We start from the raw sequence: 211578 nt of genomic DNA, 5'->3' as shown, positions 1-211578 counted from the left end.
TTTCTATGGATTTATAGCAAAACATTTTAATTGCTTAGAAAACAGATTAGAATAGTTTCCAATTTTACAACTTCACATAGAAGTCACAGAGGGAAATTACATTCTGTAACGCTGACATGGCATCAGCTACCATACAAACTGCCTTTGACTCTGGTGTGCTAAATTATGCAGCACTAGCAAGTAAATATTTAAAATCTATGATCATGGAAAACAATCTGCTGCTTTCCATACTCATGCACCAAAACAATAACACAGAGAGAGAAAACATTTCCTTTGGAATGATTCAGAAGTAATGATAAGCTATAATTAGGTTATCTTCTATTCATAGGTGTTTGTAGTAAATAAATACATAATTGCATCCACTTATTAGGGATGTTATTAAGGAAGCTTTAAAAATATGCTAAATATTTGATACCCATATTTCTAAAGCAGTTTCAATGATCAATTGGGTAAATGAATGTGGAAGAAAGTTTAAAGAATACATAATTTATGTAACAGAATTTAGGTTTTTAAAAGAGATTCTTGCAGCTGTGGTGCTTAGCAGTATTCTCTCTTGTAAATGCATCTTTGAATTTCCAGTTCAGCCAATTGCCAATCACACAAGAGTTCAAATTGGACAAGATGTTCATTTCAGTTCAACAAATAGACCATGAGGGCTGCTAGGGACAAAGCACTCTGCCTAGGCGCTACAGTCTGTTTCTGAAGCACAGACAGTTTTGATAATTAGGAAAGATTTAAAGGGAAATGAAAAGAAGATAAGAGCTTCATCAGAATGGAAAAAATAAAATAACGTGTGGCTTCAGCTTTTAATAAGCACTTATTCATTTGGTTAATTGGAACTCTATAATAGTCAATATACCTTCTAAGGGGCAGGAGCCACATCTTGAACATCTGCGTCACTCTCAGCTTTAAGCACAGTACTTTGTACAGAGTGACTGGGCACTCCATAACTGTTTGTGGGAGTTCACAGTGATGTCTGAAGCCCTGAAACTCCCTTCTCATTTATACTTTGTAGTCTTAACATAAGCTATTTTTTAATTAATAATTCAGACTATATAATAAAATAGCTATTAAAACCAGAATATTTGATTAATCAGAATTTTACATTCAAAAATAATGAAAGACAGCAATTTACTGCTGTGTATATACATGAGGCAGGATAGTAAGAAGCTAGAAAAATTCCTTGGCCAGTGGAATGGGAAAACTGAGACAGCTGAAAAAAACTGGCCAAGCAATTTACAGCCAGATACAGAAGGTCACTAGGGCAGAAAGTCCCTGGTGCCTATCAACAGGCAAAACTGGTTCTGGACCTCTCCCCCAGGGTGGCCTTGCCTCCTCTGGCATGTCACTGGTCATACAGTTTAGACCCCCTGACCTTTCTTCCCTAGAAGTAATATCTAGACCTCAATTAAATTTTGGCTCCAGACCCAGAAAAGCAGCAAAACCTGTTGGACAACACCAGGAGCAGCTGCAATTATTAATGACCCCCTGCCCTGGTGCTAACAATCAGTGGAAAACATGACCTCAAAATGGCATGCCTGGAAAAGTTGATGAACATTTTATTGAGATCTCTCCTAAGACCTTTCCTAAACTCCCAGCCTTCAAAAATCCTCAAAATAAAGGACTCAGTGTGCTCTCCCTCACTGGAGCATGTCCACGCCTTTCCCTCCCCTTCTTCCCCCACAGGCATGCATCTCCTAGACGTGCAACCAGGGGAGCAATGGGCAGCAGCAGCTCGTCCTGGGCTAACCCCCTGAACTTGTCTCCAAAGTTCCCTTTTCTCTGACTTCTCATTGAGCCAAAGCAGCCCTGCCTAGGCTCATTTCTTTCCTATAACATTTTTAGAGAACCAAAGCAGCTCTGCCTAGGTTCTCTCCTGTTGTTTCTTCTATCCTAGGTCCTTCCTTGTTTCACTGTCCCAAGCTTTAATAAATGTACTCTCAAAATTACCTGGAGTGAAGTTCTGAATTCTTTCCTTCATGAAGTCAAGAACCCACACACTACCGGCCGGCCCAAGGCAGTCCCACAAAGACCCAGGCCCCCTTTCTGATAACAACACATAGATATATAAAACACATTTGTGTTAAGTGTCAAGCTGTTTCTAAAACGTCATGATGTACTTGGAGAGCATACTAGCCATTCTAGTAGCATACTGATTGCAATAGAGCTCCACATTTTTGTTAGTGTTCTTAACTTCTACCTAGTACACTCTGTAAATTTATTGATGAGAGAGAGAGAGAGAAAGAGAGAGAGAGAGAGAAAGAGAGAGAGAAAGAAACATCAGTTTGTTGTTCCACTTATTTATGCATTCATTGCTTGATTCTTGTGTGTGCCCTGACCAGGGATTGAACCTGCCACCTTGGCATATGGGGATGATGCTCTAACCAACTGAGCTACCTGACCAGGGCCTTACCTAGTGTGCTTCTTATCCATCCCCCAAGGCCTAGGAAAGATGAAGGTTCTGTTTAATAAGAAAATGTGTACAGTGAGCACTTGATCAAGGATATTATTTTGAGATAAATTGAACTCAGCCTTGATGAGGCGACTACCTTTAGACTTTGAAAGGCTAAAACATTATTTTAGGCAGAATTTGATGAAAACTTTCCTCCTTTCCAAGTGACCTTATTTCTGTCACCTCACTTTTGTCTTCAGCCTCTCTCTCCACTGCTCCCTGCACCTCGGCCTGCAAACATTCACAGGTTCCCCACAATTTTGAAAGCATCTTCAGTGGACTCAGCTTCCCTCCTAAATGCAATATTATTCTGCCCGTTTCTTTTCATAGTCACACTTCACAAGCGCTACAAAGTAAACCTTAGCCTTGAAATGCAGCGCAGAACCTATTCACGGCTAGTACCTATTAAACATCCAGCACCGTGCTAAAACCTGGAAATATGAAGAGAATTTAGTTATGGAATTTATGGTCTCCAATACAGTGTGATAAATGTTATAATAGAGGTATGGACAAGGTATTATGAGAAAAAGAAGTGTCAGTTACTCTCAAATTGAGGAATCCTAGAGGAGGGAATCCTTTGAGATAACTTAAATGACAAAAATAATTATTAACTAGCTTCAGAAGAAGGAAATTCAACCAGTTTAGTATAACCCATAAATTCGTTATAACTAGAGCATGAGAATGGGGGAGTGGTCCAATGAAAGGCTGGAAAGACAGACTGGGGCTGTTTCATAAAGGGGCCTTGTATACTATGATAAGAATCTTGGCGTTTAACCTGGTTATAAAAGGAACCATTTAGGGAACGGGAATGACATAATTAGATTGCATTTTAGCCTGCTGATTGCAGTATTATGGAAAATGGCTTGGACTGGAAAGACCAGTTGGGAGATTGTTTTTATATTTCAGGTTTGGGAGGGGGGGATATCTGAATAGTGATAAGGAAAGAGAAAAAAAAAAGTCAGAGCATTAGGACAATAGAATCAAGAGGAAATGTGAGGGAGAGAAGGAATCAAGGGAGAATCCCAGGTTTCTGTTTTTCAACCTTCCAAGTGTTGAGTTAGGAAAGCTTTGGAGCGGTCAGATAGCTATGCCCGGGGGGGGGGGGGGGGGGGGGCAATTAGATTTGGAGCTTAAAAGGAAGATTTGAGCTGAGCGTTTAGCATGGGGAGTCCTCAGCTTTAGATGACAGTTGAAACCATGGGTATGGATAAGATTGTGAGCCAGGTGGATGGGGATCTGAGCTAGTAGCCAGCCAGCCAAAATGTGACAGAGATGAGGTAAGGTGGGGAATGATACATGCAAATGTCCTGAAACCCTTTAAGGAATAGGATTTTTACATCAAGGCAAAGGACCGCTGGATTATATGGCACTAAATAATGAGGAGAGAGCTGAACTCATCCGTGGGCTGCGGATGTGGTGTTCATGAATAAATGAGACCAAAAAGACAAAAAAGCATAAATTCAAGAAAGTTGCAGGGGGACAGAATCGTCAGGAAAGAGTCAAGATGCCTGAAGACCAAGGAGCGAGGCAAGAGTTCTGTGAAGAGAATCAGGATGTAGCAAATACGAGCATCGGAGGAAGGACGAAAATATCTGAAGGGAGAAAAGCAGCAGGAGGCTGGGTCTTGGGAAGAGAAGCGCAGGTGAGGGCACAGAAAGAAAGACGGTGACAAAGGACGACAGGGAAGTGAGACGGCACTCACCAGCCTCCAGGTTTCAAAACCGAGCCCCTGTGTGAACCCGTGCTCCGCCCTAACCCAGCGCGTGCTTTCACTCGCCTTGACAGCAGGGAGCAGCTGACTTGCTTACAACACTCGCACCCTTCCCTCGCAATGGAAGGCCCCCTTCTCTTCAAGGCCAAGAGCTTCAGGGAGGGATACTTCCCCAAGCCCTACAAGCCCTAAACTACGATTTGCCTAAAGTTTAGACTCTAAATCAAACATTGTGGCCTTTCTTTTATTTTTAATAATTTTTTTAAATGTATTGATTTCAGAGAGAGAGGAAGGGAGAGAGAGAGATCAATTTGTTGTCCTGCTTACTTATACACTCATTGGTTGATTCTTGTTTGTGCCCTGACCAGGGATTGAACCAGCAACCCTGGTGTATGGGGACGATGCTCTAACTAACTAAGCTACCCGGACAGGGCTGTGGCCCACTTTCTTGGTTTAGGCATGAACGTGTCACATAATTCCAGGCAATAAGATGTAAGGGGAAGTCGGCTGGGGAGCCTCTGGGAAAAGTTTTTCTCCCAAATAAAAAAAATACATACTGTACACCCATGTCACACCAACATTATACGCAATAGCTAAAAGGTGGAAACAGCCCAGGCGTCATCAGCAGATGAAGGGGAAGCAAAATGTGGTATATAGATAGAATGGAATATTATTAAGCCTTTAAAAAATAAGAAATCTGACACACTACAACATGGGTGAATTTTGAAAGGATTATCCTGGGTGAAATAAGCCAATCACAAAAAGACAAACACTATATGACTCCATTTACATAAGGTACCTAGAGTAGTCACATTCACAGAGACAGACGGTAGAATGGTGATTGCCAAGGGCTGGGGGCAAGTTATTATTTAATGGGTATAGAGTTTCAGTTTTGTAAGATGAGATAAGTCCTGGACATGGATGATGGTAATTGTTGCACAATAATATAAATGTACTTGATACTACTAAAATCTACACTTAAAGTGGTTATAATAGTAAATCTTATGTGTATTTTACCACTATAAAAAACAATGCAGAAAAAAGCAGTGTATGCCAAGACCATTCAATGGCAAAAGAATAGTCTCCTCAACATGTAAAAGAATAAAGTTGGGCCCAGCCAGTGTGGTTCAGTGGTTGAGTGTCAACCTATGAATCAGGGAGTCACGGTACAATTCCCAGTCAGGGCACATGCCTGGGTTTCGGGCTCTTTCCCCAGTAGGGGCCATGCAGGAGGCAGCTAATCAATGATTCTCTCATCATTGATGTTTCTGTCTCCCTCTCCCTTCCTCTCTCTGAAATCAATAAAAAACATATATATGTGTGTGTATATGTATATAAAGAATAAAATTAGATTCCTACCTCATACCATATTAAAAAATTAACTAAAAATGGATCAAAGGTTTAAATATAAAAGTTAAAATGATAAACTCTTAGAAGAAACCATACAAATAAATCTCTGTGACCTGGACTTGGTAATGGCCTTTCAGATAGTCCACCAAAAACATATGCAAAAAAAGAAAGCATAGATAAATTGGACTCAAAATTAAAAGCATCCATGCATCAAAGGACACTATGAAGAAAGTGAAAAGACAATCCACAGAATGAGAAAAAATATTTGCAAGTATATCTGAAAAGGGTCTAGTATTTAGAATATATAAAGAACTTACAGACCAATAACAAAAAGGCAACAACCCAACTAAAAGATGGGCAAAGGACCTGAATAGACATTTCTTCAGAGGATATATACAGATGGCCAATAAGTACATGAATAGATGTTCAACATCACTAATCATATTTTTATGATAAATAAAATATATTTTTATATTTAGACCTAGATTTTATACATTTAAGAGTAATATACAGTATAGTCTGGTCGGTGTGCCTGGTGGTCGAGCATCTGCCTATGACCCAGGAGATCGTGGTTCCTGGTCAGGACACATGCCCAGGTTTCGGGCTCAATCCCCAGTAAGGGGTCTGCAGGAGGCAGCTGATCAATGACTCTCATCACAGATGTTTCTGTCTCTCTCTCCCTCTCCCTTCCTCTATCCAAAATCAATAATATATATATATATTTTAAAATGAGTAATATATAATGTTTAAAATTGCAAAATGTTTCTTAGCCACTGTATGAGTTATATATTTTATATAACAAACTACCCATCTTAGTGGTTTTGAAAAACAGCATTTATTATCTTACCATTTTTGTGGGTTAGGAATCTGGGCATGACATAGCTGGGTCTTCTGCCTCTGACAAGGCTGCAGCCAAGGTGTTGGCCGTGGCATCTGAAGTCATGACTGGAGAACGTGCTTTCAAGTCCGTTCTGTGGTTGTTGGCAGGATTTCGTTCTTTGCGGTTGTTGGACTGAGGGCCTCAGTTCCTTGCTGGCTGTAGGCCATAGTCACTCTCAGTTCTTTGCCACGTGGGCCTCCTCAACAATAGCAGCTTGTTTCACCAGAGCATGTGAGCCAAGAAAGCAACAGAGAAAGTCTGCAGGCAAGAAGGAAGTCAGAGTCTTAAAATCCAATCATGAAATTATCATCCCATTACTTTTGCCGTATTCCACTTATTAGAAACAATCCACTGAGTCTAGCTCTCACTCAAGGGGAGATGATCACACAAGAGCACACGTACAAGGAGATGGGAATCATTGGAGGCCCTTTTAGAAATACCTACCTCAGTCACCACATGCAGTGGCTGCAAATACCATGCTAACTCATAAGTACCTTGGAACCACAAACTGGAATAAGAGCAAAAGCAAGGAAGCGAATGCCTAGCTATATTGCAAAATGATTCTTTACTATGCAAGGGAATCTATTCCATTCATAATTTCTGAGAGAAAATGTTTGAAAGTCTTTTTTCCTATCTAAACATTTTGCCACTCAAATCCTCTCCACACCCTGAAGCAGTGTTTATCTTCCATGTCGCCACCAGCATGACAGCATTGAAACAGCTGCCTTTGTGGGGCAAGACTGTGGAAAAGCATTTCCCTGGGGCCTGAACGCTGTTAGTCATGAGAGCGGATGTTTGGGGAGAGGGCTTGCACTGCCTTAGTGCCGAGAGCCAGGTAGACGAGAAAGATACTCTTGTGTTTTTAGTATGATTTTTGTGGGTATATTATATGCCTGGCCTCTACGACATGTGGACTTAAAACAGTGCTTCCTCTTACCTGGTGCTGGTGGCAGAAATGATGTATTTAAGGGAGAAAAGCAGTAAGAAAAAAAAATTGTTCAAAATGTCATCATCTAAAGGCAACGATGGTTCACATTTTGGTTACTTTTTCTAAGTGTAGTTTTCATTTGTTTGACAGAGTTGTGATTATTTTACCAGCATAGCTTTTTATCCAGCTGTTTTCACTTGCCATTAAAACATAAAGCACATTTCCATGCTATTATGGACTATTCGTAAACATAATTTTTTTTTAAAGAATGTGTTGTTGTTTTCTACCTTACACTCTTTCCAGGGAAAGACAGGAAGTTAAATACTGCTCATAAACATTACATCTGTTAGTCTAAATTTCGGCCTGGCCCAATTTCAGATTCTTCTGAATCTAAAAATAGTCTCTCTTTCTCTCTCTCTCTCTCTCTCTCTTTCTTGCTCTCTCTTGCACAATAAAAAATTAACTATTTGGGGTGTTTGGAGACTCAATTCAGTGCTCTTGGAGGAAGAGGAAAGAGTCTAATAGTGGCAATTTGTCATTTGATCTAAAAGCAGGGTCTCAAACTTTCAGTTGGAGGAAGGCCCAGAAAGAGGCTACCCACTTAATATTAATATTAAGTTGATATTAATATTAAATCTTGATATCTCAAAACTTTAAATAAAAGAATAAAAACATCAGATGTATGTATTTTAAAATAAAAAGGCATCTCCAGAAAAGAACTCTTCTTGATATTTATTCTCTTTTATTTCTCTACAGAAACACAAAAGCTGGGAAGGATCATGTTTATTCAATTCCAGTACTTCAGTGAAAATGGCAACATAGTAAAAAAGACAGATAATTTCTTAGAATTATTACAAAAACAGTTTTGACTGCAAATGTTTTGAAAGGGTCTTGGAAACCCCTGAAGTCTGCGGGCCACACTTTCGGAGCTATTGCTTGAAACTCTTAGTTGTTTATACCGTAGCAAATACTCAATTTATTCTAGTCTCAGCTCTGCATGTTGTCCTTACTGTAGAGCTGAGGAAAGTGAAGCTGAGAGAAGTTCACTGATTTGCTCAGGATCCCAAAGGTATAAGGGAGAGAAGTAGAATTTGCATCTAGAATTGTCTAAATCCACATCTCAGACTCTCCCTCGACTTTATATTGCTTGGATAACAATGCTTATTTTTTCTGTTTTGCAAAATATAGTGCTTAAAGTATTTATTGTACATCTTAACTGGGTGGTCTAGGGTATATATGGACTTAACAATCTGTTTTCCTAGTCATAAAAGTAGCAGAGGTGTACGCCTGAAACTAATATAAAATAATATTGAATGTCAACTGCAATTGAAAAAATGTAACAGAGATAATATTTTGAATTAAAAAAAAAACAGATTCTCTCACTTCAAAATATGTACAAATACTGAGTGAAAAGTAGAAGGAAGGAAGGAAGGAAAGAAGGAAGGAAGGAAGGGAGGGAGGGAGGGAGGGAGGGAGGGAGGGAGGGAGGAAGGAAGGAAGGAAGGAAGGAAGGAAGGAAGGAAGGAAGGAAGGAAGGAAGGAAGGAAGGAAGGAAGGAAGGAAGGAAGGAAAGAAAATGTAGCTATCTTATTCTGGAATGTGGGTAGGAAAAAAAAGGGTAAGGGGGATTTTATAGATTTCCAGGTTCTGTAATTTGGGCCTGCCCTCACTCAGGTCTGGAGTTATACTCCATGCATGGCAGAGATCGTCAAGTTGAGAAGTTGATATAAAATGAGTTGAAAAACCAAAACATCTCCCCACCATCACCACAGCTTGGACGGTAACACTGAAACTACCTATCTGCTCCCTCCCCACACATACTTCTTACTCTGCATTAACATGACTTTACTATTTCATTGTCTATATCATCTTGTTTTATGTTTATTTCCGTTTAAAGACACCTTATATCATATATATTATTGATTTACTAACATTGAACCCATGGTCAACATACTATGACTCACGCCTTGAATGAAGCTTTTTTAACACAGATGTTTTCTCTGTAAGGCACATCGTAGCCTCTTGCACTTAGGAACACTAGACACAGCACTTTAGCACTAGCCTCTGGGCCATTTCAAACAACAAAAAGCCCAAGAATGTGAAAAATAAAAAATGTAGCAATAAGTATACCATGAAAAGGACACTTGTTTACCATATGAGAGCTGAAACAGGAGGGCCGGGTGTCACCTTCTTGACCTCAGCTGGGAATGTGAGCAGGGAACTCGTATTTTTAAAAACTCCATGCATGAGCATGTCCACCAATGACAAAGAAAGAGCCATGGTTATAGATTTTGGGGTCATAATCAAATTATAGAAAGTAGGTGAATTTGCAGATATGGAATCCACAAATAATGAGAATTGACTGCAATTATAAAACTTTCCTGAAAGAACACACCTTAAAGTCAGGCCACAACAAAATTTCTATTCTGTTTAAGGTGTGGTCACAATCCATTTAAAAAAACACAGAAGGAAACAGTTTATCATGAGTGAGATAGCAAACACAAGTACTTAGAAACCCAAGAATATCTGGAAATTTACTTATTCAATAGGACCTATGAAATAAGAATGTTTAAAGTGATTTTAAAAATAAAAAAAAGAAGAAAAATCATATTGTTTTAAAAGACCAGATAGATTTGAAGAAGACTAGACAGATTTTCTAGAAATAAAAAATGTAGCCAATTAAATTAAAAACTCAAGGGGAAGGTTAAACAGTGGACTAAATAGTTGAAAAAAGAATTCGTGCACTTGAAAGTAGATCAGAAAGATTACCATTCTAATCAATGCAAAAATCAAAAACAGAAAATCACAAAGAAAATATAAACTAAAAACCATAATGTGGTTATCAAGTGGTAACCTTTTTTTTTACTTTATTTTTATTGTTGACATTATTACAGGCCAAGTGGTAACCTTTTGTTAATATGTTTTGTGTATCTCTTTCCTTATATACATTTAGCATATGTGTATACATACATAATACATTTTATAGCAAACATAATAAAATATTATAGCTTAATTATTTTGATTTGGTAATTCGCTTTGAGCATTTTCCAGTTAGTAACTCTGATTCTTTAATGGATTGCATTGCATTCCATTGGCATGTTATAATTTACTTAGTTATTCCCCTGTATAAACTATTTAAGTTGTTTCCAAATTTTTTATTTAACCACTATTACTGTACTGCATATTTTGTACATATGCTGTATATGTTTAGTGAATATACTAAAACACTGAATTGTACACTTCAAAAGAGTGAATTTTAGTCCAGCCGGCGTGGCTCAGCCGTCGAGGGTGAACCCATGGAGCAGGAGATCAAGTTTCAACTCCCGGTCAGGGCACAGGCCCGGGTTGCGGGCTTGATCCCCAGTCGGGGACGTGCAGGAGGCAGCGGATCAGTGACTCTCATCATTGATGTTTCTCTCTCCCTCTCCCTTCCTCTCTCTGAAATCAATAAAAATATATATTTTTTAAAAAGTTAATTTTAATAATATTTAAATTATATCTAAAAAAATACGGGTGAAGAAACAGATTTGGTGATGGAGGAGGAAATGTGTTCTCTTTGAATATGTTACTATCTTAAGTCTCAGGTACCTCCAGGACATCCTGCTTAGAAGCTCCAAGCGCGCATTAGGAATTGCTTCACGACAGTTCTGGCGATAGATCAAAAGTCACGTGAGTTTTAAAACCATGAGGAATGTGAGATCATTTGGGGAGAGCAGAAGAGTTCAACAGAATAGATCCTGAATATAGTGTATGAAGGCTCTGAGCAGGACCTTTGCACATCCTTCAGGTTGATCTCTCATCACTCTGTCTCAGATTTTTTTTGCAATACGGAATTACCTTTATTCATTAGACAAATATTTATTAAGTGTCCAATATATCGGGGGGGGGGAGCAGACGTAGCCCCTGACTTCAGGGAGCTTGCAGTCTAGAAAAGTAAACAAGCAATTACATTTTAATGTGGTTAATGCTGTGATTAGGAGAACAGGCTAAGACACTATCCCCTTCTTTCTTCCTTAGGCTGAGCTGAGTGCCTCTCCATTATGGTTCTCAGAGCACCCTTTGCATATATTAATTAACTTACCACATTATCTATATTAAATATCTATGTTTGCATTTTCATCCTAACTGTAGCTTTCTAAAATTTGCCTTGGTATCTCTGTAAGACATAACAATGGTGATTACATAATATGAATTCAATAGATTTCTTAAAAATCTGCTTATGGTTAAGGGTATAGACATTGCAGTCAAATTACTTGAGTCTGAATCCAAGCTCTGACACTTATTAGCTGCTTGACTGGGGCAAAATAGCTAATGAACCAGTGCTGGACATATATTGTCTGTTCTTACTATGTTTATTTTACGAAACATCATATACCCTGTCATCATGATTCCTAATGTAATAGCCAAGTTGGCTAAATTTCAAAGAACAACCCTAGGCATGGTTATCCGTGTTTCAAGATACCTTCTTTCATACAAAGGATAGCATGAAGTTTGGCCAGATTAAATTTATCCCTGAAATTGATCACAGTACTACTTTGGAAGTCTATTTGGCATAAAAACCAAATGAATAAAACAGATTTCAATGAACTGCCAGTAGATGGCTCTCTTAATTTGCTATTTTATTTTCAGCTCAGATTTGTGCTTTTAAGCATCAGGTCACACCAACCATCAGAAAACCCCAGTAACAGGGTAGAAATGGCACTCCAAGAATTACCTAATTCATTCGTCTGTCTTCCAGTAGGATTTACAATCAACAGTTGTAAATTCATTTGCAGAGGTACCTCTTCAGTGGATAGTTAAGGCAGGGGAGGGTGTTGCTATTTTTTGTTTGTTTTTTAATTAATAAAGCATAAGGGAACACTTTTGGAAATGTGTTTATTGGAGCCTAGAATTTTAATGATTTTTATCTGCTATGATAGATTGATGAACATAATTGATATCTTAAATTTTTTTTGAAAAATGAACTTCCAATTTTTCTTGCTGTCTCATATCTTTATTATAACTTTAGACCTGTCTAATTCTTTCCTCAGCTTTCCTCTGCATTACAAAGCTAAGTAATGACTTATAAAAAGCCTATCTTTTTTTAAATATTGCAATTAGCTGTTCAGGACCTTTGTATTTCTACACCATTTTACTTTTATTTTATTATGCTATGATTTTTTTTGCATTTATTAGTTTTACTGTTAGTTCCTCAAATGTTTTCCTCCAAGATATTTTCTGCTTACAAGTACATCCAGATATTCACTAGTTAAACCTTACAACCTGTAGAGTTTATAGCCCTATCACTGTTTCTGCAAAGTTCTAGAACTTATTTCCTGATTATGTCTCAATAATCTAAATGTCATGTGTCTATGTCTCTAAACTCTTAAATACGTGTGTGCTCTACAGTTCCATTCCATCCTAGGCCAGCCCTGGAGGGGAGGGATGCCCAGTCTCTTCACTGCTTTCACAAAAAAACCACTTGCATTAAGCACTTGATGAAGATCTGCAGAGTCCTAGAGTGGGGTCGCAGGACCAGGTGGTTGGTCTTTCTTAATTGAAACAGCCATGATTTCACTTCATGTTTAAATCTTTCCATTTCTTTCCTATCCTTAATAAAAAAAATTAATTCAACCATTTTTTTCAGATCTGCCAAGAGTCAGACCTTCTCAAGTTCCCCAGACTCCTCAATTGATCCCACGGGTAGCTCTAAAGCTGGGATGGCCTTTCAGATATGTCTTGAATCAAGGCAAGAGGTTAGGCCTTGCTGTCCCTCATTGATGAGTCTTTGGAAGCAAGCTGCTCCCAAGGAGGAGGTATAACCTTGAGGGAGGCATCTCCTTTTGTCTAAGGGCAATTCCCAGAGAGAGACAGATCTTGAAATCTGGTAGCATTTATATCCCTGCACTCTGAAACCAGCTCAACTTCTAATCTTTCTGTAGTTTGGAAATATTTAGGAACTTCTTTTTATCCCAGTAAATAAAACTTGCCATGTGGTGCTTTGGTGTGGGTCTTTTTAAATCTATTGTGCTAGCATTTAGTGGGCTCTCTTACTCTGGAAAGTTATGTCTTTTCATCGTGGAAAATAGTTTTCTTTCATAACACTTACGGGTGTGATTATTTTTGTAACAAGGATAGTAATTACCACTCTCCAGTACTACATAAATAATCATCAGGGCTGAAGCTTTCCCTTACACACCGCTATCAGTTTCCTTACTGCATTCCCTTTATTTTTGAAAGATTATTTGGAGAAAAAAAAAGAAAGAATATTGGGTGTTTCTTGCTCCTTTATTAAAACAACAGCTTATCTTTGTACAGAGATTTAAAAGTCAAAATATTATGAGACTTATAATTTTTGAAAAGCAATTCCTACTTCTGAAAAGCAACATTTATTTTCTATTATATTAGCTTAATATTCTTCTGGTACTTGCCTCCATTTTCCTAAATAACATCCTTCTATTGCTGCTATTTCAAGATCTCTCAGTTTGTATCTTTCAGTTTCCTGCTATGGAAGATGAAGACGAAGCTGTTTTACAACACTACCTGCCCCACACCCCATCACACACATTCACACACATTCTTGTCCTCTAGTTCTCCCTATATAATTTCATTATCTGTAACCCTTGGCTAAGTCAACATGACCACGCAGTATACAATAATTAAACTTCCTTTCTTGCTCCATTTTTTTGTTTCTCCTGGAATTAATAATTGTCTTTATTGTTTATTTAGTTTTCTACATAACTAATTTATCCCCAAACATTCTTCCAGAATTATAAATTTCCTCCTCATAATGTCCCAATACATCTGATTGCTTCTTACTTTTATTTATTTGGTGGCAATATCTTGGTGCAACTCTCTGCTCCCTTGCTCCAACACCAACACCCTGTTCTCTAGGAATGTTGTGCAGGTATCTCTCTGGCATCTCCTTCCTGTTCATCCTGGAAAAGCCCCTTCTTCTCCCTGTGTTGGATCCCTTGTTTTCTGAATTCTCTATCTTTCTTCCTTGTTTTCCATCCTTGGTTTATAGAGCAAACACTCTGATAATTCCTGAGAAAGGGTACATGTTAAGTACACTCTTTAAAAACACGAACATCTGAAAATGTCATTATTCTAGCCTCACACTTGAATGAAAGTTTGGCTAAATAACGAAGTTGAGGTTGAAATTATTTTGCTTGGATTTCTGAAGACATTGCTCCATTGTCTTCTTGCATGGAGTGTTGCTGGAAGAGTCAATTCCTTCCAAATTTGAGCTCTTTTGTTTGTGGCCTCTTTTTTTTTTCTCTTTGGAAATATTTAGGAACTTCTTTTTATCCCAGTAAATAAAACTTGCCATGTGGTGCTTTGGTGTGGGTCTTTCTAAATCTATTGTGCTAGCATTTAGTGGGCTCTCTTACTCCGGAAAGTCATGTCTTTTCATCGTGGAAAATTTTCGTGAATTTCTACTTTGATAACCTCCTCCCCTCTGTTTTCTCTATTCTTTCTTTCTGAAACTCTTATTATTTAGATGCTGAACTGTCTTTACTTTTCTTAGGTTTTCTATTGTCCATCTCTTTTACATTTTCATTTTTACTTTTGGTTCTACTTCCTCAGAGACTTCCTCCAATTTTATATTCCAATTCTTGAGCTTTTAGGGATTTCACAGCATGAATCATCTTGTTGTTACAGATGGTCCTCAACTTACTATGTTTTAACTTATGATTGCTGGACTTTTACAATGGTGTGAAAGAGGTACACATTTAGTAGAAAATGAATTTTTAATTTTGACCTTTTCTTGGGCTAGCAGTACACAGTAAGGTACTCTCTCTTGTGATGCTGGGCAGTGGCAGTGAGAAGACTTTGCCCAACTGTAGGCTAATGTAAGTGCTCTGGGCACATTTAAGGTAGGTGAGGCTAAGCTATGACGTTCGGTAGGTTAGGTGTATGAAATGCATTTTCGACTTATGATATTTTCAACTTACAATGGGTTCATCAGGACGTAAACCCATCATAAATCTAGAAGAATCTTCAGCTTTCCCATCTGCCAGTTCAGTTTTGAGCTTTCTCAAAACTATAAGTATATAGTTCTCACTTATTCAGCTGCTTCCATGCTTCAAAGTTTATGTTGCTTTCTTTCACATTCTCTTGGTCCTTCTTGGCTTATGCCTTTTTGGGGTCACTTTACTGGGATTTCAGAAAAAACTAACTGTAAATGCTTGTGTTCAATCCATCACAAATAATCAGGACCTTTGTTTATTTCCCACTGTAATAGTCATGCTTCTTCTCAAGGTAACATGGATACCGCTAAGTTACAGGGAAAAATCAAGTACAAGGAGTGGAGGAAAGAAAAAGTGCAAATATTAATATTTCAATATATTATCTTTTAACATTTCCAGTGGTGCTGAAGGCAGCTCATACAAGTTCACAAAAATAGTTTTATTTTCAGAAATTTTGTGAGCAAGTTGTTAAACAATCATTACTAAAAATTAAATTAAATAATCTTACAATGTTTAATATAGCTTACAACTTACCATGAAATAAATGGTTAAATACAAAAATAATAAATACTTAAAACTCACCACTTCATTATTTTAGTGAAATATTATATAATGATGTGCTAAATATCTCTTTCCAACTCCACATTTAGTAGCTTAAAAGTGACCATAATGGGAGTATTTGTAAAATTTAAAAGCTACAAATAACAGACTGATACTGGGGGGGAGGGGGGAGGGTGTTATTGTGTAGATTTGAGAAAGCCATGGAAAAAAATATTAATAATGCCAATTAAAGTTTAAAATGGGTTGTGTCTATAGCAGTTTAAGTGTGAACAGTACAAAAAATCAAGAATATGTTCTTCCAGTATTCGAAAACTATTATCTCAGTCTTCCAAGAAATCACTCAATCACTGACAAAAAAGTGAAGTTCAGACATTCTTGTTTTTTGTTTCACTTTCCTCTTACTTTTTAACTTAAATGAAAATATCAACCAACGTTCAGGTCAGAACCACATTCATTTGTCAATTGGAACCATAGGTTGGCCTTGGATGCGAGAATTCTGCAAAAATCAACAATCTCCTTCTGTGAGAATCAACAGGCTATAATGATTTTACAATAAAGTACATATTATTATTTATATTATGTGCTACACATTAGTAAAATTTGATTTATTTTTTGGAGAACTAGTTCTTAAACACTTACCGCTGTCTATAACTTTTCCTATACTGTAAATCCCATGGGGGCAGTAACTGTTTTCATTTGATTCCCCAGACCCCCTACAGTTTCTATTACCTAGGTGAAAGAGTTAATGAAAGCATGGGGACCTTGCCTTACTCATTTTCATATCCTAGAACTAGCACAGTGCCTGACACAAATTAAGTCCTGACCTGAATTGAACTTGAATCATGTTCTCCTAATTCTAAAAACAATCCCCTGATAATCAAACACATCAAGAAAAAGAGTGAGATGGATTATTTTTTCAGGCACAGGACTTGTTTTCATGGTTGCTTTGTAAGTTAAGTCCCTTGCGACAGAAAGTCCAGGGTAGAAGCCAGATCTCCTGATTCCTAAAACAGTGCCCTATTCATTAGATTCCCTATTTCTCAGGGGCACCAGTATTTTTTAACAGTAATTTTGGACAGCAGAGCAGGTTTCTTGCTTTGTGGCTACAAGATTTTGCTTAAGATAGATGACAACAAAGAGTCAGGAGGAATCAAATAATGATGCCTATCACTTAATGAGCCCACACCATGCACCTTTTAAAATCGTGCCTTAAACCCAGTAGCTTGGTTACTCTCAACAATGCTAGAAGGTAGGAATAATCCTTACATTACAAATGAAGGCACTGAGAATTAGAGAGGTTTATGAACTTGCCTAAAGCTCAGGGATGAGACAAATCTCTAAGTATTCTTTTTCAGTCCTTACCCAAGGACGTATTTGTTTTTTATTGATCTGAGAGAGACAGAGAGAAACAGGGACAGAAACAGTGAGAGAGAACATCCACAGGCTGCCTCGTGTGCCCACCCTGACTGGGAATCAAGCCCAGACCTTTGGGTGTACGGGACAGCTCTCCAACTGTCTGAGCCACCCGGCCAGGGCTCTTTTCATTGGGCAATGTCTCTTAAACATCAGCTGTTTATGCACCATTGTACTACTGCTACTTTCAGGGTTTGGTCATATTTGAGTGCCAAATACATTATCACTTACTTCCCATTTATCTTGGACTTTTTTGTTATTATTCAGGCTAATCTGAAACAATAATACCCATGAAATAATGAGTTTCTATGTTATCTTCTTCTGATACATATTAAAGTGAATACATAATTATTAAAATAAAATTTGCCTGCTTATCAACTAAAATGACCTTAGGTACTATCAGAGACACATACACTGTCCTGAGGCAAACACCGCCTCTTGCAAAGCTGCAGATCTAACTTGTACTGGGGTGGGAGCAAGAGTGATGGTCATATTTTTCAGTTTGTCTTCCATTTCCACCCTTGAATAAAAGAAAATAAGTCAATCTATTTTACTTAGAGGGAGCCTGGCTAATACTTCCTGAGCAAATTCCCACTGCACAAAACAAGGAGGTTTACAAAACCTTCTTCCAGGGTCACTGAAAGCTTCCAAGCAAATGAATTGCAATCAAACTTGGCAACGATTATTAAATGCCACCAGTATTAGCTAATTGAAGGTTTCTGCAGCAAGAACAGAATTCAAGAAAAATAAAACCGATTTGTTGGAAAGTACCTAAGTGAGAGTCACACAGGATTCAAGATGTAAGAAAAGCTTCCCGGCGTTTGTGCTGCCCAGCTGGAGTTGATAAAATTGTTTCTATTCTTTCCTGTAAGTATGTTGGAGGAGGAAGTAGTTGGATTGTCTTTCTCAGCTTTTGAGTGGGAGGTATAATACCGCATTGTCAGAGATAATGGCAAAGGGGGGGGGGGGGGGAGAAACAAATTTTTTTATGAACTGCTGAAAAACTAAATTCACATCTCTGTGCGGAGCGCAGATTTGGTTAAGTAGATCATTTGGAATGTTGTCCAATGCCTTTCAAAGGGGAAAAAATAAAAAGCGCATCAAGAATCATTAACAGCCAAGACCATAGTGGTAAATAGGATTTTTTTAGAGCTTATGAAATATAAATGTTTGCATTTGGTTCAGTTTTCACATGTCTTCTTTATGGTGCCCACAAGTCCCTCTACAATGTGATTTCTACCAATTAATCAGTCCTCTCCTTGTCAAACATATTTGGGTCCTATGCCCTATACCAAATTGGGCCCAGGCCCAGGGTCACTGGCACCAGGATTTCACTTACATCTGGACTTTAAGTAGACCAGAACTTACAAATGTTAGCACTTCTGACCTTTTATTTCTTAAAAAGAAAAATCCCCTGTAAAATTTAGAGCTAGGAGGAGTATTGTTTTTCTTAAGGAAACAGAATCTTTCACAATAACGAGAACTTCATGATTGAATGTGTTTTCATCTTGCCCTGATTGACTGTGTGCCTAGCAACCCGAATGACAAACCAGATGACTTCCAGTTGCTGTAGAATCATAACAAAAGAATGAGATCTTTTTTTCCCCTTCCTGAAGGGGGTGGGGGGGTACTGTGGGGGAGCGAGAAGGAAGGGTAGCCAGGACTACCTGTGTTCTGTTTGGTAAGGTCTAGGTTTCCTACACTTACTTAAAAGAATGTTGTTTTTGAAATCTAGGTTCTCAGAGACTTGCTGGACTAGCCTAAAGGGGAAGAGCTTCTGGTTTTGAGGGGGACTGGAGCAGAGATGGATTATCCAGAGTAGGCAGATGGCAGTTCTCGGTCCTCTAGCTGTGGGGCTCTGCACTCTGCTTCCTCACGGTGGCTTGGAAGTCATAGAAATTTTGATGGGCAGTGGCTTTGTGTATACCTGGGGACTGAGAGACTGTAACTTTCTCTCTGTAGTGAGGTCTCAGTTGCCAAATTTGTCAAAGAAGGAGATAATATTATCTTTGGCAGAAGCAGCCACTCTTGACCAGACTATATGGAATGGGGCAATATGGGTTTCAGTAACAAATCAATGGATTGAGGACTCTCTACACACCTATTCCCCACATCAGTTTTTCTGAATTATGTAAACTTTAGGGTTCTTATGAAGAATGAAGTAGGGCCTTATAAAAATAACCATGATTGAATTACCAACCCTGATAGGTGAGAGCCCAAAGGATTTCATTTAATCAAGAAAAATATTGAAATGTGATATTTCCTATCCCTTACTTTTATTAGTTATCTACTGCTGTGTAATAATAGCACCACAAACTGAGTGACTTAAAACGTTATTCATTTATTATCTCATAGTTTCTCTGGGTCATGAATCTGGTCATAGCTTAGCTCAGTTCTCTGCTTCAGGACCTCTCACAAGGCTGTGACCAGGAGTCAGCCAGGGCTGGGCTCTCATCTTACATTCGACTGGAGGATCTTCTTCCAAGTTCACATCATCGTTGGCAACATTCAGTTCCTTGCTGGTTGTTGGACTGAGGGCCTCACGCCTCGCACTGCTGTCCTCAGTTCCTTGCCACGTGGATCTTTCCATATGGTGACTTACTTCACCAAAACCATCAAGTGAGAGACTCAGTAGGGAGAGTCTAGCAAGATTTAAGTTACAATCTTTGTAATGCATGAGAAGCTGATACAAGAAAAGCCCTCTGCCTCCACCTACTTGCCTAAAAGCAGGTTGTAAATTTGTAAAAGTGTTTCCTCTCCCCTCTCTACCAAGAAGGACAAAAGTTAACTAGTGGAGGCAACTCTAGACCCTTATTAGCCCAGAGGCACCAGAAGAACCTACATAACAAACTTTACTAACTAGCCCTTACCTTCCACTAGTTCCCCCATATGTTGGCCTTCCCACAATTTGCCACCCTGGAAATTCAAAGCCCTTTTCCTTTGTTTTGTCACTTCTCTAAAAATGTATTGTTCTTTTGTTAAGATGCTATGTAAGCCCAAGTTCTAACCACCCCTTTGAGTTACTCATCTCTAAGTGCTCCCATGTATTAGCATGAGGCATGTGTCATAAGCTTCGGTTTATTTTTTCTTGTTAATCTGTCTTTTGTCAGCCTATTTTATAGATCCTCTGTCAATGAACCAAAGATGGGTAAAGGGAAAAAAATAAAATTTTTCCTTCCCTGCGTTGCTCAGCAAATACATTGGAATGGATGAGACATCATTCCCGCTTTTCAGATGAGGAAAGTCATATGGGAGAAGTTAAGCAACTTATCAAAATTTCAGAGGGAAGGTGGGGGTGGGGAGTGGCGGGGAGAGATTAATCAAAGAACTTAGATGCATATATACATGACCTATGGGAACAGACGATAGTGTGGAGAAGATCTGGGGGGAGCAGGGGGGGGGTTGTCTGGTGGAGGGATTCAATGGGGGGAAAAAGGGAGCATCTGTAATAATTTCAACAATAAAGAAAAAAGAAAAACTGACACTGTTAGTTTGTAATAGAGCTATTATTTGTACCCAGGTCTGTCTAATCTTAAGTCTGTATCCTTAGCTCCTATTGCCTTCCTCATTAAAAAAAAAGTAATAATAGTAATAATAATCAGTTGCTACCTTCTTAATAATAGCTAATGTGTCTTGGAGTATGAATATTGTTTTCCTCAGCTAGCAAAATAACCCATTCAAAATGGCTTTTTGGAAAATACTGTGGCATTGTGGAAGCTCATCCTTGCTGTTATAGCACTTCATTTTGTGCTTCTCTGTTTTTCCTCTGGGGACATTCTCTAGCATTTCTCTCTGAGGCATATTCTAGATCAAGAAAGCCTTTCCAGTGCCCCTCAACTGCCTCTGCCTACCCATAAGGCTGGCCTTGTGTCCAACACACACCAATTTCTCTGCCTCCAAGGGTGTAGTCTTCCCTGGCCACAAAATGTAATTACTATTTTCCTTTTCCTTTCTTCCCACACTAATTTCTTTCTGGTCTGCAGAAAGAAATTACCCTTGCATCTCCAAATTACAATGTATTTTAGAGAAAACTCCCTGCCCCTCTGAAAACCTTCTTTCTTCGTGGCAGACCTCTGACTGCTATATTCACATTTAACTTTAGATAGTTATCACTGTTTGAGATCTCAAGCTGACTCCATTGACTCAAAACAACACATTAAAGCCAAGATTGTGGCCTACAAAATATTTCCTCAATAGCCTGATAGGAAACAAAGACAATCACACTGGGGCCTTTAACCCAGGCTGCACAAACGAGCTCGTGGAAGTTAATTGTCTCTTGATTTCCTGTACTTGAGGAACAAGTGCTTCCCTTTCCAACAATAGGCTCACTAAAGCTTCAGTCAGAAACAGTGAGTGGTAATTTAGACTATGATGCTTGCAGGATCACAAAGGGCACTACAGGCCCTCCCAGTGTGAGGATTCCTGATTATCATTCTGAATATTTGGGAAGGGGCTGTGGCCCTCCTTGATTTTTTTTGCACCCTAGGGAGCTCAGAGCCTCTTTCTTACAAGGGAGAAAAGGGTAGGTATGGGTAGTAATCTACCAAGGAGACCAAACTCCTAAGCATAAAATAGAAGCGCCTTAACAGAATAGATCCATGACATGGAAGCATAGATGAGACTGACGAATGTCAGAGGGATGGAGGAGGGCGGGGGGGTGGAGGGGGAGAGAGTAACCAAAGAATTCATATGCATATATGCACAACCCAAGGACATGGACAATGGTGGGGAGAGAGACTGGGGAGGGGGAAGGAACGGGGTGGAACGGGTCATTGGGGAGAAAAAGGGACATCTGTAATATTTTAAACAATGATAAAATTTAAAAAATAAATGTGCCTTCATGAATTGAATTTTGACTAACCAAACAGCTTGTCCTTTTGTCTTATCCTGACAAGGATGCATTCCTTGACCAAAATTTAGTCAGACTCCTTCCTCTACACCCTCTTCTCCTTAGGCCTTGACCTTGGGCTTCAGTGTCTGTCTTTGTTGGCCGTATTGCCCAGTTTTAAAAAAAACACAACCCTGCTAAGTCAGTTCAGAGATAATTCCCCACCCTTGCTACCTGGTCAAATTCCTCACTGCCACCATCTCCCAGGTGATACCTGATCACCCTGGTCTACAATCTACAATCTAGTAGGTCTGTTTAGCAAGAATTATCCTACCCCTTTAGTCATCTTCCATTCACTGACTGACAACACCACCCACCTCCAACCCCACCCCACCCCATCCTGCTTCTTGCCTATAAATCCCCACTTTTCCTTACAGTCCTCAAAAAGACTAACTGGAACTTTAAGCAAACACAATCAGAGGAAAGGTCTATGGGAGGTGCTAGGGCTTAAGGAAGTTCTCGCATCTAGATAATCGTGGAAACCCTACATGTGAGAACCCTACAGGAAGAACTCTATGTTTGTAATAAAGCTGTATGGTCCTAACTTCCCCTTCCCTTAACTTCCTTTTCCCTTCTATAAATACCCCTTTATCTTGACATGCAGGACAGAGTGTGCACATGGCTTGCCATGTCTACATGCACTTTCTTTTTCCCTGAATAAATCCTTTTTGTTGACAAAACACCTAGTTGATACTACTTTTCAGTTGACAGTCCAAATTGAGCCCAGTTCTGTACTGAGGTCTCTTTTTCCCTATTGCAATAGTTTCTAAATAAAATCTGTTTATATCACTTTACTTCCCAGCTCTGTTTTTTCTTTGACCATCCACTGTAGTGGTCCTATGTTGTAGTCACACTGAATTATTCTCCACTTCTGAGAACATTTCTTGCTTTTCCACACCTCCTGGCCTCTGCACTTGCCTAAGAATGTCCTTGGTTCACTTCTCTGGCTGGTTGACTCCTAGTCATTCTTTAAGACCAAGCTTTCATCATTTATTAACCAAGTCCCTCCAACTCCATTTCTAAAATCACTGTGGGAGCTCAGACCCTCAAAATCTCTTGGTTGGATGCTGCCAACAACTTACATTCACCAGGTCTCTAGTGTTGAACCCCTTCAACTTTATCTTCCACACACCAGCCAGAGCAATTTATTTAAAACACAAATTTGATCATCTGATCCCTTGCTTGAATTCTTAAAGACTTCCTGTCAACTACAAGGTAGAGTCCAAGCTCATTAACAGAACCTGAAGGTGCTTCTTGAGCCTCCTCCTGCCTGAACCTCTGCCATTCCATCTTTCACCACTTCTTTCCTGTGTTATGTCTGAGAATCAGATCCCCTATGTGGCGGAAAGACAATCACTCCAAAGCTGATAATGTAACAGCAAAAGGGACTTTTATTCCAGCTAGCTGGGGCTCAGTTGTATCCAACGCAGTGGAATTCTGACTCGAACCCCTATCCAAATTTACAACAGGCTTATATAGGGTTACAGTGAGCAAGCAATCATTGCCCTTGCAAGGGTTGTAAATTCTTTAGGACGGGTGGGCTCAGGATGTTTCTCAACCACAGGCATCTGAAGCTTGAGTGCACCTGGTATTTGTCAAACCCACCGATTTAAGTTAATTCCTGGAACTGCCTCCACCCTCTGCAGTTTACTGAGTCACTCATGTATGCCTTTTGTCCTGCCCTGGGGCCTAGGGGCCTGCCTCTGTCTTGGTGGGTCCTCACACCTGCTACTTCCCCTCCAGCAAGACCAAATCACATGAGGCTCCCTCTAATACACATACGCTGTCCCTCTTCACTACCAAATTATCATGTTTTATATCTTTGCTTCAGCCAGCCTCCAAGAAATCTTTCCTAACTGCCTCTCTTCAAATACGCAGGAATATTATATATAATATGTACACTTAGGATAATGTGTATTCCTAAATGTGTATATTATAGGAATGCTTGCTCCCTATATACATATGTACATATTACCTTATATGTACATCCCCAGTTCTGCACTTACTATGCTGTTTTACATTTACTAACTTTCTTCTGTCCTCAGTGAGATGGTCACATTCTAACGGCATGGACCTGGTCTCCTTCGTTCCTCACCTATTATATGGTACGATGTAATCTCAATAAAATGTGTATTAAGTGAAGAAATGAAAGGAATACTAGAAGTTCCTTTTTTAAAATAACCTCAAGACTTTATTGTTTTCATAATAAAAATGTGAAGCTTAGAACTGGATCACTCGGCCGTTTCTGTGCTTATCTCCTCCTAATTCAAAATGTTTGCACCTCTTAATAGCCAGCATTCTCTTAGATCAGCAGTTGGGCTCAACGCATTCAAGTCGCAGTATAATTTTCTTTGTAGTTTTAGACTTTTTGCTGAAAATTGGCTTGGTCTGCCCGCCATGCCACTCTGTTTCCTGTCGTAACACTGCTTTTCCTGAGCGTACAAAGAATCCTTGCCCTTCTGGTACTGTATCACTTTGTGGGGTTGGTGCTTACCAGCTTCTTACAGAAAGTCTGGCAGGTTTTAGCAACTTCACCATGTTGGAAAGAACACTATTGGCGCTGAAAGAGCGAGCTAGAAGTTCCCATATTTTAAAAGTAGTTTTCTCCACATAAATATTTCAATAACCGGGGGTTTATTTGCATTATTAAGCTTCTCTTTTTAATAGCCAACTCTCAAAGAGGGAAACCATCAGTCATCCATACTTCAGTGTGAATTACTCCAAGCTGCTGAATACCTGGCTCAGATCAATAGGCGTTGAGAGGTTCACTGGAGTAGAGTGGTATAGACTTTTATTATTCTTACTGGCTGCACAGCACTTTTGAATACTCTTCTTATGTTTGGTGAGTTCTCTACCCTATTGAACAGAAGTCAGACCTCACTTTTGCAACCTTTCCTGCAGTTAGGCTCTTCCAGTCCCATACATTTGCACCAGACTTTGAACTGGAGGCTAGGGAGGTAAAGACGCAGGTAACCCAGTCTAGCAAGAGTGAAGTAGGTGCGTTCGGATTCCCAGGGATCAGTAGCAGAGGTTCTACTAGGAGGGCCCATGCCCCACTTTAGAGTCAGTAGTAGGAACTATGAGGTTTCTCTGGTGGAGTTCTGTCGTGTCATTTGAGCTTAGTCCTCCAAGCCTGGCTCTCTCACCTTCTGGGAGAGTCCGTGAACTTCTTAGCTTCTTTTAATAATACCCTTTTTTGCTTAAACTACCTACAACACATTCCTACACATTCTGTCTAATACCGCTGACTAACAGAAGTAGGAAGGAGGAAGGAAGGGCTTACCCTGGGGATTTGGGGAAGACAAACCAGAAGGATGGGGGACTTCAGCCCGGGGAACAGCAGTATAAAGACCATGAGTCCTTGGAGGAGCGGGGAATCACCAAACTTTGCCTACTTGGTTGATTTTGCCTCTGGTCCTGGTAGGAGCCATTATGGGCCTAAAAGTAATTCCTTTTCTGTCTTTAGCGAGTGAGGCGTATGCCTGGAAATCCTGTTATCCTGTGGTTTAGAAAGCTGCAGGCTGACTCTTCTCCAGCCTGCTCAAGCTGCCTGGTCCGGAGAACCCCCAGCGCCTCCAGTGCGGGCCAGTCTCTAAAGCGAGGAAGCTCTTTCCTATGCACCCGCCCTTCCTCTTTCCTGGGGGGGGGGGGGAGGAGAGGGGGGAGCTGCAGCAGGGGCAGAGCTCAGAGGAAGGAAAGGAGGGGAAAACAGCGTGTGGAAGGAGGAAATGCCTGTGGGAGAAGACCTGCAAATGTCCACTTGGAAACGGAGCATCATCCGCTCTCTTTCAACTGCCTCTCGTCTTCTTGGCTTTCCTCTCCCTCTAAGACATTCATTCAGGCCCAAGGATTTTCCCATTACAAAAGCCTTCCAGAACATATTTCTTCGGAAATATTAAGGCTCTTCTATAAATGCTAACTTAGATATAGACCATCTAAATAAATGTGGGATTTTGGGGCAAAGTATATTCATTTATTTATTGAGACCCTTTACGTGCCAGGCACTAAGCTCGGGAGCAGCGCTGAAAAGAGAAAGGCCCTTGGAAATTTTCATTAGCACTGAGCTCATCCATACTCTCATGTTTCATAATCTATTAAAATAAATGTCCTCTCTTGAAATCATAGCAGTGGTAAAATGGCAGATTAAAGTGTCTATCCCAAGGTTACATACAGGTAGGTGCTTAGTATAATTGCTTTGTAATGATAAAGTGATGATACTATTAAAACTGAGTATAGGCAGGGTAATTTCTTGAACTTTATAAGGCAATGGAAAAAATAAATTTTTATCAAGAATATTAGAAAGAGCTATAAATCAATCAAGTGGGACCTTCTAGATAGACAAATAGGTGTATTTAACCTGTGAGAATGCTATTAGTGTTACTGAAGATACTTCTTTTCTACTCCTGATGTTTCTTCTACTTGACAGGAGCCCATTAGTGTATGTATTAGTATAGTGCTTCTGATCTTCTGCCAGCTCTGCACTCAGTCCATTCTGGGGGTGACGTTTGGAAAAAAAAACCTGGGCATGAACAACTCAGCTTCTTCCTCTTGGGATAGAGCTGAAGAGAGGGAGTGTGTGTTTAGCTCCCAGCTCCTCCAAGGATGGGCACTACCCATGCTGGGGGCAAGCACGGGTCTGCCCAGCTCCAGCACTGCCTGCAGCTGGGTTGGTGCAGCTGAATAATTCTGGACTCAGTATTAGGAAGTCCACTTGCTCAGATATCAACCTTCCGACCTAAACTTTATCAGTAATAAAGGTGATTTCTTTTGGCTCCCACTGCCTAATTCTTATGTCTTGTTTTTCCATTCATTTAGAAATCAGGTGAGGAAAAGGGGCTAGTTATTGGCCCTTCAAATTAAGTAAAGATTGTCCCTATAATTAAGTAAAGGAAAATGTAACACTTAGTGGAAAGAGCCCAAACTCTGACATCACACCTGAATTTTGAATCCTGGTTGTGTGATCTTGGTTAAGCCTCCTGGCCTCAGAGAATCTCATTTCTTCTTTGGTACCCTCAGAATACTATGTCTAGCATGGTTGCAAAGATGAAAGATAATGTATGTAAAGTACTAAGTACAATGCCCAGCATTTAATAAACAGTAACTGGTGTGTGTGTGTTGGGAGGGGTGGCTGGGGGTCTGATTTGGGAATATCCAACACTTGGATAGTTACCAAAGTATTTTTGTATTCATGAAAACTTATCTCTTTAAGAAATAACACTAAAATTTTATTTTTATTATTTTTAACCAATTAACTAAGAATACATCCCTCATGTAAAACATTGCATGTTTTAAAATAATTTGGTAACTCAATAACTCTTTTGGGAGTCAAAGGAGATAATAAGGATAATTGGAATGAAAATGGTAATTTCCAGTTTATTAATCTCCCTTGATTATCACAGAGAAAAACTTTGCTGGTAGTAAGAAGGTCCTCCTTTAAGTCAGGCATGGTGAGAGGAGAGCTGGGAAAGAACAAATCAGGCATCTCACTTTTGTAGACTATTTGTGTCCCCTCATTTTTAAAGCTAATGTTCCATGTATGAAATTGTCTGTGAGTCAACATAAGGTATCTGCTTTTTCCCCCCTTCATAAGCATCTCTCTGAACACAGTTTTCACCATCCTTGCCCATCTCTACTGATTTCAACTCATCATTGACAAAGGTATAGAGTGTTTTGTGGCTGGATAACAGATTTATGAAAAGAATCCAGATATGTTTTTATTGTTTTTCTGATGCATGCTTTCCAAGGTTCATTGGGTTTGGAGATGTTCATGTTTAGCTCAAATAAATGAAAAACTCCTCTATCAGTTTGTGACTATAACTCTACTGAAAAGTAACATAAATTGGTTCCATTTAGATTATGCTATCTGTTGTGCAGATACTTTTTTCACATTTTCTTTGCTGTCCTGAAAGTTTACATGTAGAATATTTTCTCTGCAAGCCGACTGTTGAGGTAAAAATCAGGTAAGAATTTTCCTTTTGTCTATTAGAGCTTTTGCAGTTTATGTAACTCATAAACAAATCTACCCATCAGCAACTACACAAGCAAAACTAGAATTAAAGAAACAAGCTATTTCTTTGGTGCTCACAAGTGGAAACAGTGTGTTTTTGCAAAGCACTAATGAGCAGTTTCTAAGATTATAAGCACAGATTGTAAGAACTCCGTGCTCTAGCGTTCTATTATGGAGGGTTCCTACAAGGAGGGAGCCTATGCAGAGAGTGGGGAGATCTTTTGAATTAGAGCACTCACCCACGCTGGAAGCCATGGGGATACATAAAATGTATCGCATAAATGACTGAAAACGTATAGCTGGTAAATCCAGACAACCAAGGATATTTTAATAACTGAATTAAGTTTGATTTCTGACACTAGCATAATAACATCAAGTGATTTTTTTTCCTACTCTTAACCAATGTTGCATAAAACAAAATGCTCTCTGACTCCCAGGGAATCAGGTTTCAGACTGTTTTGTCTCTAGCATCTTTTCCAGTTTCTCCCAACAGGGAACGACATATTTACTGAACCAATTTTGCTAGTAAATATTAGAACTCTTTAGTGGCAAGCATCAAAAATTCAGCTCCGAATGGCTGAAGCAAAAAGTGAATTTACTAGCTTACATTAGTCAGAGTTAGATAACTTTGGGCACGGCTGGATTCTCAAACCAATGCTGTTCAATACAGAGTGGGACAAAATTAGGATTACAGTGGTTCTTATGGAAAATAATACAATAATTAATAAACAATAATACAAGAATAAACTCTGTTTCACATATTCACAACTGTAAACCTACTTTGGCCACACCCTGTATAAATACAATAAAAGCCACAAATGTGGACCACATATGTAATTTAAAATATTCTATTAGCCACATAAGAAAGGAAAAACAGATGAAATTATTTTTGCTAATTATTTTATTTAGCTCAATATATCCAAAATATCATTCTGACATGTCATCAATAGAGAATATCAATGAGAAATTTTACATTCTTTTATTCTTGCTAAATCTTTGAAATCAGTGTGATTTTACACGTATCACACGTCTCAATTTAGACCAGCCACATTTCAAGGCTCACTAGCCATGTGGCTAGTGACTATCACACCGGACAGCTCAGGTTGAAAGGACGCGTCAGGAAGGCAGGTGTTGCGATGGCTGCACCCTGCTTTTTTCTCTGCTGGCCTCAGGGTGCAGCCTCCCCTAGCGCACTCCTGCTACTCTCCCTGCTTCCAGTTTTATACACCTGCCTCTGGTGACTTTCTCTCCTACTCGGCCTCATTTACTAGAGGCAGGGCAGTGCTCGAACAGGCCTTCTTTATCATAAAGGCTCTGAAGGAAAGGATGCACCAGTACAAATTCATTATTGTTAATAAGGGAAAACTCAGGGACTGATCCATGCAGAAGGTAAGGTTTCACCAACTCCCCGCTCCAACTCCTATCCAGGCTCTTTCAGATACAGGAAAGACAGAGCTGCGCCCTCTGCGCAATAAAAGATGGCATCATTTACGAAACAGGGCTATGTCAACATTTAGAGGGACAATCGTCATTTATGTTTGTTCTACCTCAAGAGAATCAGGGAATTTTTTCTCTTTTGAGATTTGAAATATAACAAATGCAACAGTGAGTGAATTTCAAGAGGCAAAAGCGCTGGAATGGGAGCTGGGGAGGCTGGAATCAGAGCAGTGCTGGATGCTGACATCTGTGCCAGGCACTGTGCCAGGCACTTTATATACATTATCTATTTAGTCCTCATATAACTCCAGGATGTTACTATCTCTTGTGTTATTATAATTCCAGTTTTATAGACAAAGAAGCTGAACTTTAGTGAAATTTTTAAAAAATTCCCAAGGTGATAGCATAAGTGGTCCCAGTGCGGACCCCGGGTTCTTAACTATGTTGTAAAGTCCTCTAGTTAATGTGATGTCTTTTAAAATATGCAAGGAGACACACAGAAAAGGCTATGTCTAACAGAAAGGACCAGGATAAAGCAGAGGAATGTTTTTAAAATGACTGGGATCTGCTCAGCCAATCTTTATATGTAGTAGTTGATTTTATTATATGTGAATTTGTATGATAGCCAGAACCGCCGATTTGATCATACCAATAGGGTTGAAAATAGAGTTCAGACTTTCCCAGTGCTCTTAGTACGCTGGGCATTATTCACTGTAGTGAGAAATAAAGAGGGGGACAAGGGGAGAGGGGGAGGGAGTAGGAGGTGGATGGTAGTTATTAAATAGATTCAAAATACTACTACTAATAATTATAAAAACAATAGCAAAAATAGGTAATATTTATTGAGCACTTACTGTGTGCCAAATCCATGAATTATTTAATGTTATCCTCCTAACAATCTATAAATTAGGTGCCATTATTGCTCTCATTTAGGTTCCCTGACTTTATAAATAGTAAAGATAGTAATGGCTAAACTATCTTATCAGAAATCTGCAGCCTGCTCATCACTTTCCTTGGAAATTTCTTCCATAATGCTCTTCAGTAATTTTTTAAACATTTATCTTTATTGTTGAAAGCATTACAGATGTCCCCATTTCCCTCCATTGAACCCCTTATAGCTTCTCTTCAGTCTGTTTTCCTCATTAAAGCCAGAGCGATCACTGTAGAATTCAAATTTGAGCAGATCATTCCCTACCATCCTCCACTTTCCCAGGCCATTTCTTTCAGGGTGAACTTGACATTCCATAGCCTGCACACCAACCTTTTCATTAGAATGGCCTCTGCTTTATTTCTCCAGTCTCACTTCTCATCGTTGCTTACCTGGTAGGCCAAGCTCAAATAACAGGCCCATTTGCCGTTTCACAGAATAAGCCAAGCTCTCACACCTCAGTGCACCTGTACATGCTGCTTACTCTGCCTGGAATGCCCAGTCCCCACTCGCACTAGCTTCTCTGCCTGGTTGGTTTCTACTTCTCCTTAGGATTCAGGTCGCCTCCTCTTGAAAGTATTTCTTGTCCACCTAAGAATTGGTTATAGTTCCCTCTTACATATTCCCAAAGTATTCTGTGCATACTTTTATCAAATAATTGCTTATTGACTTGTCTATTTTTTCCCCACCTGTCCCCCTATCGACTTCCTAGAGAGCAAGGATTATTTTCTCATTAATACCATATCATCATGCCTTAGCACAGACCCTGGCACACAGGAGCATTCAAAAAATATTTCTTCTGCCTGCCCAGCATTGGCCAGTGGTTGAGCATCGACCTAGGATCCAGGAGATCACAGTTCGATTCCTGGTCAGGGCACATGCTCAGGTTGCAGGCTCAATCCCAGGAGGCAGCCAATCAACTACTTTCTCATCATAGATGTTTCTATCTCTACCTCACTCGCTCTCCCTTCCTCTCTCCGAAATTGATAAAAATATTTTTTTAAAAAAGAAAAAAATTTATTCAGTGAGTGAGTAAGTCAATGAATGAATGGATGCCATGGAGTCATGAAAATAGCATTTGAATGAAATATGGAGAGCTGAGTTTTGTACCTGGTTCTGCCACTGAATGGGTTGAGTTAAAATCATGTGACTCCACTTCAGTTGAGCCAGATAAGCTCTCAGGACCCTTTCAGGTCTATAATTTATAAATACATTATATAGGGATAAGTACAAGTATGCAAGTACTTATAGAACTGACAACTTTAAGGGACTGGCAAAGTAATTCTTGTACTAAAAACTGTACTTTGAAAAAAGTTCCAATAAAAGTGAACTTTTACAGCAACTTTTATTTCTACTTAATAGCTTTTAAACTATTTTTGTAAAATCAATTATTTTAATAAAATTTTTCATAAATGTCCATTATGATCTCTTTTTGAGAAGCAGAGAATGTGAAATTCAGTGATATTAGGTGAAAGGGTCCTGGTCCCAATTCCTCTGTGTGCGTGTGTGTGTATGTGTGTGTGTGTGTGTAGGCTTCCCCACACCAACAATTCTCAGACACCAGCAAGGTGTTCAAGAATTCAGCTCCATTCTGACACTGTCTACCTGGGGATAAAATCAGATTCCACAGGTAAAGGGCTCAGTCCCACAAGACCACCTTCTACTTCAGACACCATTCAAAAGCCCACATTGTTATCTGTGCTTCTGATCCACAGGCTGCAAACTGAAGGCTCCAACAATCCCTCCAACACAGGATGCCAATGGCAAGCCCAGGTTGTTACCTAAACTTCTGACTGACTGGCTATAAATCAGGGTTCCCACGACCCCCTCCTTGGATTCGATTAATCTACTAGAATGGCTCACAGAACTCAGGAAAACCTAGTTACTCACTAGATTACTGATTTATTACAAAGGATTTAAAGGACACAAATCAACAGCCAGATGGAGAGATACATAGGGCTATTTCCCAAACAAATGAGCTTCTGTCCTTGTAGAGCTTAGGGCCCAGAATGGTGGCAAGTGGAAGCTTTCTGGTTTTCCAATGAGGAAACTCTCTGCACCCCCTCCTATTTTTTTTATGGGGGCTTTAAGCGTTACATAGGCATAATTGATTAACTCATTGGCCATTGGTGATTGCGTCAACCTCTATCCCCTCTCTCCTCCCATTGCTTTTATCACTCAGGAAATTCCAAGGGTTTTGGGAACTGTGAGCCAGGAACTGTGGATACTGAATATATCTGAGAAATATATTTTGGTCATCTGAATAACCAAATACATATATTTCTTATAAATCACAATTTCAAATTAGATAATTTATTACAGCCAGCAGCAAAGACAGAAGCAGAGTCAGAATCTGATTCAGAATTATCTTGATAGTGATGGGGAGGGTGAAAACCCACCCCCCTTACTGTTATTTAGTTCTTACAGCTGAACTAACAATGAAATGGACGCAAGATCAGATTAACAGAGGAGAAAAAACAATTTAACACATGTTCGCAGGACAATCATAAATGATGCTCAAAGAAATAATGAACCAGACACCATTTTATACTTTTTAGACAAAGAGACAATAAAAATTTGAAAATTTGACAGGACATTTAAAAAGTGCCCATTAGAAATGAATCTAAGCAAGGCTTGGGTGTTTGTTAGTGAGGAATCTAAATAAGGTTTGGGCTTGAGTAGTAAGTTAATAAAGAGGCAATAAGGTTTGTTTGTACAGGCTCTTCAGCCCTAGATCTCTTAGCTCTAGTAATGATGTTGTCTCTCTAGCCCTCCTGGAGCAGGGGCACCTTCTATAGGAGAGATTTATTTCCTGCATTCAAGGAGACAGGGAGGGTCAAGGTGCCCTTCTGGCATCAACTGCTTTTCAAGTTACTTTATTTCAAAATAATCAATATGCCATTATGGGACATTTGGGGGCATATGGGGCACAGGTTTGTCTTGGGCCCCAGCAATAGACTATCTATTCCACCTATTATAAGACAATTGTGTGATAACATAGAGCAAAACCAGTAAAGAAAGCAGTGAATCTTAAAGCAAATTGTAGATAGATTAAAATAGCAAATACCAAAGCTAAGGTACAAGATGACTTTCTATTTTAGAATCATGAAATAATGGGTTTGATGGCATTCTTAAAGGGAAATCATCTACTTTTCCACTTTCTTTAAGCAAGGCTCCATCTAGTAGTCCCTAAACAGAGCAAGCTATGCAGTTCTCCAGAATATTTGGGAAAAGAATAGTCTACAACTCTTTTTCATGCTTGTCCTAGTACTATATAATACTGATACAGAGAATTTTTGTCTTAACAATGATCTAGTTTTATCATCTTTATTTTATAGCTGAGGAAAAAGAGGCCCAGAAAGGTTGTGATTTGCTTGAAGTTGCATAGTAATGTTGTGGCAGAGCCAGAACTGAGACACCCCCCCCCCCCCCCGGTTGTTCTGATTCCTAGTCCCCTGCTCCAACTGTATCAAGAGAAATTGTGACTTTCAGGGCCTTCCCCATTTCACACTCTATGTCTTTTGGTAAGTTTTCAATGTGATCCCTGGCTCCCCAGCCAAGGCCTTAGCTTTCAGTTCATAGACTGAACCAGTTGTAGCAATGACCGCACACATCCGAGATTCCCTCTTTTCCTAGTTGCGGTAGGGAGAATTTTAAGATGGCATCCCAACATCCTGCCTCTGGTGTAGACTTTCTGTGCAAGCCCCCCCGAAATGTGTGGCTGGGACCTGTGGATACTATGAGATAGTCACTCCCTTGATAGCTTACGTTATGTAACGAATGTAAGATGGGGGTCACCTCTGATTACATAGTGATAGAAAATGAATTTACCAGCATTACATACTTATATTTAGTGAGAAAATGGGATGCTGCCTGGATGGAGCTCCCTCGATTTCCCTTATTTCCACCTCTAAATTCTGCATGGTTTTCCATCTTTTTCTTCCCTCCCAAGGTAGCGATAAAAGGTTCCTCTTTCTCCCAAGGTTGTCAGAAGTGTCTCTCTCATATTTTCAGTTTTTCTCTCTCCTCTTAGTTCTTGCCTGCAACCTACAAGCATGTAGGGTCTTCTGCCCAACAGAACCTTTCCATAACCCCAACTCTTGAACTTCAGTGCTGCTTCTTCACTTCTCTGTGCCAGACCTGTTTGTTCCAGATCTACCCAACTGTTCCTAAAGAACACTGAGCTCAGCTGGGCCCAGATCCAGAATCAATAGTCCCCAGCAGGTTTCAGATCCTAGCCCTCCGAAATCAAATAACAACACAACAGGGCACCACTGACATTGGTTCCAAGCTGGCCCTTGAGCCAACATTTCTTCTACTTGCTTTATTTTCTTAACCCCTGCCTGCTTAGACCTTTTAGTCTGGCCACATGATAGAGTTATTATGAGAGTTTTCAACTCTCTTCTGTAATCATCAGGCTGTTTTCTGCCTTCTGATTGACATCATACTAATTTAGCCTTTTTCTTTTTCTTCTTTACTTTTCACTTAGAAAGAATGATATAATGAACCCCAACATTCTCATCACCCAGCTTCAACAATTATCGACATAAGCCCAATGTTAGATTATTATTTTTTGTGTATGGCCCAAAACACATAACATTAAATTTACTATCTTAACATTTTTAAGTGTAAGAGTTCAATAGAGCTAAGTACATTCACACTGTTGTGTAACAGATCTCTGGAACTTTTTTTATCTTTTAATACTGAAACTTTATACCCATGAAACATTAATCATGTTGGATTGCTTTTAAAGCAAATCCCACAACTTATATAATTTAATTCATAAACAGTTCAGTTTGTATCTTCAAGGAATAAAGATCTGTGTGTGTGGGGGGGGTACATGGTACAACCACAAAACCCTTATCACACCTAAATCAAGAGTTCAACAGGATGACACACTCAAAATAAGGTAACTCTAAAAGGGTTCACTTAAAGGTTGTGGGTATAGGGGAACCACAATGTATAGTGCAGTAACCTGCAGGCCCACAGGGATAAGGGGAGAAAGTGGTTACCAGAATCTGGAAGGAGAGTCTAGAGAGTTGGCTGATCTGGGAGAAGCAATGTCCTTTGGTCAAGAGACACAGCAAGCACGAGGTGACCTTGCAAGATGGGAGGCAGGGGAATAACATCTTGACATTACTCTCCTTCCTCCCAGGGTTCTCTTGTTAGTGTTTCTCACTGGCCAAGTCCATCCAGTAGCTAAAGGGCACGGGAGCCCTTCTGATATAGTTCATATATGCCAGCCTTCTGGAGAAGAGAGCAGGGTGGAGAGTGTATCTGGAAGAAAAACTGGAAGTTATCCAGAAAATAATAATTTTTATTTTCACTTAATACCCAACCAGTGATCAGAATTTGCCGACTGTCTCACAAATGCCTTTCATTTTACAATTGGTTTGTTTTCTTTGGACCCAGAAAATGCCATATGCTGTGTTTAGGTTGGTGTGTGTCATGGTTAGTTTTTTGTATCAATTTGACTGAGACACAGTGCCCCCAGATATTTGGTCAAATTTTATTTTGGGTGTTTCTGTGAGGGTGTTTTTGATGAGTTTAATATTTAAATCGATAGAGTGAGTATAGTAGATTACCACCCTTCCTAAGGTGGGTAGGCCTCATCCAGTCATTGGAAGGTCTGAGTAGAACGAAACGGCTGGCCTTCCCCTGAATAAGAGGAAACTCCTCCTGTCTAATGGACTTTGAGCTGGGACATCAGTTCTTTCCTATTTTCAGACAACTCAAAATGAAATATTAGCTCTTCCTGGGTCTTGAGCTTGCTGGCCTTGGACTGGAACTGCATCATTGGCTCTACTGGGCATCCAGCTTGCCAACTGCAGATCTTGGGACTTAGTCTCTTTATTTCCATGAGCCAATTCCTTATAATAAAATCTCTCTCTTTATCCCATTGGCTCTGTTTCTGTGGAGAACCCTGACTAATATGTCTCAAGTCTCTTTTATTCGCTATTTTTAATGATAACTTTATTAAAATATGATATAATAAGAAATACGTATTTGGTCTTTGTCCCTGATCGCTGATACAGATCTTCTAAAAGCCTAGAATTTCTCACAGAAATGACAGGAGCATCTTTTGTTATTTATAACAACCTCCTTTCAATCATGTCTGAGTTTATGCAAATGAGGGCCCCAAAATAGCTTCAGGGTGGGGGCTGGTTTCAGAGGAACCAATCTTGTGATTGCAGGGTTGGAACTTTCAGCCCCACTTACACACCTTTGTAGAGAGGAGGGGTTGGAGATTGAGTTCAATCACCAATGGCCAATGATTAATTAATCCTGCTTACCTAATGGAATCTCCATAAAAGCCCCTAGATGATGGGGTTTGGGGAGATTCTGAGTTGATGGTCACATTCACGTGTTGGGAGACTGGTGTACCCCAACTCAATGGGGACAGAAGCTCCTGTGTTGGGACTCTTCTGCACCTCACCCTAAGTACTGCTTCACCTGGCTGAGTATTCTTACCGTTTATGAAGAACTAGTGATAATAAGTATCTTCCTTTTAAAAAAAAATTTTTTTAAATTGATTTCAGAGGGATGAAGAGAGAGGGAGTAAGAGATAGAAACATCAATGAGAGAGAAACATCAATCAACTGCCTCCTGCACATCCCCTACTGGGGATGGAGTCTAAAACCCTGGCATGTGCCCCAAACAGAATTGAACCGGCAACCTCCTAGAGTATGGGATGGTGCTCAACCAACTGAGCCACACCAGCCAGACATGAAGTATCTTCCTGAGTTCTGTGAACCATTCTAACAAATTATTGACCCTAAGGAGGGGATGGTGAGAACCTACTGAATTTACAGCTGATTGGTCAGAAGTACAAGTGGCAACTGGTGTCTGAGGTGAAGGCAGTCTTCTGGGATTAAACCCTTAATCTGTGGATTCTACACCAGCACCAGGTAGTTAGTGTCAGAATTGAACTGAATTATAGGTCACCTAGTTGGTGTCCAGAGAGTTGGAGCATTGTTTGGCGTGGGAAAAAATCTCCACACATTTGGTGTCAAAAGTGTTGTGAATAAAAACAATTCAAGATATGATTCACATGCCATAAAATTCACCCATTTAAAGTGCACAATTCATAGTTTTTAGTATACTCATAGAATTGGACAACCATCACAATTAATTTTAGAATATTTTCATCACCTCTAAAAGAAACACTATACCCATTAGCAGCCATTTCCCATTCTCCCTTTTTTTCAGACCCTGGAAACCACTAATCTACCTTCTGTCTCTATGGATGTCTATTCTGGACATTGCATAAAAATGGAATCATATAACTTATGGCTCTTGTGTCTGACTCCTTTCACTGAGCATAATGTTTTTGAGGTCCATCCCTGATGCATCATGCATCACTGCTTTCTTTTTGTTGTCCAGTAATATTCCACTGTATGGATATACCATATTTTATCCATTCATCAGTTGCTGGGCATTTGGGTTGTTTCCACTTTGGGGCTATTTTAAATAGTGCTGCTATACACATCCATATAAAAGCTTTTGTGTGACCATGTGTCTTCTTTTCTCTTGGGTATACACCTAGAAATGGAATTGTTGGGTCATAGGGCAACTATGTTTAACCTTTTGAGGATCTGCCAGATGCTTTGCCACAGTGGCTGCAGCACTTTACATTTTTACCAGCCATATATAAGGGTTTTGATTTCTCTATCTCCTCATTGCTATATCAGTTCTTTTGATTCTAGTCATCCTGGTAGGTGTGAAATGGTATCTCACTGTGTTGGGTTTGTTGGTTTTTTGTTGTTTTTTAAAATATATCTTTATTGATTTCAGAGAAAGGAAGAGAGAGGGAGAGAGAGAGCTGGAAACATCAATGATGAGAGAGTTGCCTCCTGCATGACCCCTACTGAGGATCGGGCCAGTAACCCCGGCATGTGCCCTGACTGGGAATCGAAACAGGATCTCTTGGATCCTAGGTCGATGCTCAACTGCTGAGCCACACTGACTGGGCCCTCCGGCATTCTTGGAGTAAATCATTTGTGCCTCCCTGCCTTCACCTACATTTTATAGCATGTTCTCAAAGCCCTCACCAACAGAAGAGGCAGAGAAAGCAAATGGGAAATGGATGGTCTTCTACCTGAAACTGGAAGCACTGTCCTTCCATGCTCAACCACCAGCTGAGCCAAGCAGGCCGGGCACTGTGGTTTTGATTTGCATTTCCCTAAGAGCTAATAATGTTGACCATCTTTTCATATGTGTTTTGCTCATTTGCATATCTTCTTTGGAGAAATGTCTATTCAAAGTGTTTGCCCAATTAAAAGTTGGGTTATTGCCCGGCCAGGTGTGGCTCAGCAGTGGGGGCGTGCAGGAGGGAGCCAATCAACGACTCTCTCATCATTGATGTTTCTATCTCTCTTTCTCCTTCTCCCTTCCTCTCTCTGAAGTCAATATAGATATATATATTTTTTTAAAAGTTGGGTTATTTCTGTTTTTATTATTGACTTATAAAAGTTGTTTATATATCCTAGATACAAGTTTCTTATCAGATAAATGATTTTCAAAATTTTTCTCCATTCTTTGGTTTATTTTTTCACATTCTTAATGGTGGTTATCTTCTGAAACACGAAAGGTTTTAATTTTGGTGATGTCCAATTTGCCTTTTGTTGCTTGTGTTTTTGTTCTATTTTTAATCTTAAAAAAAATTCCTTGCCATTTATTTTAGTGAAGGAACCAGGTTATTTTGTCCTGTAGAAGTTCCCATATTTTCAGTTTTGTTAATTGCAACCATAGGGTGTTGCTTAACATGTTTCTTCATCCCTAATATTTTCTACAAACTAATAATTGGATCTAGAGGCTTGATCAGATTTGGGTTCTAATGTCCAGCAGGAATGTTTCATAGGAAGTGTTGTATACGTCCTAAACATCTCCTCTTTAAATCACATGAAGAGGAACAAATTAACTAGTTGACTCCTTTTTATTTGTGATGTTAAGGTTGACCAGTGGGTTTTATTCTCATTGGTCTGAACCAATCACATAAAATTCCCCAACAGGCTCTTATTTAATGATTTATCAGCTATAATCATTTGATTACAGATTAAACTCCAATAGAACTTTCTATGATAATGAAAATGTTCTAGCTGTACATTGTCCAATATGGTAGCCTCTAACCACAGGTGGTTGTTGAATACTTGAATTATGCTTAATAGATCTGAAAAATACATTTTAAGCTTTATTTAATTAATTGAAATTTAACTAGTCACATGTGGCAAGTGGTTACTGAATCAGACAGTACAGGCCTGGATTCATTATTTCACCAGAGGCTGCAATTACTTCTGCATTTAATGGCTAGAAGTTGTCTAAAAAGAACTTTTGCTTATCAAATCTGACCACCTTGATATACAGCTCATTCAGGAAAAATATACTATGGGCCTGTTTTTCAAGTGGGCACTGAGCCTGCGTTATAGGCTATTTTGATTGGGGTAGCCTGGCCTTTTGGTCCTTCCCAGCTCTGTAAAGCAGCAGAACCATGAGAGATAAGTACATCCTACCCTGGTAGGGTTGCAATTGTCGTCTCTGCATCACTGTCAGGGGGTTTGTAATAGATACTGTTGGTGCCCATATTTCTTCCCCACTGCTCATCTCTGATTTTAGCTGTAGCTGTGGTGGGCAGTTACGCACACAGATGGTTTTCCACCTAAAGTACCTACCATATCTCTCAAGAGGATGGAGTGTTAATGTCCCCAGGGTCAGCCTTCAACCAAGGGGTTTAGAAGTCATTAGCTATACACTCACCCTCAGAGAGATGGTTCAGGAGCATACTACACAATTCTTCAGAGGGGGTTGCAGGCAGGATTGAGCCCCGTTGCCCATTGTGGTAACACCTCAGTGACACACCCTTTGCTGACTTTCTTCTCTCTGTTCCACTCTCTCTACTCCCTTACACTAGCTTTGTAGAATCACTTCCTAATAAACTACCTGATTCTAAGTTCTTGTTTCAAGCTTTGCTTTTGGGGAAATGTAAATTAAGGCAAGATCGAAAAATATTTTAGTCCATAGCATTTATTTGTTCAAAGATATTCACTGAGTGATTAAAATGAATCAGGCAATGTACTAGATGCTGGAAATACAATGGTGAACAAGGAATCAACTTTAATGGGATATGCAGATGAATAAGCAATAAGTGGCTGGTGTAGTAAGCAATATAACAGTAAACATAGGTGCTATTAGTTGTGAAGTATGGGCAGGTTTAGAATCCCTGAATTGTCCCTTGCAAAAATCATATTGCTAGATATTAAGAGAGAGAGTGACAGAGAACAAGGCAGACAAAAGCATCTCTAGCTTAGACTTTGTGCCCAACTCCTAGACTTCAGTTTGAGATTGAGGAAGCCCAAGTGGCAGGCCCCAGTTGTCCCTTCGTCTGGGCTACCTAGAGCCTCCCAGTGGAGGGAGCCTCATGTCAATCTCATTGCACGAATCCAGTGGTACTTCATAAAAGCTCAAACTTAAAAAAAGGAACCATTCTCTATCCCCCCAAAAATCCCCAAAGAGAACACATTCTGCCTGCAAAGCCAGAATTTCATCCCTCACAAGACAAAAAACTCTATGGCCTTAAAACCTTGACCTTGCCACAATCTTCCTTAGTGCTATATTAAAGGGGAAACTTGAACTCAGTAAAGGTTAGCATGTGAAACTAATATGAATCCCTCTCCCTTTTTCTCTTCCCACTTCCCTAAGTCTTCTGCTTGAAGGGCAGTTAGAACAATGTGTATATCTAGTACAATGTGTATATCTAGTGAGAAAACTGTCCTGAGGCTTTCTTACTTAAAAGTCACTATTTTGAGGCTGCTTTACCAAATTGGTCCTGGCTCCTGGTAAGTAGTTTCTTTGCTAGTATCTTCCCACCAGTGGGAGACTTGGGTTGTAAATCTGTCAATGGCTGAGCCATTGATGCTCCAGAGTTCCAGTCTTTCCACAAAGTTTTAACAGGGTTAAACATGTAGTTTTCACAACCTTTTGTCAAATGAACATCCTGGCAATAATCTAGTTTTTAACTGATGCTGAGAATTGATGCTATGTAGAACTTACATGGAGTATCCTGAATTTTTCCTGTTAGTGCTTAACATACATTTTACTTGTTTATCTCTTCTACTAGACTCTAAACTCTTTGAGGCCACAAATAGTGTCTTATTTACCATTATGTCTCCAGTGCCTAGTAGTATTGATTGACTAAGTAAAGGCCTCTATCAGGTAAGACTCTTTCAGTTGCTAATAACAGGAAACCAAAGTAACTCAAATTAGCTTAAGCAAAAACCATAAACAAAAAGTAAACGAACAAAACCTCAGTTCTTTACTTCATGTAACTGCAAAGTCCAAGGATCAAGTAGTGTCATAAGGAACTCAACTCTTCCTAGTTTCCATTTTTTGCTCTCCTCTCTGCTGTTTTACTTCATTCTCAGGTAAATGAGATGGAGGTCCCTGGTATAGCACAAGTAATTTTTAGTCTGATTGGGCCCAATGGTCTTGGCTTAATTCACATGCCTATCTCTAAACATAAGTCAGGGGAATATGCTGCTCTGCTTTCCAAGGCTTAGGCCACATATACTCATCCTTTAAACTGGGAGGGCAGGGGGCAGCAGTGGTGGTGGGGCGGGGAGGGGAGACCAACTCCATAGAAGTATGGTAGATTGAGACAAGAGAGAGAGAGTGAGTGAGTGTGTGTGTGTGTGTGTGTGTGCGCGCGCGCGTGTGCATCTGCAGGGAGTAGTGTAGAAAGCATGAATGCTGGTCAGCCAAAGCAATTCCATTCTCACTTCCTTTGTTGAGCTCTTTACATTTCCCTGAGATTGGACCCCTGTGGGACATGGATATCTGCCCACACTGGGCTTGTCTGGGACTGTCTGTTCTTCCCCAGAGGTGGGGGCCACCATTCTTGCTTGGAGTATTCCCCAAACTCTGTCTATCCTGCTTACAGATTGGTCCTGCAAAACCCTCTTCCTGCTCTAAATGTTCCCAGCAAGCTGCACAGTGCATGCAATGTCCTTCCAGACACTTTGGCAACTAGTGAGTCATGTATACAAAGAACTATTCAAAACAGAATGTGGTCAGTTCTCTATGAGAGTAGTGAAAAGATGTTTGGAGAGCAGAGATAAAGGCATACAACATCTGGCTGGGAGCTTGAGAGCAGACAACCGATTCAGGGACTATCAAGCGCCCAGGACAAGCTTAAGTGTAATGATGAATAATGATAATAACAGTGATAACAATAACAGCAGCTAATACATATGGTATTTACCGTATGTCCTGTTCTAAGAACTTTATATGAATTAACTCAATGAATCCTCACTATTCTCTTTCAAGTAGGTACAATTATTTCCCCCATTTTAGAGTTGAGGTTAAGTAATTTGCCCAAGGTCACATAGGAAGGAAGCGGCAATATAAGACTGGGTTCCTATACAGAGGCTCTGAAAGGCCATGATACAGTGTTAGCCCTGACTTACAGTTCTTTGAGTAGCTGTTTCATCTTTCCCAACGGATTCAAACTTCCTGAGAGCAGGACTGAGTCTAACCCTCCTTCGTCTTCTCTAGAACCCCGGATGGGCTCTACACTTTGGTAGAAGCTACATACATATATCCTCTTTGAGTAAACTGTCTTTACCGGAATGAGCATTGCTATACAAAATACATAAATGAAGTCTTCCGCAGTGGTTAGAGCACTGGACAGGAAGTTCTGGATCTGACTAATTGAGGCTTTCACCTCTGACTCAGTGTGTGAGTCCGGGTAAATAACCTAAAGGCTAAATTTTCCAACTGTAAAAGAGGAAAACAAGTAGCCCACGTACTTCACAAGGACACAGTGAGAATATGATAATAAATAAATACCTATATTAAATTCTTGCAATAGTTAAGAGGAAAGGTACAAGAAACCAAGATATTTTTCTTATTTTTCACTGTAACTTCACCAATCAGCAAGGATGTTTTAGGAGCCAAACAATCTAGACACTACGGGATTACAACAGAATAATAAAACATGATTTCTGCTGGGCCCTATTTCATAATCGGATTTCGTGGGCAAGATCAGTTAGAGTGGTAAACATAGAAATTATTTAATACAATATGAAATTGGTAAAGTACATAGAGCTCACTTCGTCCAACATATATAAACGGGATCCAAAAGGGGGAAGTAATAGACTCAGGAAGAGCACTATCAACGCAGAAACACTGGTCCCGAAGTAAAGGCGTGGGCTCTGGGCTTGAAAGTCAGCTGCAGAGATTACTATCTGTGTGACCTGGGGCCAGAATCTTAGCTTTTCCGAACCAGTTTCCTTCTCTCTAAAATTGTGACAACTTACTTCAGAGAGCTGTTGTGAACTTTAAGTAAGATCGTGCGGGTAAAACTTTAAGCCAGGGCCTGACTAAGCACCGCAAGTCAACTATTATTACTGCTACTTCTGTAGGAGAAAGGTCTCTTGTGCCTCTTTTTCTGTAAGACAAACCATTCTTTGTCCAGGCAGACCCCATTCACAACGTGGAAAAAGGACAGAAAGTGCTTTTAATAGGTCGGAGATGGGCGCTGCTGGAATCACCGAGCCGTCCAGGGCCGCGGAGCACGAGCCCGCAGCGAAGTCCAGCTTCCATTTCCTTCCCTTCCTTTTCGGGAGCGGCCTCCCTACCCCCACCAGGTCGCCGGCCCCAGTCTGGCTTCTCCGTCCCGCAGGTCGTGCGGCCACCGCAGCGAGGCGGCCGGTGCCGCGTCTCGGCCCCCCACGCCCCGTCCTCTCCCCAGGTTCCGGAGGCCGGCGCTCCCGGGGGGATTGCCGCGCTGGGGGAGGAGCGGTTTCTCGGTGCGCCGCTCTCAGGAGCATTACGGCAGGGCTCGTTCCCGGCTCCGGCCGCCAGCCCCAGCCTCCCGAGTCCGGAGCCGGGACTGGCGGAGGCCGCGAGCGAGGGAGCGCGAGCGAGGAGGCACGCGCCCGCCGCCCGCGCCCAGACCGCCGCCGCCGCCGCCTCAGCAGCCATGGCCGAGCGCCGCGCCTTCGCCCAGAAGATCAGCAGGTAAATCTCGGGCGTGGGACGCGCCGCAGCCGGAGGACGAGCCGGGGAGTCCTCCCGGGCCGGGCCTAGGAGGCGGGTGGGTGTGGCGACGCGGTCGCCGGGATCCCGCGGCCTGGCCTGCGGCTGGGCGGAGAGGCTCGCGGCGGAGGCCTCGCGCCGCCCTCGGACCCGGGCCCTCAGCCTCGCCCAGTGTAGGGACCTTGAGAGCCCGGGACGCCCGCCTCCGCTGGCTCCTGGGCGGCCGGGGCCTGGAGTTCCGCGGCGGCTTATTGACGGGCGGGTGGGGGAAAGGCTCCTCGGCCGGCTCGCGGATCGGCGCTTCCCAAATTCTTTGTGTCCCCACCCCCGGCGCCCGGGGAGCCGCGGCGCTTCGCCCCCTCCCTCTCCCCGCCCACTCCCCGTTTTTCCCCCGGAGGGTGCGGGCGTCCGCCCTCCGCTCCTACCCGACAAAAGGAGCGGCGCGCGGGCTCCTGGCGGGTGGGAGGCCGCTGCTCTTTCACGCCTCTTTCCCTTCCCGAGAAATCTGACAGGAACCCTCTTTGCACCCAGGGGCCCACTTCAAAGCGGGCTCCTGCACCCAGAATTTATCGCCAAAATGGAAAGTTAAGAACCTGTGGTCTGCACCTTCGGTGTGTAGCTGCTGAATGTTTGGCTGCAGCTTGATGTTAGTACCATGTGCATTTCAATGTGCCCCTGTGTTTCTCATACCAGGGGAAGATGGATGATAGGCAGTGTTCTTTACACACTGGCCCTTTCACTCACATTTTGGGAGTCTGGAAGTAAGCAAGCGATCAAGGTTGAGGTTTCCCAGCTTTTTACCTGTTTGTGGTGGGTTGATTGCCACCTTCCTCCCCCTCAAAACTAAAATTTGAATTACTGTGGCGGCTTCTAGTATTTGTAGAATTTCTTTGTGGAATATGCTAATATATAGGACACTAGACAGTTTGGGGCTTAATAAGACCATGTTTCTCTGAATTATGATGTCCCAAGAAAAGAAACATTCAGATGCATTTTTTGGACAATTGTATTTCTGTGGGTCTGGATCTTTTTAGTTTGCTGACGTTTCTTAAAGATTTTTGGACCTCCCAAACAGGTCCTTTCTTAACTGCCTGAACTTACATAGTGTTACTCTATTTTAGCACGTTGTAAATTTAAACCTGACATTTCTTCGATTTAAGCTTTGTGCTTAGTTTTTTTTTTTCTTTGAAGTTTTAAGACACATACTTCATTTTCTCCTTAAGAGGCAAGCACTAGTAAATGCTAACGAGCATGGACTCTAGTTTCAGACTGTGACATGGGTTCATATACATACTGTTATTTTCTAACTTGCCACTTTGGCCAAATTGTTTAAGCTCTCTTGTTTTAGTTTCCTCTTCTGGAAAATGGATATAATAGTACCTACATCATAGAGTTGTGAAAATTAAATGGCATAACTTGTGTAAAGTATTTAGCATAGTGCATGCCCTATACTACCGATCATTGACTGCTTATAATAATTAGCATATCCTAGAGAGTTGTGATAGATTTAGTACAAAGTTATTACTTTTTTTTTTTTTTTTTTGTAGAACAACTGAGTCTTGTTTTTGAAGGCAATGCCATTAAAAAAAGATGTATTACTCGGCACACATGTTTAGTATTAATTTCTCTTTAATGGAACCAAAAGTTCATCTCCAAGAACATTGCACTGATCAAGGATGTGCACATTAGAGCCCAGCCAGGGTGGCTTAGTGGTTGAGCATCAACCTGTGATCCAGGAGATCATGGTTCAGTTCCAGCCAGGGCACATGCCCAGGTTGCCAGCTTCATCCCCAGTAGGGGGCATGCAGGAGGCAGCCAATCAATGACTCATCATTGATGTTTCTCTGTCTCCCTTCCTCTCTTTGAAATCAATAAAGATATATTGTTAGGTATGAAATATGTATAATACCTGTTCTCCATCTATGGAGTTTGTCCTCAGATAGGACAGGACAACACACACACACTCAGTTTTGCAAACCAACACTAAACTGAAATTAATATAAAGTTGTAAAGCTAAAGCAGTGGAAATGAAGAGCCATTCATTTATTAGAGAGGTACTTAGGAGGTAGACATGGCAATGATTGGTGATTGATTAGATATGGAAGACTGAGGTGTCTGGGATGCCATCCATGTTTCTGACTTGGGCAACTGGGTAGATGATGGAGGTAATTATTGAGGTAAGGGAGTACAGGAGAAAGAAGAGGTTTGAGGGTGGAAATGAGGTGGTAGAATGGAGATGATTCCGTTTTGGACATGTTGATTTTGAGGTGCTCATGGAGCATTCAAAAAGAAATGTCTACTAGGTTGTTGGTGCAGGTTTAAGGTGCAGAAGAGAGAGATGGGGCTGAAAATCTAGATTTGAGAGTCTTCAGTAAGTTGATTGTAATTGAAGCCAGAGGAGATGAGAATCCAGGACAAGTGCGCAGACTTAATTTGGATGGAAGACCAAGGACAAAACTGCTATAGAATTATTATCTGTTTATTGTGAGTGAAAGGTACTTTGTTCCTTGTTGCCAAATATGGGTGAATAATACTGAATAAATTCTTGTTCTGCTTCTTAGTTTCCTACTAGAGGAAGTATCATAGCACAAACTCTGGAAGCATACTGCCTTAGTCTGCCATCCTAGCACTGCCTCTCATTGAGTACACTTGGGCAAGTTACTTGTTTACCTCATTATGCCTTATTATCCCTATCTATCAAATGGGCTAATAGTAGGACTTACCTTACGGAGTTGCTGTAAAGATTAAATAAATCAATTCCTGTAAAGTGCTTAGAACAGTGCTTTTTACTAGTGCCCAGTAAGTATCAACTATTTTTTTTTATTACAGTATTTATAATATGGCTTAGAACCTTTTCTTGGTAGTGATAATCCTTTTTATGATGTGCATATATGAAATTTGTTGCTTTGGAAAACCTGTTGCTATTTGAAACCGTATCTTTTTTTTAAAGTTTTATAATGGTCAGAAACTTTTATTTTAAAAAGAATTATGCTGATTTCTTTTCAGGCTCAGATGTTTCCTAACCCCTTTGCTGTTATTTTAGTGCTGTTATTTTTTGAAGTTGTGAGTTGGTGATTTCTCCAAGCTCTTTTTTCTCTATCACTGATCATACTACTTACCTCGGCTCATCATAGAGAAGCAGCATGCTCATTTTGTCCATATCAGGTATTGCCTCTTGTCACCTTACTTTTTTAGGACAAGGCACATGCATTGTTAACCTTTATAAACACCCCAGCATATAATAGTATGTTTTTTGGAATGTTGACTGTAGATTAATGATCTAGGATTTTCTTTTGATTATTTGTCCTGTCACTTGATATTCAGCAGTAATGATGAGCATTTGCGTATTTTTAAATTACTTTTTACTACATTCTCAGCTTCATAACCTAGGGAGGGAGAAGAACATGGTAAAAAAGAATGCAGGCTCCAGGGTACATTGTACAGGTTGAAATTCTACTTATATCACATAATAGTTATGTGATTTTAGACAATTGATTTAACCTCTCTGTCTTTGTTTCTTCATCAGTAAAATGGGGATTATTGCCTCCATAGGGTTAATGTGAGGATTAAATAAATTAATACGTGAAAAAATTTTAGAACTGTGCCTGAAACATAATCATTTAAAAAAATGTTAGCTGCTGCGATTGTTATTCCTATATTATTTTCTGTTATTATTTTTTTCCAAAATCCGGATAAGGAATTGAGGCCTACAGTGCATGAGATTATTTGCCTAAATTGGGACTCAAATCCTAGTCCTCTGATTTCAGGTTTTAAGGTCTTATGCTTTTTAAAAAATTTATTGGTTTTGAGAGAGAAAGAGGGAGAGAGAGAGAGACATCAATTTGTTGTTCCACCCATTTATGCATTCATTGGTTGCTTCTTGTATGTGCCCTGACCTGGGATAGAACATGCTACCCTTTGTTGTGCAGGGCTGACGCTCTAACCATTAAGCAACACTGGATAGGGCAGGTCTTACACTTATTATTGAACTGTATTTTCTTTCTGCAAAATATTTTCTGGAGTAGTTCCAGATTTTCTAATAGCGCCACTGTTAGCATCTCAAAAGTTACCCTTTTGTTAATTTAGTATCATTTTGCTGCCAAAGAAGCAGCATTTAATGAAAGGCTTTCATCAGATCTTTATTTCTGATGAAAATGTTAGGAGTAGGGTTTCCTAGATATAGGCTTATTTATAACCTCAATTGTTTTTAGTCCTGAACCTGTTCATAACTCTGGCTGGATAGGCTCAGTCTTTCAATCTGCTATATTCAATTCATTATCTCACTCCTGATCAATGTAAATCCTTAGCAATTAATATCAATTACTTCAGTGCTGCCTGTTTTATCACTCTGGACATATACTTCGTTGACCTTTTGTTGTACTCATGTCACTAATTCTTAATACTGAATATCTTATAACCTATTTCTTACTCATGAGCTGTAGAGTAGTGTTAGAGGGAGACGAAAATAGTCCAGAGTTGATCTTTTAATGAATGGTTTCTCATTTGAGGTACCCTCCAAATCATTTCTCTCATTTATCGTCTTTGTTTCCTACACCATCTTCTACTGAAAAGTTCAACATGAGTTCTAACGTGAGTTTTTCATTTTAACCTCAGCATACTACTGTGCTAACGTGTCACTTAACCATCTTTTTTTTGAGCCTGGAAGTTGTCTTATGCCTGAAGCTTACCTATTTTACTGTACTTTGAATCCCATACCTTGCCACCTCCCTCAGAACCTTGATCTCACAATTTTTCCTTTCCTTTCTAGCATCTTCAGTCTATTCCTTTTAATGGATGCTTCCCTTAAACTGTAAGACTTATTATGCCTTTCTCATCATAAAACAAAGAACCAGTGAGTCTTCTGGCCTTTCTAGTTGTCAGCCAACCATTCCTTCTCCTTTTCTAGTCATATTTCTCACTTGTTTGTGGTGTAGTCACGACTACTTCCTGCTTGTTCTCATCAATCCTTGGGCCATATGGCTGTGCTTACCATGGTACCTTATATGTACTTGAATTACAGAACTCTTGAAGATTAGGAACCTTTTACTTTTTCTTTTCTCCACTGATTTCAGGAACTACAGCTTGTTTTTAAAATTTTTCTCCTGCTTCTCTCACCCCCTTCCTCTTACTTTATACTGCTTTTCAGAGCTTTCTCATGGCTGGTGTAGGACTTTTTATTTCCAGTGCTTAGCACAGAGTCTGTGTAAACTGGACACATAAGAAGTGTTTGAATGAATGCCACCCTGACATCTGGAACATCTTTCATTACCTCACTTCTAGATGACCACAACAGGGTGTAACTGATCCCGGCTGTCCCTCTTCTAATTCAAATGTGTTGCAAATGAATTCTCCCTAAAACACAGCTTTTATCATGGCATACTTTTGCTCAAGAATATATAGTGGCGCCCTGGCCGGTTTGGTTCAGTTGGCTGGAGCGTCATCCCATACACCCAAAGGTCTCAGGGTCCTTTCCCGGCGAGGGCACATACCTAGGTAGTGGGCTCAAGCCCTGGCCAGGGTGCATGTGGGAGGCAACCAGTCGATGTTTCTCTCTCCCTCCCCTTTCCGTCTCTCTCGCCCCCCTTCCCCTCTCTCTAAAAAAAATAAATGAACATGTCCTGGGTGAGGATTTAAAAAAAAAGATTATATAGTGGCTTCCTACTGTTTCAAATCCAAACTCTTGCTTGCATTTTAGTGTCGTCTATACTCTTGTCCATCTCTTGTTGACTTACTCTGTGGCTTGCATTCTGGACCAGTCAGCCTAGGGTTTTCACTGCACACCCACAAATGCGTTGCTTGTTCGCATCTCTACTTCACTTCTGTTGTTGTTTTTTGTATATCCTTCCTCTTTCCCAAATCTTACCCCTTTCTTCAGACTATTCTAATCCTCTATCCTTACTTTTGGAGTAACAAGTTCCGTGCTTTTCTTTTTTTTTTTTTTTTTACCACCTATTAATGCATTCCTAAACAATGTAATTTTTTTTCTGTTTTTGAATTCATTTGAATATAATCATACTGTATGTTTGTATGTTTTACTGTCTTGTTTCTTTTGCTGAAAATTATATCTGTATCTGAGATTCATTCATGATGTTATGAGTAATTGAAGTTTATTCATTTTCATTGCTTTATATTATTTCATTGTATAAATATACCACAGTTTTCCATTCTACAGTACATGGACATTTGTGTTGTTTCAGTTTTTGCCTGTTAGAAACAATGATCCTATTAACATTCCTATACATTTATTCTGGTACATATGTGCATTAGTTTCTCTATAGTATACCCAGGTATGGAATTGCTGGGTCTTAGTATTTTATTGCTTGTCATTGCAGTTTTATTTATCATCAAATTTATTAGGTAATACCAAACCATTTTCTAAGATACTTGTAGAAATTTACACTCCCACAACAATGTTTTTTATATAGTTAGACCATTTGGTATTGCCAACTTTTTTATTTTTGCCAATCTGGTGGATGCATGATGCTATCTTCTTGTAAACATTTTAATTTGTATTTTCTTGATTACTAATGAGATTGAGCTATTTTGTATGTTTATTGTCCATTGAATACTCTTGTAAATTGCTTATTTATATCTTTTGCCATTCTCCCTCTTTGTTTTTTCCCTTTGGATTCTGTCTTTTATTGATTTGTGTAATTTATATACATTTAGTGTATTAGTCATTTGTTGATTATGTTGCAAATATCTTCCTACTGTGTTTGTAATCCTTTTTATGGAGTCTTTTCTAAACAGAGTTCTCAGTTTTAATGTAATTTATCAGTCTTTTTTTTATGGTTAGTAATTTTGGGGACTTGTTTAAGAAATATTTTATTACCTTGAGGTCATTAAGATTTTCATCTGTGTCCTGGCTGGTGTTTCTCAGTGGTTAGAGTGTCAGCTTGTGCACTGAAGTGTTTTGGGTTCAATTCCTACTTAAGGGCACTTACCTGGGTTTGGGTTGCAGGTTAGATCACTGGCTCCGGTTGGGGCACATGTGGGAGGCAACCAATCGATGTATCTTTTTCATGCGATGTTTCTCTCTCTCTCTCTCCCCCCCCTTCCTCTTCCCCTCCCACTCTCTCTAAAAATCAGTGGAAAAATATCCTTAGGTGATGATTAACAAAAAAATAAATAACAAAAAAATATTTTCATCTGTATTATTATAAACTTATAGTTGATTCCTTTGTATTTAGGTTTATATTCTACCTGGGCTTTATATGTGTATGGTATGAAATTTTAATTTTCAGAATGGATTATTTTTTCTCCATTGAGTTGTCCTGCCATCTCTATAATAGATTGTGTGTCCTTCTTTGTGGGTTGTTTTCTGGGCTCTCGCTTTTGTTCCATTGGTCTGGTTATACATCTTTTCACCAATTACAAATTATCTTAATTCTAATAAGTCTTAGAATTTGGTAGAATAACTCTTCCCACCTTTTTAAAGTGTCTTGGCTACTCTTAGGTCTCTGAATTTCTATGTATATTTTAGAAAACTCCCCAAATCGTATTAGAATTTGATCAGGATTACATTGAATTCATGTATCAATTTGGGGGAACAGTGACATCCTTATATTACTGAGTTTCCAATCTATGGTTATGGTGCACTCTCCATTTATTTAGTTCTTCTTTATATTCTACATTGAAATTTTATGATTTTCTCTATAAGATTCTTACATATCTTTTATTAGATTTATTCCTAGGTATATAAGGATTTTATATCCAGCTATATAGCTTGCTAAATTCTTGTTAATTCTAAAAATGTATCTGTGAAAAAATAAAAATGTACTGTGGATTCATTTGTATTTTCTATATGGACAACCATATCATCTAGAAATCATAAATTTTTGTTTCTTCCTTTCCAAACTTTATAACTGATTTATTTTTTGTCTTGCTCTATAGGCTATTACCTTGCATTAGTGTGCAGATTATTATCATTTCTATTCAACATTATATTAATATTGAGAATCCTCATTTTGTTTATGATCTCAAAGCCTGATGGTTGTGTCGAGTTTTGTGTGTGTGTGTTTTGGTTTTTTTTTTTGGTCTGGGTTCCCTAGAAAAGGAGACTGAGGCAAGGATTATGAGTTGAGGCTTTATCTGGAAGGCATAATTCCAGGGCATCAAAAGGGAGAAGGGAACTGAGGCAGAAAAGGAAGGGAAACAATATAAGGCTCTTTGGGAAGCAGTGGCCAACTTATCTTCCTGGCCACTACTTCCCAAAGAGCTGGAGAGAGGTTGTTGGCAGGTGTGCTTGTTTGGCCACAGGATATCTTTTTATGGAGAAACAGTTCCTTAGGTCAGTAGATGGGAGTCTAGAGGAAGATACATATTTACCTGCTTTTCTCCTGCATCCTGTATTTCATTAGTCAGTTTGATACTCAGAGAGAGAACTCCCCTTAACTTCTGGGTTGTGTCATTTTGGACCCCTTTGGCAACCACTCCAGATGTCTCACTACTTTTTCAGTGGCTTTTTACAGAGGAGACTTTTCGGTTGCAAGTGACAGAAACTCAAATCGGATTAATTTGCGCGCAAAAAAGTGTTGACTCAATAACTGAGTACATCTGGTCCAGAGATACATATGATGTCAGCAGGCCTCTTATCTTCATGTCTTGAATAGATTTTCCACTGAGTTACAATGAGAGTTGGCAGCCCCAGGCTCAAATCCTGCCAGTTTAGTTAGTTCTGACACAAAAGATCCAGCAACTCAATTATTGTCTGGCTTGGATCACATGTTCTTTGAACCAATTACTATGTATAGGTATATAAGGGACTTTTGGAGGTCCTGGGTCTTGTGGCTATATCCCTAGGACTGGAATTAACTGGATCATTTGGCAATATTGTTTAATTTTTGAGGAACTGTCAAACTTCCACAGCGACTATACCATTTTACATTCCCACCAGCAATGTATGAGAGTTCTAATTTCTCCACATCCCTGCTAATATTTGTTGTTGTCCTCTTTTCGATTATGGGCATTCAAATGTGTGTGAAGTTGGCATTTTATTGTGGTTTTGATTTGCATTTCCCTAATGATTAGTGATGTTTTTCTTCTGCTTATTGACCTTCACAGTCTTCTTTGGTGAGGTATCTATTCACATCATTTGTTCATTTTTAAATTGGATTATTTATCTTGTTTTGAGTTCAGTTAATCATTTTTTCTTTTATGCATTATTATTTTGGTATTGTATCTAAGACTGCTTAATTCATGGTTGAGAAGATTTCTTTCTGTTTTTTTCTATAAGTTTTTATAGTTTTAGCTCTTACATTTAGGCTTATGATCCATTTTACATTAATTTTTGTGTATGGTATGAGATGAGAATCTAACGTCATTTTTTGCATGGGATTGTTCAATTGTTGCAACACTCTGTTGAAAAGATTGTCCTTGTCTTATTGAATTGCCTTGGTCCATTTGTCAAAAATCTGTTGACCATAAAGTAAGGGTTTATTTCTTGACATTCAATTCTGTTTCATTAATCTGTATGTTTATCCTTACACCAGTACCACATTGTTCTGATTACTATTACTCTATAGTTGATTTTGAAATACAGCAGTGTAAGTTGTCCAACTTTTAACTTTTTTTCAAAATTTTCTTGCCTATTCTGGATTTTTTTTTTTTTTTTGGTATTTCCTCAAACATTTGAGGATCAATATCAAATATCAATTTTGTTAATTTCTGCCAAAATCCTTTTGGGATTTTGATAGTGATTATGTTGAATCTGTAGATTAGTTTGGGGAGAATTGCCCTCTGAACAATGGTTTTTTTCTTTATTTTTATCTTTGACACTATTATAGATGTCCCCATTTTCTTCCCCTTTGCCCCCCTCCACGTGGTCCCCACCCCCTTCCCTCTAGCCATTTGAACAATATTGAGTCTTCAAATCTACGAACACAGACTGTCTCTTCATTTAATAGACTTTATTTGATTTCTCTCAGCAAAGTTTCAGTTTTCAGTGTGTAAATCTTGTACTTCCTTTGTTAAATCTATTTCTTAGTATTTTATTGTTTTTGAAGTTATCAAGAATGGAATTAAAAAATTATTTTTGTTTTTTTCATTGCTGGTATATAGAAATGCAATTGATTTTTGAGTATTGAAGTTGTATCCTCTGACCTTGCTGAATTCATTGGTTCTAGTAGCTTTTTTTGTGTGGATTTCTTAAGATTTTCTACATACAGGACTATGTTATCTGTGAGTAAACAGTTTTATTTCTTCCTTTCCAATCTGAATGCCTTTTATTTCCCTCCCTTCCTTCCTCCCTCCCTTCCTTCCTTCCTTTCTTTTCCTCTTGCACTGGCTAGAACCTGCAGTACAGTGTTGAAGAAAAGTTGTGAGAGCAGACATTCTTGCTTTCTTCTCTTTCTCAGAAGCAAGAATTTCGACTTTCAGCATTAAGTATGCTGTTACTTGTAGACCGATTCTGTAGGAAAGGGAAGAAGGAGACAAATTAATTGTAGATAGTTTACACCAGGATATAATTTGTACTTTTGTGGGTAAGAAGATTCTGGCTTTATTTTTATGAAGGAGGGTGGAATTGAAGATAAATTTATCTCCTTTTAGAAGGGTTGACTTTTTCCAGTAGAGCTCCCCCCCAGTTTCTTGTGGTTTTTTTTTTAGTTGTCAATTTCAGATGTGTTAATTTTTTTAAATGCTAAATTTTTGAATTCTTTTTCAATATAGTTATAATTTAATATGTTCCATGAAATTAGGGAGCAATATTACCACCATGTTTTAGGTGAAGAAATTGAAATATAGTGAAATGCTGTAGATCAGAGTGATGCAGACATCCAAGTCTCTTTAATACAGTGCTTTCTATAAATCTTTGACTTAAATGTTATCCCAAAGTAGTGTCAGATGGGATACATGAGTCATCTGACTTTTTTTTAATTCCCCACAAAAAAGAGCTATGTCTTAAATGTTAAGCGTGTTATATAGAAGGACTATGTCTGTTCTTTGGTTTCACAAACCATCCTGTATGTGTTTTTGTTTTCTTGGGCCTTTATTGGTCCCTGGTGCACTCTGGACCTAAATTGCTAAGGAATTTCACACAGGCTATAACTTATAAGTGGCACAAAGGCAGTGCCTCAGATGGAAGTTTCATTTAGCCAAACATAAAAGGTAGGAAACAGATCATAACAGTGGCAGTAATCATTAAAGTGTTCCTATTAATATGTTAGTATATAAACTAGGCGTTTTCCCTGGGTATATTTAACTGTCCTTATAGCCTAGGTTTTGAAGAATAGAGAAATCATTGATATGAACTATAGGTAGAATCATTTACCTTTGGAAACTTGCTTCCATAAAAAGAGGCCTTAGAAACTTCAGGGATCTGAATTCAAACCCTGGCTCTTCCTTTCTCAGTAAGCTTCGGAAAGTTACTTTATTTTTGAAGTTTATCTAAAAATATCTATTTTTTAATGATTATAAAATAATATATAGTGCTGCAGAAAATATGGAAATATAAAAGGTGCAAAAGAGAAAATAAAAATTACTCATAATTTTTAATTCAGAAAAAAATCTGCTCTATTGAAATTTACATTCCTGTACGTGGTGGTCTTTGCAAAAACTAGAAATAGCCTAAATGTCTACCAGTAAAGATTGGCTAAATATGTTCCAGTTTATCTGTGTCATGGACTCTTATTACAGATAAAAAGGAGAGCAGTGCTTAAGAGTGGGGCTCTAAGTTCAGGTCTTGGTGTTATTCATTATTGGCTATGTGAACTTAACCTCTTGAAAGTTCAGTATCCTAATATTGTGCCTACTAAATAGGGCTGTTCTGAAGATTAAATGAATGAGATGTAACAAATGTAACATTTTGCACATTGTCTGGTAGATTGTAAGTGCTTGATAAATATTGCTAGAATATTATTATTTTTACGTGCTGGTATGGAAAGATGTATGATGTAAGGTATCAAGAAAATGTTATTGTGTGATGTCGTCTATGGATATTAAAAATAGGATTATATATATATGCTGATAAATACACACCTTTTTCTTGAAGGATACCTTAGAAAATATTAAGTGGTTACATTTGGGGAATAGGATTGGGCATTGGAACTGGTAGAGAGATACACCTTTTGTTTTTACCGCTTCATGAAGTTTGAATTTTTTAATATCATGCACATATATCTTTTTTTTTAAAGATATCTTCTTATATATTTTGTTAAAAAATAAGAGTTTTGGTAGTTTTTACCTTACCAGGGATAATAATGATGTCAGCTCTGCTCATAAAGAAAAGGTTATACATTTAGAAATCTGTGGATTCAGATTTCCCCCCCAGCAAATTTTTACCTATTGGGCAGTAATAGATAAAAAAGCATACGTTCTTGTCCCTTTCCAATCAATTAGAAACCAACTATACTATAGATTAGTTTACTCTAAAAAGCATTTGGAAAGTTTCATATACGATGTAGTCTCTAAATTCGTTCTTACTACCTACCTTCTTTTCTCTCTCTCTACTCTTATACCTGTCTCTGTTTCTCTGTTTCTCTCTCCCTCTCCCTCCTTCCTTTCCTCCAAGAAGCTCACACCACTTGTTCCATTCTAGCATTGTTATTGAACTACCTTTTGGGGGAGGAACTGTGAGTTTCTCTTTTTTCCCATTTTCCACTTTAGCTTTGTAACCTTTTAAAGGAACCAGTATATATTAGGCACTCTGCTAAAGGGTGCAAGGGTAAATAATGTGAAGACCCACCCCCTTTTTTTTTTTTTTTGAGGGTGAGAGAGAGAGGAAGTGGAAGTGGGGAAGTGGGGGGGGGGGAGAGAGAGAGAGAGAGAGAGAGAGAGAGAGAGAGAGAGAGAGAAAGGAAACATCGGTGCGAGAGAGACACATCAATTGGTTGCCTGCTGCATGCGCCCCCACGGGCGCTGGGGATCAAACCGGTAACCAGGGTATGTGCCCTTGACCGGGAATGGAACTCACCACCATTTGGTGGGGCGGGGGGCGGAGATGCTCTACCCACGGAGCAACACCGGCCAGGGCTGAAGGCCCACCTTTTAATTCCTTAGTTCCTTGCAAGGAAATAGTTAAATAGATTTCAAAAACAATTTGATAGGTGCCATGATCAAGTTATTGTTCAGTCATTACAATGAGGTAGAAAAGAGCCACCAGACAGAGTTAAAGAATATACAGGGTGGGGCAAAAGTAGGTTACAGTATGGCAAATAATACAATAATTAATAAATAATAATACAAGAATAAACTCTGTGTTTTGCCTACTCACAACTGTAAACCTACCTTTGCCTCACCCTGTACACTTTAATGGCAGACACTAACCTGCTTTGGGACATTTATGCAAAAGAGAGAGCACAGCGTACTCCAGTGAGAAACAAAGTTTTTCCCCATCTTCCCAAATTCCTCAAGGGGTTTGCAGAGGTGCCCTAAAGAGAGAGAGAGTGCCGGACCTGAGAAGCCAAATTCTTGGTACTTCACTGTACCTTTTTCTTTCCCACCAAATTTTATAGTTGAGGGTTGCATCGCCACTATTCCGGAAAAACTGACTTTGCAGTTTATGTGCTTCTTTTAAAGAGGATGTTTACAAACTGGGTTTTCCCATTGTTGAAATCAAATTCTATGTCTACAAGGCCATATTCTTATACGGTGTTGGAAAGCAGCCAGACTAGCCTGCTGCCTGTCTGAACCAGCCTCCTAGGAACTCCATTTCTTTGAATGTATATGGATAAGCACAGAGTGCTTTGAAAGTACAGAGGAGTTTCTAACCTGAGTGAAACAGAACAAATAATTAGGCAGGGCTTTATGGAGGCTGTGATATATCAATGGAAGGGTTTTTGCCCCATCTGTATGTCATATTTAATTTGCTAGTGTTCCTCATTAAGCCAGAGTAATAATAACTGAAGAGTCTAAGCTAAATTACAGATATCATTTGCATGTCTGAAATATAAGGACACTTTCGTGCACACTGTAATACTGTTTTCACATATTAAAAAACCAACCAACCAATAATTCTTAATTATGTAATACCTTGTCTGTGTTCAAATTTCTCATTAACCCCAGAAATCTTTTTTATAGCTGGTTTCTTCAAACCAGTGTCCAAGAACCATTTGTTGCATTTTCCCTTCCTCCCTCCCTCCCCCTCTTCTCACTCTCACTCTCACTCTCACTCTCACTCTCACTCTCACTCTCACTCTCACTCTCACTCTCACTCTCACTCTCTCACTCTCACATTGACTTGGTGAAGAGACTTGAAACACAGAATGACCTGCCTTTTGGTTTTGGTCTGAGTGCTTCCTTTGGTGTTAACTTGTTGCACTGTTCTCTATATTATCCATAAACTGCATCTCAGTTGTACAGATTTGATTCAATTCAGGTTAAACATTTTGGACACAAATTACTTAGTAGGTGATAGAGTATTGCATTACTTTAATCAATTGTTTTCTTTCTTTCTTTTTTGCTTCTTTTCATCTTTAATACTAATGGTAGAACTCTGACTCAACCCATCAATCAGCAGTTTTCGACTTGGATAGTCACAGCACTGGGCTGTCACTTGTTTTTGTCCTTTTACTTTTGGAGATTTTAGCCTTTTTTTGCCTTGTCTTTGATATACTTTCTTTTTTTTTCTTTTTTTTAAAATATATCTTTATTGATTTCAGAGAGAGGAGAGGAGAGGGAGAGAGAGAGATAGAAACATCAGTGATGAGAGAGTCATTGATCGGCTGCAGCCCGCAACCCGGGCATGTGCCCTGACCGGGAATCGAACCCTAATCGCCTGGATCCTAGGTTGACGCTTAACCACTGAGCCACGCCCGGCCGGGCTGATGTACTTTCTTACCTGGTATATTCTCTTACCCTTTACTTTTTTCCTGGCTTCTATCTTATATATAAACAGTGCCAGTTCCAAGAGGTCTTGTTCTCTTATTTGACATGTTACATTGCAGCTATTTTCTGTGACCTTATAGGAGTGGCTCAACTGAACGCTTTTATTTTGGTCTAAACACTCCTTATTCCTCTTTCCTCAGGCTGGCTGGAGATGAGAGAGGCCTAGACTGGCCCATTATCCTTGGGTCATTGTGGAAATCATGGTTGGATGGTGGTGCATCTGAGAGTGAAGGGAGGTTCGAGGAAAGGTTAAATGCAACATAATATTCCCTCAGTGTGTGCCTCCTTTGTTGGTTATTTCCAGCATCCTATGGTGGAGAGAGTTGATAAGGAGACAAATAGGTCAAATATTGGATCATATTCTTTTGTGAAGGGAAGAAGATATTCTCATATAATTTAGGAGCGTAAGTATTAGGGGATTTTTGACCTACTCCTCTTTCCACTTTGCAGTTGATATTAATAGCTTATTAGAAGTAAAAAGGACGTCCTTATTGCTTTACTATATGAGCTATCACTGAGTGTAGCAAAAATTGTTATCAGAAAACGCAATCTCTGATAAAGGATTTTAACTGTTAACAAGAACTGTATTTATTCATCACATTTCTTGTCTTGAATACTCTAGACCATAGTATGGTTAAGAGATACTGTTTTTTATTTGGGAAAATTTCTTCATTACCATTTAATGAAATTTTTCATACAGTGTAAATACATCCCTTGTCTGGGTTGCAGATTATTGCTATTATAGTTCAGTTTGGAAATGGTTATTATTTTCAGTTATTACTGATTTTTTATTTTGGGGAACTTGTGTAATATAATAAATAAGACAAATATTTGTAACATGGGTATTAGTTTTTGTATATCTGCTATTAAACAAAAGATTGTCTCTTTTAGAAATGATCATTTCATTTATTTCAAGTTTCACCTAACATCTGAAATCAGGATATGTCTTCCAATTAATTGATGGTGTGATGATTAATTGGCAAGGTTTTTCTTTCTTAGCTATACACGAAGTAATAGCATTCCTTAACAATTAGTGACGTCATGAATTTGATGAAATACAGCAGTTTACACTTTAGACTACTCATGGTTTAGCCCCAGAAAAACTGAGGTAGTGCTGAGGTTGGTATATTGAGTTGAGAAACACTGAAGAAGATATACATAGAATGTTCTTTGTCTTTCTCCTTTTGAAGGCTTCTTCATATTCTTATTTTGACAGAAGGATCAGGAGATTGTAAGGCCTTTAAACTAAACATAGTAAACACTCACAGTACTACAGGTTTCGTTACAAGGCCTAAGGGGAGTCCTGAACTGAAATGAATGTTCTTACTTTTTCACGTCCAGAAGTGTTACAGAATTTGCCGTTTGCCCTCTTCTCAATCTGTATTATCCCTCTTAAAGATTTCATTCCTTCTCTAGTTTTCATTTCTAACCTTGAATTGTTTTCTTCATGTTCTTCCCTTCCTCCTGTGTCTGTTCTGAGTTAGCCATGTTTGTTTATTTTTTTAATTAAGAGGTTTTTGGGGGAGCAGTTTTAGGTTTAAAGAAAAATGAGTGGAAAGTACAGAGAGTTCCCATATAGTTCCCATATAGAAACTTCCCCACCAAGTTTCTTCTATTGTTAACCTTACATTAGTGTGGGTACATTTATCATAATTGATGAGCCTGTATTGATATATTATTATTAACTGAAGTCCATAATTACATTATGTTTACTCTTTGTGTTGTACATTCTGTAGGTGTTGACAAATGTGTAATGACATGTGTCTACCATTATAGTATCATACAGAATAGTTTCACCACCCTGAAAATCCCGTGTACTACTTACTCATCCCTTTCTGACCTCCTAGAACACCTGGCAACCACTGATCTCTATTGTTACCATAGGTTTGCCTTTTCTAGAAATATCATACAGTATGTAGCCTTTTTGGATTGGCTTCTTTTATTTAGCAGTATTTTTTTAAGCTTTTTTTCATATCTTTTTATGGCTTGATAGCACATTTTTTTATATTGTTGAATAATATTCCATTGTATGGATGTACCATAGTTTGTTTATCCATCTATGTATTGAAGGACGTCTTGGTTACTTCCAAGTTTTGGCAATTATGAATAATGAATTAGCCTTTTATAAAACACAAACATGATTTGAAGTACCTTGAGTTACCCATAGAAAGAAGAGTTGAGCTGATTCAGTGTCTTGAGCCTTAAAGAATGATAACTCTTTTACCTTGTGTCAAAAATTTCTGTTATGAGAAGTTGGCTCATAACAATGCTTAATAATTATGTGTGGAATGATTGAATATGAAAAAAGGGAATGAGATATATAAAAGGAGAGGGGGAAAAGATTATATTAAAAAATCTGGATAATTTTTAGAAAATAAGATTGTTTAGAAAGTCAGCTGGAAATTTGAATGAGGACCAAGTTGTTAAGGGCTCTGAATTCAAACATCAGCTTCAAAACACTTCAGAACAAAAGTGTCATCAAGCTGGCCCAGAAACCAGATTATGAAGCCTCTTTCACTTTATGTGCTATGGAAATGATAGGAAGAAAGTAGGGTTTATGTTTTGAAAAAGAGTGAAAGAGCAGAAGGCAGGTTTTATAAAATAGAGAAGTGGCCAGTTGATTGATGATCATAGGGTAGAAGTTAGGTATTGACATCAGGAAAATAATTGCACAAAAGCTGTGGATAATGTTCTTTATTTTGTATTGTTGAGTTATATTTTATACTTAATAAAAATATTACTCATGTGAGAAAGTTTAGTTACTGGATGTAGGACTCACTGAATATTTTGGTTGATAGTTTTGTGGAATCTAAGAAATATAGGTATTAATGAGCTATAAAGTTATTTGCATATCTAAACTATTTTTGTTTTAGAAATGCTATTTTAGTAAACATATTATATTGGTATGCTCCCAAGGGTCAACAACCAGCTTGAAATTGTGGAACTTCTAAATTCTAATCCTGATTCAAAAAAGACTTATCCTGTCAGGTTATGTTATGATAATGCCTTGGTGGTTTACTTCATTGTCGATAAGTTCAGTAATACTATATTTTTCATAGGGCTAAACAGTCACCTGTTTGTAGTACCATTTGTTAAATATGTTAGGGAAAACAAAAGAAATGAAACCACTGCCTCTGTTTAGGACATACACGAAACATGGAAAAAGTAACTAGGAGGAAAATGCAAGTTAGGTTATGATACATGCTCTAAGGGTTTTAAAGAAAGGTGATATTATACTTAGTTGTAGTGAGTCAAGAAGTTTGTATGGAGGCCTTGGCATTTGAGTTTTACCCTTAAAACTAGTTCAGAATTGAATTTGTGGCTACAGGAGAGAAACAACATTCTAGGAAGCAATTTATGTTCACTGACAAGAATTTGGGAAACAACATGTAAGGCTAGAAAGGTGATTAGGGTTAGATTATGGAAAGCCATTAATGCGGGAGTATAAGGACATTTTTAATTAAGAAAAATGGAATAGTTTTCTGGAGCATGAATGAGGAGCTAGTAATATTAGAAAGGAAAAAAGGGTTTTTTTCTTCCTAATTCTTATCATATGTTAATTTGTTAAAAAAGCATTTTAGAATTAATTTTATATCAAAATATATATACTTTAATATATACATCTTCTTATAGCTTCCAGCTCTAACATAAGCCAAAGTATATTCCTTGAAATGCCATATAAAAAAAAAGCCTTATGTAAGTTCACTGTCAGTCTTATACCCTGCATCAGCATTATAAAGATGTAATTCTGTAATTATAAGTAGTATTTACTGATACCTTATGAATTTATAGCCTTATTGACATGCTGAGCTTTTATTGTTCATTAAATGAATCTTTAATATACTTATCTTCCTCCCATTTTAAACCTAGGTTGTTTTCTTTTTAAAAATAATGTATTTGCTTTCTTTGTTATAGAACTGTGGCTGCTGAAGTTAGGAAGCAGATCTCTGGACAATACAGTGGTTCTCCCCAACTGCTTAAAAACCTCAATATTGTTGGCAATATATCCCATCATACCACAGTAAGTAGCGTATTTAAAATATGATATGTTACTGGTGTATTACTGACTAGGCCATGGAAAAATAGTGGAAAGATAAGAGCTAGTAGATTAGGTAGCACCACTAGTTTCATAACCTTATTTATTGTTTCCTCATTCTTGCCTGAAATTTTAGTTGGAGGAGAGTGTTAGGAGGTGTTATAGAAGTTACTGATTTCCTAGTCAGTTCTGAAACTATGTTCAAGATTTAAACAACACTGAAATTTTAACTTTGTTTTTATGCCATTGACTTGTTGAGGAAATTTGATTAATTGTCTTGTAGAATTTCATGCCTTTTGGATTTTGTGTTTGCTTCCTTGAAGACTTATTTTTCTATCTCTTGCACTTCCTGTAACTGATTAGATTCTGTTTCAGCATTTTTGAAATTTCTTCCTTATAGACTTGTTTTTCTACTTCTTTATTTCCTGGAACTGATTAGATTCTGGTTCAACCCTTTTTTTTTTTTTTTAACAACTTTATTGAGATTTAATTCACATACCATACAATTCACCCGTTTAATTTACAATGCAGTGGATTTAATATGTTTGTAGATATGTGCAACCATCACCACAGTCAAGTTAGAACATTTGCATCACCTCAGAAAACACACAACTCTTTAGCTATAATGACCCTTTTATCCCTTTTTCCCCAGCCCGAAACAACCACTAATTAAATGCCAGAAGTTTTGATGGCACACTGCAGAGGCCTGAAAGAGGTCTTCACACTAAACATGTCAACTGAAATTCCAATGCAGTGACTGCTGAAGCTTACCTCAAGTTCTCACATTGCATGTGAGAGATTCTATAGTGCTTCACTGTTGCTTCTCTTTGTCACTCTTTAACCCTGCCTACTGCCTATCACTTCTCTCTTATAAAATCATTTTGCAATCTCCTCTCTTTTGTCAGTAAATACAGGATCTTCTGTTGGAGTCTTGTAAAATAATTTATAGTTGTAAGCAGCTCATAACTACATCCCAAGACTAACCGAGGCTGCTGTCTCCCCATGGGCATCAGAGAAAATAGAGACAGTTATAGGAAAAATAAACTTGTTTTCCTTGATCCAGATCTAGCTAACATTATACCTAGAAAGCCAGTGACCTTCTCTGTGAGTTATGGAAACAAGATCATATATCTTCTATATGATTTAGTGTTTTTAAGAAAGTGTCATAGCTTCCTATCCTACCCTAACACTCTTGATATGATTGGTCCTTCTTTGAGGAAAGATTTTTAAATTAGACACGTAAGGACTCCCAACTTTTGTCACTATTTTCATTGAATGTTCATTTGTGATACTTACGCCTGGCTGGCGTGGCTCTGCTGTTGAGCATCAACCTATGGTCCAGGAGATCAAGGTTTGATTCCCAGTCGAGGCACTTGCCCTGGTTGCGGACTCAGTCTCTAGTAAGGGACAAGCTGGAGGCAACCGATCAATGACTCTCTCATCATTGGTGTTCCTCTCTCTCTCTCCCTCTCCCTTCCTCTCTCTGAAATCTATAAAAGATACATTAAAAAAAAAAAAAAATCCTGAAAGGTATTCTACTCCCAAAATAATACCTGGGTGGAGAAGCATTGACTTGAGTTTTAAAAAAATGTTCTTTTAAGAATATTTTATCTACCTACCTACCTACCTACCTACCTACCTACCTACCTATCTGGTGGTAAAATATACATAACATTAAAATTTACCAATTCACTTCTAAATGTATAATTCAGTGGTATTAAGTTCATTCACAGTGTTGTGCAACTATTGCCACTATCCATTTCCAGAACTTTTTTACTGTCCCAAACTGAAACCCTATACCCATTAAACAATAGCTCCCTATTCTCCCTCCTCTCAATCCCTGGTAACCTCTATTTTCTATCTCTATGAATGTGTCTGTTCTATGTACCTCATATAAATAGAATTGTACAATATTTGTCTTTTTGTGTCTGGCTTATTTTACTCAGCATAATGTCTTCAAGGTTCATCCATGTTATATGGTGTTAGAATTTCATTCCTTTTTAAGGCTAAATAATATGTCATTGTGTGTGTATATCTCGTTTTGTTTATCCATTCATCTGTTGATGGACATTGGGTCGTTTCCACCTTTTGGCTATGAGTAATAACGCTGCTGTGAACATGAGTGTGCAAAATCTGTTTGAGTCTTTATTTTAATTTTGGGGAATATATACCAAGAAGTGGATTGGTGGATCATATGGTAATTCTTTGTTTTTTTGGTATTTTTTTTCAGGACACCAAACTGTTTTTCACAGCTACTGTACCATTTTACACTTGCACCAGCAATGTACAAAGCTTCCGATTTCTCCATATCCTCTCCTATACTTGTTGCTTTCCATTTTTAAAAATAATAGCCATCATAGTGAATGTGAATATTTCATGTTTTTGATTTGCATTTCCCTCCTCCCACAAATTTCATGTTGTATTTTTATTTAGTTCTATGTATTTTTAAATTTTCACTTTTCAGACTTCTATGACTCATAGATTATTTGCAAGTGTGTTGTTTTGCACCCAAGTGTTTGGAGATTTTCCTGTTATCTTTCTGTTGCTAATTTCTAGTTTGATTACATTTTGGGTAGAGAACACACTGTATAGTTTTAATTCTTTTAAATTTGTTAAGGTTTGTCTTATGGGTCTGGGTATGATCCAGCTTGGTATATGCTTTTTTGGCATTATTCTGAAAAGAGTGTTGATTCTGTTGTGATTGAGTGGACTGTTCTATAATGTCAATTAGATCCTGCTAGTTAATAGTGTTTTTGAGGTTTACCATATCCTTGTTGATTCTGTCTGATTGTCTTTCAGTTGTTGAGAGAAACATCATGACATCAGCTATAACTGTAGATATGTCTTATTTCTCCTTTTAGTTCTATCAGTTTTTGCTTTTCACACAGTTTATAGCTCTGCTGTTTAATACATACTCATATAAGATTGCTATGTTTTCTTGGTGGATCATATCTGTTATCATCAGGTAATGTACCTCTTTATATACTGCTTGTCTTTGCTCTGAAGTCTACTTTATCTGATATTAATGTAGCCACTTCTGCTTTCTTTTGATTAATGTATTCATGGTATATCTTTTTCCATCCTTTTATTCTCAACCTCTTTATATTGTCTTATTTGAAGTGAGTTTTTTGGTATACTATATATGTAGGTCATGTTTTAAAATTGGTTCTGCTAGTCTCATCTTTTTTTGGTATATGTAGACCATTTCAATAGAATGTTATTGGTTGCTAGGACTTTAATCTGCCATTTTCATTTTTGTTTGTTCTCTCTGTTTTTATTTCTCTACTTTCTTTTTCTTGTCTTGTGAGTTACCTGAACATTTTTTAGAATTCCATTTTGATTTATCTATAATGTTGTTGAGTGCCTATCTTTGTATAGCCTTTTTTTAGTGGTTGCTTAAGGTGTTATATTATATATACCTATCACACTACTGATGGTGACATTTTACCCATTTGAGTGAAGTGTAGAAGTCTTATGTACCTTTTTGTCCCTTTACCCTCTAGGTATTACATTATGTATAGAGCTCCTCTGACAATGGGAGTTGATGTCCAAATTCCCTGTGTAGTCTCCAGTGACACTGGGTGGGGGCTCATTACTTCCCAGTAGGTATGAAAGTCTCAGCTCCCCACTCTGACTTTTCTGACATCATGCTGGTTGTAGCGTCAGGGTGCCTTGTTACAGCTTGGTGAAGGTGAAGTCTAGCTCCTCATTTGGCCTTCGCTGGTATGAATATGACTGGCACCACAGTTTTTCATGTGATGTGTAGCTGGAGTAGAGGAGTTATTGTCTACAAGTTTCTATTGTGCTAGGCTGCCCCTTTCTTGGTCCTTTTGGCTGGGGAGAACAGGCTTTTGTTTTGGTGCCCCCCTCCCCCACTGTACTCCTTGGTGTTTCTGGGTGGCGGGATTCTTTAGCTACAATTCTGGAGTATATAAGGCAGAAAGAAATTGTGCTGTTCCTTAGGTCTCAAGGTCTCTGCTGGTCTGCCCTTTTCTCTCCACCTTCCAGAATCATCTTATGTTTATTTTATATATAATATCTGAGCTTTGTAGTTGTAATTAGTGGGAAAAATAGGGAAAATATGCCTACTCCATTGCCCCAGAAGTGGAAGTGTACCCCCTAGTGATTTTCAATGTTGAGTACTTTTTTACTTGCTAACTTGCCACTCATTCCCTCCCCCCCATATAGATAGATATCCAATTGTTCCAGCAATAATGCTTGAAAAAGATTTCCCTTTCCCTGTTGAATTGCTTCTTTTCCTCTATTAAGAACATCATCATAGTGTATTATGTACTTGATAGAATAGGTAAGATAGAATGCTTATGAGAGGAAAAACTCATGAATTTTAGAGCTTGAAGACTCAGTTTTAAATTTTGCTCTATTGTGCATATTAAAAATCATAAATATGTGAATATTTCAATAAATTTATCTCTGAGAAAAAAATTTTTCTATCATTTTGTGGCTGTTTTATTTTCAGAAGTTGTTTAACTCTGAGTACAAATACCTTTATTCGTACAATTAAAATAGTAATTATCTCTAACTTGTAGGGCTTGGGAGAAATTTAAATGAGAAAACATAATGATAATAATAATAGCTACTATCTTTTGAGTGTTTATGATGTGCTGATCTTTCATTATTTTACTTAATATCTTTAAAATGTTGCTCTACCTGTTACTAGTTGTTCAGTCTAAAGAAGCATAGATTAAAACACCTTCTTTTTAAGTAACACATACCTGCACAGAGGAGGTTTTGGTGTTTTTTTCAAACATCTTAAGAAATAACATGTTTTTATTTTTATTGGTCCACTTCTACACATTTGTTATATAATCCTTCATATTTTTGCCTGAATATTTTTTCTTTCTTGAGTCTGAAGTTGGGTGTCTTAGTAAAAAGTATATTTTCAACTTGGCTAAGAAATGCCCTGAGCATTCTGTTATTACTAATAGAAAGTTTTAATAGGATCTGTTTATTAGTTTCCTTTGGCTGCTGTTTAATAACTTACCACAAACTGGGTGGCATAAAACAAAAGAAATTTATTTTCTCACAGTTCTTAAGTCCAGAAGTCTGAAATCAGCATCAATGGGCTGAAATCAAGGTTTTGGCAAGACCATACTCCCTTTGGAGGGTCTAGGAGAGATTTAGTTTCTTGCCTCTTCCAGATTCTAGTGGCTGCTTTTAACTGCATCACTTCTATCTTTAAGGCCAGAATCTTCCGATCTCTCTTGGCTTTGTCTTTATATGGTTTTCTCTGTGTGGCCCAACTCTCCCTCTGTCTTCATATAAGGATGTATATGATTGCATTTAAGACTCACTCAGATAATTCAGGATAATGTCCACATTATAGATCACACCTTTTATTTTTTATCTTTTTTGCCATGAAAGGTCCGTCCGTGGGTTGGTATGTGGAGATTTTTTGGAGGCCCATTTTTCAGCCTACCACAGTCTGGTTATATATTTTTACTAGGATAATCAACAATAGCAACAAATGAAATAAAAGTACTGCTTAGAAACTTAGCAATGAAAATTCCAAAGATATAAAAAAGAAAAATGAATTTTTCCAGTGAGCATTTTGTCACTGTAAAGTATTATAAAACTGTTAATGATCATTACTGGATTTACATGAGAGGTATGGGTAAAGTCTAAGCAAGAGGATTAAAGAGAGTATAACCCAAAACATGAAGGAGTATTAGAAGGTCAACACCTTCTGGTTTCTTTAGTGCATCTGTTGAAAATTGAGAAATAACTAGGTTTAAAACATTATATTTTAAAAAATAAAAATTTTTTGCTTAAAGTTTTGAAGTTCTAAATAGTCACCTCTTCCTTTCCATTCATCTTTTATTCCCTTCCACTCCCTCCCCCCCCCCCCCCCGCCCTTTTATAAAGGTGCCCCTTACGGAAGCAGTGGATCCAGTGGATTTGGAAGATTACCTCATTACTCATCCTTTAGCTGTGGATTCTGGGCCTTTAAGGGACTTGATTGAATTCCCTCCAGATGATATTGAAGTTGTTTATAGTCCTAGGGACTGCAGAACCCTTGTTTCAGCTGTACCTGAAGAAAGGTAGGGAGTCGTTTACCTATTTTTGGTTTCAGTGTAACTACAGACAGGCTACCTTCTATTATTTCATTTATATCCTATTTCTTGTGGTGGGGGTATTTTTTGTTATACAAACTAGAGCTGTGGCAGCCAAACTCACCAACATCACTGCTTTCCTGTCTAAATTACAAATATGTTTTCTTTTTTAAAATAGTGAAATGGATCCGCATGTTAGAGATTGTATAAGAAGTTATACAGAAGACTGGGCAATTGTGATCAGAAAGTAAGTTATATGTTTATTATAATATTTAAAAATACTGAGTAAGATCTATAAATGGATTAAGGTAAATTAATAATAATTATGAGACCTGAAAATTTATTTAAACAAAAAGCTGAAGAATCTCAAAAATATCTTCTCTTTTGGAGTTCCACAAATTACTTTTACTTACTTTTCTTATAAAATAATAGGTTTGTGAGGAGTCTTTATATGAAACTTTTAAGACTTATTTTTTTAAAGGAAATATAACTGAAGTAGTGAATTCTTTTATGACACTATAGTCATCAGAAATGAAGTACTCTGTGCTCAATTGTACTAGCAACAGTGATGTATCTATTGCTTATCATTTTGCCCTTATGGCTGCCGTCTTATTTCACTGGGTTTAATATTGTGCTAAGCATTACTCTCGGGGATACTGCTTACATGCTTTTTTAGTTTTAGTGTGACCTAATAAAAGCACAGACTGCTACTCTTTATAAAGAAGAGCTGTTTTCATGGACTTAAAATTTTGATAAGTATTTCAATAGCCAGATTTTAGACATTAGTGAAGAAAACTGTTCCTCTGTCAGATAACTCAAAAGTCTTTACCTCTATGCATGTATGTTGGAAACTTATAATCAGAAATCTTAATAAAAAGAGATTAGTTGTACACCATAGTAACCTAGAATCGTGGAATCTACTACTTAATTCTAATCATGGTGTTGCCAGCCTTGAGTTAGGAAACAGGGTAAGGTAGTTAATGTTTATGGGTATTTACTGTGTGATGGTCATTTTATTGGTCACTTTACATGCATCTCATTTAAAGTTCCAACAGAAAAGTAGCTTAGCCTCAGAGTAGTCATGTAAATTTTTTGAGGTCCCACAGCCAAATAGTGAGATAGTCAGATTAGAACATAGGGGCATCAAATTCTATATTTTTTTGTTATACTAGATGTTATTTATTATCTGCAGTGGTAAGTGGAAGACAAAAAGTATACTTTTGATAGACTAGAAGTTTTTTATTTTTCAATTACAGTCAACATACAATATTATATTAGTTTCAGGTGTATACCCCAGTGATTAGACATATAAATCATCCTGAAAAATCTCATACCCATCTGACGCCATACATAGTTATTAGAATATTATTGACTATATTCCCTATGCTGTACTTTACTCCCCATGACTACACTATAACTATTAATTTGTACTTCTAAATCCCTTCACCTTTTCCCCCCAACCTCCCTCCCACCTGGCAACTGTCAAAATGTTCTCTGTATCTATGAGTCTGTTTCTATTCTGCTTGTTCGTTTAGTTTGATTTTTAGATTCAGTTGTTGATAGATATGTATTTATTGCCATTTTATTGTTTATATTTTTCGCCTTTCCCCCCCCAAAGTTTTAAAGTGTCCCTGAAAGATAGAAGAGAGGTATGATTGGAGCATAAAAGAAAGCCATAGTACAGAATAATTTAAGAAGATATATGCAGAAGCTATATATGTACAAAACACCATATAGGGTTGGGCAAAAGTAGGTTTACAGTTTGTATGGAAAATAATAAATAATAATACAAAAATAAATTCTGTGTTCCCCATAATTGCAACTGTAAACATATTTTTGCCACACCCTGTATATAGTGTTTTAAGCTCAGAAGCAGTGAATGCAGGCAATCGAAGAGGATCCTGGGTAACTGTTGGGCATTCATTTACTTTGGAACCCCCTGTACCATGTATATGCACTGTGGCAACAAAGGTATCTGCCTTTTTACAGAGCAGTAATTATGGGAGCTTGAGTTGATAGTATAGTGCCCAGGGAGGGCAATTCTTGGGAGAAGAAGAAGCTCTTATACCCGGAAGACTAGGTACTGGTGGACTGCCCGGCAGCATGATTGGCCTCTTCTCATAACTACTGGGCATGGACTGGATTGAGTAGATACAGTATTTCCATTCAGATATGGGGATACAAGTTAAAAAATAAGTATAGAACCCTGAATTGTCAACTATTTGATGAAAACCATTGCATTTGAAAAAAAGTTATCAAACTACAAATAAAAACCAATAATTATGAAATAGTTAATGGGCTGTGTATCAGGACACATAAGTATAATTAATATCTTCAAGGAGATGTGAACAGATATGCTAACCAGACAAATATCAACTAGTTATCTTTGAAAATTAAAATTTTGTTCAGTAAAAAATATTAAAAACTCAACAGATGGGCTTAATGACAGAGTAGAAGTGATGGAAGAGTGGAATAGATGAAGCCACGAATCTTCCATAATTCAGCACAAAGGAGAAAGGACAGAAAATGCTTCATTTATTTATTCATTCAATAAGTACTTATTGAGTCTAGTATGTGCCATGCACTAGACTAAGCAGTGATGATACAGCAATCAGTAAAACTAACTTCCTGTCCACATGGAGCTTCCATTCTTGTTGGGGATGAGGGCAATGGACAATAAACGCAGATAAATATATACTAGATTTGATGGATGTAAGTCTTGTGGAGAAAAAAATGTAGGGTGAGGGGGATAGGGAGAGCCATGAAGACAGGCTAAATTTTCTACTACATATGAGTAATCAGAAGAGGCCTTACTGATAAAGATGAATTTGAGTGAAGACCTGAAGGAATTAAGAGAGTGAGCCCTTTGGATATCTGGGGAAAGAGTGTATTGGGCAGAGGGAAAAATAGTTTATGCAAAGGCTTCATATTGGAAGCATGCTAGGAATGTTCAAGGAATAGCAAAGAGGTCAGTGTGGCTGCAACAGAATAAATGAGGGTGAGAATGTCAAAATAGGAGGTCATAGGAATGGTAGTGTGTGGGGGGAGCAGGTTGGATGGGTAATCATGTAGAGCCTTATAGCAGTTAACCAGAGGACAGAATGGTAATATATAAAAGAGTATTGGTCATGAATCATTTCATTCTCCTCAGCTGTCTTGAGGTGTTTTTTTTTAAATATGTCTTTATTGATTTCAGAGAGAGGAAGTTAGAGGGAGGGAGAGAAAAATAGAAACATCAATGATGAGAGAGTCATTGATCAGCTGCCTCCTGCATGCCTCCCACTGGGGATCGAGCCCACAACCCCGGCATGTGCCCTGACCAGGGATCAAACCTCAATTTCCTGCATCTTAGGTCGATGCTCAACTGCTGAGCCATGCTGGCCAGGCGGCTCTCTTGAATTTTATAATGTCAGTTTTTAGAACATAGAGGAGGTAGAATGCAACACTATTCTGGTTTATTAGAGCAGCTTAGATATGCCAACTTACAAATTAAGGCATTCTAAATGTTTCATGAAAGCTTAAAGCATCTGCTTCTGAATACTACTTTTCATGTTACTATGTGGAGTACCTTTATTTTAGTTCTTCCAGAGAAAAACGCTTGCTTTCATTTTGTCACTATGCTGTGATGTGAATATCATGTTTCTATTTTTTTCCCTAAAGGAATATTCATTTTATTTTAGTTGAACTTGTGCTAGGTGGCACTGTTACAAATAATACAAGCATAGAGCACTGTCTTTTATGCAAGTTGGGGATGCTTCTTAGGGCCACAGTCCATGACACCCTACAAAATTAGGTGCTCAGTTGGCACTCGCTGATGGTTTGAATGGTGGTACTAATAATAATAATTATAAATAACAGTGTAGCTTCCATTTTAATATCTTTAGTAACAGGACATAATATAAATGATTCATATCAAATTTGATTCTTTACTATTTCATAAATTGTCTGATAGCAGGAAGCATATCATCTCGTAATCATAATTGTTTTTTCTCCAATTAGAAATTTACCCAGCCTGGGGCGTGGCTCAGCAGTTGAGCGTCGACCTAGGATCCAGGCAATCGGGGTTCGATTCCTGGTCAGGGCACATGCCTGGGTTGCGGGCTAGCCAATCAATGACTCTCTCATCATTGATGTTTCTATCTCTCTCTCCCCCTCCTTTTCCTCTCTCTGAAATCAATAAAGATATGTTTTTTTAAAAAAAAAAAGAATTTTACCCTGTTTGACTATATGAGCTGTGGAACAGTAATTGCTCTTTGATGTTAGCATTTCTCTTTGATGTTGTTGTATATTGGGTTGTTAGGAAAGAAGGTTGCATTAAGGGTGTAACAATATATGTTGATTAAATAATATATGTATATAGTAACGTAGAGCTTAATGTTTTCATTTTAAAAGCCTGCAGCTTTAGGTTGTTTAAGATTTTCTATACCTGCCCAGCTGGGTGTGCCTCAGCGGTTGAGCTTTTATCAACCTAGGATCCAGGAGATCACAGTTCGATTCCCGGTCAGGGTGCATGCCCGGGTTGCGGGCTCGCAGCCGATCAATGACGACTCTCTCATCATTGATGTTTCAACTTTGTCTCTCCCTCTCCCTTTCTCTCTCTGAAATCAATAAAGATTTTTTTTTTTTTTTTTAAGAAAAAGATTTTCTCTACCTAATGAGATATAGCAAAAATATTTTGGCTATTTGAAATTTTAAGATTCAGTGCTTTTCCTATTTTTTGCCTTTTAAAACTTTATATTATTATTAATGCAATCTCTCATTTATTCTTAAACTGGCTTCCTACCCTTTCTTTTTACTGATCTGTTCTCTGAATTGAAAGTACAACTTTAAATTATATACACATAGTTGTCATGAAAAGAAGGAGAATATGATTTACTTCTGGAAACTCATAATCTGCTCTCTAGTTGGATTATAAGAACTTTGACTGGAAGTTTTCTTAAACCTCTGGTTAAATGCTTAACACATCAAAACTGCTAGAATATATCTTTATTATGTAAAGAAATAATTCAGAGAATATTTGGCTTATATAATGATGAAAAAGTGAAAAAATTTCAAAAATTGATATTTATTTAACTTTTATTTTGAATAGATATCATAAACTGGGAACAGGATTTAATCCCAATACATTAGATAAACAGAAAGAAAGGCAAAAAGGTTTGCCAAAACAGGTCTTTGAATCTGATGAAGCTCCAGATGGCAGCAACTACCAGGATGAGCAAGTAATACTTTTATTTTAAATGACTATAAGATGTTATTTTAAAATAGTTTATGTTTTATTCATTAATTAATATATTTATTTTTAATGTGCATGACAGGATGATCTTAAAAGACGTTCAATGTCAATAGATGATACTCCAAGGGGTAGCTGGGCCTGCAGTATTTTTGACTTGAAAAATTCACTTCCTGATGCTCTGCTTCCCAATTTACTTGATCGAACTCCAAATGAAGAAATAGACCGTCAGAATGATGACCAAAGGAAATCAAACCGTCACAAGGAACTCTTTGGTTTGCATCCATCACCAGATGAGGTATAGTTATTTGGAACTAAAGAAGCAAATAACAGTGAAATAGATATTCTGGGAGTATGAATTGTATATAGTACTATAATAATGTAGGGAATAAAACTTAACTGAAACATAGCTATAATTTTTGTAAATGAAATATACTCTTTATTCTAGTGGATTTATTGAAATATACTCTTTATTCTAGTGGATTTATTCTTAATGAGTAACTGAATTTAGCACACTTATGATCTAATGACTTCTCTGTTCTAGAATAAATAGGTCATTCTATTTTATGTTCAATTGTGAAGACTAAAAGTATTAATAAAATAGGTTCTTAAAGAAATTGTAAAGGGTTGAAATATGAGAAGCATATTCATTTTGGTGGTGTTTGTCAATTTGTAGGAAGAGCCAATAGAACGACTTAGTGTTCCTGATGTGCCCAAAGAACATTTTGGTCAAAGACTTCTTGTCAAGTGTTTATCACTCAAGTGAGTATTTATTTTGTTTACTGTGTCCTTTTGTTTACTGTGTCCTTTTGAGAAGTATTGTTCTTCTAAAGCTGAGCTTTAGAGCATTTTTGGCTCACTGATGAAAGTGACACTTTGCCACAGCTGTACAGTTAGTTTTATAACTTGAAAAAACCATTGAAATACCTTTCTCTAGAGTTACCAGCTACTGTTCTTGGCTTGGGGAATATAAAGACAAAGTATCTTTTTCCTTAAAGAATTGATTGTGCATTTGTTACATGGTAGGCTTTGTTCATTTGAAGTACCTATTTTTTTCCTTCTTTAAAAAAGTTAAATATATATTCACATTTATATTCTGCTTCACAAAGTGCTTTCTCTAATTTTGTTTCATGCTGTCTTCAGAGTAATTCTATAAGATAGATATTATTTTCTCCATTTTACAAATGAGGAAACTAGATTTCAAAAACATTAGCAGAGGTTAACTGGCATACTCATGCAACCATGCTATGAAAAACAAAAGCTATGCTCTTCATATATTTAATTAGATTTATCTAGAAACCTGTTAGATTTAGTGCATTGAGCCTTTTGAATATCTGGACACCTGACATAATCTTTTTTTTAAAAAACAGCTTTATTATAATATAGTTTACATGTCATAAAATTCACCCTTTTAAAGTGTACAGGTCAGTGGTTTTTAGTATATTCACAGAGTTGTGCAACTATCACTACTATCTAATTCCAGAACATATTCATCACCTCAGAAATAAACTCCATACCTAATAGTAGTCTGCTTGGGCTTCCATAGCAAAATACCATATATCGGGTGGCTTAAACAACAGAAATTCATTTTCTCACAGTTTTGGGGACTGTGAAGATCAAGGTGCTGGTAGGGTTGGTTTTCGGTGAGGCCTCTCTTCCTGGCTTGCAGATGGCCACCTTCTTGCATGGCCTTTCCTTTGTTTCTGTATGAGAGAGTGTCATCTCTGGCGTCTCTTCTTTTTATAAAGACAGTCATACTGGATTAGAGCTTCACCTTTATGATCTCATTTAACCTTAATTACCTACTTAAAGACCCTATCCCTAAATATAGTCACAGTTAGGAGTTAGGGCTTCAACATACGAATTTGGGTGTGCATGCACAATTTGATCCATTATAAAACCAATTAGCAGTCACTCCCTATTCTCTCTGCCCCCGGTGACCACTAATTTGCTTTCTGTTTCTATGAGTTTGCCTATTCTGCATAATTCATATAAATGGAATTATACAATATGTGTTCCTTTGTGTCTGGCTGCTTGCACGTAGCATGTTTGCAAGGTCCATCTATGTTGTAGCTTGTATCAGTACTCCATTCCTTTATATGGCTGAATAATATTCCAATGTGTATATACCACATTTTCTTTCTTTTTTTTCTTTTTCTTTTTTTAATTGATTTTTAGAGAGAGGAAAGGGGGAGAGAGAGAGAGAAAGAGAGAGAAAGAGATTGGTATTGGTGGTTGCTTAGGGCTGGAGGAGTTGGGGAAAACAAAGTGACTACTAATGGGTGTGGGGTTTCTTTTGGGGATAATTATTTGTAGTCCGGGGCCCTCCTATACAATGTAAAAAAGTTAGCTACATTCTTGGCTGCTGCTCAATAAATGCCAGTAATAATCCTGCAGTAATGATAACCAAAAACTTTTGTAGACATTGCCAGATGTCTCCTTGGAGGCAAATTAGTCCTTGGTTGATAACCACTGGAGTTTTAGTTAACCTCCTATTACATTTTTTTTCATTCAGCAAATATTTACAGAGTGTTTACTAAATGTAAGTCATTGTTTGTGGAAGTCAATTAGACATCTCAACTTAAGCACACAGTTATAAAATATGTAATGAAAAGCAGTATGCAGCATTTAAAATGATAGATTAATATTTATGTCATGGGAATATATCCATAAAATATTAAGTTGAAAAAGCAGACTATAAAATATGTATATAGTGACATTCTTTGTTTAAAAGAAGTAATCTATTTAACAAGTGTATTTATACATAGAGAAAAGTTTGGATGGGTAGGTACTACATTGTTAATTATGGTTCTCTCCATGTTGTGGAATTTTGGATGCTCCCATTTTCTACCAAATATTTTTACGTATCTCCTAAAGTTTTTATATTGAATATGTGATTTACAGTCTGAAAAACAAAACATTAGGTCTTTACTTTTAAAGTTTATTTAAAGTCTTCCACATACGTAAATAACCAAATTATAGGTTAGAAAGTGCTTAGTGTCAGAAAACAGTCTTAAAATGACATGAGTATTTAGGCAGAGATTACTTGTAGCTGGAAAAATAAAGGAGGGTTACCTAGAGGAGGTAATGATTGATATAAATTGAAAGATATGCCTGGGAAAGTGTGTTTCAGGAAGAAGGGAGTAGAGTAGATGGTGTAGCACAGATGTAGAAAAGTACAAGATATTGAGATTATTATTGGAATGAGAATTTCTCTCCAGCAATGTATTTTATATTTATTTTTAAACTACTTCATTTTCTTCCTAAAGGTTTGAGATTGAAATTGAGCCCATTTTTGCAAGTTTGGCTTTATATGATGTCAAGGAAAAGAAAAAGGTAAGATATTTGATTTAAACATAGTTTTTTGTCACAATCATAGGTTTCAGAAACCTGATTTTAAATTGTCTTATAAGATAAATAACTAACAATTTTTTGAGAATTACTAAACATGGATCTTTTAAAAAGAAAAATAGAAGTGTTAAGACTTGTTAAATATTTTCTTACTACGAAATAATTTAGTTGATGCCTAGTTTTTATTTCATTGAAAGAATTCCAAAAGCCAGTAGTAGAAGCAACTTTTAATTTAAGAAAGAGAAAAGATACTACAAGAAAAGCATTTTAGGCAGTCTATAAAAGATAAGGATGATGACGGTGAGTTTTTGTTGACATAATTTTCAGTTTTTCACTAGACAACAGATCATTTACGTATATTTTAATATTTTGTCTTAAATACTGCTGTTAGTTTTACCATTATATCTCATCCCAGCATTCCTTAATTGCATATTCTAAGTCTAAGGTGTAGTAGAAACTTGAAGTGCCTTCAGTGACTCCTCCTGTCAAAATACGGTTTTTTGCAGTGGAGCTCTGCTCGAGCAACTTGCATTTGCTAAATCAAAACTGCTGAGATTATTAAAGACAATTTGAGATAATTCATCTCCATAATAATTTATTTGTATACTTTACTAGAGGTTACATTTCTTTTTCTTTTTTTAATATATCTTTATTGATTTCAGAGAGAGGAAAGGAGAGGGAGAGAGAGAGATAGAAACATCAATGATGAGAGAGTCACTGATCGGCTGCCTCCTGCACTCCCCCAACTGGGGATCGAGCCCGCAACCCGGGCACGTGCCCTGACCAGGAATCGAACCCTGATTGCCTGGATCCTAGATCGACACTCAACCGCTGAGCCACGCCTGGCCGGGCTAGAGGTTACATTTCTAATCAAAAGAGCTTGGGATATAATTCTTTAGACTGTATTTATTGTATTATATTTCCCAAATAGTTTGCATATTTCTTTTCCTTTGATTTAGACTTGTAAAGATTGGTCAGTGACATATAATAAACTGTATATTATAGTATAATGTTTTAATATCTGTAATAGCTTAAGAGTGGGTATGTATGATTTTTGTGGGTTTTTATCAGATGTACAGATTTAAAAATGTAATATATGATTGTATTTTTTAGATTTCAGAAAACTTTTATTTTGACCTTAATTCTGAGCAGATGAAAGGATTATTACGCCCACATGTACCACCTGCTGCCATTACCACCCTGGCAAGATCAGCAATTTTTTCTATTACTTATCCTTCCCAAGATGTTTTTCTTGTAATAAAGGTGAGAATAATGTTAAATATATTTATTTATTTCTGTAGTGTCTGTATACTTGTCTTCCCATCAGTGTTGCAGCTTTTTATGGGCACAGATTTTTTCTTTACTTATTTTTTCATTTTAATATTTCTTAACATACACTAGAGGGGCTACCATATTTTTTCTTGAGTTAGTGGTCATATTAATCAGGGTTCTCCAACAAACAAGCAGGATAGACACACACACACACAGGAATTATCTCATATGATTATAAGGGCTAGCAAGTCTGAAATCTGTAGGGCAGGCTGGCAGACTGGAATTTCACATAAGAGTTGTAGTACTCTTGAGTTTGAATTCCACAGAGCAACATACTGGAAACTCAGCCAAGTAATCTTGAGAATGTCTTTTTTGAGAAACCTCAGTTTTTGCTTTGTGGCCTTCAACTAATTGGGTGAGGCTCACCCACATCATGGAGGGTAATCTGCTCTATTCAGTCTACTGATTTAAATGTTAATCACCTCTAAAAAAGTACCATCACAGGAGCTATGCCATAATATTATTATTGAGTTCCTAAATGATACTAATACTAAAATCTTAATTATTGAGGTTATGGAGCATTATGATTTGACTGTCAACCAAGTAAAAATAAAGATCACAAATCATAAAGTTTGAATATTACTAAACTACTTAGCTTAGGGCAGCAATCTTAAACCTTTTTAATCTCATGGCACACATAAACTAATTACTAAAATTCTGCAACACACCAAAATATATATTTTGCCCATGTGACAAAAAAGTAGGTATAATTTTGATTGATTTACAATAATAATAATAGTAATTACCTACCCTTTTTGCTCCAAAGTGATTTTTTTTTAAATCAGATGCCTATACTTGTATATAAGAATTTCTGGTACCAAGAATTAACCAATCAGGGGCAACCTTATTATGCGACATGACCAAATAAGATGTGACTCTATTATATGACCTATAGATTTCTGGCTCAAGACCGGGCATTCATACCAGATGGCTATTGTGTTAGCTGTTGTTGTTTTTTTTATTTGACAGTCTAAGGGAACAGAGGTTAGTGTCCCTAACTAAATAGTCAGATATTTCATGTTTTAAAAATTAATCTTTAATTTTTGCCTCTGACAGCTAGAAAAAGTCCTCCAACAAGGAGACATTGGAGAGTGTGCGGAACCATATATGATTTTCAAAGAAGCAGATGCCACCAAGGTATAGAATATCATGCCTCTCATTTCCCCCACTTTTGTATTTATTGCTAGTCATTCCCTTCCCTCCAAATCCCCAAATCCAACCTAAATAACCTCTAATCTCCCAAATTAAAATTTAATAATTATATAATTACTATAAAAAGCATGTTAAAGAATTTAATTCATTTTTTTTCTATTGACACTTGCTTTTTCTTTTCTCCAAAGATGAGATAATCTCAAAAATTTCAAAGACTTATTCTATACATACATTCGTAGAACGGTTGAGATTGTTCAGTGGTTAAGATAATACACTGTTAATTGATCTCTGAAAGGTACAGATTGCTTTTCCATCTTTGCTAAGAATTCTTAACCAGTGTGTTTATTATGAAATAGCCTTTCATTCATTTCTTTTGAGCATAATCATATAATGTATAAAGTTTTGTTTTGCAGAATAAGGAAAAATTGGAGAAGCTGAAAAGTCAAGCTGATCAGTTTTGCCAAAGACTTGGGAAATATCGCATGCCTTTTGCTTGGACTGCGATCCATTTAATGAATATTGTTAGCAGTGCTGGGAGTTTGGAAAGAGATTCTACAGAAGTAGAAATAAGCACTGGAGGTAAGAGTGTTTTATATAAAATATTTCTAAATGTATAATTTTTTTTCTTTTCTCTTACATAAGCTTATTTAATTGTAGACTTTGCAATGTGATGAGGCATAAAAAGGGTTTTTTTTTTTTGCCTTTTTAAAAAACCTTAACAGCTTTATTGAGATGTAATTCACATACCATACAGTTTAAATAGGTATTTAAAGTGTATAATTCAATGTTTTTTTCTGCAACCATCACTGCAATCTAATTGTGGAATACTTCCATATAGTCATTAGCAGTCACTTTCCATTCTCTCCAAACCCAACCCTGAACAGCTTCTCACCTACTTAGTCTGTATGGATTTTCTTGTGCCAGACATTTCATATCAATAGAATTATGTAATATCTAGTTTTCTGTGTCTAGCTTCTCTCGCTTAATATAATGTTCTAAAGTTCATCTGTGTTGTAGCATGTATCATTTCATTTTCTATTGCTGAGTAATAATCCATAGTATCAATATACCATATTTTATTTATCCATCCATCATTTGATGGTCATTTGGCTTGTTTCAACTTTTTGGTCATTATGAATAATGCTGACACATGTTTTTGTTTATTTTGGATATATAGCTAGAAATGAAATTACTGGGTCATATGATAATTCTGTTTAACCTTTTGAAAGACTACCAGGTTGTTTTACAATATAGCTCCACCTTTTAAAAATTCTACTAACATTGTATGAAGGTTCCAATTTCTCCAAAGCTTTGTCAACACTTTAATTATATGTCCTTTGATTATAGCTATCCTACTACAGGTGAGGTTTTAAATATTATAAAAGTTAATATTTTATTTTTTTTCTTTGTAGAACGAAAAGGGTCTTGGTCAGAGAGGAGGAATTCCAGTATTGTTGGCAGACGATCACTTGAAAGGACAACAAGTGGAGATGATGCTTGTAACTTGACCAGCTTTCGACCTGCTACGCTCACAGTGACAAATTTTTTTAAGCAGGTATTGTTCTGTCATGTAGGAATTCTAGGAGGCTGTCTATATATTTCTTTTGGTTTCAGAAGAATTGTGATTGCATATGTACATGTAATACATGTACATATAATTGTGATTTCAAGAAATTTTTAAAAACTTAAAGAATAAAAATTAAATAAAAATATAAAAATAAAAAATAAGTTATATACCTGTTATTTTATCATTATATTAAAATATTGACACTGACTAATAATGCATCAGAATCAGTCTTCCACATCTATCTTATATTTTTAATTGTAATATTTTAACTTTTCTTAAATATTGACAGTTTATGGATTTTCTTAGAGTGATTATGTGGAATAATCCACAATTTTGTTTTGTTGTTTTTACCTAATTTATCACTTCCATGGTACATGGAATAGAACTTTCAGGTCATAGTGGTGCATCTCTACGCTAAAATGCCATTGGTATTTTTATAGGTGAATTTGTAAGTCCAATAAGTTCTTAAAGATATTTTATTCTTTGCAAGTATGTTCCCTACACGTCAAATCATGAGTCATATCCGTATTTTTCAATGCTAGTCATGATCTAGTAATGGTAACAGAAATTTAGTGTATAACACCCAGCTTAATAAACAAAACAAAACTCCAGTAGAATAAAAATATAATACTGCTTCAATGAGCTTTATTCCCCCTAATTTTTTGTGTGAGAGTATGGGCACACTGGATTTTGTTGTAAAATTAATTTTATATGGAGAACCAAAATCAAAATTTTGAAAGCCTTTGTCTTGAGTAACCAGATGACCAGAACCATATAAGAATGGAAGAAAATTTATATTAGTGTGGCAAACTGGAGAAGTACCATGCATATGTTTTAGGGCAGATTAAAAGAAAATGGTAAATACTCTCAAAATTCCTCCTTTTGAGATGTTCTAAATAAAGGGAGGAAATGCTGGCCTACTGACACCTTGTAATTTGAGAGGGTTAGATTTTTTAAAAATATATGTTTTTATTCATTTCAGAGAGAGGAAGGAGGGGAGAGGGATGTTACTGGATGACGTGATAGCCAAGTACAGCTATGGAAACAGAGCAGTAGATTTACCCAGCTAAATGACACAGCTTTGCAGCTATGACATTTTTCTCCTTTTGTACTTCTTCAGCTGTGACATCACTTCTGTCACTATTTCCACAGCTCTTTTTTTTCTCTTTTCATTTCTTCAGCTGCTTTATCATTGAACTGATACTGTAAACTCAAATCAACAAGTCAGCCATCCACCTACCCACTTATTTATTCAAATGTATTTTTTTGAGCACTCACCATGTTACTGAGCATCATTCTACCCCCTACCTATTTATCCAACAAATGCTTTTTGAGCATTCACCATGTACTGGAGACTGGTAACTGGAAACTAGCACAAAGTGATTGTGAAACTTAAAATCAATGATTGCTGGAGACACAGAGACTGGAAAGCATTAACATTCAACTTCGTAGAGCTCTGTAATTTTTTTAACTACTAGTATGTACAATTTTTATAAGTATTTTTAAATAGCTAGAATATTACATATCAGGCAAGTGCAAATTAAGTAAAAAGCAGAAATTGTAATTTTAATAAAGTAGAGATTAAGGCACAAGTTTCTCCTAAATGAGATATAGAAAGCAGTTTTTTAAAAATTGATGAGCAGTTACTATCCATGATAGGATATAGTAATCAGTGTTTATGTACAGATTTTAAATGTGACAAGCTAAAATTATTAGAAATACATGGAGACTTTAAAATCAAATCAAATTCACACATTAGTTTTAAGGGCATTTGTTCTGTTTATTAAAATGCATGTAAGTTATCTGTTGCTTTGGGAGTACACAGCAGTAAACATGCAGTGTGGAGAAGGGGTTGTCAGCTAAATTCATTTACATGTTTGGAGGTTGAGTGGAGTCAGCTGATCTAGTCTGATTTGTGCTGGGAAGACAGAAATGACTCAGACCTCTTTCATGTTTCTCAATTTGTACTCATCATCTAGCCGGCTAGTTGGGTCATGCTCTCATAGCAGTGGCAAAAGTTCAGGAGGGAGGGCAAGCTCACTTGTGCAAATGTTTTTCGAGTTTTTGCATCACCTTTGCTTATTGTCCAAAGCAAGTCACATGGCCACGCCTAGGAGATGGAATTAATGCCCCACATAACAAAAGGTATGGAAACAGATAGGAATAAAGATTGGAGGTCAATAATATAGTCAATTTAATAGGTTAAGTAGACAGAAGTCATTGAATCTAGAGATAATCTTAATGTATTATAAATAAAGACTATTTAAAGATATATATTAATTCTGTATTCAAAAGGAGATAATATACTGTTTTAGCAACTGATGGAACATTTACAGTAATTAATTATATATTAGGTCACCAAAAAAATCTTCAAAAAGTCAGATTCACTAACCATAACTCAATTAAACTAAAAACCACCTTAAAAAGTATTAGCAAAAATCTCCAACCTCTTAGAAATTAAAAATCACTTTTCTAGATGGTGGGATAAAATGATCAATTCTGTACCCTGTTCAGAATACAGTAATGAGGAAATGGGATATTGTTCAGGGTGAACTCACAGTAATAAAGTAGCCTTAAATATGTTTATTACTAAATAAGGTAAGATAATATATGAACTATGCTTTAAAACTCTAAGATATCAAATGCAGGAGGTTTGGATTGATAAAATCTAAATACTAACTTCTGAATTAAAGAATAAAATCAATCCCTACCTATTTTATTTGCAAAAAAATTACATTAAATAGAAAATTTTGTATTAATTAGATATGGTTTTGTTTTGTTTGTCTCTTTTCCCATGACTAAAATCTTTTCAGAGATTTTTTTCTGGTCTTAGTATCAAGATAGTTGTACTTTTCTTCAAGAGAAGTTTTTGTTGTTACTTCTTTTCTTTTTTAAATTTAGTCAGTGCTGTATATTTTGCATTTGAGAAATTTGGCGATGTAAAGTTGAAAAGAAATATAATCTCAAGTGTAATAAATCTGTAAGTTTGTCATTATATGTATGTTTTTTGTTTGTTTATATTCTTTTTAAAAAATCCTTTTCATCAACCTCTAATTTGTATTTATTTTCCGTATTTTAGCGTGTCCTGTAATACCTTATGGACATAATGAGCTATAAGTAAATATATAAAATTTAAAAACCAATAGCAGTATCATAACTTAATAAAATTTGAAAGCATAAAAAAGGAAATGAGCCAGCATATTGACTTTTTTTTTTTTTAAAGGATGTCTGTTGACGTCAGAGAGAGGAAAGGAGAGGGAGAGCTATAGAAACATCAATGATGAGAGTCATTGATTGCCTTCCTCTTGCAGGCCCCCTACTGGGGATGGAGCCCGAAACTCAGGCATGTGCCCTGACCGGGAATCGAACCAAAATCTGGATCCTAGGTCGATGCTCAACTGCTGAGCCACTCTGGCTGGGCAGCATATTGATTTCTAATCATGATTCTATTAATTTTATTTTTCATTCTGACTAAATTGAAGGAAGAAGAGCAGGATTATTAATAGGCAATATTTTTAATCTACTGTATTTATTTTATTGAATAATTTTTCCTTTGTTTTTAAAATCAGGAAGGAGACCGCTTAAGTGATGAAGATCTGTACAAATTCCTTGCTGATATGAGAAGGCCATCTTCTGTTTTACGGAGACTAAGACCAATTACAGGTATTTTAAAATATTGAGTAGAAATGATTATAACTGTTATCACAAATATATTGTATTGTTTGTAATACAGTGTATGTATTCCTTTTTTCACTTATCTGGCCCATATGCCTTTCTTTGCTCAGTGCCTGTCAGTTCTCTTTGTCTCATTCCACTCTCATGTGGTCTAACAGTTTGGGGCAGGATTCAGCAACTTTTGATAATCTGAGTACTGAAATGAGAACGATGAGCAATGTCATGGCTTAAAATTATTTTCTAGAGAAAAAAAAAGTGCATGAAGTGGTAAAATTTAGAAACCGATTCATATTATGATCAGAGCAAACCATTCAAGAGTGAAACTGTTGTTAAGCCTACCAAGTTTAAATTAAACATTTAACTTTTGAAATGCTGGCTTATTTTTATGCTAGATTTCAGGGGGTGGGGGGGTTTGTTTTTTGTTTCTTCTCATTCATTTATTCAGTGTTTTACATGTATTTATGTTCTGTCTCAGTAATTTATACCTTTGAGACTTTCTGAAATGAAGTAATTTAGAGGTCTGAGATGATAATGATTTTGGTTTCTTCCCAGACTTCTTGAAAAAATAGGATCTAAATTCTTCCAAAAACATTTTCAACATGACGTTTTTATTTATTATGTGCACATTGTTTTTACAATATGTTTTTATATGCAGCTCAGCTGAAGATAGACATTTCTCCAGCACCTGAAAATCCTCATTATTGCCTAACCCCAGAGCTGCTTCAAGTGAAGCTTTACCCTGACAGTAGAGTCAGACCTACCAGAGAAATTTTGGAGTTTCCTGCCAGGGATGTCTATGTTCCAAATACTACTTACAGGTAATACATTTTAATTTGGAAGAATTTTGAATTAAGATATTGTATATTCTAATATTAATGTAGAACTAGTATAAAATTCTCCAAAAGTCTTTTGTAGCTTTGTTACATATTCCATTTCTTACCACATGGTTTTATTAATAGCTGTAATGTGTGAAGCTTTTACTATGTGCCAGGTATAATGTTAATTATCTTACATACATTATCTTACTTAATTCTTGTAAGTTGAAGTGTGTGTTACCTTCATTTTTGAAATGAGTAAACAGAGAGAGGTTAAGTATGCTTGAGTATGATGGAGCTAGCACTTGAATCGTGGGCTGTTAGTTTAAAATATTTGAACTCCCAGTTTCAGTATTTTCTCAAATGTCCTAATTAGCAGAATCTAGCATTACCGTGAATCAAGGTTATGTGTCTACACTATATTCTAATTATCAGCAGTACTTGGTGAATATACACTATTTAGAGAATACTTGACTTGAGGTTGCTGGATAGGCTGTTTAGTCTGAATACTACATAACTCCAGGGATAACCTTTACATATACTTTTTATTAACGATGCTCCCCACATTATGAGTGCTGAGACCACTACTTGATATGTCTGTTGGGATATCCACCAGGGCAGCTCAAACATAAAATTCTAACCCAGACTTCCCAATTTTAGCATATTTCACCACCATTTACGCAGTTCCAGAGGCCAAAATTTTGGGAATTTGAATGATTTCTCTTTTTTTCTTATTCCTCCATTTACTACAAGTTTTGTAGTCTCTACTTTCAAATGTATCCCAAATCCAGTATTTCTTATGTCTTCCACCTTTAAAACTCAATTCTAAGTCACCATCTAGATCAGCACTGTCAAATAAAAATATAATGGGAACCACATTGGTAATTTAAAATTTTATAGTTGCTACAATAAAAAAATAAAAAGAAACAAGTGAAATTAATTTTAATTATATGTTGTTTAACCCAGTATACCTGAAATATTATCATTCTTACATGTAATAAATGTAAAAAATTATTGAAATATTTTACTTTTAAAAAATATATATCTTTATTGATTTCAGAGAGAGGGAGAGATAGAGATAGAAACGTCAATGATGAGAGAATCATTGATCAGCTGCCTCCTGCATGCCCCCTACTGGGGATTGAGCCCACAACCCGGGCATGTGCCCTGACTGGCAATTGAAGTGAAATCTTCTGGGTCATAGGTCAGTGCTCAGCCGCTGAGCCACACTGTCCAGGCTATATTTTACTTTTAAAACACATCTCAATTCAGATAAGCCATGTTTCAAATGTTTAAGAGCAGTGGATCATATTGGATAGCTGCTGATCGTGAATTTTGCTGTATGTTTCTAATTTGATCATCTTATTTCCACCCCAGCCTCAGTCAACTCAACATTGCAGCCAGAGAGGTTTTTAAAAGTTATAAATCAGATTACTCATTCCTCTCTCTCAAACCCTGTAGTGGTTTCCATTATAAGCAAAAAAAAGGATGAATTTTTAGTAATAGTCTATAATATTCTACGTATCAGTCTTCTTTCTTTAACTTCATATTCCTCTAATCTCTGCTTTGCTTATCTCATTTTAGCCTCAGTGCCCTTTTTGTTCATCCTTGTACAAACAAAATTCAATTCTGCCTACAGCTTTTTCTATTTGTTCTTCTCTTTGCCTGTCATGTTTTTCTCCAGACCTCTGCATGGCTTGGTTCCTTTTTCAGACATATATCTGCTTAAAGGTCACTTCCCAGAGGGGCTTACTTTCATCACCCTACCTGAAATGATCCACTGCTTCCCTCCTCTAGGTCTTTACTCTTCTTGTATTTATCATTATCTGACATTATAATGTGTAGTTATGTGATCATTTTTTGTCTTTCTCATTAGAATGTAATTACTGTAAATGCCAGGGACTTGTCTATTTTGTTTACCACTTTATCTTCAGCATCTAGAATAGTATGTTAGCACACAGAAAGCACATAATATTTATTCAGTGAGTTAAGAAACTGGAAACTATGCACTGGTCTGAGGGTGAGATTTCGAGTCTACAGATATGAATTTATAAATGTAGTTTTTATATTTGAGATAGAATGCTTGATTTTATATTTTTCAAAAGGTCATTGAAACCTCATTTTATAAAGGCTCATTGTGGGAGATAGTTAATCCTAGTTTCATGACCTTGAACTGCCCATTTCACACCAGTTGAGTAATTTTGACCTAGCTGATTTTCCACAAGAACACTTTGGACTTTGGTAAAAAAGCCAACTGTTGGGTCACTTTTCAGTTTTGAAAACTGTTGTGTTGGGTGATCACTTGGTAGTACATGCATAAATGCAATGCTTGTGGTTGTTAGTGATGGGGGAAAAACAAGGAAATTTTATTATCCTATAACAGAAGGTAGAATATGTAACAGTACATATTTGGAATAGGTTTTATAAAGGAGGCAAATAGTAGGTGCTAAATAAATACTGGTTAATGAATATATTTTTGATTAATGAATAAATGTGAATTGATTTCCATGAGTTACACTATTAGGAAGGAAAGATACAGGCATGAAAATATGCTGATTCTAGGATGAAAGAGAGTGGGTGAAAGGATTATGCTAAAATAGGTAACCCTGAAAGAAGAAACATGTATACTTGCTTTCAGTAAAATTCACACTGGTTCAGAGTAAACTTTTGGTGTAGACATTTTGCAATACAGTAGTCTCCCCTTATTTGCTGGGGATACCTTCTAAAACCCCCAGAGGATGCCTGAAACCCCTGGGAGTGACAAACTCTATATGGTAAATCCTCACTTAATGTTGTTGATAAGTTCTATGACTTTAAGTGAAATGACATATAGCAAAACTGATTTCACCATAGCCTAATTGATATAAACAGGAGTTAAGTTTCTACAGCATCTCATCAACGTTAGAATGAAACGATGTTGAATGAAGCAATGTTATTTGGGGACCTGCTATATCATACTATGTTTTTTCCTATACATACCTACCTATTATAGAGTTTAATTTATAAATTAGGTACAGTAAGAGATTAACAATAATAATTATAAAATAAGACCATTATAACAATATTCTGAAATAAGAGTTATGTGAATGTGGTATCTCTCTGTTTCAAAATACTTTATTGTACTGTATTCACTCTTGTGAGGTTGTGAGATGATACAAATGCCTACGTGATAAGATGAAGTGAGGTGAATGACGCAGGCATTGTGACATAGTGTTAGGCTATTATTGACCTTCTGACACTACATCAGGAGGATCATTGAGTCCAGATGATGTCATGTCTTCCACCAACAAATTTAATGCCCCTTCCATCTTATCTCAGCACTTACCATGCACTGGGACTGTAACTTTGGCAGTTTGAGGTGCAACAGCAAAACTAGCACAAATTACTTTTTTCTTCTTCACAATTTCATGGATAAGGGACTTTTTGTACTGTAGATTTAGCAAACTCAGAATATGTTTTTTCTTTCCTTATTAAGTCTAGAACTTTTACCTCTCACCTAAAGGAAGCACTTTAAGGCTTGTCTTTGGCATATCCTAATTGCCTGCATCACTACTCTTGCATTTTGAGACCATTATTAAGCAAAATAAGGGTTATTTGAACACAAGCACTGCAGTCTACTATAGTCGATCTAATCACCTTGGCAGCTACTAAGTGACTAATGGGTGTGCAGCATATACAGTTTGGCAATACTGGACAGAGGGATATTCACATCTTGGGCAGGATGAAGTGGGATGATATGAGCTTTCATGATGCTACTCAGGACAGTGCACAATTTAAAACTTGTGAATTGTTTATTTCTGATTTCCATTGAATATTTTTGGACCTTGGTTGAGTATGGGTAACTGAAACTGGAAAGCAAGACCGAAGATAAAAGAGGGAACTACTCCTGTAATTCACTAAAATTAAGTAGATTGACGCTCTTTGCTCTTGGAGTTTTTATTACTTTTTCTCACAATTTTTATTATTATTTTTGCCAGATTTACTTTTCTGTCTTTTCTCCATTTGCTAAATGTCAGTTGAGAGTTACAAATAGTAATGCTGCAAGGTTTCAGAGAAAGGAGCCTCCATTTACTAGATATTTGTGGGAAAAGTGAGATTATCTATCTGTAACTTGAAGTAGAAATAGAACTTAACTAAGCAGCATGGTCTGGGGAGGCATTCTGGACAAGTGGAATGGCATTAGGAAAGTATATAGGAGATGTTTAAAAGTCGATAATTTATATGAGAGTTGAGGGTCTATGTTGGATAAGAAATGGTTAAAGAGGTAATTAGGGCTCAGATTATAAAAGTCCTTGAGTACCTGGAAGAGATTTGGATTTCATTCTGTAGGCTATGCTCTTTTAATTGGGGTACATATTCTTGTGAGGGCACAGCTATATGGGATATGAAAGTCTACAGGATAACACATCTTCTAGGAGCATCACTTTTTAGAAGATTTGGGGAGGAAATAACTATTTTTATATGATGATAGATTTGTGGAATAGAAAACAATTCATATGTAGTTTTAAGATAAGATTCTAAAATTTAAGATAAAATCCTATTAAGTTATAAAGGAAATATGTGCTTATATCAAGCCATTTTATCCTAAAACTGCAGAATCTATAAGAATATGTTTTCATTATCCTTTGCTATTACACTCTTTTAATAGACAAGTTGGAGTGACACAGGTTGAAGACGTTACAAATTTGTTTTAGGAAGATTGAGGGGAGACATACAGAAAATTAGAAGCCCAGGCAGGAGACTATTTAGATAATTTTAAGACCCAGGTTAAAGGCAGCCCTTGGTAGGTTTTTGGCAGTAGAAATGGGAAGAAAGCATATCAGATTAAGAGACTTCCAAAGATTGTAAAGTCCTAACGGCTTATGATACAGGAGAGGTGTTTTACAAAGTTACGTGAAAAGCTAGAGATGGTTCTTGGGTTTTAAGCTTCTATCACTGGGAAGCATGGTAGTGCCATTAATGGATATAATGAAGTAAGGAGAAGAGTGGGATGGGGAATACGGGAAGAAGGACCAGCAGAGGCGGTAAGGCATTGATGAATTTGTTATTTGATATGTTGAATTTGAGGAGACTATAGGATATCAAAAGGAGAAATGACAGGGCAATATAAGAAAGGAAATTGGGGAGAGGTCTGGAAATAATATTGTGGAACTTTACTCATAGAAAATAAATGAGTCTATGAGAGTAGGTTGAGTTTCTGAAGGTCAGAGTGGGAGAGATGATTGAAGATTGTACATTAGCCCACAGTACTAAATACTAGGAGGTAATAGGACTATAAAGAAGGGTTCAAATAAGGGATAATTCTCCGAGAGTGTAGTAATATTGTGGAAGCAAAATGAAGATTAAATTTGAAAAAAGAACATTGTTATTAGTAAGTAGTAGGGAGATCAAAGGGTATGAGAACTGAGAAAAGGCCTTTAGATTTGACAATTGTTAGTGGTGAAATTACAACACTTTTAGCAAAGTAGTGAGAACAGAAGGACATGATTTTGTGAACAATAAAGGAGAAAATTCTTTCTCTTTCTTTACCAGAATTAGCTCTTAACTTGAGGTATATATTTAAAGCAGAAAATAATAGTACTCCCAAAAGGAACAAAATTAAATATATTGTTTGAGAATTGTTAAAAATTGAAAAACTAATAGGGAAAGTAATTGGTTTATTAAATAATGCATTCTTTTGCATTTGAAAGCTTTTGGTTTTTTCTTTATTTTGGTATTGTGGCTCTAAAAAGTCATTTTTGACAGTTTGGCTGTTGTTCTGAAAACTAAAACTTATTCTTCCCTATATTCTTTTGTAATTTTTTCGAACAAAATATTTATGTAGGATCCACATAGATCATACATATTTACATATGTCATATATTTTTATATGTCAAATATTTTTTATATATAACATATATACTGGGTAGTTTGAAATACATAATGGTGAATACTTATTAACTAAGGTGAATCACTATATAACTTGGGCACTATATCTTTTAAAAACTGGATTTAATTCAAATTTTTATTTCTCTTTGACAGTTTCTTTAAAAACTTATTTAAAAAATTAATACTGAAAAATGATATCATTGTCAAAAGTTTTGCATCTAATAATCCTGGAGGATTTAGAATTTAAATTATTTAAATTAGAGATAACAATCACACTTCTATTGGATGTGAATAAAAAACTACAAAAATTTAAATTTCTATAATTTAGGGGACTCAGTCTTTATTGAATTGGGAAACATACATACACATCTTAGATTAGTTAAATATTCAATAATTTGAATGATTTTTAATTCTATTTGAAAACCTACACATAAGTATTAGACTGACACCATGTCCAGGGGCAATAAATTATTTAACTTGATGTAACAAATACATTCATTCTTGTTGTTCTCTGATAAGATCCCTTAAAATGTTTTGTTTTCTCAGTATTAAATGTTAAAGTATATAAAGTGTATACATTATGGATAAGTAAGATAATATATGTTAAGGTAAAGTGGTATCTGATATTAAAGTCAATATGACTTAGTAATATGTTAAGGTAAAGTGGTACCTGATATTAAAGTCAATATGACTTAGTAATCATGATCTACTGAATTTAAGACACTGTACCTATTTCAATATAGTATTTCATCCCATTTCATAAATAAAGCATACCAAACATTTAAATTCTCCAGATTATTTTGTAGTAAAATAAACCGTCAGTATTAAAATTCATACTATACCCAGCCGGGTGTGGCTCAGCGGTTGAGCATCGTCCTAGGATCCAGGATATCGCGGTTCGATTCCCGGTCAGGGCATATCCTCGGATTGTGGGCTCGATCCCCAGTCAGGGGCATGCAGGAGGCAACCGGTCAATGACTCTCTCATCAGTGATGTTTCTGTCTCTCTCTCTCTCTCCCTTCCTCTCTGAAATCAATAAAGATATATTAAAGCCCGGCCGGGCGTGGCTCAGCGGTTGAGCATCGACCTAGGATCCAGGCGATCAGGGTTCAATTCCCGGTCAGGGCACATGCCCGGTTGTGGGCTTGATCAATGACTCTCTCATCATTGATGTTTCTATCTCTCTCTCCCTCTCCTTTCCTCTCTCTGAAATCAATAAAAGATATATTAAAAAATATATATATATATTAAAAAAAAATTCATACTATAGATTTTTACATGTACTATGAACTGAGTGAATTTTAGTTTTGAAATTAATAGTATTACAGCATTTAAGAACTGTATAATTATCAGTCCTTTATACTTATTGAAGTTTAGAATTTTAGCAAGTAAACTAGTCTTTTTTAACTGGGGAAGTTGTGAAAGTAACCAACATAATGGCTTTTAAAATAAAAGTCCCTTTGTAAGTTTTTTATTTAAAAAAAGTAATTTAAATATTCATCCATTGGTTAAAATTTAGATTGTGACCAACTAAAATTGATTTCCATATCACAAAATGAATGAATAAATGATATCATAAGACTTTGATTGAGAAGGTAAATTATATTCTGTTGGGTGATATGATGATGATATGTTTAATCTTAAATCAACAGTAATCTTTTTCTAAAGCCTTCTATTAGGGATTTAATACCAGATTATTAAACCACAGTAATTTGGGATGATTTTAATGCTTAATTTATTGGCTTTTTAATTTGCCTTAGTTCATTCAGAGCTTTCTGAACTTGTTGGATGGATCAACATTTTGGTTGATTTGATACAGTATAACCTTCCATTCTGAGACTTCCAACATATTCCTCTTCTCTTCTCTGGCCTAGTTTTTGCTCTTGGCTTGTTATATTTACCATTTAGGTTGTTTTCCTCACATACATCGTACGACCACCAGCCTCCTAAAGAAGATAAATATGCAATTTAATGAATAGAAACTCATATGTAGTTCCTGTTCCTGTATTTCCTCATCAGTATATCTTCATTTCTTATAAATATGACAGTGTTGTATGCATGTATCTTAATTTTAAATAATCTGTACAAATCTCATTTACCCCAGCAAAATAAAATATCTGAGCAAGGTTAAATTTTAAAAAACAAGTTGAATTAACACTTATATTAAAATATTATGTGTTAATTAACACTTATATTAAGATATTTTTACCTATATAAAGTGTTTATTTGAGATTCATATTTTAAAGAATTTACATTGTAGATATCAGATAACACTTTGGGAAGATAGTTTAAACAGAAAAACAAAGTATTGATATTTAGGAAAAGGGTACCTGAATAACCTTCTGGACAGCTGTAGTGTCCTTTTGCTTTGTGATCCCAAGTAGAAAACACCAAATCTTTGTTTTCCGGGAGTGCGTTGGGGACGTTGCCAGTAATCTCAACTAGGTGTAGTTTGTAGTTGGTTTCATGATTTCCCAAGTGAAAAGAATATTCAATGTAATGCTTGGTGTCTTTCCAATCTTCTAGCTCAATTCGTAAAATGTAATTAGATTGCTTTACTATGGAGTATATCTTCTCTAGACCCAACCAAAATTCTCCTGAAAAGAAAAGTTGTAAAAATCTGTGGATTGTTAACTGCAGATTAGGTACTGACTTTTTTTTGGAGATGGTCTTTTACTAGTGTAAGTAAATGAGTTTTTTAGTCTCAAACTTCTTGGTTATTTTAGAGCCTCTTAAAATATTTCTTTTTAAAACAATTTTATTGAAGATAGTTACAGGTACAAAAAATGTTAAATATTAATAGCCTTGCTTAAGTCTGATTATCCTTTCTAAAATAGGTATTATGAAACATATTCATGGGTTAAATATATTAGGCTATTATAGACATTTTTAGGTCTGATCATTGGTAAAGTACTCTCTCACTTCTAGGTTCTTATATGTACTGGCTTTGCCCTCAGCTATTTATTAATACCCAAATACTATCCAGAGATTTGTTAAATATTTCCAGTGACTTGGATAATAACAGTCATTTTCCTCAGACATAGTCTTGGCCTTTGATATTTGCTTTATATATATATTTCTTTGTAGAAAAAAAAGAAGGAACTAAAAATTTAAAAACATTTAAAATTTAAAAGCATAATTTTTAATAACTTTTCTCTATAATTAAAAAAATTACTTTTATTTGGAATTAAAACATAAATATAAGTAGATCTTTTTTTAATGATCACAATCCTTTTTAATAAAGTATCTAAGGAAAAAAGTCAAAATTTTCTGTTGATATTGAATTCGTAAGAGACTTCATTTTAAGGATTGCAAGTACAAATGGCTTACTTTCTTTTTTAAAAATCTCAAATGTAATTTAATGGGAAGGCTGACAAAAACAGGCTAAAAACACTAAGATTGCTATCAACAGTGTTCAATCAATTATGCTTATGACTAGAAACCAGGAAGCAAGGAATAGTTGGCTTTTTCAACACCAAGCATATAAATAACCACCACCAGTGGAGGGAAAATTGCATACTTGGGAAATAGAAATTTGGCACCAAAACTGATTTCCTATGTGCATCCAGTGGGTTATTATAAGAAAACCTAAATTTAAAGACATGAACCAGAACCACATATTGGGACTTACTCATGTATAGACTTTTGAATGCATTATAAATGGCTTTACCTTCTTACAGAAATAAGTGAGTTCTTTGAACTTGACTGCCAGCCTTTTATTTTGGGATTCATTCACTCTTAGAAGATTTGAAACTACAAAACATATTACTGAATATACCATTTAGTTAGGGATTTAACTGATAGTTTGAATACAAAAAATTTTTAATACTCAAACAGTATTGAGTTTTTAAAAATTTGATAAAATAATGAATGCTTTCCACCTGATAAATGTGTACTTGTTCCCCATTCATGGATTCTATAATAGTTTTTTTAAATTTTAAATCTCTTGTTATTTATTTTTATTTTACTAATTTTATTTTTTATCTTGTTTATTCTGTGATCAAAATATAATAATTTTTATTGAGTTCACTAATTTCTTTTAAACCATACACCTTATAGTATACATTTATAATATTTAAATAATTGAAATCTAAACGTTTTATACTGTACATCTGACAGCTTTATCTCTTCCAGCCTCCAAATAATTGATATCTAAAATGTTAATAAGAAAGTAGAGTGACTAGTGATAAGGATGGTTTTCTTCGTTGCTCATTCATAGCATTTACTATGTATCAAAGTACATAGCACTTAATCAAAATTGTTTTTTAATAATTACAATTATGATAATTAGAAGCCATCAAATTTAATTATGATATTTATACTTAAGAGCAGACATCTAGTTGTGAATAGTGTAGTTTAAATAAATACATAATAAGTGTAATTACTAACAAATGTGTAACTATTGTTAATAAGTCCTATGAAGGCTGGCACTGTTCTCATTCATTGTTGTATTCCTAATGCCCAGGTCATAATAAATAAATATTTTTAACAAGTAAATGAATGATTATGAAGTCACCTTACCATTGAGCTGCCCAAAACCATGTCTGTAGTTTTCCCAAGTTTCATTGAAGTTTTGTGATCCATCTATTCGTTGTTGAATTAATGTCCATGAACTACCTGAATATAGTGAACCAAAGTGTGCATTTTTAGTAGATTGTTGCTGACAGATGTAACAAAATACTGTTACTTGGTTTGGTTTTTAACTGGTGGCTGTGTAAGATAACTATTAATGTTATGATAATAACATTTATTATGGTCCCAAGAAGTTAAGTAAAGGACAGCTAATGAATTTGTCTTAATAAACATTGACAGTCATTTCAGATTATTTTATGGAAAAAGATGGAGAATATTGAATATATGCGTGATTAAAAACATAAAAAAGACAAATGTAAGTACTAGATCTGTGTAACTACTACTCATGTTATATATATTTCATTTGATATATATTCAGAATAAAGATAACAGGATCAGTCTTACTAACTAGGTAGTAGGTAACCTGTACTAACTACTGTCCATTTTCTTCATAGGCTAGTTTTACCTGATTTAACATCACAGTAGACATTAAAAACTTGAGAGCCGCTGGGTTTAATAGAATAGATGCCACTTGTGTGTTCACCTTTGTTATAAATGGTGGTACAATCAGCAGGAATGTCTAGAATCAACAAAATGTTATTACATAAGATATAGTAATAAGAATGATATTTTAGAGTTTGAGATTTTACTTGACATTTTATAGAATTATAGTAAATATAGCCTTGAGCCTTTTTCAGTAATGTATTACTGAAATTAATGTATTACTGACAAAGTACTTTATGCTAAAGCATTTTTATTATATGGCATATTATGCAAAGAATATCAAAATAGTTATTACCAAGCAGATTTTTAAAAAACATATGTTTTTATTGATTTCAGAGAGAGGAAGGGAGAGGGAGAGAGAGATAGCGACATCAATGATGAGAGAATCATTGATCAGCTGCCTCCTGCACGCCTCCCACGGGATTGCGCCCAAAACCCGGGCATGTGCCCTGACTGGGAATCCAACCGTGACTGCCTGGTCTGTGGTGTGATGCTCAACCACTGAGCCACACAGGCTGGGCGAGCAAATTGTTTTTTTAAGAAAAGTGACAAAATGAGAATTTTAAACACTTTTTTGCTAGATATAGGAAGAATATAAATAAAATACCACATATAAGACAGTATAATGTTTGGCTCATAGAAGGTGTCATGGATGTATGTAGACGAGTTAGCATACATGGAGGAAACTAATAGAGACTTTTTTTTCTGTATGAATTACATTAAAAAAAAGTGTTTTGAAAGTGTATCGTTTCGTTTAAGTTTGGTTGGGATTGGAGACTTGGTTCCTCCATCTTTTTGTTTTTCTTATGAAAATTTTCATGCAAATGGAAAGTAGAAACATTGGGGAGAACACCATAATCTTTCCATTCATATTCAACAATTGTTAACATTTTGCCATATTTGCTTTATAAACACACATATATACAAGTACATATTTTGCTGTGCTGTTTGAAAGTAATTTGCAAGCATCATGACATTAACCCTTAGATATTTAAGCATGCATCTCTTAAACATGAGATTATTCTCTTACATGACTACAGTACCAGTATTACATCTAAGAGAATTAATAATTCCATATTATCTAATATCAAGTCTTTTTTCACATATCCCCGATTATCTTAAGAATGTGTTTTATAGGGTTAAAAAATACCCCACCACAATCCAATTTAGGGTGGCTTTCAGGCCATGAGAAAAGGGATTTTTTTTGATGGAAGAAGAATTTGATAATAGGAACCCAAATTATCTTACCATCATGTTCTACATTGTTTGTTTCATTTAAATGCAGAGAGGGAGTAGTTCTGGGTGCTCTTGGTCTTGAAGAAAGAGAATTTTCTGTGGATTCTTGAATACCAGTTCTTCTTAACTGATAAAAGAATATAAATCTACTTTTAAAAATGATACTGAATATACAATTGGAATCTGAGTGAGGATATTAAAAGTACAACTTGTATGCATCTTTTAGTTCATTATGTGTTACTACTTTTGATTTTTAAGAGGGATAAACAATGCTCTACAGATTGTACAGATGATCTGTTCTCAAGATATTTAATCACTGACATCGTTTAATGAGTTCAAAAATAGAGAAAGGCAAAGAAACAAATTATTTTAAAAACATCAAGGCCAAAGGCAGAGACTTTGTGTAAATATTATAATATAGTCTATTTATTTATATGAATAGAATACATATTGTATTTAATAGCAAGGCAGATTTTAAATTTAAAAATTCTCAATTGTAGGTCTTATTGTTTCTCAGACCTGCCATAAAGGCATAACATATAATTTGAACAAGGCTACTTTCTTGATAGTTTTTGAAATGTAAACATATCAGTAAAGGTAACAAATTGGCAGGTTTATTTACTTTTAGTATGTTCAATATTTCATTGTTTGTTTAGCAAGAACAGTTTATTTAAAGTGTGCCAGGTTTGCAATTTATTGGCTGATAGTTTTTCTTATTGGTTGCCTGGGAAAAGCAGAGTATGTTTGTAATATCTGTGTTATTAGTATGAGTTGTATGATGTCAGCATAAGTGGCATTTCCTAGGACCTAATTCATAAGGATCTGTAAAGTTCACTTATTGGATATCAGTCTTTTCTACTAAGTAACTATGTGATCTTACGGTCACTTAAATTTTTAGAGTTTTGGGTTCTTCACTTAAACTTGATGAAGTTGGATCAGATGACCTAAGGCTTCCGCCAACTCAGAAATTTATTGTTTGAATTCTTCATATATTCTATTATTAGATGTATTTTTTTTATAATAATGACATTTTACGTTTGTGAGCAGGTTCATCTAATCATAATAAAAGATAGGAAAATGAATTTAAAAATAATGTAAAACAAGAATGAAATTATGGAAATCAAAACTGCTTGGCAAAAAAATTTTGGACAATTAGCAAAAATAACCTACTAAATTATGATTCACAAATTAGCAAAAATAACCTACTAAAACTACTGAATCATTGTAATATGTTTGTTTACTGGAAATTGGTAATAATACTTGTTTTATAATTCTTGGCGACTATTTTTTTAAATCAGTTTCTCCAAATCTGTGTTATTTTTGGAACCCTCTTGAATGACTGTGTAATAGTATTATTAATTAATATTTTGAACTGTGGTATTATATATTGGAATGCTTAGATTCTGACAGCTTTTTTCTAAACAGGCATCTTCCTCACCAAGCCAGTTGTTTACATTGTAGATTAACTTTATTGTTGGGAATTAAACTTAATTATCAGGTACACGGTTCTGATAATAATAATGATAGCAAGTTTTTTTGACTTTTTATTAATTCAGCATATATTTATTAAGTGCCTATTAAGTGTCAGACAGTGTGCTATATTCTGGGGACAACAGCAATTTTAAAAATGGAAGAAAATCCCTGTACTCGTGGAGCTTACATACTAGTGCAGGGACAGACAAAATAAATAACTAAAATGTATATTATGTTAAATAGAGGTAAATGCTAAGGAAAAAAAGTAATGAAGGAAGTAGCAGATTTCAAGGATGGGAATAGGGGAATCTAATTTTTAAGTGACCTGAGAAGACTTCATTGAGAATTCTATATTTGAGAAAGACCTAAAGGAAATGAGTGAGCCATGCAGAATCAGGGAGAAGAGCATTCCAGATCCAAAACAGCAAGGCAGAGGCCCTGAGATGGCAGCATGTTTGATGTTTTTCAGTAACTGCGAAAAGTAGAGGAGATGAAGTCAGTGAGATAATAAAGGCTCATCTGGGGTCTTACAGGCCAATAGGAGTGAGATGAGAAGCCACTGTAGGGCTCTGAACAAAGAGAGATGTAATCTAGTTTAAATTTTAATAATCACTTTGGCTGCTTTATTGAGGATATCCTTCACATGAATTAATTCTTTTTTCTCACAACAATCCTATAAGATAGTTTCTTATTATCTTCATAGAGTAAGTGAGGAAAATGAGAGACAGCGGGGTTAAGTAATTTATTCAAGGTCACACAGAAGTCTTAGAGTCAAGAGTCAAACCCTGGTAAGTTTATCAGTTTCAGAGCCTGCAAAGCGTAACAGTTATGCTGATGTGATCCTTTTACTGACTCTTCAGCTACAATTATTTGAAATAATTTTAGGGTTCAGTGTTTTCATACACCTAAAGTTTATGTAAAAGATTGGCTATACCATTAAAATACTTACCTGATTTTCTATTTCTTTTATTTGACTATGCTGTTGGTTTAATTGTCTGTATTGTTCTTCCACGGTCTGGAGAAGATCTCTGATGCTGTTATCTTGCTGTTCTACAAAAGTCTGGTCATAGGTTATAGGTTGGTTAGAAGTTTCTTACTTCTTTAATTAGACTTAGACTTTTAAAAAATTTCCTATAACACCATCACAGTCTAATTTTTTAAAGCTAATAGATTAGAAAAATGAATATTGGTAATTATTTTTCTCTTGTATGCTTCTTTCAGATAGTACATACTTTTGTTTTTATGTTTTATTTAAAATGTACCATCTCTAAAATCTGATTTCCTGAACTTTAAACTGCTTTAGTTAAACGAAAAACAAAACACAAAACCCTGTATTTTAGTAGGAATAAATCTTTACCATTTACTGTGTTACTTTTATTTTAAACATGGAAGAATAGTTTCAAGTTATATTCCTTTAACATTTTAGTTGCCTCCAATAATGTGCAATACTGTGTTCTACATTTTATTTAACGGAGTTGTAATTTTCATCTGAAATGTGAAGGTTAGTTGTTTTTATATATAATAATAGGAAACAAAAACTAACTTAAAATTATAATGGAAAATTTTATTTCCTGGAGGCTTTTTTTTTACTTGGAAAAAAAATTAGAGTATTTCAACTGTGCAACAAAGTATTTAAAGTAGCTTATCATAAAATTTTTTTAAAAAAAGATCCACATTGAAACATGATAATAAACACTTTTTGGTTTCTACTTACTTTAAGTGAAGTTACTTCTGGGTGTTCCTGAATTTCAGGTTGATTTTTAATTAAATTGGTTAATTGCTCTTCCAAATACCTCACTTTTTGTTGAAGTAGAAATTTTTCTTCTAGGACGTTTTCAAGTTTCGAGTTGAGTTCAAGTGACATATTCTTGACTTCCTCATTTTTGACTTGTAGTTTGGAGGTAGTAGTTCTAAGTTTCTTTTCTTCTTCTTTGATTTCATTAGTTTGCAGTGATAGATCATAAAAGGACTGATCAAATATGTTGAGTTTTTCAAATATGTCATTAATTTGGCCCTTAGTCTTATGGACAAAGTCTTTAAGACCATGTCCTAACTGAAGAAGGCCATTGGCTAGAATTTTTACATCATCTAACATAGCAAATCTTGATTTTGTCTGAGAAGGTATAGAATCAAGTGATGAAAAATAGTCTTGGTCAATTCTGGAAGAAATAACTAGAGGAACAATGAAAAGAAAAAGCTTAATCGTATACATTTTTATCTTAATTATTAAATTTCAATGAATCAATGAATTTTGGACAAGATTTCTCTTGTAAGCAGACCTAGATTTCTAAACTCTATATATACCACTGTTTGCCACATGAACGGTAAGGTTGGCAGGTGAATATAGTTAATCATTAAGCTGTGTAAACTTGTCCTAATGTAACCTTCCACACGAGTTAGATCAATACTAAGTGAAATCAAAGAAATGAACAACTGACTTAATAGGTCATTCTAAATTGTTACTGTATTTAGTTTTGCTATATTATAAATTGCATTTTCGGTGTTATGAGATCTACCTGTTTTTAAAAGCTCATTTTAATTAGTCATGATTTTTAGAGATTTAAAAGTAAACACCACACTCTTTTGACTGGTAAATTCATCATTAAAGTTGAGAAAAATTAATGAATTAAGTATGAATTTCTAAAATTGTATTTTAGTTTTTATGGCAACGGTGACCTGTCCCAAAAAATAAATGCCTTCTCTGTGGAGCCTTCCTCCATGTTTTTGGGTGGTATTTATGGTTCTCAATGCTGTACTCCCATGGTACTTTGTGTAAGCTAACATATGATTATATATTTCTTGTTATTTGTCACTATAATTATTTAGTATACATATATTTGCTTCAAAGATCTGTCTTAACCATACATATTTGTATATTATCACAAAATCCCATACATTAAATGGCATTTCATCCCTTTTCTCTATTATATTTTGTATCTATGTTCTAGCCTGTTTTCTATCTACCCACTAAAAGACCAATAGATTGTGGTCTTCTAAGGTCAAACCATAATTAAATACTTCCAGTGTTAAAAATGATTTTCCCATTATAAATTTTCTCAAAGTTTGTGAGCCTGGTAACAATTTTGATAATATAAATTCAACAAAACCAAAAAATTAGTAGTATGTTTAAAAATTAATGTTCCACTGTGCTTCTTCTAACTTAGGGTTAAAAGGAAAAATATTTAATACTTTGGTTAAATTATGTGATTCTTCTTCTTGAGTGTTCACATTAAGAACTTTTTGAGCCCGACTGGCGTGGCTCAGCGATTGAGCATCAACCTACGATCCAGGAGATCGAGGTTCGATTCTTGGTCAGGGCACATGCCTGGGTTGCTGGCTCGATCCCCAGAGGGGTAGGCAACCGATCAATGACTCTCCTCATCATTGATGATTCTATCTCTCTCTCCCTCTACCTTCCTCTCTCTGAAATCAATTTAAATATATATATATGTATATGTATATGTATATGTATATATATATATATATATATATATATATATATGAAGAACTTTTTGAGAAAATAACAAATCCTTTAAGAATTCCTTATCTTGACAAATTAATATAGTAAAGTTGTTAAAAGTCTGGGTTCTGGAATCAGACTGTGATCTGGGTCCAAAAGCCAGCTCTTGCTTACCAGTGTTTACAAGTTACTTAACCTTCCATACCTCAGTCTCCTCAACTGTAAATTGGGTAGTTACATATAGTACATACTTTATAGGATCATGAGAATTAAAAGAAGTAATATGTGTAAAGCATTAGGACAGTGTCTGGCAAGTGGGAAGTATTCAGAATGTTAATTATTATATCACTTCAGTGAAATGATTTTTAACCTTTGTGTGTCTGTAAAATTAGCCCTATCTAAAAGAAATTTTGCACAAAGTTAATAGCCTTTTTTTTTTAACAAAGGGAAAAGCTTTAATAAAATGAATTTCATTTTAAATTGTAAATTGTCAAATAACACTTAACAAAATTTCTACTCTTAGAATGCCTCTTCCTGGTATATAAAATAGAGACCCTTTCTTTTGATGATTTAGAATTAAGGGCTCTAGTGGTTGAGTATGATTATGGAAAGAGACTGGCTGAGTTGGAATGCTCTGCTGTTCCTCAGCTGTGTGACTCTTGGTCAAATTACTTAGGTTTTTCTTATCTCTGTTTTCTTGTCTGTCAAGTAAAGTTAATACCTACTTCATTGGATTGTATAAAGATTAAAAATTAATCTTTTTAAAGAACTTAGAACACTACCTGGTGTTTAGTAAACATTACACAGCATTATATATTAGCTTTTTTGATAATTTGAAACAATCAATGCATTTATGTATATACTGTATTATTTTATTGTTAATTATCTAATCTCAGGTTATGAAGGCATTAAGTTGGGAAATTTCGCTAGAATCTAGGTTTTCTGAGTTTTGTTCTCTTGGACTTTAGTAGTACAAAGAATTACGTCTTTTGTTTAGCCTGTGTATACTTTTTCTAAGTATCTAATAAAGAATCATGTAAATACTTCTGTTAAGAGAAATGAAGAATGCAAGTAAATAAAAATATACAAATATTTCCACTAATGAAGAGGAAAATAAATTTTCCTTATACTTTATATTCATCTTACCCTTACTAGTGGTACATTAGGGAATTATAAAAGCGTGTGTTGAACTAGTGAAGAAATTTGAATTTTTCTCCCTCTTTTTTTTAAAGGGAAAAGTTAGTGTTGTCATCATTGGTCATGAAGGGCATATTTCGAAACTGCTCTTAACTAAACTGTCTACTTTTCTGGCCTAAAACTGTTGACCCTGATATTTTACCCACTTTCTAGCTGAGAGGGAATTGAGATGGGCCAACTTCTCATCTCTCTTGTACTATAAGCTGTTTATTGGCAAGATCTATATCTGTTTTTAATTTATATCCCTTATAGCACGTTAGTACAATGCCTTACTTGCTGGAGAAACAATAAATATTTACTGAACTAATAAGAGAATGATTAAGTCATAACATGAGAGTTTTCCATATATTTTACATATGGCAGATGTTCACCCCTTTTTGATATAGGAGGTTCTTTTTAGAGAAAGGAATTTGAGAAGTAGGCCCTTCCACCGCATGAAAGTACCTGGACATTAATACCAAAGAGAGGCTGTGTGAAGGAATTTTCTTCCATTTGCACAATTTATACACTTTTTTCCTCACTTGTAACACTAATAGGTAGATTGGAGGCAAGGTCACGTATTCTTGGTTTATAGTATATTGTCTCTTGGTAGAAATATTTGGATAATTTTTTAATAGTAGTTTGACATGTTATTGAAAATAATTAAATAATTTGCCTACTTACAAACTGTGTAAGAGTGTCAATGTGGGAAACGTGATGAAAGTGGTAATTTTATATTTACCTTTCAGTGCGTCCTGAGTACACATTACTAAAGGAAGAATATAATCTTTGTTTGAACTTGTGACTATTTAAATAGAGCCCTGATCAAATATAACCAGTAATGTTAATAAAAATTTAAAAATTTTATGCCAAAGAAAATAATAAAAATTTAAAAATTTTATGCCAAAGAAAATAAACAAAATTAGACTCTAATCTAAAAATTCCTAGTTTCTGAGAGCTAATACACAAAATTTTTAGCAGCATAGAAATCGAGGACATTTAGAAGTCTTGTTTGAATTCCAAGCAAAGCAAAGTCCCTTACCCTCCCCCAGGTTGTGCAATCTTTTGGGGATACACCTTCCAAATAAAACTTAACAAGGCATTTTGGATCTTTTGAATGTAATATACTTTTCATTTCTCCCTTTTTAACTGTGATCATTTGTTTTTGAATTAATATATTTGGTAGAAAGATCCTGAAAGTAACTGAGAAAAACACATTTATAAATAGAAATGTTTATGTTAACTAAAGAATAATGCCAGAGTAACTCATGAGCTCCTGTTTCCTTTTTTGTTCAGAATGGCATTGTCCATTGGAAATATAGTGAATTATGTATGTAAAAAAGCTGAAGAGAAACAAGTGAAATCAATTTTAATAGTTTATTTTATTTAACCCAATATATCAGTTACTTCATGTGATCATTATAAAAACACTAATTAGGTATTTTAGATTCTTTTTTCATGCTAAGTCCTCCAAATAGACACTAAGTCTGGTGTATATTTTATCTTCCAGCATATCTCAGAACAGGCACACATCAAGTGCTTGATAGTCTCACTAGACTATTTTATTGGACAGTGCAGATCCAGAAGATGAGTAACCTTTCCAGGAATCATTTTATTTATCTTAATCTTGCTTTCATGTTCACTGTTAATAAATGTTAAATGTTTTATATTGAAAATACTTACTGTGGAAACTCAGATATTTAAAAAACCTGTAAAAAATAAAAATCCTTACTTCTATTAACTATTTGGGTGATTACCTAAACATAATATTTTTAAAACACAAATGGGACTGTGTTATATATAGCTTATGTTATACTGTCTATATAAATCAATTCAAGGCCTTAATATTTTAAAATTTATTTTCATATGATTGTGGATAGATTTACCATGTTCTTTTTAGTGGCTGCACAATCTTTTATTATTATATGAATGTGCCTTAATTAATCAACCCCATCAATGATCATTTAAGTTGTTTTCAGTTTTCTAATTACAAACAATATGCATAGAAAATGTCTTTATATGTATGTATAAATATTTTCACATGATAAATTTATAGATGTAGACTTTTAAATTAGGATTTCTCTTGGCAGATATCCTTCAGAGGGATTTTGCCGTTTACATCCCTACCAAGAGTATATGAGAGTTCCTCTTTCCCATGAATTTTTACCAATGCTTTGAATGAGAAAGACCAAAAAAAAAAAAAAAAAATCAGTAAATATAATAGGCAAATATATCTAGTTTATTTTGTTGGCCATCTATTTTGCTCTGTTTGTGAATTATGTGAGTATGAAAGTACTCCTGTCAAACTCCCTCCCTTCTTTTTTGTTTACCTGTTCCTATTTTAGGAATTATTTACATATTTTGAACTCTTTGTCAGATATGTAACAAACAGCGTTTTTCCTGTTTTTCATTTGTTTTCCTTCTATGTTTATGGTACTACCTGCTCTGTAGAGGCTTTAAAATTTGTCTTTTATGGTTTTTGTGGCTCATGCCCAATATTGTCTTCCTCACCTATAAAATATGGTCTTTAAAACTTTTCTAGTACTTTCATAGTTTTATTTTTATTATTTAAACCTTTGATTAATCTGGAATTTATTTTGAGGAGGGTTTGGTAAAGTATGAATTCAGCTTTCCCCCCTAAATGGTTAGTTAGCTATCTCAACACTTTTTATTAATCTACCTTCTCCCTAATGATCTGAAGTTTCTCTGAAGGAGTATCATAAATACAAGGTAAAGACTTACTAGGATTGTGTGGGAGTTTATTAGTGGAGTTACTAGTCCAGTGGAAAAGAATCTGGATCCAGTTGCATGCCTTTCACCTTCAGAGACAAGTTCAATTTAAAAATGTATTGCTGCCTGGCCGGGCGTGGCTCAGTGGTTGAGCATTGACCTAGGATCCAGGCGATCAGGGTTCGATTTCCGGTCAGGGCACATGCGCAGGTTGTGGGCTGCAGCCGATCAATGACTCTCTCATCATTGATGTTTCTGTCTCTCTCTCTCTCTCCCTCTCCTTTCCTCTCTCTGAAATCAATAAGGATATATTTAAAAATAAATAAATAAATTAATTAATTAATTTTTAAAAATGTATTGCTTAACTCATGGACACAGACAGTAGTGTGATGCAGGCCTGGGTTAGGCGGGTGGGTGTGGGGTAGAAGGGGTCAATGAGGGGAAAAAGGAGGGGACATTTGTAATACTTTCAACTATAAAGATAAATTTTTTTAAAAAAGAAAAAATGTATTGCTTATATTGGAAAGCAAGCATAGCTTATATATAGTGTTCAGTTAATTCCCATTTAACCAGGAACCAAACAGAAGTGTTAACTAAATATTCGTATACATTCTGTACTATTCATTCATTCAACACAAGACACTATTTTAGGCATTGTGAATCTAGCCATTAACTCGATAGATAAGGTCCTTGCCCTCCTGGAGTTTAGGCTCTATTAAAGGAGATATATAAACAAGAAATAAATCAACAAGATAAATTTCTTGTTCAGATTCTTTAAGAGTTGTAATGAAGCCCTAGCCTGTTTGGCTTCGTGGTTAGAGTGTCAGCCTGCGGACTGAAGGGTCCTGGGTTCAATTCCGGCCAAGGGCATGTACCCCAGTTGCAGGCTCAATCCCTGGCCCCGGTCGGCGCACAAATGGGAAGCAACCAATTGATATGTCTCTTTCACATCGATGTTTTGCTCTCTCACTCCCTCTCTCCTGTTTCCAGTCCCTGAAAAGCAGTGGAAAAAATATCCTCGGGTGAGGGTAAAAACAAGAAAAGCACTGGAATGCAATAAAGTGATGTGATGGCAGGGGAAAGGAAGGGAAAGGCTTTCTGAGACTTGAAAATGGGAAAGGCCATGTCCACAAAGCTGAGACAGTGGGAATCCCAATGGGGAGATTTTCCAGGGGGTGGAGGAAAGCGTGATGTATTTTGCTTTTCTGTGTGTTTTGCATTTCTACCCTACCTGGAAATTTCTCATGGAAATTTGTGGGTAGATTGTTTAGTCTCAAGTGTTCTGATGGGCTCCAGTGATGTTCTATGTTCATGGCGTTTATCGTACTACATTATAACTATTTATTTGTTTGATCTACCTCTGGAACATGAGTTCCATGAAGTCAAGGACTTCATGTCTTTTGTCATTGTCTTCTCAGTATCTAGCATCCTGTACACTCAGTGAATGTTTAGTACAGGGAGGAATTAGAAACATAATTAAGGCTAGTCTATTATGTGCCCTGTATTCCTGTTCTCTCCCACCCTTTCAGGAATTTTATGTTCTTGTTCTGGTGTATTCGAACAGGCTCAACTGGGTTCTTCTCATTAGGGTTTAATCAAACTTAGAGCTTTCCAACCTTAAAAAAACTCCCCAAATTCCTATATTCTGTCTCCAACTATTGCATTATCTTTCTCCCCTTCACAGCCAAACTTTTCAGAATTTTACTTATTTCATTTTCTTACCTCTTACTTGCTCTTGAACCTGCTTTATCTGTTTTCAGCCTGAGATTATCAGTGACTTTCATGTTTTTCAATCCAACTGACAGTTTTGAATTCTTCCCTCATTTGGCCCCCGAGTAGCATTTGACACTTAATTATTTAATTTTTATATATTTTTTCCTTGGCCTCCATCTCACTGCACTGTGGGTGCCTTCTCAATCTTCCTCCTCTGGCTGACCAAATAATCTTGGAGTTCCTTAGACTCCAGTCTGGGAATAACACATATGAGTAATTATGTGATATTCTAATTTTCTCATAGTTAAGGTCCTTGAAAATGATTCTTAGCATGGGAAAAAGTGATATTTAGATGCAAGATTAAAAAGATTAACTAAAAATCTTATAATCTTGAATTTGAAATGTCCATATGAATTCAGGATGTATTTTATGTAAAAAGCATTTACCCCTAACTTTTTATACTTTAATAGCCTAGAAACAATGGGTAACCCACAGTGAGAGTCCAGACCGTGGCTTGGAAATACATTTGTCATTTAAAGAGCTGTAGCTCCTTGGAGAAATAGCTGATTCCAGGTCTGGGGAGAAGGTGTACAAGGAGAGCCTGGAATATCTTGTCATAACAGATGGCAAGAAGTCATCAAAAACTGTTAGGACTGAATCCAAAGGATTCAGGAGCCAGTTTGAATTGGCTTTTTTATTTGCCAAAGATGGGACAATTTGAACACCAATAAAGATAATAACTCCAATGTATTGAAACCTATTGATTAATATGTATGCTTCATGAGTTTATAAGTGACACTAAAAAATACTTCATTGATCCCTTTTAGAGGATTGTAATCCACAACTGATTATTTTGAAAACTGGCAAATAATGGAAAATAACCAAGCATTTATTCCTGCCTTACATATGATGGCTCACTGGCTAAGGAAATAGTAGATGAGGAAAAAGTACTCTTCGTAGAGATGTTCCAGCCACTGTGTAAAGAAGGAATGACAGAATATTACCTTTTGGCAGCCTGTAATTAGTTAATGGATTTAGACATTGATCAACATTGTCTACTAATTGCACAAAAAGAGAAACAACAACCAAACATTTTCTTCCTGATAGAAGGACATAGTAGCATTTATGAGGTCATCTTGCCAAAAAAGTTTGAACCTAAATATGACCAAGGCTCTAGATCCAACTCTCAATTTACAGAAAACACAGAGGAACTTGTTATATGTCACTACTGGAATATAATCAATATAATATAGCCTCTGGAAAAATCGACACAAAAGTTATCCAATTTCTTAAAAAATATGTATTGTAAAGGTAGAAGATGGAAAGAGTTCCCCGCAGTCAACTATTTCTTTTTCCCACGGCTTCTGTGTACCTCTCACAATACTATGTTGTTTTGAAATGGTCTGTTTATAGGTATTTCTTCCCATCAGACTGTGTTCCTCAAGACCAGAGGAGGGCTCCTTAATCTTTCTTTATTTCCTGGTGCAGAATCAGTATTTCCTATACAAATTGTTTTGATGACTTCAGTGGTTAGTCAGCCATAGTTGTCTTTGCTTTTTAGTTCTTTTATTAGGAAACCAACCAATCATAACCTTTCCATATTTGCCGTTTGTACTTTTGATTCTTTTTTTTAAAATCCTCACCCCAGGATATGTTTTCATTGATTTTTTTTAGGGCGGGGGAGGAGGGGGGAAGAGAAACATCAATAAAAGGGAGAGAAACATCGATTGACTACCCCAACCAGGGATCAAACTGGAAACCTGGGTATGTGCCCTGACCAGGAATCAAACTCTGAACCTTTTGGTGTACAGGACGATGCTCCAACCAACTGAGCCACCTGGCCAGGGTGCTTTTGACTATTTTGAGTACAACTGACTTCTTCATTTCTTTAGTGATTTTCAGATTGTATGCTTGTCATACACACCCATCCTCCCACCATGGAAATTACTTTATTGCTTTTTCTAATTATAAAGATCATATGTTCTCACTGTAAAAAAAATTCAAACAAAATTATAAAAAAGAAACTAGAGCCATCACTATTAACCACTATGAATATTTCAGAAATATCCTTTTTACTCATTCCTTTAACCTCCCCTCCCCCCCCAATTTCTACAAGTAGGATAATGCCACTCTATGTCCTGTTCTGGAACCTGCTTTTTTTCATCCAACATGCTGGATATCTCCTTCTACATGAATAAGTACTACTGTACATTGTCATTCTGGGGACTCCATACTATTCCTATTTATTAATAAGTATTAATGTAATTAATCCAGTTACTGATGAACATTGTGTTTATTTGTAATTATTTGTAATTCTGTCCTTTTATCAAAAATGTTGTAGTGGATTTCTTTGGACACACCCATTTGTGTACAAGTGTGTAGTTTTCTCCTTAGGCTAGAGGTGGGTTTGTTGGATCAAAGGGTGTCTTCATTTCAAATTTCTATACTGCCCTACCTCCTTCCAGAAAATTTAGACCTATTTTCATTGTCCTAGCAGTTATTATATTATTATATTATATTATTACTATACTTGAAGTTTTGTTTATCAGCTGTCAACACTAGACTTCAGCTAAAGTAACTCTAATTCTTTTTTTTTAGCTCTTTGGTGAATTATATCTCCTCTGTGTTGAATTATTGAATTATTTCTCCTCTGTTTGCAGCGGGGACTATTAAAGTTGTGTAAGATGCAAGATCATAAACTGGACATGAAGTCAAATGCAGAGTAATACGTGATTGTCTCATAGTAACTACCTAATACTACTATTCATTATACTTACCATATTGTCATATGTTTTTGACCAATAATGTGGAATATTATACCTCTTAAATTCTTGATCACATTTATACAAAAGCCGTGTTTATAAGTGTCATCCTATTTATATCTGTGTGGAGAAACTAAGAGAATATTAGAACTGTCTTTGAATTTCTTAATAATGTTTCAGTCTGTACCCATTTCCCAAAAGCCTCGTGTAGAGGAAAGAACATGTGCTTGGAAGTCTGACTGACCTCTATTCTCATTTCAGCTCTGCCACATACTTGGTTGTATATGAAACTTACTTAACTTTTCTGGGCCTCAGTTCATCTCCAAAATTGGAGTATATCTCTTTGGATGATTGCTCTAAGGATCAAATAAAGCATTGTATATGAAGATACTTAGCATAGTATTAATAATTAGCAAATTTAATAATTCAGTATTTGTTCATCAGTCTCTTTTGTGACATGTAGTGACAGTGTTTTTAGATATGTATTTACTATCGTGTATACTATTGCCTTCACAGAAATCTTCTCTACATATACCCTCAGAGTCTCAATTTTGCCAATCGTCAAGGTTCTGCCAGAAATATAACAGTGAAAGTCCAGTTTATGTATGGGGAGGATCCGAGCAATGCCATGCCGGTAAGAAATTTTCTTTACTTTTCCTATTCTTCATATATAGTTCAAATAGACACTTTTTTGGTATCACTTGGTTGGTAGCTTTAAACTGGAAATTAATGTGATCTTGTAAACCACATTTCTAACTGCATTACTTCCTGTACAGATAATAATAAATTTCCTTGAAGTCTTATTTATTGAGGATTTGGTATGTACAAGGCACTCCCAGAGATACAAAGATGAATAAGACTTGTAACCTAGAGGATATAAGACAAATACATAAAATTCTAAAATAGTGACTTTCGAAAGAGGGTCAGATCAGAATTACCTAGGGTACTCATAACAAAGCACAGATACCTTTCCTCTGTCTTGGCATCTGGATTTTGATTCTCCTCCTTTAGACTGAAAGGCCAGGCACGGGAGTGGGAAGTAAGGGGCTGTGGTATAGTTTGAAATGCTCTCCAGGTGATTCTAATATGTGTGGTTCTTCCCATCTTTGTTGAGAAACTCTGGCAATAGCTTTCAACGTTGGCACTTACCTGGGGGACTTTAAAAAATATTGGTGCCCAGACTGAATCTCATTCCAATTAAATTATAATCTCTGGGTATAGGAACCAGGCAGGTATCAGTATTTTACAATCTCCCCTAAGGATTACATTTTGCAGCCAGTATTGAGAACCAAGGCATGTGCTAATTATAGAAAATTGACATAGAGATTCAAAGGCATTGGTGTTCAATGGTAGAAGAGAATGCCATAAAGGTGGTGAAAATGTTAAATGGCAGTAGGTCTAGATGGTGAGGGTAGAAACACAATTCAGTTGGAGAATGTCCTTCAGCAGAGGTACAGTGGTGAGTTGCCATTGAGCCAGAACAATGGAAGGTAAATCAGAAATAGTAGATTGAGGCCAGACTGGGGAAGCTGACCAAATTATGATTTAGTATTTGTGGGACACTAATAAATACAAGTTCCATGTAAGTAGATTTTTGGCTCAACTTGAAGTTAGTAACGTATAGAATAAGAGCATAACTGTCACTGTAGATGTTCAGCTTCTGATAACCCTAGTGGAATGCAAATGAGCTAAGAATAGGTGCATTGTTAACAGTTTTATTTTAGCCTTTGGTGTCAGTCATTTGAATCGAGTTCTGATTTCCTTCTAACTAAGAAAGCTGTATATTCTCTTCTCTATTGCCTCAATTTCATCGGCATTTTTAGATCTTGATAGCAGCAAGCACAAATTATTCATCTTTGTATTCTATGGCAGCTGTTTCAGATCCTTGCATATAAAACATTTTGAATAAATATTTGTTGAATATGTAGAATTTATTTTTGAGATTCAAATTAGCATTTCATGTTTTTTACTAGCTCTTTATTTCTGCTGAAGGAATGAATATACTTAGTTAATAATAAAAAGATACTGGATTGTGAAAATAGATGCTTTGTTATCTTATATGTGAATTGCCATTTGAATTTGAGTTTATAACAAATGTAATATGTGTAAAATAATCTGTTTCATTGTTTGCCTAACAAATTCTTCCTTGTCTTACCGTCTATATGGCCCCCTCTACAGAGCCCTAGCTGCATCCATCCACATTGCAGTTAGACCACTCCCTCTTTTGGTGCTATCATAGCATCTTCTCACTTTGTTATGGGCCTTATCACTTTATGATTATATGTTTATTTTTTCATCATGTCCACTAGACTGGGAGCTCCTTGAGGGCAGGGACCAACCATGTCTTACTCATATTTATATCTTAATGCCTTTCTTAGTGCTTGGCGCATATTTGATATTCAGTTCATATTGATAAATGATTAAAAATACATGTCAAATGGTCAAAAAAGGAATACTTTCCACTGTATGTCATTCATGTTATGAAAACAAATGAGTTACTTTGTGAAAAATGATAGCTTCTCAGAGCTGAAAAAAGGTACTGCATTCCTTTATTTGTGTATTATTAACAATATGAAAATATAATGCTTTTGTTTATGTGAGTGGTTGGTTTGAAAGAGTGTATAAACAGGACACATTTTGTTTGCTTATTTTTTTAAAAAAGGACTAAGATAACTTTTTGATCATATAATGTCTATATGATAAACCATAAACTAATTCTGGCACTGGAACAACCTTTTATAAAAACATAGTAAAGTATTCTTAGCAAATTGATGAAATTGGAGTTATCGAGGAGAATCAGAATTACTACACTTTACATACCCGTAAAATAAAAGGACCTGCTTGAGATACTGCAAAAAGAGACACAATACCTGTTAATCTGTTCTTTTTCTTTTGTTATGGTGCCAATGAATCCCTTTGTATAAGGAATAAACTTTGAGTTGTTTTACCAGTTGTGTTGATGGAAGTGTGCTGACATGACTGCATACCTGTTCATGCATACGTAGAGATTGCTGGCCAGACTTGAGAGTTCAGTCTATGGCTAGATAGACTGCAAGCCGAACTGTCTCCATTGGAAGCCGAACTGTCTCCATTGGAATCAGCTATGACAGTGACATCATTGAGCCATTGATCTAATCAGCTGCTCTAATTAACCACCACTTGCTGTTAGAATTCAAGAGGCAGATATATAAGACTGTATTATTTCACTGCTAAACCATCTCCAAAAGTATTGTATTTTTTTTAATGTGGTGGATTTTTAAAAAATACATATGTAAGAATATAAAATGGAGCTCCTCCATTGTAGAGTAGCTTATAGGGAGTACTGGAAGCAAAGGATACCTAAAATAGAATTTTTAAATATCATTTATAAATAATATATATTTGACTTTCAGAATGATTGCTGTGTTAGTGGAGAAGCCCCCAATTTGTATAGTAGATATATGCCACCATTTTAGGACCATATTTCTTATATAAATTCCAAATGATGTACTAAATCCAGATTTGAAAATAAACTCTTTATCTTCTTAAGAGAAAAGAAAGAAATGTACCTTATTGCCCAATATATACAGTGTCCCCCCAAAATATATACACATTTTAACAGCTGATAGCTCAATTTTGAAAATGAAATGTATTTTAATAAACACTTCCTTTATAATTATTCAAAGTATGTGTATACATTTTTTGGGACACCCTATATACAAATATAATGGATAGAAGTTTTTTGAATGTTTGAATGTCAGATGGGTCTATAGTTGAAAAGAAATTTAGAATTAAGCAATTGAACTTATTAATGAACGTCAGTAGGCACATTGTTCTTCACTGGGCTGATTTTGCCCATTGTTCTCAAATAGTTATTAAATCAGACAAATTCTTACATAGATATGAAACATCCAGCATTTATTACAACAAAGTTTCAACATGCTGTTATTTGTTACAGGTAATCTTTGGTAAATCTAGCTGTTCAGAATTTTCAAAGGAAGCCTATACAGCCGTAGTATATCATAACAGGTACTGAATTCAAATATTTCTTTCAAAGTTACTCACCTCTCAGTGGCATTGTTAGCACTCACGTTAGTGTGTTTACCAAATGCTTTGCTGCACTGAATGTGCAATTTCAGACAGCTGACATCAAAGTTATAATTTTCAATGTGCGGATTCACATTTTCTATAGACATCTGAAATATGAGGCTTTAAACACAAAACATCTTTTCTATCAAATTCTCTGGTCCTTTCATTTTTATTATATTATTATTGATTATCTTTGTGGCTTCTGGTTTTTTGGCCTTTCCCTGTTATATTCCTCTAATACTTTGCAGCGTTACTTAACTCTTTACTAAGCTTGAACCCATTAGTCAGTTAAATTGATGGTATTTTCAATATCCAATAATCCTTTGCTTTAGTGCCTTTCCATTTTACTTCTTTGAGAAATTGTTAACTTTGAATAACCTTTAGTTTCTGCTTTTGTTCTTTTTTAACTTAATGCTGTTGGAGAAAAAGCACAAAATTGTACCAGTCAGGATGATCACAGATTATTTTATCATATGACAGGGCTATAGTAATTCATTTTACTTTATTTTATCTTCTTTTGGCCCCAAAAGATAAATTTTTGTTAATATTTTTGTCATAACTTTTTTACCCTCTCTCTTATTTTGCAGTAGCTATTTTAAGTGTTTCTTCCCCTTCCTCTAGCTCCTACCTCTTTTCTGTTTGCTTTACTCTTAGCTTTCCTACTTTATCAAAGTTGATTGAATCCATCCCACTTGAGATCCATCAATTTTTTTGCTCTTCACCTCAGATATCTTTGTACTGACCTGCCTTTCCTCCTGCTCAATGTGAATTGTTCCATTTCTGCTCTCAGTCTTATCCAGCATCTTCCAGAATATGACCATCAGTTATCTCTTCTCTTGTATCATCAGTCTCCTGTTCGTGTTTCATTAGCTCCATCTCTAATTGCCAAAAAGAAGCTAAAGTTTCCTATTCTTTAAAAACAAATCTTTCTGCAGTGTTGTTGTGTAGCATGGTTTTCTCTTGCCCTCCCTAAAACTTTCTTCTTTCTCATTTTTTTTTAAGGCCCTCTCTCAATTTCCTTCTATCTCTTTAAACACCTTTTTTCTTCTGTAGTAATTATTCCAATTTTTCCTTTTCTTTCAAATATAAACATTCCACACAAAACACCCTAAGGTTTTGTCCTTAACCCTCTTTTTCTATAACATTCTCTCCCTAAGTAATTTTATATGTATTTCTCAGAGTTACATTAAATGAAAATGCTACTACTTTTACCTTTATGTGGACTGTTCACAACTTTCATTTTCAGTCATAACCTTCTTTCTGAGGTACAGACCTGCATTTTCAGTGGCCTGTGGGCATGTTCATTTGGGTTCCCTGCTGCCTTTTCAGTTTCCATCTATTTAATCCTGGCCCTCTTCCAGACCTTATCTGTCTGTTTATTTTTATTAATAGTACTACCAATTTTCCAGTTACTCTGACTAAACTTTAAGACATCTTTGCCTTCTTCTTTTCTCTAATATTCAATCATCTTTTACATCTTGATAATTTTCTTTCTGCCTCATCACCAAACATAATCTATGCTGTCCTGTTTCTGGGCCTTTCTTGGATCTTTATTTCTACTATATACTGATTGCCTCTACCTACTGAACTTTTACTCATTTTTTATGGCCCATATCATATATCTCTTCCTAAATACAATTCTCTGATCTAAAACTTTAATCTGTTGAACTCTGTTCTTGAAGCACTTAACTTTATATGCTCTGTACCAGGGGTTGGCAAACTTTTTCCATGAAGGGCCAAATAGTATATATTTAGGCCCTGTGGGCCTTGTGGTCTCTGTTGCAACTACTCAGCCCTGCTGTTGTAGTACAAAAGCAGCCATAGCCAGTAAGTAAAGTTGCAAATGAATGGAGATGGCTGTCTTCCAATAGAATTTTATTTACGGGCACTGAAATTTGAAGTCCGTATAATATTTAAAGTGAAATATTATTCCTTTGATTTTTTTCAACCCTTTAAAAGTATAAAAACTATTCTTAGTTTGTAGTTTATACAAAACTAGACAGTTGACTGGATTTGACCTGTGGGCCATAGTTTGCTAACCCCTGCTTAATTATATTTTGACCAAATTGTATATTTTTGAGGGTAATTATTTTTTTATGTTCATCTTTAAAACCATCACAGAAGTAATACAATGCCTAACCTAAAGGTGGGCAAGTTCACTTGCTGATGAGTAACTGGTAGATGTTTAATTTTCCATAACAGTCTTCACACAATATAATTTGAGGAAAGACATGAACTAAAATACTCAATGCAAGGAAAGATATTGATAAAGAAAGTCGTAATTTCTAAAAGTATTTCAGTTTGTGGCTAAGTCTTTATTTTTGTTGCTCTTAGCAATACTAGAATTAAAATGACAGTACCGTCTAACATTGCTAGTAAATTCAACTTTCTCATAATTCAGTGGTGACTAGGGAGATCAGTAATAAGATGTATAGCATCTTTTACCCACCATAGTCACCACATTCTCAGATGGCTACCATTAGCTATCTTTCTTTGATTATTAAAAGCTTCATTGCACTTACTATTTCTGTGATCAAATCTATACCCCTTAGCATTTTTGAGGCTTATTTGAGAAGGATATTTGACTGATTAGCATCAGAGAAAAAAACCCTAATTGGTTTTTATGTGGAAGAGCCTTCACTTTAAAGGTAGTTGGAGCTATATGGTTTGGATGCATTTTCATTGAAGATAACTCTGAGAGAGACTAACTCATCATGGAAGAGTGGGATGCTAAGATTCTATCCCTTTTAAGTCTATATCATAAATAGCAGCCATGCTTTCCTACAAAAATTCTCAATGAATATTGAGATGAAAATTCTGTTGGTTTGTTCAAATATGATATTTATTGTATTCTTATAATGGCTGGAGACACTTCTAAAATGTGGGATAAACATATTTTGTGGGTGTTCCAGATTTTTTTCTTTTCTTTGAGCTGTTAGTCAATACACTAGTCCATGTTTTAGTAACATTATTTATTTCTTTAGCAATGGGGTAATTGAAGTAGACATTTCATAGAGAGCCCCACTTGATACTAAGCTGTCTAAAGATACCTTTTTTCTTTTTTACAAAAGGATAATACAAATTAATCTTAATTTGAGGCTGTACTCCTTCCTATAACAGAAAAATGTTTTTCCGTGGTATGGTTTTAAAATATACACTTATAAAAATTTATATTATTTTTTATGTGATGTGTATCGGAATTGGTTTAGAAATATAGAAAGCCTTGCTATAGCCTCCTCTTTTATAGTTTCCAATCTAATGAAGATCTCAGCATCAAGGTGGTAATTATTAATGAATTTTCAAATAATAGAATTACTCAGCCATTAATAAAAATAGGAGAAGTTTCAGAAACAGTGACAGCTCCCTCATCTGGAAGTTGGAGTTAGTTACTTATTTGTGAATAAAGCAAAATATTTGGACTAGAAGAAAAATTAAGCATGAATCCTGAAATTAATTTTAAAATTATCCAAATATACAATTGCAATAATTATTTATTTTGAACAAATTACTGACTATTGATCTGTTTTGTTTTGTTGTTGTTGTTTTGTATGAAGGTCTCCTGATTTTCATGAAGAAATCAAAGTTAAACTCCCTGCTACTTTAACTGACCATCATCACTTGCTTTTTACTTTTTATCATGTTAGTTGTCAACAAAAACAAAATACTCCTCTTGAGACTCCTGTTGGATATACAGTAAGTATATTTTTGTTAAATACTTAGCTCTTTGATCTTAAAAATAGGTTCAGTATTTAAGATATAGTTGGTATAATATTTCTTACCTGATTTTCCACATTGGTTAGGAAGAGACACTAACAAGAAAATGCTCATTAATGTAATTAATTGACTAACATGTCTAAACATTTAGGTGTTGGTCCTGATTATTGTGTGTTTACCGAACAATGCAATATAAATATAATGTTTTAAGGATTCTTCAGAAAAGAATAGTTTGAATATAAAAATGATAAAAAAGACTTTTGGCAATTAAATACATTTTTACTTTAATTAAAGGCAATTAAACCCTTGAGTACTTTTTGAAAGTCATTATGATTGAATTGTAAAAGTAAACCTAAGGTGAAGGACATCATAATATGCTATTACGATTTAGTCAGAAAAATGATGCTGCCATCCAAAGGAGAAAAGTTAACGTTTGATTCATTTTTTTTGTCTCTTGCAGTTTGTGACATGAATTTTGCTAAATGCAAGAAAATAAATTTATGTTCATACAAGTTTTCTTTTCAACATTCATATCTAATAAAATCTTTTTTTTCCTTATTTACATTGATACTGTTACCCATATAAAATTGATATACTTCCTGGCCTTTCTCTACTACCAACTTTCCCTTGGCTAATATGGACCTTCTATAGATTAAATATAGTTAGTTAGTACTAACAATGTCTCATGGATCATCCTTAATAAAATATTGCCAGGCAAACTTTGGAGAAATTATAAAGGCTCATAATTACATCCATTCGGTGTTTGGGGATGTGAGACAAATGAGACTGGTATCAAGTTCTTAAAATAGATTTTCCAAGCAGTTACTTTTGTAACAAACATATTTAAATGAATATTATTTCCTTTTTGTTTCAAAGTGGATACCAATGCTTCAGAATGGACGATTAAAGACCGGGCAGTTTTGCCTGCCCGTCTCACTGGAAAAACCACCACAGGCTTATTCTGTACTGTCTCCTGAGGTCAGTATGTCTCACATTGAAAATCTCCAAATTGAATAAAATGGGTTTTTTGTACAAAGGTGTTTTTCTCAAACAAAACCTTGCAATTCTGTCTATATTATTTTCTCTTATAATTAAAATTATAGAATATTTAGAAGTTTTCATACTCCTTTAAAAAATATAAGTATATTCATTTTAAATCAAAATAACACATGAAATATCAACTCAAAGAAAAGATAAATTTGGAGAATTTTTATATTGTAGCATGAGAAGCTTCTTTAAATAAATAAGTCTTTCTTTTAGTAGATAATATTTAAAAGGCTGGAGGGAGGAGAACAGATTTAAATTCATTTTTAGAATCATTTTGTAATTAATGATCATATATGTGAAAATAAAGTAGCTATAAACATGCTACTTTAAGAGACATTAGGGGCTTTGATGATTATGTTACTTGAAGGAAACAAAAACACTGGAAAGATATCACCTCAAGAATCAATAGCCACTGTTGAAAAACCAGAGAGAACTGTTGCATGGTGATTACTAGTGCCACTTAATGCTTTGACCATAAATATAAACGTTAATCTGAAATATGTACTGTGAATGTTGTCCTGGTGGCATTTTTTTTCAGGATAGAACTCAGAAAGTATTCACAAATAAATCAGTATTGTTTTTATTCAAAAAAAAAAAAAAAGCAACAGCAGCAATATAACGCTACTGCTTTGACCTCATTTCTCACCATTGTCTCACTCTGCTCTAACCATGTAGCACAGTGCCTTTGCTGCTGCTCACACAGGAAAAGAGCATTCCCACCTCAGGCCCTTTGCACTTCCGTCTGCTGGCAGTGCTTTGCCACAAAACTTGCTTCTTCGTTTCACTCAGATGAGGCTGTCTGTGATAACGTTTTAGGTAGTAGCCTCCGCCACTTTTTATCCCTTTACTTTGCTTTATCCTCAGAATGAATACTTATTGCTGACTTTATAGATTATGTATCTTTATCTATTGTCTATGGAAAATAAACTCCAGGAGGGAAAGGGCTTTGTCTTTCTTGTGCCTTGCTGTATCTGTAAGTATTTAGAATACAGCTTGGCTCACAGTGGGCAGTCAATAAATATTTATTAAATGAATGAAGACAGTAGGAATTAAAAGCCTGACTCTCCCATTCCTTCCCACATCTGTCATTTAGTTTTTCAGGAACACATTTTTTCAGTAAATAAGTTAGTCTTCTGCCAGGGCTAGCGTTATATTTCAAAAGGAAATATTTTAGAAGAAAATATAATATTATGGAAGTTAAATATTTGTTTTTCCTTGATTTGCAAATGCAAGGTCGGCTTTCTAAAGGGAAGTTGGTGGCTTCTTTCTAGCTATGTTGTGTGTGCTCATATAAAAAGAATGTGGTGACGATTTGGATTTGACTATAGATATATAATGTGGCTGATTGAGATAAACCACCTGATTAAAAGTACTTAAACTTTTGTATATTTTAATTATCGTAGTAAAACAACAGTATTATTCTTAGCTTTATTGTCATATTTAAAGAATAGTAAATATTATTAGTTTTAGCGCTTAATTTAAAATACATGAGAGATAACTATTTAACATTCAACTTTTATAGCTCATTGCTTAATGCAATTTTTTATTTACTTTCCTGGCTGAAGTTGAGCTTTGCTTGAGTATGGTTAACTTCAGTAGTTTTTTGGGGCCTTAGAATATGAAATAAGCCATGTAAGCATGCTTAGATACTGATAAACTAATTTCTATAACCAGTGAACTATTGTTTTATGATATTTGACTCACTGGCCATTTCCAGTGATCAATGGATCATTTTCTTTTTAAAACTGGGTAAAAAGGAAGATAAACCTTTGTGTGGCTTTGTTTTGCCTCATCTTCTTGGTTGTTAACTGTTTCCCTCAAGTTTTTGTATTCATTTCACTCTGAACCTGTAAACACTCTTCTTAGGCAGGACCACTAGCTACAGTTCATGAGAATGGTACTCCCAAAGTGTATAACTTATACAAAAATCAAGAGGTTCTTGACTCCTACTGTTAGTTGATGAATCCTAAACCTGCCTCTCTGCTCATCCACTTGTTGCCAGTTATTTGTCTGTAAATTAAAATGCCTAGTAATGTCTTTACCAAGATGTTTCACAGATAACTCAAGCATAAAATGTCCAAAATTAGATTCATTCTTGTTAAATAATTTTTGGAACTTTATGGTGAGAGAAAAACCTTAGCCACCAATATACCTCAACAGAGTAATGGTATTTTTGGTGAATTTACCTCAGTTTAGTGTCATCAGTTTTTCAGGATCAGTGTTTATCGGGCTTCAGGAAGCAGATTCATGCTTATAAAATTCATGGAAGATTGACTTGGAGACCAGCATGGCAGTCTGTCACCAGCTTTTTTTCTCTGTAGGTTTATGGTATTTAGCACTCATCATAGTCGATTGGACCTTAAAATAGTTTTTATTATTTTTGCCTGATATGTCACAATGAAAAATATACATACCCTTTATCTCATGAATTATACTTCTAAGTATTTATCCTATTATAGATATATTTGCATAGGTATGCAAAGATCATCATATAGTGTGGGGGGGTGTTTTTTAAAAGATTTTTGTTTTGGAGGTGGTTTTTTTGGTGGTTGTTAATCGTCACCCAAGGATATTTTTTTCACTGTTTTTTTTTTTTTTAGAGAGATTAGAAGGGAGGGAGGGAGTGGGGGGAGAGAGAGAAACATCTCTATTGGTTGCCTCTGCCCCTACTGGGGATGGAACCCACAACCCAAGTACATGCCTTTGACCAGGAATCAAACCTGCAACCCTTTGGTCCGCAGGCCGATGACACTCTAACCCCTGAGCCAAACACACCAGGGCAGTAGATAGCATATTTTTAAACTTAACAGTGGTTAAATCTATATATGGATAATTGCATTTTTCAATTTATTGTTTTTTATTTAATAATAAACACTCATGCATCCACCATGCAATCCAAGAGCTAGAACAGTGACAATAGCTTACATCATTTCTTTATGCCTCCCCATCCCATATTCTTTTTCCCTCTAGCTATAAAAAACGAGCTTTCTTTTTGAAAAATTTGTGGTAAATATACATAACATAGCCTGGCCGGTGTGGTTCAGTGGTTGAGCATCAACCTATGATCCAGGAGATCACCATTCTATTCCCTGTCAGGGCACATGCCCCAGGTTTCGGGCTCGGTCCGCAGTAGAGGTGTGCAGGAGGCAGCTGATCAATGACTCTCTCATCATTGATGTTTCTATCTTTCCCTCTCCACTCCTCTCTCTGAAATCAGTAAAGACATATTTTAAAAAAACAACAACACTATCATCTGAATTGTATGTCAGTATACATCAGTAATTGTGTAGGAAATAGCTTGGAAAATATACTTCAAATTTAGCAAAGTTAGTTCTTGAAGGGGCGTGGTATTGTGAAAGTTTTTGTTGTTTTAAACCTCATATACTTGGAAAGGCAGTGTGGCGTAATTTTCTTTTACTCTAGGTTCCACCACTTCCAGTTGTATGATCTGGAGTAAGTTTCTTAATCTCTCTGTTATGGACTGGATTGTATGTCCCCCCCAGTCCAGTTCATATGTTGAAGCCCTAACCCCCAGCCTCCCTACGTGTGATAGTATTTGGAGATTTGGCTTTTGAAAGGGAAGTTTAGATGAGGTCAAGAGGGTGGGGCCTCATGATAGAATTAGTTAGAAGAGACACCAGAGAGCTTGCTCTCTCTCTTGTGAGGGCACAGTGAGAAGGTGGCCATCTGCAAGCTAGGAGGAGGTTCTCACCAGACACTGACCATGTTGGTGCCTTGGTCTTGGACTTCTGGTCTCCTGACTGTGAGAAAATAAATTTCTGTTGCTTAAGCCACCCAGTGTATGCTATTTTATAAAAGCAGCCCGAGTTAAGACACGACACTCTCTGTGCCTGACTTTTCTCATCTGTAAATTGAGAAGAATAATTTATACTTATAATAAAGATTTGTGCTGATGATTGAATGATTTAATGGTATGCAGAGCATTTAGAATGGTGCCAAGCACATAAAGAGTATTAAAGCAGTATTTGCTGCTATTATGCCATTCCTTTTACCACACTGCTTGTTAGAATTTTTTAAGACAGCAGTTCTTACTTTAGCAAGCATCAAAATCATCTGGAGAGTTGTAACACCATTTTGAACCTTACCCCCCCCCCCCCCAGTTTCTGATGCAGATGTGGGTTGGGGATTAATTATTTACATTTCAAACAAGTGCCCAGATGATGTTTGCATTGCTGATCCAAAGTTCAAACTTTGAGAACCGCTATTTTTAAAGAAGTATGTATTCACATTTTACTTGTGTATCCTATTTTTATTTTTATTTTTTGGTAACTGAAAACAGTTTTGGGGATTGAGAGAGCTAGTAGTGATTCTTGCTTTGAGTAGTTTCAATTCACCAGCTTTTTCTTCTTTGCCAAAAATGTTTCCAAATCTGTATTATTTACTTCAGTAGAGACATTGCATCTTCTACCTATTTATGTTGAATTATTTAACAGGAAACTAACTTTCTTTTCTTTTTTTAAATTTTAATTAATTTATTTTAATTTATCTTTATTGTTGAAAGTATTATAGATGTCCCTTTTCCCCCATTGACCCCCTCCTGATTTTCTTTTCTACACATAAAAATATGAAACCATGGAAAAGAAATCCCTCTTTTATTTTTAATTTTTTTTTTTTTTTTTGCTAAGACTATATTTTTGTCATTTGTCTCACAGGTATTCATAATTACTTACTGTAGTTTGTAGGTTTTTTTTAAAGCGATGGCTGCTTTAAAATTCTGTCAAATCTGTCCAACATCTGTGTCATCTTAGTATTGGTGTCTATTGTCTTTTTCTCATTTAAGTTGAGATTTTCCTGCTTCTTAGTATGATGCATTTTTTTATTACATCATGAACATTTTAGATATTTTGACTCTAGATCTTATTTATGTCTTGTGTTTTAGCAGTGGGGGTAGAAGCTGTTACCAGGTAAAGGTCCACATTCCTCACGCTGCAGTGTGTTTGGGGCAGGGGCTTAGATTTCACAATCCCCAGTAGGCTCTGCTGATACCTCCCTGGCTGTGAGGAGGAGGGGCACCTTGTTACTACTTTCCTCTTGGCCTCCACTGACACCACAGTTGGTGGGTGTACCACTGGGCTGGGATCAGTTCCACCACCTCTGTCTTCTCTGATACCACCCAATGTGTGTGGGAAGGGGTGGACATCTTTCACCTCATTGCAGCCACCTGAGGGTGGACACCCAGGCTCTCCACTCAGCCTATGGAGGTGAGGTGGGGCGGCAATTTGTTTTTGCCAGAGTAGGGCAAGTACTGGCTTTGACTAAAGAGAGCAGGCTTTTCTTGGAGCTTTTTTTGGCTGCTCCTTTTGGTGTTTCTGACTCATCTGCTTCTCTAGCACCTAGTCCAGGATATATGAGGCAAAAATAAAACCCCGGAAACACTGCCTTATAGTTCTCTCCCATCCTGAGGTTCCTGGCCTGTCTGCATTCTTCTGTCCACCCTCAGTCTCTATGTTCATTTTTCGGATCATATTGAGGTTTTTTTTTTTAGCAGTACTTAGCAGGAGGAATAGAGGGAACTGATGTTCTCTCTTTTAAAAACAAGATTTTATTATGTAATTTTAATTCCTAGCAAAAAAAAATGTTTTCTCACCGCTAAAACAGACTTCTTCGGCTTGTGAATATTTTAAAGCCCACTTAAAATATAAGAGGGGTGTTTAAAATAAAGAAAATAGAATATTATAAACCATTAAAATGATAGCGTGGACATGAAAAGAGATTCACAGTGTAATATGTGAAAAACAGGTTGCAAAATAATATCTTTGATATCACCTATGTAAGGGTGTGTATAAAACTATATTTGCATAGAGGACAGTTTGGAATTATATAAAGGAATAGTCTCTGGGAAGATAGAATTTTGAGTGTATATTTTCTGCTTTTTGCTTTTTGAGCCTTTTAATTCTAGAAAAACATTGTAGAAAACATTGATTTTGTAATAAGAATAAAACATAAATTTTACATTTATTTACAGTGCATAAAAATATATTTCAAAGTATTTTTTCTCATTGAGATATTATAATTTTTAAATTTGTTTTCAGAGTTCATAATCAACTTACGCACCGGTGATAATTGTATTTTATATTTTATAGGTTCCTCTACCTGGCATGAAATGGGTAGATAATCACAAAGGTGTTTTTAATGTTGAAGTTGTTGCTGTTTCATCTATCCATACACAAGTAAGTGAGTGTTAATGATTTTTATGATCAAATTTCACTTGAATGAATTGAACATATTGTCTAGCACTTAAATCAGTTTTGTTGCCTGCTGTAAGACTTAGGAGTGTAAGTCAGTTAAAAGTGTATAGATTTAGAAATTACTTTTTATCAACAAAATATTAGTTAATGTCAACAAAAGCAAACATTTTACCTCTCAAACTTATTGACTTCATCCAATATACTTTATTTCTCACGGACTTGGGTGTTTCAAGTGGAAAGAATTCTTGATCACTTACTCCATATCCCTCGCTGTGTTTCTCGAGCATGCCAAGCTCTCCTTAAAGCCTTTACATTTACTTCCTCTAGCTGGAATGCTTTTCCTTCTGACATTCCTTTGACCTCTGTTGAAGGCTCCTCCTTACCTCACAGAGGCCTTCTCTGGTGACTCCCTCAAGCACAGCAGCCCCATTACTCTGTATTGGTTTACCCTGCACTTACTACTGCCTTTTGCTCTCATGCGCTCTCACACTTTCGCTTTCTCTCACTCTTTCTGTGTGTCTTCTTTCATGTGTGTGTGTACATATGCATACATAATATGCACTTGTTTATTGGTTCTCTCTTGCATTAGATTGTAGGCTTCATGAGATCAGGGATACTGTTACCTGTCAAGGAAAGAGACTTCCCTTCAAGGACCGTACAACAGGGGGAAATGTAAAAATAATTACAGTACAATAAAATTAGTACTATGTTAGACATATGAACTAAATCAAGTACAGAAGAGAGAGTTATCTGTTTTGCTGGGAACTGAGGTGTTGCACTAAGTAGGCATTTACCGTACAGAGAGAGAAGGTGGGCAACTGAATAGATAAAAAGCAAGTATAAAGGGACAGTGATCTTTCAAGTATGGGCAAGTGGTGTGGTGTGGACACAGTTTAAAGTGCATGGGAAATTGTGATGGCTGAGAATGGAAGACCAGGCTGGTAACAGATTATGAAGAAACTTGAATGCTATAGAGTTTAGAGTCCAAATAGATGGTGATTTCTAACCTAAATAGGAAGCACGAGAGAAATAAATTTGGGAGCACACTAAGGGGGAGCAATTGTGGAGCTATAATGAATTTATTTTTGAGCCTGTTGAGTTTGATGTGCCTACACACTTCAGATAAAGATGTCCTATAGGCAGTTGTAATTAGTTTCGTGTTCAGGATTAGAGGTAACAGAATAAATGTGATAGTTGAAACTATACTGGTGAATGTGCTTTTCCAGGGAGAAAATGTAGAGTGAGAAGAAGCAAGTGTTTAAAATGAAATTCAGAGGTTCTCCAACTTGAAAAGGGAAGGACTGGTTTGCAGGGGTTTCCAAGGCCCCCTCAAATTCGGTGATTTTTTTTTTTTTTAGCAGAACTCAGAGGATTCAGCATGTACTCATAGTCACATCTATGATTTATCTTAGTGAAATACATAAAGCAAAATTGGCAAAGACAAACGAGTTCAAGTCCAGAGGGAACAAGGTACAGGCTTCCAAGAGTCATTTCCTAGTGGAGTCACAGAGGGCTCTATCTGGGAAGCTCATTAGAGACTTAGTTCCCAGGGGTTTTACTACAGACTTGTCACACAGGCACCCTCTGCCTAACACATACCAAAATTCTTGATTTCCAGAAGGAAAACAGGTGTTCAGCATAAACCATATTGTCTACACAGTTTGGGCATGTGAACCATCCCTATCAGTAGGAACCCTCCTGAAATCCAAGTTTCTAGATACTAGCAAAGGGCCACCTTTGTGAGAAGATCTTTCAAATGATAGCAGTCTTAAGCTTCCTATGTTAACTCTTTTCTGCACAGCGAGATAGGGAAAAATAAGAAGACCGAGCACTTTTATGTTTTAAAACAATAACAAGAAAAGGTTTTATTTAGCACTACACAGGTAGATCCCAGTTAAAGAATAGCTCCAGTGGAGTTTTTCCTGTCCTGTTACTGAATATGTCCTATGTTTCCTATAGTCCTTATTCTTCTGATAATAAGATTGACTTTTTTTTTTAAGAACACTGGCATTGTTTTATTCTTTGAATTGTTTATTATTTTTTTAATGTTTTTATTGATTTCAGAGAGAGAGGAAGGGAGAGTGAGAGAAACGTTGATGGGCTGCCTCCTGCATGCCCCTTGCTGGGGATAGAGCCCAAAACCTGGGCATGTGCCCTGACCAGGAATCGAACTGGTAACTTCTCGGTGCATGGGACAATACTCAACCAATTGAGCCACACCAGCCAGGGCAAGATTCACATTTTAGTATATAGTTGAAACATATTCTTTCCCTTAATAGAAGTATTCTTAGTATCACATTATATGTCTTCTTAAGTATACAAATACATTACTTTACATGCTTTATTTTATTCCTATAATCATTGTTAGTTTTCTCTTTTTAAAGTTGGTAGTATATTTATGCTTTACTCCTAACTTTGTTTTTATGGAGGCTAATACATGTGTTGTCTTTATGTGACAAAGAAGGATTTGGAGCAAAATATGTTATATAGATGATTTAGAAGCTATAGAATGTAGGGGAAGAATAAAGTGGAAGTCTGCTTTGTAGCACTCTGGCCTTCACAATTCTGATGACTAATACTCAAAAGTTATAAATCTTATAAATATGTAAAACAATTTCATCATGTATCGTAACCTCTTTTAAAGGATTGATTGAAGACAATAAATGTTTCTTATGATATTTTATACTTTGCTTTAGATCTTCGAAATTTAATGGATGTATAGTTAGAACTCCAGAGAATTATTTTTTACTCATTTAAAACATACATAACAAATTAGAACAATACTAAAATTATGAATGTGAAGCTGTTCAGCATTACTATCTTTTCTTAAAGTGTATTTTCATTGTTAACTAAGTAAAAGCCTTCAGAGAATTCCAACAGACTTTTGCTCACATCTCATTGGTCAGAACTAGCACATGGTCATCTCTAGGTATAATGAAGGCTGGGAGCTGGAAGAGGAAGCATGTATCCTGGTGTGGACACTTACTACTTTTAATAAGACTGATTCTGTTAGTGTAGAGGAGGTTAAATAATAGTCGGGATTTTGTCAGGAGGTGGAAACTTGGTAATTTGAATGGAGAAAATTTATATATAAATTGTTAACTACGTTAAAGATGATTCACTACTAAATGGGGTAAAAGAGAATTCTATGATTGTAACAGAGATAGCAGTTGCAGAAAATGATAAGGAAGCAGCTTAGAAACCTAGAAGTGGATTCTGAAGGCTGAGAATCAGACCTCTGAATCGGACCACTTCTACAGGAACACATTGCCTGCCATGCTGTGGTGTGGAAGAAACTTGGTGATGGTGACTGTGACTGTGACGAACAGTGCTGCCCCTGTTCCTCAGTGCCGAGCCACAGTATTCACATCTAGTCACCATCAGGAAGACAAACGAGGAGAAAAGCCCTGCTGATTCCCCAGGCCTGGCAGACTGCTACCCGTACCTTTCCAGACAGCGCGTGGTTATCAGAGCCTAACCACAAGCTGCCTGCCAAGGGAGAAATGTAGTTTGAAGCATCTGACTCAGTTTGTGGCAAAGATGATGGGTGTGGATGGAGCTGAGAGGCAATAAATTAAGAATGCGCACAGGTAGGTTACTAACAAAACTATGATAATAATTGAGCTCTAAAATGATAAGGCAGACTCACTCTGGGGGAAAAATTCTTAATTAGTAGCAATGTATTTCTTGAGTAATCAGTAGTATTTGAAGTGGCTACTTTACAATAATAAATGAAAGTACAGGGTGCGGCAAAGTAGGTTTACAGTTGTGAGTATGCAAAAGAGTTTATTTTTATATTATTATTTATTTATTATTGTATTATTTTTTATACTGACAATTGTGAACCTACTTTTACCCCATCCTGTAGATGTAGTGTTTAATTGGAAACAATGTTTGTATATACTGATATGTACTGTTTTGTATTATCAATATGAGCTGGTTCATAGTTTAGAGAATTTACAGAGCTATACTTATTTAGTGCTTTTGTTCATTCCTTGTTTTAGGATCCTTATCTTGACAAGTTTTTTGCTCTTGTCAATGCTCTGGATGAACACATGTTCCCGGTCCGAATTGGAGACATGCGAATCATGGAAAATAACTTAGAAAATGAATTGAAGAGCAGTATTTCAGCATTGAATTCATCTCAGTTGGAACCAGTAGTCCGATTTCTTCACCTTCTGCTTGATAAACTGATACTTTTAGTTGTTAGACCTCCTGTCATTGCTGGCCAAATAGGTAATTACTTATGTTTGGGAAATCATAAAATTTATAATTGGGTATTCCTAACTTTTGCAAAATAGAACCATGATTCCTATTTGCTATCCCTAAGGACTGCATTTGATTGGGGGGGAGAGTGTGTGTTATTTATTTGTTTCTAATACCAAAAAGTGATAACTTTTGTTTTTTATAAAGTGTGCCATACAGACTTCTTCTCAAATTACAGAAACAAATTAATTTATTTACTCACTAAGTATTTTATTTATTTATTTTTTAATCCTCACCTGAGGACATGTTTTTTTATTGGTTTTAGAGAGAGGAAGGAAAGGGGTAGGTGGGGAGGAGAGAGACATTGATCGGTTGCCTCCCATACACACTCTGACCGGGATTAAACCCACAACCTAGGTATGTGCCCTGACTAAGAATTGAACATGCCACCTTCAGTGTACGGGGTGATGCTCCAGCCAACTGAGCCACACCGGCCAGGGCCCACTAAGTATTTTTTAAGCACTTACTATGCACCCAGACACTGATAAGTACTGTCCAAAGCATGGTTTCTTATTTTAAAGATCTCACAGACTAGTTAGGAAAATAGGCAAACATAAATCATGTTGCATTTATATGACATATACCTAGACTACATTTTCACTCACCTGCTCTCTGTTTAATACAGCTGTTCTTTCCTTCATTAACTCAAAATCTCTATATTATTTTTTTCTTCTGTGTTGTTCTAGAAGGAGAGGTATTTTTGTTTCTCACCCTTTTTCCAAGATTTATTCTTCTACTTTTGCTAACATCTTCCACCTAAAATCCTGCAAAGTAGTTGAGCTGTTAGAGAAATTTTGTGTTAAGTGGGAGAGGAGTATTCATTGCCTTGGGATTTTTTTAAGGGAGACTTGTAAGTAGAGGTAATTCTTGGGTCATTTAAAGATAAGCATTTAAAGATGAATAGGACTCTGACAGTAAAAAACTAGTCCAGGGAGATGAAACAGCATGTGCACAGTACACAGATGAACCTGGAAATGTTAGAGAAATTATAAGTAATTACTGATAAATTGGAAGGTTGGTGATAGGGGTGATAGGTGGTGGGGGAGATGAAGTAGGTTCTTCAATGACATTTCAGGGAATTGAGACTATGATTCTGTAAGGAATCAATAGTCTTTGATGGCTCTGGTCTTAATTAGAGAAGTAATGTGACCCAGTTTGGCTTTTATAAAGATAACTGTATTGCACGGAAATGGGTTAAAAGTGGGAAAATCTGGAGTCAGGGAGACAAATTGGGGATCTTGTATTTCATGTAAAACCTATGAGGTCCTGATGAAAGACAGGTGATAGCAGGATGGAGAAGAGAGGGTGGGTTAAGAGTTAATTTGGAGTACCATTACAGAAGTCATAGGAGAAGATTTTAAGGAAAAGATGTTAACATTGTTGTAGAGTCTATAAGTAAAATAATAATAACAGTAGTAACAAACATTTGCATAGTCCTTACTAAGTAATAGTGGTGTGCTATGCTCTTCTGTAAGTATCATTAGTGCACCATTTCATGAGTGAGTAAAGTGATGAACATGATTCTCTTTGCCTAAGGATTCAAGCCCAAGCAGCTGACTCCACAGTCCCACATTTACGTAGTATATTAGCAGTTTTCAACCTTTTTCATCTTGTGGCACACATAAACTAATGACTAAAATTCTGCAGCACACCAAAAAATATATTTTTAGCTAATCTAAAAAAAAAAAGTATTAATTTTGATTCATTCACACCAGATGGCTGTTGTTGCATTGGCTGTTGTCATTTTTTTATTTGACAATCTAAGGGAAAAGAGGTCAGTGCCCCTGACTAAATAGTCCGGTGTTGCTTTAAAAATTCTTGCAGCGCATCATTGTGCCGCAGCACTTGCTTGAAAGTTGCTGTACTGTACTTTAAGAAGTGTCCACTGGTGAAATAACAAGAATAGTTTTAGTCAGATAGTGAGACTAGAAACCAGATTGCAGAGAATGAAGTAATAAACAGTATTGATGAAAGGAATACAAAACGCATATACCACACTTCAAAGATATTTAGTTAAAAGAGGAAGCAAGGTTGATTAGGGTATTAGAATGGAGAGATTTGAGCATGTTTATATGCTCTGAGAAATAGTTGTGGGGCAGAGAGGGGAAATTTAAGATACAGGAGTGTGAGAGGGTTAAGCAAGTGTGTAAGACAAAAGTCAAGGTGGATAGATCACTCCGTAGGAGAGGAACACTGCTTTCGTTGGAAAGAAAGTAAAAATGCTTTGATTCTGATAAATTTGTAGGAAAAACTTGAGGACTTTCATGCTTTGTACATTTGTTCTGAGAGATGAAAAGCAAGATTGCTGAGAAGGGAGTAAGGTGGACCTGAATTTTGAAGAGCATTCTGATGTTTTGGAATAGCAGCTATGAGGAAAAGGAATTAACCAGGAACACAAATAGAATTGCTAAATCCTACTTAGGTTTCTCTGTCTCTAGTCTCTTTCTCTTCTAGTTTAGTATATATATAGATAAATCTTCCTAAAATGACCACTTTATCTGATTATTCCACTTTTAGGAAACTTAATTGGCCTCATTATCTGTTCATAATTTTCTGTCTTGATTTAAATAAATCATAGACTCTTGAGACTCTATTGCTCAAAATGGCTGTTTGGTTTACCCATTTATTCAGTGTGCTATCAGAATTTCCCAGGTTTTGGAAAATTTTTGTTATATACTGACTTAAATGACTGGCTAGGTTGCTTAGCCTGACATTTAAAATGCTGTATAGTCCTTCCTTAACCTTTTTTTCTAGTCTTTTTCCCTTTTACAGATTCACTCATTTCAATCAACTTGTTTATTCACTGTTTTCTTATTATCTTAAGTTGATATTTTTAATAATCTACTTTTATTGTTAATATTTTTGATTTTTTTAAAACAAAAGTCACATGCTCATTGTTTACGATGTAGGTTTTCAGGGTCATCTTTAAAATGAATTTACTTCTAAAAGGTAATATCCCAGATGAATTTCTTTTTCCTACGTGCTTTGTATTGTTTTACAAAATTATAGGTACCTGTGGGATGATGTTTTATTTTTCGACTAAACAAACCCATACAATTTTCATGTTAAATTAGTAAAATGAAATTTTTCTCATTTTCTTTAGAAAAGTAATTTTGATTCATCTAATGCAAGATAATTATTAAAGTCAACATCAAATTGTTTAATCACTATGTTGAACATACACCTGAAACTAATATATTACTATATGTCAACTGTAATTGAAAAATAAATTTTAAAAATCAACATCAAATATCTTTACACAGTGATGATTACTGTGTATAATCACTATACCTAACACAGACAGAGATGACAAAACCTTGATCTTTTTGGAACTTATAGTCTAAAAAAGTTAATGCAAAAATATTTTCCTCCTTAAAAGTTAATCTAGGTCAAGCATCTTTTGAAGCAATGGCATCAATTATAAATCGGCTTCACAAAAATCTGGAAGGAAATCATGACCAGCATGGCAGGAACAGTCTTCTTGCATCATATATCTATTATGTTTTTCGCTTACCAAATACATACCCTAATTCACCATCACCAGGTATTTTACTCTTTTTACTATGAACAGCAAACATTCATTGAATGCCTTTTAAGTACCATGGACTATACAAGGTGCTGGAGTTAAAAAGATAAATAGGTTACATTTTAGAGCATCATTATTAACACAGCTTCTTTTAATTTGAGTTAGATCTTGGTTAATTTTTGGAAATGAACCTTGAAAATAACTTTGTGTCTCGAATCATTTTATCATTTCCTGTTACGATAAAGAGAATGTTGTATTTGTCATTGGAGTGCTATTGGACAGTAAAAAAGAAATATGGTCGTTCAATAGTTTCTGATAACCCCATGAATCCTATAATAATATAAAAGATTATTCTCTAGAAAAGTTCTGATTTCTCCATTGTTAATAAAATAATATAGCCTTTCAGAATATTAGAGCCCAAAGTAACTACTTGTTTTTTATATGATGGTGGTAGATGTCTTAGTTTGAATAAATCTTTAGTTGTTCGGTTAGTTAGTGAATATATTATGCATACCTTTCAACTTGCTCACATATTTGTCTGTGTGAATTATCATTCATCACTAGTGATAATAATAAGTGCCCTTTCCAGCAGTCGGCAAGGTTAACATTAATAATGGTGATAAATAATTATGACATTCATTATGAAAACTAAGCATAATCTGACTCTGAGTTTTAGCTCATTGTTTTTCTTAACTGCAAAAACAGTAGTAATTGGCTCATATTATGGTTCATAATTTCCTATCTTGATTTTAAAAATTATAATATTTGAGGCTCTGAGAGTTTAAGTAATTGTGTGGACTATATAAAATACTCTCCATTTACTCTTTCATTCAGTACACTGTTAGAATACCACAGATTATACAAAACCTCTTTTTTACATGGTGACCTGAAAGACTTACAATTAGTTAACATTAGTGTCATTTGCAAATATGACATTCAGAATGATTTCTTTAAATAAGAAAAATAGAGATAAATTATGGATACAATCACTGGGTATTTTTACGTTCATAGAACATGGTTGAATGGTGGTGTCAGGCTTGGTTTTAGACATAAAGGGTTTCTTTGCTTTTTTATATAAGATGGGCTCTTAGAAGAGTTATCTTTAGGTTTTTTTATATGTATAATATAAAGGTACCATTTTGTTATAGTTCCGAGTGTCGCTGATTAAAGATAGAGAAATAAAGCATAATCTCATTCAAGATATGTTGACAATAAATTGGCTGTCCCTCTAGTGACTGTATCAAAGGGCAAAGCAAGGAGGGTAGGGGAAAAAACAAGAGACACAAGCTGAAGCATTTTGAGTCCTAGATACAGCTGTATGTAAGTAAGGGTAGTGTGTGTGAGTGTTTTCTATTACTTTTGTTTTTTATTGTACATGTAGTCTGTAATCATAGAAACATTGAAGAGAATTGTATTTATAATTCATATGGTTTTGCCAACTGCTGTGAAGTAGAACATCTTTGTGTATCTATCATTAGGTCTTGAGTATTTTTCTTTCTTATTTATAGTATTTTTCACTTAGAAACAAAAGCAATTCTTGGTTTTGGTGAAATTTTGTAGAGTGGCAGAGATTATTTTCAGGCCCTTCCTTGACTAATTTTCTTTGTTTAATTATGTGCTGTTTTATATACAACTGTAGGTCCTGGGGGTTTAGGAGGATCAGTGCATTATGCCACGATGGCTAGATCGGCTGTGAGACCTGCAAGCCTTAATTTAAATCGTTCTCGGAGCCTGAGTAATAGTAATCCAGATATATCTGGGACTCCCACGTCACCAGATGATGAAGTGCGGTCAATCATTGGCAGTAAGGTAAACTGAAGATATGCCCCTGTAAATTTGATTTTCAGTTCATGAACAAATGAGAAATGTCCAAATGTTTTAATTTATTCTTAATTTTCAAGTGTATTTGAGTTAGTAATAAGCAAGAAATTGTACATTTCTATTCTTTCAGTAAACACTAACTGTTTCATGTTTCTACTAAATATGCTTGCTACAAACTGGTTTGTGCACTGTGCTCAAAAAAATCTGCCAAATTCTCAAATTTGTCCAGGGTGACCAGTCACATATGAGTCACTTTTGTCTGTCTGATACTTCACTGTGTGAAAAAATTTTTTCTATAGAATTAAAACAGACCTATGTGACTGCTGGGTAGAAGGGACATATCATCATTGATACAAAATATAAGTTCTTCTCCAAAAAACTATAGAACAGTGATTAGCCTTGATTGGTAATTGAGCTACATTTCTTATGAAAAACTCTATGTAAAGTGCACCAGAATTAGAATAATATGATTTATTTAACGATGGTTAATGATTATTACAGATAATAAGGGAGATGCCAGCTAGTTTAAGATCTAGCTATATTTTATTTAAAGCATTAATCTTTATTACCCAAAGAAATATACGTAAGGAACAAATACTTATTCCCTTTCTGTATGTAAAGTATAAAATAACTCAGAGTTTAAACAAGGTGGACAAAAGAACAGTAAAACTAAGGCGAAGAAGTCATATCACATTGTGTTCTGACCAAACCATTTCAAATGTAAAATACACATAGCCAACTCTTCTTTGGCATTTTAGCCTGGTAATAAGGATATGAGGAAGAATTACTAAACATGTTCTAGGGTCTGTGTTTAACACTGAGCCTGAACTACAGTAGAATGTTTTTTTAAGATCTGCGTTGGTTGGTTTGTTAGGTGAAATACTGGAACATTGATCAGAGACATCAGGACTATTTCTATCTATTCATATAGTTACAGAAATTTTACATTTTCAGAAGCTTCTAATGAACATTAAGCATTGCTCATTTTAAAATAACTTTTAAGCAGTTTTCAAGTAATTTTTCACAAATAAAAAATGTATTTTGTAGCCTTACCCCACATATATTTCCATGTTTAGGAAGAGAACTCAGGTTTTTTATCCTTGTCTTTATTTTTTATGATATCTCACTGTAATAGAAGTAATACTTAGCATTATTTACGTAATACAGTTCTTTAGTAGAATGACTCTGATTTGTGAATTAAAAGAAATTTTCCTGTTAAACTATAGACACCATTTTCTTCAAGCTTATACTTTTAAAACATCTCAGTTTCTGTAAGATTTGCATTATGCCTCATTTAGCATGATTCTAGAGTTTTCTTTTATATGATGTATTTAATAAATTACAACATCAAGATTTAGAACAAAAGTCTTACATATATTGGAATGACTATTTTATGTTTTTCAGGTAGTTTATTTTATTTTTTTAAATAATTTATAAAATGGGACATAATGATATAAACTTACTTTTGATGATATATACTGATAAATGTCAACTTTTGAGAAAGCCATCATAAGATGAGAATTTTTTTTTAATGACAACATAGCCTTGTATGAATCAAGTTTTATTTAAATGGTTTTTATGTTTTCTCTTTTTTGCAAAATTTTTGCTAGTTACCTTTATTTTGGACTGTCGTTTAGTCATAATCCCTAATAATAATAGTATATATTTTTATTTTATTGAAAAATTGTAAGGAATGTTGAAGTTTATTTATAGCTGCTTTTCATTTAGTCTGATTTTATTGGCCTAGAAATTTAAGTAACTCTTCTTCTTTAATGATTTTGTCTTTCACCTTGTCTCAGCCATGGTCATAACCTAGACCTTGTCATTACCAATAACTTTAACCCTCATAATCTCAGTTTCATGCATTTTTGTTCTTCAACCATTAGCTCCTAGTTTTCTCTTTAGTACCTCAATTCTAACAATTTCTCTACTCCTCTGCAACCTCCAAATACTTGATCCTATGACCTTTATACTTACCATGTCTTACCCCCTTACTGTTATTTCTTCCAATTTAGCCAGCTAAAATGTCATGACCAGTCATTATAATCAAACTTCAGTTTTCCTATTCTTCTCTCACTTCATTTTACTTGCTTAACCAAACCTCAAACCATAGTTCAACCCATTTGACTGCCTGTACCATGTCACCACCTGTGCCACAAGACTTGAGAAATACCATGATGACTGGTGTCATTTGCAGTGAAAGACCATGAACCTCAGAGAGCCATGATGTTATCAAGCAATTATATATATATATATATATTTCTGTATTCCATTTACTTCCCCATTCTGCCAGAAAAGGGTTTCATGCCACTTTTTGTTGCTTCAAACCTCCTAACACCTCCTCACCAGTCCTCCTTCTCACTTTATCTTCTACTTCATTGAGAAAATTGAAGTCATCAGAAGAAAACTTTGGTAGACTTTTACCATTGCATCTACCTGCCTACTACCCTCTACTACTACCTAATACTTAATACTGTGCTGTAGATGAACTATGCATTTCCCTAGGTGATACTGTCTCTACAGAACTAAATAGCACTGTAACTACTCTTTCTTTTACCTATCCGTCTTTTGGTGTTTTCTGGTTTGGATCCATACTTACGTCCTGATATTTGTAGTCAGTTTCTCTTGGGTTGTCTTCATAAATCTTACTGCAGCAATCCTCTAAAGATTTGTTTTAACTTGCTCCCATTCTATTAGCAGATTCCCAGGCCCTAGGCCCAGGGATTATAATAACCTCTTTCAGAGACAGACAGATATAATTCACTTCTGGTCATACACATTAGTAACATTTTAAATTAACTTAAAATTAGTGATAGAAATGATAAAGATATAATTCCTATGAATAGCTCCAGAATGTTTTTTCTTAATATATATAGTAGTCCATTAGGTTTAATTACAACAAGCACAATAAAACTGAGCACAACCCCAAATTTACCATCATTTTTAGGAAGGAGCAAGTATTAGACATTTTTTTCTTAATTTTTTTACTTAATTTCTCCTGACAGTCCCTGAAAGAAAATAAGAGGCAAGATCAAATAGAATTATGGAGTATCATTGCACAGTTTTCAGTTGCTGACACATGGAATGAAATTAAAGTCTTTTAGAAAAGAATGAAGTGGTTTTTTCTTCCATTTTTTCTTTTAAGCCCTATTTATATTCAGAGTAAATTAATTGTTGCTTACTCATTCCATCTTTAAAGAAAATTGGGGGGGATGGTGCTGTGGGAACTTTAGTTGTTGGTACTTCAAGATGATCCCTTTACATAAAGAGAAATTACCTTTAGATGCTATACTTAATGTTCTTGGTGATTTTTAAATACTCATGTAATAAGATAATTTTGGTGAACTAATACTCTGTAGATGCCTAAAATTTTTGGTTGCTTTAACAGTACTAATTTAAAAAATGTTTGCATTGGAAATTCTGGATTTCTTTAAGAATAATTTATAGCATGCCACATGTAATATTTCTTTCCTTTCCAACTGCTTTCTATTATATGCTTAGGGTTTAGATCGCTCCAATTCCTGGGTTAACACTGGTGGTCCAAAAGCTGCCCCATGGGGATCCAACCCCAGTCCAAGTGCAGAGTCAACACAGGTGGTGTTTATATTAGAGGTTTCTTTATTGGCTGCTGATGTTTCCCTTTAGAACATTACTTTTTAGCATATACTATGATTTCAGTGGCTTGCGTTTTTAATCATTAAAAAGTGTGTATTTTTGTTTACTTAGCACATTTTTCAACTACTATGCATGAAAACCACCAGTTGCACCAGTATTGTTCTGCTTTCCTATTTCCTGTGTCCTCCTCCCCTCCTCCTGCACTTTATCAGCATTTCAGTGCCTGCTGCTTATGCATTGATGACTTTGACAAGAGTTTCTACTTTAGGGCTAGCACATCTTCAGTAGAAATTTTTAAAAATTTTATGTGGAAAAACTTGACAGTTTTCCATTTGCTTTTGGTTTAAAGTGTAGTTATTGTATCATTTCCATCTAGCATTTACTACCTTGTCATTTTTTCCATAATCACCAACTAAAAGTACTGGTAATAGAGCAGAAATTAAATGTGAGCAGTATATGTTCCCCTCCTATAAGAATAAATACCAGAAGCAAAAATCTGTTTTAATTTGTGCTGTGTTGCAAAGAATGAAATTTGTTGTAATTTAGTTGAATTAAGTTTTGCTTACTTAGGTCTAATTGCCTGATAGCTAATACTGCATGATACCTTAAAATATACTTCTCATCTGTTTATTGGCTTTGGAGGAAAATGGTCTTGTTCTTGAAGAAACAATTTAATTGCATTTTAATATTATAATTGATTTACATTTCATGTAGTATATGGCAAACCTGAGTACTAGTTTTGATAATAGTGAAAAGTGAAATTCTAAACTTTCTACATTTTTTTATTGAACATAAAAGTATTTTTTGTTTTCTTTTTTTTGGTGTGCAGCCAGTTGAGAAGTATGTTTTTACATTTTCTTACTAGCTATGTGCATGTGTATAGATCACACAAATAAAAATTTCATTTTTTGCAGCACTCTGAATTTATGTAATTATTAAAATATTCATCTTTTTAAGACTAAAAATATTTATAAGCCATTTTGATATTTATTAAAACAGCTTAAAATGGTGAAAATGAGATGAGCGATAAAATAGATGGTTGCTGAAACTGCAATAAAACACTATTTAAAAACTGTTTGTGTTCCTTGAGCTGCAAAGTCATCCACAGCAGACTTTAATGTGATCTCGTCATTCATTCATCTTCACTCCATAGGCTATGGATCGAAGTTGTAATCGTATGTCTTCGCACACAGAGACGTCAAGTTTCTTACAAACATTAACGGGACGCTTACCAACTAAAAAGGTAGATTCATATGAAGACAATCCATATAGGGGGAAAATAACTCCAACAATTAACTAGATATAAGATTTCTTTACATAATCAGTATGAGATGTTGCAGTGTTTGCACTGCATTTAAAACTACATTTGCGCAAGCACTGCTTGACTGATGCCTTTTGGGACATACCTTTCCAGCGTAGGCTCTTTTACGTTATTCTAATGTGTATATTTTTGGGACTGGCTGTTTTTAGACTTTAGTGAATTGAAATTTGATCATCAAATTTTAGTGCCAAAAAATGTATCAACTCTTAATTTTGTATCTGTAACTGCTTCTGTTTTGTGTTTTAAATCTCCAGGAAAAGGAAGATGAGTTAGAAAAATTATCACTCTTAGTAAGATGTGTTGCTTTGCTTCCCTTATGCACAGTTTCGTTAGTCCTTTCTCATATTACTATACACTACTTTGCAAATGCTTTGTACGCATATCCATTACAAGGCAAGAAATTTCTACCATTTTTATAAAAAGACTTTAAATACCTGAAAACTTGAAAATTAGTGTCTTATGTCAAAGCTTAAATCTTTAAAGGTATTTTCTAAATTGTACCAGCAAAGTTTATGAATGTATTTGCATATGTTGAACTATGTATGTAAGGCGCAAACAAGATTTTATTTGTAACTTAGTTTTTGGTCTAGTTTCTGTTTGCAGGTACAATTTAGGAGGCTATTTCCCACTTGTTTTTTTAAAATTACATTTTACTGCAAGATAACATGTAATTTTTCAGCTATTCAACATGCCACTGTCTTACATGTATAAATAGCCGTTTCGTTAATGGGTGTTCTCACTGCATCATTGAATGGTTCACGTGCCTTATTTTGCTTATTTTGCTTATTTTCATTATATCTTCATTTGCAGTTGCATTATTATTTGGTTTGTGTTATTAACAGACTTGACTTTGATAATAACTTTGGATTTACTTCTGGATAGCTTTTTCATGAGGAGCTGGCTTTGCAGTGGGTTGTTTGCAGCGGCAGCGTTCGGGAATCAGCTTTGCAACAAGCCTGGTTCTTTTTTGAGTTAATGGTAAGCAAAATAAACACACTTCTAAATTTTTTTCCCTTACACTTTCATCTTAGCTCATTATTTTATACTAAAAATATTTTTCTATTGTCCATCTTAATGGTTTTACATGTTCCTCCAAGGCAAAATTACATATGTTACAGCTCTAAATAAACACTGTGAACACTTAGCACAATTTAGTTGGAATTATAAAGCTCATTTTATTTTTTTTAAGGATGGTTGCAGAAGCTAGCTATTTTTTTAAAGGACCTGTGGTACATTCTTTCTTAGTCTAAACATGCTACTGTATAATAGCAGTACTATAGATTTCATACCAAACATAAATAAAAAGAGCTTTAAGATACTTTTTACTTTTATGGTAGAAACCTCTTAGGGAAATGCCAATTACAGCCAGTTAAAAAATACTTATTCACTTAATTTAATAAATGATATTAAATGAATGAATTAGTATCTTAATATTTATACACACACATAAGTGTTTATTTCTTGTGTATATATGTGTTTATCAGGTGCGTACAGTTTGGTAGCACTGTCTCCATGGGCTAAGTATTACCAAGGCACGGAGAGATTGAGTAACTTGAAGTATACTCTGCTTGTAGAGAGCAGAACTGTATTCCAGATGCAGGCAGTCTGGCACTGGGGTTCTTCCTCTTCAGCTTCTAGAAAGCTGTGAAATCACTGAAACTTTTTCTACCAGAATAGATGTAAAAAATAAATAAGCTAAGGAAACCAAAACAAAAAGGTAGAAAAGAAACAAAGGGAGCTTCTAGAGTACCTCATAGGGTCATTCTCAGCATTGAATGTTACCTATATTGGGGATAAAAAGCTGTTTCTTCTAGGGATTTACTAATCAAATAAATAAGGGACCATACATAAATGATAGGTAACTCATTTTTTCCCCTAGAGAATAAACACCAAACTTGTAATTCATGTGTTTTTTTAATATGTTTTTATTAATTTTAAAGAGGAAGGGAGAGGATAGAGAGATGGAAACATCAGTGGTGAGAGAGAGAGTCATTGATCAGGTGCCTCCTGCATGCCCCTTACTGGGGATGAAGCCTAAAACCTGGGCATGTGCCCTGACTGGGAATCAAACTGTGATCTCTTGGTTCATAGGTCGATGCTCAACCACTGAGCCATGCTGGCCAGGCTCATGTGCTTTTAATATAGTTTTTTAGTATTACATGTTTATTCAGATTTCTTAAATATAAACTAGTCAAAAGGCTACAGTTGAAGACTTGGCTCTGCTATTTACTAAATGTAGAACTTTGGCTTCAATTTCCCTGAATCTCAAATTTTTATTACCGTTACCATATTGCTGTGATAAGAATCTATACCCAAAAACATTTTGTAAGCTTAAATCACTTTGTTAATTTTTACCCAATATTTTGTAATTAATATTTAGTCCACTTGACACTAGATACTAGATGCTGAAGACACTACAGTGAAGTCAAGGCTTCTAACCTCTCAAAGCTTACAGTTTGGGGCATATGGAATGGCAAAATTATTGAGTCTTCGAAAGATTTGATTTAAAACAATTTTGAAGGGTGCTATTTTTTTCTTTTGCATACACAGAATTTTTTTTCCCTATTCATAGCCAGAATAATTTTATGAAGGTGATGCAGTGATTGGATTGTATTTTATTTGTTATTTCTTTAGAACATACAAAATATCGTAGTGAACTTTTCAAAATATTTCAGGAACTAAAAGTATTTCAGCCATCTATTAAATCACATGGTACATTGAAAAATTAGCCCTATTGTTTAGAGTCTCTGTAGCTGTTAATTGCATCCATAAAAAATTAAACTAATGGCTTATTTATTTTTTCAGGTGAAGAGCATGGTGCACCATTTATACTTTAATGATAAACTAGGTGCGCCAAGGAAAACTCGTTTTCCAGAGCGTTTCATGGATGACATTGCTGCTCTTGTCAGTACAATTGCTAATGATATAGTTTCACGATTTCAGAAGGTAATGATGGCTTATTTTTTTTCAATCTTTTTCAAGCTCACATTAAATTCTCATACTTTTGTTTTTGCTTTATATTCTGTTTCTCAGGACACAGAAATGGTTGAAAGACTCAACACAAGTCTTGCATTCTTTCTTAATGATCTGTTGTCTGTTATGGACAGAGGATTTGTCTTTAGCCTTATAAAGACCTGCTATAAACAGGTAATGCATAATTAGTAATAATTAGTAATCAAATAACCTAAATACTGTGTTTGCTCTTTTTATAGCTAGAGCTAAGAGATCTTTAAGAACATATGCATATACTGATATTTTAAAAACAGCATAGTTTTATTAGTAAGGCAAAAGTAAGTTATATTTGTTTAATCAGGACATAAGACTGTGGCAAGCTGATATCAGTACAACTAACTGGCTATTCCTTGGGTTACACTGGCCCATTCTGGAGCATACCACCAAGTCAATAGTCTATTTGTAAAGCAGCCCCAAGATACCAAGTACAGTGTTTATACTAAATGAAGAACTAACTGCACTTTTTGTGTCTTCAGTGATATTTAAAGCAGCTGCATTTTGCTATGTATTCCTCCTAATGCAGCCCTGGACATTGTAGGGTTTAGAATCATAGACAGATGTTTACCCATGTCCCAAATGTCATTCATTTTGCTTTTACTAAACTAAAAGGATCCTGGAACTTTCCCACAAACAGCTGATTTTGTTTTAAAAATTTTATCAATGATTAATGAAAACTGCCTTTTGGAAAACATTTCTTATTAGACCTGATAGGCAATTTTGCTAGTAAGCTGTTTGACCATCCTAGAATTACATTTTAAAGGAGCTTTAAAAATATATAGACCTCATATGCATATATGCACAACCCAAGGACACAGACAATGGTGGGGATGGTACAGGGTGGAATGGGTCATTGGGGAGAAAAAGGGACATCTGTGCTATTTTAAACAAAAAGAAACAAATATATATATGTATAGAACTCTGGGTTCCATCTCAGCATTTTTGAGGAGTTTGAATCCTGGTGGCAGGCGTGGGGAGTGTGGAACGCAGTGGTTATAAAGCACTTCCTAGCTGATCCACAGATTAGATTTGGAGAACTACTGGTTCAGTGCTATTTAGCAGTCTAATATTTGGAATTTTGAAGATCTGTTCTATTGTATGCCTTGTATGTTGTTGTTTTTTTAATATATCTTTATTGATTTCGGAGAGAGGAGAGGGAGAGGGAGAGAGAGAGAGACAGAAACATCAATGATGAGAGAGTCATTGACTGAGCCCACAGCCCAGGCGTGTGCCCTGACCCGGAATCGAACCCCGATCGCCTGGATCCTAGGTCAATGCTCAACCGCTGAGCCACGCCCGGCCGGGCTGTGTTTCTTTTAATAAAGAAGTTAAAACTACGTGTGGGCACTGACCCATTTGCATACAGTATGCTACAGTATGCATTATTTTTACTTTGTCCCCAAAATTTAATGTACTGTTGCTTCCCAAATCGATTCCTGTCTTTATTCTTCAAATACTGACCTCCTATGTTTGTCAAACATTGAGCTAGACCCTAAGGATGCTGAAGTCATTAAGTCAGCCCTAGCTGGTTTGGCTCAGTGGTTAGAGCATTGGCCTGTGGATTGAAGGGACCCTTGTTCGATTCTGGCCAAGGGCACGTACCGCAGTTGCAGGCTTGATCCCCGGCCCTGGTAGGGGCGCATGTGGGAGGCAACCAGTCGATGTGTCTCTCTCACATCGATGTCTCTCTCTCCTTCTCTCTCCCTCTCCCTCCCTCTCTCTTCCCCCCTTCCCCCTTTTACTCTCTCTGAAAAGCAATGGAAAAAATATCCCTGGGTGAGGATTAAAAAAAAAAGTTATTGCCCGGCCGGGCATGGCTCAGCGATTGAGCATCCACCTAGGATCCAGGAGATCACAGTTCAGTTCCCCATCAGGGCACATGCCTGGGTAGCGGGCTCGATCCCCAGCTGGGGGCGTGCAAGAGGCAGCCGATCGATGACTCTCATCACTGATGTTTGTATCTCTCTCTCTCCCTCTTCCTCTCTCTGCAATCAGTAAAGATATATATATTTTTAAAAAGTTATTAAGCCTATTTATATATGTCCTCAAGTAGTTTATGGTATAGCTGGGAAAATAAGCAAATAGATCATTGTAAATATAGGTTAACACAAGGTACTGTAAAAAGAATGGGTAATTTCTTTTATGAAGTTGTTTTGTTGTTGTTCTTTTTTTCCATAAAGCACATCTTTGAGAAGTAGAAATCTTAAAGCTATGTTGGAAATACAAGAATGTGCCTTTTAGCCTAATCAGTGGATTTCTATGGTAAATCTTGTAGTTCAAAATTTTTTATTTCAACAGTAATTCTGAAGAAAGCTGATACTATTATTTAAATCACAAACCCAAAAGCTGCCCACTGAGTTCTGTTCTTTAATTTTTTAATCTCATTCTGGTTGATACTAGAGAAATGATATATTCAATTGGTATTCTCTTGTTTGTGCTTACAAGGTGTCTTCAAAACTTTACTCATTACCAAATCCAAGTATCCTGGTGTCCTTGAGGTTGGATTTTCTGAGAATCATCTGCAGCCATGAGCACTATGTTACATTAAACTTACCCTGTAGCCTGCTTACTCCACCTGCATCACCATCACCTTCTGTTTCTTCTGCAACATCTCAGGTATGCAAAGTGTATGAAGGAAATATTCTTAAAGTCCACGTTTGTGAAAAAGCATTTTAAATACTGGAGAAATTGTAGGTAACACTGTTGAATAACAGTTGTATAACAAGCTCTGTATTAAGTGCTTTTTAAGTATTAATCATTTAATTCTCAGAGCAACTTTGGGAGGTAAATTCTATTACTATCTCCATTTTACAGATGAAAAAATTAAAACACAGAAAGGTCAATAACTTACCCCAGGCCACACAGTAAAATGGCAAAGCTAGGCTTTGAACCAAGGTACATGTTGGCTTTATTTTATTTTAAATTTATTTTTCAATTACAGTTGACATACAATATTATATTAGTTTCAGGCATAAAACAGTGACTAGACATTTGTTGTACTCTTACAGATTGTATACATGTAAGTGAATTCACCTACGTAAACTCACTTATTTAGATGTTTTCACAAGTTGGGTTTTCTTGAAGCAAACAGACTGAGTTTGGTGTGCAAGATGTTTATTAGGACTTAATACTAGTGAAAGGAAGGGGGATGAAGCATAATTTAGCGGAGAAAGAAGTCAAAGTGTTACAGAATTACCTCCCAAAATTCAGGTTTGTGTACCCAATGCACTAGCCAAACAGACACCAGTGCTCGGAGACAGATTTATTTGATTTTGTCACCATGAGGGGATGAGAGAGCAAGATCTCTCAGACCTGTCTCTCTCAAAAGACAAAAGTAGGGAGTTTTTATGTAGCTAGGGAAGCAGAGCGGAGGAGTTCCAGGAAGTGAGAAGTCTATGTTTATTTAGTCACAGAAACACGTTTTTGTGTCAGACTCCTAGGTGTCAGCAGCTGGTCACAGCTACCTTGAAGATATTCTTTCCTTCTACAAAAAAATAAATTCTTGAGACACTGAAGTTACTTCCCCCTGCTTAACAAAGAAGCAGTACATCAGCAACACCAAATTATATAGTGAGAACAAGGCATGCAGGGTTGAAGGACCCAGATTTTACAGACTGTTTCCTGTCAGTGACGTTATCTTTCAAGCAAAAGGCAGAAACTTGACATCTTGTGACTCTTGCACTGTTTAAACTATCATTGTTTTGTGCTTAACTAGCTATATTTTTCTGTTATCTCAAAGCTTACTTTTAAACATTTCTCCTGGAACTTCATGTGCAGGCAGTCCTTTAGAACATGACTAACATACTTTCTTAATCTTGGACTATAAACTATGTGACAGAGGAATTGAAACATTTAGTTATAGCGTATACCTATATCCTAATTAAGAATTATATTATTCTAGCTGTGAAAAAATACTAGGAACATTAAAATCACAAAAGGGCTCGGCTACAAAACTGCACTGCAAGCCTGACAAAGCCCTACCTACCTCTCTTGTATCCAGAACACCCAAAGGAAACTACATAGATGTTTATAGGTTTGTTGGGTAGCACTTGACTTCAACAGCTAGTCGTTTCTCTAAAGATGAAAAGGGTTATCAGCAATTATTATGTATCCTGTCATACAGTTTGGGATTAAAGGATTTTGTGGTTTTAGTATCAAAGAAGCTTAGATTTTCCCTCCTACTGAAACGGTCTTTTTGCTATATAATCCCTGAGGCAAACAAGCTGCTTCCTTAAGCTCTTAATGTCTAAAGTCAAAGTTGATCTGAACTCTTAATTTTATTTTTGAGATACTTAATTCCTTAATGTAATTCTGTAGGTTAGATTAATGTCAGGTGCTTGATAAAAGAAAATTTTAAACTTCACTTAGAAAGACTGGAAAACATCTGAGAGCACCCACAACTTTTCACTTTACCTTTGCAAAAAATCTTATTTCCATATACTCTTACCTAGCTAGCACACACTTCTTCCTGTAACGGATGAAGCTAATCTTTTGCTTTCTTTGCCCAACCTATTCCAAAGATGTGGCTACACAGTCAAGTACAAATTAAACATAGGTACAATTCTAAAACCTTTAATGAAACACATTTGTTTACACCTAATTCCCTGCTGAACATATTCAGCCAAGAAATTGACAGAATTTCTTTCATTATCTTGTTCCCTATCTTGTCATCTAACTTCAGTACATAATTTTCAGATTCTGATATATGGCAGAGACAGCACTGTTTTGCCAGGGTGGGGAGGGGCAAGAGAAATTTTATACTTATTAGGAAGATGATTTCTCTGTAGTAAATCTGAAATCTGTTGTTCTTCTAAGAAACCTCGTGGATGGTCTTGAATTATGGATTAGAGGGGATGAAGTTGAGGACCTTCTTGCCTTGAACTATATCTTGGGGATTGCTATTTTGCAGTATTAAAAAACATTTTAAAAACTCAATAAGTAGACCATAAAATAATAGTGATTTTCTAGAGAGAATATTTTCTCTGAGAAACAGTTTTACCCATATTTGAAATTTCTCTGAAAACTAATAACCTTGACTATGAATATTTTCCTTATACTCAGCAGTGAGTACATAATACAGGGTGGGGCAAAGGTAGGTGTACAGTTGTTCATTTGGGAAATAATACAATAATTAATAAATAGTAATACAAGAATAGACTGTGTTTTGAATACTCAGAACTCTAAACCTACTTTTGCCCCACCCTGTGTTTTATTTGGACATAGGTGCTTTTTTCCCATTCAAAATATAATATTAAAACATTAAGTGGCTAAAAGAATAAAGAAAAAACAGATGGAAAGTTTTAGTATGAGAAAAAGGAAATTGAAAATAATTAAAGGTGTATTTCATCATTTCCTATACCAAAAGTAAGAGCAGTTACTTTCTCCAGTGTTAATAATAATGATCTATAATAAACCCTAGGCAATAAATTACCCTAAGCAAAGTTTGTCTCACTTTCAGATAATCGTCTCAGTTTATTTGTTGTAATCTGTCTGTGGGATGTTTTGTTGTACAGCTATTATAGTTTGTTCTACCTCACTTCCAAACAGAGTTCTGGATTTTCCACCAATGTACAGGACCAGAAGATTGCAAATATGTTTGAATTGTCCGTGCCTTTCCGCCAACAGCATTATTTGGCAGGACTTGTATTAACAGAGCTGGCTGTCATTTTAGACCCTGAGGCTGAAGGGTAAGTAGACCAGTTTTTGCCTTGGAGAATGTATCGGTTTGATTTTGAACAATGGGACAGAAACATCTCACTTAAACTTCCTACATCAAAAGAATACTCTTACCCACTCTTCTACTTGAGCGGAATGCTTTTCTTTTTATTCCATCAGCTTGCTAAGTAGTAAGTAGCAATAATATGTTCTAATACTGATCACTGATTTGTTTTCTGGAAACTTAATTATAGGAAGAAAGTTAAGACTGAAACAATATACTATGATTAAATGCTAATTTTGTACTACAGACATAGTTCTGTAGAAGATTAATGTCTTTATTATAGCATTTGTAACGTTGAATTATTACTTTACTGTCTGTTCCTCTATTACTAAAACAAGCTCTTTAAGAACAGGGACAATGTCTTATCCCAATATCTAGAATAGGATATTGTGGGTCCTGCATAAGTTTCTATTTAATTACTGAATGTGATTGAGTTTAGATGGGTTGAAGTCTGGAGTTGGTAGCTGTTGAGAGATAAGGAGTGCACACTCAGGTCTGGGAGTGATCACTGGTGAGACAGGAAGTAGAAAGGGAGAACCCAGAAAGCAAGTGACCAGTAGGGGAGGAACTGCTTGGAGAAAGTATTGAGAAGAGAATATATGAGATGACAAAGTGTCCAGTAGAAATCTAGAGAATGAAATCTGACGTATGTTCATTAGATATGGTTCTTGATAGTGTTCAGAAAGAAAATATACTTTCTGAATAAAAATCTGAAAAGGAGAAGAAAGAATCTCCAGCTAGATTCATAGACAGCTATATAAAATGGCAGATAAGATTAAGAGTTCTGGAGTAAGACTACTTGGTTTCAAATCCCAGCTTTTAAATCTGAATGCTTTTAAGAGGTAAAAGCTAGTATTTACTGAGGAAGGCAATATACAAGGTACTTTATTAGGCATGTTACATAAATTATGTAACTTAATTTTCAAACCACCTTAGATAGGTTATTACCCTCATACATAGATAAGGAAACAGGTTCAGTGTCTTCAAAAAATCATTTAGCACCTGGCAAGTGTGGTTAAGGGATTGAGCATCTATCCATGAACCAAGAAGTCACTGGTTCGATTCCTGGTCAGAGCACATGCCGGCTCTCTGGCTTGATCCCCAGTAGGGGGTATATAGGAGGCAGCCGATAGGTATTTCTCTCTATCCCTCTCCCTTCCTCTCTCTCTAAAATCAATAAAAACATATTTTTTAAAAAAATCATTTAGCTATTAAATGATGAAGTTATTAAGTACCATGTTGTAAACATTCAAATACTCTTAGTTACAAACAAAGGGAGTAGATAGTAGGAAGTAAATGGAAACCCTTGTATAGTCTTAACATTCAGAAAGATTATTACTGGAGACATCATATAATAGTTTATTACTAAGTGAAATGCTGTATAAGCTAGAGGAAACTAGTTTCAAGTGAAGTATGTATTTTCTTTTTTTTTTTTTTATTAAATATATTTTTATTGATTTCAGAGAGAGGAAGAGAGAGGGAGAGAGAGAGATAGAAACATCAATGATGAGAGAGTCGTCATTGATCAGCTGCCTCCTGCACCCCCCTACTGGGGATCGAGCCTGCAACCCGGGCATGTGCCCTGATTGTGAATGGAACCAGTATCTCCTGGATCTTAGTTTGTTGCTCAACCACTGAGCCACACCCAGTGAGGCATGAATATGTATTTTCAAGATAGGAAAGGCTTGTTTGAAAAATGAAGGGGGACATTGAAGCTATTGAAGAAATAGGGGTTCATTGAACATATGGGGTAATTACTTTCTGAGAGAAGATAACAGCTGTTTCTAAGACAAAAGGAAAGATGATCCTCTAGTTATAAAGAGGGAGATGTGTTAAAAGATGTGACCAGAGCAAATTTGTAATGGCTTTTTTCTTAAAAGAAAAAGAAGTTGGGGGTAAGGTCTTTTACTGAGATTGATGATGAGAGGCTTAAGAAGAGAGAGAATGAGATCTGAAACCGATGCCAGGTACAGCATTCAGGGCCAGTTGAAATTGTAGGAATTTTTAATTAGAATGGTTTGCATAGTCAAAGTGCCTTCAAAGAGAGGCAAAAAAAGTGTGAAGATGAGTGACCATTCCTAGTGTATTAGCCCAGTTGAGACGCAGGCAACTGGGAGTCTAGAAAAGTTGTAAGGGCCCAAATGAGGTATATGAGCAAGAAAGTTCAGTTTAAAAAGATGTCAAAGGCAACCCCAGCCTGTGGACTTCATAATCTACTAAGTAGATGATTTTCCTTTTGGAAAAAGGAAATAAAAGTTTACTTTTGGTAAATGTGAAAAGATCTCATTTGATGAAATAAAATTTACAGCTACTTAAAATTTCCCTCCTTTTTTTTTTTTGCTTTAAAATACAACCGTAACTGCTCTTAACTTATTTAATATTGAAATGTATTAATGAGTTAATGTAAAAAAATTAAGTGAGTTTGTGTACATTTCTTTTCCCTCAATTCTTATTTACACAGAGAGATATTTATTAACTTTAAAATGAGAAGTGTTTTTATAGGAATACATTCAAATATGTGGCAAAGTTAAGAAGTTGAACAAAATTGATTACCATGGCTTACTGTTTGCTTTAAAGATATTAACTAATCTCTGTGACCTTACTGCTGCTGCTTCTCCATCTTCTTTTTAAATAGGCTGTTTGGATTGCATAAGAAAGTCATCAATATGGTACACAATTTACTATCCAGTCATGACTCAGACCCACGGTACTCTGACCCTCCGACAAAGGCTCGGGTGGCCATGTTATATCTACCTCTGATTGGCATCATCATGGAAACTGTTCCTCAGCTGTATGATTTTACAGGTACTTAGTATATTTAAGACAGATTTTAAAAGCAAACCTCAATATATAAAAGTGTTAGAAAATTTCTCAAGAATAAAGATCTTATTTTAGGAGAAGAAATACAAGGAAATGTACACTGACCTAAGTAAACTAGAAATACTTAACCATATTACTGAAAATCTTTTGACTGTGTGAGAGAATCCACTGCAAGTTTTCTGTAAGTAGTTCTTATGACAAAATTTAAAATAATGATTATATAGTGTTTCCATTCCTACTTCTTAGGAAATAGGGTTTTTGTGTACTTATTGTTCCTCTAAAATACAAGAAAACCTGAAAGCTGTCTACTACCCTCAGTGTCAATTTTATTGATATAAATATAATTTAAATTAATATTCACCTGAATATCAATAATTAGGTTTATTGCTAACATTGGGTTAATAAGATGAAGTTTTTTTGCTTTTTAAAAATTAGGACCTGCAAAGTTTTATTGGTCTTGCTTTTCATATTAGAATTTACTTGAATTCCTTCATTTGCTCTAAAGAAATCACTGTAGGATGAAGAATTCGGTGCTCGAATGATTACTATTGATGGGAAACAAATAAAACTTCAGATATGGGATACGGCAGGGCAAGAGTCCTTTCGTTCTATCACAAGGTCATTACAGAGGTACAGCGGGGGCTTTACTAGTACATGACATTACAAGGAGAGATACATTAACCACTTGACAACCTGGTTAGAAGATACCTACCAGCATTCCAAATCCAACATGGTCATTATACTTATTGGAAATAAAAGTGATTTAGAATCTAGAAGAGAAGTGAAAAAGAAGGTGAAGCTTTTGCACAAGAACATGGACTTATCTTCATGGAAACTTCTGAAGACTGCTTCCAGTGTAGAAGAAGCATTTATTAATACAGCAAAAGGAATTTATGAAAAAATCCAAGAAGGAGTCTTTGACGTTAATAATGAGGCAAATGGCATTAAAATTTGCCCTCAGCATGCTGCTACTAATGCCACACATGCAGGCAGTCAGGGAGGAGGCTGGGGGAGGCTGCTGTTGAGTCCGTTTTTACTATCTCGCTGCCAAAATGGGGCCTACTCACTGTTCCTTTCACTCTCTCCTGCTCAGCTGAGAAATGAAATTATTTGAAATGGTTTTATGTCACAGAGGACTTTACTTTTTCAAATTATTGTTTAACTTTGAATAAATGGTTAATGTTCCCTTAAAAAATAAAACAAAGCCAAAAAAACCCTAGCTATTAACTTGATAAATACTTGCAGTTCAATAAAAACTGAGTACCTAGTATGAAGAACTTTAATAGGTGCTGGTGATACAAAGATAACCACTTCTTGCTTTAAAGGACTGATAGTTGAGTAATTTTTCCAGTATTTTGATCACTCAAGTAGGTTTCCTTACTTGGAGACAAAAATGCTTAAATTATTAAATCTTCTTTTACTGTTTACTAGCAAGGTAAAGTTTGCAACAAAACTAATGTTATTACTGTAGGAATAAGTTGATGTTTAAGTTATGTAAAATACTGTTTAAAAGAGGTAACTTTAAGGATAAATATTACATGTTAACAGGTTTTTGGGGGTTTGTTTTTTTTTTTAGAGTAGTGGAGAATAGGAAAGGGGGTTGTATGCTCAGTAACTGTTAAGTAAGCTAAACAGAAATTTTATTTATTTATTATTTATTTATTTATTTTGGATTATTTTTTCCCAGAAACTCACAATCAACGAGGAAGACCAATTTGTATAGCCACTGATGATTATGAAAGTGAGAGTGGAAGCATGATAAGCCAGACAGTTGCCATGGCAATTGCAGGAACGTCAGTTCCTCAGCTAACAAGGCCTGGCAGTTTCCTCCTCACATCAACGGTAAAAACAACCCTCCTACAGAAGTTTTCTCTGGAAAGACAGATATTTACAAGGATGTACTCTTAAATAACTGAGATTATTTATTATATTAGCTGATGCAGAAGTGCTCTAAGCTTAATTTATTTTGTGGATACATTAAGGTTCTGAGAATATTACTATCTTGTACCAAGTTTTTTTTTTAAATATTAATTATCTCAGGGTTTACGGTATGAAGCTCTGTATTCTGTCATTCAGAATTTTGAAAGTGCCTTATTATATAGCCTATTTTCTTTTTTAATCCATTTTATTCTTTTTTTCCTTTATATTGAATCTATTGGGGCGACACTGGTTGACAAAATTATACAAGTTTCAGGTGCACAATTCCACAACATGTCGTCTGTAACATTCTAAGAAACTTCTAAACTCTTTTTCACAGTGGCTGTACATTTTACATTCTCACCAGCAATGAATGAAAGGCTCTTGTTTCTCCAAATCCTGACTTACACTTGTTATTATCTTTTTATTTTTTTATTGTAGCCACCTTAGTGCATATAAAGTGGCATCTCAATGTGGTTTTGATTTGCAGTTCCCTAATATCTACTAATGTTGAGCATCTTTTCATTTGCTTATCGGCACATCTTTTTGCACATCTATCTTATTTAGAGAAAAGTCCATTCACGTTCTTTGCCATTTTAAAATTGTGTTATTCCTCTTTGTTACTAACTTGAAAGAGTCCTTTATACATTTTGGGTACAACTCCTATATATAGATGATTTCAAATATTTTCTCCCATTCTGTGGATTATCTTTTCACTTTCTTGATGGTGTCATTTAAAGTGCAAAAATTTTTAATTTTGATGAATTCTAATTTATCAATTTTCTTTTATTCCTTGTCCTTTTGGTATTACACATACAAAAGAATATATAAAGTACATGTACAATTAAAGTAAAATAATAGAAGAAACAGCAGTATACCTACCCCCCAGGTTTAGAAATAGCACATTGCAAATACTTTGGAAGTTCCCAAGTCACTCCAGCTCTCCCCTCAAAATAACCACTACTCTCAATTTTATTGACTTTTTCATTTTTTTAAACTTTTTTTTTTATGTGAAATATACTGCTCATGAAAAAGTACATGAAACATAAATGTACAAGTTAACAAAATATTATAAAATGAATGCCTTTGTAGCCATCACTTAGGACAAAATATAGAACATTGACTGCTTTTAGAAATCTTTAGCTTGCTTTTCTCTACCACAACTATTTAGCAAACTCCCATTATTCTGACTAATAAAATAGTTGCTTAATTTTGTTTATAGTTTTACCATCTAAGTCTGCATAGTATAGTTTAGTTTTATATTATGTCTTTAGTATTTATGCAAGTTATAAATTGTAGCTATAATTCACTGATTTATTTTTCTGTATAGTATTCCACTATCCGACTATAGGTCAGTTTATTTACCCATTCTGTTGATAGATGCATGAATGGTTTCTGGTCTATTATTATAAATAGCAATCCTATATATTCTTTTATATGTATTCTGTATGCATGTATATACTATTATTTGGAGTATTTACTGGGAGTGGAATTTAATGAGTCATAGACTATGTTTCTTCATCTATACCAGATATGCCAGGGTTTCTTCTGAAGGGTTCATCTCAGTTTATACTTGCTCCTATGAGAGTTTCCATTCTTTCATATGTTCATCATCACTTAGAATTTCCAGATTTTTCAGCTTTTGTCAATCTGGTAATTTATAGTTGTATTTCATTTCCCTGGTGTCTTATGAGGGTGCACATTTTTTCATTTGTGTATTGACCATTTGGATTTTCTCTTAAAATGTCTAGAGTTTTTCCCCCGTTTTCCGTTGGGTTGTCTACCTTTGTTTATGGTTTGCAGAAGTTTATATGTTCTGGCTCAAGCCTGTTGTCAATTATAAGTTGGTCTTATATTTTATGTGGCTTGCTTTTTCCCACACTTAGTAGTAAACTTGGTGATTAGAGTGTGTTATTTTAAAATACTTAAATTTGTCAGTCTTTTCCTAGTATTTTTTGGTGTCTTTTTTTTAAATTTCCCTATTCTAAGTTTTTTAAGGTATTCCTTTATGTTATTTTTTAAATACTTTTTTTGTTTTTCCTTTTACATACAATCCTAAAATATAATGGAATTGGTTTTCATGAACAGTGGAATTTGGGGGATCCAGGTTCATTTATTTATTTTATATATTATACCAAATCATCTCAACTTCATTTATGGTGTGACTCAGTTGCTTGGGTGTCATCCCGAGCATTGAAATGTCTCTAGTTCAATTCCTGGTCAAGGCACATTCCTGGGTTACGGACATCATCCCCGGTGGGGGGAATGCAGGAGGCAGCCCATAAATGTTTCTTACATTGATGTTTCTGTCTCTCCCTCTCCCTTCTTCTCTCTCTAAAAATCAATAAAAATATATTTTTTTAAATGTTATTTTCCTTACTGCTCTGGAGTACTACCTCTGTATGGTCTATCATGTAGAGAAAGTCTTCATACATTTTTTTAAAATTTTCTTGGCTAATTGTTCTTTTGTATTTCTACATAAATGGTAGAATTCCCTTATGAAGGTCCACTAAAATAAATAAAAGCCAATGAACCTATTGGGATTTTGGTTGAAATTGTATTGAATCTATGGATTAATTTTTGGGAACACTGATATGTTTAAACTGTTGAGTCTCCTAATTCTTGAATGTGATAGATCTCCCCATTATTTAGGTCTTCTCTATTGTCTATGAATACATAAACTTTTATAGTTTTCACCAAAGAGGCCTACTACATCTTTTGTAGATATATTTTTGGTCCTTCATGTTTTTTATATTTTTATTATATGTAATATAATAAAATAATACATATATTTACCTATAATCTTATATTCTTATAAAAATGTTTTTCAAAAATTATGTTTTCTAACTGTTGATTGCTTTTATGTGGAAATATAATTGATTTTTATACAATGATGTTTATTTCCAGCAGAAATTGATAACCTAGTAACATGTATAGATTTTTTTTTTCTACATACACAATCATCTGTGAATAATGGCAGTTTCGTTTCTTTGTTTCATTTTTTTCATAACTTACTTTCCTGGCTAGAACCTCCAACATAATGTTGAATAGAAGAGTTGACATCCTTAAAAGAGAAACTTTCCAACTTTTCATTCTTAAACATATGTGCTATATATTATGGAAGTCCCCTTCTGTTCCTAGTTTGCTAAGAGTTCTGTTTTTTAATTATGAATAATTGTTTAACCTTATCATGTTTTTTTTCCGGCATCTGTTCAAACAGTCATGTTATTTTGCTTTTTAGTCTTTTACTGTGACCCCTCAATTCATTTTCTTTTCTTTTTAAAAAAAAATATATATATCTTTATTGATTTCAGAGAGAGAAAGGGAGAGGGAGAGAGAGTTGAAACATCAATGATGAGACAGTCATCACTGATCGGCTGCCTCCTGCATTCCCCCTACTGGGGGATCGAGCCCACAACCCGAGCATGTGACCTGATTGTGAATGGAACCTCAATCTCCTGGATCATATGTCGATGCTCAACCCCTGAGCCATGCCGTCTGGGCTCATTTCATTTTCTTGTGTTAAAGCTACTTTGAATTGACTCTGTATAATTTCAGTTTGTTATATTTGTGGCAAATGGTTTTATAGTCTAAATATATGTTTAGTTCTTGCAAATATCTTATGTATTCTAAAAGAACGAATAGTCTGCCCTGGTCAGTGTGACTCAGTTTGTTGAGTGTCGTCCTGTGCACTGAAAGGTCACCTGTTTGATTCCAGTAAAGGCATATGCTCAGGTTGCAGGTTCCAATTGATGTTTCTCTCTCCCAATCCCTCTCCCTCTCCCTTCCTCTCTCTCTAAAATGATTTTTTTTTTAAAGTAACAATAAAAGAATGAATATTCTTCAATTGTTAGTTATAGTATTTTGTATTTGTCTGTTACACCGCATTATATGAAATTTGTTGATCCTATTGTTGGAAGACTAAATGAAATAATGTATATAAGGAGCTTAGCCTGATCACTGGAACAGAGTAAATATACAATATATAATACTATAAACAAGTTCTTACTCCTAGTTTTTCATTTGTATTTTACATAATGTGTACAAATACAGACTGAAAATAGCACCTTAACTTCTTTATATGCTCTGTGTAAAAATGCTTTTTATTTATATAATGTCTTAAGACTTTTCCTTTTTGTCAGTGGCCCTTGACAGAAAACAATTGTTCTCTAAACCTGATAAACTTTTTGTTATTACTTTCTGTTCTTATACTTCTGTTATTTTCTGAGTCAGTTGTGTGGTTTCCTTTCCTTTACTTTCACTATGTTTGATATTGTGTGGTAGATATGTTAGTTTTTAATGGTAAGACCTTTAGATTTTTTTTGTTCTTGTTTTTTTAAAATATGTCTTTCTTGATTTCAGAGAGAGGGAGGGAGAGGGAGTGAGAGTTAAAAACATCAGTGATGAGCCAGTCATTGATTGGCTGCCTCCTGCATGTCCCCTACTGGGAATTGAGCCCGCAACTCGGGCATGTGCCCTGACTGAGAATCGAACCTCGATCTCCTTGATTATATAGGTCAGTGCTCAACCGCTGAGCCACGCCTGGCCGGGCAAGACCTTTTCGTTTTTTGCTTTATATTTTCTGTTAACATCTGCTGGAAGCCCTACCACAAATTAAAACAATCTTATGTTGCTAGGAAAGGTTCAATAAACTTCAGGACCTTAAGTTTAAGGTTCTACATGATATATACAAGCATTGTTTAAATCAAATGGTTCTTTTTAATATTTGATTTTAAGCAAATTTTGTTTTATTGCTTTTAGAAGAAAACAACTGACAACCCCCCCCCCCAAAAAAAAAAGATCATTGTTCAATCTGTCTCATTCTACTGTTCTTGATTTTCAGAGTGGCAGGCAACACACTACCTTTTCAGCAGAATCAAGTCGGAGCCTTTTGATCTGTCTACTTTGGGTTCTTAAGAATGCAGATGAGACAGTTCTACAAAAGTGGTTTACAGATCTCTCAGTCTTGCAGCTAAACCGGCTGTTAGATCTGCTTTATCTCTGTGTATCTTGCTTTGAATACAAAGTAAGTGGTCATTATACCATTGCGAAGAGGAGCAAGAAAGGGAACTATGTGGAAAAAGAAGAAATTTTTCTCAATGCCTCTTCTTTTCTAATGTTTAAATTTTAGGGAAAGAAAGTGTTTGAAAGAATGAATAGTTTGACCTTTAAGAAATCAAAAGACATGAGAGCTAAGCTTGAAGAAGCTATTCTTGGGAGCATAGGTGCTAGGCAAGAAATGGTGCGCCGAAGCCGAGGACAGCTTGGTACGTACACAATACCTTCTCCTTCTGGTGAGAATTACTTCATTTTCCTTTAAGTATATTTTATAATGATCATTGTTGCAAGTCTTCAATGACAATTCTATACTTTTGAAAAAGTATTTTAAATGTAACTGTGAATTAAGCTGAATAACCATTTCTCTGCAGGAATTCAAGTTAGAATTTTGATTTTAGGGTAAAACATACTTTGTGATTTGCTCTGGATAGTCTCAGTTTATTCCTGTTGCTCTTGCATGATTATTAATAGTATCTTTTATTTTAAAAAAATAGACTATTTTTAGTACAGTTTTAGGTTCCAAGCAAAATTGAGCTGAAGTAACAGAGATTTCCCTGCCTGCACATAGGCATAGCCTCTCCCATTATCAACATCCCCCTCCAGAGTGGTATACTTGTTACAACTAATGAACATACACTGACACATCATGATCACCCAGAGTCTATAGTTTCTATTAGGGTTCACTCTTGGTGCCATAAATTCTATGTAGCGCCACCTTTTATTCTTAAATGTTTCCTAGTTTACACAATGAATTAATATACCCTATATCTAAGGCAAAGATATTGCCCATCAAACTCAAATATCAGGGAGAAGAAAAAGTAGCTTTAGAGGCCTGTTTCTAATCCCAGATCAGCTAACCACGAACCATATAACCATGGCCAAGTCACTTAATCTCCTCATTTTCCTTTTCTTCATCTACTGGTGATAGTTTTGAGAATTTAAAAGGTAGTGTAAACAAACTGATCTTATCTTTGTAGTGACTGTGTGTGTAAGCATTTCATAAATTCTAAAGTGACACACAAATAATATTGTTGCTGAGAGCTCCTTAAGGTCAGGGCCATGGCTTAGTCATCTGTGTATGTGACACATGCTAACAATTCCATATATATTTGTTGACTTAAAATATTAACATACATTTGCATGTATATTTTTTATTGTTTTCTGAAAGGCTGATACCATAGCGATCATTTATTTAAGTGAACCTAAATATCTTTTATGTGCTATGTGTGTTTGCAGTTTAATTATTAATAAGATAAGTCTTTGCCTTTAATGGAATTATTAGAGCACCATTTTTTTCACTGTAGTTATAGTCAGTTCACAGTGTACCTATGGATTTTATTTTAACTCATTTATTATGTACAACAGACTTCTAAAAAGCTATGAAAATTAACCTTTAACTAGGTCATTTAATTATTACCAAAACCTAATGAATAATTAGCCTCATCTTTAAGGTAAAGAAAATAAAACTCATAAAGTTGAATAAGTTGCCTATTATAAACTAAATGACAGAATCAGGATCTTTTGACTTCCAATTTAGTGTTCTTCACATTATACCACAGTTCTTTTTGAAGTGTATTGTTTGAAAGAGTGGAGCTGTTTTCAATATGTTTGTTACATTTTTAAACCTGTGTTCGGACAGCTATCATTGTTTGAATTAAGAATTAAAGTTCCGTATGTGGAATGTAAAAAAACAAACTGAACTTACAGACAACCAATAGATGGTTGCCAGAAGCAGGAGTGTGGGGATGGGCAAAATGGGTAAAGGGGGGGGTGTCAAAAGGTACAAACTTTCAATTATGAAATATATAAGAAATAGGGATGTAATCTACAGCATGGTGACTATAGTTAATAATACTGTGTTGCATATTAGAAAGTTGCTCAGAGAGTAGAACTTAAAAGTTCTCGTTATAAGAAAAAAAAATTTATTTATTTATTTTTAAATAATTTCCTTTTTTTTTTTTAATATATCTTTATTGAATTTAGAGAGAGGAAAGGAGAGGGAGAGAGAGAGATAGAAACATCAATGATGAGAGAGTCATTGATCGAGCCCGCAACCCCGGGCATGTGCCCTGGCCGGGAATTGAATCCCGATCGCCTGGATCCTAGGTCGACGCTCAACCACTGAGCCATGCCCGGCCGGGCGAAAAAAAAATTTTTCATGTGTGTGCTGTGATGGATATTAACTAGACTTTATGTGGTAATCATTTTATAATATATACATATATTGAATTCATTATGTTGTACATCGGAAACTTATGTTACAGGTCAGTTTAAAAAAAGAATTGAAATTCTTCTTATCTTAGAAAAATTGGGCCTTTGTGATTCTTACTTGCATTTGGACATTTAAGCTAGGTCACTTAATGATAGACATTCTTAACTAAGGAGATGAAACAGTTTCATGGGGAAAAAAGTTTATGATAAAAATATAAATAAACCAAGTATTTATTCAGTGAACTATCTTAATACAGGCATATAATTTTTGCTTTCTTTTACAAAATTTCTTAAAGATAGAGATTCCAAATCAAAAAGAGGTAAGAAAAGAAAGAGAAGCGAAGGGAGAGAGAGCAGAAGGAATATCCAGACATGTCCTTTGTTGTATAATAAATTACATTTGTTTCTCAGAATTTTTTTAAATTTGTATTTGAACTCTAAATGTTTACTTTCATTTTTCTTTTCATCTTTCCAACTAATTTAAGGTCTTATGTTTTTCAAAAAGGAGCATTAGTTTTCTCATTGAAAGCCTAAAATCATAACATTCTATTGTTTGAATATTTTTATATTTCTGCACAATTCCCAATGCCTTCTCCACTTCTGCTAGGTTTGTATGAATCAAGTCTATTGCTACTGCCCCTTAAAAGAGTCTATACTATTCAATCCACCCTCCATCCTAGAAACCTCTTGAGAGAAAGCCCCTGTTTTTCTCTTGTTCTGCCTTCCTTTGTCCAAAAGAAGTAATTACTTTAGGAATTCTCCTTATTTTTTTTATTTATCAAACAAAAACTTACTGAGCTCTCAAAATGTACCAGAAATGTCAACTCCAGGCATCAAGTGGTGGAAAAGTCGACATAATCTCTGTTCTAGTGGTTTATGATCTTGTGTTTATAAATGCTATGGAGAGAAATAAAGAAAATTAAGAGGAAAAGGAGTGTTTAAGAGTTTCTGTGTTGTTGATGATTGGCCAGTGAAAATGTGGGAAGAGCAATCTGGTAAAAGGAACAACTCTCTTGCACAGGTCCTAAATCAGGAGCATATATCATGAAACTATATGTACAGAATACACATCCGCACACAATAACTGTGGTGGTGTAAGCAAGAAGAAGAGTGGTGGGAAGTAAGGTTATATCATGTAGGGCCATAAAAGCCATGGTTAAGATTTTGAGAAGATCAGTATTGGGAAATTTGCTTATTTAAAAGGGTCTTGTTGTTTTGTAATATATGTAGCAAATATATTTCTTCTGTAACTGTTGTGAAAACTTTTAATAAAAAGCACTGTTGTCAGGTTTTTCCACTTATATTGATAAAATGGTTGTGTATAAAATTAGTAACATTGTGCGGTGTTTCTTAAATGTTTGCAGATATACATATATGTGGTCCAATTGAAGTAACATTTTTAAAATGGTTTGAAATTTATTTGGCAGAGAGAAGCCCATCTGGAAGTGCCTTTGGAAGTCAAGAAAATCTGAGGTGGAGAAAGGATATGACTCACTGGCGTCAAAACACTGAGAAGCTTGACAAGTAATATAACTTTCTACTTGATGTTACTGATAGGCTTGTTGAATTTCAAATGCAAGAGGAAAATTATTAATTTTAGTGTTTTTTATATATATGTTAGGGATTCAAATCTTAGAAGAAAAAGTTGTTGTATTTAATTTTTAAATTGAAGAATTAAAAAGATTTGGGGGAAGAATTTTTAATGTGGTTAAAGCAAAGCAAAATGTTACATATTTTAAATGTACCATTTTCCCCAGCAACACCGTCTTGGAAAATTGCATTCTAAAACTATTTTAGAATATATTTTGGATGTCACACTGAACTGAATATTTCAGAGATTACAAAAAACTAGAAAACTAATCTTTGTCCTCTTGGAGCTTAAAATATAATTAAAGAAGTCAAAACAGTTTGGGTCTTCTGATTCTAGCATAGAGGCAAGCTAGGTACACTGACTGATCCTAATGCACAAAACAACTGAAAAGGCACTACCATGAGTCCAGGAGCCTAAAGGACTGCACTTTTCAGTGTAAAGAAAACTAGAAATAAACTCTCCTCACTGCCTAGGTAACTGCAGTAAAATTGCTTTGTTTGAAACTTGGCAGTAAATCAAGGGGCTAAATATTTTCTCTTGACAATTTGTAATTACAAGTTAGCCCTCAAGTAGCTTGACTGGTCAGAAAAACTTTAGAATATGGTTGCCAGTTCATTCAGGTTTGCCTAGTACTCTTAATTTTAGCACTAAATGTTTCATATCCCAGGGAACCCCTCAGTCCTATCCTAAAACAAACCAAGATGATTGGTCACTCCGTCTGAAACCATCTGCAGCCCAAGTGTTAGAGGATTCTTACAAATAAACTTCCAGAAATATTAGTTCACAGACAGTGAAATCATAAAACAGGAAACAAGGCCCTATGCAAGCCAATAGAGAAACATAACAGCAGCCCGGCCGGGCGTGGCGCAGCGGTTGAGCGTCGACCTAGGATCCAGCTGATCGGGGTTCGATTTCTGGTCAGGGCACATGCCTGGGTTGCAGGCTTGATCAGTGACTCTCTCATCATTGATGTTTCTGTCTCCTCTCTCCCTCTCCTTTCCTCTCTCTGAAATCAATAAAGATATATTAAAAAAAAAAGAGAGAGAGAGAAACAAGACAGCAGACTCAGTACCATATAGATGAGAGTTTGGAATTATCAAAACTTGTCTTACTCTCTTTAGGCTGCTCTAACAAAATGCCACATGCTGGGTCACTTATAAACAACAGAAATTTATTTCTCACAGTTTTGGGAGCTGGGAAGTTCAAGATCATGGCACCGCAGATTTGGTGTCTGAAGGCCCTCTTCCAGGTTATGGACCTCTCTCTCTGTCCTTATATATGGTGGAAGAGCAAACAAACTCCTTGGGCCTCTTATAAAAGCACTGATCCTATTCACAAGGCCTCTGCCCTCATGTTCTTTCCTCACCTCCTGATACCATTACCTTGGGCATTAGATTTTCAACATGAGGACTAAGCAGGGACACAGACAGTTAGACCATAGCAGATACTGAGTATAATATAAATGTGCTAACATTTTTAAGCTTTGAGTGTTCACTTTCCTCTCTTCTTTGTCTGCCCAAGTCCATTTCTTTGATTATTTTTCCACATGTGTTGTGGAAATCACAAAGCACTCAGATACTATACTATGTGTATGTTGCTTTATTTCTGCATTTGTATAATGTGTTCTTTCTGCTTATCTTGTTGTGTTCTAAGGAAGCCTTTTTTTTAGTGTTTTCCTGATTCTTTTTGTTTAAACCATCTTACTATTATCATGTTTCTCCACATAAATCTTGCTGGATTTTAAGTTTGAACAATGTATTATTTTCTTTTTCAATTTAATTCTAACTATGCTTATTTTCTCATTTAATTTGTAAAATGTAAAGTCATGAACTGTTCTCTTTAGTGGTAGTAATAAAGATTCAGAGACTCAAACATCTAAGAACTTCAGAGATTTAGCATTTAATATGTCCTTGCACTTCCACTTTGATTTGTGTGGTTTTGTCTATTTAGATGTAATATATAGTTTCTATACATGCATTGCAACTAAAATACATGTCAACTTTACTCATAAATCATCTGTAGTTTTTCTTAATTTTTTTATTTTTATTAAATAATACTTTTGTAAATATAGGATATTCAAGTAAATGACTTGATTGGCAGCAAGGTATTTTGTTTCTAATGAATGATTCCATCCAGAGTCTCATTGAAGAGTTAAATTGTTTAATGCATCAAAATTTTAAAATTTTGGGAAATTGTGAAACTAGGGGGGAAAAGTACTTTTATCCTTGAACATTTTGAATGTTGCTACATGAAGCAGCTCTAAATGCAAGCCCACATAGCACCACCTAGTGTCTATGCCATTCAGAATAAAAGATTGTTTTCTGTGTTTGCTGTATCTCTGGAAGCTAAGTATTTCTGCTTTTAGTGGCACTGTAGGACTGTAATAGGGTGAGAAAATATGTATGAGCGTGGTCGACAAAATGTAGGATAAAACAAAACATTAATATGTAAAATATTGTCTTTTCCCTTATTCTCTTATAATTTCTCATTAACGCAAATATTGAAAAATGGTTTCAAGTTTCTGTGAATCTTTTAAGTATTTTTTGAATTGTGGATCTATTGGTTTTTCTTTAAGATAAATATAATTTTTTATACTATTTTGCATAAGGTCAAGAGCAGAGATTGAACATGAAGCACTGATTGATGGAAATTTGGCTACTGAAGCAAACCTAATCATTTTGGATACACTAGAGATTGTTGTCCAGGTAAGAACACAAAGAAGAGGAATTCAAAGTATAGATTTGGTAAATTGAGGTTGGGGGAAAAGTATTTATGGAGTCATAAGTTACATTTAAATATCAGTAGTTCCTAAAAGTTATGCCTTTCTTCCCCACCCCCCATTTAAATCCTGCCCATTCTGTTTTCCCCTTTTCTTCTCTTACCCAAATCCTGGTAAACTCCTTTTTTTTTTTTTTGAAGTCCTCCCAGATCTTTTAAATACCTGTTTGTTTATATATATTCTGTCTTCCTAACCAAATTGCAAGTACATCTTTATTTTATTTATCTATCTTGCAGACAGTTTCTGTAACAGAATCCAAAGAGAGCATCCTTGGTGGGGTGCTGAAAGTGCTACTACATAGTATGGCCTGTAACCAAAGTGCAGTTTATCTACAGCACTGTTTCGCTACACAGAGGGCCCTGGTTTCAAAGGTAGGTTAGTTTTGTACTGGCAGTCTTATCAGATTTTATTAACATTGTCTAAGATCATTTGACATGTTCAGTGGTTAATATATTTATAGAGTTTTCATAAAAACCCAAGACCCTTGATTCTTTTTTGTCTCTCTTCTACTGCTTGCCTTTTAGAATTCTTATTTGGATCACCTTTAACCAGTTTCTGGCTTAAAAAATTGGAGTTTTGATGTGGAGAAGGGCCTGAAATTAATAGCTGATTTTACATTTGGGTCTTTTCTTGTTTTCTGTTCTTCTTTTTCTGTCAGTTCCTTATTAACTTGATTTATCAAGTTATAAGTAGTGTATAAGTAGTTCAGTCCATTGAAATTAACTTATCCTATGGTGAACGAAAAAGGAAATACATTTATTTGTTCAACTACTTCAAATATTTATTTCCTACCTTGGTTTTCTCCCAGAAATATGTATATTCTTAAATCTTAAAGGTAGCTTACTTCATCTTCGTCATCTTATAAGATGGAATATAGAGCTCTTGATGAAACTTAACCAGTGGAAATAACTCTACTATTTTGTGATAATAAAAATACGAAGAGTTTATGCACATTATCTAATATAAGATAGCCATACAGCCCCATGTAGATAATATTAATATTATTAGTCTCATTTTATGGATGAGAAAACGTGTCCAAGGTCACACTGCTACTAGCCTAGCCAATAAGTAGCATAGTTGGTATTCGAACCCAGTCTGTCTGGCTCTCGTCCACATTATTAAGCATTAGCAAATATTGTCCCTTAACCATTCTTTTAATTCTTGGCTATGCTAACATATCTCTAGTTCAGGCTGCATAAATTCAGTGTTGGTATTTTTTTTTTACAGTTCCCTGAACTCCTGTTTGAGGAAGAGACAGAGCAGTGTGCTGATTTATGCCTCCGGCTTCTCCGACACTGTAGCAGTAGCATCAGTACAATACGGTCACATGCTAGTGCCTCCCTTTACCTACTGATGAGACAGAATTTTGAAATAGGGAATGTAAGTATTTTGTCTCTGGATTTTATATCTGGATTCATAATGAAATATAACTCCTGCAGCTATTTATTAAGTGGATTTTGAGGGAAGCATGGAATTATTTTGTATATTTTGAGCCTAATCATAGACTATCTTGATATTTCTCGTTCTCTGGATATCTTATAAAAATTCAAATCTGTAATTTTGCTTCCTGTACTAAAAATAACACATATAGTAGTAGACTTAGAATATACATGTATGTTGAGCTATTACAAATTTTAATTATTATCGTTAAGTAAAATTAAATTAATAAAGAAAATTAAAGATTTAAATATCTTGGCTTGATATTTTTTTAAAGTATGTTTTTACTGATTTCAGAGAAAGGAAGGGAGAGGGAGAGAAAGATAGAAACATCAATGACGAGTGCTCGCTTTGGCAGCATATATGCTAAAATTGGAACGATACAGAGACGATTAGCATCGCCCTGTGCAAGGATAACGTGCAAATTTGTGAAGCATTCCTTTTTTTTTTTTAATTAAAAATAAAAGAAACGTCAATGATGAGAAAGTGTCATTGATCAGCTGCCTCTTGCACACCCCCTACTGGGGATCGAGCCTGCAACCCAGGCACATGCCCTGACCAGGAATTGAATAATTTTATTTCTTTATTTTTAAAATACATCTATTGATTTCAGAGAGAGGAAGGGAGAGGGAGAGAGATAGAAACATCAGTGATGAGAGTCATTGATCAGCTGCCTCCTGTATGCCCTCTACTGGGGACTGAGCCCACAACCCGGGCATGTGCCCTGACCGGGAATCAAACATCGATCTCCCAGATCATAGGTCGATGCTCAACCTCTGAGCCATGCCGGCTGGGCTTGGCTTGATATTTTATGATTATATGCCAGGCTTTGAGGAATTCCATTTAAGTTTTTATTTGATAATATATTCATGTGTTGTTTTTTTGTTTTAGTTTTCTTGAGTCAAATGTTTAATTCACTTATATTTACTCACATAAGTACTTAAGAACTAAATTGTAGTATTTTCCTTTGAGCACTGCTTTTGGTATCTTACCGGTTCTGATATGTAGTATTTTTAATATTCTTATTTTGTAGTTACTTTGTAATTTCAGTTTACATTTCCTTTTTAACCCAAAGAGTTGATAGTTCTTTTTATTTTAAAGGGTTTTAAAAAATGTCTTTTTAAATATATATAGTGATTTTAGAGGGGGGGGGGGAGGAGAAAGAGAAACATCAATTTGTTGTTCCACTTATTTATGCATTCATTGGTTGGTTCTCATATGTGCCCTTACTGGGGATCGAACCCGAAACCTAGGTGTATTGGGACAACACTCTAACCAACTGAGCTTCCCAGCCAGGGCTTGTTTTAAAGTTTTGATGTTAGTTTTATTGCAGTGTGATCATACGTTGTATCTCTCTTTTGTACCATGGATATGTGCATTTGTGTTTGTACATACAGTGTTTTTATAAATGTTACGCAAACATTTAAAAGGAAGGGATATTCTTTATTTTTAGAGCATTGAGTTAAACAAACAAATATGCCTTATTAATTACATTATTCTGTTTCTTTCTTATAGAACTTTGCCAGGGTTAAAATGCAGGTAACTATGTCACTGTCTTCCTTGGTGGGTACATCTCAAAATTTTAATGAAGAATTCTTAAGACGTTCTCTGAAGACTATATTGACATATGCTGAAGAAGATCTGGAATTGAGAGAAACAACATTTCCTGATCAGGTTAGAAATGCTACTTTTTAGATCACTAATTGAAACAGGATTGTGAAAATAGGCACTTTTCCAAATTGTTAAATCAAACTTTGTTTTTTACTGGAGGAACTCATGATGATTTTTTTTTCAATAAGCTACTCTTCCTTCTCAGATTGGTTAGTAAAAAGTGTTTAACTCTATGTATTTGTAACAAAAAGAACAGTAGACTTAGGCAGTGTAAACAAACAAAAGGTTTTATGATGAAACATCATCTCCACTTATTTTTATTTTTTTAAAATTAATTAATTTTTAAAATTTATTTCCACTTATTTTATTGAAATAGTAATTTGCCTTAAAAACTAAAGTTTCTACAAACTACCTTTTGGAGAAATCAGAAACATAGAGAATTTTCTTTTGTGTTCTTTTTTGTATCTACTCTATCCCTCTATGTTATTTCTATTTACAGTTCTGTTTGTTTCCAGGTGAGAGAACTGAAAAAAAAAAACTCTGCTGAGGCATTTGTATAAAGTTTAGTACCCTTAACCCACTATACCCCAGCATTCCCACCCTTAACTATATCAATATCAGTCCTTTGTTTTGAAACCTTCAGATACTCATCTGAAATATCTTCCGTACAAATTTAGTAATTGTGAATGAATGGCAATTGAAGAATGTTTTTCATATAATTCTTTACTGCAGGTCCAAGATTTAGTTTTCAATCTCCATATGATCCTTTCTGATACTGTTAAAATGAAGGAACACCAAGAGGATCCTGAAATGTTGATCGACCTAATGTACAGGTAGCATTTGTTTGATTCAGTTATACCTTGTATATGGGCTTAAATTGGTAAGACACAGGAAATATTGCATAAAAAAATAAACACAAAATTTTAAGTCATTTTCTAATGGTAGATTGAAAAGTCAAAATGCACTTTTTCAAATCCCTTGTATCACTTCTTTTTTTTAAGTGCTATGTGTAATTGTTCAGTGTATTTATTAATTATCAAAAACAAGAGGGTTATAAAAAATAATCGTTAACACATTTAACACCTTGGAGTCCTGGACCCTAGACTTCCTAGGAAGGCCCAAGACCCATATTTTAAATGTAAAAAAATCAGTCCTTTAGGAAGATAATACAGTGTATTAATGTTTATTATAACATTAATTTTCCTGACTTTGAATATGGTTATGCCTACAGAATAATATTTCTAGGGGCAGATTTTGAGAATTTTGTGATTCCTATATTATATGTTGAAAAATGTAAGTAAAACCTGAGGCTTTTTCTTTGCCACATTACCCTCTCTTTTCACAGTTTTGGAATTCTTTAAAGGCACAAATAAGACAGATACTTTCTTTAAAATGAAGATGATGCAATGAAACTATCTTTTCTAAATCTTTTTTTCCTTGAATAAAACTTTATGTTTCCATAATGAGAACACATAAATTCTCCTAGTTTTTCCTTTACCAGTCGTTTTCTTTAATGGCCAGATCTTACTATGGCATGTCTTGATTTAGTGCCCTACCCCCCCAAAAATATTACCCATTCTGTGGGCCCACAACTATTTTCTCTAAGCGTACACAAGGACATTTCCATACCACTCAAAAACGTGTCTTCGTAGGTTGTGTTAGGTAACAGAAACTTTAGTATGTAAACACTGAACAAGCAGTCTAAACTCCCTTTCCCCCCGGCCAGGTGTGGCTCAGCGGTTGAGCGTCGACCTAGGTTCCAGGGCAGTCGGGGTTCGATTCCCAGTCAGGGCACATGCCTGGGTTGCAGGCTCGATCCCCATTCGGGGGCTTGCAGGAGGCAGCTGATCAGTGACTCTCTCATCATTGATGTTTCTGTCTCTCCCTCTTCTTTCCTCTCTCTGAAATCAATAAAGATATATTTTTAAAATAAAATAAAATAAAATAAATAAACTCCCTTTCCACTTGGGAAGCAAATGCTAATTGGGAATAATTTCTGTTCTCATTAGAATTGCCAAGGGCTACCAGACCTCTCCGGACCTGCGACTGACCTGGTTGCAGAACATGGCTGGCAAACACTCAGAGCGCAGCAATCACGCTGAGGCTGCACAGTGCCTGGTCCACTCAGCAGCACTGGTTGCTGAATACTTGAGTATGCTGGAGGACCGCAAATATCTTCCTGTGGGGTGTGTGACATTTCAGGTAGGAATCTGCCAGATTTACATTAAATCAAGGTATGTCTGTTTTGGGTTTTAACTTTTCTTGCTGGTGTTTAGATTAATTCATCTTGTAAGGAAAGCATAAAGATGAGAAGTATGCTTCATAAGATGGATTGACATTTCACTGTCATTGTTGTTAATGTTTTTAAACAGTACTTCTTGTTAAATCTCTCCACATGTTCTTACCTTTGCATTATCAGGGCTGCGTAGGTTTATTCTCTTTGCCTAGACTGCTATGGACTTTACGGATCTATGGGATACATTCAAAATACTGAGAATCAACCTGGTTGGTGTGGCTCAGAGGTTGAGTATCGACCTATGAACCAGGAGGTCACAGTTTGATTCCTGGTCATGGCACATGCCTGGCTTGCAGGCTCGATCCCCTGGGGGGGGCGGTGCAGGAAGCAGCTGATCAATGACTGTCTCATCATTGATGTTTCTATTTCTCTCTCTCTCCCTCTCCCTTCCTCTCTCTGAAATCAATAAAGACATACTTAAAAAACAAAAACTGAGAATCAGAATTCAGTAGAAACTGTTACTTGGCTTTTACTTAATACACCAGATAAACCAGCATTCTCCATTCCCTCTGTAAAATATGCCAATGCCATGACTCAGAGGTGGTAGTTTACTCTCTAGTAGGGTTACGTACCTCTGGCTCACTAGTTGAATTCTTTTCTTACAAAGAGTCAGTTATGAGTGAGTCTTGAAAAAATTGACAGATGAGTGTATTTCTACTGTAAATGTTCAGGTTAAAATAAAATACTTAAGTTATATATGTATCATTTCTTTTTTAAAACTAATGGCTGATCCTAATCTTATGGGGTAAAGGACTTTTATTATACCTGAGTTTTTTCACTAACTCAGTGTATTACGTTGGGCAAGTCAGAGACCAGTTTTTGTACCTTAATTTCCCTCATAGGAAGTTTTGACAAGATCAATTAAATTAAAAACTATTTAAGTCTCCTTAGATGTCCTATGTCGTATCACTATTTTCCTTAGCCCATGATTTTTAAAATTTTCTTTCTCAACTTTTTATTGATGGAAAAGTTTTCTAGCAATGGTGGTTCATTTTATTGTCATCTTCAAAATTACAAAAAGTTTTGGAGATTTGTCTTTTATCTGTGCATTGACTACCCTTTTTTTATCTAAGCTGGTAACTGTATTTCATCTTAAATTACTTCTTCATATACATCTTTTATGCTAAGAAATTAATCCATTTCACTAACCTTTTCAATTTTTTTTCTTCCTAGAATATTTCATCTAATGTTTTAGAAGAGTCTGCAGTCTCAGATGATGTGGTATCTCCAGATGAAGAAGGTATCTGCTCTGGAAAGTACTTTACTGAGTCAGGACTTGTGGGATTGCTGGAACAAGCAGCTGCATCTTTCTCGATGGTAGATGATTCTTGTTCATTCTCTTTCCCCAGTTACGCACCTCTGAATTGTTAGTGATGTGTATATTTCTCTGCTTGTGACCCTGCTTTTCCTTTACAATAGTTTTCTCTAAGTACCTTAAGAACTATCTAGGAACAGATTTTCTTCATAGGTTCATCATTGCTTACTCCTTTGCATCTTAATAATCTGTTGCTTCTAGTGTTTTTCATTTGCTTGTTTATGGACCAACTCTTAATCTACAACAGATTTTTTTGTTTACAAAACTTTTACCACCAAGTATTTTCTAAAACCTTAAAATTTTATGAAAAACAGAACAGAGCAAAATAAAGTCTACATGATTTAATTTAAGTTCCTGTTTGGGTGGACTGGCATGGCTCTAGATATAGAGCTTGTTTATTGGATGAAAGGGAGAATCTTATTTTGAGTGTGTTGGGCATTGCCCTGGTACTCGGGAAAGTTATGGTCTCTCATCCCATTGGTTGCCCTGTTAGGTAGGTATTCGGGGCCTGGGGTATACTTATCGGGGAATTTCATGAACTACATCCTAGATCCCTGTCTGACCTACTGTACCATGCTTTAACCCCAATCCTCTCCCCATCCATATGTGAAAAATTGAAGTAGTCATGTGGATCCAAGATGGATGTTTATCAGAGAAGAGAGAGAGATAGCTAGCTGAGTCCCTTTCTTGAACCATGGTGATAGGGTCACCTACTTTCTGTGGCTTTTCTGTCCCAGCACCAAGGTTTAGGAGACAGTGAGGTTCAATTCATGTTAGCATGAGACGGTAGCTCGAGGTAATATGCAATGCTGTCCTCCTTCCCCATTGTACTACTATAGAAAAATGATATTTCTTCTCTTGGCCCTAACCCTACCTTGCAATATATTGGTTAAGGGTATTGATTTAGAAGACATACAGCCAGAATTCAAATCCTAGCTCTGCCACCTTAGTCATTAAATCACTTCAGGCACTACTCAACCTATTGGTGCCTTACTTTTCTTACCCATTAATTGCATCTAATAATAGTGCCTACTTCATAGGAATGTTGTTAAGATTAAAGGAGTTAATATATGTAATGTGGCTCCAGGTAAGTAATAGTGTGTTTGTCATTATCCTCCTCTTCATCATCATTGGCATTTAGAACCAGCTCACTTAAATGTGGTGATTCTTAGCCAGGCAGAAGTGGCACAGTTGATTGGAGCATTGTCCTGTGCACCGAAAGGTTCCCGGTTCGATTCCTGGTCAGGTTACATACCTGGGTTGCAGGTTTGATCTCCTGTTGGCACGTACAGAAGGCAACACATCAATGTTTCTCTCGCTCCCTCTCCCTTCCTCTCTCTAAGCATGTCCTTGGGTGAGGATTAAAAAATAATAATAATTCAAAATAAATAAGTATAATGATTCTTAGACTCTAAGAATGTTAGGTGTTGGTCCACTTTGAAATTTTTTGTCTTTGAGAATCTTGATTGTCCTGGTTTCCGTGGATCTCTGCTCCTTGAGTTTCAATATAATTGATCTGAACTAGCAGGGAAAAAGGCCTTTTGCTATTAATGGAATATTTTAATAAGTATACACTCTGTGTTAATGTGTATGTATGTTTGTAATTTTAATAATTCTCAGTAGTGAATTTAGATTGTGGTACAGTGGCCTATATTACAGAATTTCTTTTGCAATAAATAGCATGTAATTATGAATTCCATTCTTTTTCAATCAATCTATTTAATCTTAAATAATTACTGAGGCATTTTAGTTACACAAAATATAGTTCACTGTTACAGTTACATGATTGCTTAAACATACTCCTGTGAACTAACTAGAAAATATAAAACCATATGTTTATTTCATCATTCATTCTGAGTATAACCAGAGCAACCCTTGGCCAACCACTGGCCAACTAGCTACTAGAGGAATAAAATCTGATGACTCAGGACCTTCTCGTGTCTTGTTATAAATCAGTTACTTTTCATAGGAGACTTCCAATAAGATTTCCTGTGCCAATTTAATATTTTGGAAAAGTTAAATAATTTTAGTTTTTTTGGAGGCCACAGGTTATCTGATAGCTGTATATATGTGACCAATGTAATAATTGGGTTTCTTTTATTTCTCTGCCCAGAATTAGTTTCTGCAAAAGTTTATGTGCATATATAAGTACACACACACACACACATTTACCTTAGTGAAGTAATTACTGGGTACATAGAAGCAGAATGTCCAATTCAAATTATATAGAAATATAAATATGCAGCGGGGGGGGGGCAGGTGCAGGGTGAAGGGAATCATTTGGGGGAGACATCCGTAATACTTTCAACAATAAAGATAAACTTAGAAAAATAAATATTAATATGCATATGTATGTTAAATGCACACACACATACATACATGTATATCTGTCTAGGGGAGACAACACATTATGCAAAATTCTTCTATTAAGCTTTGGTAAAATTAAAAATTAGTACTGTTTGTTTTTATGTCTATTGGAAAAGCAGGTATTGTTTTAGCAGAAATATTAAAAGAAAGCAATATCTTATAATGTTATTCTTACAGGCTGGTATGTATGAAGCAGTTAACGAAGTTTACAAAGTACTTATTCCTATTCATGAAGCTAATCGGGATGCAAAGAAACTGTCCACAATTCATGGTAAACTTCAAGAAGCATTCGGCAAAATTGTTCATCAGGTAATGATTGCAATTTCTAGCTTCAGTATAAATGGAGAAAACTGTCTAAAAGCATTAGTGGTGCATTGTACTGATGTCAAACTAGATCCCATGGAATGTCCATTTTAATCAGGTTACAAATGAACAGTGTCAAAATGATGGTTCAGGACCAAAGCAAGGCTCATTAACAAAAAAATGAATTTACCTCACGTAGAGTAAGATCATCATAAGCTTCCCACATAGCTTGCTTTCTTCTTCACTTTTTTTGAATTATTACTAGTTGCCAGTTTTTTTTTAAATTGTGAGTTCTTTTCTGTTTCACAGTGCGTTATAATTATGAATCTGATTTTTATGTTGATTTCTCTTCCTTTGCTGCCAAAAATGTTATTATATTTAAGTTAATACTTTATTAAATGATAGGAAAGTTTAACAAGCCCCTAATATTTTGTGATTTCACTGGACGTAACTGTTTTTCCTAGATGTTTCCATTCAGTCATTCTTTGATATATTTCTAATACGAAAGTAATGGATAAAATGGTTGTCTTATGTTTATTCAGTTATAATAGTATGACTTCAGTACTTGTTTATAGTTTATGGAATCCACATATTATCACAAAATTTAGATTCCAAATAAACTTGGTTTAAAAATGAATCAGACTATTAGCAGTTGACGCCCCTGAAACTAAACCCTTGGCTCCGTTTAAATACCCTGCAGTGCCCGTTGAGCCGCCTCCACTCCACTCCCTTTCCTGCGCTGCCGGTGCTGGCCTCTGCTCCCGCCGCCCTCTAAGAAGGAAGCGGGATATGGAATGTCCGCTTCTGTGTTCAGTGCTATTCTTTATTCTCTGTCAGCCTGACTTCCTCTTTCTTGCCATGGACTAAGCTGTTCTAGTTGAATTGATATAATCTAAAAATGTTAACAGTCTTAAAATAGGGCTGCTATACTGTTACGCCAGAATTTTATTATCATCTATTAAAATACTGAAATTGCAAAAGATTTACTAGGATTCATGAACATAACAGGTGGGTCTTTTTTTATAATCAGTTATACTGTCAAAGGAACCTCACTCATCTCAGCTTCTAGAACTGTAAACTGCAAATTATACAGGTCAAGTCTGGAACATCTAGAGCTAGTAGATTCCAAGAAAATTTTATCCATTTTTACCAAAGGCGTTTGAGAAAAATTGAAATTTCTATTAAAATTTACCCCGGGTAGTTCAGTGAAGTACATACAGCTAAGTTTAGTTAGACATCTAATTTAGACACTCAAATGGAACAAGTAGTAGGCTTTCTTTCCCCAACATGGGTACTTTCCCTTTTAAAGTTTTTAAAAGGTGAAATTTTAGCTCTTAGATTTTGAACAAGCAATTTGTAAAGGTATCAGAGGTCTTAAAAGTGAACGAATATGGGGTTTAAAAATATCCTAGTGTCTCCTATTCTTGGAGAAGAATTTATGGTATACGGTGCCTTTATACTACTGAGCTTCCTTTGGCCTTTTTTTGTTCTTTTTAAACAATTTTTTTTATGACCTGCCCTCTTTTACTTTTTATTATACAGAGTACTGGCTGGGAGGTAGGTAATGTTTTAGTTAGTTAAAGACACTAATAGATTGATTTGATCAGATTTCTTATGCCAATGCTTTGCCCACATGTGCTAGCTGTGGGCATTCTGTTGCTATCTGCTATCAACTGAATTCATTAACCAAAGAAATTCTGTTAAAATACTGTAAGTTGTTTTTTTAATTTCTTATTAAGAGGTGTAGGCAGTGCATGGAAATCCATACTACACTAATGAGGTTCTTTGGTAAATGAGCCACTTTGTCATCACTTTAGTTTGTTTTTATCCCTTGAAGCATTTTCTTTCATCAACATTTACACACAGATTTCTTTTTTTAACCATATTGTTTCACCTCATTTTACAGAGGTCGATTTATGTGTTATTGCTCAGAGGTGTAAATAGAAAATACTGTATTTCATCTGATCTAAGATGCCATCATTTGTAAGACATACCATTAATTTATATGCATTTAAGAAAGAAAAGAGAAACCTGTGTATTAAATCACAACATCTATCAGTTGCAAGATGAATGCCAACTACAGAGATGTTAAAATGTAGGCCCAAAAAAAGTGTGCATCTTAGAATTGATGAAAGAATGTGTTCATTGGATCTTGAGTCACTTCCCCTGAGTAGAAGCACTCCTGAGGAAAGAAATTCACTTTTGTCATTTAAATTTTGTTGAGGGGAGGGATAAAGAAATTGAGAGAACTTGAATTTGACCTCATATTCTGACAGTGTTTCATAATTAGTGTTTAATGAAAACTGTGCTTCCTTTTACGCAGTAAGTGGTTTGCCTCATGAGTTATATATAGATCAACTCTTACCTGAAAATGCCAGGAAGAAACTGATTGCCATTGTTTTAAATTTCCTGTAAAGGAAAGAATTCTCTAAAATGTGTTCTAATTTATTTTGATGAGGTAAAGCAGAGTATTTTAATACATCAGATTTATTTAAAGCTAGGTATATTTGTGAAGTTGTCTGCTTTGCCCTCTCACTTTGTATAGTCCATTTCATGTTGACTAAGCTTAGGCTTTCTGTTTGGTTTTGTATTGCAGTCCTTGTCTTGGGACCCAAATAGAAAACCTTAGGAATAAATGTTACTACTGCATTTTTTTCCATTTCTGAATTGGTTCCCACCTTTTTCTTTTGTACTTTTGCATCTACCTTAATTCTCCAGATGAAATGTGTATGACCTTATTAATACCTAGTATAGAATCCTTCATTCTGTGGCTCAATTAAGACATATATAAAGAGAATGGCCATGGGTATCTATGAATGATAAAGTTCCTTATGGATTTCCTGTCATGAAATGGAATTAGCTGAAAAGTAAACATAAAAGAAGATATATGGAAACCTCTGAGCAGTTTATTACTAGTCTGCTTGATGCTAAATCGACCCCTGAAAGGTATAATTTTCACTGGTTATGATATTAATATCATTCTGTCATCATGTTTATTGCATGGTAAAAGTCGCACAGACTTTATCTTCTTGTTTTTATCTTGTCACTACCTTTCACTGGATCTTTAGCTTTGTAGCTTCTAAAATTGTTGCACGTTTGTTTTTTGCTTTTTCCTTGTGAAACTTAAATGGATGCTTGCATTTTTTAAAAAATGTGTTTGCTACCATTTGCTGCTTATTTGTTTTGAAATTTCCCTAATTAAAATGCCTTCTGTTTTCTCTTCTCTCTTGCCCCTGGTTGCTGACCCTACTCCCTACTTTTACTATTGTCTATTGTGGTAAGTTCCTATCTTGTGAATATTTTTCTTTTTGACTCGAAAAACTTCAGTAATTTCATTTTTTCTAAAAAACTATGTTTTCTAGCTAATTTCCTAGTATTCTCAAAGAACTCTCATTGGGTTGAAATTCAGTAAAGATAATTTATACATTGTAGAATGACTCTGACTTAGAGGAAAAGCCTTCTACATTTTATACTAGCAATGTGTTTCATTTTTCATTATGCTCCTTGATTTGGTATAAATTGTTTGAGTTGGCAAAGCTTTTGGGGGATGTGTGTGCGCGTTTGTGTGTGTATGTAAATGATTAACTCTAAAACTTGACACTTAGCAAAATCACAAACCCTTCATGAATCATGGTAGCTGTTAAACTGCTGGCCAGTTTCAGTACTTCGATCGCTGTTTATTGTTCACTTTCCCCAAGTCCATTTTTTAAAATAATAGGAAATATAATGTGCTTTAATCATTTATTATTGCATTTTAAATTATTTTTATAAAGAAGAAATGTCGAATTTCTGTTCAGAAATTTTTATAACTGTCTCATATTTTGTGTGTGTGTTTCATTTTTAAAAGGTACATTTATATCTTTATGAAATAGTGATCAATTTGTATTCCAAAATAGACAATTTGTATTCATAGTAGAGAGTGTTGTAAGATACAGGGAGAAAAGTACCAAGTAATTACTCAAGGAAATTCTCAAAAATTCTCAAGGAAAACATCAGAGAAGTGTAAGATGATATATACTTATGTCCTAGTGTTTGTATACCAGTATAGAGTATGGGGAGTATATGGCTTATTCAAGAACTTGGACTAAGGTGTCAAATATATTGGGATTTAACTCCCAGCTCCACTACTATATGGTCTCCAAGTGTGACCTCAGGCAAGTTATTTTTCCGTATCCTCAGATAAGGGGGAAAGGATGGTTCCTTATTCAGAGCTTGATGAGAATTGACATAATGCGGAAAGTGGACAGCCAATGTCTGGCACACACTAAGTACTCAAAAAATGTTGGAGATTATTATTTTTGTTGTTACTATATTTGTGATTATCATCATTATTATTACTATTACTTGAAATATTTACACAATTTGGTTAATAAAATCTAGGAGGTGTTATGTTCCCAAGTTGAGATCTGTGACTAAATAAACTGATAAAAGTGTTTTCTCTCTCTTTTTTAAGTATGTTACTTTTGCCCGGCCAGGCGTGGCTCAGCGGTTGAGCATCGACCTAGGCTCCAGGCGATCCGGGTTCGATTCCCGGTCAGGGCACATGCCTGGTTGCGGGCTTGATCAATGACTCTCTCATCATTGATGTTTCTCTCTCTCCTCTCCTTTACTCTCTCTGAAATCAATAAAGATATATTTAAAAAAAAAAAAAAAAAAGAGTTCCTTTTAAGTATGTTACTTTTTAAAAAAAAAAATTTTAATCTTGAATTTTAGAGAGAGAAGAAGGGAGAGGGGGAGAGAGAGAGAGAGACATCAATGTGAAAGCAGAGCATCGATCAGCTGCCTCCTGCACGCCCCCCACTGGGGATAGAGCCCGAAACTCAGGCATGTGCCCTGACCAGGAATCGAACCGGCAACCTTTTGGGTGCATGTGACGACACTCAACCAACTGAGGCACACAGGCCAGCGCTGCGTGTTCTCTTTAAAAGGAATAGATCTAACAGGAGGGAAGGGGATGGCCACCGTGGAATACTGGTATGCCTGCTTGAAGGACGCACGCTAGACAACAGTTGGGTGAGGACAGAAGTTAGAGAAGCGATGTCATTGTGGAAATATAACCAGCCCAACAGAATGTTCCTTATGAAACACAGATTTTAAGAACTTGAACAGATTTAATAGATTTGTCACAAGACATTTCAACCATTAGAAACATGGATAGATGAGTAGGTGGATTTCCTTGTCTGGAATAGTTTCATCACCCATAAGAGTGTGGAATCAGTGATAGAACTGCCGCTGAGGAAGAGTAAGCTGAAGTGGGGGTGTGATGGGAAGTTCAAAAAGTTCCTAACAGTAGAGGAAGATAATGTTAGGAAATCATAGGCTAGATGATAGGAAAGTGTTGTTTTTTTAAAAAAATTCAAAGGAAAACATATCATTCTGTGGTCCACCCTCTGAAGAGGAAGTAAAGATGAAGTGATGTTTTTCCTGAAGATGAAGCTGTGTGTTAATGCTTTCATGAGCCTGATAGGTCAGTGGTTTGACACTAGAGAACTCTACGTAGAAAATAAATTTACTTAGACTCAACTTTCTATCCTCTGCTGCTCCTACATTTTTTACTCTCTTGAGGAACCAAATCTTATTTTTATATTCCATTTACTGATGAATAGTGGCTAACACATCATAAGCACTCAGTGTTTTTCCTTGAACTGCGTGTTAGTATGGAAAGTAAATAAAGAGTCTAAATGGTTGCTCATAGTTCAATTTTAAGGTGCAATAATAAAACTCAAATCCAGACCCAGGGAGGCAGTTAGCCTCACCGATCAGGTCAGATCATAGCAGTATTGTGTCTGTTTCTGAGGTACCACACTTAAAAAGGTGGCACTGAAAAACAAATAAAATGCACACAGGATAGTAACTATTCTCCTATGAAGATGATTGAGAACTGGAAAGTTTAACTAAAGGAAATAAATTGTAAAAGCTGTCTTTAAATAGTTAAAAGGCCACAGTATTGAAGATTTGAAATAGTGTTTTAAATTGGAAACCTCAGAAGAGTACAGCCAGAATAACAATATTTTAATATTTGTAGGAATATTTGTGTATATGATATTTTTGAAAAATAACGATCACAAATCATTAGTTGCCTCAAATAGTTTTTTATTTTCCATGCAGTGCTTTCTTCATTCCTTGATTATGTCAAAATTTGCTATTATTATATTGTTGCATTGTCATGTTGATGGTTTTAATCAGAATTTTGGCTGAATACATTTACTCTATCTAGAAAGATTTCCTTTGCAATAGAGATCAGTTAATTTTTATGTATGTTAAATTTTGAAATAAAATAACTTGTGAAAAAATTATAAGTTAGAAACCTCAAGTTTCTTTAGCTCCAAAGACTTTTTTTAAAAAAAACTTTAATTCTCCTGGACAAAAATGGGGTATTTTTGGTCACTATCTTTTTTATTTTTTGTATTATAAAACTGGTGAGTTAAAGATCAGAATTTCCCATTTTGCTTGGTTATCTGACATTTGTGACTTATTTTGCATGCCCCTTTGCCTTTTCAGTAAGAACTCAGTATAGGAAAAATAAGTATAGAACCGATTAGACTAAAATACTTATATGTGCCTGTGTATGTAGGAGCCACCACAAAATCCTTCTGAAGTATCTTTGTATCTAAATTGAAAGAATTGCATAGAAAGCTTCTACTATTTTACCTTTATTGAAGGAATTTGTTGCCAAATGCCCTATGTAAAAGTGACTCTAGTGTACTTCATACTTGAAACAAGTGGGTGGTTTGAGGACTGTAGAATAACCGGCTCCTCTCAGTTTTTCCCCTTTTATTTTTCAGTCTCACATTTTCCCTTTCTATTCCATTTTTAGTTACTCATCCAAATAAAAATATCTTTATCAGCACAGGGATACTGATTGTAAATTTTTGCTTTACTGCTTCTGGATGGTCTTTACATTTACTGATTATCTGCTCTATACCAGGTGCTATATTTGGCTCCTAACTTTTATGATCTAACTTAATATATGTAAAGAGATTATATGAGGCTATTTAAAAATGTTAGTGTTTTTATGTAGTGTATGCTCTAATTTCAGGACAGTTAAGACACACTTCATGTTATGCCAAGTATCTTTTCTTGCAATAAGGAAAATAAGTGAATTTATTTCAAGTGTATGGACTTAAAACATAAACCATTGTGAAGTAGTCACTTGGTACAAACCTTAAAAAGCATATACCATATGTGATATATTTAACTTGGTGAAAGCCCAATTACGTAATGTTATTTGTTGGAAATAATGAAAAAGGAAAGATTATTTGCTTTGTTTTTTACCTTCATTTGAGAAATAATAAAATATTGTAATTTTGAATTAAAACATTTTGCAGTGTTTTGGGAATTTTATACTACAGTGATCTAAACATAATGTGAAAAACAAAATATGTTGTATTAAAGTTTCTTTATTTTCCTAAACCTAGGATGGTAAGCGGATGTTTGGCACCTATTTTCGTGTTGGTTTTTATGGAACCAAGTTCGGGGATTTGGATGAACAGGAATTTGTTTACAAGGAGCCTGCAATAACCAAACTTGCAGAGATATCTCACAGATTGGAGGTGAATGCTGTGGTGGTTCATAAAATGTCATCTTTAATTTGTAGTGATAGACTTTCAGATCAAGATCGAATCATTTAACAATCCAGATCCTGCCAAATGAGCTGTCCTTTAGAGTACAAGGAATTTTGATAAGGACAATAATACTCTTTCAAATCTTTTATGACAACAATAAAACAATATTATTAACTTTATTTTGAGACACTATTTTCACACATATTTTAGAAACCCTTGTACCCTTCAGAATTATTATAATTTATGGAGAAATGTATAGTATTATCCACATTTTGTTTTTAAAAAAAGCATAAGGAAGTAAGTAGCATCTAATTATGGAACTAGAACTCCAAGAAATTTCTGACCCAAGAGCTTTATCTCTGGCTTAAGTGATTTCCAGTGAGATTGATTGATTGATTGATTGATTGATTTAATATATCTTTATTGATTTCAGAGAGAGGAAGGGAAAGGGAGAGAGAGAGAGAGAGATAAACATCAGTGATGAGAGAGTCATCGTTGATCGGCTGCCTCCCGCATATCCCCAACTGGGGATTGAGCACCTGCATGTGCCCTCATCAGGAATCGAACCACAATCTCCTGGATCCTAGGGTCGACACTCAACCGCTGAGCCACGCCTGGCCAGGCCAGTGAGATATTTTTAGAATGTTAAAGACTGAAATCATACCTTGAAAGCACTTCCTAGGATCCCTTAACTTTTATAGTTTCTTAATTTTCACCATAAATGATTATTTTTCATACTTATAAGGCTAGTCAATCTTTTCTGCTGTAGTTATCCTTTCCAGCCTTTCTCTATTCTTGTCACTTAAAGTGTGGTTCAGGGACCAGAAGCGTTGGCTTCACTTAGGAGAGAATCTCAGGCCCTATTCCCCGACTTTCTGAATCAAAATCTGCATTTTAACAAGATCCCAGGTGATTTGTATTCACATAAGAGTTTGAGAAGCACTGCCCTTAGGCTTGTTTTTATTCTCAACTGATGTTAATTTCTTGAATATTTTATTCTTATTGGTGACTTGACTGAGCTCTACTTCCATAGATTGGCTTAAACTGTGACTTTTTATTTTTCAAGAAATTAAGTAAATCTTGGGAAATATTGAGGCAGTATTTCTCAAACTTAATCATAAAAAATATCTTTGGGGAAAGAGTAGGTTTTCTCCTTTCAAGATTCAGATTAGTTTCTCCTTTTGAATAGCTCCCATTCATTGCCAATGCTGCTACTCAATGTCATGTGGAAAAGTCACTACATTCTTGACCCAGGGTTGCCTTTTCAAAATCTAAACCTATATAAAACTTCAACAGGTTAGTGTTTTTATTTGAAATTCTGGAACATTGCATTAAATCATTCATAAAAACGAGTGCTTGTTCATTGACCCATGTTTGCAAGAAATCAGGCCACATCAAACTTAATAAAAGTAAGATCCTATACATCAAAGATACTGAGTTTCTTTTGTCTTTGCTTTCTGTTAAGTGAGTAGATGGGGATAATATCAAATAAATATGAATTGAGACTGGGCTAATTTGTAGGCTAAATATAATTTATTTATAATTTACTTTATGATTATTAACATGGTTGTACAAAAACTTACTAAATCGCCTAGTTTTGCTTAGGAGTCTCCCTCAGAGGCCTTTTCTAGTCTCTAATACTGTTAACTTCATGTAAAAGATTTCTTTCTCTTTATTGTAGGGATTTTATGGAGAAAGATTTGGAGAGGATGTGGTTGAAGTAATCAAGGATTCTAATCCTGTAGACAAGTGTAAATTAGATCCTAACAAGGTATGGTTGATGAGACTGGAGTGACACATAGGTATATTTTTGAGACTGTGATTTTGTTGGAGAAAGACTGAGTTTGATTTAACAGTGAGAAAATAAAGGACTTTTTCCCTTCCCAGGCGTATATTCAGATTACCTACGTGGAGCCATACTTTGACACATATGAGATGAAGGACAGAATCACATATTTTGACAAAAATTATAATCTTCGCCGTTTCATGTACTGTACACCCTTCACTCTAGATGGCCGTGCCCATGGGGACCTTCATGAGCAGTTCAAACGGAAGACCATTCTGACTACTTCTCATGCTTTTCCTTATATTAAGACAAGGGTCAATGTTACTCATAAAGAGGAGGTAAGTTCACAAATGGGGAAACAGAATTAGTCATGCAAGAACAGTGTGGATGTGCCATTACGTACCACCCCTCACGTAGTAACATACTAGAACTGTACCCTTTTTTGAATCATTAACTTTAGGCTTCTAAGTCCCTACTTCACCCTCAGCTTTTTCTTTAAAAGGTGACTTTTCATAAGGCATCCAAAGTTTGGGATTTTATTGTTAGATGACGGTTTACAATTGGTCTCCACTTTTTTTCCTATTTTTATTGATTATATATAAAGCTCATTAAATAGTTTTCTATCAGTACACTGACCTAATGTTATTTCATCCAGATCATCTTAACACCAATTGAAGTTGCTATTGAGGACATGCAGAAAAAGACACAGGAGTTGGCATTTGCAACACATCAGGATCCAGCAGATCCCAAAATGCTTCAGATGGTGCTCCAGGGGTCTGTGGGCACAACTGTGAATCAGGTTGGTGCTTTCTGCCGGTGCTGTTTAAGTTATGAATGGAATTTGGAATGATTTTATTATTGTATTTTACAAAGATCACAAATAAGTGCCAAATCAAATAAAAAAGGTGTTAGAGCTGATTGCAAAAGACACTGAAAGTATAAATATAAACTGAAAAACAAAAAATTTTAGTATAATCTTAATTGTAAAGATTTTCACTCCTGCCTTCTATACTGCTTATGTTTTTCTACCTATCTGTTCTTAAACATTCCATTAAGAAGGAACTGATTCATTTAAAAATATAAACTAGCCTTTCCTTTAAGTTTGTACTGAATATGCTCTAAAAAGGAGAGTTCATTTTCAGAGCTATGTATGTGCATGTAAATGCCTACTTTCTCAGAGGCTTCCTGATGTTATTTTCTCCAGATTGCCTCATAGTGAACTGTGAGGAATAAATAAGTAATGTGGAATCATTTTGAAATTTTTAATAATATATGTACACAAAATAGTACTGTTGATTTATCATATGTAGATAGAAGGCATCTGATTGTCTCTTTGCTGATGATTAGGGACTATTCCGAGGTCAGAGAAAATCCAGACAGGCTTCAAGTAAGATTTTACATAATATGTCTTACCTGTTTTTTAGGTTAAAGGAATAACGCCAAAGAAGGCCCTACCAGAACTGAAGCAGACACTTTGAGACCTTTACCCCCTAAAACATACATGATTTGGAGCTTTTACCTCCAAATAATATAACTTTCAAAGGATTATCTTTAATTCAGTGTTGGGAACACATTTAGGATAATGAGGCATTGTTTCAGGAAATCAAGTCTAATAATCTGGATTAACAATTGATTGCCAGTAGCCCAACAACTTTTACATCGAGGATAAATTAAAGAATGTAAAAAATTCAAGGCAAAACACATTAATGAATAGTCAATCCTTGAGCTCCTACTCTTTTTCTTTGAAAAATGAACTAGTGGGTTAATTTAAATGTAGTAGGCAAGAATGTAGATTTGGCATTAGGAAAAACTGAAAACCTACTGCCAGGATCTGTCTCTGGAGTTTTAATATAGGCATAGATATATGCATCAAGTTGAAATGCAGCCATCTCAGTGCTAAGAAAAATCATTCAGGTAACTTCTCTCTCTTTTGAAGATAAAACACACCTCTTGTTTTTCTTCTTTTACAGGGGCCTTTGGAAGTTGCCCAGGTTTTTCTATCTGAAATACCCAGTGATCCAAAACTCTTCAGACATCATAATAAACTGCGACTCTGCTTCAAAGATTTTACTAAAAGGTATTCAAGACTTCCTACATAAATATCTTCAAATTGAGAGTGTCCAAAGCCACAGTGTAAAAATAAGGGTCTTAAGGGACAATTGAAGAGAGAAAATCTAGGACAGTGGTTCACAGTGAAAAATAGTCTGTGTCCTTCTCCATTTACTTAACATCTTTTAAATGTTTTCTTAATATTATTTAATTTTCTGTGGAGGCCTGTGTGTCTCGTGATTTATTCCTTGGTATTTAATACTTTTGTTTTTGTTAATGGTGTCTTTTAAAATTATGTTTTGTTTACTGGTATACAGAAACGCATTTGAATTTTCTATATTTTACATGAGAATATTGGCAAACTCACTTGTTAATTCTAATAATCTGTAGAACCTTTTTACAGCGATGTTTAGGATCTTTGGCACTATGTTGAATGGTAATAGGAATAGAGGCATTATTTTCTTGTTTCTGATCTAAAAGGAAATGTTTTCGCTGTTGAGTGTAATGTTTACATCAGGTTTTTTGTAGCTGCCTTAATTAGATTAAAGACACTCCCACCTATTTGTAGTTATGCTGTTTTTTATCATGACAAATTTAAAACTTATCAGATGAGGTGTGTGTGTGTGTGTGTGTGTGTGTGTACATAATATTTGGTAAAAGTTTCCTATTTTACTTGGAAGTTTTGCAACTGTGTTCAAGGGTGAGATTGAAATGCAATTTTTTCTAGTAGTCCCCATTAGGTTTTGGTATCCCAGCCTTGAAAAAATGAGTCAGAAATTCTTCTCAGGAATAGTTCTTTTTCCCCCCTATATTCCGAATTTTTTTTTAATACTCTGGAATAATGGTTACATTGGGATTATCTATCCTTACAGTATTTGGTAGAATTTACATATTGGTGTTTTCTTTGTGGATAGATATGTGATTTGACTGATTGGATGTATTTGATGGTTTTAGGATTATTCACATTTTTTCTTAAGTCTATTTTGGTAAATTATATTAATCTAGAAAAGTATAATTTCAGATTTATTTGATACATAATATCCTCTGTGCCTTTATAAACTTCTGTATTCATCTCATTTTTAAATTCTAGTAGGGGATAGTTAGGCTTCTTTCATTTAATCTTGCCAGCGCTTAGTTTATTTTTTTCAAGAAACCAACTTTTGTATATATTGATATAGAGCTATAATACTTTTAAATTTATTTCCTCCCTTATACTTCAAGTTTATTCTGTTCTTTTTAGGTTGCTTAGCTCTTCAGTTTTAGCCTTCTTTTCTAACATAAGCATTTAAGGCTATATACAGGGTACCTCCCAAAAATGTATACACACTTTAACAGTTGATAGCTCAATTTTGAAAATGAAATGTATTTTAATAACCACTGCCTTTATAATTATTCAAAGTGTGTTTGTACACTTTTTGGAACGCTCTACATTTTCCTTTGAGCGTCATTTTAGCTACATTCTGCAAGTAGTGATATGCATACATTGCTTTTTATTTAATATCCTTTTACTTCTCTATCAGAGTCCAGATATTTTTTCTTAAATATGTGAATAAGTTGTTTCAATAGCTATTCATTTAAGAAACATTGGAACACAGGCAGACCACTGTGCCAGATGCCATTGGAGCCTCATAAATGAATGTGGTTATCTCTCTTTTAGTTTAGAGCTTTTAGTTTATTGGTAATATGGGGGGGGGGAGCTTCACATTTCAAATTTAAAAATATACAATTTTATTTTTAAATTTTATTGAATAAAAATATAGAATATTCAATTAAATGAGAACTGAAAGTGGAATGCTAGATTTTTAAGGAATTCAGTTGATCATCTGTTCCTTTTCTTAAGACTAATACAAGACAGGATATTTAACATTCAACCAAGAAACTGAATGTCTTCATCATGGTGAATATATAGATAGCACTAAGCCCTCAAACTGTGCCAGAAGAAAGTTTTTGACAACACACTCTTTTTCTAGGTGTGAGGATGCCTTAAGAAAGAATAAGAGCTTAATTGGGCCAGATCAAAAGGAGTATCAAAGGGAACTGGAGAGAAACTATCATCGCCTTAAAGAAGCCCTACAGCCTCTGATAAACAGAAAGATCCCTCAGTTATATAAGGCAGTATTACCTGTCACCTGCCACAGGTATGCTTATTTTTCTATTATCTGTGATATGTTCAGAAAAATAAAACTTGCTTCAATTATTTAATAGTGAATTAGTGTAAATTTTATTACATGGTTTCAGATATTGTGCCTCCTGACAAGTTCAACTAGTATAAGTCTTTTATCATCTTTTCATGAATCAGTCTCCAAGATGTTTGTTCTTTCTGTAATTCAAGGTTCACAAAGTGGTGTTAAGTACTCATACTAACCAGGACACCACATGTAATAACTCTGGACTCTTAAAACTATTCCTTTTAAAGTCCTGTCACATTTTCTGGTATTTTTGTGGGAGAATTCACTGGAATATATCAGGAGCCAGGTATTTGTTTCCCTCAGCCCTGACAGTCAGTAGTATGCAGTATTCTAGGTTTGTATTAAAACATGTAGCCCCGCTATCAAGGCGTATTTTTCTCCACTTTCTAAGTGTGACACATAAAGTTAGAAATGGAAATAACTTGGAATTTTCTACAACTGATCCTAGTTGTACTTAAGCAAGTAATGTAATCTAATTTTTAGATTTCTCCTCTAAAATTTCTTCCCTTGGAAAGGTTGTGGACATTAAATGGCATGTAAATTTCCAAGAATGATGCTTAACATTTTAGTTTTTAGTACCTGGATTCTGGACAGGGCATAACTGCTAAAGGTAAACTGCTTTTTTGGCATTTTGAAATCCAAATGTATATACAACTTGAATTATTGTGGCACCAATATTTTACCACCCTTTTCTCTGAATTAATAACAGTAAAGCTATTAAATTATACTTACCTGATTAATATTTAGAAGGCCTTTGAAGTTGCTTATAAGAAAACAACGTAAATGTATGCTAAAATATGCTACAAAAGACAGTTAAACTGGCTATTTGATCAGCTGGGAATTCATCCTTGTTCTTCAGTAATCTAGTATTTCTGTACTTGTAGACCTCTGAAAAAAATCATACGTTCATTCAAAAAATGTCTACTAAATGGCTGCTGTGTCATGCCCACTACCGGAAGCATTTAGACTGTCTGAATCTGTTCCACAGTCTACAGGAAGAGGGAGACCAGAGGGCCTGTTTTAGATCTTCCCTCTGGCAAAATATTATTTTGCTTCCACCGTCCTATACTGATGTGAGCACCCTAGGTGGTTTCCTCTTAAAATTGCCAGTGGGAAGCAACACTAGTCCCCTCCACCTGTGGTATCTCCTTCAGTCACTTTGGATTTTCTGCCTTTTTGCTGCCTCTAACCCCCTCCACCAGTCTTATACTCCAGTTAAACATCCTGGAATGAGGGTGCTGGGTCCCTGAGGTAATCTGGCAGTTTACTAATGCTTGTCTCGCTTCCTTTGAATCTCTCCCACTCTTTTCAATGGAAAGACTGTATTCCTCCTGTCTGAAGGAAACTCCCTTACACTGTTATCCTGAGCTTTTTGCCTTATGGTCAATTCTCCAAGCTTCAGTTCTTAATGTTCACAGGAAGTTTTTTGGAATTTAGAAAAGCTCTTATGAACAGTATCTGGTTTTTAATACTGCTACTTTCCCTGGAGCCAGAAAAACCACACTTTGAAATTCAAAGCTGAGCATGACTTTTATACCTGCCCTCTCCTTTCCTGGAGATTGTAAACTTCAAAGATTAATCTTAATAGCAGGAAGCATAAGTAAAAGAAATTAAGGATAAAGGAAAACACATTAAGAGGTATTGAGGAATATTCTTCTATTAAATCTTCACAACTTAGAAAATAAAACTTCCTTAGAATTTCAAATTTTTATTTTACTGATTTAAAAAAATCTGGAATATTAAGGTATTAAGATAGTGGTTCTCAAAGTGTGATCTGGGACTCCTGTGGGAGGGTGTCCGGAGACCCTTTAAGGAGGTTCCTCAGTCAAAACTAATTTTATATTAATACCAAATATTGCCTTTTTCACCATCACTCTCTTGTGAGAGTACAGTGGTTTTCCAGAGACTACATGCAACACGATACTGTAAAAGATATGCGAATCTAGGCCTTCTATTAAGCCAGACATTAAATATGTAAGCATGCAATTATCCTAAGATTTCTTGCAAGTTATTTATTTTTTAAATATATCTTTATTGATTTCAGAGAGAGGAAAGGAGAGGGAGAGAGAGAGATAGAAACATCAATGATGAGAGTCATTGATCGGCTGTAGCCCACAACCCGGGCATGTGCCCCAACTGGGAATCAAACCCTGATCGCCTGGATCCTAGGTTGACGCTCAACCGCTGAGCCACGCCCGGCCAGGCTCTTGCAAGTTATTTTTAATAAACAATGTTATTTATGTAATGGGTTATTTTGTAAAATAATTTGAAATTTTCTTAATTTCTAATATGGTAAATACCTACAATCCAAATAAAAGCTTCCTGGGGTTCTGAATTTTTAAGTGTAAAATCCAAAAGTTTAAGAACCACTGATTTAAGACTTAGGACTTAATATTTTAAATAATAAACACCTGCCATTTGCCCTTTAATAACCGCAAAAAAAAAAATCTTTTTCTGAAATCTCTCCCATTATCCCTTAATTCCTTGTTTTATTTATCATAATATCTAATGCGTCTACTGGGCAAGTGAATAAATGATCAAAGCACTTGGTAAAGTGGTTACTGTAATATACCGTCAATCTATAGAGAAGTTTGTAAGCCAGAATGTGTATAAGGCAGAGTAACTTGCAAGTTAATAACAACTTTGGTGCAAAAAGTTTTAAAGTTATTAAGTGGCAAAACTTTGAGATAACTTTGACAGAAAAAAAAGTAAAACCTATTTTAAAGAAATATGCAAAGTTTGTTTATAATGATATCCTTTTTCTTCCCAGAGATTCCTTCAGTCGAATGAGCCTGCGCAAAATGGATCTCTAAAATAAACACACTTGTTTTATTCACACTTGTTTGAAAAGAGCCACATATTCAACATTGAGTGTGAAAAGAAGTTAATATAAGACTTGGGACTTAATTCTGAAAATTATAGCATTAATTTACTCAATGAAGAATGCAGTGGCCAAGTCAAATTTACATTGTTGAAGTTTGAGAATCATGGCTATGGCTTCTAAAGTTCTGGTAATACGCTGTTATCTTTCTTAAAAGACATTTTAATGACTCAAGGGTACACTATACGTTTACCATTATTTATACCATAGCTGTTAAATTTATTTACTTTAAGTTTGTATTTTTTAATTTATATGACCATTTATAGATTCATTTTGGAACCATTTTAATGTAGTAATGCTTATTTTAAAGGTACTATTAAATATGTGAACGTTTACACTAATTTTATTGAGTGGGACTTTAAAAATTTTCTTTATTGACAAAGGCAGAGAGTCTTGAGAGTTGATTCAAGAACTAGTTCCAAAACTAGCAAAATGAAAATAAAAATTGGCAGTCACTTCATGGCCCCAGAGTCCCAAATTAAATGAATTAATGAAGATAACTGGTTTGTGAAATCTTAAAACTGGTTCCTAAGGTATTTTCAATTTAGACACCAAAAAAACAGAGGAGTTCAGAGTAAATTGCAGAAATAACTTTATTAAGTACTGGGATAACTAATACCAGTGACAGCAGCTTGATCTTTGACTCTCAACTTTATTATACTAATGATAGTAATATGAACTTAATGACTTTCAAGCAAACTAATATGGTTTGTTTCAAATTAAACAAGGCAGTCATCAGTTTTTTAGTGATCCAAACTATTAAATTGGAAATCTGCTTTAAAGCTGTTACATCACCATAAAAAACATGGAGAGCTACTGTTTGACTTTAATGTATCAGCTGAGTAAGAAGTTATTTTTTGATACTTGTATAGATTTTACAAAGGATGTGTAAAAGTAAAATTAGTTGTTTTAATTGAAGAACCAATTAATTTAAAATTATAACTTTATAAGAAACTAATGCAAAAGGTTTTTTGAAAATATATTTCAATTACTTGGCAAGTAGTTCCAAGAAAGTGCATTAATGATTTCTGGAAGTGTTTTGAACAATGTTTTTTTTCCCTTTGTGTAGTATTATAGTTTATAGAAAGCCATAATTTATAATCTGTTCCTCTGATCTACTGACCAGTTACATGAATTGCTGAGAACTGATCAAATTTGTGTCTTCATTTTGAAGTTGATGTTAAAAATAAGATCTCCAAAACAATGATTCTCCTGAGTGCATAGGTGAAGTGACAGTTATCTACCCCCCTCCAGCCTACCTTTATAACAGGCAATATCATCTCAAATTCTTACCTATATCAATTGAAAGACTGAATTATGAAGAGATTTTGCAGATGAGTCTACAATGTTGGACCACAAGGGGTTAACTGAGGAGTCAGAAAGGTATAATTTCAAAAATATATTTGGGGACAAAGGATCCAGATGGACAATATTGCAGGAGTTAATGGAAACTGAAACAAAAAAGGTTTCATATACTCTCTTTCATGGGTGCGGAAAGGGGAAGGTAGATATAAGGGACAGGATATTAAACCCCTAGGTCATTTCTCATTAGGTTGCATTTATGTAAAAATTTGAGTAGTTTCACACAAATCTCTGAAAATATCAAGAACTTTTTTATATAATTATGATTTAATTATGCATTACTAATTATTTTGACTTGACTCAGGAGAGGCTTCCTCTTACTCTTAAAATATGAACACTTGGTAACTACCCATGTACTCCAACTTTCTTTATAAACTTTCTTATCAGGAATCTGTACTAGTAGTTCTTAACCTTGGCTGTCCTTGAGTATTACAGAGGCCCAGGCTCTATCTTAGAAGTATTCTATCAGGAGCTTATGGGTAGTGGTCAAGGCTATTTCTTTTTAAAAGTTATATTAGTGATTCCTACTCCATCAGAAGTTCTGGGTAATGTTCAGAGCTGTTACTTAAAAAGTTCCCTTAGTGATTCGTGAGAGCCGTGACTTTTTTTGTCACACCATCTTCTGGACGAATGTAAGACATTACTTAACTATGTAATTTATTAGTTGACAGGAACTCTTTATTTGTTAAAATGGGGTAAAAATGTTACTCTTTAGAATTATTTTGAATATTAATACCAGAAATGTCCTTTAACAAGTCATAATTGACCACTTATGAATTTAATATACTGTATTTAAAGTGAAAATTTAAACAGTTTTTTGTATGTGCCCAAAACATCTTAAGTTCTCCAGTTCTGGATCCTATAAAGTTATGTGTCTACTTTAAAGGACAGCAAACAGTTTTTACTATACTTCTAAGTATGACAATTTAGATGCACTAAGCAAGCACAATTTGAATTCTCCTGCTTCAAAGCTTCTTCACTCCAACTGTCAAAAGTATTGAGTATTTATTATTGAGTAAAGATAATGTGCCTTTTTATTCTCTTCTATGAATGTATGCACAATATATGTATATTATACATACATACATGAGAACCCAGCTATATTTATGGTAAAAATAAGCAAGTAAAAAAATCCAAGCATTAGTATACATAGTTTTTAAGCACTTAAAATTTTATTGACCTTATGATTTTTAAAAAAGTTAAACTCAAGGTCATACCTTTTAAGTTGATGTACTATATACAGATCGTGCAGAAGATGACTATGAAGAGATACAAATTAGTCCATGCCCAAAAAGATTTACTAAATCATCATCTTCATAAATACATACAAAATTCTTGTGAAGACAGGACTGTCCAGGTTTTCTGAGCCACTTTCAAAGCGACCCAAGGCACAAAATGTACACCCCATTGTGAATACATACATACTCCAGACTTTGTGCCTCTAATAGAGCCCATCAAAGATTTGGCTTCATGACTTATAAAACTAAATGTACTGAAATGATATTCTGCTTCTTAGCTGAAAAACCACAGGATCTATAAACATGTAGATAATTACTCCAAAATATGGAGATACAAATACAAGCACTTTATTTTAAAAAGCAAACACAAAAAGGTGTAAATTCAAAAGTGTTTAAATGCTTCCATTTTGGATAATTCAATTAAGAACCTATACAAGTTTGTTCCCAGAAGCTAATACATCACTAGTCTCTACTAAGGAAAATGAATTCTAAAAATTAACATGGTTTTCAGTTATTCAAATTTCACTATATAAAAACCTAGAGACCAATAATATCCAATAGCTTCAAAAGATAAGCCAGACTTTTTGATGTAATCAACTTTATCGACATTTGTCTGGGCCGGTTTATATATATATATATATGTATATATATACACACACACACACACAAAGGAAAATGTACACTCTATAGTTTCTTATAAAATAGCAAATAAGGAGTAGATGTAGGAGATGTAGAAGGGGAAAGAGAATTCAGAAAGTCCTTCTCTTCGGTGACTTTTACTTCAGAATCATCAAAAAGCAACCACTTCCCCTCATACTCCTTTAAGCTTTGCACTACATATGAAATTTTGTTCTCAAATCCACTAATGTTAATGCCTGTTTGGTCACTGGATTCCTTGTTTCTGTCAGATTCATGGGTCCCATTAGTACTGTTAGTCTCAGGATTTCTACTTTCAGCAAATGCTGTACTGGTGCCTTTCTCAGGATTAGCTCCTTTGTTGTATAGCTCATAATCTGCTTTGCTCTTTTGTCCTCCAAGAAGTCCAATACCTTCTACATTTTTTTTGTTCAAAACTTTACTTGGCTGTGTGTTTCCACTGACTCTAATTGACACTTCATCATCATCATAATTTTCAACCACACCCCTAGCTTCCTCCTCATTCGATGGTTCTGGCTTACCCATTTCACACATTTGGTCAAGCACAAAATTTCCCTTATCTAGTTCTAAACTGTTAAGGTCTGTGACTTTAACAGAAGCAGTGTAGTGCCCACTACTAATGGTAATGCCACTATGCATAACAACTGCAAATAATCCATAGCTGTCATTGGTTGGCTTTGTACTCCATTCTTCTAGTGACAATTTAAGAGGTGTCAGTAAGGGAGTGTTGATCTTGGAAAGTCCACCACCATAACAATCAAACCTTTGGAAGAAAGAAAAAAAAAAGGTTTTCTGCTATTCCACTTTTTATATATTGTCTTATACCCAATGTGAAACTAAGTAAGATTCTGAATGAACCCTTAATATTTAGTGCTCTGAGGAATAAACACAAAAAAGACCCCAATTTATATACTTAAAATAGTTAAAGAAAAAAATACTAAAAAATGCCATATTCAGATGTTTTTGTGAAAGCTATATGGCATTTCCCTAATTTTGTGCAGTAAGAAAATAAATGGCATTTTAAAAAAGCAAAACTAAATTTCAAACCAAAATCCTTTTATTACGTCATTTTAATGTGAAATATATCTCTACCAAGACTTGGGGACAAAAATAAATAGTACTGTAGCAAAAAAAAAAAAAAAAAAGCCCACTGAAAGAAAGGACCATATGTCATTCTTCTGGCACAATAAAGTATGCTGAGAGCTACTGGGAAGCTCTTATGGTAATTTTTAAAAAATCTACAATGACATGTATACATGTCAGAAAGTCAGACTATTCAAAATTTGTCATTTTTATACTTATTTTCTAATTGCTTTTAGGTATTTATATTTTCAACTACAGAAGAATCTCTCAAATTGTTCAGATTCGTTTGATTTCCTGGCTTACCTTAAAACTAAGTAATTTTGCCTTTTTCTCCCCTCAAAAAAAACTTGATGTATATACAATTTGTTCTCTGCTTTAATCAATTCAACTGTATCTAATAAGGAACGAAAAGATGTGTGAAGAAATCACAGATTATGTATTCATACTAAAAGGATTTAAACTGATACATTTTTACAGGGAAACTTAACAAGAAAACAAACTTTTCTAAGGCAATCTTTATAAATTACTTCATTTCAGTAGTTTGTATTATACTATTTTGAACAAAACTTCTCTTATATAGCAGCTCATTTTCTTCATATAGCTTTTATTTATAATACTCACTCTAAGCCGCTAGCAGCAAAACACTTCAAATGAATGGTTATAACTTCAGGCATTTTGTCAAACAAAAGACTTCGTTCGGCTTCAGTATAATGATGGCAATTTTCACAGAAATATTTATCTTCTCCTACAATCCTCTCCACTGAAGCAAATTGTGAAATTGCCCATCTCAGGGTCTTCATTTCTGCTTTTGGCTCTGGAGAAACTACATAAGAGAATCCTTTCACTCACAAATGAAAAATCTGTCAGACACTTAAAAACTAAACCACAAAGTTCCATGTTCAAAATTAGCATGCAATTTCAACTGACTAACCCTTCCAATAATAACTAAAGACATTTCTTTTTTAGGTTCAGAAACTCTTATCATTAAGTTCATCCTCTTATCGTAAGTTCATACTCAGCAGTGCACAGGTCTTTTAAGTATTTGTACTTGGTCAGCCCAAAAAACATTTAGATGTTCGAGACAGGAAAAACATGACAAACCTAGTCTCTGACTCAGTTTAAGACAGACTAGTTTATATTTAATAGCCAATTTCCAATATCTGAACAGGTAAACCAGTCTCATGATCACCTCCTATAACATTTCATATTGTGTTTTATACTAGGCAAAACAGTGGCTCAAATATTGTGTCAACAAAAATATCCTCAGTAGCTCTGAGAAATTCAGGTACCCAAATGTTAACTTATGAAAGTATTTCATTTTCTCATATACTCTACACATCAAAATAAAGACTCCAAATTTTTCCAAATGTTAACTATTGACAAGTGAAGCTATAGAAGCAGAAAGATTTTACTACACCAAAGACACTAAAAGACAACTCCTCACTAATCATACAAGCCATTATTAGACTGTGCTTATTGAAGAAAACTATTTCACGGTCCTTACAAATACTCCAATTTTTGCTTACTTTCAGAACTCTCCTCTACTTTGGAAAGCTCATCTTCTTGTACTGGCACACTGATGTCTTGAAAATCTTCTCTTCTTTCTGTTAAACTCTCACATTCTAAGCAACGAGTCCTTAATACCAGCTGACCTTGAAATAATTTCTCTACAAGCTCAAAACCAATTTGCTCTGTGCCTAAAACAAAAATAGGAAAATATAAGTCTATACATATTAGTTTTTTCAGCACAGCCCACGTAGCCAATATTCATTTAAACTGTGTGTGAATAAAAGACTGACTTTCAAATCTCAACTTGCTTATTAGCATTAAGAGGTGCCTTATTCATGAAATATAAATTCTGTAAAGGTAGTTTAGAATATGAATTACTGTTGTCTCTTTAAAAAAAAGGAAGAAGTCACAACTGTGTCTTCATAATTCCTTTCCCAAAGACAACCCCTAAGAGAATAACCCCAAAATAAGGATGACACTTTCGGTAAAACCATGACCACATCAGTACCATACCATATTCCCCGAGAGCTGTACATCTGGAAGAAAGTGGGTAGAAATCCAGTCCACGTACAGTACAAACTAGTTAGTTCTCTACTTCAAAAAAACTGCATTTCACTAAATACCTTTCATGAGTTTATGTCAAATATTGCTTATATAAGGGGATAAAGTATTTATCCTTTCTGTTAAAATTTACTGAACTCCCTTAGTTTATTAACCACAAACATTACCTTAAGATTGAGATTTATACAGACACAGAAAATAAATCTAAGCACAGTGCTTAAACCACCACAGTTCACTGTGTTGAATTTCTTTTCAAACAAAATAAAATTTCAGCCAGATTTATATTGTACATATATCTAAGAGAAAAATTTCAATTCTGCAACTGTTAATCTGCCTACCTATCAATGTCTAAGAATAAAATACACTGACCTTTGTTTATGGGCTTAACTTCATTACCATTAATGGGCTTAACATTATTTCCTGGAGATTCAAGTCCACAACCATTAATTGTGTTATTTTCACACTTCCCAGAGTCCTCTTCAAGATCACATTCATTTTCTTTAGACTGTCCTTTGGATCCTTGGTTTATTTTCCCCAGACTACAGATTTTAGAAAGAATGCTGGGTTGCTTAGTTGCAGACTTTAACCAATTTATTTTAACTTTTGATTTCTTCTGTGAGGGTCTTGCACTCTCATTTTCAGAAATGTACTTGGCAACTATTTTAGGAGGAATCTCTAATGTATCACCTGTAGCTTTTCTTTTTGATCTGGTTTGTCTCTGGTTCTCTTCCAATGACTGGTGTTCCTTGGATACCTTAATTTTTTTCTTCATGTTACCAAATTCAGTGTCACTTTTTCTTTTCCCATTTCCTTTTGGGAGTTTTTCTTTATAGTCTTCAGAATGCCGCATACTGTCCATCTCTCTGCTGTTAACACCACTAATTTCCTCTTTCGGATGAGACTTTTCTTCTACCTTGTTAGATAATTCTGCCACATTTTTTACTTCTTCTTTTTTTAGGAGTTGGCATGTTTCTTGAATGTTTCCCAAAATACACTGTAAAACTTCCTGTGCATCATGCTGTAGATATCCTTCATACATAGGGTTGAGTTCCCTATAAATAAAAATTGCCATTTCATATATTCTAGTTTTAAAGATATAACACAAAAAAGAAAACCTTTCTATATAGAAATGATTTCATATTTATAAGGATATAACTATTTTATTTTATTAAATCCTCACCCAAGGATATGCTCTCACTGACGAGAAATCGAACCCACAACCTTTTGGTGTACAGGAATGACCCACCCGGCCAGGCCCGTAACTTTATTTTTAAAATCTAGAAACATTTATTTAGCTACAAATGTGAAACTTACCTCAACTTGTAACTGAAAGAAATACATTTTATCTCGTTTTCATTATCACAAATACTTTGATCCTCTTCTGAATATATTATTAACTAATATGTAGTGTTTGCCATGTACCAGGTTTTATTCAAAATGCTTGTTATATTACATGTATTACATAAGTCCCACAATAACCCCATTAAATGGGTACTATTATCATCATTTACAGAAGGTAACTTGCCCAAGGTCCCAGAACTAGCTAAGATACAAAGCCACGATGCAAACTTGCTCTTAGTCACCATGCTACACAACTCTTAACAAACGTATTACACCTATGTCTATTCCTAAACCAAATGATTAGGTAATTTTTTAAAGACTTAACCTATAACATTTTAAATAAAGCTATTTTATATATAGAATAAAGTTTTATTTTTAAAGACAATACTACAAAGAGTCCTAATCCAGTTAACAGCTTTCTAAGCACACACACAACAGAATATTTGGAATTTATAGTTCTTATGCATAATATATTTTTAATACAGACCTATAATTCATAATCTGAAGTTTGGGAATTCAGAATTTTTCAGATTAAAAGACAATATGGCACATAAGTAAAATATATATAACCAACATGATAAGGGGGCAGCATCCCCTAAGTAAACACATTATTCCTATTTCTACAAAAAATGTATGGATCTTCACATTACAAATAATAAAGACTATAAAGTCATATAAATTTAGGTTTAATAAGTTTAATACCAAACTTATGAAAAGATTTCCAGTATTTGGAGCCTCTGGGATATTAAGGGCTATAAAACTATAATTTCTATTTTCCTTGCCCTTTACTATACCCCTATTTATTCATGTATCACTTTCCTCCAAGGAAAGCAACAAATAGCTAAATTAGAATCCTAAAATTATGTAATAGGCTATACCTGAGTGTGTTAAGTAGTCGCCTTGGCTGAGTAGCAAGTTCATCAGTATATTTCTCCGGATTTAAGAGAAAACTAGCCTGAAGCTGTTCAACTGAAATGATTAGGGACTGTAGACTGCATATTAGTTCATAACTTGCCAAAGAATCTTCTTTACAATTTCCCTGCCAAGAAAGAAACACACAAATCAGTATTTTTATTTTTGAACAAATTAAGTACCGTCCCCCTTGTCTTTGTCTCATTAGACAGAACTAGCTTTTCTAAATTTCATTTCATTATAGCACTGATTTTATGGAGGTATACAAATAAGCTTTTACAATTTCTGTTTTGTTATTTTCTATCATGGTTTTGTAATTATGTAAGTCAACCATTCCTTTATTATTTACTTAAATTTTAAAAGTGAGTCAATTGGAAAAACAATCGATGAGTGACAGGTGTGGCAAAGGTATGATGAATTTCAAAGGTGGTATACAAATGTTTATTGGTAAGCAATAAATTAAAGGCCTGGAGAAGACAGTAAAAGGGGATAATCTAGTTAGCTACCCTGTAAGAATGAAAAATAACTGCCTTTCTGACAATGTAAACTACTGAGAAATTCAATTCTCAGTTATAGTTTAACTGAGAAATAATCTTTGTCATCCTCCTCTCAAATCCTCTGTGTATCACTTTTTTATTTTGAAGTGAATTTTCATTTACATACTATATTATTCTGTTACTTTCATATTTTACCTTCTCTTTTTGATTAGCTTCATCTTTAAGAGCTTCTTTCTTCTTTGAAATAATATTAAATAAGTGCTTCACTCCAGATTTAAAACCGGGACAAAAATATAATACCTATAAAAAGTGAGATTGTCTGAGTGTTTACTGAACAAACAATAATAATATACCTAAAGTCACTCAAACACTATCATGCCTTTTTTTTTTTTTACTATATCTTTATTGATTTCAGAGAGAGAAAGAGAGAGGGATAGAAACATCAATGATGAGAGTCATTGATCGGTTGCCTCCTACACGCCCCCTACTGAAATCAAGCCTGCAACCTGGGCATGTACCCTGTACCCAGGAATTGAACCGTGTCTCCCTCGATCTCCTGGATCATAGGTCGATGCTCAACTGCTGAGCCACACCAATCGGGTACTATCATGCTTTTTGTAGAGCACTTTTAAATGTGCATTACTTAAAATTCTGAGATTAAGATGTGTCAAAAATTGTTCTCTATTTCATCATCATAGCCCACACTCTTCCCTCACTGGCAATAAAGCACTGAGCCTGAGCAGATATTGCTAAGACTATGGTTTGGAAGAGTACAACATAAAACAGATATAGTTCCAAGGGTTAAATACTTATCACCATAGCACCAGGAATTGGGCAGAAAAACTAAATGTTTGGTATCTTCCACTTAACTAAGGTCTACCCAGTTTGCTCTCCCAGGATTATTTAATGTATCACTTTCTCTTACCCCAAAGGAAGCTTATAACACACAACTTAGAATCATCATTCTTATTTAAGCCCATTCTAGTTTATTTAAAATCAAAGATAGTATGGACAATTAAAATCCTCTAATAATCTGCAATTCTCAGAAGCATTAAATGTTATATCGTCCTTTGTCTACTAAAGTTTTATTATATAGCAAAATCGTGAATTTACCTGAAGTATACTGTTAAGATAACAAGTATTGCCGAGATTATTTAGTCCCACAAATGGTAACAAGTTTTCTCTCTTCTCACAGTTTATAGGTGAGGACTGTGCTGCAGGAACAACTTGATCACTATTAAGTATAGAGAGGAGGCGAAAGATATAATGAAATAGTATCTTAAAAAAACAAAGCAAAAATATTATTTCTCTAGATTTAGTCTTTTCCCAAAAGCTGTATGATCTGAAAAGCATACGGATTTTACTCAGAAGACATTTTAAGAGAAGAAATATGTACAGGTGAAAAATGTGCTGTACACCCAGAATAAAAATTTTATAAGCACTTTAAAAACATTATTATAATTAAGAAGCCTCAAAGTTAATTCCATCGAGGCTATTAATCCCATTTTACAGAGTAGAAAACTAAGGAACCTAGTAGTGATGACACTTTTATCAAGTACAGCTGGCCCTTGAACAATATAGGGTGGGGGTAGGAGTAGGGGGCATTTAGAAGTACTGACTTCCCCCCACACACATATGGTTAGAAATTCCCCTATAGCATTTTGTTTTTTTTAAATCCTCACCTGAGGATATTTTTTCCATTGATTTTCGAGAGAGAGAGAGACAGAGACAGAGAGAGAGACAGAGACAGAGACAGAGACATTGATTCAAGAGACACATCTATTGGCTGCCTCACACACATACCCCGACTGGGGCTGGGAATCAAGCGTGCAACCTGGTACGTGCCCTTGGCTGGAATCAAACCTGGGACCCTTCAGTCCGCGGGCCAATGTGCTAACCACTGAGCTAAACTGGGTAGGGCTCCCCTATAGCTTTTTACTCCCCCAAAACTTAACTACTCATAGCCTACCAGAAGCCTTACTGAAAACAAAACAGTAACATATTTTGTATGTTATATGCATTATATACTATAGTCTTATAATAAAGCTAGAGAAAAGAAAAATGTTAAGAAAATCATGAGAGAAAATACATTTATTATTTATAGAAAAACATCCCCATATAAACGGACCCACACAGTTCAAACCTATGTTGTTCAAAGATCAATTGCAGTTTAACTCTGAACAGAAACCTGGGAATAACGACTATGACAATATTTGGAAGAGGCTGTACTAAGTTAGATTCTATTAATAAAAGAGTAAGAGGAAAGAGACAATGAAGAGCATTATATGGCTGTCCCTCACTAAAAACAAATTGTTCAAGTTTATAATTTTATTACCTTACTTTAACAATCATTAGATCATCAGAGCATTTTTATTTTATAGCTTCTAGCTATTACTCTAGCACCTCAAAGTGTTTATAGGCATGAATGCTGGTAAACAAAAGCTTTATACACAATCTAAGCTGATTATTGGTTAATATTAGGAAATCACACATAAAACCAAATCTACTTTAATAATTTAGCAGAGTGCCTATCTGTTGAATAGGGAGCTAGTGTAGACTCCAAGTGGAGCAACTATCGACGGAATAAAGTATTTCATTTTGTTCTGATTTCTTTTCAGTTACCAAAGGAATTCAAAACAAATGCTTCTGACACGAGTTTATTTTAAATATAATTTGCAATTGTATACCAACAGATTTGATAACTCACATATCAGGTATGACTGTAAAGTTTAAATATCTCAGGTAACTGTCAAGTACTGTATTCCTAAACAAAAAAAATCACTCATTTCTTTTCCCTTACACTAAACCTGTTTATATTACAAACAAGTGTAAATTGAAAAAGTTTTAGTTGATAAATATTTCTCCAAGTTAGCTGATTGGCTGAGCACAATGTAAATGAGTTACCATTATGGATGTGCTCCCTGCGGGGAAACACCACCAGTTCTGTTCTGTTTCTACTATATATTGCTAGACTTGTCTCACAAATGTGTGTGTGTGTGGGGGGGGGGGGGGGCGGGGTTGCCTCTAAGGACTATCAGGTAGGAATGTCTGGAAGTATCGATCCAATTTCACCGCTTCTTCACTGGTGTAGAATTTTAAAACTACAGAAATATACTTTGAATACCTACATTTCAGATCCTCTATATTCAGAAGCCTTTTCTTCATTTTCTTGAGAATCTGTGAAATCCAAGGCTCTCTTAGTTTCCTTTTTCTGAAAAAACTTCAAGGAAAGTCTGTTTTTCTTTGACGGACTACCTCTTGAAAGCCCATTACTTTCACTAGGTATGACACCAGGCATTTTCTCTTCAAATACCAAAGAGTTGACAAATATTGATTTATATAGGGATGTTATAATCACCAATCATATCTGTTAATCACAGAAAAGGTTTCATTAGTTTTCAGTTATCAGCTGCAGGCAATAAAATCAATTTTGAAAACAAATTTACCATGGAATAATACTAATTAAAACCTCATATTTGGAAACCTAATGCCTCACAATAAGCACTCAATGTTCTAATGCTTGCCATTTGTCCTTAACTTTCTTACACAACAAAAAGTATCAGATAAATGATATTTTTTTAGCCTGCTACTAGAGTAAGGGTCACCTCACAAGATACCAAATTTTTGTAGACCTACAGTAAAGTAGATTAAAAAGTAAAACCTTAATTTTTATTATAATTTATTCACTCAAAAAATATTGACTCAGCAACCACCATCTCTAATTTACTAAGTAAGGAGTAGGAAACAGAGGGGTAAAAATATTGACTCAGCAACCACCATCTCTAATTTACTAAGTAAGGAGTAGGAAACAGAGGGGTGAATGGGAAATCAAAGGATGCTGTAATAAGTCTTCCAAGGGCTTTTCTACTTATTAATATGAATACATGAAAGTCTCTAAAAACATCTCTTTAAAGTATAATTTAAATACAAGAAAAGGCATAGATCTGGTGGTGTTATACCTAAAAACTTGAGTGAAAAGTAAGAGAACAAATGAAAGTTGGGATAGTGGGCAACTTTGTGTATATAAAATACTTATGCAGTAGAAACCACAACACACTACTAATTTTCCATTTTTTAAACTACAGGTGTTTTTTTAAAAAAATTAATGCTTTATGTAGAAAAAGATGATTTGGTTTGCCTTTTGCTATCTTTCTTCCCAGTTTTAAAGTAAAACTTTTAGATTTAAAAAAATGGCACTCTTTGTGGTACTTTATATGTCAATCCTATTTTTCATTAGGATATCTGGGGGGAAATTATCTAAGAGGAATTGCTTAGAACCCAGAAGTTCAGCAACAACTTTCAAATACAGATACAGAATAATACCATGAACTAACAAAATTCACTCAAATTCCATCCTTACTAAGCATTTCACTGGTTGCTTCAGATCTGGGAATTCACAGCACTTGATCGGCAGTGAAACTACATTTTTGACTCAACTCAGGAATGTGGAAAAGTTGACCAATTTCCCCATCCCCTCCTCCAACTCAATTTACTCTCCTGGCCACTTAATGCTACTGATGAAATGCTACCATGGATAAACCAGCCTGAGCTAAGTTGTCAGGGCTCTCTCAAGCATTCAAAAGGTTTTTCTTAGGAGCTAATTCTAATAAATTATGAAAACTGGACTCTCTAAGACATAGAGTAACCAAACTTAAATAAATAGAAAAACTGACCAAGCAGCTGAAATAACTGATTATCAATCCTAATTAAACCAACCGCCCTGGCTCCCTCAAAGCGACGATTCAACATTTAATGATAACATTTCTAGCTGGCTTTCCTTAAAACTGGGGGCTGTTACATAAAAAATATTTCTCTTGTATAAGTCTAAATCAGAAAACACAATGAGTCAAACACTGAATGTTCTTGAACAAATAGTGTGAACACTCAGTCCCATTAGTTTTAAATTTTTTCTTCTATAAAATGACACGCCTCAATTCCATTTTTCAAGAAAAATGCAAAATAATAACACCCTCGACAAAGGTGTAAGACACGTGGCCAGTTCTAAATACTAGAGGAATTAAACTACGCGGTAAAATTTAGCAGTTACCAACACAGGGCAACGTAAGTGAAAACATTCTCCTCCTTAACCCGAACCACTCTACGAACACAAAACAAAGTGAAAGATGACGAAATTGTGTTGATGTCGGTGCCCGTCACAGCACGGGGCGCGGCGGGAGGCTGGCCGTGGCGTCCTTGGCCAGAGCCACAACCCCGGCCCCCACGCCCGCGGGGATGGCCGACGGACGCCCAACCCGCACCTGCTTTCCCTAGTCCTGCCGCGGCAGGAGGGGGCGCCCCGCCTGGTGCCAAAGGGCTCCGCTGGCAGCTCCGCCAGGGCGCAGCACCAACCGCGTCCTCCCCGCGCACCGACGCCGGAGTCCCGGAGCAGCCCCGCTCCCGAGCCGGCCCAACTTGCGTCGGCGCCCGGCAACGGCCTCCCCTCCCCAGGCCCTCCTTACCTGGTCATGGCCCGAAGCGAGGTCCGCGGCGGTGACGCCGGCCAGTCCAGCCGGGACGAGTGTGGGTGCGACAGATAAGACCTTGTCCCGAGCGCGCGGAGTCCCCAACCCGAGGAAAAGCTGGACGGATCGCCTTCCCCGCGGGGGAGTGACCATTCGCTTTCAAGAGCGGGAGCCCGGGCCGCCGCTTGGTCCTGCCTTGCGCCGGCACCGATTACATCCCCGGAGCGGCGCCCGCCGCGCCTGCCCCGGCTTGGAAAGGAGCGCAAGAAGTAGTCCCGCTGGCGCAGCGCCTGAACCGCTAGGGTCTTTCCCACTCCACCACCGAGGGGAACTTGGCGCGTTTTCCTCCGTCTCAGGACCCCCGTGTTTTAGCCTCCGCCCGCGCCAGCGCTGCGATGGAAGTGTGTCCTTAGAAAATGCCGGTTCTAGTCTCCTCGGTGCAGAGACGCGAAAGGCAGAAGCCGCCTGGCGACTGCCACCAGCCCCCTGGCACGCACGTGCTCCGGAACCAGCTGGAACGGTAGTTTCCCCAAATTCCTAACGGGTTCTGCAGTTTCAAACAGCGCAGGCACTGTCGCGGGCAGCTCGCACGGGTCCTCGCTGAGGGCGCGCGCTAGGTGCTAGCGGCCTGGCTGGCGGGCTCGAGCCTCACACCTCCCCACCCTGCTCTTTTTTTTTTTTTTTAACCATTCGTGCGCGCGAGTTGAAGGAAAGGCATACGGGTCGGGAGACGGGACAGGGGTAAGATGGGACGGGCTCCTTCCTGGAGAAGGAGCCGCCAGGTGCTCAAACCCACCAATCCCTGAGCTGTCCCCCCGACCAAGCTCACCCCGGCCTCCGGTCAAGAGGAGCCAATCAGAAGTACCTAGACAAAAGCCAGTTGAGTGGGCGGGGAAAGGAAGTTCCGCCAATACCAAGAAGAAAGGGTTCTTAACCAGTGTCACCCCAATAAATTCAATAAAAATTAAAAAAAAAAAAAGGAGGGGCTCCAACCAATCATTGTTGGCCATGCAGAGCGTTTTTCAGGAGCTGTTCCGCTCCCGCTCTCACTGGCACTCGAGTGCGCGCTCTGCTGCCGACTGTTACATTTCGTCCTGCGTTTTGTGAATCCTCGAGGCCCCCGAGGGTGCGGTTTCCGGAGTAGGGCCCTCGCGACAAGCCCCGCCCCCTCCATGCGTACACCCTCTGGCGGGGTTACCAGGGAAACTAGTTTCAGAAAATGGCTGACCCGCTGGCTTCGCGGCGGGTGCCAGGGTTTTCTCGTTGGGATCGCAGCCCCAGCCCACGCCTACCCAATAAAAAACAAGCACTGCCGTGGGCGACCGTACACCCTCCGCGGAAAGTGCGGCGCTCCTGCCTCAGTCCCCCGCGCCTTTGCCCCTGTGGGCCGCCTTCCCTTCCCGGCCGGCGGGGGAGACGACCTCGCACGTTCGCCCCGCTCTGGCTGGAAGGCGCCTGCGCGAGCCCGGGCGGGAGGGCTCGGGAAGGCCAGGCGGCCTCGCCGGGCTTGGCTTGCTTCTGCGTCTGTCCGCTCTGAGCGGTGACTTCACAACCTAAAAAGCAAGAGCTGCAGTGAAGCAGAAGTTCAGCCCAGTTCATTTAATGGAGCAGGTCTTTAGGCGCTGACTGTGTGCCAGGCATTTGTTTAAGGCGCCAGGGGTATGGCGTGAACACGCTCCCCGCTGTGAAGGAGCTGGACATTGTAGACGGGGCGTAAGGGGAGCTAAAATATGAAATTATATGAATGACAAGGAGATAAGAAGTGTTATTACTGTTTTAGATAGGAGAGCCTGGGAAGACCTGAGTTGAGCTTTGAGCAGAGAGGTGAGTGAAAGCAGGGGGCCTGGGAGGAGTCCGGCGGAAGGAGCAGGAGCGTCCAGGCGGAAGCGGGCGAGCGCAGCCAGAGCGCATGTGCTCGGCGCGCGGGAAAGAGGCGAGGAGACCAGGGTGCCTGGAGCGCCGCGAGCCTAGGGGAGAAGACTGGGACACAAGATTATTTGTCACACGGCAGGGCTCTGATTGAGCTGGGTAAGGAGGTGGAAGCCACTGGATGACCTTCGGAAGCGCAAGCAGCAAGGTCAGCCAGGGCGCCATGTCAGGAGCCCAGGCGCGAAAGTATGGTGGCTTGCGAGAAGGTGGTAGCCGCGGGAATGTTTAGAACTGGTAGGATTTAGAACGTATTTTGAAGTGCAGACAACAGGATCAGCTGATGGATGGTAAAGAGAGAGACAGAAAGGACAAGACTTTTTTTTTTTTTAACCAGAGTAACTGGACAGTGATTGGTTCTTGATAAAATGAGCAATATTGGAGATGGGGGGGGAACCATTGTTCTTAGGCTTTAAGACTGAGGTGCCTATTTTACATGCAAATGAGAGATGTTGAGCCAGAAGATACCAGTTTGGGAGCTCAGTGTACAATTTAGATCAGGGGATATAAGTTTGGGAGTAGGTTTGGTTTTTTAAATGTCTTTATTGATTTCAGAGAGAGGAAGGGAGAGGGGGAGAGAGAGGGATGAAACATCAATGATGAGAGTCATTGATTGGCTGCCTCCTGCACGTGCCCTGCTAGGGGTGGAGCCCAGGACCCCGCATGTGCCCTGACCAGGAACCGTCATCTCCCCATCATAGATTGATGCTCAACCACTGGGCCACACTGGCCAGGTGCAAAAAACTTGTTTAAGGAAAGCACTGTAAATGAATTGTTTCCTGATTTCCTCCCCTGGGAAAGGTCAGCGCTAGGGGGCTCTACAGGAGCAGGATTATTTGGGATTGGGTGACAGTTCTTCCGACCCTCCCCTTCTGGGTGCAAGTTAAAGAAAGACAGGCTCAGTATGTAAACCCATGGCCTTCATCCAGCATCTTTAGCAGCCATAAACGGCAACCAACCAACTAGTAAAACCACTAATAAAACAGCTTGTAAAACCACTATCCAGTATTTAAATTTAAAGATTATTTCCACAAATTAAAGTCTGTTTAAGAGATAAAATACATTGGCTTTAGGATTTTAAATTCTTTTTCACCATCTCTAGCCCCAGGGGCAGGTGGGAGGCATAGACCTCCCATGCCTATGAAAGGAATGCCTTACCCCACTTCCTTAATGCTTTGTATCAATTGAGTAGATGAATGTCCGGTAAGTGGGTGGGTGCTGAGGGGGTAGCAGGAAGTCTCAAGAGCTTATTTAGAGCTTATTTATATTTCATGGGAAGAGAGTCTTGTCTTTCACGTACCATTAACATTCTTTTATTCTTTGTATGTTTAACCCATCCTGAAGGGAGACCTACAATTAAACTTCAACAATATTTTTTCTTCTCTGAATAAAATTTACTTTAATAAAGTAATAAGTATTTGAAGAGAAAATTAATTCCTATAATTCCTATTCTTTCCTTTTGAACATCATTATGGACTCATGGCTTGTTACATTCTTAACTTGTTTTAAGTAAGCATAAGTTTAATTTCCTTTTTGAAGCAAAAAAACTAACAATTTAACCTGTGGGAACTTCTTTTCAGTTGGCTTCTAGATCCTCTCAACATTTTGAAGGCATCCTTGCTTCGTGGCACATTCCATATCCGTCTTTTGAAATATTTTCTTACTGACTTGAATATACCATGTAATATGTTGCTTTACCATGTCATATGTTCAAACCACAATACTATTTTTAAAATTTTATTGATTGTGAGAGAGAAAGAAAAAGAAACATTGATTTGTTGTCCCACTTACTGATACACTCATTGGTTGATTCTTGTATGTGCCCTGACCAGGGATCAAACCCTAAACCTTAGCTTATTAGGATGACACTCCAACCAACTGAGCTACCAAGACAAGGCCAAACCACATTATTAAAAGTCTATAAGCCTTAATTTAAAATAATAATAAATCTAAGTCATAAGATAGTCTTTACTATCTATTACTTTACCATTTTATTTTGGTCTTTGAAAAAAGCCCACATATTTATCAGACAAGAATACAGTTGGCTCTAACATGGGGATTGTGTAACAATTATTATGGATTTCTTTCAGTCCAATTATCTTGGAATAATTTTGTGTAGGCCTTGGTAGGGAACCACCCCAAAACTTCATGACCTAAAAGAACCATCTCTTCTTTCTCACGCATCTATGGCCTACGTGGTGGTTCTTCAGCTGGTCTCCCTTGGCTACCTCCATGGCTGCATTCAAATGGCAGTTCTAAGATTTGGAATTATAAAATTTACATAAAAAACAAAAACCATAACTCATATATATGATTTTCCTCCCTACCAAAAATGAAAAAGGAGTGGCTTAACTTTTTTATTATCAGCCCAGGAACCGTGGCCTATGGAATCAAGATTCAAAGTGACATTTCTTTTTTCTCTTAGGCATGGAGGAACTGTGTGTCTGTTACCAGAC

General features: G+C 35.8%; 3 protein-coding genes, 1 non-coding gene and 2 pseudogenes across 10 annotated transcripts; 3 read left to right on the top strand and 3 right to left on the bottom strand.

Annotated features, from left to right (window-relative positions):
• Positions 1 to 24355: 24355 nt before the first annotated feature.
• Positions 24356 to 30930, bottom strand: LOC148092440 (large ribosomal subunit protein eL42-like; annotated as a pseudogene).
• Positions 30931 to 44417: 13487 nt separating this feature from the next.
• DOCK7 (dedicator of cytokinesis 7) lies at positions 44418 to 199835 on the top strand. Of its 7 annotated transcripts, none has more exons than XM_087820488.1 (49): positions 44418 to 44520; positions 63277 to 63382; positions 69281 to 69456; positions 69647 to 69715; positions 74558 to 74687; positions 74784 to 74996; positions 75375 to 75460; positions 77968 to 78034; positions 79163 to 79312; positions 80438 to 80518; positions 80947 to 81112; positions 81946 to 82088; positions 85670 to 85763; positions 86431 to 86593; positions 112601 to 112718; positions 116022 to 116092; positions 119797 to 119845; positions 120743 to 120844; positions 127018 to 127104; positions 131127 to 131358; positions 134768 to 134932; positions 136554 to 136723; positions 141504 to 141593; positions 142554 to 142649; positions 144477 to 144617; positions 144705 to 144818; positions 147126 to 147296; positions 150228 to 150367; positions 153035 to 153204; positions 154907 to 155061; positions 159980 to 160162; positions 160268 to 160403; positions 163833 to 163929; positions 166605 to 166701; positions 167012 to 167146; positions 168003 to 168155; positions 169728 to 169886; positions 170556 to 170656; positions 171833 to 172025; positions 173293 to 173436; positions 175979 to 176110; positions 177647 to 177661; positions 183532 to 183657; positions 185351 to 185440; positions 185557 to 185793; positions 186111 to 186254; positions 187426 to 187532; positions 189475 to 189642; positions 192464 to 199835. In XM_087820488.1, the coding sequence occupies exons 1-49, from the start codon at positions 44483 to 44485 to the stop codon at positions 192504 to 192506; spliced, it is 6213 nt and encodes a 2070-aa protein (XP_087676614.1). In that variant the 5' UTR covers positions 44418 to 44482; the 3' UTR covers positions 192507 to 199835. The 7 variants fall into 7 exon arrangements, with proteins under 7 accessions (XP_087676614.1, XP_087676611.1, XP_087676617.1 ...); XM_087820485.1 differs by having other exon boundaries at positions 119707 to 119845; XM_087820491.1 differs by lacking the exon at positions 177647 to 177661 and adding an exon at positions 140237 to 140329 and having other exon boundaries at positions 119707 to 119845; positions 183523 to 183657.
• ANGPTL3 (angiopoietin like 3) lies at positions 94170 to 102455 on the bottom strand. Its single transcript, XM_087820492.1, has 8 exons — positions 101958 to 102455; positions 101193 to 101303; positions 98783 to 98897; positions 97497 to 97610; positions 96980 to 97075; positions 96576 to 96610; positions 94789 to 95092; positions 94170 to 94404 (listed from the first exon to the last, which is right to left on the bottom strand). The coding sequence occupies exons 1-8, from the start codon at positions 102453 to 102455 to the stop codon at positions 94220 to 94222; spliced, it is 1458 nt and encodes a 485-aa protein (XP_087676618.1). The 3' UTR covers positions 94170 to 94219.
• On the top strand, positions 153313 to 154341 carry LOC107533780 (ras-related protein Rab-2A pseudogene; annotated as a pseudogene).
• Positions 168555 to 168660, top strand: LOC148092439 (U6 spliceosomal RNA). Its single transcript, XR_015715126.1, has one exon. It is a non-coding gene; the product is annotated as a U6 spliceosomal RNA (small nuclear RNA).
• USP1 (ubiquitin specific peptidase 1) lies at positions 195087 to 207410 on the bottom strand. Its single transcript, XM_016208595.2, has 9 exons — positions 207194 to 207410; positions 204863 to 205101; positions 202848 to 202968; positions 201930 to 202034; positions 201204 to 201364; positions 199354 to 200036; positions 198441 to 198611; positions 197536 to 197737; positions 195087 to 196594 (listed from the first exon to the last, which is right to left on the bottom strand). The coding sequence occupies exons 2-9, from the start codon at positions 205030 to 205032 to the stop codon at positions 195859 to 195861; spliced, it is 2349 nt and encodes a 782-aa protein (XP_016064081.2). The 5' UTR covers positions 205033 to 205101; positions 207194 to 207410; the 3' UTR covers positions 195087 to 195858.
• Between the last annotated feature and the right edge of the window lie 4168 nt (positions 207411 to 211578).

This window comes from Miniopterus natalensis, chromosome 9 (genome assembly GCF_054644295.1).
Source record: "Miniopterus natalensis isolate mMinNat1 chromosome 9, mMinNat1.hap1, whole genome shotgun sequence".
In the NCBI taxonomy this organism is placed as follows: Eukaryota; Metazoa; Chordata; class Mammalia; order Chiroptera; family Miniopteridae; genus Miniopterus; species Miniopterus natalensis.
The sequence above is the reverse complement of the archived record's forward strand: the minus strand, read 5'-3'. Positions and strand labels throughout refer to the sequence as shown.

Coding starts and splice junctions, on each gene's coding strand:
- USP1 (XM_016208595.2), bottom strand. CDS start 205,032: ATGCCTGGTGTCATACCTAGTGAAAGTAATGGGCTTTCAAGAGGTAGT. Junction 200,037..201,203: donor CGACTACTTAACACACTCAG/GTATAGCCTATT, acceptor TTTTATTTATAG/GGAACTCAACCCTATGTATG. Junction 196,595..197,535: donor TTTGCTGCTAGCGGCTTAGA/GTGAGTATTATA, acceptor TTTCTTCCAAAG/GTTTGATTGTTATGGTGGTG.
- ANGPTL3 (XM_087820492.1), bottom strand. CDS start 102,455: ATGTATACGATTAAGCTTTTTCTTTTCATTGTTCCTCTAGTTATTTCT. Junction 95,093..96,575: donor AGGCTGGAAGAGATAAAGCT/GTCAGATGTACA, acceptor CCTAATCTGCAG/TTAACAATCCACAGATTTTT. Junction 94,405..94,788: donor CTGTCCAGAAGGTTATTCAG/GTACCCTTTTCC, acceptor TATCTTCTTTAG/GAGGCTGGTGGTCGTACGAT.
- DOCK7 (XM_087820491.1), top strand. CDS start 44,483: ATGGCCGAGCGCCGCGCCTTCGCCCAGAAGATCAGCAG. Junction 166,702..167,011: donor CACTAGAGATTGTTGTCCAG/GTAAGAACACAA, acceptor TCTATCTTGCAG/ACAGTTTCTGTAACAGAATC. Junction 185,441..185,556: donor GTAAATTAGATCCTAACAAG/GTATGGTTGATG, acceptor TTCCCTTCCCAG/GCGTATATTCAGATTACCTA.